The sequence below is a fragment of the Ptychodera flava genome, chromosome 22, assembly GCF_041260155.1.
Source record: "Ptychodera flava strain L36383 chromosome 22, AS_Pfla_20210202, whole genome shotgun sequence".
Classification (NCBI taxonomy): Eukaryota; Metazoa; Hemichordata; class Enteropneusta; family Ptychoderidae; genus Ptychodera; species Ptychodera flava.
This window is the reverse complement of record NC_091949.1, coordinates 9,692,012-9,954,734: the sequence shown is the minus strand read 5'-3', so window position 1 is coordinate 9,954,734 and position 262,723 is coordinate 9,692,012. Positions and strand designations below refer to the sequence as shown.

The following is a 262,723-nucleotide window of genomic DNA, read 5'->3' as shown; positions in this document are numbered from 1 at the left end:
TTGGGATGTGACTGTCATTTCAGTAAATGTTTTACACGGGTAAATCGAGAGTTTTTCTGTTCCTCATTTCGATGAAATTTCTTCGCTAAACTTAGATGGAGAGCCGACAAACCAATTCCATCATACTTGCGTGATTCAATGTACCATACATTTGTCGATGGAAAAAATTATATTCCCCGAATTCTAAGTGCTGGAATATACTCAACCAAACAATAAATTCAAAGTTATGCTTGTAATTTTTTGTGTGGACTACCTATAGGTAAGCGGACGAGTAGGAGGCGTTTTACTATATATTAACATGTACACTACAAGAAAACCAAGAGATTATGTCACTGTGCGTATTACATCAATGCGTTTAGTTCTCATTTAACGACCGCTCAGGCCGACAAATGGTAAAACATTAATGTCAGCTTTGAAGCTACAATGTGGAAAACATTGCAGGGAGAGCGATGTAAAGGAATTAATGTATGAAAACGTTTAAATATCAGCCTTCAACTTGTACAGATTTTCTTATGGAACTAAAAACCAGGAACAATGTTTTAAGTGTTTAGAGTTGTCACTTTTTGTCGTCTGCTTAATCTGCTACATTACCGCTATCATGGCTGAGTGCAATTGAGTCAACGAAGGGAGATTTTGAACGAAGCAACCAAACATTCAGAATTCATCTGAATTTTGTTGTAGCAATTCTTGAAGAATTTAAAACTTAATAAAGAAAGACTTAAAATAACTACGGTTTATGTGTGACATATTCCTACTCTTTATATTACAATGACTCGGCATCTTAATTTTCTTTTCCACGGAGTTCGCTCCATTTTTAAGTCCTTTGAAACATTTTGATTTTTATGCTATCACACGAGCAGCAGTCGGGTATACGCTCGATCCGCGAAAGACTTGCCCCGGCGGCATAGCTGTATGCCTTGAATCTAACCAAATCTCGTGCATGGTCCGCCTAAGGCATTGCTTTGTGATTCAATGTATTCAATCCATCTTTAAAACTTGGCAAATATGCCTAGCATTGTCTCGATAACATGTAGATATACCTGTGACAAATATCAAGTGCATCATAAGAAAAATTGGCTATTTTTCTTTAAAACTCACCAACTAAAGGGATATAAAAAACGGTATAATTTTAGTCTAGTGCCTTCGTTGGGATAAAAACTTACACTTGATTTACGGTCAAACCATACATTAGGTCTTAACTGCAAGGTTTACGATAATAAATCAATGCAACGCGAGGAACGATATCTCCCATGTCATTTCTTGAAGTATTACCAGCGGCAAACTCAATAATAGGGTGATAAAAGCTCATTATTCGTTCTGTTCACAAGTATCAGCCATTTGATCTCGGGCTATAGAACAAGGCTTAAATTATAGGTTTCTATTTTATCGAGCGAATACTACACGCGTTTCACAGATCGTGACTTATTGCCGGGGACAGGTTTGAGTCGTGAATTATTCCTGTCAACACAACAGTCGAAGTCATTTCAATTATTCTTGCCAATTACGTCAAAATTTAAGGTTAATATTTTATTATAGAACTTGCTTGAACATTATGATTTTCTCTCTGTGTGGCACGTGGTATCTCGACCTGCCGTCAGAAATAAATGATAATCACTTTGTGACGCGGTCGTTGCCTTTACAACATGCAATATATTTTCAAGCTATGATATTTTAAACTGCTGATGAGAAGTAAGTGTATGCATGATGAAGTGTCTATGAATAGCAATTTTTAGAAACAAAAAAAAATTGCCAGGTAACTTTGAAATTTATGATAACACCGCTTTAATGCCCCTTTTAAAATGGCAATATCTTCATTGGTCCTATCTATGATATTAAAAAAACATTATTATAAGCTGAGATAAATTACACGATCAATTTACTTTTGTTCAGTCCGTAATTTGCACTATGTAGAAGGCTGTAACGCTTTTCTATTGAATTCTGCCAGAGAAAAGCAACGGATCATTAGCTTTTGTTATTGTAGCTTTCGCCTTCAATGACAAACTTGTCTTCTATTGTTCAATATGTCGTTGACCTCACGTGTTTTCTGACATTACACGTGTCACGCTTCTGACAACAGTGAGTGACCACACACGAACAAGCCAAGGCGTGAAAAAGATTACATTTTACTATAATTGACTGAAATATATGAACAAAGCAAATGTATGCCTGTTTTACCCTCGACGGACTTCTTACAATAGTTTCAACCAGAAAAAAACACAGAGAAGTAACTTTAAGAATTCAGTCTCACGTTCAAAGTTACTCAATCGGTCCTATCTATGATACTTAATTTCTCCCACGCAGAATGCCCAGTTTGCATTTTTAGGTGCTTTAACAGGCAGACTTATGGACACTTTTTTGGTTTGTTTCGTGCTTATTATGTCTTTTAAGTCTATTTGTTTGTTTTGCTTTTTTGTATATAATAATATATAATATAATATAATATAATATAATATAATATAATATAATATAATATAATATAATATAATATAATATAATATATCATACCAATATATTGATTGCGGAAATGCAGCGATCTGATTGGTCGAGACGTGAAAAGAACCGTGTCAGCAAAAGCAAAAATCCTTTTTTTGAAGTTCCATGCCAGAATTTCAATATACTGTTATAATATAATAGCAATAAATCACACCCAGCGACGGTATACCACTGCAGTTCACTTCGTATATGCACTCGCTATCGCTCGTGCATATATGTCGTGTAATGATCAAAATCTAGTGGTATACCGTCGCTGGGTGTGCTTTATTGCTTGTATATATAATATCATATAATATGTAATATAATATATAATATCATATCATATCATATCATATCATATCATATCATATCATATCAGATCTTCATTGTCAATTTTAACTTGGAAAGTAGTTTACATGGAAGAAAGTCTGCCAATGACCTTGATTTTTGCCATAAGTAAATAAACAAATAAATAAATAAATAAATAAATAAATAAATAAATTAATTAATTGATAAAAAAACAAATAAAAAGGTAGAGATGGACTCACGTTTATATTGTAACATTACTTTGGCTAGCTTGAAATGTAAGAGACCGTAGAAATGTAAGAGACCCTGCTACCAAGTTTTCGAAAAGACAGCTTACAAACCTTTGATGAACACTTGGAACTTTACTTATTAAGTTCTTTTTACTTTTTAATTTATTGTTGTGAATTGCTACCGCGAAGTCTCCAGAAGTGTCACTCTACGCCGTTCGTGCAGCGTTAGTCCTAAATCCCTGGTTCTGGCATTATTGGTTGTTTACATTGAATCTTAATGTGATTGTAGTCCTTAATTTTCCTTTGAAAGTTGTGCATAGTCAATTTGCTCAGAGATACTGCTTATAAAAACTTGCCCCTTTAAGCACAAATTAGAATGCTACAAATTTATCAGGACAGATTCATGACTTCATGTCAAGTTTTAATGTATGCAAACTTCGACCTAGCAAGCTTAAAGACTTTTTTCGAACACATGACATAAGTTACCTGATGTCCTGAGACGTAAATCCCCTCAAACTTGAAATCAATCTGTAGTTTGACCTTAGTACCAATAATTTACTGTCATTGATTTGTGTAAATCACGCAAAGTATGTGACCTGTGTGACCTGTACCGAACTGGGTCTCCGACTTTGATGAAGCACGCATGCAACACAATCTCGGATAGCTTGTAAATTACATTCAGACCAATTTCAGATTAACGCCGTACGACACGCCGAGGCAAATGAGCAAGTATCATTATCATATACAAGAAACCTACGTTTGAAGTCCGGCACTATCTAAACTCATAACTTTGAAATTTTCAGAGTGTGAAGTTACACGTAACTGTCACCATGAGCGTGAAGTCGGATATTTGATCCTGCATACGTGGAGCTACAGGTCTTGTATAGTAATTGAGCTTTCAACTGACGCCATTAAATCATATCAAGTTGATCATAGGGATATTTCTTATAAAAGAATTTTGTGCTAGGAAGATTTTAAATTTTTGCTTTCGAATGTCTGGTTAGTAGAGGATGGTTAATGCAATACATTTTTGCGTAATTATCGGGACGAAATTCATTGTCTCATTGATATTACTGACACTGTTCTCACCTAGCCATCCAATCTATATACTGCTAATGTCATTTCATTCCATCATTTTTATTCAACCCGAACTTTTAAATTTTTGATTCGTACTGATAAACGGGTAATCTCTTTTTAAGACATGCGGACGGGCACGCCATTCGACGGAGACTGTAAGACAGGTAATTTGTAATGATTAGGACTAACAAAACTTAACAACTCAAAATCTGCAGGCGTTTGTCTGGAATTGGCTTCTCTGTCCCGCGGAAGATGTAGTCGTAATTCGTGCTTCATACAGGGGCTCGTCTTGCAAGTGATCTCCTATGATAGAGTAATATAGGGGCACACAAATACAAAATGCCATGCCTTGGAGCAGTAACTCACCACGGAAATTGATATCTCTACTTCATGGCTATCAGCAGTGTGTTACGTGGAAATTGGAAACATCAAACTACAAAAGCCCCCGCCATGCCTATGAAAGCCATGCATGGTGTATAGCACCTTGTGTACTCTCAATTTACTGCCGCTGGTTTTACATGGACCCGCACTTCCATGAAAGACGGTCCTAAACAGCCGCAGATATCGTAATTTGCCCGTGCAATAACGATATCACGCCAGAAGGGATAATTTTGTCTACTTACTTCTCGATCCAATCACGATTTCAACTTCCAAAACTTCAAGATAATGCTACCGTGACTTACGTAAATGTCAACATTGAGGAGACCTAATATCTGTATTATCAATATTAGCTGATGATTATCACTGCGCACTGATAGACTCTATCAACCCGTCTAAGCATAAGTCTAAATGTTTATTCGGAGCATATAACCTGACATATTTGAACCGGTATGTTGTAAATTTGGTACAAGGAGACGTTATTATTTGTTTGTTTATATGATTCCATATTGTTGCCAGGGTGTCATTGAGGGAATAAAGGACGACCATCACGTGGGAAAGGGCGAAAGGCGCAGCACAGCACGTTTATGAGGTTTATGGAGCCCTAATTTTTTTATAATAATCCCAACAAATTAAACAAAATTTCCAGTTTTAAGAAACTTTTGTGTTGGAGAACCGGCTTGCCCTGGACCATGAACAAGCAAAGGTATAATATACCGAACAGGTCATCGTAAATGACACAGTCCCCTCTGGATAATCTGTTTGTGGGAACTGTTAATTTTTTTCATTGATCAAAATATGGGGTCGGAGAATCATTAAAATTGCCCATTGCTGAAGGATGCAGAATAAGTATTGGGCCCTTCCAAAACACGAATTCTTTGCAAAAACTGGGCTCGTAACCCCTTAAAAGTATATATTTTTGAAAGCCCGAAAATGGTTATCAGTGTGATTTGTGTTTTGGAATCACTATTTTGCATAAGATCGTGTAACAGTCAATTTGAATATCCGCTACAGGTTTTTACCGTTCCTGTACAAACGCTGCTGTTTTTCCGGTCGAAATCGGCCCAACGATTAATAACATAATGACCGTGTCGAAGATTTCTTTTATCTGCCCTGGTTTTTTTTCGTGTAACTGTGTATTGTAGCACGTCATAAAATTGACACACATGTACGTCATAGTATAGTATAATTATGCCAACATTGGATTATAGATCTTTTGAAGCTTGTCTGCGTTATGGCTCTTGACGTTAAAAACGTAACAAAAATGTATCATAGCACGGCACACTTTGACATGCATATGAATGTAATGGTACCTTATATTATGGTCAAAACAAGGGATTTTATGCCCAAGAGCAGGTGACCATTTGCCGGGCGCAAGAAAGGCAAAATTGTCTCCTTCCTTTAGGGTACATACATGTAGTCTCTTGTTTGGGCTAAACTATGTTTTTATTACATGCCTCTCTTACATAATTTTCATTTCAAAGTTTTGAATTTGCTTGCAAATGGATTATACACTTTATTTTCCATGATAGGCTGAAATCCATTAAAGAAAAGAACGATTTTTATCAACGAACCGCGCATGGATATATTTATATCATTTTTATGTGGTTTATCGATAATTTCTGCATGGTTTTCTAAAAAGCAGATTTCCTGAAGTTGTCAACCTGTCCATTTCAATCAAACGATGACTATGCGGCCCGCTACGTCATCAATAAGTCACCAACGAATCATATTGGGTGCTCTATGTTCGATACATGAGACATGTAATATTGTCCTTATACTTTCTTTGAACAAGATATGTTCGGGACTGTGTGCAATTGATTATGGACTGAACAACGATCTGAACCAAATGATATCAAAGCGGCCAAATTAGATAGATTGTGTAGCGGCAAAAGTTTACACGCATACGTAAATCATGGTCAAATTTCCTTATATTAAGTTTGATCGAACTCAGTTCAGACATGTCCCAGTAATGGCTCTCGAAATACAGACGCGCCGCCCGGCAGCCCTATTTGATCGTATTGCGACACAAATTGACGTGCATTTATACGTCACTGTACATTGCCCTTATACTTTGAATGAGACCTTTTAAGGCATGGCCGTGCTACAATCTCTTGGATTAAGAACGATGAATGCCTGCTATTACAGTTCTGAGTGTGCGCAAGAATGCCACTTGGCGATATTCAAGTTCTACCACTTTGGTCATCTCTTCATTTGTACACTGTATTTTTGGGTCGACCACGCATCAGTACAGAGTCACTATGGGTCGTCTCCTGCTCATTAGGCGTACGCGTGGTACCAATTTAGTCAATCTGGTACTTAAAGATCCTCACAAAGTTTATGGTTAAGGTCATATTTTGTAAATATCCGTGAATATCTGTTTTATAATTACGCATGGTCTTGAAATCGTCTCATCTATGGAATATTAATGGTCAAAGTTGCCATAAATGACCAATAAAAGTGTTTTAAAATGTTGCATGGTATTGCATTTCAATTTGTTTCAATGCTTTATAAACCAAAAGCCATTCCAGAGATATGCTTCAACAATGGGCTTACAGGAGGCACAAGGACAGTATTCTGAAGATATGTGCGAACGCGTTTAGGGTGTTTTGCTAGTTGATGAGGTCCTATAGCTACCGGGCGGCCATTTTGTCAGATTTTTCTCAGTCTCATATTCATCACTCTGACGTGCGTGAACCTCTGTCTTTCCAATTTGGCACAATGACAGTATAATGCAGACGCACACAAATGTACTTCACAATTAATCAAAACAAACCCCCTGTCTATATAGTCACCTAACTGTTGATATTTTTTGACACAATAGATGGATGTTGTCATCTTTTCGTTTTCCAAATCCTTATAATGTAATGATTTTTATATATTAAAACACTTGATCACATCAGAACATACCATTTCCAGTTTCTTTTAAAGTCTACATAAAAGATGAAATATCAAGTATCGATTAAGTCTGGGACAGCGTCCAATATGGCTAATAGACTACTCTTGTGTTCAATTTTAGTGAAGTCGTTTACTTAAGATGTCTACACCAGTGTCTTCATTACTTACTACAAATAGACTTAAATAAGCACGCGTATTTAAGTAATACATTCCGCTATGCCGTCTTCGCTGTGACTCAGTACATGTCTAAAGCCGCACTTCAAACATTCCCTAACCACTCTCTTCAAAGGTGTTTTCAAATTATCGATTCATTGTCACTATCGGCAAATGCTATCTATATCTGAGTATTTTAAACCAAACTTTAATTCCGACCTACACATTCAAAGTGATGTTTTGGCACGGGTCACGGCAAAACGCGAAAACCGTACTCTGTGTACAGTGACAATATTAAGAAGGAAATATTGATTTTCACTGTCGTCAATTCTCATGACAATTATGGTATCAAGAGAGGCTTTGAGTACTAATTTTGTGCAATTCATTTTATATTACCGCTTCATTGTCCCTTGATAGTCGCGCTGTTAATGAGGTAGCGTGCACTCGACGTTATCTATCATACTTCAATATTTTTGACATCTCGTTGAAATAGCGGGAGTGATTGTGTGGTTGATGGAATGGTTTCAGTTTTATTATAGCTGTGTACCATCTTATCGTTGTATCATGATTATTCTATCGTATCGTGTCCTGACTCAGGTGATATGAGTAACAAGCGTCGTGGAATTTGAGTCTCACTAATGAGAAAGTGGGGTGAATTGAAAATTGTATTTTCACCATAGAGTTAACACAGGGATGGCGGCAATTTTGAATTCAAATATCGCAAAACGTTGGTTAATTTGTTTCGCTAGTTCTAAACGGTGACCCCTGATTTTTATTTGATTCGGTAAGACAATGGTTCAAAGTTTCATTCAGGAAAGTTTGAGCAAAAGTTTAAGTCTTTCACTTTCGAGGCGCGAACTACCGTAATCGATTTTCATGGCCTTGTTTTTTGTGAAGGGTTTAATTTTTCACTCAAAAATTACTGTAGGAAAAGCGGTCGTTTGAATAACAAATATACGTAAATTTAGATGGTTTGTGCCATTAATGCCAAACTTTGCACAGAGATCCCTGATTTTTATTCTTGGTTGTGGCATAAAATGATTCACAGTTTTTTTCGTCGAAGTTTGAGTAAAATTTAAAACATCGGTTTCGTGGCGTGTAATATTTCAATCAGATTTGCAAATTTCATTTGCAGTGATGGGTCAACCTTCCGAACGTGGTGCCCGCATTTGCTCAAATTTACCGGTCTTTTGACCATCTTCCTATCCTCTGCCTCTGTGTCATTCATACCCCTGATATTTTTCGAGTGGAAAAATGGAATCTTTCTCTGTTTGGTATCATTTAAGGTAGTATGCGCCTCGAAAGTGAAAGACTTAAACTTGTGCTCTAACTTTCCTCAGGAATCTTTCAATCATTCTCTTTCAAAATCAAAAATGAAAATAGGGGGGTCATCGTGCAAATTTTGGTACTAGAGAAACAAATTACCCAAGATTTACCGATATTAGAAATTCAAAATGGCCGCCATCCCTGTGTTAACTCTAGGAGAAAAATAAAATTTTTCGTATTTCGAAAAACTAAGCCTGTGAAATGTTTTCTTTCACAAAGAACTTTGAAATGAACCCCCACATGTGGTATATCAGAAGAGAATTGTTAAAGTTTGAGAGTCCGAATGTCTGTCCCCGAGGTGCGTTCTACCTTAAATCAACTTGTATATCTAGTGATTGTACATGATGAAAGGTTTCTTTCGCGGAGCAAGTAAGCCATTTTCAATAATTTGACATAAATCACCATCATTTGATAGGAAACCATTTTTGCCTTTACTGTACATAATGTAAGTGTTAATTTGAAGGACATATATTTGAATCTGCTAGGCCAGACCTCGGAGTAAGAAAAGGGGAACCTACATAGATTACAATAGATGTGATTTTTTTCCCGTCTTCGTTGATGACGAGGAAAGACTTGCTGGCCCATCGCGGTTCATTAGAAAGATGTATCAGATATGAAATGCTACACTAATTAGATCCGATGATGGAGATATTACCTTGAAGGGGGCTGAATCGAAGGTTGCGTGAATGTACAAAAGCTTTCGCATGTCAATATGTTATTTCTCGAAAATTGAACCGGCATGATGAAGCATTGTTGTGATAACAAGACATACGCGATTGAAAGGAAATAATTTCTCTCACGCCCTCGGGGAAGACATTATCCATGCAGGTGAAGATAATTGTGCATCTTAAGATATATGGACCGGGTATAATTGCCAAATGAAAACTAAAGTACGTTTGACTGCAAGGCCACTGCAGGTGATCCGAGGATGATCAAGACTGGTCTCACTCTAGGCTACAGGCTATACCAAGGAGTCTATCCAAACTTAATGAAACTTAAACGTTATATCACAGACAAATAGAAACAGACTCGCAACGCGTATTGTTCAAGGCGTGAAGCCGTTACGTAAGTCATCCATGTTCGCCTAGCCTCAGGTAGCTCTCGCCTTGCTTTTCCGAAGAGTGCCGACCATGCACCCTTCGGTAGTTTCCGGATTTTCGCCAATTTTTAAGCGAAAGTATGTTCGGCAAAGTTTGTGTTATTGTTGTCATGTGGTGCTGAGTGGAATCGGCGTGCTGGCGAAAAAGGGAAAGTTTTGAACTTCGGGAAAGTGAGTTTTACCATTTTAAAAATTCCTCTCACATTTTTATGAATATATAATGAGTGTGTTTCAACCAGATTTGAAAATCTTCTATCGATACTGTCTGGTTTTACTCAATTGGTTACGGTCAGTCATATCGTCTATTAAAAGTTGGAGGACGTGTTTATGAAACTGCGGGCGTGTTATGTCTTGATTTGCGTGAAGCAGAGTTTCTGCTCTGAGAGCTCACAAAGTAAGTATGGTTGCTACGCGACTGGCAGCACGATGCCATCTCGTCGTACTTTTTGCATAATCTCGTGCAATTATCAACGACGAACAAAGGTCTCGAAAAAAATCTAACACCTGTAAAGCTCATTTGAATATGAAAAGGCCATAGTCTACCGAGGCGACCATGGAACAAAAGCCATGCCGCGTTGCAAGTCTGTTTCTTCTATTTGTCTGTGGTTATATAATATTTCCATGGCCAATAAATCCGACAGCTTGTGATTATCGCTATTGTACAATTAGCGAGGCAAAATCGAATACTAGCACAAATGCTAAAGACAGGAAAACATGATGTATTTAAACATTGAGTTGCAATAAACGGCTACATTGGCCTTTTCAGAAAGCGGTGTTGTAGGAATAGTGGCGAATAAAATGCACACTTAAGCGCTGAAAGAAAAATCGTTAAACACCGCATCTGCATATTACTGGGACTACTAGTTACGTAAAAAGTAGATGTGAATGCTTTCAAAATTAAGAATAAAAATCGGGGTCACCGTGCAATTTTGATAGTTGAGAAACAAATTACGCAACATTTCTCTATTTTTGAAATTCAAAATGGCCGCCATCCCTGTATTGAAACTATGAAAAATAAATTTCGTTTAAGAAAAACTGAGACGGTAAAAATTTTTCTTGCACAAAGAACTTTAAAATGAGTCCCTACAAGTTATATATCAGAGAAGATTAAAAAAAGTTTGAGAGTCCGAATGTCTGTCTACCTAAAAAGTGTGTCTTGGGCTCAGACTTGTACTTCGATGAAACACTAAAGCTAGGGGAAAATTTGTCCTCTTCCCCGCACACCTGCATTTCTCTATCAAAGTTTCCAAGGCGTTGAACGTACGACTTCTTAACCTTGCTGTATCTGAGAGAAAAGACCTCACTTACTTGTAAGAGGGATCGCTCTGAGCGGTTTTTGTTTAAAGAAACAGCATCGCCAATGCTCTGAAGTTGCTGGCATATTATAGCTACTCGCTGTGATCCTACATTTCAATATTTAAGTTTGTACATTAAAATAGAAAAGAACTTGTGCAGCCTCAATATAATTCGTTTTCACGCCTGAGTTATCACGGTAAGATATTTTCGTTTGAAGAGGATGCGAGTATTAAAAAATGATGATGGAGAATTTCTGCCTGCACTACAAAGTGTACTTAAAAGATAAGGGGCAAGAATTCTTGATTGACTCCATCAGCGATAGTACTACGTGAGATTTGTTCTAAACGCAGTTTTCAAGTGGATGTGTGCATAAATGCATCTGCGCTGTCGGCGGAAAACATTGGTAAATACTCGCCACTGCTTTGCCTGTCTATTACAGCCGAGTTGCTCCGCTAACGCATGACCCTCTTTTACGCCGAGCCATCCATCACAGATAAGTCCACAACCTGCAATTTCAATCATTCGCAATGAGAGATATCTTAAACTGGCACACCATCTGGTATGCATTTCGAGCGCCTTACAATCCGTCCATAATCTTGCGAGCTTTGTCCTCCCCCATTATCAGCAGGAGAAATTAACCAATAATCCGCACTAAAAAAGTACCATTTAAGACCTTGCACTAATCGTTTCAGCTATTGGGCAAAATGAAATCTTGTATATAAGGTAAAATAAAATATCAACCATTTAGAATTCATCAATATTCAGTCGAATTGTCCAAATCAACTGTCCAGACTTGTAAAAATTCTACACAGGCAAAAATATTCCGAGTTGTTACATCCACACAGCCAATTCAACTTAGATGTTGTTGATAACAGCATCTTAGATATTGACTGTAATCTACGTGAAATGATCTTGTTTACAAGCTATAGGATAAAATAAATTTACGGTATAAATTATCTTGACCCATTTAGTTGGTTTAATTAATTTAAATGACTTTTGACATGTGACAAATGCCCCAAGTATGTAGTATCAAAAAATAATATTATAATAGGCATAGAAAATCATGATTGGAAGTCAGTTGTCCGACTAGCATCACGATGGGTTACACAAATAAAAGTTAATTAACAACACGGTAAACGGCTTAATATTATAACAGATACTTGTAACTGTCAGCGAAGGAAATGTGAGCTCTGAAAGTGTCAACGTGGTGAAGTTAATCTCTCAACAATCAATTAGAATAGAGCTATCCGGAATTCGTGATATGCGGTGGCTATTCACACATATGGAATAGCTTGGGCTGTGTAGACACGCATGCGCATAAAATAAAGATATCCTATATATGCCATCACTGAAACATTCACACTGAGAGGCATCGGTGTATCTCGTACCTTATATATCAACCAATGATACCTATGGAAACGGCTAATCTCTTCGAGTATAGTTATTACAGATATTCCAACCATAGCAGTCTCTATTACGTCATATCTTTACTTCTTTGTTTATGTACAGACAATCAACGTCATGCCGAAAATGATATTATGATTTCGTGGCTTTAAAAGTATAATGTTGATGGCATAGATATCGAGTTGATGGTCCTGATGTTACTTAATTTATGTATGAGTTTAAAGAAATTCTCCTCTGATGTACTCCTACGTCAAAATATTTATAGCAATCATATCAATCCGCTATCCAAAAAGTATTAGTCGAAATTTTTATAACAAGGTTATTGTATGAGACAAGCACAAGACAGCAGAGCTATACGGTGTTGCTTGGGATTTCACATTTTGTACAGAAATCACTTGATTTCTGAAAGCAGTGCGTTCTTCCCCTGTCTCGCTTTACATCACATCCAGGAGGTCTTGCAACACTTTTGAACATATTCTGTCGACCAATATTAAATAATGTCAATTACGACTTAAAAATGAAAGGTTTTCGGCGAATATAACACTGAATCCCCGCCATTTTAAACGATTTCCTCGATATGTTGATAGGCTCCGTAAAGGTATACTTGATACGTAGTAGAGAGGTCGTAGATTCCAGAGAAATTTTCGAGATCGTGAAAGGATTTCATGTTGTTCTCCGCGTATTTTCCGATTCGGGTTTAAATTACCGTTATAAATCAATATCAGTGTACCAAAATGAAAAAGTAATGTCTCTTGGCGTCTAATTAGTAGCAGAATGTGTGATAAATGCACACAAGGTAGCTACGGTTCACCGTGTTGCGTATGACTGAAGTGGTAGCCCTCAGTGGTTTGCGCTGACCATTCCCGGCTAGGATGACGGAATGATCGTACTATGTAACCATCACATCAGTTTAAGATTTCAATTACTATGTGTCGCCCAGTGCAGACTTCTATCGCAAATGAATACGTCATCGGTTCGTTTTACAGCAATAATTCACAAATCTATACAATCCATGGTTTTAAAGTCATTCCCTCGATAGTCCTCGCAATGAAATCGATTTCAATATAGAAGGAGATTGAGACGTGTGTGCCGTTTGAAGAATCATTCTGACTTTCTTTTGAGGTATTCGAATAGCGTCTAAAAGATGCTAGAATCATTTCTTCACATCTTAGATGAATGAGAAGTGATGGGGATTTTCTTATGATGGTGTTTTTTTTCTTGTTGTAATATGGCTCCTCATATAATCCTAAAATTCAGACGTTTATTCAATTTTCAGTGAAATAACCTCGATTGCAAATAATACAGTCTGGTTTATGGTTTTTCCATGTACCCGGTTTGAACAAGTTGATTTAATATTGAGCAATCTAGAAATGACTTGATTTGATATTAGACAATCTAGGAATGGCAGACCAACTCATTACATATGCACCCTCTGTACAAATCCGTACAAATTCGTCAGCGTTCCTGAACATCTGTTCAGAGCCTATCCAAAAATCATATCAGAGCGTCAAGTCTTTCCACTCTGCCTGCTATTTTGAATGACCTCGGGATTAGGGTGTTATACTAGGGTTGAAAATGTTACAACCGCCGGCTCAGTCGGCAATTGAGAAGAGGATCGAGAAGTGGTTCATTGAGACTTGCTGACACGGCGTCCTTGTTGTTATTGACCTGTCAACAAATCACTGGCCATCGCACTGGGGATTTTCTCTACTTGAAAACACAGCGGGAATAAGTCTATTCCAATCAAGGATCACTAGAGCCGCATGGCAAATCATGTTGTTTCGCAGATGGATCAATCCGAGTTTGAAAAGTGCAACCATATTAATAGCTTATATATTATATAAAGTTACTTGCGGTCGTTCCCATTAGTTGTAACGTACGGTTTCGTGTTTTTTCTTCAAATTATATTGTCAAACATTGCAGTAGCATTGGACAGTTCTATATACGAATGGCTTGTTGGGAAGAACTGTGAAGCTGACTTGGTTTCACGCTCTAAGTTTACGCTATTACACTGCTCGACTGCTCAAACATATTCCGTGCGCACAAAGATACATATACACAGTCTCCCTCTTTTCCAATATTCCTCGTCCTCTTTTCCTGTCTCTATCTGTTAATATGTCACTTTCCCTCATTCTCTTCCCACCTCTTGTCCTCATCCATGAAACCCTTCTGTCTCTGTGTGTTTCTGTGTCTGTCTGTCTGTATCTCTCTGTGTCTCTGTCTCTGTCTCTGTCTCTGTCTCTCTCCGTCTGTCTCTCCGTCTGTCTGTCTGTCTGTCTGTCTGTCTGTCTGTCTGTCTGTCTGTCTGTCTCTCTCTCTCTCTCTCTCTCTCTCTCTCTCTCTCTCTCTCTCTCTCTCTCTCTCTCTCTCTCTCTCTCTCTCTGAGACAGTACACACATGGCTCCTGGAGTGACATGTCTGAAGAACCATTCGCTTAAGCAATCAGTAACTGAATCTGTAAGTGCCCAAAACTATCCAAAGTAACCCACATTTTGCTGACCTGCAGCATAATTGAGTAACGACGTAGAGTCTGTTTCAAAGGCAATATATTGTTCTGTAATAAATAAACATTAGCTAGTATGACTAGATGTCATTTTTCTGATATGTTATACTTACTTCATTAACATAATTGAGCCGCCAGGCTTTCCCTTTTTCCTTTTCTTTCTCTTTACAAAGGTCACATATTCCATAAAAAAAGGGTCAAATAAAGGTATCATAGTGAAATAATGACGCTGGAGTAAACAAGACAAATTTCCACTTTCCGAGTAGTCAAGGTCGATAACAGGCATGTAAAGGCTTTCTATAGCTATGTAGATGCAAAACACAGATACGATTAAACGTGATAATGAAACACAGCCAACGCCGTGGTTTGATCAGGTTTTATACATCTGTGTGACCTTCATCATAAGTTGTACATGTGATACGCAGTATAGCTAGGTAAAGTTTATTTCTTTGTAATGTAAATTTATGTTTCATAACACCTTGGTACATATTTTTCGCAAAATGTATCCTTCAACTTCTACCAATCCCTTTAATGGGCTTACATCAAAAGTTCGTAAGACGTTTAAATTAGTTTATAATGATCACTGTCCATACCTATACCCATGTTATTTGCATAGATGCAACAGAAATATGATTGAAATGTTCTTTCTTTTTTAGTAAACAAAGAAAATGTCTTTTTAGTTCTTCATTCCTACTATGGCTTACTCGTTTTTTTATGAAGTTACCTTCCACTAGCCGGGTCATTGATCTAAACGTGTATTGCTTCATTTTGAAGAGTAGCAAACGATGTGGATTTCGATCAGAACACCGAAATACATGTTTGCCACTGAAGGATATCTTTGCCGCACATTATTTCCACCAGGCGATGTATCAAAACAGCTCGCCCCGATATTCTGAATATTTTATGAGTCAAAACCTCTGACTCGAAGTCACGTCTGAAGCGAGGTTGATGCTATTACATCCCGGATATTGTGATCATGCTTTCAGATGGTGAGACAACTGGACGACCCGAGTGTCCTTTCAATTGAAGCATACAATACATGGGGTTAATGCACTGATTTGAGTGAATCTCTGCCAGTTGTTAATTCTTTGCTCTATGTCAGGGGAACCTCGACGTGTGACCATCCTATGACAATACTACAGAAGCTACAATGCATATCAGCTCTCAACATATCCTAGCTAGGCGAAAACTGTGTATTTCAGAAACGTGTGACTAGCCATGCATAAATGTTGACACCGTGCGTTTCCACCGAGAGAAAGATTGCCAATGCCTACAGCGGGCTATATATGACGTCTAACGTATTGGCAGATATGATTATTCCCTGATCACGATATATAAAACCCGCAGGTTTGAACTTCGGTCCGCCAAACAAGCTTGCCAATGTAACACAAGTGGAAGTTTAGACCGCTTTGATTATTTCAGACGACGAAAGTTACGGGTGTTTTTTAACATTTCGATGACAAATCCTTCCGATATCACGAGACTCCCCAGTTATTACAAATGAATAAAGACATGATGCCTTTCAAGTAAGCCAAGATTTATTATGGATGACAGATAGTGTTATAAATGAGTTCTCAATCCACAGGAAATGAATTCTTAAATTAAACATCATTAACCCACACTCAGGCACTCAAATGGAGACACACTCGTCAGATTTTTTCCATAGATCTCTCAGTGGTTGGAATAGCAAGTGTTTGGTTTCCGTAAACAGTGAGAAAAGCTTTAAGTAGGCTGCATATAAAACCAATATCATAATTACGTAAATCCATAAATTGTCTCTAGATAGAATACTCAAACAGGCTATTTGTAACTTATCAATCGTCTCTGGGTCATATAATGGATTGATCCCATTTTAAGTTATTAGACGCGTGTAAAAGCGACCAACATACATGTTTACGATTTCCGGCTATTGCTCAGATGACAACTTCGGATGCGTTCTTAGCACATGACCTACTGAACGATTTTTAATATATTCTTCATCCATCCCAGGGATTTATTGTTAGGGATCCTAGCCTAGAGGCTTTGGGCTACTCTTATTATTTTTCTACATCAATTTCTTTTTTCTTCTGTCACTTATTTGTTAAGTTTGATCCCACTATTACTAAGTGAAACGTCTCAAATTTCCGAAATTTCCGAAAATAATAAAATAGTTTCCTTCCTTTGTGTGTATTGTGTGTTTGGTGTTAAGAAACACATGTAAATTTCTCTACAGGAGATATAAAGTTTTCTGAATCTGAATTCGTTCGATAATTAAGTGGTAAATAAACTTTTGTATTTTCCATATCTACCCCCTTACCCCTTAAATCTTGTCTATACAAATCGCAAGCAATCACATGACCTTTGTCGTCATATTTGATCATTACGTTATCCATGAAAGAACATTTAGATCATCTGAAAAAAAATGATTGTGCGATTTTGCGGCCGAAATCATCTCTAAGACTACACAATGTTCATCATTAGTGAGAGTACTTGCAATTTGCAAAACATCGTTTCAATAGGTCACTTCGTTTACTGCAGTGTTTGAAAATGTGTAAAATCTTGAACATGGAAATATCACTCCAAATTATTCTTCTCAAAAGCTAGAAAACAGTTTGAGAAGATATCTTTATATAGCATGTCATGTGGTGAGAGTACCTGCAAATTTTCAAAAGGCATTAAGATCAGCCACGTGGTTCTTCAGCTATGGGGTATTTGTGGAAACCTATGAACAACTCTTTTCGAAAAAAGTCATTCTCAAAACCTGTCTCACATTTTGACTTGCAATGTTACATGCATCGTTAGTAATCTCATAACTCGGGAATTTACAACATATTTCAATCAGTCTCGTTGTTAGGCAGCCATATTGGAATTGACAGAAACACGCGAACACAGGTAATGATTGTAATTAGTTATGAGCATTCAAATTAAGAAACAATGTTGCCAACAGAAGTCGGAAAATGATGGGAAGAAGTCACTTAAGGACTGAAAACTTGCGCAAAACATCATAATCTGGCGTGCGTATTTAATGAGGCTTGTATATAATTATGTGTATACCTAATTTTAGGGTGCCTTTTGACCTATTTTGATGTATCTCAACAGCAATTAATTACTTAGACAGCTAGCATTATGATAGAATAGACAACTGAGAGAGTGATTTATGTTTAACATTTGTGTACGGACATGCAACCGAATATCAAATTGGGCATATAACTAATTCGAGTCCATTAACCGCACTTGTACTTCTTAGTACCTGAAGGTTTGGACCCCGAACACGCTACTTTCAGAGTCAATAATTATTTTAATTATCATTTTTATTTCATTATCGCCATTGTCTTGTCACAGTGATCCTATTGACAGGAAGTTACACGATTCTGACGGGATTCATTTAATAATCTTATCACCGCTCGCCGTCTCCCTTCTGGGAATAGCTAGCGAGAGGACGTAAGGATACAGAAACAAAGTAGTGGCTCAAAGTCTTCAAAGGTAACACCGTTTATTTCTAACATACTGATGTTACATATTGCCAGGTGTTGTCCCTTCTGCCTTTAGTAGACATCCCTTGTATACTATCTATACAGTGGCTATTTACATACATTTGAAATATAAAGTTGTCATATCATCCTCTGTACATGACATATCATGCATGATAACATCCTCTCACACAGTCAATACATCATCAATTTATAGTTTAGTTGATAATCTCTCGACCTTTTGGTCACAATGCGAAAGGTAACAAGTGCAGCTGTTACACAATAATGGCAAAGTTGACGTTAAAATGAATTACTTCTGTAATAACCTCATAAGCATACTTGTAAAATCCCAAACATAAAGTTGTTTGTTCTGCGATTGATGTGGGCAAATGATTGAAGTGACATTAATAGGAGAATGGAAAGATAGAGGTAATACAAACAGTCTACAAATTCATGTTAATTTCTATACACAAGTGATACTATAAATAGTTATGTCTGCACTTCTTACACAGCGTACTCCACTTAATTTCAAATACGTTCCCATATGAAGGAGCGATCTGTATAAAAAATCTTACGGACCGACACATGACTTTGTAACGGAGTATTTGGCGCACCAATTCTTGAAAGACACAGTGTGCAATATGCACGTTGTTTTGATAGTATACCTTAGCAACTGTCAACAGCAACTTCACAGGAAAGCGGTCATCATTATCAGAAATCAAGATTCAAAAACCAATACCATATTTGAATACAGAAAATAATATGCCTTGAAAATGCAACGACAACAGTTAACTGCATTCAAAATTTAGCGATTAAAATGTCACAACCAATGTCACCCAAGTATTCATATCCAGATAGCCTTATCAGCTTTATCTTACTTCATGATTATTTCCCATTTAAAGTTGGCATCAGTTTAACACTTTGTTTTCGAGACACGTATTTCCGTACCAAAACGGAAAAATAAATTATCATATTATGAAAAAAGCTTCTTCTGATGATATCTCATTGTCTTTATTTCCCTTTCAGGTTCGAGATTTCACATTTATTCTTCAATTTACTTTACTTAAAAACATAATCAAAACAATTGTTGTAAAAGTAAGGTACCGCCGACAATGTCTAATATTCAGAACTGGAACTTGACCTTTAGCATCATGATATTCTACAAGAGTAATTATTGAGTTTACAGAGGCGAGGATATGTCTTGTATTTGGTGTCTCGAAGAAAACATGTAAGTTTGACATCAAATATATTCAAACATTGTTTCTGCACAAGGACAACCGATGGGAATTGTGAGTGTTTCTTAGTTTCTTTAAAGGACCAGTCGCTGTAACTTAGATTTCAACTACAGTTTCTTGATCTACTCCCCAAAACATGTTTGGATATATAGGCAGCTTGTTAACTTAATCTGCACATGTTGACTGCATCGTGATTGTTAACAAGTGAATTCTGTTGCGGACTAGAATTCAAATAAAAAAACAGTGCATTTTACAGATAGACAACCTAAACAAGTGGTGTTTCAACATGCTTTGGGGAGTAGAACAAGCACTTACAACTCACACGCAAAAAGAATATAGTAAAAATAACCATTTAAAGAATTGGATACCTGTCCTTTAATTTGAATGTTTACGAAAACTGTCCTACTTGTTCACTGGTCTGTTGTTTTAATGAGTGACTACAGACAAATAAAATACTCCATGACGAAGCATAAATTTATTCATCTTATGAATTTACAGCAATCGTTACTTCCTTTCATTAAGTTAAATCGTCATGATTGTACTTAGTACTAACGCTTCAATTAAGAAACAAGAATTCATTTATCAATCTATCGGATTACATCAGATTATTATATTACATTTATGATTTTTGTTCCACGTCCCGAAGGAAATATTTTGTAGTAAAGGCTGAAAGCAAGAATTAGCTGAAATAACAATAGCTTCGCTGTGAGTTCTGTTTTATTAGAGTATAATAAAACACCCATTATATCATATCATGCTACCATGCGCTATTCTGATTGGACGAGAGCTCATTCCATAGATGATAAAATACTGCTTTTGCACTGAAGTTTGAGAAGATAGTCGCTGAAAGAGTAACTGTGCAAGGCAAGCTACATGGCGACCTGTTTCATAACACTCGAATTCTGGTAACAATTGCCATAAAAGACATCGCAAACCAATTTCCGGTCGATATTTGATGCCATGGTGTTACCGTATAAGAGACAGTCTGTCCGATTCATCACATTCTGTCGTCACTTTCAGCGCTGTCAGGGAGCATGGCATGAGATATTCAAACATGTAAATATCGACTCTGTCACTTGAACTCAGGCGAAAACAATTTAAATAGCCATGATTTATCTCAACGACCTTCTGCACACCAGTTCAATTTTAAATGCATAGAATTTTGCAACACCTCACTGAACAGTGTGATTGACTTCGTTAGCAGAGGGGGTTGACTATTCCTGATTTATTAATCAATAAGATCAGGAATGAATGTTTGATCCAATAACTTTCTACCGTAGAGCCCTGAAAGTGATTTTTAGATGTTCTACTTTTTTCCTATATGGTTGGAGGCAATATGTGTGTTATTCGATATTCGACTGTTTTTCTATGGAGACAATGTATTGGTTAATATGTCTCAATATGTAAAATAAAGTCTATGAGTAATTTTTGAAACGTAAATCGCATTCAATGCAGCTGCCGTGAAATAGGCATTTTTGCATACCAGTGAAGGAACACAATTCCCTCACAATGTCTTACCCGTCTTTTTCTCGTTGCAAAACGCTCATTTCCAGAACGTTTGGAATTTGTACATCTTGTACGATTGTCGATTATGATAAAACAATGGATAAATGGGGCAGTACGTCCGAGGATCTAGGAAGATGTACGAAATGAGGAGATTTTCCGTCGTTTTAAGAATTAATTTGGATATTACATCCAGATAGAAGATCGAAAGGGTCACTACATTGTCGTCTCGGCAGCTTTGCTTGGAAAGTACTGTCTGTCAAATGTTGTCAGTTTGAAAAAAGCATTACTCCTTAATTACCATGATAACAGCTCTGTTGTGAAACATCTCGATGTCCGCAAGGGAAATTTATTCTGAAGTCTAATTCACAAAATTGGCCCTTGCCGTTGGGTAATAGTGAAGAGTGTCAGAGTGTTGTGAAAAGCCCCGCTGCACTGCATTCGAATTCTGGATTGTCATGCAATCTGCGTTGAAACAGGGATTGCACACTTCACATATAAAACCAGCATGGTTTATCCCCTCCAAATAGCTTATACCTTCCGCAAATGTTGGTTCTCTGAGTCGCTTCTTATTACAACGATTCAGTGCTGAGGGGAATACCAATGACAATCTGAGTAAGGTACACTGAAAAACGTGAGAAGAGAGATGTAAGTTACCCTCTGGGAAAACAGGAGCTATCCAACTTCTGTGAGATTTCATCAGAACACCATACTGTTCCTCAAATATCCACAACATCTTTAACTTCTGTGCAAATCTTAACATGCATTTCGAAAAACCAATACCGCAGGAAATTTAATATTCCTTGTAACATCTGCGGTAAGTAATGCTTGAAAAGCCTGTCATGACAAGTGACTATTTATTGTTGGATTCAAGGGAATCCACATGTAGGCGTTTGCTATCAAGACTACCATCCTCCCAAGGTAATACCGGTAAGCGCCTTGCAAGTTGAAAGACTTTAAGTTTTTTCTCAACTTTTCCTCAAGGAAACTTTCAACCATAGTCTCACCAAATCAGAAACGAACATCAGGGCTGGCCTTTCTACCTATTACACAAGACAGCATAGGCTAGCCATTGCTCAAGATTCAGCTAGCTTGTCCTATGTCTAGGTGAGTCTGGGTGTATAAAGATACAGTCTGTAGAACCATAGCTAGAGGCAGTACTAGAGCTATCGATAATGTCTAAGTATGTGTTTGTTAAACTATACCTTGACGGCTTGGCTTCAACAATACAATAGATATGAATATAAGATAAATGAATTCATCCAATTATGGCGATCGATACAGTTCTTGAAGTGAGTATACGCTCTTAAATTAACATATCACAATTAATGATGGCACCGTCATCAAGGCACGGATCAAAAATTACCGATAAGGCCAAAGTAATTAAATTCTTTGTTTTGCGTCCCCACCCACTTAGGTTTTTAAGGTTTTCATGAAAAACACACACAGTGTATTTGAATAGGAAATTTTAGGACATAACCGCTTAGCTTTTCTGAACTAAAATTTTGTTACAATTTTTTATTTGCTGCAATCAAAATACATTGTGTTAATTTTCTTGTGTGTGTTTTTCAGCCGCTGAGACGCTTACCTTTTCCCATTTTGAGTGGACGCATAACAAAGAATTTAATTACTTTGGCCAAATGAAATTTCTTTCGAAAATCATGCATATTTATGGATGTCGCCGCCAATTAAGTTTGTGTCTACATTTTATGCAAATCGACTTATAATTCAGATCCTGGTGTTTTACTTAATAATGCTGTATTTTGATTTCGATGTCGGTGACCGGTTTGTGTAGGAACCTTGCTATAAGATATTGAGAAAATTTTGGAGGATCGAGTTGGCTTCACCGTTATCGACTGCAGAGCTATTGGAGTAGGTGATTATCTTTCGTCAGAGCTGTCTTCATCAGTCGACTTATCTTCTTCTTAAAAGACGCAAGACCAAATACGTTCATCTGTTCAGTTTGAGGATCCTTAGGATTATCTCTTCTAGATTTGTTCAAGTCGTGATGTGACTATCAATATTGTCTCTAGTGGGCTAATTTTGCTGATTTTGATATTTTAAAGCCCTCTTCACGGGAATCACTCATCCAGTTGCTTTCGAACATAGTTTACAGTTTTCTTGGAATCAATCAATCAATATGCAGAGTATTATAAGAGTATGAAAAGTAGTCAGTCTACGTAATATGCCTTAGAAAACAAATGAGTTTTAATTTATGCTAGCATTGAGGCTGTTTACATGGGATGCTTGTAGAATATCACACAAAATGGCAAAAATATTTCCAAAGTCGTTGAGCTACAGATGAGAAAACTCGTGCCCTACATGTTGCCGTACGTACACAACTGATTTTTAGATTCAGGGCGCAACAAGGGACTTGCTTGCTGGGCTTCAGCAAACGTTGACTTGAGCTTGGCCATTGAAGGCTTGTGAGGTAGTTGTCGTCACGTCTATGTTGGACGAGTAACCAGGGGGGGAATACTGGAAGACTGAATGTAGATGACACCATGCAGGGTAACCTTCGAATATGAAATATGTACATCGTTTAAACAACTTTCCTTCGACGATCTTTTCGACTATTCACTCTCGGTTATTCCCCCAAGAAGAGACCAGATAATTTGACAGATTTTCCATTCCATATGAAAGGTCAAAGAGACACCATATCGGCCTCCACATATGTCACTCGTAAATGTGTTTGCAATATTTTAAAAATGCATGTCGGTGGTATTAAACTGACAACATGTTGAAACCTTTATATTGCCATGTCGAGCTGGTTTACATGAGGATCAATAATTAAATATCATACTTATATATACATTGAATTTGTCCCCGTTTATAACTTAAATATCAACTGCAATAGTGATGAACAATCTTGTGCATTAATGTATGACGTGGAATTGAAACACGAAGAGAATTTCTAGCCTATAAATTACATATAAATTGAAGAAATTCAGTCGCGTACACATATGTAAGCAATGCTACATGTCAAAAGGAGTCATATTTCTTGGTACTTATTAATTTTTTCTTTCACTACTCTGCGTTTTTCGCCAAAGAAATGTACATCTTCACTAAAAACATGCTGTACCTAACCACGATTATTCTTCTGACACCAAATACTAAAGTTAAATTTATATTTATAGTTACTCTCCGGATATTCATCAACGTAACATAACAATGATTACTCAGTCTGAAGAAATGCTGCTCAAAATATAAGAAAAAATAAAAAGAAGCCTTGCAGAGGAGAATTTGCCCTACAAAAATCACGAAAATTGTTCAAAATGAACCAGTGTGAATGAGAACATGCCCGGGGAACTGCGAACCTCGTACCAAAGCAATAGAAACTGTGGTTTAAGAAAGGATTATGTTACAAAATAATAAGAAAAAAGCTCATTGTGTATTTAAAATACTGATACGTTCATGACAATAATGAGAACACATTTGAATGATATAATCGCCAAATACACATTATTCTCACACCAGTCTACCTCTCTCTTTTCAAAAATCCTATTTTCGTAAAAGATATTTTTAAACAAATAAACCACAATGTTGCATTGAATATCTCACTATGCGCCGCGTCTTCAAAAGTCTGTGGAGACCTGAATATAAGATAAAGGTTGGAAAGATAGAGAACGGCTGTAATAGTATGATGGATAGGGAACGATGTTTGAGAATGATGAAATCAGCAAAGCTAAAATAAAACCGTCTTGCTCGTATGACTCTTAGAAGATCATCAATGAAAATCCTGGGGTTTTTTTGCAAGTTCCCTAAAGACTTCGGGATTTACATGTAGGCTGCTCTGTCTATGCTATTGTCTTCAAAATTAAAACGGAACAAGACGCGATCAAAATGAATGAGATTTAGATTGTTCAAAAGTCGATAGGCTTCTACCGTGGTTTGAATTGCGGTAGTTCATCATGTTTTAGATCTTTCACTATCAAAATTGAGACTAAAAAACATCATTTACAATTATGACTTTATGTAGCTGACGCAATTGAACGCTTATGGTCTGTGATTATGTCGTAAGTCAATGGACGAACCCTTCTGATGTTGCATGTAAATTTCGTAGAAGGAGTGATCTGTTCTTAGAATCATTACTTTGCTATCACTACAAAGTCTATGATTGAGGTAGCAAGTAAATTTGAAATGTAACAGGTGTAATTTCATTCCAACATAAGCAATATCCTTTTTTCAAGGTATTTAATAGTACATAAAGTTTACAGAAAGTGAGAGGATCTAGAGATATTGCACATTAAATTTCGATAGAAATTGCAATTAAAGTGTTAGCTAGGGAGTCCTCCACACCCATGCCAACTGTAGCGTTTGTCCTGTTGCCGGTTTTCTCCCTTGACTGATTACAATTATTCTCCCTAACTCATAAATTTTCCTCTGATATTTAGATGAAAATAAATTCAAAACTATGAAGTTTGTACAGATATTGTGCCATATACAGTTTAGTATCAAGCAAAAGAAAAATCAATACAAAATTTGAAAGTTATATGTAGAATTTCTTGATTTTTATCATAATTTTTACATGATATTAATATATCATGTTTATACTTTCATGGATAATAAATAACATGATTAGGACAGCAAGGCGAGCGTTCTTAGGTGTTGTGAATAATTAAATACGGAAAGAAATCAAAAATCATCATGATTCTGGCATTAAAACTGCAACGTATGATTCTGGCATTAAAACTGAATCTTGTTTAATTGATACAAAAAAAGAAATGGAATTTTCCGCTGCCTTGAAAGGTTAAAGTTACTTGAGTGTCTTTTTATAGAACTGTAAAAGACCTGAAGAATAATCTTGATAAAAGAATGAAGGACATATGTTAAAGCTTCACCCTGTTCACGATTCCATTCACACAGACATTGTATTCTTCTATTCCATGACTTCTCTTGTATTTTTCGAAACAGCTTAAAAATGTAAGCCACTTTTTGCTTGTTAGGTATGCCTTTTCCATGCTCAATGTTGAATATTAAGGCTGTCGAAATATGCTTTCACAGACCGTTAACTCTTTTAAAATCACTATTATGAAGGCTTTACGTTATCAAATCTGTTTCTGTAATCCCCTCTATAAAGAATACACCTGTTTTTTAATCCTCTTTCTACCAGGCTCCATAGACAAACCAGAGAAATAAATACCACTTGGGAGAATGAGGATTAATGATTACGTCTGCATTACCGACAATCAATGTATTAAACTCACAGAATAGAGACCATATGGGTGGATGTTTTCCCATACTTATCATTCTTTGCAGAAGCGCCTCAAAACACGATTTTATTGTGTGTGTGTGTATGTCGACTGGAAATCAAAAATTGTACAAAAATTATAGCGATATGTTGTAGGATTAGCGGAAAAGGTCTCGATTTAACCCGAGGAGTCTTAATCTGCACCGTCGTCACGAAACAAGGCACTTAATCGCAGTACAGAAGGTGCAAGGATACTGTAGGGATTTTACAAAAGAGTTTTCAGGTGAAAATTTAGCTTACTTCGTCTACGTTTACTCTTTCGAAAGTGACCACAAAGTTAAAAGATGCGGCTAAATATAACAGCAGATTATAAGTCGGCGTTGCAAAAGTAAGCGAGCTGGAATATTGTCCTCTTTTCAAACGCTTGTCGCTACTAGTCAGTTTGGCACACGTTTTCAGTTTTGGAGAACAAGATTTAAATCTTGCAGAATGAAAAAATAATTTCTTAGTTTAGAAAGATATTCAGAGAAGATAACAATCACTAATTATGCAAACTTATGTCGAAATTTGATGCTGCCCGAGCCTGAACTACGCGTACGTGGCTGCTGCATAGCCGCGTCCTTCGGTTTAATGGCTCCGTCCTTCGGTACTGGTTGTCATTGTTGCCTACGGAAGCATTTCATAACCTGTGAATCAAATGTAGAATGTGAAAAGAAAGGATCAAAGTGGCTGACAGCGTGCTCAAATCAGCTCAGGAAAAACACGTTGTTTTCAGCCTAGTTTTATACAAAACTGGAAGAAGGTGGTAAAATGTAATTTGCTAAGATAACTTTTAGAACAGAAAATCGGGCAATCATAAGACAATCATCATAATTGACAGATGGTTTTGATAATCTCATGCATGAAAAGCGGCATGATAGTGTTCATTTATGCCATGCTGATTAATTAATGGATATTGTTTTAGCACGCCACTCTAATTATGAAGTTCATTATTAATAGTATTCTCTTATTTTGTATCGTGTGCTGAATAATTTGATGGTCGTTACAATCTTTTGATATCAGGAAATGTATTAAAGAAGAACTAGACATATATCAAAATCCATTATTTTTCACCGTGTTCCAGACAAAAATGCCATTTGTCATGTCCCTTTGGTTCATTTTGATTAGTTGATTTACTCGTTGACAAACGTTGCATCTCAAAACGGCCAAAACATATAACAAACAGAATTTGATTGTCACGTGGCTGCAGTTGAAAAAAACTGAAACATATTCTCTGTAACGTTATGGAGCAATTAGATGTCTTTCGGATTCACATCAGTATGGTTGTTATTTTAATATGTGTTATCAGAGCTTTGTTTATTCAACCTACATTTTCTGATTGTGACATGCTGTATTATATACATGTCGTAGCATTGTAGCTTAATTATTTATTTTCTGAAAACTGAAATATGTATTTTTCTGCACAGAGTTAAAACAGGGGTGGCGGCCATTTTGAATTTCAAATCTCAGTAAATATTGGGTGATTTTTTTTTCGGTACCAAAATTTGCACGGTGACCCCCGATTATTATTCCTGACTTTAAAAGTGTATAGTTAAAGATTCCTTGAGGAAAAATTGATCGAAAGTTGAAGTCTTTCACTTTCGAGGCGCATACTACCTTAAATGATAACAGCAAACACAAATAACATTCATGAAATAATGATAAGTTTCAAGTATAGGATTTGATGTGTTGGCATTATAAAGATATGTAATTATTGTTGTGTATTTACTTTAACCATTTCAAGATAGCAATCTTCAACCATTTAAAAATAAAAATCGTCAACTTTCTATGAAGTTCAAAGTCTGAATTGACAGTGAAGCTCTTCCTCTTCACTATCAACGGTCTGAGCAAGAATAAGGAAGAAACGTGAATAACATATTTTTCAGTAATTTTCTATCGGATTAGTACTTGCTTGTTCTGTCACCTACTTCAGTAATGATGTAGAATACGCCACGGGGACAGATATTCGGACTCTGAATGTTTTTGATAAACTTTTTCTGTTCTACCACCTGTTGGGCCTTACTTTAAAGCTCTAGATTGAAGTAAGAACAAGTTTCACTGTCTTATTTTTTCGAAAATATAACACTTAATTTTTTCCCCACAGCGTTACCACGGGCTATTTTAAATTTAAAATATCAGTAAATGTCGGGTAATTTGTTTCTCTAGTAACAAACTTTACATGGTGCGTGACCCCTGATTTTTATTCTTGCTTTGGTAAAAGTACAATGTATGGTCGGGGGTCTCGTTCAGAAAAAATTGAACAAAAGTTTAAGTCTTTCACTTTCGAGGCGCGTTTCATCTTATAGGGAGTTACACCTTAAAGGGAGACGTCCAAAACCACAAGGTTACCTCCCAACCTCTTAAAAAAGGCGGTTCAATTACCAAGCTAGGCTGTTGCAATTATGATCGCGACTCTTTCACACAGCTGGAGATTATGCAAGCACACACATCCGTACATACACGCTGACACACAGTACAATTCACAAATCCAATCCAAGCGATGTGAATGCCATGTAAAAGTACTGCTACGTATCCTCCAGGACAAAGTTGTTTTCAGAAAAAAATGAGTCGGCCTGTCATTGAAGATGCTCATCAAAGACAAATTACGATTCCCTTTTTTCAACTATTAGCTATAGAATAGTCAACCTACCTGTGACTTTGAATGCTTTTAGGATGATGATTTTTACTCTTTTTGCCATTTGTCATCGATCTTTTTGGCCTTGAAAAGCGGTGTGAATTGTGGAATTGTGCGGCAAGCCATCGATGACACCTCGTTTCCTCGAGTGTTGATAACCATAACCGTAAACCTGTAAGTGACAAAACGTTATATGAAAGAAGTAACGGGCAAAGAACAACAACTTGAGACATGTGAAATGCATATATGTAAAATTGAAAAAAAAGAAAGAAATATACCGACGCCTTGCAGGCTTAACACCTTTGAATTTTGAAGCACCAGTCTTACTCTCTTCAAAAATCGGGCGCGTTCAGTAAACGTGACTCCATTGCGACAAAGCGTATCTTAAAGAAGAGTTTTACCATACATTGCCTTAAAGATAGTCTCATCACATGTATCTAGATGAGTTAGAGGTCAAAGAAACAACAGAATCTGTGGATTCGGCTTCATATCCTGATCCGGGTTCTCCAAATAAGACAGAATACTCTATACACAAAGCTATATGACAAGCGGTATGATTTTGTTTTTCAAATTATCAACTACCCATACTTGTCCAGCAATATTCCGTCTGCTCCAGCTTATGTGTATATGTATATTCGAGTAAGATATACATTAATGGCAATAAAGCTAGTGAGGCAAGGCTTCTTGGAAAGTAGGCTGGCAAGATCGTTTAAGAAGGTCTATGGTATATATGGAGACACAGTTTCCAAATACGACAACATATATGTTACACAAATCATACATGACAGTATTCCAGTATTCCTAACTTTGACTAATAAAGAGATTCACTGGATTACTATTGATTTTGACACATTTGGGCTATTTTTGACAGGTGTAGCATGCTAGCAGGGTATGTTTACTCATTCGGGACACCTGGTACTACCACTAATTACTGATATTCGTGGTTCAGATGGTCCTTCATGATATTGCAAATGTTTAAATATTCCTGTTTATGCGACCTGGTAATTTTATTACCTATTATAATTTGGATTAGTGGATTGTTTAATGTTATACTGTCTTGGTCACTGTAGAGCAATAGAAAATGTAACACAGAAATACCCGAGTTATTTTGGGCAGGGAACTACATATGCGATTTTCTGAACTTTCAAGAATCTCCATGGACCAAATCTTTGTACGTCATTTGACACAGAATAAAACGATTTTGAAGTGTACACGTATGCTCCCTAATTTGGTAAGTCTACGAGGATACACGCTGCAATCCTCAAATGCTTTTTCAAACGTGAACTTTTCGATAATAAGTAATTTCTTATTCTTCAGAATTTTACTTGAGTGAATTTTTTAAACAATATACGAACCTGATCCATGTTATTTTATGACATATTCCTTGCTATACATAAAACGGCGGAGACTTGCTGACTCCCCTCCGACCAATCATCTTTACGGCTTCAGGGTTATCATCATATATTTTATGCAATAAACGTAATATCAGAACGCATAATCTGGTGTGAATACACAGTAGAACATGGTACTCCCTTTTGACGTCATAAAGTTGAGCTTCTATTCCCTCAGTTTTGGCTTTTTTTTTGTTTTGTAAGACGTTTTCCTCTGTATGAAATATTAATTGTGAGAAAAGGGTGCGTCATGTGTTTATTTGATGCTTGTGCTTAATGATGGCGTTATCTTGTGATGCGTATTTTTTCTAGGTCTTAATCAAAGTGTCCGATGCGAATGTGTTGTAATGACCATCCAACGATATGTCGATAGAATGTCCTCTCGCATTTTTAGAATATGAAGTTGTAGTCGATAAATTTGAGGAGAGTGTTTATAGTTGTCACCAATGCTAAATATGTCTAAGCCCCTTTATCTGAAACGTCTCGCTTTAAAATATACAAATTTGAATACAGAATAGTTCGTCTGTCCATGGCAGGTTAAAGGGCTGAGGAATGCTTAATACATTTCACTGGCATTTGACAACCGTCTTATTTTCACTGTCGACTTGATACGTTATGTACAGTGGCCATGATGCGCCACTATGCACTATTTCATGCTCTCTGATATAGCTATTTCATCCACACAGGCCGCAGAATATCACACAGTGAGCACATGTATAGACCCCTGTCATAGAACATCATTATGTGCCTCGTATACTGAACGTCTCGCTACATAGGATTCAATGGTAACTCGTCGATGACGTCGCGGGCCGCATAGCCCACGGTCTTCATTGGACTGAAAGTGAACGGGAACAATTTTCCTCTTCAAAACTTTGGGATTCAAAAATTTTCAAAATACGTATTTTACGTAGGAAATCCGAGGTTCAGAAAATAATACATGAAAAATCGATAAAACCGCGAAACAGTGATTTTAATACATCAACGCGCCATTTTACGATGCAAATCGTTCTATTTTGTGAACGGAGTTTGTCTAACATGGAAATAAAGAATATGATTGTCCTTTACTACAAATAAACTGTACATTTAATGCAAAACCTTTGTAAGAGAGACATGTAATAAAAACATAATAACCTAAACAAGGGACTATTTACCCTTACCCTCGAGGCAGGAGACTAATTACCCTCCTTAAGTCAGGCAAATAGTCACCTACCCTCGGGCACATAGTCCCTTGTTTGGGATATAATATATAACGTCAAGTTCACAAGTTTGAAAACAGTTTTTTTCACTCATCTGGTTTGCTTTTGTGCGTCATCTTGATGGATAAAGAACGTCACGCTATGATTTCTATAACTATGCCCGGTTCGGTATAGATATGTAATTCAACATCGATATCATTTGATCAGGATTCGACAACACACAATCACGTGTGTTGACTATACAACCGTGTATCTCCTTGATTTGACTACATCTAGAAGCTTGATGTATCTGAGTCAGTAATGTCTAAATATATTACAGTTCATAACAGGATGAACATTAATTCTCACAAACCGATGTTGAAATTCTTTGTCCAATAAATAAGATAAATCTCTGTTTCGTAAATACAAGTCATTATCACGTCTTGGTCAAGGAAAGTTCATATTTGAAATCATTTTTGGGAAACGACCTGAAATGTTAACGTTGTCAACTTCAAAACAAAATACAACTGTTTTGAAAATTTGATAATCTTCCACTGTTTGTCGAAACTGATTTTGAGCACTGTAGGGACTTGAGGCAACATAAAAAGCTAGCAAAAAATTCTCAAGGCAGTCCTAATGGTTGAATCTGACTTTATTATTTGCAATTCTCGGCATGTTTTGTTTAGTTTCTTTGAGCTTAGTATACGATTGCAGCAAACGGCCGGGCTGTAGTAAATGCCTTACTTTCGTCGTTATTCACAGGTACAGCAGACAATTGGATTGGGATGAAATATCATCAAGCTTATGGAGTTCAAATTTCAATAACTTTAGGAATCCTTAAATATCCAATTGGCACAGTCAATTTAATCGGAGACTGTATATTTAGTTACTTTTACCGTAATTAGACGAGATAAAAAGCTAAACGTTTCTTCATCACTGACATCTATGGGACAATTGATGATTCTTTTATTCTTACTTGATCCAGGGTGTGATCAAGCGAGAATCAACGGTTCTCTCACTCTGAAGTCAAAATAAATTGCTGGATGATGACTGTTGATCCAAGAGAAATAAAATCACTGGGCTTCATTAGGAGGAGATTCACATGGATAAATGGTTGGTAATCTGGCCATGCGGCCAATATCGAATATTACCCTTGTTCAGTTGACCTACATGTCCATCTGTGCAATCGCAATCAAGGTTTGTCGTCAGTAGGACAAATTACGATCCTTTAGCTGAGTAAATTATTGAAAAAGCGGCATACATACTTAACTTGTGTCAATGCACTCAAGTTTTTATGAAAGGGTTAACAGTCAGGTGCCCTAGAACTTCAAAAAGACTCATGACTGTCGATTCTTCCGTTGTTTTTTACTTCAATATCAGTAACCGTTGCAATACGAGGTCATGTAATTGTTCACTTAAAGACCACATTTTCTCCTCTTCTCCGTTCTGCAATGTATACGTAATATTAGGCTTGTCAACATGACCTCCATATTTACATGCACTACCCGTGTTGACAAGTGAATATATTTCTACGAAAGCTATACAAAAAAGTTAAGATAATACCTGTAACAGATTCGCGAAAACGACAAAAAGGGATGCATTTTTGAAATGTAAATCAAACCTCATTCTCGGTTTTGTGCTATTGTCTTAGCCCAGATGGTGTCACGAAAGATGTTTTTGTACCCGAGTTGTGATATTTCGCAGTAAAATAAACTATCATTATGTTACGTCATTATTCCGCGAAAGTCAGGTGCGTCCGACCTGATTCATGACAAAAACTGATAAACACTTTTATCCACTTCCTGACTCGGTACGTAAAGATAAACAATAATCATTTTCATCTGCGACAGCTTTCGGCATTTTGTCACAGAAAATACGTTGACGTGTCTACACAACGTTACACACTGTTTTCACTTCTTCGTATGTTCGTTCAATTGAAAATGAAAGTCGTGTTTTGGTGCGCAAACCACGGTACGTACGAAGCGTCGAGATCACTTTTTTTCGATGGAAAACAATGAAGCCAATATGTCATAAATGAATTCGCTAATATCCATGTCAACTTTGCAATCTGACCAAATCAGGCTTGTTTATTGTAATACCATCGAAATATAGAGCCACTCTAATAGTTCTGGGTATGTTTACACTTACTACAAACTTACATGCGAAACTACATTATGCAGAGTATTTCCACGACGAGTTTTCATCAATGACCTTCCTGAAATAATTCCATCAACTATTGAAAAACAGCACATTGTGACGTTTGTATTTCAAGGAATGGACCACTATAAAGTGCGTCCTTGCATCATCTGATAAAATTGAATAACACTGGATATTCATGGGCGATCAAAACTGCTTGTCAAAACATAAAACATTAAATTGGGAAACGTTAGATTAAAGTAGAATCTCTTTTCGGTTATTTCACTGGCCCTACCGTATATACATATTCTGTCACGTGGTAAAACAGAATGAAGGCCTAAACCGTTTTGAAAACAGTCCACATGACATCAAAACTTGTCAAATGATCATGTCAATTCAACGTAAAACATAAAGAATGATGTTGAATAGGTTGAAATGAACCGGCGTATCTTTATTAACTTCCTGACATATGTTGTCCTTAACATCGCCTTTATATGTATGTGCATTTAGGTTTTTCCTGTGGATGTTGAACTTATACCAGGAAAGATATCAGAGATTTAGTGGCCATCACCAACTCCCCTTTAATTCAACTCGTTAACGATACGCCTATGTTCTTCACTTGCACTTAGAATAGCAATTTTTAATATCCGTGCTGAAAGGTTCATTTGTCAAGGATTGCTTCGGTGAATAGATGTATATCACTTAAGGGCAATACAGCTTAGGTTGACATATCTTCCAAGCTAACAATCCAAATTCTCGATATTTTTACGGAGAAATAATTTTTCGATTGACAGCCCTATGTTACAGTAAGGGTGACTATCTGGCAACATCTTCAGTATTTCGTATCGGACTAAACCCAAACTACGAAATTTGAACAGGAAAAATATTGCTTGTGTGTTCTGCGCTGTCACGCATTGTCCAGGTCGTAGACGGGAGATCTAATATTCTTGAGAATTGCGTACAATTGACCCGGTCTCTGTAGAATAGAGTTTTTTTGACATGTCTGACGACGAAGCAGATTTAACTATCTTGCCATTACACTGTTACAATCCTGCCTTCCCTACGGACCGCCTGAGAACTATTTTATATAATTTTGGCGCCAATTTAGACATGCTGGTTGCAAAGTCTTGCACATTCTAATTAATTCTGTGTCGTTTACTGGGATGACATTAATCGTCATACCAGACCTCATCTTATCAGCAGGATTAAGGTTTACACATTCTTCTAACCGTAATTACACCATGACGCCAGAACTTGACCGAATGTAGTACGTATTTTACATGACTTGATATTGGACATCAATATTTCTATCCTTCGTCTTTCTTTTGAACGTTGATGATTTTATATCAGTATACGTAGTACAAAAACCTTTAAAAAACTCGTACCAAAAAAGCAAGCAACAAACTCCCAGACTCCTTCACAAATTTTCACCAATGAATTAACTAATCAATATCACCTCAAAACTGCATGGTCTTCTATATCGTGACAACGCCATGTACATATTACCCATGGACTCCATAAAACTGGGATTACTGGTGAGGTAAGGTGTATCTATTTCACTTGCCCATTTTGTCTCCAGCAGATACCCAATCATATCCATTACATTTAATCAATGCAATTAAATAACAGTTGAAAGTATGATCTTAAATCATATCTACCAAGGCAATCATCCATTGAGCTAGTGGGGGAAATAAATTGTATGTGTATCTCTATTGCAAAAGACTCCAGAAAAATAATTTATGGGTACATAATCTATAAAGCATTAGCAATGTTTCGACATCCTACAATTGGAACGTAGGAATATGGTAACTTAGCAACAAAATCGATCCAATAATTGATCAAATGTTTGAGGTATCTTTCAGTTATTCTCAGCTCGGGTTAGGGTCAGACTTACACAGACAGTCAGTAGACAAGCTGAATTCTGTATCTCAACTTGCTTTAAGAAGTAGAATAAGAAACTGAACAGTTGATATTTAAAAACGGAAACAGTGGGGAATCATCAAAAGCTTCAGCTACTGGTCTTTAAACATTAGCACACACACGTCTATGCCTTCAAACACAGTGCACTACAAAATGATCACACATGTTGTAATTCAATGATGCAATTCTTTAGCGACATCCATGTTGGTTGAGTTGTAAAGGCAGTGAATCAGACATACACCTTTACCTGTTATTTTTATGTGACGGTGTAAATCATTAAATATAAAACAAAAGTTTGGAATGTTCCTGTGATACCTGAAGCAGTGTGAAAGCGGTGTTTGAAAAGCGACAGTTAACTCCCTAAGTAAGTGATTACAAACCTATTTTCCTACCTTTGTAGTATGCGATATCGACGTGACCTTCTTAAAATTTGTAACCGTTCCCCAGGCTATAATGGCTGACGCCTTCTTACTCGCAATTTCTTATGTTCTCACTTCCGAAAAGAGGCAATCCCTTCTTTCTAGATGACTTTTGCACTGAAACACTCTTCAGTTGATTAGACCTCGTGGCAATGTCGTCGGAAAGGATGTGAAATCTTTGACACGTGTAGTCCCCACTGGTGAGCTTGATCCCTGTTGGTGTTGTAATTCCAGTTATGTTAGGCTGTACTATACCTGAATTATTTATAGCTCGATGTGAATATCAAATATCAGAAACAATAACGTCTTTCTGAGACCTCGAGAAACATATTATATAGTAATAGTTACAAGTCCATGCGAGGGGCGTTAGCGTTTGTGCAATAGGCTAGTCACGTCCTGGACCACTTTAATCTCACCGTTACAGAAGGCTTACGAATTTCGAGCAAAAGCCACTATTTCATTGCAAATACACAATCATGATTGCTTCATTTATACATAATACTGATAATCCTCCAGAAAATCATCTGGAAAGATCACAAGACCAGGAGTTATATTTCCATGGTAACAAGCTAAAAAGCACGAACAAAAATTAACAGACATGAACTCGTGAATGTAAGTGCCCTTGAAGTTTACTCGAGACAGAGCGCATAAAAACGCTTGAATTCTCTATAGTTTGCTTCTAATAATTGTTGTACGACAATTTTCACTCCTTTCATAATATAGGAACCGTTCAAATGCCCGAACCATTGGCATCAGATTCATACGTACTGCAATAAACGCCGACTTTTGCAATAAAATGTTCTGAGTGCTTCTCATGTGATGTGTCGAATCCGTTGTGCACGCCAGTAAAAGTTCAAGCTCCCTTTTGCGATTTCGCCTTTAGTCAGTCATAGGGCATGTGTAGTGATACAACTGCTCAGAAATGTAAGCTGGAGAATTTATTCGAAGGGTGTTACTAATGTTTCCCGTCCGTTGGGCTTATATACGACACGCATGATAAAGGGAATTAGACTTTGTGAGCTAAGACAATCACGTTTATGCCACAGTGTTTTTGTCGACTGATCCTGGGGTCCTTCAAAATCCGCTTGGTTATTCGACCTCAAACATAGATAGTGTGGATATCAAGTACACTGTTTAGGTTTACGTTCTTTAACAGAAATGACAACTTCTATATACGTCATACATGAATGCTTTCCTAAAGTTCGTTACACTATGAGGTAACGGGGGTCGTGATATGTCGATTGATAGATGAAGTGTTGTTGATGATTTTGTGGACTGCATTAGCAGCAGCAGCTGCAGTAATAGCAGTATAGTGGAGATGATTGAAGCGATCCAGCACGTCAAGGCAGTGTAGAGTACGTATCGTTAAATTGTTTCACAACCAATCCTTATGGTGTACTTTGCAACGACCAACGTATGTAATCAATTTTAGAATGTCCTGTAAATATTGAAGTATTGAAATTTCAAAGCACTCTTAGAATATTGCATCTAAGAATCCTGCTTCGTGAGTTTAATCACGATCAAATAGTAAAATGTAGTGGTCACAATGCTATTCATGACGTACAAAGCAGTGAATCGAACGCATGTGGAACGGTGCTGTGTTATCATTATTACATTGACGGGTTTGCAATAGCGTGAAACACCCAATGAAGTTTGAGTATCTCAAAAGTAAGAAAAGTATCATCAAAACTTCATTGAAACTAAATTAAATTCATGTTGAATTGGTTATCAGCCAATTCATTACATAATTGACAGGGAGATAAGAGTCCCATAGTTACCCGTTATACCCGCTTAAGCAACCATCTGTCGAAAGCTTACAACGCGAAGTTTTACCAAAGTCACATAAAAAGGTTTACAAGACTGAACAATTGGAAAGAAAGTGATCGTCATACCAAAAAAATACTGTACACCATACTTACAACTGCCAATTATTTACTGACGTACTGAACCAACGAATTGATGAATATGGCTCAACAACAACGTCTGGTGAAAAAACAGACAACGGTGTCCAACAGATTTGGTTTTTCATATTGGTAGTTTTCTGCTTGACGTCTCGCTCTCTCGGTTTTCGACCAAATACGCTGTGATCACAGAATCAGTGATAGAAATTGAGGAAAAATTAATCAATAAATATCGTGTCATGTCAAAGAAAAATAAAAATAAAAATAGTGCGCTGATAAATGGTGGAGTAGCCCAAGTATAACCATATTCCTTTTAATTGAGACAGCATACGCTTCAAAAAGTGTTACACTTTTGTTCTTTACTCATCAAATAAATCCATTCTATTTCATAATAAAGAATTAAAATAAGGGATCACCTTTCAAGTCATTGGATTAGACAAAGGTATCGCCTGGCATTAACCGGTACGTCAAATTCCAAATGTTTCCTGTCACTGTGTGAAGAAACATATCATCAATTTTCATAAAAAGGTGGTTACAAGGTCATTTACTCCAAATCTTATAAATAAGCCCGCAAAAGCAGCAAAGTAGAAAAATATTGGAAAATTTGAACGCCCGAAAGGTATTGCCAGGCGCCCTCTATCTTAATTACAATGAGACCAATATAAACGATAAATAAACACAATTAGTTAAGATTTTTCGCCAATTATATTATATTTGATAATGTAGTTGACATGTTACAGAACGTAGTTGGTATGTTAGATGATGTCGTCAATAGTAGCAGTTCAACTTCTAAATAATGCAAAACGTCTAAAATGTCTCCTCTTTACCTTTGAGAAATCATGATAATTGACGACCTGTTCAAACAGCATTCGTCAAATGTACATAGGACGTTGAAGTGCAAAAGAAACCGTATCTTTATCATTTGTTATACGCACATAAATATGATTCTATAAGTATGACCTGTGTAAGAAAAAAAATATGAAAATTTCATACCTAATGGTATACTACAAAACATGATTTGAGAACATAGTTGCTAAAAAGCAATTGACATAGATTAAACACATAATATAGAAATGTCCATGTAACAATTAGTATTCATCGCAAACCCGAGATTGTGAATTACTGTAATTATCAATAATATCCAAAGTATGATACCAAAACTGAAAACAATATGTTCATCACTTCTAGTAGCCACATGTACCCTATTAACACACCACTACATCTTTGATCATCTGAATCAAAATCAGAAGGCACTTTTAAAGCAACTTGCTGTAGTACAACTATGTCCAAATTATAAATATCATCATTACCTTTATCTATAATCGACTTTCATCTCTTCTTAATCTCCGTAATCATCGATATCAATTTCACCCTATTCGGTTAATATTCATTATGCATATCTGCATGCGTACTTGCAAAATGTAGCAGATGAACTAGAAAATACTAGCTTAACTGTCAAAAGTTTTTATGCACATGTTGAAATCATCTGGACAAGATGACTTTCTATACTGTTCTTGCGGAAGGGCACTGTATTTTCCAATGAGAAGAATTAAAAGCTTAACAATAATGTCCCTGTATTTTAAAGATTTTGTGAAAGACGTAAATCAATATCTTTTTTTAGTGTTAATGTTTTCATATCAAAGTAATATAGTACATCATACTATGTCTTGACCTATGTCGTACCACAAATGTATTCTGCTCATTTGGATAATTGCCCTAGAAATATCGGGGACATTTATGCAAATTAGCAAGGTTATTTTAGTCTGGTTTAATCCAATCCTACATACATACATTCTCGCAAAGGCTAGCTTCTTGTAATAAACTATCAAAACACCGTACACAGTATATCATACGTATGTCTTGACCTAGGTCGTACCACCAATGTATTCTGCTCATTTATGCAAATTAGATCAGGTTATAGTGTTTATTCCCTTCCATAGAATGCCGCTCAACCACAGCGGAGGCATATTATCTCTTGCAAGCTAGCAGGCTAGCTTGCTACTACCTTCCGACCAATCTATCTATCTATCTATCTATCTATCTATCTATCTATCTATCTATCTATCTATCTATCTATCTATCTATCTATCTATCTATCTATCTATCTATCTATCTATCTATCTATCTATCTATCTATCTATCTATCTATCTGTCTGATATCTATATTTCTACCCTACTAGTCTATCTGCCTTACTATCTATCGTGCAATCTACCTTTTCGTTTGTTTGTTTGTTTGTTTGTTTACTGCTTTTTGTGGATAGAATCCTACGCATAAAGATAGAAAAAATATTCTTCGTAACATAAAATTCAATTTATAAAAACGAGCAGCCATATAAATCCGCGAAAGAAACCACAAGAACGCGTCAATTTGCATAGAAAGTAATTGTAAATGATATATATGACTTATAATTCTCCCTGCTCCGTGGTCTCAATGTTCGGCATAACTTTTATTGTGGGTGTATGTAGAGCAGATTTTGATGTTAAAGAGAAGTCCAACTGCTCGTCGTACCTACATGTATCATGAAATTGATTAATACCGATTGAGTATTACCTTATTTTACAACCATTAGGTGTTATATGTGTCATTTAATACTGAGGTGGCGTTGGGTTGTGCTGGAATATTATTTCAAAATTCAATCATTTGGAACAAGATCTCTGTATTATTGACAGAATTCGTGTCTCGAATTACGCTACAATGCTTTTCGGAACTCGAAACTGCAGACGAAAGAACTGCATTAAAATCGCACTCGATGATGACCATCATTGCCGATAGTTATAATTATGACTGTCTCTAATTTCTTTGAGATGAAATCCCATATTGTGAACAAAACAGTGGACCAGATGCCTAAATTACGTTTTATCTCTAATTCCTTCCGCTTACTGCAGATAACGACATATCTATTCAAATAACTATTACGTTTGAGAAATTATAATTCCATTTTCAGCCGAAGCTGGCGGGATTTCTGAAACTTATCAGACGGAGAGAGTAGATTCACACAGTTGCCTTCGAAAACGAACACGAGTAGCGGAAGGCGTATAGGGATTTCTAAATGGTCGAACAGCGAAGCACGATCATAAATGACGGGCAATTTAGGAATACATCATTAGATCTTGGGAGGGGGTGGTCAGTATGAGGACACGCAATTTTTTTTCTTCCAAAGTTTGGCGCATTTATTCGGCGTTGACAGGCTATTAAAGCTTTCTTCACATAATTACCTTCCGTATTCACTATCTGCACAAAATTTTTCGTAAGAACAGAAAGACTGTAAAGTAATCAAATAATTTTCACTTCAAGGATATTTTACCGCTATCCTGGCAGGATGTAATGACGCATCCCTTATCATAGGTTTAGACCATTTGCGGTACACTCGCGATATCGACACAATCTTGACTTGAGTTTAATGTTTGCGAGTGATAATGAGTAGATATGCAAAGCCGGAATTTTAGCGTACGTTTATAGCTCTCTTACCTAAACACGTTCAAAATTAAGAAAACCGAAATTAAACTAGTATAGTTCGTTTTTTATTCGAGTGTTATGGTTAAACTATCTATTATTAAGACAAGACATTATCATATCAGAAATCGTGTAATCTTCAGACAGCGAATTCAATTCGTTTGCACTGTCGCTTTGTTTTGAATTTTTAATGTTCATATGTGTATGTAGATCATCTATAAGGACAGGGCGATTGGTCGCAATCGATTATGACGTATGTGGAAAATCTTCCCAAGCGAGACTGGCAACAACTAAGGGCTTGTGGCTTTGCTGGCATTGTAAAAAGATAGACCCATGGGCTTGGCAAAGGTTAGATGATCCCACGCAGTTTCACCGTTTAACATCATTCTACAGTCATTCACACGTACAGTGCAAGTATCTGGAATGCATAATCTGCAAAATATTACAGTTCTACGAATACCCAAGAAGAATTTGAATGTCACATAATCAAAAAATGCTATAAAATTTGCAAACCTGTGTGTTCAGTCTGTAGTCTGTATGTTTGATCATGCTATATAATTTTTATTTTAGACGTTTTTCAAAATTTTAGTGTAGCGTTCTATACTCATTTACGTATGTGTTTATCGTGTCTGCATGTGAGTGATTAAAGCTTGCTTGTCATGCTGGCAGATGTTTCATTGTTTGAAAAGGCTTCTTGACAGCGAGGTCTCCATGCCTGATTTTGAAGGACATAAGATTATTGTCTCAACGATGTGGTAAACATATATTATCCAATGTAGTAATGGCAATGGTACGTTGCCAAGAACTGTGGCACACACATCGGTCATCTAGACACTGCGCACAGGTCAAATATTAACGCATTTCGAAAATTCACCTATCTTGTCTTCATGTACTGCATGCATGTGATAAGCTTATGCTTTATTATATCATACCAGTATATTGATGGCGCAAATACAGCAATCTGATTGGTCGAGACGCGAAAAGAACCGTTGTATATTGGCGATATACCACGGCTGGCACACGCGCGAGCTCTCAGCTTGAGCAAATATCTGTTTTTGACGTTCCACGCCAGAAATTCAGTATGCTGTTATGATAATAGCAATAAATCACACCGAGCGACGGTATACCCCTCGATTTTAACCAGTTCACTTCATAAACGCACGAGCGATAGCGAGCGCATATATGAAGTGAACTGCTCAAACTCTCGAGGTATACCATCGCTGGTTGTGCTTTTTTGCTTAAATATACACGCATTGTTATATATTTATGATAATCATTTACCTCCATGTTGTTTACGTAATATTCATTTTTGTTTACATTAATTAAAATTCCATTTTCCTCTTGTCTTTATTACATTTAACTTTGATTATGCATTTCATCTCGTTTGCTATCTAAAGGTTATCTAGATTTCTACATTATATCAGCTATTTATGCTACTCTCTATCTAACACATTATTACGTATGCACAACGCTGCACTGTAGATGAAGTAGTTTGTCTGCTTCATAATAAAAATAATGTCTAAAGTAGATCTACACTGGTTAGCAGCGGGGAGGGTTCATTGAAATACGAAAAAAGCCTTGTGAATTGTCTAGTCGCGGATAGGAGATTTTCAGGTAGTGTTCCATTAAATCAAGCAAGGGTCAACGCGTGTCCATCGAAGTGTCTCTCCATACTTGAAAATGCGCAGGTGTATTAATCTGTCTTCGGTTTACGCAATGACAGGATCCACAGAGCAATTTGGATTGCGCCAGTAAACGTCTTTTAAGTCTGCGGATTGCGAGTTTCTACGATCGCTAGGGGAACACTCTTGAAAGGGTGATCAGCACGTGACTAAAGCTCATTGATGAGTGGTCTTCACTGTCACCGTTGATTAAAGTCCTGTGCTATACTTACGCCATTAATGTCAATAATGGAGGACTGACAAGGTGGATAAGATTAACTATAATAGGCTGGAAAATAGGCACGGAACGGGCATATTCGTCGCTAACTATAAGCGTATGAGGTGAATGTGAAATAAGGGTCATGGAAACTGAAGGAGCTTGAAGATTTTACAGTCTGTTTACCGTCTCAGTGCTTATCCTTATCTAAAAGCACCATTGCTTTTGTGAATGATTCATCTCTTTAATAGATATGTTCATTCATAGATATAGTAGAAGCCGTCTGTAGTTATGTAAAAAGGCTCTTTCATGAGAGAGAGACAATCTTTTATTCACCCTTTTACTATAATTTGCAGTGTTGCTCAAATTCCGCACATTATATCATGTTTTACAAGTCTGGGTATTACGGTATGAATCTCCTAATATCTAGGTTACAGGAACAAGATTGAGTGCACTTTATACGGAATATTTGAGGTGTGGAAAGAGCGCATTTTCCATTCCATAGTCGACCAAGTGAGGCCTACGAAGTTGGTCAAATTGGATCTTCAATTCAAAAATGTCTGACCGAAATGATTTCAAATTCTGTATATTATGCCTTTGAATGGTCTCCATCAGGTTTTAATGAATTGCGACAAGTTATCATTACTGCATTTTCAAACTTCTTTCCCAAATTTTCGATCACGATCTCCTGTAAAAGTGCGTCTGATTCATTTGACAGTTGGCATGCAGGTCTCTAGGATGTTTTCAACCATATTCAAATTATGACAATACTAGCGACTGTATAACCTTTAGAAATATTATCACTTTGTTTTTTAATAAAGCAAAATTGCTTGTCAAATTGTTTTGTCACTTGTATTGTACAAGGCATGACGAATTATATTTCAATTGTTATATGTCATGTCATGGAAAAAAGTCGAAATTGGAATACTGTGATTTTGCCAAGAGGAATAGTCCACTTTGAAATTCAATAAACTCGATGAAAGCTGTGAATCCCCACCTCATTATCTACGAATTATCAAATACATGGACGAATCAGGGGTGAGTTTTTGTACGCTATAGTGAAAACAATCTTCTACAAGTCCCTTTTAAGATTTGTCGATCGAAAATGCAGGTTCTCTAACGCATGGTCATGACTGATTACATTGTGTATTGACGGTATATTATAAGTGTACTTTTTTCCAACAAGAAGTAATACGGAGGTACAACATGGTAATGTGTTGACCAACGCTCCATATGACGGGTAATAAATTTTACGACACTACAATAAAAATTTAAATCAAGTTACTGATCCAATATCTCTCACTTTCAATAGAAGTCGTGACTCATAGAGGAAACCAACCATCAGATTTTCACACAAGCATCAAATGCCGCAGAGTGATCAAGACTATAGTGTTTTGACATTGCAACTAAATGCTGAAAGCCGTAACTAATGCTCACCAAATGCAGAAGCAATAACGGAAGCAGTTCCTGGAAAGGAGGTCTTATATATATATATATATATATATAATATATATATATATATATATATATATATATATATATATATATATATATATATATATATATATATATATATATAGTATATATATATATATAAAATACGTTGACGAAAAGTATATATAAAGTATATATATGTATATATATGTGTTTGTGTGTGTTTCTTAAAATTTTAAGGTCTATGTTTCTGATTTTAAAATTGGCCGTTCAAAATATTATCATCAGGACAGCTATAGGGACACCCATGAGGGGACGCCTTCAATTTGATCTTCAGATTACGTAACGGACTTTGGTCCTCGTTGAGTGTCCATAATATTCATAACACTTAACGCGACCTCACGCAGTAAGTTACAGATTCAGATTCTGTACTTATTAACTTTTTCAGTTTAGCTGAGGTATCATGTCACTAGATAAATGCTGCAAGGTAGCTTATCATATTTTCCGTTGAATCTTTCATGTGGCACAGTCCACATTGATATATGATTAATTATGAACAGAGGTTAAAATCTTGGCCTCAAGTGAGTTTGTATTCGGTGCTCTTAAATAACTCCATAAGCAGTATCCCAAGAGGCAATTGGTCTTCCATCATAAATCATATTGTTTCATTACACATCAGCATTTTCTTTTCCGACAGTCTTACTGAAAGTAGACGTGTCCCCTCCTTGTTAAAGATACATATCTTTTGCAATTTGGCCATACTATATACAAATGGTTCATCCTAACGAAAAGTTCGAAATGGATATGCAATTTGTTGTCAGGACTCGCTCTGAGATTTGTCACTATACCGTATGAAATCCAATTCTCTCAATCAGTTGGCAATAATTTAGTTTTCTTGCAATCACTTGACATGAAGGTGTTGCAGAGATATCCTGCAAGAAAAGCCCATTCTCGCCAATTGACTACTATAATACCAATGTCTCGATGATAAGTGAATTCCCGCACACTTCTCGCAAAGTGCGAGAGTGTAACTTTCTTTCCATATTCTGGTTAAATATTGTTCCAGTGAAATAAAAAAGATGGTCTTCACGTGGTTTCGTCCGAACTTTTATAACATGCACTGAAGAAATGATACTGTCAGCGAAACTCTTGATGACTTAAGTTAGGCACTGTACTTTCAGAGTACAAACCAGTTATTGGATATGCTCGTTGGCTACACAGTCAGAAGATGTGCCGGTTGAAAGAAATACTGCCAAATCGGTTTGTTCGAGCAATCAGGGTTGATAATGATTACCATGATAATGAGTGTCGGTGATCCTCAGTGCACTTCAGATATCGCAAACGTCAGTGCAAATCGCCACAATCGATGATATGGGTTCAATGACAGATCGCCGTGTGCTTTGATACGCCGAACGTAAATTACCGGATCAAAGCAACAGAAGTGTTGATAGCGCCTTTCCCAAGCGAGCCATGTTTGAGATGTGTTTGTGTTAAATTCACAGATTTCAAAGAGGTTCGGTTTCTATTGTTATGTGCATTTTTCGATTCAAGTTTAGCTGCTAATGATTGTACATTTTTGGCGAGTAAAGACTTAGAGTTATTCTTTTGCCTTTGCATAGATAGGAAGTATTACCTACGACAGAACGGTTGGTTGTCAGTACGCCACTCGGCTGTAACACAAGACATGTGATTGGAAATGTATGATTCACCACTGCATGGCTACAAAGTGCATTCCATTTGTCACCAGTCACCAGTATTTTGTTAACTATGAATGGATTGACATTGAAAATCTGCGAAAGTTATTTCCTTTATTGTTAGATCTACCATTTGTTATCCTTTCTCTTCGTGAGGGTCTTGGTCGGCATGTGTCGTTTTTCAGGGGACTGAGAACAGGTATCAGGGTTGTAGGAGTAGTACTGGAATCCTCGCCTGGTAATGTGACCGGGATTCCTGTTGATGCCGGCTGTTTGGTGCAAGGGCTAGCAATAAGCTTGACCCAGACCTTTCGATGAGATTGCGTCACATACAGTTGAATTCAGCATCAAATGATATTGATTGATCGTAGTTTCTGAGGCATTGAAGTGCTTAAAAAGTGTAATGGTCCCTGCAGCATGAATTTTATATCACACACACACATGTAAATATAATAAGAACTTGTCAACAGCACAAAAGTGTACGTATACATGCATGTGTTAACACATACTTAGATAGATAGATAGATAGATAGATAGATAGATAGATAGATAGATAGATAGATAGATAGATTTAATGTATGCAAACACCTAGGCAGTCAGGTAGGCGGAAAAACAGGCACTGATGGACACGGACGCTGTGTAGCATGTCAAGACGTGAATTTGAATACGTACAGTTTGGGGCACAAAGACGTTGGCCAGATTGGAATCATGTGGGATCGTACATATATTGAGGATGTGCATCTCTTTACCTTTCTACTGTACTCTCAATCAATTTTCCTTCGCTAAGTCAGGGTAGCCAAGCTACGTAAACAAACTTAAGCATCTCCCTCTATATTCTGCTGAATTTGTTTACATAAGTTTGTAAGTGCGTCAACTGATGACGATGGGCTAGTTATCCGCTACTACATACTATCCCAATTTAGAAACTAATGTCAAACCTCAGAAATGATATACGAATACATATTGATATTAATGACTCAAGTAAAACAGAACTTGTTGTCCTTTGACGCATGGTGCTAATGACCACTTGTTGGAGTTCTCACGCCTATTGCGTCAATACCTCTTGATATCCTTATTGAAGTGGGTCAGCGTTCAGATAGAGGTAACATCGCCTCTGACTCAAACTGATCGTCTTATAACGATCATGATTATAGACGTAATACTTTCTTTGAAGACTGACTGTTGTTTTGAGCACAAACGACCACTAAATATTGTATCCCTTTGTTTTTTGTATAGAAATATAGACGCTTGCCTGATGAAACAGTTGTCAATTTCAAGAGATTAATCGCCACACGGTGGTCATAGAAGAGATAGGTGAGACATCCAATTAACATGCTTTAATTCAGTTAATTGCATGGACCGGATCAAGTTCCTTTTTGATTTGAAACCATACTAATAAGTGTAAAGTAGACAAGGGGATGATGACTTCTGTGTGAAAACTCTTCGATACATTTGCTTATCACGCCTTACTGTAACTAAGTATTACAATTATGTATTTTCGCATATCACAGACGAAGACCAAGTCTGACAGGCATACTGCAAAGACATAGTAAATATGACAGTTTGCTTTCTGGATACTGAATCCCTAGAAATAATGAAAATGATAAAATATTACTCCTCGATATACGAAAGAGATACAATTAATTACCCCCGATGATTGAATCATAAAGATGTACATGATTCATTCAAAACGTACGCATTATCTCAGCTTGTAAATCTCATCGTGGCAGAGGTTTCATTAAAATGATGATATATATTTAGCAGAATCCCATTTTCAAAATTTTCCTACTTCATATTCCATTTATGATTGGCAAGTGATTCTACAATTACGTCCAAACTTCTCAATGGTTTTATTTCCTTTGATCCTGATTATTACTCGAAGAGGGATAAATTTAAGAATGCTATATTGTATCCGTCCATTTCGAACAGTCGAATCGCACACAATTTGCTGTCACAAAGGCTAATGACAAAAGAGGAATTTGGATTTGCACTATATCACTAAGCATAATGGACAAGTTGGCCACTTGAGTGGCTGATTTACTGCCTAGAGTAATTTTCAAACATACTCGGATGTGGTGTGATCGTTTACTGCAGAGATAAAGGTGTGCGTAGTCATTGAAACGGTACTTACAAATCCTGAGTTCTAAATAACACATTTATCACGTCTCTTTGAATTCTCCAGACTAAAGGTCGCGTGGAAAGAATTGCCCATCTCGACGCGCTTTAGCGGCAGTATTTGGCTTTCATTTACATTCGTTGGCGGTTTAATGACGCCAGGTCGACTTGAAGCAAGAGAAGTGCCCAGGATGATGGCTATTTTAGGAGATTTTCGGCTTGTGATGTTTTGTTAATGATTGCTATAGGCCACAGGTTAGCGGCCATTCCGTTTATGTGCCCCGCGTGGGCATTAGCGCAACCAATGCGTGACTAAAACATCAGTATTTTGTGGCATTTGCCTGATTCTAATGACAAGACGAGAAATGAACGTCAACTTAAAGCTTAGTAACAAATACTTTTTAACATTGTTTTCGTTTTAGCTTAGCTAGTTTACTACCGGTAAATAGAAATAAATATATCATGATTGGAAGAAATGTACTCCCTGAAAGACAGCGTATATCTTTATATGACACTTTTCAGTACGCTGTAAAGTGTGTATGGTCTTTGAAACTGGATTTTTCGACTATATTAACGGTGCAGTCGCTACTTGAATGGAAACCCGATTTTTAATCCCGAAAAGTCGACATCGGGCGCAACATTGCTTATTTCCACGGTTTAAAGGTAAACCATTGTTCTAATACCCTGCAGCAGCGTAAATTACCAAAGTTCACTCTAAGTTCAATAGCATGGACGTTTATCCGTTTTACATTCCATTCAATAGAAGACGGGTTCAGGAAACTCTCATCAGAAGATTTGCTTAATATTAAACGCACATCCCGGCGTACATCAATGCCAGATTTACGGCCAATTAGCGTGATCCATTAAGGTTCATTACCTTGTCATTGTTTACAAAACGATCACATGACTTAAGGTAAAAGATCAATTACGACAAAACCTCACAGTCAATCCGATTTGATAATTTGGGATAAAATTCGTAGATTAAGATACTGATTAAGATACCTCAGGCAAATCTTAAAAGGATTAATGTGACCTTTCAATATCCGATTAAAAGCGAAACATCTTTGTAACCGCGAGCGAAAGTAAAAAGATAGATAAAGATGATTATATTTTTGTTTTAAGTGGCTATGGTAAATGGGTTTTCTCCATGGTTTCTTTGGGTTCTGCAGCGTCATATCACATGATTTCAATAGCCTTTTCCGTTGTCCGCTGTCTGATATTGACAAATTAGGTTTCCTTTTTATGTGTCGCTGAATTAATCCCAATCAAGCCAGTCCTTCGTTTGAATTGTAACGGTGAAATGATGCCTACATGTAACAACAGAAAGTTGGGTTTTTTTTCGCCATTTGCGGGTATTCACAGACCAAGAGACTTGAAGTGCCGACAATATAAGTTAGCTTGACCTGTGAGGTACGATGTTACCGTAATTAATAATCCCATAGTTAAACAGTTTATATACGAGGACAACCGATACCTTAGCAGCAAACGGTTGGACAGTTGTTTGGTAAGTTCATATGACCGATCGCACTGTAGAGGTAAACGAACTTTTAATACGTTCAAAAAACACTCAAAGACGTTTGCGCCCGTTCATTCTAAATAACAACTTGTTGAATGAAAGAATGAACGCAACATTGAGTAAACACGAAAGTAGATGAGTATAGTTATTAAATGGTACGAAAACGCAGAAGAAAGATATTTTCAAATATTATGTTTTAATATAATGATGATTTTCTTCATCTCCATATTTACTTGTAAACCCAAGATCATACGACCAGTCGGTTCCAATCTTAAATCTTATATCTTCTCGCATCACTGGCACTTGAATCACTGAAGAACTGAAATGTGAGAAATAGGAATCCAAATTTATGGAACGTATCACGCATTTTAAACTTACTGAATGGATACGATGAATCTATTCACATAGGGAAAAAACATTGTTTCCGTTCAAAATTCTTACCCCGTGATATCGCAGCTGCTAAGGTTAGGAAATCACAAATTGGACAGAGGTTGACTCTATGGTGACAGCTGATTCGCAGCAGGATTTTAGGAGTCTTAATTTAGATTTCAGCTTCATTTAGCCACCAGATACATCTTCATACCTATCAACTACAACGTACAGTCTCTTAGAAACACCTTTTTGAGTTCAGTACCATGACATATTTCTTTAACCCACGATAACATTATATTTATACGAGGCTCTGGCCTTGTGAAACACGCCGCCATCTTTCACGTTGACATTACCTCTCGAATTGTTTGCAGGGGAATAGAAAACATGGAAAGCTTATTACATCAGATATGTGAAAACCAAACTTCATAATAGAGAGTGCATGTTATATGTTTGCGTGGCGTTGAATACCTGCTGTTCAAACTTACTGCCCAATGGAATATATTTCCCCATGACACTCAAAATTCTTTGATACTATAAAAACAAAGCAACATTTTCACTTGTCTTTCGACTGGGTTATCAACTGATTCTATGCTTATTTGAGTTTCATCCTATACTGCACCCATAACAGAATATAATCACATTAGTAGCCTACATACTTGCCGTAACATTCGTTTGTGGATAGAAAGTTTACATTTTTGTTGTGCATATTTTTTATTTCTCGATTCACATATAAAACTATGGTACTAATATTGATATAGGTCTAATCTAAACTAATCACTAAACATTTGCATTTCTGCTTCTGTACTAGTTCTGATTATTTAGTACACGAGTCTATATGTCCAGACTAAAACAACCGTCTGAAAATATATCATAATGTAAGGCCATAAGGGTTCACACTTCGACAAACTTTCATATTATCTATGACGGCCAAATTGTTGTTTGGACGGATTCAACATTTTAATCACGTTCCTTGATTTAGAAAAGTAAAGCATGTCCCTGACAAGATAAAATCAAGTTGTTTACACAGGAAATCCGTTCATAGATACTTTTCATTATTAATGTCAATACACCAAAGTTCATCTTGCTAAGTATAGGATAAGGTAGTACTTATTTCTTGATACTCATTCAGTGAACAAGGCAATTCAACTGATTGGGACTCTCACTTCCGTTGATATTTTCAAAATACAAGGGGAAGGTCAACAGATTGATTGAGAAAGCTACAACGCCGTTATCATTGGAAACTAGACAAATATCATACACGTGACGGCTGGATAACTCTCGCGATACCTTCAATGGGTGTCAAACAGGAATCAAACGTGAGCTGGTGACTTGCTGAGGCCCACTATGGCACTCGAACGGGCCAGGAGACGCTACAGAGAGTTCCTAACAGTGACAAGACGACAAATGTCTCCTATACTCAATGAGTCGACAAGTTGTGAACTCGACGCGGCATGTGATACTTGAAGCTTTATTGTTGAAAGTTCAATGTCTGTATTTGCATACCATAGAGAATAATGATTGTATCACATAGTGATTAATACCATTAAATTAATACCATTGACTGGCGTTTTTCTAAAGTCTTTTAATCAGAACTTTAATCGAGGTTGTTTTGATTTGATTCTACTCTTTCGGGTGACAAATATCTGAGTTTCAGAACTTTATTCAAAAATGACGATCTTTATTTAGTTCATATCTTCACAAACAACGGATTGGCATAAAATCTTAGATCGCGGCACTTAAAATTTTCAATCGAAGGAGGGATCGAACATGTCAATATACTTCAATATCATTTGTTTGTCGTATTGCTACTTTTTCAATATTCAAACTATTGTGTCGAATACTGGAAAACATATATTTTTCACGATATTTTTGCGACAGTTTGCCAGGTTTTTAAGGCTTGTATTATACCTGAAAATGAAACAGTCTGAGAGACTGTTTAGGTTTTACTGGTCAATGCAAAATTAACGGAGTGAAAAAACGTTTTCCTCGCTCAAGTTTCCTTTGCTTTAAATTGTAATGAAAAACCTGTTTGGTCTGCTCATCATCCATGACAAATACAAACTTTTCTAGAAGTCTTACAATTTCCCAGTCAATTGCAAAGATCTCTAGCGAATCTCGTCGTCTGTGCTTCCTACTTTCAGCATATGTAGAAAGAAATGCTGTTCACTTTAAAGGCACTACAGCTTTTTAAGGTAGTATGCGCCTCGAAAATGAAAGACTGGAACTTTTGCTCAAACTTTCCTCGGGGAATCTTTCAACCATTCTCTTTCAAAATCAAGAATAAAAATCAGGGGTCACCGTGCAAATTTTGGTACTAGAGAAACAAATTACCCAAGATCTACCAATATTTGAAATTCAAAATGGCCGCCATCCCTGAGTTAACTCTATGGGGAAAAATAACTTTTTCGATTTTCTAAAATCTAAGAAAGAAAGTTTTTTCTTTCTCCTAGGGCCTCAAAATGAGCCCCCACAAGTGGTAGATCAGAAAAGAATCGTAAAAGTTTGAGAGTCCAAATATCTGCCCCCGAGGCGCATTCTACCTTAATATAGTAGACAGGAAATTGGGTTTCCTATGTAAAAGATTATGTATAGCTAAACAAGGCGACGAGCCATTTCTGCCAATTATACCGCACATCATCTTTCCTTCAGCTTTGTGATACACCCTTGACATGAGGGGATTTTCTGTCTATCAATGTTCTGTTATATCCACCCGCCAGGCCGCATTCACCCAGGTTGGGACACAGCTGTCTATGAGACTTTCGATTTGTATGTCTCTCAAGAGTGGATCGAAAATGTCAAGAAAATCATCACTAAGATCATAAACATGATAGTATCACAGAGAGGAAATTAAATGCACTATTGGTGATTGATGTTTCCTCTTTATTTTTTGATGTATTAAAAAAACATTGTATAAAATATTGAGGGCAGATTCATTATATTGATTAAAAACCGTGATACAGTTAAGGTAGAACGCACGTCAGGGACAGATATTCGGACTCTCAAATTTCTACAATTCTTTTCTGATCCACCACTTGTTGGGACTCATTGTAAAGCTCTTGGAGAAAGAGAAATAGTTACCGTCTTATTAGTTTTTCGAAATCCAAAATTTATTTCCCATAAAGTTAAACCAGGGATGACGGCCATTTTGAATTTCAAGTATCTCAAAATATCGGGTAATTTGTTTCCCTACATCCAAACTTTGCACGGTGACCCCTGATTTTTATTGTCGACCTGGTAAGGGAAATGATGAATGATTGACAGAGAAAAGTTAGAGCAAACGTTTAGTCTTTCACTTTCCAGGCGCATACTACCTTAAAAGTGTAAGACAAAAAATCCTTTCTTTGGTATACCTTAACGTTGATATTGATGAGGTGAATGCTTACGACTCTTGGAAATTACCCTTAGATTCCATTATTTTCAAAATTAACACAATGTTTTACATAGTTTATTTCATAGAAATCTATTTAGATTGTTGATATTTTTATCTTCTGTTTGTCAACGGAAGCTAAACAACAATAAATTCCAGTCTTCAAGTTAAGATCCGGTCTATTTGAACTTGGTACAAGGTGGGAAAATGTGTCTCAAGCAATATTACTCTTTGTATCCAGAAGATCCGTCCAGAAGGTCAACTGCGTTATTCCTTTGGCTCGGACATCATCAAATTTACTACCATAGGCACTACGTAACTTATTGTAAGTTTTCCGGCGCTTGCCATGTGTTATTGGTATTATTAAGTTAAAGGGATATAATCTTCGGAGCTGCTCTCAAAGGTCGTATTGGACCCATACAACCAATATAAACACTGTATCCAAGGTCAGATGGTGATTGATGAAAGTTAAAACATATCTGTCATAATCTACATCGTATAATTTATATGTTTCAGCTATGATGATGAGGTGCATCTAGATATCGTACATGAAACACATTGTTTGTAAACAAGAAACTCGCACACGCGCAGTTCCGACGACCGTTTCCCTTTCATCTTCGAACCTTAAAACATAGTCAAGGCACAGTCGGGAGTCATCACTATGAATCGATCTCCGCAATCGCCTCACCTGAATTTTCTAGTCAAAGAAGTTCTAGTTACTTTTGTGTACTTGTAGTATCTATGCACTATATTCTTGTCTAATTCATTTGGAGTTAAGGGACTATAGCTGTAAATTTTGATGAATTTTTTCCACTATTTTTGTGTTGTATGCAAACACTGAGTTCTCGTTCTACTCAACAAAGCAATTTGAAATACCTACTATTTAGCTTGGCAACATATCGTCTGTACGTGTAAAGTGCACTGTTATTGTTTACATTTGAATTCAAGTCCTGACCAGAATTTATTTGTGCACAATAATAACGCAGTCTCTATACATGTACAGTGTCTGACTGAGCTGGCAATCTGAATACTGTGTATTACAACATGTTTCATGAAGTAGTACGAGAAACTGTCACAAAAGAATATAGAGTTAAAAGAATCTTCAAAAGTTAAAGCTATGTCCCTTTCACTTGGTGTACCTTTTCGGAGCCATGGCAAAAAATTAAAGACCAACTAAAACGGTGCATGTCACTTTGAATGTGCAGAAAAGACGCACAGTAAACACAAATGCATCCTTTGGTGGGTAATATCAAGCTGGAGAGCGCTTCTTCATAAATCGTATGCTTTTTTTTTCGCATACCACAAAGCCTCAGCCTGTAACGATAACTTGATAACGTGAGGTGTAATTTACTTGAGATACCATTAAAGAATAGGGCCAAAACGTTGGACAGTCAGTAAACATCTCTATGTTTGCTCACTATAAAGAGATTAACACGATAATTGATATCATGTTTAGTTAACCGACCACTGATATTAGCAAACTTGCTTTTACAAACGGGCGTTTCTTGCAACTTAATTATACATCCAACATTTCACTGTCGTTCAAACAGCGATGAGAGAGCAATACTGTAACCAAAGTTTTTATGAAAACATGAACCAGTCACAAGGTGGTTTACATCTTTCTTCATGATATTTCAGTCTTCTTAAGTGATGTACTCTGTAGTATCAACATGTAAGGTTTTTCTCTCACTTAGTTTGACGTATTAAAACCTTCTTTATATCAATTCAAACATTGTGCGCACAAGCCAGTCATACGAATGACCTTGAACAGCTACGATAATTGAAATTGATATTTCCACTAACAATGGATATGCGTCATTCTGTGAAGGCATATCTTCCATCTGCTAAGGCTCTTCCACCTACCGGTGACGCTCTGAATAAAATATCGTGAAATGATTTTGCTCAAGGCCGCTTTTTAATCAACTGACTACTTTGAGCAATCACATGCAACTACCGAATGTCTAATTTGTCCTTGTCCACATATTTGTATTCCATTTGTTCATTAACGTCACGATATTTCCAATCTTCTGTGACATTTCTTGAAGAAGCGTGACAGTTAAATATTAATGTAACATAGACATTTTTTTTCTGTCTATCGTTAACGCACTGTCGGGGGTGATTATGACATCTGGAATTATCCTGGACCTAAATTTCTTATCAGTTCTTGTGTGTCTTACATGGAAAACGTACTGGTGATATTACTATTGTGTTTCAAGTAATTTATTGGCAAGCGCATAATTATGAACGTCAAATTCAAGCAAGTTTGCTAATTGTCGTCTTTCCTTTCAATCTGTTTCATGAGACGGTTTGCAAGTTTACTTTCTGAATAAAATGGCGCCGCCCAGTCAGGGACAATGCCGACACTCTCTTATCTTAAATTTGACGAACTGTGACATTCTGCGGCATTTGCACCGATACTGTCGCCAAGAATCAAATTTACCTGTGGAATTTTTTGGCATCAAACTCTTTTCCATTTTCTGTTGCTGGAAGGGCTGTTGTTTTGAGCTTGATAAAAGTCACGCAGGAAGGCATCACATAAGGCCTCTTGGGAGACAGATGACAAAATACAAAATAACCGTGTACATGGCAGTGCATTTATGATTTAAAAGGCCCTTGTTGTCTCTGATAGGCTCTGTTTAGTTATTTAATTTTTTGTCAATACTTTTTCGAACTCAAAGTCTTTCTCTCAAAATCTAAAATCGTCATTTTATCGCGGCTTCTGTCACTTTCTGTACTGCACGCATCCGGCTCCAGTCTGTGGAAAACCGTGGGAGTGTACCAATTATCTTCAGTTCAATAGTGCGATGCATTCTGGGAAGTAGCCTATGCAAACTGTATGAGTCTTTCAAGAGAGGTATGGTGAAGAATAAAGACACACTGCACTGCCACGTGTTTGCCAAAGGATAAACGACTGAAGAAATACCAGGTCTATTGAACCTGAAATCACTTGCATGACACCTGAATACGTGAGAGATGAATTAATTAGTGTAAAGCCTAAATACTTGGGCAATGTATCATTCATTTCCAGTAAGCTCTTACTTTTTTATATTTTTGTCATTTTGTCATTTTGTTGGTGTATTTGACCCTTTTGAAAGATATTTGAAAGATGTATTTGACCCTTGAAAATTAACCGATTTTTTTTAAGTTAATGTGTTTTATATCATGTAACTTTATCCCGTTGTTAATGTCTTCTTTCATCATATTTGGCGTATATTTGTAATAACTAGAAAATAACAGTTACAGTTCTATCGAACTTCGTTACAATAATCCTGCAGTGTTTTTTTTATCGGAGACTAAACAGACAGATGCAGCTGCGACGTAAGCTCACGTGTTTGGACACGTAAGCTAAAGATAGTGTACATTCAATTAAATATTGTCCTAAGTAAGCTTAATTATCTCCACAATTTAGTTACTCATTCTCGGGGCCTTTTCTTCATGCTTTTTTCGACTTCCCACAACTCGTCCAGGTTGAAGTTGATCTGCGGACTTTATTATTAGAGGTTAGGGTTACAGTTATGGGTGCTTGTTATGCATTTGATCAACAACAATAATTTCATTTTTCGATTTCAGTTTTTAAAGCTGAGAGTCTGCACAAGATGCTGTGCCTTACCTCCTTGCGAGAAGCCACTGTAAGGTTCTATATTTCATTTATCAGTGACTTTAAGTAGTTTCGACCTGTCTTATATACATATAACGTCTTCTTATAATTGAATGAATCGTGCAAACATTTTGCTCCTTCTAATAAGCAAATTCTATTCTTGATAATTAATTTCACAGTGAAATCTATAAAAACAACTCCTTTTCCTACCATTATAATTTTAACCTATCTGAGGTCTACATTATGGGCTTATTCCATGGAGATGGGCCTATGATGTCAGAAGCAGGCCTGTCTCGATGTTGTCTTTCTATGTTTGTTCGTATGCGTCTGTGACGCGATCTTTATATCAATGATATACCTCAAAGGCCAAAGACAGTGTAGCTTTGTTCATGACATGTTCATGCAAAGATCTACTTGCTTTGTACATGATGTGTTCATGCAAGCATCTATTTATTAGTTTGATGAGTTCTTTGCGGGTGTTGCTTGCATAATTAACCCCGATTTTCACAGTTAATAATTTTTTCAATTTCACATTTTCTGTTGCACCGAAGGTGTTTAAACTTGGTACATAATTGCAAGAGCGGGCTTGAGCACTGTAATGTTAATAATTTGTATATTAATTTGAATGTGTACTTAATTTGCATATTTAAAGACATTGTAAGACGAATGTAGTGTAATTCATTATACAGAAAGTATAAGATAAAAAATAATATAAAATATTCTATTCCTCATCTTCAGGATATACATACTTTTGCAATTAGGTTTCTACTTCCTAAAACAAAACAATCTAGTGGAAACACAATTTTTGCACCGAAAATCAGGCTTGTTTCTTTATTGATTTATCTCAATTCGCATTCATTCATTATTGTTCGACATGATAGTGAAGACCTAGTAATATGACTTCAAAACAAATCCAATCATCCAAATCATACAAAGTAATACAATTACCAAGTGTCCGCAATGGGTAAGAGTACCTTGATAGCATGCTACACCTGTCCTGAATGGCCCAAAAGTGTCAACATCAACAGTAACCCAGTGAAGCTACTGAATCACTCTATTAGTCAAAGTTAGGAATGTTGTCACGGATCATTTGTGTGACAGACATGTCATATATGGAAACTATGTCTCTGTATCTACCATAGAACTTCTTAAACGATCTTGCAAAAACAGCAAAATCTTTGAAGAAGCTTGCTTCGGACACTGATCATACAAAGGCACAGATAAAATATTTTATTTGATGTGAACAATAGAAGTAAAGGTATATCATGCATTTCTAGTTCATGTATATATCCGTCATGTGAGTTTTACTACTACTACTACTACTACTACTACTACTACTACTACTACTACTACTAATAATAATAATAATTTATTTCACCATAAGAAATGTTTTACATTTCATGAATATGACTGTATGTACAATTGGTGGGGACCATGAAATATAGTTCAGTAGAACTAATTTTCCTTCATGGCCCCAACAAAATATATGAAATAAATATTTTTTATATAATGAAGGTATTTAGAGTTGCAAAAATATTATACATGTAGAAAAAAATAGGTGCATACTCTGATACTAAATACATAAAGAAATAACTTCAAAAAATAATCGGAATTGGTGGGGAAAACAGAGCAACAAAGAATATCATAATTTAGGAAAAGGGATGAAATCAAGAAATAAAAAAGAAACAGTACAATAACACTTATAACTGAAAATACTTATTGAAAAGAAATGAAGTATGACAAATTACGAAGGAAGAAAAACTAAATCAATCAACCATAGATACTGATAACAAAATGTTATGCAGTTAGGCAGAATTATAAACATAGAGGCCTTAAAAACCAAATTGCGTGAGTTAGCTTATGGTAGCTTTTCATTGGCTTAGGACTATCTAAGTAAGTCAATTTCAATGGACGACAATATTTCACATGACAGATATATGATAATAGAAAAACTTTGACAAAATACATGCCCTTCAGAAAAAATTGCATTATATCGACACACAGAAATTTCAATCTTTAGTTACAATTTGTGCTCTAAGGCTTGAAAAATAAATTTTCGTAATTTCATTTTCATAGAAGAAAACAGCCAACGTTTATTTTTCTCTGTATAATTAGGGAACTAAGGGAATGTTGACAACATGGACACAAAGTCGTTTTGTTATTTCACATTCTCATTTAATTTCCTTTTTTGTTCGAGCCAGGAACGAAACTTGGTGAACGTTTTCGGGAAATTATCCAGGTGCAATTACAGAAAGAAAGACAGATTAACAGACAGGAAGCAAACAAGACAGAAATCCTGACTGGCGAACGGATAGACCTTCGGAATACAGCTCATTAGATGTTTTTCGGAGAATTTGTCAAAAAAACAAATTCACACATGCAGTCTATAATAACTGAAATGTGAGATTTGGGAATAATTATATGTAATGTGACGACGCGTAAAGGGAAAAACACGGGATAATCAGATATTAGACCTTGCAACATTGTGACAAGCTTCATTTTTGTGCATTTACATCTTCACAGTGGTCGGCTAATTAATGTATAATCACTATCTTTAGATTGGGATATGTCTAAAGCAGACCATTAAAGGAATATAGAGCATATTAAATTCATCATCCTCTTGTAACATCATGCTCATCGCATGCAATTTGCCTAGGATTTACCTCATTGTTTATGTTATATCTCGGATTTGCTGTGAAAGATATATTTCAACTTTCGCAAGCTTATTATTGCGTGTGTTTTAATACGTAAGATATCAGTTTAGTTTTCAGGGATTATCTTGAAACAAAGTGGGAGTAGAGAGAATGGCTAGGCAAGATTCGTACATATGCCTACTCTTGCCTTATCCACATCCATGTGCTATATCCAACACATTCTTTTTTTTCCCTCACGAATGACTTTTTACTCAACCAAGTATCACCTTGTGATATAAAACCCTGCAATGAAATGATGAAATGTCATTCCATTCACCTTATGTACTGCATGCTTGTCTCGCTGATCTCAGAACAATTTTACCCAATTTTCTTCACTACCAGAGGGACAAAACGTGATCCACCAAGAACGCATTGTGCAAGTATCGTACAAATGGGTTTTTCATCTCTTATTTACACACAAGAGACAAGCGCACAAAAAAGAAATTTCCATGAGATTCTCATTTTCTAGGAAGAGGAGAATGTTGTTGATTTCGTTAAGGTAGAACGCGCCTTGGGGACAGATATTCGGACTCTAAAACTTTTTCAATTCTTTTCTGATCTTCCACTTGTGGGGATTCATTGTAAAGTTCCTGGAGTACGAAAACTTTGCACCGTCTTAGCTTTTCAAAAGTCGAAAATTTTTTTTTTTTTTCTCCATAGAGTTAACACAGGGATGGCTGCCATTTTGAATTTTAAATATCGGTAAATCTTGGGTTATTTGTTTCTCTAGTACCAAAATTTGCACGGTGACCCCCTTTTTTATTCTTGATTTTGAAAGAGAACTTGAACAAAGGATTAAGTCTTTCACTTTCGAGGCGCATATAACCTTAAGTCTATGATGAAGAAGTTTAATGTTGCTTAATTGACGCTACGGCTGTAATAAATAAAGTCTGATATTTTCAGTCTTCTAGAAACAAACCTGAATGAATGCTTTCAAATTTAAGAAGCAAAATGATCAACTAAACTCATTGAACCAATATTTCTTGTGCTTACATCAACTGATAGTACTGCTTCAATTAGCCATTGTTTTGGAAGAAAATTGAATGGTTGCCATAAGAAAACTTGCCAAAAGATAACAGGTTACCCTATTGTGGTTGTTTAAAATTCGTTGCTTGAATATATATTCTGTCAATTGTAATGCATTGTACGTACAGGTTAACGCTCTGTATGCACTAAAATGCATGTTAACAAGTGTAGCATGTTGATATAACTTGTAAAGCTAATGTCAGCGAGGACGATGCCACTAGCTCAGAGTGTTTGAAGTATAATGGATGTCCATTTGAATTCACTGGTGATGCGCTGGTATTGTACAGAAATGTGAACTTTGAAAATGTACAAGGTAACAAATCCCTTCCCGGCCTTGCCCTACAACGCCAGATAATTAACCAGATGCTGTTTGTTTGTTCCTTAAAAGGGTAGCCGTTTCCTAGAAAGACTCACCTTGCCCTTTCCATGTTACAGTATCTGAAATCAATTTAATCTGTTGACATCCCTCAAAGATAAAATCACATCTAGCCGACCATTGAAATGATTTAGGGTGAGGGCTAGATTTCTTGTTAATTAAAACTGTTGCATATCATAGTGAAAAAGAAAGTTGTAGGGGGCTTAGGAAGTCTTTCCTGTTGGCAACTTTGATAACCAATTATCTTGAAGTCCATCGGAGTTGCGCAGTTTGTTTGTTTCGTTGAAAAAATTACAGCATTTCCTATACGCTCATACGAACGCCAGGTTTTTTCCAGCCAAATATACCAAGTTTTATAGTTTTCTTCTTGTGAAATACTAATGACAAATTTGTCTACAACATATAACTGTGAACGTTTACTGGAGTTGGTATTTAAAAGGGAAGGATATCATATTTTGTTTTTTGGTTCTGAATTTAGATTTTACAGACCAAAAGGTTTGCAAGCATCGCGTTGATTTGTATATTTGAAGTCGAAAGTCTTACTCCTTGGCGTCTAAAACATTTTCCACGCGCCCTGCGACAGTATACAACCATTACTTAGACGAACACCTATGATATTTATCTCTTTCTTGAGACAATTTAAAAAATTTAAGAAAGAGTTCGTTAATACGGCTTAAATCGAGTAACGTATAATAAGCAAGTAATCCGCAGATACAGACTTTTCCAAAACGATCTTATTTGTTCAAGGACGTAGTCTATCAATTAAAACAAAACGTCCCAACATGTAACAGATGTGCTGTCGCAATATAAAGCGGGTCAAACGATTACTCTCTGTTGTGGAGACGTACTTTTAATAACTAGGCAAATCTCGCAATTTATTATTAGCGTCGCGCTTTACTTTAAACCCATCCCTCCATCGTTTTCGTCTATTTCGCCATCTTGAAATGCTCAAGGGAGAAACTAGAATGAATTACAGATCGAGAGTTTACCGCATGCTGTTACATTTCTAGAAATTTGTTGGATAACATCATTGAAACAGGGATCATATTTATATATATATATATATTGCGTTTATTCAAATGCTTGGGCCTCAGCCCATCGCAAACAAAAAACGTACATGATACAGAGATATGAAGAAAAAGAAAGGAGAAAACGGAATTTACAATACCGACTATTTTAACTATTTAACTGCAAAAGAAACTCGTCTCGAAGTTTAAATGCTTTGTGTATAAAAATAGACAGCTTGTATAGAGTACACTGATTTTCAGATGCCAAGAGAGCACAAAACTTATCATAAGTAGGATAAAGTCGAAATCTTTCTGGAATTAAATCCATTCTACAATGCTCGTATAAAGGACAGAACAGTATAAAGTGACATTCGTCTTCTACAACTGACAAATTTTTACTTAAACAAAAGCAACATACTCTTTGTTCAACTGGAATAATGGGCTTTGAATGTCTGCCAACTTCAATAGCTAATCTATGACTTGATGAGCGGAGTTTAGCCAGGTCAAATTTAAATTTTGCAATTCTAATGGAAGATAAATACAGCTCTGGTTCCAATAAAGACTTGAAATGTCTATATGTGCGAAGTCTCTGTGAGTCATTTAAACTGGCTGACCATTCTTGTCTGTAACAGTCTTGTAGCCTCATTTGAAATAAACTTAAAAAAGCCTTCCTATTCACAACCTGCTGTTCGATCCAAACTATCCCAAACCCGTATTTAAACAATAAATCTTTTATTTTTGATACCCAGGTAATCCTTCCAAGAGAATCTAATCGTTTTAACATATCATAGTAAGCTCTCGGATAGCGAGTGGTGTTCATTTCTAAAAGTTTTAACCAATAAGAAACACAACGCTTCATATATATACATGACAAAGGAAACCTCCCACATTCACCTAAAAGGACTGCAGAATTTACACTTGAATTTATACCTAGTAGAAAACGACAAAAACTAAACTGAACTCTCTCAATATCCAAACAATAATCAAATCCCCAGACTTCAGCACCGTAACAGATTACGGGCACAACTGACGAGTCAAAAAGCTTAAACGCTTCTTTTTTGGGTAAACCTCCCAACTTCTTAATAACTATTTCAATCTGATGTAATGCCTTTTTCCCCTTTGGTGCTAATTGATGTTTTGCAGTGTCCAGGATAACCTGGATGAAAATAACATTCCAAGATAATTATAATGCTTTACAGTTTTCACCATTTCTCCGCCATAAAACCATCGCTCATAACGTTTTAAAATGCCCCTATTTCTGAAGACAACAATTTTGGTTTTCTTGAGATTAACTGACATACACCTTTGTTTACAAAAACTTCAAGCTGATTCAGTTTTCTTTGTAACACAATAGGTAAATCGGCCACATCAGCCACATCGTCAGCATACATAAATATACCCACATTCGGAAAATCATTGTTGACAAAAACACCACTGTTTTCATGCATATCCATGTATGACGAAAGTTCATTGACAAATAAACTAAACAAAAAGGGGCTCAACATGCAGCCCTGTCTAGTACCTACAGTACAGTCAAAATAATCAGTTAAACCACCATTGCACAGTACACATGACTTTAAATTTTTATACATTGAACGAAGGACATTTAAAACTCTACCATGCAGTCCATAGGTAATAAGCCTATGCCATAGATATGTGTGGTTAACTCTATCAAAGGCCTTCGAAAAATCAATGAAAACACAATACAAACGACCTTTTCGCTGAGATAAGTATTTCTGAACCAAAGACTGTAGAGAAAATATATTATCTATGGCGCTGTACTTTTTGCGAAAACCAGCTTGAGCTTCAACGATAATATCTGATGCATCTGCCCATTTTACAAGTCTGTCATTTAAAATTTTAGTAAATATTGTGCTCATAGTTGACAATTAAGAAATGCCTCTAAAATTATTAACATCGTCAAAAGAACCTGTTTTATGCAAGGATATATTATCCCTTTACACCAGATTTCGTGGAAATTTCCATTGGACAAAATGAGATTAAATAAATCACACAAACAATTGATAATAAATTCATTACTATACTTGAACATTCATTAACAAGGCCGTCTGGACCTGGTGACTTGTTATTTTTCAAGTGATGGACACAATTTCTCACTTCTTCCAGACTTATCTCTCTATTTACTGACATAGGAATATCATCTCGACACATTTCACATTCCAAGTCATGATTTTCTAAGTACTTTACAATATTACTTTCAAACACAGTGTCAACTATCTTGGATTGAACATTGAGTAGCTCTTTAAAATAATTAAACCACTCAAGTGAACAAATTTTCTTACTGTTACAGGAAAATACTTTGCCAGTCTTGATTTGCTTGATAATACTCCAAAATTTAAAACAATCATTTGCACTATCTAATAAAAGATTTCTCTGCTTCACTTTATACTCTTTACTTTTTGTTTTACACATTTTCTGAAACTGATTACGACACTCTATGTAATTTTGTAAATCATCAACACAATTTGACATACGAAATTTATTAAGTGAATCAAATTTCCTTCTCCTACTATTAGGGCATTCACTGTCCCACCAAGGTTTTGCTGTGTCCAATTCGGTTTTACCACGTAAAACGTTTACTTTCATACAAGTTCCGGCTCTCAGTAAGAGCGCATTCAAAATATTTAACGACCGTTCAATGTCTCCATGTTGGATGGCAAACTGAAAATTATTGTAACTCTGTAGAGAAACGTTGTCCCGTAAAGAATCTGTAAATACTGCTGAAAGGTCAGGTTTCCATCTGTATTTCTCCCATGAATGTAGCTCAGTTGAATTATCGTTATGCGTATTGTCATTAGCACCAACACCTTCAAAACTCATTGAACAATGGATAGCAAAATGATCTGACGCATCATTGCTGTCGACAGTAAAATCACAGATGTATTCAAATAAAGAGCTACTGACAATTATGTAATCGACAACACTTGCCCCATTATTTGTACAACAAGTGTAATTCCCATCAATATCACCCCGGAAACGACCATTTAAAAATGTACATGCAGTTTACAACAAAATTCAACTAAAGAACGGCCAAAATATTCACTGTACAGTCTCTCGAAAATCTATTTCTGGAAAAATCATCAATTTCGTAATCAAGATTGTAGGATCATATTGTAGTTCTCTGAGTCAAATATATCTTTCGTAAATACACTTACTTTACCTGTATGCAAAACATTTACATGTTTATGTGAGGCATAGATATGTAATGACAACTTTTTCAAAGAAAGAAAGTCTGTCGAACTGTTGGTAAAGAGCACCCCTTGACATTGAATTTTTTATTTTTTTCTCGTTGGTGTCAACTAAAGCATGATTGTTCAAACTTCAAAAGTTTAACTATATACGTTACTAACACCTTGATTTCACACACGACTTTAACACTTTACTGACCTTGACTTCACAAGCGACTCTAACTCTTTACTGACGCTGGCATCAAACGCAACCCTAACGCTTTAGTGACCGGTCGAATCACAGGCGACTCCAACTCTCTACTGACCCTGACTTTCACTGGCAACTCTAACACTTTACTGACCTTGACCTTGACACCTCATTGGCACCTCTAACACTTTTACATGACCTTGACTTCACACGCAACTCTAACTCTTTACTGACCTTGACTTCATAGACTTCCTAACTTTATTGACCTTGACATTTCACAGGCGACTCTAACACTTTACTTATCTTGAATTCACTTGAGACTTCAAAACTTTATTGACCTTAACACTTCACAGGCGGACTCTAACACTTTACTGACCTGGACTTAACACACAACTCAAACACTTCACTGACCATTACTTAACATGCATTCCAAAACTTTACTGATCTTGACACTTCACAGTCGGACTCTAACACTTTACTGACCTGGACTTAACACACAACTCAAACACTTCACTGACCTTTACTTAACATACATTCCAAAACTTTACTGATCTTGACACTTCACAGGACGACTGTAACACTGTACTGACCTCGATTTCACATGCGAAACTAACACTTTAGTGACCTTGAGTTCACACGTGACTCTAACACTTTACTGACCTAGACTTCAAACACAACTCCAACTTAACATGCGACTTCAAAACTTTATGAACATTGACACTTCAAAGGCAACTTGACACAGCACACTACTATAAAACTTTACTGACCTTGACATATGACGGCAAACTTTATTGACCTTGACACTGACCGTGACTTCACATGCTACTTCAAAACTTTGCTGACCTTGACACTTCACAGGCGACTCTTACACTCTACTGACCTTGACTTCACAGGCGACTCTAACTCTTTACTGACGTTGACATCACACGCGACTTTAACACTTTAGTGACCTCGACATCACAGGTGACTCTAACACTTTATTGACTTTTACTTCACAGGCGACCCTTACACATTACTGACATTGACCTTGAGTACACAAGTTATTCTAACATTTTTTGACTTCACACGCAACTCTAACACTTTACTTACCTTGACCTCTAATCTTTCTGACCCTGACTTCACACGCGACTCTAGCTCTTTACTGATCTACAATGGTCCACGATGACATCAGTATTTGATGTATCTCGTGGACATTAGTGACTGTCGCATTTCGTATTCAAAACTCCATAAGGTATTTAAGTCGATACAGTTTCCAAAGAGAATATTCGACACATGCTATAGATTGTCATCTTTTTGAAGGCTGTGTTCACGAAGTAGCTTCCACGTTACACGTTTACAATGCCTTCATCCAAAGGCCCACTTTTTCAAAGCTAAGCTTGCCCAGTTATTTTGGAAATCAGCTATGCCATATCATGATGTATGATTTGGTGGCAATTTCAGCAATTATTTCTCGGCAATACAGATCCATAATATGTCCCTTCTTTGCAAGCTATAATATACTCTACTTTGGTTGAGAAATCACTGTCACTTTAAATCCCTTCTTTTCTGCTCTGCATCATCTAGGCAACAGAGTTAATGTTGCTGCAGCTCTTTGAATGGAGTCTGGCGAAATTGGCCTTTCTCTATTTTCCTTTTCGTTGCCTTCCGAAAGCGGCGGAACAATACATGGCTAGAGCACAATTTACCTGCTCACACGACACAGTGACAGTGCAACAGTGGTTCAACCTAAGATTTTGGTGAACCTTGCCTTGAAAGTAACAAACTCTTGGTGCCATGATCGTAAATGTAGATTAGAAATTAGAGACATTTCACCTTAATGATAACGCGGTTTTGTACTAATTTGTTGAGTTAATAGAAACCTAGCAAGAGTGATTATGTTATTAATCATGATATGGTGACACCAGTGAATAATAAGTCCTGTGGTCCGATTTCATTCCATTGCAAGCTTCCATTCTTGATTTACAAGTACATGCTAGATTACTGCGTATTATTATTCGACTGATCGATGGTTGTTTAAACACATCACTCAGAACTTTTTTGTAATTGTCCCATTCTGAATATAACTATAAGCAAAAATCTATTGTATTGTAACATTGCATTTGTTCCTCCTCATAAGGTGCATATGTGCATTATTTCGTTATTTTGCGTGTCAGAGGTGCCAAGACAAAATACGGACGGTTACATATATAGTAATTTACCTGTGTGCATATCATTTTTACGACATTTGAGAAGCCATATTTGAGTCGTCACGTAATGATTCACGTAATGCAGAATCATCAATGAAACAATTGAAACAATTAAGGAATCAATCAAGAAATATCTATGAACATACATGGCCATCTTGCCATGCTTGCAAACGCAAGATGCGACAATTACCCGGCGTGCTGCAGAACTGTTAACGTCTTGTAAATGTCAATTGAGAATCGGGTTTTATAAGCAGATCCCATATAGGGCCTGTCTACTTGGTCTGCCTACATGCATGTATATAATTGCCTGCTGTAAATAGAGTTGATGTAGTTTAATATTCTCATCAAAATAGAGGGATGCCTCAAAGTTATCCAGTGAATAGAACTAGGTAATTAAGGGCAATTCCTCCTTTGGTCTGTATCGTAGTGTGTACAGTAATCCACTGAAATTGATACAACCTGAGTCACACCTGTACCTTTAATCAGGGCGTGTAATTGACACAGCATCAACAATAAAAGTATGCAGGTACCACGATTAGACACAATCAGATGGGAAACTTATTTGCATATTTTATGGCTGGCAACATTATACTGTTGTTTTTTTAGGGGACAACGGTGCTGGCCATAATATATAGTTTTTCCCGTGTCTTTATCATATTACCTGTTGGTGGTGCCAACCACTGGTATGAATTCAGCGCAGGAACAGGCTCCTAAGAACGCCTCACGTGAATCTATTTAGATTCATGTTCTAAGAGGACCATTAAAATGACTATACTGATTTGAGAAATACTGTGTATGAAAAACGAGCGGAGAATACTTTCGTGTCATTACTTTTATAAAAAACTCTCCACATAAATTGTCCTTCCAATCGAAATTCCAACGTGTAATAAACTGAATGTGTCACACACCAGGTTTTACCAACGCTGTCTTCTTGTCTGTCGTAGATGTCATCGTCATTCGATAGATGCCAGCCCGATAAAATGATGGCCGAGCAAAGACCCGGCACGCTTTTAACAGTTTGTTTATGCTGCAGGTCAGTAGTAAGTCATTAGTTTTCATGAAACCCTTGCAAGTTTCAATAGTCAGCGGTTTAGTGACCATGAACACAGCTATTAATATGATTCGCCATTATCACCACAGACAACAACTATATATGACCGGGAGCCATCATCACTACAAGAACCGCAGCCGTCATTACTGTCATCGTCACAAACAGAAATAGACAGAGCGAGCAAGATATTGACATCATGAAATTTTGAGTTTATCCCAATCTTCAGCATAAATGTTACCATTGCAAGCCAAGAATAATTGTTTATAGTGATTAAATTTTCTTCTTGCGACGAACAGAGGTATTTGTCCTTACTTTAAATATGATATTTTCACAAGACACTTCTTTTGCGAAATAACCGCGCTTCATACGAAGCCGACTCAACAAGTTCCTTCCAATGTAAATGGATCGAAATCGACATTCTTTTGTGGAGACTCGAGATGACTTGCACGTGCTGTGTCGTATGATAATCACACGTGCACATTTGCAAGCGTTTGCCGGCTTCGGTGCTATCGGTCATGAATTTGTCTACGAACGTGAACATGTTTCAATTTACCCATCCCTCCCGCTTTCCGCAGTCAAAGGCTCTGGAGCTTTATGTCCATAATTGCCATACACCCCCACCCAAACCCCAAGCAGAATCCTTTCCCACTTTACTTGGGGCACTCTTTTTCAAAGTTACGAAGTAATCTTTGAGATAGCATTGCAAGGCCGAAGTATATGATGAAAAAAATATCTTTTGTCGCAATGCCGACTTGATTTTTCTGGTTTTTATTAAAATTTGGTTGAGAGATCGTAGTCAATGCTGAATGAAAGCCATACAGCAAGTTTTGAAGATGCTTTCGATGAAAAGAATGCAGTTTCTTGTTCCAATGTCAATTTTGGTCTCGTCCTTCATGTGTATGTTAATACCTACGGCAAGGATTACATTTGTCTTCCAACGACCTCAACGATTCATAGCGAAGTTTCCTATCGTGCAGTGAGTGATTCGTCAGATTTCACGGGGTCGAATGCAATAGCTGAAGCTTTACACACGATATCTTTTACGCCCATCTTCAACCATTGAATATGCCAACATTTCGATCTTTATCACCAGTAATACCCCTTCGTTCACAGAAGCACAGTCTTTTGTCTGTGGCAAGAGATAAAAGTTCCCTTTAGTGTCCGATAATTGAACAGCTCAGGTACACAGGTGGGCACCGGAACGCTTTCCTTGGTGAAATTAAACGCAGATGAAACCTATTGAGTCATAGTAAACACATCGTACGTGTTTCAGTACTAAAACGCGCTCATGAGGCAAGCTATTTTTTAGGCTCTTCAGGATTTAAACAACCTTCAGCGTTCAGAAAAAGAAGGAATAGCAGGTGCATGGACAAGGATTATGCCGGGCAAGGAGAGCTTGAAGATTAATGGGTCGAACACAGCATTAATCGTGACTAACCTTGGGAAGTGTTAGGGTTAGTAACATTGACAGAGTACAGTACAAAAGGCCCCTAGAAAAATCCGTTTAGTTTCTAACCATAGTAACCATACCCTCTCCGCTAGTCTTGATTCGTACGTGTGTTGATGTTGATGAAGCAAAGACCTTTTTAACATATTCCAGGCATCCACATCGCGGTTATCGACAAGCGTTTTGAGAGCAGTGTAGGTGTAAATATAGGGTTTAGTGGAGCGCCAACACACCCTAGCTCTGACACCATATATAAGCGATGTACTTCATGTCAACGAATCTTTATTTAGCTGTAGTCGGGATATTCAAGTTACGACCCAAGAGCCATATCGGCAATCAAAACTTTTCGATGCTCGAGTAAAGATACACACTCAGCAAGCAGATGATCTCTTTGTACTTTCAAGCTGTACACTACCAAAATACCTGAAAGAAAACGACACCTTTAAGTCTTTCAAAATGAAATCACTATCCCTCTGATCGAAAAACACAACATTAGTTTAAAGTAAGGTTTTACATGCTTAAACCGATTCTGCATTAAGAAATGTAGCTTAACTTTTACGCGCCGGAATCTTTAACCCCTCCAACTGTTTCGGTGGAGGCTTTTGAATGTCAAGGGAATAAGCATCACCAGCTAAGACTTGGTGTAAAAGTATCTAAAACATCAATTGTTACTTCGAACGTCGACAGCGAGGCGCCACCATACAGGGTATTACAACTTTTGCAGCTGAAGCTGCATTAGTCGAACTTTTTGATATATTTTGCGTGGCACTTCTCCTGTCTGTGAAATGCAGTTTCATGTTCGATTCCCCAACAAAATTAAATTGGAATGCCTGAAGTATTCATCTTGTCAAGACGACATGCATGTGCACTGTGTAGAGTGCTATTATTACATCAAAGTAAAAAGGGGGGTTTTCAGACTTTAACTATGCGAATACTCGTTAGACTCAATGGATAGGTATTTCCAAGACACCAAAGTATTGGCATGTGTAAACTTACCAGGTAACTAGTAGAACGCGCCTCGAGGACAGACATTCAGACTCTCAAATTTTTACAATTCTCATCTGCTCTACCACTTGCGGGGGTGCCTCATTTTAGAGCTCTTGGAGTAAGGATTTTTCAGTCTTAGTTTTTTTTTGAAAATCGGAACTTTTATTCAGCCTATTAGAGTGAACACAGGTTTGGCAGCAATTTGAATTTCAGATATCGGTAAATGTCAGGTAATTTGTTTCTCTAATACCAAACTTTGCACGGTAATCCTGATTTTTTTAGACTTTTTCTTACAATGGCAAATTATAGACAACACGCCTATGACTGACTCCTGGGGGCTCCAGTGCCTCCGGGCATCGGACTAGTATGTGAGCTTATGGTTGGATTAGAGACAGCAACAGAAAGCGATATTGCATTGTTGAAAGTAAACTTTGAAGGCGTGGCCTCAATCATAGACAGGGGGAGAGATAAGAAACTTTCTTCCAATCATGAACGTCAGAACAGCTCCAAACTTTTTAAGTGATCGTGCGAGCTACTTGCATATTACAATCAAACACGGTTGGATCTAATTTGGGAGAACAGGACCTTTAAATTGTTCAAATTTATCAAAAGTGTCGGGTAGCGTATAGTGAAAGGTTGCAATATTACAAATTACCCATAAAACATTTGAATTGCAAAAAGGAAAAGCAAATGAGCTTAAAGTTGTTGATTAAATCTATATTACTACAATATCCTAGTCTCCAACATCAGTTCCAAGCGTGTGAAAGTTGTTTTTATCGATAAGTTACAGAAATATAACGCGAAAATACCATATGTACATTGTGATCATTGATCCACAAATCAAATCATGCAATAACGGGATAGACAATCCTTATCGCTCTCAATTTAGTTGTTGATGGAGGTTTATCAGCTGTTTGTCAATGTTCTCGAACTTACTTGCCGACAGAAAGGTTGACTTCTGCTTAGTAACTATATGAAAAGCTACGTCACGTGTGACTAACTTATTAGCGTAAGCTCAATAGGACTGGGGAAAAAAAAACAAACCCCCCCCCAAAAAAAACAAAACAAAACAAAAAAAACAGACTGTAATTATGACCATGGTGTAGGAGGAGAAATATGAGTATATTTAAAATTTAAAATCAAATTTTAATTTGAAAGCTTTCATCACACGAATGAATGGTGAATGGTTGGTACATGATGATGACGTCACGTAATTTTCAATCAAACTTTAAGATTTTAGTTTTTATGAAGCCTCGACAAGAAAACTTTTTGTTTAATAAAATAACGATTTCTGTCCGTATCGGCTGAAGGGGAACGAGTAGTCAAGAACCAATCTCAAAATACAACTTTTTTAATAATCATGTTGGGAAGAAACGTGATATCATGGCGTTTTGCCAGGATATTGATTCCCATATTTAATTTGGAGGATGTTACTGTCCAAAATTAACAGGATTGGCATTCTATGGCTTGAACGCATCATCGAGCGAGTAACATTCCCGGAAAGGGGGGGGGGGGTGACTCCTATTTCGAAACGCATACACATGTGTATACCTGTGTTATACCGTGATTGCACCCTTAATGTGTTTTGTCGTCATCGTACCTTTTTGCTAGATTTGCATACAGTTCAAGAATCCAAGGATTCAAGTCAATGTATTGTTTATTTGATCCACGTTTTTCATCGCTTGGAGACTTTTTGACCATGGACAAGTATCTCTCTCGTTCGGCTGTAAATCTCTGCTTGAGTCGGTTTGCAAAGGATCAGAAACATATTGACTTTTGACCCCTACTTTTGTCTCTAGCACGACTTTTTTAGGTTTATAGAGTGAGTTCATTAATGATTTAACTGTCTAGGGTACACCTGCGAAAATTCATCGCCGAGCCCCACCGGTAGCTACCCCACCTCACCGGGAACCAAGTGCACTGTTGTTGGGCCAGTCTAATGAATCTTCCATTACTGTGAGCTTATAACATTTTGCAGGCCGTAACGGTCAAAGTACTACAATAAATTGTTTATAAAAATATATAAATATGAAATTTCCCGCACTTATCTTTTGCAATTATAGGACCACAAAAGAGGTATTGGATCTTTACCTGCACATTGTATGTTATTGGTATTACAATAAGTAGGTATTATCTTAAAGTCATGGAAATCACCCAGCAATCCCATGGAAAGAATGCCTAAAACTCTACGCTTTAGATCTGCATTCAAAATCCCGTATAACACAATTCTCCTTTTGCGTTTCACTACCCTCTTTGGCCCATTTTACCAAAGGCATTTCTTGCTTTTGATTTTTAGTTTCTATGTTTGAATCTTCTCGGAATATCGGCAGCCGACAACGAAAATGTTCGCTCAAAACTGCTGCAATTGCGATTTTGGTGGGGGGAAAAGCGGGAGACTATTTCTTCCTTGGTGAGTTTGCCGAGAGGGGCACACAAAAGCAAGCTAGATGCCAGTGGGTAGTTTTTTGTAGAGGTAGGGCAGTCGGGAAAATTTTTTTGGCGGAGATGATCGAAACGTTGAGATTTGCTGGTTGGCAATAGGAAGAGGAGAAAGCAAACGAAGGGAAGGGGAGCGAATTTTAACGGGGGAACGGCTTGTTTGACTTCCAAGGAGGTAATTTGGTTTAAAATACGTTAGTGGCACATTCATCACATGCAAAAACTCTACTTCGCTCACACTTTCCCAAAGTTGGCCGGTTGGCTGCGTAGGATGGCAGGTCTAGCTCTCGCTATTACTCCTTTCCATATGGTAAACAGCCCACGGCTGATAGGCCTAAATACTCTGGGCGCCGTCCATTCTGGTTATAAAGCTTACCCTGGAGATTAAATCATTCCGTCGCTTTTAATGTTTTGTTGTTTTTTTCTTTTTCAGTCACGCAAACCCCACATGTCATTCTTTATTTTGAGTTTGGAAAAAATGTCTGGACTCTGCTTTCGGTTCAGCCGATATAAAGTAATCTTTCCAGCAATTTATGACTCACCATCACGAGAAAGCAGATATGTTGAAAGTCGACGTGTCTAAAGAGCACAGCGTTAGTGCGCATGCGTGGACAACCCGGAAGTAATGCTCGGGTCACACTGCTCACCTGTGAGAAACCGGGAAAGGTTGTTATTTTGAATTTGCTCGCTACAGGGAAGATAACAACAGGTTTGTACAAATTTTGTTTTGGCTTCTTGCATGTGCTATTATCTTTCAATCAGCCTTTAATCTCAATGTCGTAAGTTACCCGTGCACGTGCGCGTGTCCCAAATCGTGCTCGATTGCAAGTCGTTCCTCGCATGGGCCTGGCTAGACTCCCGGCCTTGACGACATGCTAGTTTTCCAAAAGCGTTCGCGACACGCTGAATTATCACAGAATATGAAATAATATGAATAATTACAAAATGTAAAACCAAACGCGATTAACACACCCATTGTAACTGAATTACATGAGTTCAGGGTGTTGACTCTTGCCAGTATAACGTACATATTAGATGCTAATTACCTAGAACACGGTCAAGATACACAACGTTTAATTCATCTAATTATGATGGCTTCATTAATACAACGGTCACCAATCATGAATGTACACGTGCGCTAACTTGACACGTCATATGTCTTTACAGTATCTGGCTTTCACTTTCAGATGTTGCTGTACTACTGACGCGTTTTAGAAATCCCTCCTTTGAAATTAATGTTATTTGCTTGCAATGGCAAGACTGGAGAATGGTGGACAAAAATAATTCTTGTTTGAATTGTTATAACCTAGGGAGTCCACTCATACCATCGCTTATTGTTTAGAGTCCCTAAGAAAATCCGTTTTAGTTTGCAACCAAAGGTGTTGCAATTTAATACATGAAATGTTTTACTGATATCTTGCAGTGGCACAATATTACAACTGTACACACAACTATGAGCTTAAGAGCACCTAAGCCTGTAACCTATGGAGTTTCAGTGTGCAGTAAGTTTTGGTATAGAGTAAGCATAGTCCAATGACATTTATATCGAACGAAATGCAATAACTTTGGGTGTTATTGGATGTTATTTGACCTTTGACCTTGTAACAGTTTCATGTAAACACAAAGAAGGCAAGAGAATATTTCACTTTTTTCAAAAAATATACATCTAAATGATCTCTATGTCAAGCAGTAAATGGTAATCTGCACTGTACTGCAGGGGTTGAATTTTCGTTCTTTGTGCTTAGCGAACATGCTGAACGTGTTCCAAATCTGCTCACAATCAAGCCATGCAGTGTACGACAGGGCATTCTCAAAACACTATATTTTCCACTGTTCCAGTAAAATTTGACTAGAAAAGGTGTGTAATAGTAAGGTTATTCACAAAATATTGGGATTCATGTCCTCGCACATCGTACGCTTTGGTATCACACACATCTTGAACAATACCTCTGTTGCACAATGTAATCAGATGTAAAGCCCCAAATTTTGTGAATACATGTAATCTTATATTTTGTCTCCATTGTAATGCAAAGTCTGATTTCTCAATAGACTTAGGTGAAAACAATTTAGAAGACAGTACTTATTAGAGAGAAATTCAAAGATGAATTAGCAATAGAGTGAAAAATATGTTTCCCCATGACTGAAAATGTTTACCCTGCGGTATATCAAGCCTGTTCCCCACTTTCAACTTCTTCATCATTCGAATGCAAATCGCCACATCATTTTTCTCAATTGTGTATCTTAACTTTCAGTGATATTGTCCTGCAGTTTGAAAGATGATGCAGAATAGTGAACAAAACATACCTTCAACCCTGCTGATATAGAATGCTTTCAACCCTTTCATCACCATGGTTTGCCTAAATTTATTGTTATCAACGGTTTAGAGTGGCCCTGTTTGGTAATTTGCCTGTACAATACACGCATACACAATCACAGCTATTTGACAAATCTAGCTCACTGACATCAAGTGTATACATTGCAGCTAGGATACCCCTAATTTTCATCACAACACACATGAAATTTTTTGAGTTAATGATCACTTTTCAGAAGGTTCTATGTTACTCTGCATAGATGCCATCTAACACGGGAAACCTGTAACCTTTGACCTGCCAAGATATGTAAGATACCAGGGAAATCCTACGCACCAATTCTATTGCTGAAGGCATATTAGAGGAAATGCACATCATGTCATTCAATAATTATTTATTTTACTGTGTTTTTCATTTCATTTCCATCATTGTAGGCTTTGGCCTAATAGGTAAAACTGCTGTTTAATCAAATCTCTCAATTAACTTTTATTTCACAATTATTTTAATATTATGGAATAACATTGCTATGCTGTTGGTGATTTCTTTGATGCAAAACAGAAAAAGTAAATACCAATATTTCCAAAATTTTACCAACTTTTCAGGTAGAATATATAGTGGTACAACATCAAAGAATCAAAACATACCATTTATCTTTTTTACAATAATAGAATATTCAGCCATATTCAGCCATGAAATAAAATTTTTAGCCAATGCTTTCTTTACAAATAAACAACAAGAGCATTGAAAATGAATAAGACTTTTTTATATTTGATCGACAAGACTTTGCCCTGTCAGTAAAGATTCCATGCAGTTGGACTGGGAAGTTTTATTGATGGTTGGCTGGGACTTCTATTTTTACACTTTTGTGTATTTTTTGTGTCTTTTTCCTCTTAAAGCCAACTAAATCAGGAAGTATACTGACCAGACACTTTAAACGTAGATGTGAAAAGATTGTTAGAGAAACAACCTTTGATGATTTTCATGAAATATTCATCAGCGGTTGGAAAATTCTCCCAGTGTATTCCTTATCGGTGGATTAAAATTAAATGAAAATTATTAACTATGCCGATGATGTATTTAAATAATGAAACATGATAGCAAGAGCAAGAATATAAAATGTGTCCTTCCCTAGGGACAGTGTTTGATGAGGTCTGAGCCAAATAGGAAGGTATTATCAATATTAATGTTATGAGCACCAGCCCAAGGGCAGGTAACAAATTGTGATCTTGCCCTTGCTATCATATAACATTAATTTAAAAAAGCGAACAAAAACTACTGTGACCTCCTTTTTGTGTAGCATGTAGTCACAGTGGAGTGTCTAATGTAGTCACAGTGGAGCCGATAATCTCTGCCGACTACTGCTACATTCCCGGTTGTCATCCCTGAGCTTTTCAGTCAAATAATACTTAAAACAGAGACCGCTTTGTTGAGAACTATGCCTATGGACTTATTACACCCAATTATAGTTTAATGTTGTTTGATTCAGGTGGAGCTATCTGTGCTTATATTTTATAAGCCATGGTTACATAGCATGTGCTCAATCAGTGCACGACTATTTGTTTCTTGCAGAAAAGACGCAGGCTATACTCAAATAAGTACCAAATTGGTGATATCACCATTAGTTGGCTAAAGCCCCTTTAAAGGTGTTATATTGCTTGTCCTATCTCCATGTCATGAGACTAAAATGAGCCAATCTCAGTAATAGGATTATGAGGTGTAATAAACTAGGAAAATGAGATGTTAATTTTGTGTAGTTATCATGTAATCACCATCCCTCATATCATTTTGTGAATTTCATGTTTTGCATGGCATCTCAAGGTCTTGATGTAATATACCAGTATATCTGCTTGAATTTCAAGATAACACTACATTACACTCATGCATGGTTGCCATGGCAGTTTGTGTTACAGGCAATGGTTGCATGTTTGTGTAGTGGAGCAGTGTGACTTTACACTCATTGGGGTTTGACCCAAATGGTTTGTTCCAGAGTAGACCATTGCCCACATGAAGCCCAAGGGTACGGCATCCGTGGTTCATTTATCTGTGAAAGTCCTGACGTCATTGACTCACTTAAATGTAGAAAATTTGATGTTAATTTGCATCCTTTGTGATGTTTTTGTGCCCGTGAGTCACAAGGATTATGAATGATAGAGTCAAGTATGGTTCCACTTCAGCTTGCAGATTGACTGCTTCCATTATAAACACTAAATGTTTGATGCAAATAAATTTATGTCAATAAGTATATACCGGTGTGACTTTACATATCAAAAAAAGCAATGATGATTCTGACAATGCATCAATTCCCAGATTCTTGTCCCCATTGGCTAGTTTGGTGTCGCCGTAATGAGGGAACCCACTGTACGAACAAACAGACTTTAATAGATGTTGTGAATGCATGGTATATAACTGTATCACTTTACTATCAGGTACAGTACAAGCATGCTATGAAATGTGCAGAGGGTTGAACTAGCTGACACAATATTATAGAGATATAATGATTAATTTCTGTAATGAATAATTGGATGAAGGCTATGCTGTTTGCTCAATAATTACAGAATTCCAGTTTTTCAAGTTGCTTTATCTCTGTGTGGTCAAGAAGTGAATTCCACGGGCTCATGGTTTAATATGTACAATGATCGTACCGGTACATAAATGTCAAATTAATTTTGGATAAATGAAGTGTGCCATAAGCAGTATAATTAGTAAAACACTCATGGGATTTCTATATAAAGAGTAATAAATGCCATGCAGGGCAAAATAGTCATTTTGTATTTAAAAATAAAATGATTGATGTAAAAAATCTCAGGAGTGTGTGACTTTTTAAAATGCCGAGGTGCTAATTTATGTATCAGAGTAGCCATGAAAGTCCAAAGACTCATGATAAATGGATTGGTTGTGACAAAGCTGTACCTGTATTTCATATGATTTACTGAAGGCCAAGATTGTCGAGTTTTAAATGGGGAAATATATTCATAGTACATGATTTTAAAAATGTGAATAATATCAGCCTTTTGAACAAGAGATTCAATAGCAATTTTGAGTATTAGGTTTTTAGCTCACATTTTGTATAAGTCGGCGTCTGTATGTAGTGTATGTATATATGTATGATGTATGTCTGTCCACTACAAGAAATCAAAAACTGCAGTACCTACTCGTCTTAGTATTTAGTGTACAGGTGCACCCAGGGTGTAGATGTGAATTTGTTCAAATGAACATGTCAGTGTCAAAAATATGCAAATGAGGTAAAAAAAGGAAAAAATCCTGCAAACTCATAAAATTGTTGTCAGATTTGGTTGAAACTTGGTATGCAGGTCCTTTAAGGTGACCGTAGTTAGATTTGTTCAAATTGTGGTGAAATTTTTATACCGGTAATTGTATTTTTTAGACAATTTTTCCCAGTTTTGGTCAAAAAATCATTTTCTCCAAAAGTTCTCGTTAGATTGCTTTGAAAGTTTGTATGCATGATCCTAGGGTTGACCTCTGTCAGATTGTGGTGAAATGTCATACACTTTATTTTTGGAGCAATTTTTCACTTCAGGTCAAAAATCATTTTCTCTCAATAAAACATTCTGATTGCTTTGAAACGTGGTAAACAGTTACCTAGGGGCATGCTTAGATGGGTATCTTCAAATTATGGTGAAATTTTCTTATTTGTACTTTTGAGGTAATTTTTTCCCATTTTAGGTCAAAAATCATTTTCTTTGAAATCATGTGTCCAATTGCTTTGAAACTTTGTATGCATTTTCTCAGGGGTTGATTTGGTAGAGTATGTTCAAGTTGTGACAAACCATGCAATACTATATTTTTGTAACAATTTTTGCTGTTTTTGGTCAAAGAATGCCAAATATCTCATTCTTGAATTCTCTGGTCACATTGCAAAAACTTGAGAATCAACGCTCATTACACCTTAGTTGTGTAGGTGCATGCTAAACTGTAAATCTGACTTTGTTTGAATGAAGTTACATGTATCATCGGCAAAAAGTGCTAAATAAAAAATAATGGGCAGCAAAAGTGTAAACTTTGTGAAAATGTCAGTAACTCTGAGTCAGAAGTTTACATGTTGGTGATGTTTTTACAGAAATGCAACCAAAGACCTCTAAGCCAATAAGTCGTTTTCTTTAATATCACTACATGTACCTGATGAATTACCAAATATGTTGACATTAATCCAATAATATACAATATCACAAGAGGATGTCTTTACCTTGGTATGGTAGATTGTATCACTAATTTTGATGTATCAGGTTGCAAGGTATTGCATTATACACTTCATCCTAGCATTTGATGCTGCATCAAAACATGTTCAAATGCACTCGATATTATGATTATTACAATCTAAGCTCCGTAGAAGCTATTAAATGTCATATGTACCTCACTCTGGTCTGCCCCATCGAACCAAATGTATGCCAAGTGTCTTTGACGCTATGTTTTTAAGATGGGACTTCAAGCCAACATTGTCTTCAAGACTCAAATTGCAGTTGCAGCGTCTAATTGACATTTGATACATTTCTGAATAGCGCTTGATGTTTGCATGTGTTGTTAAGGGACTATTTGTTGTTGTATGTAAAGTTTGTTTTTCTCGACTTGTACGGTATCCCAAGTATAAATTTGTTTGCTCAAATCTGCTTACAAAGTATCCTCTGAACATGAGAAGAATTTTCTATGACTCGATGTAAATTAGAAATTGGAATGTTGGACGAATTGAGCCTTAGAGGAAACACAGATTCATTTCTGTGAAGGGAAATAAGCAATAATTGCCAAAGAGTCTGTAATAAATGGTACCTGTACTTTCTTCTTTTGGTCTTCTCTGAAAATGAGATTAATAAATCAGATTGCTGATGATTTGTTAGTCAAAGTGCCTCCAATACCATCTTTATTTGGCTCCTGATAAAAACAACTACAGTACAGGGGAAGATTGATGGTATCAAGTGCTTTCTAGATTTGTTGAAATTGGATTGTATGACAGAGTGTAAGTGTCAGCTGATATCAAAGAACAGGTTTGTATTAACTTGGAGAAATACATGTATAGTCCTTCTATGCAGCCTGTCTTTCAAAAGAATTCTAACATCATGTACAAACACCAAATGTATACTGACACATTTTGAGATACGGTAGATGTTGGAAAGGATTTTCACGAGCTTGTCTAGGTAACAGCTTAAATTGCTGAAATTATAATATTAGATGTTAGGTTTTAGACTAATACTTACAAAAATATCTGGCTAAGATATCAGGAGTCTGGAAGCCTGCAGTAGATTTCCTATTGATGTGTGTGGGTATTTGCTGTTTTTCCTGATGAATGTAAGTCTGTTTGTATGTACATGTACCTTCTATCAGTATCTGTCATTAATCACTAAATAGAGTTAGTGAGTGCTTTTTTGATTCAAAATAGTGGAGTCCGTCTCGTTGACTTGAGTCTTTCTAATTATGTTTCTATATGATTAGTAAATTTGGCAAATGTATTTGTGAACTTCTGTTGTGTTACAAAAACTATGGTTATTTGATTCAATTTTTTAAGATTTTGTGGGTCACCCACAGCTGTACATGTTCATATACCGGTATACTGGGTATGCCAGTATGTGCTCCCGGTATATGCTTTGTTGTGGTATCACAGTTTTGTTTTCCCGAAAGAGTCCTATCATGCCTGCTCATGAAGCTTCACCATGAGTAATCAAATTGTGGTATTGAAATATTCCTGGGAATACTCGGATCATTAGATGTTATGCTCATTGTCAAAGATCACGGCAAATCAATTTTTCCCTGCAGCATGTATTTGGAAAACAGTATCACTCAGCAAATTGATGCAGCTCTTATGATAAGAGATATCCATCAAGACTGTTCTATGAAATTAATTCAAATAGTGTAATGTATGAAGCTGTGATAGTAATACTTTTTGGTATTTTATTAAAAATGAAACTTTACAGTAATATTATGTTTCATCTGATCTGGGCAGAGCAATGACCTGACTTTGATTTGTTTAAAGTAATGATGAAATTTAGTCATGCAACTATTCAGCAGTTGTTTTCTCAGTTTCAGTCATATGTTGCTCATTTTTCTTTAAAGTTGTTCTCTAAATAATTCTTACAATACCGGTAGTTACCAAATTTTGTATGTAGGTTTCCAGAACTGCCCTCATTCAGATTTCTTCAAATGATGAAATTTGAATGTGAAATAATTTTTGGTCCAATTTTTGTCATTTTGGTGAAACCTGTTCATCTCTGATACTATTTCTGTGATCCTTTTATACACTGCAGCTCGCTGAAGAAACCTCAATTCAATACATACAAATTACCAGGTGAACATTTTAAAGAGTTTTTTGGTCATTTTTGTTAAGAAATATCATCTCCTCTGAACCTCGTTTGATCGCTATGAAATATGATATGTAGCTCTCTTGGGATTGCCTCATTTAGGTCAACAAAAACTATGGTATAGGTTTTATATGTACATGTAAATCCCCAAGACAGCATTGGTTACAAGTTTTCTCTTGAGGTCAAAGGTTCCTAGGGCTGACTGTACTCTGATTTGATCAAATTATGATGAAAGTCTTTGGCCAATTTTGTCAGTCAAGTCCTTATGTCTTTATTCAGTTCATTGGCTTCTGTCAATAATATTTAGCAGGTATTCTATTTCAGAAATTGTTTTTAGTTTCAAGAAGTCAAATATATACACTGTAGCTGTCATATTTGCCTTCATATTTAATGTTTAATTTAGAAGGTATGTAGTAACTCCGCCATCTTTGTTCACCAAGCGGTGTAAATTTAGGGAGGGACCTTCCCTTGTGACATTTCTTGGTGACACTGCCTATAAGTTTTGCAATTGAAAAGTACAGTACCATCACTTGATTTTTATTTATTAATTTATTTATTTATTAAGATTTATCCAACATAAACTGAAAAAAGGGTCTACATAGCATTGGAGGACCAAAACAGGTGCAAAACACCTATACAAAATCAGTACCCCATAATTGATATTCAGTAAAACTTTCACACAACTCCTCTTTGCCGATCTGTATACTTGAAGATTTCAATGTCCACAAGGCTTACTTGTATATGAGTGACCTTGCGCTTCCCATCACTGGCTACTTTTTCCATCAAGTGTTTGATGGACAATCAACAGAAGGTAGAAAATTCAATTTGATACGGCACTGATGGCCTTGTTAGTACTGGAAATACGATGTCCCTGTACTTTGAAGCCATTTGAATTGTAAAACCCATGAATACAGTGTTAGTTGTATATCACTGCTCATGATTGGTCCGCAAGAATTTTGATGCTGTTGATATGATGTTGCACACTAAAGAAAATGATTTCGGGCACGGATTGCCAAGAGAGACGGTAATTAATTTTCCAATATAACCAATCTGTGCAGATTTGACAATGAAATTCTATTATTTTCCGCAAAAATTAACAGGGGAGCTTTATTGACTGTCCAGTTGCTGATGTTTCAAGATTCCAGACATCATTTGGTTGTCTGTGTGTTTCTATGCCAAACTGATCAATTAAAGTCCTCAAGTTTCATGTGAAAAAACTAATGTAACCATGGATGTTGTACTTTTCAGAAGTGTTATTATGTTTGACAGTTGTCATGGCTACAAGTGCTTACAGTAGTAACCATGGTAACTTAGCATTCAAATCAACCAAGAAAACGTTAAGATGATATCACAGTTTACAGGGTCATTGACCTACAATGCTATGTCATTACTCCAGTAAATTACAGAATGTTATTTCATAATTACGGTAGGTCAGTGACCCTGTACTGTTATCAGATTTACCAGGTATACCGGCAGATGGTTTTCAAGCTCAAGAGTCAGATGTGTATAGAAATGAGAAATACTTGGCAAACTGTTAATGCCTAGGGCATATCTTTTACAAAAATGTGTAGAATATTCCACATTTGGCCAGAAATGTTGATTCAGTTGCAAGAAATGAGAGTCACATCGGTGTGAAAAGTTGAAAATCGAAGTGAAGTGATACGATAAATGACAGTGACGTATCAGCAGCCGGACAATGGAATGTATGATGAATGCTGTACAGGTGATGAAGATTGTCACATTCATCAATCAATTAAGGATTCAGAATGAAAAAGGTGTTGATTTCATTCCAGCAGCAGCACTGTGAGAAGAATTAAGCATGAAACAGGCAGATTGAAATTTATTGTGACACAGACGGTATTTAACACTTCATGGCAAGTAATATTTCATCAAGCAGAAATGCGTTTCATTTCTACCGATTATTAATTTGGGTCATGCAAAGAATGTGAAAACTGATTTGAGTCAGCAAGCCTGAGTAAATTATCTTCACGGAGCATTGAAAGTTGAAAAGTTAGTCCCTCCGAGACCTGTTGAGATTATAATCCCACTCAGTCTTTGCCTCAGGGTTCCATTACTGAAGTGAAATTAGCCAATTGAATTTCAAGGGTCGGTATAGAATAGGTATATAGGTGTTTATTTACCAAATTTATGAAATTTTAGTAAGCCCAAGGTTATTGCTGATTAAATCTGAAACTCTATTTGATTCACAATCATTGACTATTCACTGTCATGCTCAAGTTCACCAGGCTGAGCAAACTTTTCACTATTTTACTGTCACGCTCTGAGCTCAAGTGTATTAATTAGGCTGTAATGATTTCCAGATTAATGAAATCACTATCGGCAACCTCAGATGTGTTTGGCATCGTAGGTTCGAAGGAAAGTGTATGATTTGAGCTGTGCGAACCTGATATGAGTAGACGTCCCAGTAGGATTGCCACCGTAATCATTCATGTGATTGCAACTCAGTTTCGCAAGTGTCCTGCACTCTGACATAGATGACTGTGGCACTAGAGGGCGCCAATGTTGATGCAATTGGGTCACGAATAACAAACATCCATTGGGTTGTGTATAACAAACATCCAAGAGTGTAAGAATAACGAGAACACAGGGTAAGACTTTCATACGCAGTGAAAGTTGAATCGGTACAAGAGGAAGTCAGGGTCATTCCTTGCAAATACCGGTATTTACATGTAAATTCAGCCATATGGCTGTGGATGATTCAAAATACTAGAAAACCTCACTGTGATGCAATCAAAGGTCTTTGTTGGCATTGATGTAAGGCCATTTAAAGACAATTTTTTGTTTGCTGTCCTTGATTTTTGAAAAACCTACCAGCCAGCCAGGGAAAAAAACAAACACAGACAAAAAACACAAGTGTATTAGCATAAGCTCAAATTTTATTTGGTTTCCTTTGGAAAAATAATATTTTTATTTGTAATTGTGTTAACATTGTGTTTGTTTTCTTAATTTTCTCTGAAGACATACCAGCACGCGGACGGCAAACAAAGAATTTAATTTTAAGCACCTGCATGTAAATACAAAAACTTATGTAATGTTCCAGTGCATGTAGTGGCAGACAGTTTTGTGGCCTGTATTTTTTAGCTACTATAGACTATAGACGATAGAAGCTATAGGGATGGGTATCCGTCCGGCGTCTGTCATCAGTCTGTATGAATGTATGTATGTATGTATGTATGTATGTATACATGTATATATGTATGTATGTATGTCCGTTTGTGAGGTGTCCGTCCACTCAAATATCTTGAGAACCGCAGAACTTACTGATTTGATATTTGTTGTGTAAATGAAAATTATGATTTTGAGAAACATTTTTTTTTTAATTTTTTGATATTGTTGAAAATATGCAAATTAGTGCCAAAAAAGGCGTTTTTGGTGAAAAATCTTCTTCTTCATAACTGCTGGTCAGACAGCCTTGTTATTTGTCATACAAGTCCTTAGGGATAACCTCACTTAGATTTGTTCAAATTGTGATGAAATATGCAAATCTGTATTTTAAAGGAATTTTTTCAACTTGCATTTACATTTACATGTACTGCACAGAACCATCTGGTACATGAATTCTTTTCACCAATGTAGATTTTATGACATTGAAGTACTTTATTATGTTACATGTACACAATGTTTTTCTTCACTGTTCTGGCACCAAAGGAGTGCATGTCAGTGTTGTCCTTAGAAGCCGGGTGCCGGGTAAATAACCCGGCTGTTTTGCATTTTTCCCCGGCTACTTTTAACGTAAGTAGATTATTTTTATAGACCTGTAATTTCGGGATTGCACTGCCAGCTGTTAGACGGCACACGTACGATTAGCAGTTTCGCGACCCCTTTCCGCATGGAAATGCACAAACATAAAACAGTTTCTAAATACTCGTTTGTGACTTTTTGAGCCCAATCTTTTATTTGTTAAATAGTGTGATCGGCTGATGGACGCGCCTATTTTGAATTTTCCATCCTCATTTTGGGAAATGAGCAATGAAATGAGCAGACTGCAGGAGATTTAAGATTAAATGTTAAATCTTCAATGCAAATAAAACCATAAGTGTGTCATAAATAACACAAACAAAACAAAATCATGTTCGTTTGTTTTGTTGTATGTGAGCCACGTCTAAGACACACAACAAAACTACTGTTTCAGTCTCAGCTAAATGTCACCTCAGATGCCACCAGAGAATACCATTTCCACTCCAAAATTTCATTTTTCGCCTTGCGAAATGGGGGAACACCCCCCTCTCGCGCTCTCCCCCTCGTTACCTATTACGCTCACTCCCCCCTAGGCCCTCGGTCGCTTCGCTCGGTCGCAGTCCACCCGTCTACATTCTTGAATTACCCGGCTACTTTTAAATATAAGGACAACACTGCATGTACAGTATGTTTGATCTGAGTTATTCTTGAATCAAACTGCATCATTTTCAAACTGTGCTTAAAGCAAGTTACATGATGGGCTTTCCAAAACAATATTGGTCAGTTGTCCGACATTACCTGTCGGTTGACATCCATCCAGCAATAACCTATACCATATATGCATGGTGTGCTTTTATTATACATACTGGGCAGGCAGCAGAGTCATTCTGTTGTGTTTTTTGAGATACATGTACGGTACCCAAGATTCAAAGTCTGTAGTGAGCCCTATACAAACTTGAGTTCCTAATTAATAGACAACCACTAATAGATGTCATGTCAACTTCCTACAATATCATTTGCATCATTGTGTCTATGATCAATATGTACTAATTGTAGATGGCCTAATTCTGTTGAACTTATTATAAAATTCACTCCACCTCTGTGAGTCGTCACTTAACAGTGTGGTGTAGCCTATTAGTGTGCAAAATGTTCAAAAATGCAAGGTTCAAACCTGGAACAAGACAGTGCTCTACAATCTGATGTATCATACATTACAGTGTATACACACATGGTGTACTGAATATACATGTACATGTAGCATGAATGTAGAATGAATGACAGTAAGCACAAGTAGGTTATGTACAAGCATAAGTAAATAAATAAAAAAAAAAATAAATAAATAAATATGAATGTAGAATGAATGACAGTAAGTACAAGTAGGTTATGTACAAGCATAAATAAATAAATAAGCATAAATAAATAAATAAATAAATAAATAAATAAATAAGTAAATAAATAAATGAGTAAAAAAATAAATAAATTAATTAATTAAAAGATAAATAAATAACACTAATGTTATACTGAATATAGCTTGTATATACAATGAATAACAATGAGTAGGTTATGTACAGGTGTAAATAACTAAATAAGTAAAAAACAAACAAATAATTTTTTTTTGTCCAGTGCAACAAAGGACTATGCATTGAAAGCTAGTAAATAATGACATGAAAGTGGACAATGCGTCCAAGCAGACGTACAGTGCAGCTACTGTGTAAAACGTGTTATTGAGTGATGGTTTCATTTCTATACTACCGGTATAGGTGAGGTTCAGAATTATAATGGTTATCTCTAAACTCGCAAAAAGGATGCCCTGAGTCCATGGCGGTAGCAACCATGCACTTCCCATTTGTGCTTCCCTTCTTATGTACACCCACAACTTTGAAACGTACAGATTCTCATTTTTTCATGAATTAGTGATACTATTTAAAATTAATCATGGCAGTTACAGATACTATATGTAAAGCTTTCACGTATACCAGTACATGTACATCAAAAACTGACTGCATGCTATGGAAGTATTGAAACCGAAATCAGTTGTCAGACAGCTTTTTTACCCACACATTAAGTGTTTCCAAACACGCTCATTTGTGAACCTCAATGAGTTTAATGAAATGAGTTCATTATCAATAGACAACTACTGATACATGTAGATGTCCACTTCCTACGATAATATTTGCATCATTGTGTCTATGATCAATACATGTACTAATTGCAAGTGGCCTGATTCTGTTGAACTTATGATAAAATTTATTAGTAGACCACCGTTTTGAGTTGTCACTGTACAGTGCGGTGCTCCTTAGAATATGCAGGACTGGCAATTGTCCAATGGGTCCCTTAAAACTGCCCAAAAGTGAACACACACACAGGCACCTGCAATATGCACTGCGTTTCGGGCATCATAAAACAGTCAATGTTATTGTACACGTGTTCCATATGGCTTTTGTAGCACCTAGAATTCCATACAATGTAGTTCTCAATGGTAGATTCATAATAGTAGTATTTCTTTTCTGTTCTCTTGATACAGGCTGTCAGCAAAGAGTTGAAAGATGGCAAATGCAGCAGCAGCATTGGCAATTGGTCTGGCAATCACAGCAGTAGCAATGAATTTCTCTGTACATAAAATAGAAGAAGGTCAGTATCATTCAATTAAAGGCAAGACTGTATCATACTATACACAAGCTGCATTACCATTCACCATTATTCTATGGGGTGTATATGGTACTGTTCAAGACAAGTCATGAGGCATATCTATATATGGCAATGATCAGGAAAGGTCATGAGACATACATGTATCCATATATGGTACTGATCAGGAAAGGTCATGAGACATATCCATATACCGGTACGGTTCTGATCAGGAAGGTCATGAGACATACATGTATCCAAATATGGTACTGATCAGGAAAGGTCATGAGACACATCCATATGCGGGTATGGTTCTGATCAGGAAGGTCATGAGACATACATCTATCCATATATGGTACTGATCAGGAAAGGTCATGAGACATATCCATATATGGTATGGATCAGGAAAGGTCATGAGAGCAGGAGATAGCCATCCTGAAGACGGATGGGATAAATAGTTCTCCATTTGCCAAGTTTGCCCACACTGGACCATGCTAATCCTCAGAATAAATGTAGTTGTGTTAAAACTTTAAGTGATACAGTCGTCAGAACTGTGCTCAAAGGTGGTATGGGACCATACGACTAGTGTAAACTCTGTACCGGTATCTAAGGTACGATGGTGATTGATGAAAGTTAAAACATGTCTGTCATAATCTACGTCGTATAATTTAAATGTTGCAGCTATGATGATGAGGTGCATCTAGATATCGTGCACAAAATACATTATTAACAAGAAACTTGTACAGGCACAGTTCCGATGACCGTTTTCCATTGAGAGTTTTTGTAAACTGTGGAGCGGAAGGTGATTGACATTGTGTTTGGTGGCTGAACACATACCGATGATTTAGTGAATATTTATGTGATGTATTGGTACACACATCAGAAAAATAACAAATTAGCCCAATAGTTCACAATTTTACCGTGTTCTAAACCCTGTATTTATTAATAATCTAACTATAATGCATTTTAAAGGCCGTACTTGTGATAGTTCACATCTGGTAATAAAGTTACACCTCTCAGAGAAAATCCGGTTATTTCCTTTTAAGACAGCTCTATCCATAAAGTGACCATGATCTATCTTAATTGAAGGTAATAGCTTACAGATAATGTTCTATTTCCCGTAGAGATCAACTTTGTCCTTCACACTGTTATTTCAAGTAACACAAAAGGATATCCATTAGTCTCTTGGTAGCACTGAGTAATGTCGCAGGCGTAAACACTTCTCGGCAGAAACCAATGGTAAAGCAGACTGAAGACGTCAGGCAAAGTTATATTCACCTTAAAATGACCGTCCATGACTGTCTGAAACAGTTCTGCAAGGATTATCTCACCATGACAGGATCATAAAGCTCGTCCTTATAGAACTGTCAGGGAGAGATCTGAGGTGCAGATTCTACCCGGTAGTATTGTAACTTACCATGGCCCTCTCTCTGTAGGGAGCCGTAATTAAACTTTTAAAGCCTGCCAATTACAAAGATAGAGGCTGTTCGTGAAGGATGATCACACGACCATCTCAGTCCCATTATTAGCCAATACTAATTGGGAACACTGTTAGCCATCACTAATTAGGAACACTATTAGCCTACAATCACATATACATGTACGGTGCTGGTGACTGGAAGCATATGTAGCGACACTCCACAGTCATGCACATGTACCTATACCTAGAGGGTATTTTGATCACAACATGCAATCAAGAAAACATTGTGGCAGTATTCTGATATGATATTGTTGAGACAAATCCAGTTACCGGGTACAAACACATACAGGGCAATAAATTTCCCAGTCCTTATGATGGAAAAATAAATGCAAGATATTGAAGGACCAAAGTTACATCGCAAGTAATTGCTACCCTTAAGGTAACTTACTGGTATACTCTTAGAAAATGCTGTTCTGCTGTGTCGAACACAGGCCACATTTCTTCAAGCCCTGTTATGATTGATCAATAACCAAGGCATTTCAGAAGTTGAATCAAGTCGTAAGTGAGTTAAACCAGAAATCATGATATTTGTGAATCTGTAACGAAGTCCTTAAGCCTTACCCGTTGCATTTTATGATGTACAAGTGACCTAACTGAACCTCATCAACAGCCAATGCATATTTCTGATGTACATAAAAGTAGGGCACATTCGGTTTCGCCATGCTATTCACCACTTGAAATATAGGCAAGTCCAAAATTAGTGCAATTTTATTGCATACAGGTTATAATACTAGGCAGTTATGTACATGTATATGTCTTTGCTGATATTTGTTGGAGTGTTGGTTCATATACCTACATGTACTGGTACTGCATCACGTTTTAAAATTGAACATTTTTTAAATATGAAACATATTCACATTCATTTCATATTTTTCATCGTTTGCCTTGCTTCAGGCTGTTAAATATGTACTGATCAGTGTTAAAGGACTAGTAGCCGAACTTTTGATGACTTTTTTTACTATTTTTATTTGTAACGTAAACTACACTTTTCTTTGACAGCGTATACTCCCCAAAGCATGTCGAAATATACAGTATTCAGCTTATCTACTCAGTTTGTGCATGTGTAGACTGCATTGTTATTGTTGACAAGTGAATTCTGGTCCATACTAGAATTCAAATGTAAACAATAACAATGCACTTGACACTGACCAATGTACCCGGGTAGATACTGTGTAAAGCTACATGTGAATAGTAGTAATAGGTGTTTCAACATGCTCTGAGAAGTTGAACAAGAACTTGCAATCGACACACAAAACAAAACTGGTGAAAATAATCATCAAAAACCTACTTCCCTTTAAACAAACATGTTATTCCAACAATTCTGCCCCAGGTGACAACATCAGTATCCAACATCCTCTTATTACTGAAAATTTCTTTTTTTGTTTGAAATTGAATAAATAAAACCATATACATGTACTGGGTACATGTACTGGACACAGAGTAAAATTTCACATGCAAGTCTGGTTGCTCCAAGCTGTTTGACCTAAAACATCAAAATCACCATGTTAATCTTTCCAGCGAATTTTGTGTTTGTATTTTCTAGCCACCTTTATCATCAGTCTTTCACTTATGAACCACCAGGAATTTTATCAAATGTACTGTTCCGATATCCTATGGCCAAAGGCTAAATATGATAAGGTTTTTATTGCTTAAGGGTATGAGTACATGTACATTGCATAATTAGTTTTGTAAGACGGTGTGTTTGGTTTCAGTCATGTGAGTAAATGATGTTAGGATAAAATTTGGAAGTTATGAGGTTTGAATATTTCACAGCTAAACACTTGCCAAAACACAGGGGTTTCAGAAGTTGTAGTGTGATGGATAGATAAACTTAAAGGTATCTGTTACTTTGTTGTTGTTTCTGTATAGTTTATGCAAGAACATTTACGTACTGTACCAGGGCTACTTGAAAATTAAGCAAAGAGAAGCGAGTACGAAATCTTCAAAGCAAATCCTGACAGAACAGGAAAATCACAGTTTTTCCACAGTCTTACAGCTTGATGAGTGATGTGTGAGCTAGAAGGCAAGTTTGATATTGTACATGTATGCTATGTATTGGCAGTGTGAATATCACCAAGCACATGGGAGGCAATTAAATCTCAATGTTTTCACAGAGGTATCAGGCATAGCCAATAGACCTTTTCCTTGTTATCCCACAATGCCTTGCTGTGGCTGTATCAAACACTGCATATGCCCACTCAGAACAACAAAAATGTACTGATTTTGTGTTGTAAAACTGATTGTTACGCAAGAATGATGCAAATTTACCATGCCAAAAAATGCCTTGTGTTGTTGTATCCATTGCTAAGAAAATATTAGTTCAGGGTGTTACCTGCCATAGTGTTCCACAGTGTGTATAACATACAAATAACCCATGGCTAAAGTTTTCTATAAGTAACATACACTTTGTTTATCCTGGCGCGCATTGCATCATGGAACCAGTAAAACAAATATTTTGAGCTTGATAATTGTAGTAATATCGTTTGACTGGAAAATTAACCGATGAATTTAATCATGTCCCCTGTAATAAACTTTCTGGTCAGCGTTGATGTAATCACTGTTGCGATCGACAAATTTTTCTTACACCATATAAAATCAACTAATTTTCTCGGCAGTAATGTAAGTATTACACAATTTCTGTGGAAATTACATGTTCCTTCATAAAAATTGATGAACTGCATACCGTATCACTTCGCTATCATGAAAAGGTTTATCCAGTGGAAGTGCATATTTATCACTTATCTTTTGGTTTCTGTATTCAAATTTTTGGAGCAACTTTTGCCATTTTATGTTATAACATCTGTTTTGAACATATTGTCACGCGGGTTTTGTGTTTGATCTGCCGACACCTTGCTGCATCTTCATTACAATTTGCCTTTAACTTCTTTCATATACGATTGTTTGTTGTTTCATTTTTGGAAATTTCCTTTTTCAAAATTTAATTACCTAACAGATGATATTGGGGCAGCTGTTCCAATTATCTTTGTGTCTAATTTCCACATGCTTTGCAGTTCTTTTATTCCAGATAAAATAAGATAATTTGCTTTATTATTTCCTTTGAAAATCATATTCGTCACATTGCATCCATTTTATTTCAACCATACCAATGACATATACTGTACCAAACACATCACCTGAGGCCATGAAAGTTTTACTCTGATTGCTTATCACGTTTTATGTTCTTTTTTTTCTTATTTATTCAAAGAGCTCACTTTCAGACAAGAATTATCAATAAGCCATATACAGTGTTCACTAAATTAAAATCCCGGGACAGGTGGACAGTCAAATTTTATAATGTACAGCATATAAAAGTTTAGGACATTTAGTATATTGGAAATGTATAATAGATTTAATCAATTGCAGTCTTTTAAACCTCCAATTTCTCAACTGGCGGTGTATCGCGTGTAACTTGTAAACTGTGACTCTGAGAATTATCCAATGACCCGTATGGCATGCACATATAGTTGATCAATCTGCTGATTAAGCTGACATTTAAATCAACTGTTACGCCAGCAACATTATTATTTCAGCTATTGAAAATAAACCTGTTGACTTTCACTAACTTGGACTGGTTGCTTAGCTCATCTCAAGTACCGGTATGGCTGCTTTTTTCTGTCCCCTTTTCACATCTCACAGTCAAATATCAGAGTCAACCCATCAATAAGTGATTGTTACCGGTGTGACCAAAAGTGTGATACCGGTACTGGTATGATTATCCCTGGTATACAGGAAGCTATCGTTCAACTGATGATTTTAGTTATTGTTCTTCTAAAAAGTAAATTACATAGTTTCATCCAGATACGGAAATGCTGCTATTTTGATCACTTGAGAACAACATTTTTCCCAAAATTTCCGGAGTTGTTAAAATTGTCAAAAGTTGAAAATTGGAAGACATCCAGTGAGCATGAAAGTAGGAGTAGCCGAGCGATTGAAGTACTGGTATTGTAGTGGATCTGTTGATAATCAAAATTAATCAATTACATGTTGTATTGAAATCTCTGAGGATATGACCTGATGGTTTCTACCCTTTGAAAATATTGATTGGGAATTAATACTGTATTGGTGTGTGTTGTGTCTTTGCAAAGCTTGTCTTCACATCAGAGAGTCTGGACTCTCAAATATTGCATAAGCTAAGAAATTAGATTATGTATTATCTTGGGCTATAGCAGGAAATTACTTCTGTGTCTTGGTGCTGTGCTTTTATCCTCAATAAAGAGTTCGAACATATGCTCATATTTTATGGAAAATGCAATCATAAATTGTGATGAACTGTTTTAGTACTGATCAATCAAACAATCAGAAAAGATATGTAGCGCCAAAATCCAAAATAGTGTTTTGCTCAATGGCTAAACCACACTGTATACAGGTATGCTCTGGAGAACAAGTGTGTGTTCAGTTTTTTTTAAAGTTTCCAAGTTTTTGGATTCTCTTATGTCAAGTGGTAGTGCATTCCATAGTGTAGGTGAAGCGTATGAAAACCCATGGCTGCCATAGGTGATGGTTTTGTGTAGGTTGTTGATGTTAAAAGTTTCTTAGTTGATGAACTTACCGAAGTGTACGACTGTGAATATAGGGCTGGAGTAGATTACTGATGTACGCAGAAGTCTGGTTGTGAACAGCCTTGAAAGTTAACAGCAACACTTCTAACACTCTAATAATTAGAGTATTAGAAAGGGTGAGTATTTAGAGAGAGTGGTAGACACATGTGAGTGCTTACTCTTTATAGCACAGGTAGGGTATGCTTTATTTCATACTGTATGTGGGATAGTATTGCCGTAGAAACTTTTTAAAGTATCATTTATCGACTATATTTGTAAACAAACAAACACCATTCTACATTGACAAATATGAACACAAATGCAACTCTTTATTGGTTCGTTATTGAATATGGAAATAATCATACGTAACAAATAAACAAACATGCATAAAAAACAAACAAACAAACAAACAAGGAGCCAGAGTCCCCAGTAGTTGATGTGGTCTGTTCAAGCCATTTAGGCCTAACCTTACCCCCCATTAAAGGCTGTGTTATACAGCACTGAGCCTAATACAAATGTTTTTTCAGAGTTTTTTCATGTCCAGAGGCATATGTAGACATGTATGAGCAGATTGTTGTGTCTGCACAAAGTTCATTCAAACTTTTGTCAACTTACCATGTATATGTGACAATATGATCTAACATGGCTGTTAGTACTGAGGGCTAAGTGGCCATTCTGTTTTAATTTTTTTCCTAAAGTACATGTAGCTGAGCAGCTCAATGTTTAAACAATGTATGGTCATAGCATTTAAGCAATTAGCAATTTTAAATAACTCTCAGATCCAATACTGCAATCACTTGCACTTTTCCAATCATAGACAAGAACTGGTGTTTTTTCCAGGATGTGCAGTTGCGTGAATCCCCTTATCTAATCAAAATCACCGAAAAATAATCGCAAATGTACAACATGTCACCCTTCTATTCTAAAATGGGATTGGAGATTATGATTTGCACAGAGTATTTATGGTAGCATTTCACTTCATGATTACTATCTACGATGTAACATCATACAGTTGATGTAATCCCCAATCTGCAGCCACAGTAAAGTGACACAAGCTTCCTATTCATACGACCATGAGATAATATTGAAAGACTTCTTCTATTTTATATTTGATCAGTGCTATAACCTTGGTTTGCTAGTACCTTGAACAAAATATTAATTTGCATAACTCAAATTGCATAATTTATTATAGTCCCCCCTCAATCAGAACCGAATCCCCCTCAAATTTTCAAGCTGAGGGAGACATCCCCCTCTTGTGAGAGAACCCTGGAGAAAACAATGAAGAACTGTGACAATCAAAAACAGGATCAACAGTGTTCATAAACAGTTGATCCAGTGGGCACTATGTCATCGATGATGAATTGTTTAAGGATGATTTAACTACTAGCAAAGTGCAGCATTGAAATCTAGTTTTATAATGACCACAATCTTTTCCATATGAAGCAGTGAAATAGGGCCCGGTAGTCTACATGGACCATCAAACTTTAATTTTAAGCCCAGTGTATACAGTTGTATGTACATGAACCTACTGTATGGTATATTGTCTGGCAATGAGAAAAGCTGACAATTGCTGATTGCTCGGCTGAGTGATTTCATCAAGATCTCGTCAAGATAGTTGTCTGGGCTATTTCCCTTGCCAATTCTGTCGGCTGCTTCCTGATGAGTAACACTGCGTAGTCGGGTTGCTGATCAAATTGACAGTAGCGTTCCACAGTGATCTCAAGATGTCACTCATCATAGCCCTCGGCCTGGTAAATTGATTCAGTTGACTTGTTCTGCACAATGTCATTGAACCACTGATAAAACACAAGTCAGATAATATTCCCCAGAGTATGGTATATGCCAAATGGATGCTTCATTATCAACATCTCACACATTTGACAAAAATATTTTTGTTTCTCCGCAGGGCATGTCGGTGTATACTACAGGGTAAGTCGTGTTGATATTCCAGCTCCTTCACGTTTTGTTATCGGAAGAAATTTTCATGTTGAAAGCACACTGTCAAAAACACATTGATATAATTTAACAATTCTCAATAGGACAAGTACCCACAATTCCTTGAAAGTATTTTTGAAACACATGTTGTGTTTTGTACTTGTGAGGATAACCTTTTCATATTTGTACAAAACTACCAGTCCACAGAGACCTTGTATCCAATGATAATATGTGTATGATAGATTCAACTCACAGGGGATTATCACTGCCACAGTAATATTATTGAATCAGTGCAATGCCGTCCATTAATAAGTTCTTGTTTATGTTTTGATTAACTAGCATTGAAACTAAAAACATGGAAAGCATGTAAAGAAATCGTCAGGGGAAAACAAAAACATAAACAAATTAAAAACTTTCTGTCACAAGGCTCTGTGTTTGGTGTTATACAGCGTCACGCAAATCATATGCAAGTTTGATTATGTGACCATGGTACATGGTACATTGTATGTCCATTTTACAATTATGGAAACTTTCTGGATGTTTGGTCAAAATGGTGTGATTGACTTCTGGCAAACTTGGTATTAAAGCCTGCATATATGTAACATGCTGTTATCTTTAGAAAGCCATACCTTGCATGTATTGTTCATTCTAATCAATCTATGTAAATGATGGAACATCTCAATTTTTCCACTACCTGTAATTTTGGAATATATTTTTCTAAATATTCTATGAAAGAGTTAAATTTGACATTTCAATAATTGTTCCACAAGACACCTTAAGACATAGGGAAGGTCGAGATTTTACTTCAAGGGAGACCTGGAGAATTTCAGGGAAGAGGCATCGATTAATCAAGGAGATTTCAGGTGGAGGGTGTCACAAAAAATACCCAACTAGTTTTTAGCTCCGCTGTCAGCGACGCGGAGCTTATCAAATAGGTTGATTTTCCGTCGTCGTCCGTCGTCGTCCGTCGTCGTCGTCGTCCGTCGTCCGTCGTCCGTCGTCGTCCGTCAACAATTGCCTTCTCCTCTGAAACCGCAAGTCCAATTGCTGTGAAATTTTATATGCAGTTCACTTGAGGTGACCTCACTTCAGTTTGTTCAAATTGTGGTGAAATTTGCATATTTGTATTTTTGGGGCATTTTTTGGTGTTTTTGGTAAAAAAATCTTCTTCTCTGAAATCGCTTGTCCGATTGCTTTGAAATTTGATATGCAGTTTGCTTAGGGTGACTTCAGTCAGATTTGTTCAAATTGTGGTGAAATTTGCATATTTGTATTTTTAAGGCAATTTTGGTCATTTTTGGTAAAAAAATCTTTAAAATCTTCTTCTTCAAAACTACCGGTCAGATAGCTTTGATATTTGGTACATAGGTCCCTAGGGATGATCTATTTCAGATTTGTTCAAATTGTGCAGAAATATGCAAATTTGCATTTTTAAGGCAATTTTTGCCATTTTTGGTCAAAAAATGTATTTCTCAAAAAGTACTGGTCTGATAGTTTGAAATGTGGTATACAGGTTTCTATCGATGAACTAAGTAATATGTATTGAATTTCTGATGAAATCTGTAATTTTGTTTGTTTGGGGCAATTTTTGCCATTTTTGGTCCAAAAATGTGTATTTCCAAAACTACTCATCTGATAGCTTTGAAATTTGGTATACAGGTTCCTACAGATTAACTAAATGATATTTATTGAAATTGTGCAGAAATATGCAAATTTGCATTTTTATGGCAATTTTTGCCATTTTTGGTCAAAAATGTATTTCTCAAAAAGTACTGGTCTGATGGTTTTAAAATTTGGTATACAGGTTTCTATCAATGAACTAAGTAATATATTGAATTTCTGATGAAATCTGTAATTTTGTATTTTTGGGGCAATTTTTGCCATTTTTGGTCAAAAAATGTGTATTTCCAAAACTACTCATCTGATAGCTTTGAAATTTGGTGTACAGGTTTCTACAGATGAACTAAATGATAGTTTTTGAAATTATGATAAAATCTGCAATTTTGCAATTTTGGGGCAATTTTTGCCATTGTTGCTCAAAACATGTGTTTCTCAAAAGTACTGATCTGATAGCTTTGAAATTTGGTATACAGGTTTCTACAGATGAGCTTGAATTATTGATGAACTAAATTATATTTATTGAAATAATGATGAAATCTGCAATTTTGAATTTTCGGGGCAATTTTTCCCATTTTCGGTCAAAAAATGCGTTTCTCAAAAAGTACTTGTCTAACAGCTTTGAAATTTGGTATACAGGTTTCTATAGATGAACTAAATTTGATCTTTTGAAATTATGATGAAATCTGCAATTTTTTTATTTTTGGGGGCAATTGTTGCCATTTTTGGTTAAAAAATTTATTCTCAAAAATTACTCATCAGATAGCTTTGGTTGACATGTTCTTAGGGATGATCCTATGTGATACATTCAAAGTATGATGAAATCTTCAATTGTGTATTTTTGCAGCTTATTTTAGCCATTTTTTTTCTGGCCACTTCATTGAGCTATCAAAGATTTCCACCTTCTTCATCAACATGTGTCAAAAATAGTTATTCTCTACATAAACACAGCGGAGCTTATATCGGCCGCTAGGTCGCTTGTCTTGAGGTTGCCATAAAAAAACAGATTACTAAAAGGACAAAGTCGTTGTTCTGTACCTTTTTGTGTGATATCAAGAATAAATGGAATACTTGCATGAACTGCACAGTTTACAAAATGATTTTTGATGCATAACTTCCAAAGTGTTAAAAATTACCATTTTGCTAAATGTAAAGAGATGATTTTGTTGCGATCTCTGGACAAAATAAATTTCTCCCATTCTGATCTGCTTTCCTATGACAAACAAATATTGCCACAATGTCAGTGAAAGCTGCCATCCTTATCTGTATAGAAGGATCCAGCAATGAAGATCTCATTTCAAAATCCTGCATGAGGTCCAAAGTTAAACGTAACAGTGTCTGGCTGTAAGCAGAGCAGAAGCTGTGTATTAGCTGTACACACTATGATAGTGGTCGACTGCTACTGGGTAAACTGCACATAGCCTAGCTCACAGCATCTTTGCCAGGATGTAGAAAATTTTGGTTACAGGTGGCAAAAGTAAAAGTACAGGCGGTTATAAGTAGTGTATATGTACATTAAGTTTGTCCAAAATGTCCTGATTTTTTACGTAAACTAAATTTTCACAGCTGGCAAACTTTAGCTGACAGCCAGTTGTTTTTGCCGGCTGCAGGCTATTTTCTATATCCCTGCTTTGGCCCGTCAATAATGTATGCAGTGATCATTTTGTTCATTTTCAACGATTTAATATCACCACATTTTGGAGGAACAAGAAACTGCAGTTATTTCCCTGAAACAAGATATAACAAAACAATTGTCAAAAGTTTTGACCATTTTGATTACATCTATCTAGCTGTCTTCTATTTGTCTTTTCAGTCTATCAATTTATTGAGAATTTCAATTTACTGTAGTGGAGGAGAGAAACTGACAAAAAACCGTGTAACCAAAGCACTGAAATGTGATGAAACTATTACATTGTGTGTGTATGAATGTATTTGAGTGTGTTAGTAGGTGGCTATGGAAAAAAAGAATTCTAACATACATGTAGAGGCCATAAAAATCACCTGGGAAAGTAGAAAATCCTTTTTGCTCCCTGGAAGTAAATTCTATACAATCCCCTAAATTGATACCAACTTTTGAAAAGTCTTTTGTGTACACACATTACATATATTGTACCTGTGTCACTGATGTCTTTGTCATTAATGAACACATTTCATTGCAATCATCTTAGTAAGGTCTACATATACCGGTAGAGTGATATCATTAAACTTAGTAAAACGTAAGGCATTCATTCCGGTACTTGACATGTGCCTCTGTGTAAGATACATCTGGCGACATCAACCATTCCATACACATGTATAGCAAAAATACACTTGTTCTTGATATAGACAATAATAGTCTTTCCGCCCACTATTGAACATCTTGCAAAATTGTCATGAAAAGTGTTTAGTCAACAGGAAATATTTTATATTTCTTTGTATCCTTTACCCTATTAAATCAGACTTATATGCACTTATCCTTGTGTGGTAGAGGATATACATGTACACTGCCACATGTGACCGACTCTTTTGGTTTTCTTTCTTACATGTTACTATGACAACCAGGGAGGTGCTCTGCTCAGCCAAACCAGTGGTCCAGGTTACCATATCATGATGCCATTTCTAACATCATTCAGAACAGTACAGGTATGAAATATAGAGTCATGAGTTACATCAAATGTACTTCTTTACGAGACACTTCAGGGCAAAATAATGACATAACTATAGATATTTAGTTAGTAAAATAATCTAGCAATTGATGAATGTATCAATAAACCAGTGTGATGTTTTCATCTCAGTCTTAATGACATTACTGTCAAGAAACAAGATCAATTCAAATTATAAATACATCTGTTTGATATTTTTAGTCCCAGCTGGACTATAGAATGAGTTCAGTGGGACTGCATGTCCTGCGTCCATGCGTTTGTCTGCTTCGACATGCCTGTGGCTATAACTTCACTCAAGAATATTATAACGTTGCATACAAATTCACATCAATGTGTTTTGCAATCTGATCCAATACGGTCAATTGATGGTCATTTTATCACAAAAAATTGTATGATTAGAACTATTACATGTACAAAGGCACAGCCAAACTAATATGACTCAAACTGTGGAAACATGTTTCAAACTATGACTCTTACATGTATACATGTATAGGTGACTTTTGTTCTGATAGGATCGACAATGGATGTGCTGTAGCTTTTTAGCTCCGCTGTCAGCGACGCGGAGCTTATCAAATAGGTTGATTTTCCGTCGTCGTCCGTCGTCGTCCGTCGTCCGTCGTCCGTCGTCGTCGTCGTCGTCGTCGTCCGTCAACAATTGCCTTCTCCTCTGAAACCGCAAGTCCAATTGCTTTGAAATTTTATATGCGGTTCACTTGGGGTGACCTCACTTAAGTTTGTTCAAATCGTGGTGAAATTTGCATATTTGTATTTTTGGGGCATTTTTTGGTGTTTTTGGTAAAAAAATCTTCTTTTCTCAAACCGCTTGTCCGATTGCTTTGAAATTTAATATGCAGTTTACTTATGGTGACTTCAGTCAGATTTCTTCAAATCGTGGTGAAATTTGCATATTTGTATTTTTAAGGCAATTTTTGTCATTTTTGGTAAAAAATCTTTAAAAATCTTCTTCTTCAAAACTACCGGTCAGATAGCTTTGAAATTTGGTACATATGTCCCTAGGGATGATCTATTTAAGATTTGTTCAAATTGTGAAGAAAATATGCAAATTTGCATTTTTAAGGCAATTTTGCCATTTTTGGTCAAAAATGTATTTCTCAAAAAGTACTGGTCTGATAGTTTTGAAATTTGGTATACAGGTTTCTATAGATGCACTTAGTAATATATATTGAATTTCTGATGAAATCTGTAATTTTGTATTTTTGGGCAATTTTTGCCATTTTTGGTCAAAAAATGTGTATTGCCAAAACTACTCATCTGATAGCTTTGAAATTTGGTATACAGGTTCCTACACATGAACTAAATGATATGTATTGAAATTATGATGAAATCTGCAATTTTGTATTTTTGGGGCAATTTTTGCCATTTTTGGTCAAAAAATGTGTATTTCCAAAAGTACTCATCTGATAGCTTTGCAATTTAGTATACAGGTTCCTACAGATCACCTTAATGATATTTGTAGAAATTATGATGAAATCTGCGATTTTGTAATTTTGGGGCAATTTTGCTATTCTTGGTCAAAAAACGTGTTTCTCAAAAAGTACTGGTCTGATAGCTTTGAAATTTGGTATACAGGTTCCTACAGATGAGCTAAGTAATATATATTTAATTTCTCCTGAAATCTGTAATTTTGTATTTTTGGGGCAATTTTTGCAATTTTAGGTCAAAAAATGTGTATTTCAACAACTGCTCATCTGATAGCTTTGAAATTTGGTATACAGGTTTCCATAGATGAACTACATGATATTTATTGAAATAATGATGAAATCTGCAATTTTGAATTTTGTGGCAATTTTTCCCATTTTTGGTCAAAATATGTGTTTCTCAAAAAGTACTGGTCTAACAGCTTTGAAATTTGGTATACAGGTTTCTATAGATGAACTCAATTTGATCTTTTGAAATTATGATGAAATCTGCAATTTTTATTTTGGGGGGGCAATTGTTGCCATTTTGGTCAGAAAATTTTATTCTCAAAACACTACTCATCAGATAGCTTTGGTTGACATGTTCCTAGGGATGATCCGATGTGATATATTCAAAGGTATGATGAAATCTTCAATTGTGTATTTTTGCAGCTTATTTTAGCCACTTTTTTCTGGCCACTGCATTGAGCTATCAAGATTTCCTCCTTCTTCATCAACATGTTGTCAAAAATAGTTATTCTCTACATAAACACAGCGGAGCTATATCGGCCGCTAGGTCGCTTGTTATGTTGTTTTTGTCATGTTGAAAGTAATTAGGGTATGCAAATTGGTGTGATACTCCTCTGTTACATTGTATAGTAGTTATAATACAGCCAAAGTGGTTTAATAACTTAAAAATACGGAGAAAAATGCACAAAACGACATTGTCCCTCCGAACAAATGTTCCAATCCACCAAGGAAATTTAATGGTTGTGCCCAGTATGCGTGCATAGAGCTGACACATCAAAATAACCCACTTACAATGGTATGTTCTGCCCTGAGAGAAAAGTGAAACCATGTCAGTTAATTAGTAATTTGCATATTTAATGAACTTTCCTTATTTGGTCGAGCCCCACTGAGTGTTTGTTCATTGTCCTCTTATCTCCACTGAATAAAAATGAGCTGTGTTTCTGGTTCCAATGTTCTGCCCAACTACTTTTATGGCTTCATCGTGTGGCTTATTTGTGTACACTGAGACAGTGTCTAATGTTGCCACAATAAATTTTCCGGCACTTGTATTGACTTCAACTTCAAGTTGTCAATGAAATCTGTCGTGTGCTTGACCTTTGGTGTGTTGTTTATCCTTTGAGGATTGGTATTATCATTGCTTTTATTCGTTATCTGTCAATTCCGATATTTACTATACATGTAGCTTTCTGTACAGTAACAACTGTATCACTGCTTGAAAAGTAGAGCAGGAAAAAAGAATGAAAATGTGAAAAAGTGAACAGGTCCTTTCTAATCATTTTAACTACGCTACTTTAGACATTTTCTGGCAGGAAGTACGCTTCGCTATGTAGTAACAACTCTCATTGCAAACATAGGTGTTTACCATAATTGATGAAAGTTATGTATATTGGTGATGCCCCAGACTTTCTGGCTCACATAAACAGCACAACCAATATTCACTTTATACCGTATAGTTGTTCTCTGTTGCCACCATCATGTAAATTCAAGGAATGTAAAAGTAGGTGGGGTGCGTCATCTATGATGTCTTGTTCTTGTCATTCCTCACAATATGATCATGGTCAAAAATTGCCATTTTAACTTGTATAAGACCAATTATACAGTCAGACACGTTTTCAAGAATACATTTTATGAATGTAACAGTTACTTGTCCTCAAGGCATGTACCTCTTTGTTCTCGAATCTCAACACATTGTAAAAATCTGTAAAAAAACGTAAAAATCTAAATCTTTCTAGTATACATGTACTTTCGTTTAACAAGCAAGAGTGAAGTCCATTCTCAAGCATAAATCAGTACAAAGTGTGTAAAGTTGTGATTTGATAAAGATGTCGTAAGTGTACCGGTATGTGATTGTCAAATGATAGAGTAATATTTCATATAATATTCAAACTGGGAACTTTTCTTTGTGAAGCAGACTATTGAAGCTGTTGAAATTTTAGCTCACACCTTGTTATTAACATACCGCTACATGTACTTGTAGACTATCCCCATCTTTCATAATAATACAGAGGTGTCTTTCCTACTTACCTTCTTTCTGTCTGTCTGTCTGTCTGTCTGTCTGTCTCTCTCCCTCCCTCCCCCAGGTCCTCTATCTCCTATGCCTTTCTCTTTGATCTGCATTTTTATCAAAAATAGCAATGACCCAAACAAAAGCAATTCAGAAAACAAATCTATATACTCACAATTTTTGCAATGAACTCTAAGTGTAATATACTTCATCAAGTGTATTTCATAGCAACAGCTCATCATCAGTCAAATCTTTATGCTTCATTGCTTCATTTCTGTCGTGATAAAAAAGGGTCAATGCTCTTCATCTGTTTCCGTCTAACATACAAATATATGTCATATTTTCAATTTTTTCTGTTGGTTCCATATTACATATAATTTCAATGCTTCAGATTTTATTGAGCTTACCAGTAGTGTTTAGAAACCACATAACATTATTTTCCTTTGATAGCCAAACAAGATTTTTTTGCCTGACATATGAGAGGGTACTTGTAGGTTTAGGGAAATTTTATTAGTAGACGGGTACAACAGTTGCTGTATAACGCTAGGCAGTTCTAAGCCAGCTTATTAATATGGTGATTGAGGGTTCTCTCAGGTTGACCCTGCAGTCAACCTCGTAGTGACTTGCAGATCATGTGTCGTCAGCACTGATTAGTTTTCAACCATTTCCGTACCCTGATGCGTAAATGTATTTCTTTTCCCGGAGTCTACACTTTATCTGACAGCAATGAGCAGTAAGACAAATATGCATGTAAGAGCCTTTAGCTGTTCAACTCCTCACTTGGACAAACATTCATGATTTAATTCCCTAAATATTCACAGTTGGTGATCAGTCATTCTCTGATAAGCCTCAATCTGCAGTCCCAGTTGTACGTCGGGGGCTGTCAGTATGCGCCAACAATCCATCCATGATCACGCTGAGGGCAGCGTTTGCTGGCCTTTCAACGGAAATGTACTCTGCTGTGAAATCTCTCTAGCCATCCAGAAAAAAACAATTAGAATGTCAATTTCATAAATGCATAAAATAAAACCTCAGAATGGAATGATGTCACGACTTGTCCCAGCTGTCTGTAACTGAAATACATTTTCCTATTTCCGCAACAGATTTAGGATTGCTTGATGTCAATATTTGATATCAAAAATGAAAGATACGCCACAAGTATATCACTGTAACTCAGAGCTACATTTTTATCTTAAAAGTGGTAATTGTATGTTGTAATGACAACCAAAGTACTTGCTATTCAATATCACTCATATAATAAATGAATGCATTGTAAGATTAATCTGTCATGTTTTACTGATTCAGAAATGCTTTCAATTTTTGATATGGATTTTATTGATTGAGCAATGTATATCTACAATGAGCTCCTGTCTCAGAATTTTTTCCTGCACACACTAGCACTGTAAAGCAGTTAATTTTAAGGTGACATGTGCCGCAGCGAGAGATATTCAGACTCAAATTTTTACAATTCTTTTCTGATCTACCACTTGTGGGGTCTCATTTATTTCAAAGCTTTTTAAGTGAGAAAACTTTTCACTGTCTTAGTATTTAGAAAATTGAAAATTTTATGTTTCCCACCAAACTTTGCACGGTGACCCCGATTTTTATCACAACTGGAAGTTGTGATATAGAGGTGGTTTCAACCGGTGTTTGATGTCGTCCATTTCCGTAAACGACAAAAAGTCAAAAACTGCTGAACAGACTGCGTTGATATTTGATACCGATACATAGACTGGTTCCAAGGTTCCAATTCCGAAAAATGGAGCCAAACGGAGCGCCGGTTAGATAGTTTTGGAAATTTCTAACCCCCTTTTTATCTAATTGATTTTAGGGGTCTTTCATATATGTAGTTTTGGAATGTACACCAATCCTGCATTGTGGACTGTTTTATGAGTTGTTGAACAGAAATGAGGTTTTGATGAATGTTAGAAATATGCAGGATGGCTGATTCGAAGTATAAGAGATTTCTATGGACTTTTGGGCATCAAAAGCATTAAAAAAAACATATTTCATAGTTTAGATTCTCACTTTTGAGATGACCCTAGGCATTTGTTAAGTAAACATCCTTGAGTCAATATACAGACTTTGACATTCCAGAGATTAAGTATCCACAACCTCACATGTTACAGTCTTTCACTACAATGGTATGGCCCAAACCCATTGTTATCAATGGAGAGTGTGGACCTGTCTACAGGAAATTGGGGTGAACAGGTTAGACAATGACGTTACAAGTTGTAGGTTAGTTATCAAGGTAGCACCAGCATACAGTCCTGAGCATCTGTCCATGTGTTCTCACAGCAAATTACAGGGAAAAAAATATTTGAGAAGTTTCTCTCCTTTAAATAGAAGTATATTACAATTTACTAGTAAACCTGTCATGGATAGATTGCTCTCAAATGATCTGAAACACAGTTATTGCCCATTAGCAACAAATCTATAGCAAGATTTATGTAAAGTTCATAGAACTTACACAAGGTATTAGACAAAAGATGACCATGACTTTGCTACTTTCAACATTTATTTCAATCAGATTTCCCCAGCTTAGTGTATAATTTTGTAATCTTAATTACTGTCAACTTAGCTTTACTAACTTATTCATACCTCATTATTCTTACACTACTGTTATACCTTAACCACAAATTTCAAGAGATGCATATATGATTGTCACTTAACAAACAATTTACAAATATGTCTTCTGCTTTTTCTCCATATACATATACATGTCTCTTTTCTCATAAAATGAGCTTAAAATCGCAATGTGAAAAATAGTCTTTCAGCTATATGTGCTCATTGACTTCGTGGTCTGTCTAATTCACAGTGAGTGTGGTTGTTGATAAATGCCGATAATACTAGGCGGTCATTATGTCCAAGCGCCATTGGCGGTATTTTTAACATAATGACCATAGGTCATTATCACATCTGGAAGTTGTGATATAGGGTTAGCTTCAACCAGTGGTGGACAGTGTCCATTTTCCGTAAACGACAAAAAGTCAAAAACCACTGAACAGACTGCATTGATATTTGGTAGAGATATTCAGACTAATTCAAGGTTCCGATTCGAAAAATGGAGCCAAACGGAGCAGCGGTTAGATAGTTTTGGGAAATTTCTAACCCCCCCTTTAACTAATTGATTTTAGGGGTCTTTCATATATGTAGTTTTGGAATGTACACCAATCCTGCATTGTGGACTATTTAATGAGTTGTGGAACAGAAATGAGGTTTGATGAATGTTACAAATATGCAGGATGGCTGATTCAAAGTATCAGAGATTTTCATGCGCTTTTGGTAATAAAATTGATAAAAAACAACATATTTAATGTTTTAGATTTCTCACATTTGTTATTACCCTTAACGTTACAGACTTGATGACATAACTAGCTGCTGGACCTGTTTACTGGCGCATTGATTTAAAGACAAAGATCGTTTTATTTGTAATAAGGACGTGTGATTTTGTAAAACATAGTCTATTAGCCTGGAAATGTGATTTTTGCGAATATTGCTTACCCCACTGACAAACAGTGTGGTTTGAAAATGGCTGGAATTCGCTACTTCGGGACTTTGTTTTCTGTGTGCATTTACTGACAAACTCCAAACCCGCAGCACCTACCCATTCAGTATTTCATGTACAGGTGTACCCAGAGATAGAGTAGTTTCACAATGTGCCAGTTGTGATCAAGTGCCATTGGCGCTATTTTTATTCTTGATTTGGTAAGAGAATGAGAAAAGTTTCAGTAAAAGATCTCGTCTTTCATTTTCGAGTCCCAATATACTACTTTAAGTCAGATGTTAAAAGCAATAACTGCACAATTCATCTCAGTTGATTACAAATATGAAGTCAAACCTCAGGACTTTTTATTTTTTTTACATCCAACATCAAGTAGTCACTTCATAAGTGGTGGTTTCTAGAAAAAAGAAAGGAAACAGAATTTCTAAGACAGAAAAGATGTGCTTGTTGCTGCATATTTATGTTCTTGGGTGCTTCTTCTCATGAAAAATTTGATAGACAACCAGTGATTGTAACACTAAGTGTTCCTCTTGACTTAAAGGGATACAGTCATCGGAAGTGCACTCAAAGTTCATATGGGACCCATACAACCAATGCAAATACTGTATCACGATAGTGACTGATGAAAGTTAAAACATGTCTGTCATAATCTACATCGTATAATTTAAATGTTTCAGCTATGATGATGAGGTGCATCTAGATATCATGCACGAAATACATTATTTATAAACAAGAAACTCGCACCGGCGCAGTTCTGATGACTGTTTCCCTTTAAACATTGCCATCCTATGATTCACTTCATCTACCAATTCTATCACATAACTGACGATACTGATCCATTACTATCCAACAGACAGCAATTACAATGTACCGGTATGTGTGTACTGGTATACCAGTGATATGTATGTACTGGTATGTCTGTTAGCTCTCTCTCATTTCCCTGTAGCAGGTCCTGTCAAAACAAAAATAAACAATTTTAAACAATTTCAACTTATTGTCTTCAAAGGTTTTGTGCCCAGTGTGATTGACATTAGACTAATTTGTTGCTACAACTTTTGCAGAAGTGTTTCCACCTTGAAAAATCTGAGTTGCCCCAAATATTTCTTTTATGGTTTCAAAAAGGAAAGGATAGAGTTCAGGCAGAACCGAGCAATGACTTTCTTTGCTCTTGAAATAAATTGTATTTTGCTCGCTCAGGTGTCCAATTTGGTCTGTGATGTGACTTCAATTCTGATGGCGGAATATTTCAATCAAAGATAAGTGCACATACCGTAACCTTCCCATTTGAATGTTGACAAAGGTTGTCATAGTAACAAATCAGGGCATTCTCAAGGACGGTCCTTCTGTCTGTTTCGAATTTGCTTATTCTGATAGTCAGTAAAATTGTATCTTGAAGGTCAGATATGTGAAGTCAAATTTTATACTTGAGATCAAATATTATTCTCAAAGCCTCAGCATTCGAAATGCTAGTCTAAGTACATTTTTCAGTTGCTAACAGCTTTGCTCTTTTACAATTACATGTACATGTATATCAAGCAGAGAAAGCCCTGTCTATTTTATCATTGAGTAGAAAATAGTGCATTTTGGGAAGGGATTGGAAATTAACACCGCAAGTTTGAACTGAACATTCTAACTTCTCTTTTTCCCAACACTTCAGAAAATTGAAATTTGGAACTTTTGACATTTTAAACTAAATAAGATGAAAGCATGAAAGGTATACTCCGTCAGAGTAAGCCATACTGGATTATATTTCATATAATTTTCAGAAAATGGAGAAGCTAAATAGGAAATAGATTCAGTTTACACCCTCATGTTGATCAGAAAAAGTGGTAAATATTGACCTTCAATCAAAAAATGTATGAGATGTACCGGTACATAAGCAATGATTCAGTGACTATTCCAGTATGGCCTTATACAGTAACATGTACAGAATATCCCTGGAATCAATTTAAAAGCTCTGAGTCAGCCTTTTCTGTGATATTGAGGATTTTGTGTCAAATCGCAGTAAGTTTTCAAAGTGACTTTCATTGTAACTTTAGTCAGTAACATAATTTTTTCTCAAGGAAAAGAGCTGCTATGGAAATTGCATGAAATTGCACAAAATACTTCCGTTGACATTGTCAAAGAGTGCTAAGCACCTTCTGCATATTGTATTCACTCACTGTTTGGCCAGTGCACAAATTAAACAAACTTACAGCAGATGTTTCTTATCCATCATCTTTTTCAACTCCTCTCTTCTGCTTCACATTTTAAGATTCATGAATTGAGTGGATTTTCTTGTTTGAACTCTACATTTACATATAGCATTCTCCACTGTTTCAGTTTTTTTTTTTTCAGTTTCAGCTTTTCCACATTTGTTGATGATATCAAGGCTCTTTCTCATCAAGTCCTTTAGTTGACCAATTGGAATTATTGTTATATGTATTTCAGGATAAAGGAGCAAAAGAATCTGATTTGTGAATGGATAATGATGGAGAACTTGAAGAAAAGCTTGATTTCGTTTTTTTTTGCATTGAATGTTTCTGTAACTTGTGTTCATTCTTTTGTTTTAGACAACTCTTCAAACAGATGAAGTGAAAAATGTTCCATGCGGAACCAGGTGAGCTGATCCTTCTGTATTTCTATTATTTTGATGCAAATAGAAGTTATTTTCTGGTGAGCAGAATTTGAGCCAATCATTTTAAAGGAAAGCCGGCTTTTGAATGTGAAATTTGAATTGCTTTTAAAATTGATATTATAGTTGCAGCTGTGATAACTGTATTGATGTATCTGTTTTTGTAAAGAAAATAGAGGTTTGTTATTCAAAGGTATTTCATTTATTTGTTGAAGTTTTAATTTGATTTACATTTTTTTTGTTATTTTGCAGTGGTGGTGTGATGATTTACTTTGATAGAATAGAGGTTGTAAATGTGCTGAGTGCAGCAACTGGTGAGTTATGTGTATCTACTGTTGTGAAGGCTGCCCTCAATTGTGGCATTTTCAAATGCTTTTGTTTTCCGTGTCTGTGGCTCAAGGGTCATCCGATTTGCATGAAGTTCAGCGCATTGTTTCCTTTGCTTTCATACAAGATTCACCTTCCTAAATAAGTGTTTTAACCTAGCAAGCTGACCAATGTACATTTACCAGTCAAATTTTCAAGCTTACTTCAGTGTATGTTTATAACAATCTCCATGAATGGTACCAACATGTACTGTAGTAAATGCACAGCATGTATACAAATCAACTTTTTGCATTACCTTGACAATATAAAACGTATAAAAGTTTTACTTGATTAAGGTAGTACGTGCCTTCAAAGTTAAAAACTTAACTTTTACTCAAACTTTCGTCAATGAATCTTTCAACCCTTCTCTAAACAATAGAAAAAAATCAGGGGTCACTGTGCAAAGTTTGGAAATTGCAACAGAATTTTTTTCTTCAGAATGCATTTGAGAAAGGTACCCAGATCAACATAGTAAAAGTTTACTCGAATCTGCCTTAGGGAGATATATCTAATTTGCATTAATCAAATATGGCGGCCAAAATTCCTACAAATGACATTTTCAGTCATACACCAACGTATTAAAAGAAGCTATTTCAGTGATTTTTTGAAATTTAAATATTTCTTGGGTATAAGGGAACATTTTGGAGGTGTAATGTTTTACAAAAGCACTATGATAATTTGCATAAATCCAACATGGCTGCCAAATTAATGCCCCATTGCTTAATAGTTTCTTATATGAATAAGATTCTGGTATGTTTTTAGCACTAGGAATCTATCAAAAAAGAGCTGCAGTCCTTAGACATATATTTTAAAAATATCCTGTAAACCAATTTATAATATGATCCATTTAACATGGAAGTCTATTTTAATAGGTTTGTGGGGCACCTGAATGTGTTAAAATATACTTAGATATACTAAGATGTAAGAAAGTCAGGTGATTTTTATTATTTTGTGATTTTCTTATATATGACAACTGTTGATGGAGAAGTACTGTTAATGTTGGTAAGTCATCTAAATCATTTATTGTTCTTCCAAAATTGGATTCATTTGCGTAAGGCATTATTTGTAATTTGTGTTGGTGTTTAATGCAATACAGTGACAAAAACATGTAATATGTAATGTTTATTAAACAGACATGTACAAAATGTGTAGTTTTTATTTTAGACGTAACTCCCTCATTATGGATGAGTGTGTCTTTAGTATATATGCATCCCCAAATGATAGGCAAGAAATCATCACACATAACAGCAAAAATAGAATGAACAAAACAAAGCTAATGTAAACACAGAAACAAAAAAAATAATAGGACAAAAACAACAAAATGCCACAATGCACACAAATTATAACTTAGCACTTTTGCAGACAATGTCAGATTCATAACAAACTTATCACCACACAAACTCACAAAGATTGAAAACTGCATACTTAAAAACGGCTTAGAATTATTCAACCACCGATTCATCCCAACAGAATCAAACGTTTAAACAATTGATACAAACAAATACATCTGGAAAAAACATGCTTCTATATATTGAAAATCAAAATGGACCTCATTTACAACAGGAAACACAAAGTTTAGAAAACTATTTGAAAGCTACTTAACATGGTCCTTGTAAATGTCCCTTAAAAATAGAAGAATCACTTGATTCTTGCAGAACGCAACGCATTGAAATACTATCTAAAAGCAGAAAATAACAATCAAACATTTGATAAAGACAAGAGAACAGCAGCTCTAGGCGCTGATGGTAACATATATCAGCCACAACTGTACAACCAGTGATAATACACAAAGTTAACAGCAAATGGAATTTAAAGAGCAAAATACAAATTTTTTCTTTGGTGCTGTATCGGATGTCCAGCTTTCCCTTGAAATACCTGATATTACATTTTATGAGACAGAAATGAGAATAATACAGCAACATGCAAAACAAATATCGCTCTGGCAGAGATTGTGAGATGATGTATGACCATAAACCAATCCAATTTCCAAATTTGTGTCTGATACTCTGATAAAATATTCAGGCCAATTATCTTTAAACAAACAAGATTTTCCCCACTAGAATAGAAGATTTAGACAACGTACAATGATCAACAGTTGTCATATATAGAAAATCGCATGACTTTGTAACATCTTAGTAGTAAAAGCATATGGAAGTCTCTAAAATCAGCCTACGCGCTCTTTACAAAATACACATTCAGGTGCCCCACAAACCTATTAGAATAAACTTTCAGTGTTAAATTGGTCGTTATTATAAATAGGTTTATAGGTCATTTTCCATTTTTTAAAAATAAATTTCCAAAGACTTCAGTTCTTTTTCGATAGATTGCTCGTGCTAAAAATACACCAGAACCTTATTCATATTAGAAACTATTAAGCATTGAGGCATTAATTTAGCAGCCATGTTGGATTTATGCAAATTATCATTATAGTGCTTTTATAAAACATTGAACCCCAAAAGTTTTCCTTTATGCCCAGGAAATATAGGTATATTTAAGTATATTTAAGTATATTATATATACCGGTATATTTAATATTTATAAAATTAAAAATCACTGAAATAGCTTGTTTTAATATGTTGGTGTATGACTGAAAATGTAATTTGTTGGAATTTTGGCTGCCATATTTGATTTATGTAAATTATTAAAATGCCTATGTAAAACATTGTACCTCTGAAATCATTTGTCCATGCCAAAGGAATGTACTTTGACTTAAAAATCACAGAAATACTGGTAGCTTGTTTAAGACGTGATGTTTAGGGGGAAATGTTACTTTACAGGAATGTTGGCAGCCATATTGTATTTATGCACATTATCGAAGTTTCTATGTTTAACATTATATCTCCAAAATGATTCCCTGTGCCAAAGAAATAACGTAAGACTTTAAAATTACTGATATAGTTTGTTTACTATGTGATATATTGCCAATAATGTTGTTTTGCCAGACAGTTGGCGGCAATATTTGATTTATGCAAATTAGACATATTTCCCCAAGGTAGTTTTGAGTAAACTTTTAGTATGTTGTTCTGGGTACCTCTCCAAAATGCATTCTGAAGAGAAAAATCTATTGCAATTTGTGGTGGGTCTAACCCTATGTATGACTGGACTAACATCCCTGGGTAAACTCTATTGGGAAAAATAAAGCTTTTGATTGTCAAAACCTAAGATGGTGAAAATTTTCCTTACTCAAAGAGTTTCAAAATGAGCCCCCACAAGGGGTAGATCAGAAATGAATTGTAAAAATTTGAGAGTCAAAATATCTTTCCCCGGGGGCTTCCACCTTAAATGAATTTAAAGAAAGTAACCTTCACATAGGGACTATCTCAGATCGTCAGTGAAATTCAATAAAATTGATTCATTCAAAGTTCAGCATTGGAAATTTTGGTTACATTGACCTTTGAATATATTTTGGTGTGCATAAGTTTTACGCTTTAATTTGAAAGGAAATAGCACAAGAAGTGCAAGTAAAAGAAGTATTAGGAACTGACATGAATTTTTCCAGTATTTATTGATAAATTTGATCAATATTTTGATTTGTTTACTTCCTCACTTCATCTTTTTTAACTTAATCAGGGAAAGAGACAGTGAATATTGATCTTATCAGCTACAGATGAGTTTTATTTATTGTTACTGAGACTTGCACCAACAAAATTGTTATGATCAATCATTGTGAGTTAATCCACTTACTAATACTTATTCTTTCATGGTACAACTGATTTGTCAAAATTGGTGATGCAATCTGAAATGATAATTGCTTTTTTTATGTTCTTTAGTTTATGACATGGTCAAGAATTACACAGCGGATTATGACAAGACATTGATTTTCAATAAAGTCCATCATGAACTGAATCAATTCTGCAGTGCACATAATCTCCAAGAAGTGTATATTGAGAAATTTGGTAAGTTTCTCCGCAGGCTTAAAATGGTTCCTCCAGTGTTTTTTTGTAAAATGGGGATGGTTGTTGGTAAAGGTGCTCCACTGAAATTTGTGGTGAAATCTGTGCTGAGTTGCAAAGCTATGCTGATCTATGATGCTGTGAAAGAAACACTGTGGTGCAAAAAGTTATAGTGCTATGCATAATGGTAATGCAATTCATAGTGTGTATGTTGTACGATTTCAAATCGTAATTATTTTTTTCTGGTCGAATTGATAGGGTTTTTACGGTACTTGCAGTTTGGAATGTCATGTTAAATTAATGAGAAATACCAATTTCCAACAGTTTGTCACTTTGATATATGACTGTTGATAAGTCACCATGTATGGTGATGTTTGAATGTTGTGATTAGGTGCCGTGGTCTGTCAACTAGGTAGTTACAAAGATCTAATTAGTCACAATGCTTTTACAAAGTTAACGTGTGACAATGCTGTGCTGATGGTTGCAATACTATACTCCCTAGTAGTCAGAAGAGCATAAATTGTATAATCTTTGTAAGACATTTGCACCTGTTTCAGATCAAATTGATGAAAATTTGAAGATTGCTCTTCAGAAGGATTTGACAGAAATGGCTCCTGGATTGTTTGTACAGGTAGGAAAATAAAGAGATAATTTGTAAACATTGAAAAAAGTTATGCTTTCTTAAAATAATTTTTTTACTAAAGCCAATCTTCAAAAGTGTCAAAAAAGAGGAATTTTTTCTCTTTTGTTGTGGATGATCAGTATACTGTACGACTCTTTTTGTTATTTGTATTCAAGAAAAGCAAGCACTATTCATTGATGTGTACCTCTGCTTGAAGTAATTGTCAAAGTTAAAAGCTGTTCAGTCAGAACATAAAAAGCTAAGATTTGCTCTTGTGTATTTTGTTGTTAGGCAGTGAGAGTAACCAAACCAAAGATTCCAGAACAAATCAGAAAGAACTATGAAGCCATGTGAGTAATCTAACATTAAACTCTCTCACAGCCCCAAGTTTGTTACATAAACCCTTTTCTTCTGTGGTACCCTATTTTTCTGTGGTACACTGCAGCAGCCCCTAAGTTGTTACACAGACCCAATTCTTCTGTTGAACACCTAGTGCACCCTAAATGGTGTAACCCAGCAAAACTCACTTTGCAAGCTACAGTAATATATATGGAGATCATTGAGAGTGTACATACCATACTGGTATAAGGATAGGACAGTATTTATTAGCCTAATTAAAGAGGGCTTTTCAGAGAGGCTTATTAAAGATCTGATAATGTAACATGTCAACTGTCACTGTCCTAAAATTGTTTTTGAAAATCAATGTTTGTTGAAATTAGCAAAAAAACTAACCTTTTACCATACATGAGGACCATTTGTTGTTTTACCAAGCTGAAATTTAGAATCTGAAAATAGGACTTTAATACTAATATGCATTATCTGGCAATTTTGTTTATGTAGTGAGTTTTATAACCACAAGCACTAAAACAGATGCAAGAGATTCAGAACCAACTAGCCAGTACTTAGATTCATTGTAATGAGTACTTTAAGGATACAATACAGTGTTTTCAGTTGGGTTTGAACTCACAACATGCAAATATTGTCAATGTTACAGGAAGCAGTTAATGCTAGATTTTCTCACACTGACTCACTATTTATGCAGTGTGGTCTTTTCTGCCTCGGTTTTAAGCTTATTGTAGGCTGGCTTAACAAACTGTCATAGCCAGCTGACTTTACAGTACAGTGGGCCTGAGCTGGCTTAGTGATACTGTTAGGGCACTAGTGATTTACTGGTAAATAAGCTGTGTAGCAAACCAGGGGTATGACAGTCTTAACTCTACACATACCCAATGGTCAATTGAGACTGCTATCAATCTCTCTCTAAGGTCAGCCAGTCATTTTATAGGAGAATTTTGTCAAGGTCATATTTAGTGTAGAACAGCTACCACCTCCACATTGTAGAGGACTCACTATTGTTTGGATGTACTTCTGACAACTCTATTTTCATGATCAAATGTGACTGTTGTTAAACAGAAATATTTTTAATTAAATGACTTCTTGTTTGTCAATTTGCTTTTATAAACCAAATAAATGTACATGTATACCGTACATGTTTCACTTGGATCACTATTTTCCATGATGTGACCCAGGGAAGCTGAGAAAACCAAGCTGCTTATTGCTCAACAAAGGCAAAAAGTCATTGAAAAAGAAGCTGAGACAGAGAGAAAGAAGGCCATTATTGAAGCTGAAAAAGTTGCCCAGGTAACAACGATCCAATATGAGATGAAAATCAAGGAGAAAGAAAGTGAACAAAGTATTGCAACTATTGAAGGTATGAGATAGCCATCATTTCCTAGAAATGTTTTTATTCAGTCCATTAAAGCCCAATTTACCGGGTGAGGTACCCACTGCCTATTCCAGGATGAGGTACCCATTGGCAATTACAAGATGTGGTACCCACTACCCAATATCCAATGAACAATTAGGAATAATACTTAAAGGCACAATGGCATACCTGAGTGGTGAACTCACCGATACTGAGTCTGTTACTTTGGACTTACAAGATCTCATCTTGACTGTCCTCTGTCTGGTAGCTTAACCACTGACCCGAATAACTCGCCATTATTATTTATGATGCTATATAATTAATTATATTATATCATGCTGCCATGCGCCATTCTGATTGGACGAGAGCTCATTCCACCGATGCTAAAATACTGTTTTAGCACTGATAGCGGTGGTAAAACGGGCCCCTAAACCAGCATTTTCGGAAATTGCCCCAGTGGGTGCATTTGAACGTACCTATCTAAACCATAGACCCTCGAGAAAAAGCGAAATTATCCACTTTGTTTCAAAGACCGAATTTTGATACACAGATAAAGTAAAGTTACAGATAAAGTGGGTCTGTAACTCACCTGTTGGTGTAAGATAAGTTGGGATCGATGATGAAATACTTCTCTTAAGCAGCACATTCGGGTTGTGATGCTCACAAATATAAGGGCGACAGCGCACCGTGCAGTTTGCTTGATATTGCGGGAGTCGAGACATGATATATCCTACCGCTCTTTAAAATGAAGATAGTATTCATTCATACTCACAGTAATGGTATGTCAGATATTCTTTACCAAAGTTTGGGCTGTAACAGACTTTGTTGTCCTAACGATGTAGACCAAGAAGTTCAAAATAATAATGGGATGACTCCTGGCGACTGCGACGAAATTTGACATCAAATGCAACGAGCAGTGTCAGCGTCCAGCTCTCGCTGCATCAGGCAACACACTCTGCACAAATGTTCATCACAGTTGCAATCATCGCACGTCTGGATTAATTCAAAACTGCTTGTTTTCTGGTACAATTAACGTCTAAATCATCCATCAAAAATAGATCCTGTAACTTCACTGTGCCACCTCTGAATGTTGCGACGGTCGACGTATATACGCATATGCGGTACAGAATGAGACAAATCTATTTTTAGTATGCCAAAAAAGACAGGACTATTGTTCTTACATGTATGTAAATTTGCGAAAAAAATTGTTACTTTTTTTCTTTTGATTTGAACTCTTGACCCATTTTCTGTGTGATTGCATCAGGTATTTTTTTACAAGTGTACCGGTAGTGTTCGTGTTGCGTGCGAATAAAATGTAATGTTGATATGAATGTAATGCGTATTTATCATAGGATACTGTGTGCCTGTACGTAATCCTAACTTATAAAAATGCTCAGGCGCAGAATTTCGGACTTTTGATCTCTCAGATGTCCGTTTCCTGCATTTGGGGCTTAAAGTGGTGAAAATACCCAAGTAGGACATCAAAGACACACAAGTTGATATAATATAATAGCAATAACCCCCTCCGCAGTCGGGTATCTGCTCGGTTTTGGTACAATACGCGACATATAGCACTTGCCTGTCGGCTCGTGCTATATGTCGCGCATTTTACCAAAATCTCATGTATACCCTTCTTTGTTGGGGGTTATTGCTTAATTATTGTATCTATTGAAGGTATGAGATAAACATCATTTTCTAGAAATGCATCAAAGACTTACCCCATGATTGTACCAGTTCATTGAATTTGCACGCAGAAGATGATGAACTGTGTAGTGTTTACAAATGTCATGGTTGTACTTATGATTGTGGCACCCAACATTGACCCCACTTTTACAAAATCATTTACAGATGAGACATATCGTGCCCGTGTAAGAGCACGAGCTGATGCAGAATTTTATGCATCTCAACAAGAGGCCAATGCCAACAAGGTAAGCTTTGGAATGATAGCATTCATCCAAAATATGGCAAAATGATTGAAAAGAAGAAAATTGTAAAATAGCAAAATATTTTGCAATTTCAGTTCTCATCATTAACCATGATTTCAAGGAACAGTGGTTTGTTGTATTTGAGAACATGAGATCCTAGGTTTATCTTTACGAATAGCAAGGCAATGAAAGCAGCGGTAGATGAAAACTTCAAGATTCAAAGCCAAAGTGTAACTCATCATATTTCCCATCATGCTTTATTCTTGGCAGTGATCACATGATCGTCTGGCCTGATACTCACAATCATCCAAACCTCTTAAGGGATGATTCACTTTTGATGAGTCCCCATTGATGCAACTGTGATACAAAAATCAGTAATCAATAATCAAAAATCAATAATCGTTTCCGGTCATTGAGAATAAAAGAACAATATGTTATGAAATGTAAGCAACTGCAAGAACAATCCAGTGTAATTTCATAGTAACATTTCTCTTATTGAACAATGTCATTGTAACATGCGTGTACTATTACATACATGTGTATATTTAAATGTTGCACATGGTATTTGAAAGTTGATTTGGTTGTACCGTTCTGTACTTTCATTCATTCAGTTGATCCTGACACCAGAATATCTTGAAAAATTGAGATATGAAGCAGTTGGTGCTGCCACCAAAGTCTATTTTGGAGAGAAGATTCCTCAAATGTTCTTTGATGCTTTTGCACCAGTCAGCAGAGTGAGTATATTTTGAGTCTGATGTTCTCAATGGTGCAAAATACAAATGCTTTGGATTGTTGGGCAGCTCTTCCAATTCATCTAACCATTCATTATTGTTTCCACACACACCTATATAACTAAATACATTTTAGTTTCCGTTCTCCATAACCAAATCTATCATACATGTAGCTCCCATTTGAATATGCCGCAGTAATTCATGTTTTATCATATACCTCAAGACACCTTCCCTGCATCGCATGCTATACGCCTTCACATTTGTGCATTTACGTGCCATATCACACTCAGGCGCACTATGTCCAAATATGGGCACTCGCATGCATTTTTTAACTACCTTCATTGTATCCACTACACGTGTTACTATCCAAAATGTTCCATTTGTAAACAAGATTCGAAAACCGTCCCTAATTGATTCTGTGTGAATTGTTATTGCACAATGATGTGCCATCATATTTCACTCTAGTGAGCAACATTTTGTCTTTTTGTTTGAATGAAAAACTGGTTTACTAATGTAGTACATGTAGGTGACTTTTACTTATACATGTATCTGTGAACTTAAAAACTATGGAACATATCGCTTTCACAGATACCAATACTTACACTGGCAAAGTAATGAGATTCAAGTTTATTGATTACGGTAAATTCATTGTTTGATGTTACAGGATGGAACACCACAAGCACAGCGTGCTGAAAGTAAGACAGGAAGTCCTTCAAAAAGCAAAACCAGTGCCTAGATATACATGCAGTAATAATAGAGGGGCATAGATGATTTTGACAAAACACTGAGTGAAAAGGTGTCCCATTAATGACATCTGTTTGTGAATAATCCATATTTTGAATCCATTTAAGGTAGAATGTGCTTCAGTGACAGATATTCGGACTCAAACTTTTAAAATATTCCTTGGCCTACCACTTTTGGGAGGTCATTTTGAAGCTTATGGGGTAAATAAAGTTTTCACTGGCTTGGTTTTGTGAAAATCAGGAATTTTATTTTCCCTTGTAGAGATAACACAGGGATGGTGGCCATTTTGAATTTTAAATATCGGCAAATCATGGGTAATTTGTTTCTCTAATACCAAAATTTTCTCACTGTGACCCCCCAATTTTCATCCTTGATTTTGAAAAAGAATGGTTGAGAGTTTAGAGAAAGTTTGAGCAAAAGTTGAAATCTTTCAATTTTGAGGCACAGACTACCTTATCTGAACTCTGCTGATAAAAACAGGTTTTGTGATTGGTCAGCGGAGTCCTAGTCTTTACCTGCTTGTTGATGTAACATGTCAATTTAACTGATAATATTACATTTTGTAAAACAACTAAAATTATCATCAAAGCATGCACATGTAACACCAATAGGCAGGATGTAAAACTAGATATTTTACAATCACCTGTTATGTTTCAAATAGAAGGATACTCGAGATGTCTTGATGTAATGACAATCAGACAAAGCATAATGCTGATAGATGGCAACTTTGTCTCTTTAGAAGTTACACAAATTATCTACCCTATACAATAACATTGAATCAAGTTATTATTGTATGTTGTGATAGAGGTGAAATGGATCTTCATGCATACACTACACTATCACTCTAAACACTCCATCATTTCAACTACTGGTATTGTTCAAACACGGATCATAAGTTGGAAAAGCACATTTGTGTTGTTTTCTTCCCATCTCCAGACTGTAATTATCTACTGTCTCAAGAAAAAGTGATGTCACTGGTCAGATACAATTCTTATTATGGCAAATATGTAGTTTGTTTTTACAAGTTACCATGACAAGCCTTATCAGATGTCACTTTGCTAATAAATCAAGGGCTGTCAATATCATAATGACAGATGACATTCTTTCGTCGAGCTGTTAAGACCTCCCATTGACGGGAAAACTGAAGCACTGTGCTTGTTTGTTCTTGTTTAGTCTGTACTTGAACAATATCATTTGTTGGTGTGGCGATTTTTTTTTTTTGCAAGAGAAAAGTTGCCAAGGGGTGAACAGTCTTGAAAGATTGATGATAGTTTCTATCATGAGAGAAAGACTGTATAAATGTTTGTGAAAATGTTTGAACATGCCTTATGTGCATGTAATCCCACCATGTCAAAAGGAGCAAGATCTTTTTGAATTTTTTGTGATTACTATTTTGAAACACAGAAGTTGCTGGCCAGAAACGCAGCCAGATTCTACTATTCCAACAAAAACATTTTACTCAAAGAAATACCAAATTAATCAATTTTTGTACTGAACTTTTGTAGTCTTGCTTTAATAAGGAAGTTTTTGGTAAATTAGAAATCAACATTTTAGTGTCATGAGAAAAGTGCATGACTGGTCCGAGTGACGAGATTTCTAATTTTGACTTTTGTACCATTAGCTATATGCCTGATTTCAATCCACAAATTAGGTACCAACTGTCAAAAATGTCGTAGCTGTATGAGAAGCATCCACTTTTGTTTGCTTACAGAAATATTTCAGTGACATACTCATGTTACAGTGATGTTTTTCAAAATTGATGTTTGGCTCCAAAGTTAAATGTAGTAATTTTAATATCCATGAAATTTGTCTTGTTTTGTGAAAGCAAAAAGTCTCTTATATTCAAAGTAAAATATTTTTTACTAGGCACTAATCTGTGAAACATTATCATATTTTTGATTTCCATAGAAACACTTCTGAAATATATATTTGCACAACAGCAGACAAGTTTGATATCCTGCTGCTGTGTTAATTTGCCCATGAAGCACGATTTGAAGGTTGTTTTTGTATTTCAGCTGATGTGAGTTTTTTGCGTAGAATGTTTTACCAAAAAAGCCCTGGAAAACTAACTTAAAAGACAGTGAGAGATATACCTTGTGTAAAAGTACATCATGTACTGGTGTTTTTATGATTACAATTAATAATTGGTGGAAAGTCTGTTCATTTTTGAAACCATTGTGGAATATTTGTATTTATAATTCAACTGAATCACTTATTTTTTGTCAGTATCAAACTCAGAATTCAATTGCTGTGAATATTTGACCGTCAGTATTGAAGAAAGGATGAAGAATGTAACAGGATCATTTCAATCATGAATTTTATAACTTTTGAAATTCAGCACTTATCAGAGGCATTGCAATCCTCTGTTCAACTGTAGTACTGTAGATGGAGCTTTCTTAGTCTCAGAACTTTCTTTCTAACAATGTGTTATCAAACAGTTTAGCTTCACAAGGTCTTGCGAATCTGGGATTTCAACAAAAAAATTCATCACTCTTTGTTGCTTTTTTAAGTTTGCTTTCTTAAGTCTTGTCCATGCTCTTTAAGACATTCCACACTCTAGAATAGAAAAATTAAGTTGGAAATCCTAGATTTCATTCAAGAGTCTTTATTTTCCTTCTTACTAATTTGTAATTTGTGATGTTCATTAGTGTTGAAACATTGTAAGTGTATCTTCGTTTCTTTTTGCAAAGAATTTTGATTAGGAAAATGAAGTACTATAAAAATTTGTTAAATAGAACTTGTGATGGTGATGGTGTTGGTGTATAAGTCTTTTTGAACTTTGAACAATTTAAGGGGAAATGCGGTATTCACTGAATTTTAGATATCCTGGTAAAATACAAACATTAAAAGGGTTTTTTCGAAATACTATTTTTGACAAACGTTATGCTTCTGTCTTACTAGATCTCTATTGAGGGCAATTAATGTCACAAATGTGATGTAAACATTTTCAACTCTAACAGCAAACATCGCCATATGAGGAAAAATAATCCATTTCAATTATGTACCGGTATGGTTATGTACAACATACTCTATTCATCGCTTGCTATATTAAAGGGTCAGTAATGCTAACTTTTGATGATTTTTCACCATTTTTGTTTTGAATGTCAACAGTTTACCATAACCGTGTTCTACTCCCCAAAACATTTTGATATACACAGTGTTCAGCTTGTCAACTCAGCCCTTATAGGCGAGCGCCAGACAAACCTATTTTTCACACTTAATGTACCGACCTTACATACGGCCACATCATACGTCATTTGAAAGCTTATTACCTCTACTTCAAGAAAATTGACGATGTGGAGCTGCCAAGTAGGGCCATAGCCCCTAATTTGCATAATTCACACGGGTATCAAATTTGCATATAGGCGATATAAAATTAGAAATTTCATTGTTAGCTACTCTAAACATACTTTTAAACTATCGAGTGATATATTAAATGAAAGGTATTGTATGTAGAATAAAATATGAACATCCAAAGAGATATTTGAATCGATTTCATTGATATATTTCCATATTTATTGTGGAAAAATTATTTTCCTCTTTTGAATAACAATATTTTAAAAATTTTAACACATGCAGCCACATCATACAGCCACGTCATACGTCATTTGAAATCTTATTATGTCTACTTTATAAAAATTGACAATGTTGAGCTGTCAAGTAGGGCAATAGCCCCTAATTTGCATAATTTACACGGGGTACCCAATTTGCATAAATGTGATGTAAAATCAGAAATTTACTTTTAACTACTCTAAACATACGTTTAAACTATCGATTGATATATCAAATGAAAGGTATTTGCATGTTGTATACAACTTTGATATCCAAAGAGATATTTAAATGGATTTCACTGAAATATTTTCATATTTATATTGAAAAAATATTTTTCTCTTTTGAATAACAATATTTTAAAAATTTTAATACATACAGTCACATCATACAGCCACATCATACGTCATTTGAAAGCTTATTATCTGTAGTTCAAGAAAATTGACAATGTTGAGCTGTCAAGTACGGCCATAGCCCCTGATTTGCATAATTCACATGGGTACGCAAATTACAGAAATGAGATATAAAATTAGGAATTTAGTAACTACTCTAAGCATACTTTAAACTATCGAGTGATATATCAAATTAAAGGTATTTGCATGTAGAATACAAAATAGATACCAAAAGAGATATTAAATGATTTTATTGAAATTTTTTCATAAATTTATCGAAAAATATATTTTTCCCTTTTGAAGAACGATATTTTAATAATTTTAACACATACAACTACATCATACGTCATACATCATACGTCACTTGAAAGCCTATTACCTCTGCTTCACAAAAATTGACGATAAGCAGCTGCCAAATAGAGCCGTAAGTCTTTAATTTGCATAATGCACACGGGTACCTAATTTGCATGAGTCCGATATAAAATTATAAAAATCCATTGTTATGTACTCTTCACTTGCTTTTAAACTATCGAGTGATATATCAAATGAAAGGTATTGGCATGTAGAATAGAACTATGAATTCCAAACACGTATCTAAAATATTCTTATTGAATATTTTTATTTAAATCGCGAATATCTTGACTTATTTTTAATATTCATAAAATTGTGCAGTAAATACGAATAATGCCCACATTATGCAAAATAAGAATAAAATATATACAAAATAAGAATAATTCAGCAACACACAGAACAAATATCGCTCTGACTGAGATTCAGAGACAATGTATGATTTTCATCGGAGCCCAACAAGAGCTTAATAAATTCATATCAAACATAAAAAATGCATCCTACTCTAGAATTTTCGAAAGCTCTTCTCAAAAAATCACATCTTTAGACCTCAGTGTCTGTGAAGGTCATCGATGCAACAAATTAACATTCTCGACTTAAGAACACACACACAAAACCAACAGATGCCAGATTCCAGTTTATGCAATCAAACGGCAACATTTAATGATTTGTTAAAGGCGAAACATTACGATAAATTAGAACAATTATGCCACAATAATACCATACAAAACACAAGATTTTTTCGAGATAAAAGTAATGAAGTAAAGATTGAAAGCAAAAGTCATTCAAGATCTTGTTTGATTATTACTAACTTTAGAACAATCGGATGACATTTAATTGTTATTCGATTTTAATTGAATTGCCTTCGAAACCTTAGAATCTCAAAAAGTAAAAGGGAACCAAAACATTTTCAGGTCCCCTATGGGCAGATCAAAACTTTCAAGTGCTCCTCTACTATCCCTCAAAATTTCGATTCCACCCCGAATTCCTCCGCCCCTCACCACCATTATTTGTGAACGTAGCCTAATCACATACATATGAAACTGAAATATAAGCGTTACACCTATGCCGAACAAAACCTACAACAGCTCGATCTCCGATTCACATGAGCATCAACAAACACAACCAGACCGAAACGGTAGACATTCTAGCTTCCTTACTTGAACAAACTTAACTTCAGTGAAATAACGTGGTCAAGTAGTGCACACGTTTCACCAACCGAAAATGAATTTTAAGCGACTGATGAAGACAACTCTATTCTCGAAAGGTAGCATCAAAGGATCGCAGTGTCACTATAGTCTTTCCACTCCAGTGCGGGTTCAGGGCAGGATAAGTGGATTAGGGGTACGTCTTGCCATGACAAATCAACACTTTACACAAAACAGCCAAACATAACATACACAAAATTCAAACAGCTATAAAATATGAACGATGTGTGGAGTTTGCTTTCTCTTATTACATGTCACTAGTTGTGTCCGCTGTCAAATTAATCTTCCATGCACAAGGCAGCTATAACTGTGGCGACCCTTTTACTCATGACGAAACTGTTTAAGAAGAGGATGATGAATTTGTAGAATGACTAGATGTACTGGAAATAAATGACACAGTATCGCCATGAATGACTTGGATCACGAATCATGCCATAACTTTGACTACAGCTTACTCTCACACATTGTTTCGGCTACATAGTTACCTTCCAACAACTACAATAGTGTCGTTCATGGGGATCTTTCTTTATGTTTGGACTTAATGACTTAATAGTAATTGGTGATATTTTCCAAACACATCTTTACGAAAAAATGTCGGCGTTCAAATCATAAACCATATATGTTAAAAATCAATATATATATATATATATATATATATATATATATATATATATATATAATATATATATATATGTGTGCTGTTGCCTTGGTTACAACATTTCAAGAAAATGATGGTGGGTTTTCATATGCTGTGAATGGGTATATTATACTCTATACAAAGGGTATTTTTGGAGAAACACACTCTGACCTATAAAAACTATATATCGGTATCGGATAATAATGCAGACAAGAAGAGCTATTCATATGTTTTGAAACATACATTAAACAAAGAAAAAAATCAATTCCAGACCTCATTTCAGCTGTTTGTTCTCCTCGTTTTATGCACTTTTTGCACATCATCATGCATGTGATTGCATTGATACTGCTGTTAAAATTTTTAAAATACCGTTATTCAAAAGGGGAAAATGACTTTTTCACTACAAATATGAAAATATTTCAGTTAAACCACTTTGTATATCTCTTTGGATGTCAATTTTGTTTTTTACATGCAAATACTTTTCATTTGATATATCACTCGATAGTTTAGAAGTATGTTTAAAATGGTTAATTAATTTTCTAATTTTATATTGCATTTATGCAAATTGCTTACCTATGTAAATTATGCAAATTAAGGGATACGGCCTTACTTGATAGTTCAACATCGTCAATTTTCTTAAAATACAGATAATAAGCTTTAAAATGACGTATGATGTGGCTGTATGATGTGGCTGTATGTGATGAAATATTTATAATATTGTTATTCAAAAGGGGAAATAATTTTTCAATATAAATAAGAAAATATTTCAGTGAAACCAATTGAAATATCTCTTTCAATATCTATTTCGTATTCTACATGCAAATACCTTTCATTTGATATATCACTCGATGGTTTAAAAGTATGTTTAGAGTAGTGAACAATGAATTTGTAATTTTATATTGCATTTATGCAAAGTGGATACCCTTGTAAATTATGCAAATTAGGGACTATGGCCCTTCTTGACAGTTCAACATTGTCAATTTTCTTGTAGTAGAGATAATAAGCTTTCAAATGATGTATGATGTAGCTGTATGTTTTACCTGTATGTGTTAAAATGTTTAAAATATTGTTATTCAAGAGAGGAAAATATGATTTTCAATATAAATATGAAAATATTTCAGTGACATCAATTTACATATGTCTTTGGATATCAAAGTTGTATTCTACATGCAAATACCTTTCATTTGATATATCACTCGATAGTTTATAAGTATATTTAGAGTAGTTGATAATGAATTTCCTAATTTTATATCGCAGTTATGCAAATTGGATACCCGTGTGAATTATGCAAATTAGGGGGTATGGCCCTAATTGTCAGCTCCACATCGTCAATATTCTTAAAGTTGAGATAATAAGCTTTCAAATGACGTATGATGTGGCCGTATGTAAGGTGGGTACATTAAACTCCTTAAGTAAGGCCCTTTTGTGGATTCGCTGCTCGCCTATTATACATGTAAAATGCATTGTTATTGTTGGAAAGTAACTTCTGGACAGGACTAGATTTCAAATATAGACAATGATAGTGCCCTTTACACATAGAGACGCTAAGTTGACAAATATTGGATGTTTCAACATTCTTTGGGGAGTAGAATGAGAAGTTGTAATCGATATTCAAAATAAAATAATGAAAAAATCATCAAGAGTTAGCATTGCTGGCCCTATATGATGCATAGTCCAGTGCCTTTTGCCTGTTTACATTGAAGAAATCTTTCTGGGAAGACTCAGCGCATGTTTCAGAACTTTGATTGAGATGTCAACAAGTTGACAAAGAATGTACTAATGTATTAAAGAGTGGTTGTACGTAATTTTTGTCTCTGAAATCACATCAATCGTACTGTGTCAGGGTCACAAGTTGACGTAGTATAAGTACACTCTCTTCAAAGTATTAAATTGAAAAATCTGAAATGCTAGAAGTGATTCTGGTATTTGTTGGGTACATCTGATTCATCATCTAACAAATACATCAGCTAATAAATGCATTTCTTCATTTCATGTATGCTTGCTTCTGGGTAATATCTTTTTGGCTCTCAGATGACAACTTTTGTGATTGGAAAGATCTTGAAGGTATGTTTTGAATAATATGTGCCGATTCTCTGAGATGTGAAATTTTTTATACCATTTCTTTAGAGTGTGAAGTTTAATTTCCATAACAATATACTCAAGTAGATGCCATTATTTATTCCCTGCACATTAATTCCTGCCAAGTCCATATTTCACCACCAGGTCAAGATGGTTAAAATTAATGAAACACAACGTATTCCATATGATGTATTGTAACATAATACTGTACATTTGAAGGCTGTTGAAAACATAATACTGTAAAATTGATTTTTTTTGGACAAAAGATGCTATAACATACCAAGCCAAGCGGGTGAAAATACGTCATGTTTTGGCTCAATACCGCTTTTTACTGACTTGGCTGATGGGGAAGTGATACAGTTATTACTGTCTGGCAGGAAAAGGGTTAAAAGCTTTCAAGTTTCGGGGTAGCTCAGGCAAGACCTGTCAGGGTTGCTCTGAGGTTGTTTTATAGAGAGCTTTTTATCAGACAAACACAGTATGAGTGATTCAGCATACAGATCCCGGTAGCCAGGCACAACTATAGGATACGCACACACTCAATGGAATCTTGGAAAAGTACAGTGTGTGGCTGAGTTTGGGTTTCCTGTGCTCACTCCTTGAGCATGACACATCAGTGGAGTAAATGCTTGTACCACAGAAGGGATGGCAATATTTGGCAAATTATAATCCACCAACCTTTCCTTGGTTAGCTGAATTACGGACATGGATTTCAGCGGCAGTCCAAATGTTATAACAGTGTAACACTGGTACAATTAAAGACTGTTGATGTTGGGGACAAAATAGTTCACTTTGGATGTTGGGGACAAAGTCGTTCACTTTGGATGTCCTTTCCATTGATTTTGTATCATCAGGAGTCGATTATCATACCATGAATTATGCTGATCTATCTTGAGTCGTGGTGATAGAGTGACCAATGAAAGGTACCAAAAACCCAACATATGAACACAGACAAATATAAGAAATAATGATGAGGTTACATATATATATATATATATATATATATATATATATATATATATATATATATATATATATATATATATATATATATATATATATATATATATTATACACCTACTGCCGTAACCTATGGGAGTTTGACCGTCCAATAACTTTCCGTATTTTGTATAGTACGCGGAGTCCCGAATACGGGAGACGTGCGACGCGCCTGTTTGAGGTTTGTAGCAATTATATTTCTACAATCGCGCGCATCCCTCAAAATTTACCATAGAATTAGTTTATACGGACGATTAATGGAGGGAGGTGTATAATAATAGGGTTATACACAAAATACGGCCCTGTGCTGTATGGACGAGGGCTCAGTGAGTGACGTATTGGACTCGCCTTCGGCTCGTCCAATATGTCACTCACTGAGCCCTCGTCCATACAGGGCCGTATTTTGTGAATAACCCTATAATATATACCAGTAGGTATATATATATATATATATATATATATATATATATATATATATATATATATATATATATATATATATATATATATATATATATATATATATATGTGATCTCAAGACAGTATCTCATGTTTTCAAGACTGAAACTAGCCATAATGACCAGTACTTTATTACTTATAAATCAGCACCGTCATAACATACTAACATGCATCAATCAATCTTTCAAAGAAGTACCGATATATATGGTGTCCAATCCATGCCAAAATTACTACTCTGATTTTACAACTTGACATGCAACTCCATTTTCTATTCCACTACTCCACATGCTATTCCACTACTCTGTATCCTATTCCACAACTCTGTATGCTATTCTGTTTTCTATTCCACAACTCAGTACGGAATAGCATACGGAGTTGTGGAATAGGATACAGAGTAGTGGAATAGCATGTAGAGTAGAGGAATAGAAAATGGAGTTGCATGTGAAGATGTAAAATCAAAGAAGTAATTTTGGCATTGACTGGACACCATACGGTATAGTCCTGGTAGTTTCTACACATGCTTTGTTTGAATAAAAGTTTTTGGAATAATTTACTAAATCCACAGTGGACAGGCCAAATAAAACTCTCTCTGTGTGTGTGTGTTTTGTCTTTCGGGTAAAACGTCAACCCTGGACACTTTTCAAAACCATTTTCGAACAAAATTTCAATTAATTCTCTTAATTTTACCATATTTTATATGTCTCAACCAATAAATATAAAAATCAAGAAAAAGCTCCTCTGACCTACCTACCCTTTAATTTTTGGATGCATGTTATGGTAAACACGCTTTTTTTTTCTCTGGCATAACGCTTAATTTTGCAAAGACAAGACTTTTCAAAAGAAAACATTTTGTATGGTAATTACAACTTTCCTTTTTCACATGACTTGTAGACAGTATTCCTGCTCAAAAAGGAGTACCGATTTCCAATGTTTGAACTTCTGAACTTCACTGACTTTGACACACATTACTCCCAATCCGTATAGCAGTGAACATGTAGGGATGCTATCATCTTTGGCGCTTCAAATACAAAATGCATCCACAGTTATTAAAGCTGCATCTTTGTGTGACATCTTGGTCAACTCCTTGTATATGGGAGGTGACTGTTTATTGCAAAGAACGGAATATTTCTACTGAAGTTTTGCATCTTTTCAAAACAGTTAAAAAGAGATGGTACTGTATTAACAAAAGCTTCAGTTTGATTTGTTGAGCACAGGGGATTGCATGGATGAGACATACAAAGTATGATGTTTTTTTTGCAGTGATAGTTTGTGTTTTCATTAAAGTTTGAAAAATTTTCAAGAAATCATCAGTCTCATGGCCTTGACATTAGTTTGCCTTCAAGTGACATTTTTAAAAATAAATGTGATGAAATTGAGAGAATCAAATGTGTGAGATGTCTGAAAACACTCATATGACTAGTTTTGAAAATGATTTGTTACCCTACCAAGTTATGACTTCAGTCATGTAAACTATCATTGGAAAAATTTTTCAGTTTTGTCACAGCCTAATTTAGCCATCAGAATGCACCATATACCAAGAATTTAATTAACAATTGTGACAGTCAAGCGAACAATGTTAATTTCCTTCAAACAAAATATTGTTAATCTCTATATTGTAATATATAAAAATTCTAACATTGTATATTCTTTTGAAATATATTTCCTTTGCTTCCACTCTGGGTTGCCAGGATTTGGGTGGATAGTTACATAGTCGTACATATAATGATATTAGTACATGTGTTTCTCAACAGAGATAAAGACGGTCTCTGTGCTATATTAAGGAAGTATGCGCCTCAAAAGTGAAGACTTAAACTTTTGCTGAAATTTCCTCAAGGAATCTGTAAAACATTCTCTTTCAAAATCAAAATAAAATTCAGGGTTCACCATGCAAATTTTTGGTACTAGAGAAACAAATAATCTAAGATTTACCGATATTTAAATTCAAAATGACCGCCATCCCTATGTCAACTCTGTGGAGAAAAATAAAATTTTCAAATTTCGAAAAACTAAGGCGGTAAAAAGTTTTATTACACCAAGATCTTTAAAATGAACCCTCACAAGTTGTAGATCAGAAAAGAATTGTAAAAGTTTGAGAGTCCGAATATCTGTCCCTGAGGCGCATTCCACCTTAAGTAGAAAGTAACTGAAACTTGGCTACTGACATTTTACATTAAAAATGAATGGAAATAACAGGTTAAAAAATAAGACTAATTAGTTACAGTACTCATCGTATCTTACATGTAGCTTAGATTCATTTTGTTCTCATATCACCATACAGTAGCTTTCAAAATTTGTTCATTTCTGGCAAAATTATCCTGGGATACCTTTTCTCTGATCCTCTGCTATTTCCATTGCAGGTTTCTGGGATATATCCTTTAGGATTTATTTTGAACTGCCATGAATGGAATGTCAGTGATTTAGCAGAACAATATGATATGCACTGACCACACAAAATCTATTTTAAAGCAACAAATGAGAGATAAGAGCATTAACTTGATAAGTTTGGAAAATCTAACCATAATTAAGACATCAAGTTTGCAGGATTGTTGAGAGAAAAGCTTGATACACTCTCACCCAATGTCAGACATTGTAGCTGGAATACCCACTGCTAAGATCATGTTTTTCCAATCCTGTCAGAGCAGGGAAGAAGACACACAGACAGGAACTCTCTTCCTTAGGAACAATTATATGGTTATCATGTTGGTCCATCTTATAGGTAGTACCACTTTACGGTCCCACTCTACTCTCAACCATCTTGGCACCATCTTCCCACTCATAATGTACCTTTCCTGTGATGTAATGAGCCGACTCTAAATGATTTTGGTAGCCTAGCTTTGCTCTACATAAGCTGTCAATAGAGGTGTTGGTGAGGCTTATGGGAAACCCATCAGATTTCAGCAGAAAACGGCGACTGTAACCTTGACCCCAGTGCAGGTTTCTTTCAGAGCCAATGATTTCAGCCAATGACCTAAAGACGATGCGGTCCACAGACGGTTGAACATCACTGCAATATACAGTGTACATCCGAATACGTGACTCTACTGATAGCTGTGCTGACATACCAGAGGAGAGAGCCAACATTGTGTGTGGTTCAAATATCAATGATTGTCCATCTGAAGCTTTTAAGGCACCTGTGCCTGAAATGCAATAATAAATATGATCTAGCTTCTTCTCTTCTGAAGAGTTCAGATCAACTGTTTTACCAGCTTCAATGAAAACTTCATATGCGGTATGGCCCATTTTGTCAGAACCTGCAGTCATCTCTCTGCCTTGTAATTGTTGGTTGGGAAGAATAGTTGTGGCCAGAACATCTTCAGAATGTCTTATAATCATGGTTACCGTTGATGTTGCAATCTGAGAATACCACAAAATAAATAAAACAAAAAAACAGGAAAGATTTACCGAGCTTGCTTCAATATTGAAGTCATTAAATTTTATACTCAAAAAATTAACATTTTTCATCTTGTTTTTGCTCTTTGTCACAGTGTCGAAAAACGTATTGACAATTATCCCTGGTTTGCTACAATTTTTTACGAGCAAATTTTTCCACTTATTGTTATTATTATTACTATAAAACATGATTTGAACTAATTTGGGATAATGTGATTTTCATATTTTTTAAATTTCTCAAAAGTGTTAGGTGCAAGGTAGTTGAATGTTGAAATAATACAAATTACTCATAATACAAGTTTGTAATGTAAAACAGAAAGCGGATGAGATTACATTTGTAGATTAAATCGGCATTACTTCACCATCCAATTATCCCAAATTAGTTCCAACCGTGTTATTATTGAATTTAAAAACTTGTCATGTACTGATTACAGGTACAAAGTTTCTGTAAAATATAACTTGTTCATTTTTGGTTAGACTCAGGATAAATTTCACTTCGAAAAATTACAGTTCACTGTTCTTAAAATTTGATATCTGTATGATTCATTATGATTTTAGAGTAATAACTACATGTAGAAACTAAATCAAATCTCACAGCTTTATATGGTAATTGGTTTCTGAGAAGGAAATTTGACTCAAGATGGGCAAAATGAAAAAAGAATTGAAGAGGTAAAACTATGTCCCTTATGAATATCTGGGATGTTCACCATTGACAAAAATAGTTGTTAATCTACTTTTACTAACTTTAAATGTACATTATGTACCAAGAATACTTGTATATGCGCATATTCAAATTGTAAGTGCTATTAAGTGAACGCTTGCCCTGTTGCATTCTCTAAGCCAGGGTACCTAACAGAGAATATTTACCATGAGGGAAACATCCCACAATGCTATCAGCTACCACCGAGACTTTTTGATTTACTCAAGCGCCATTTAAATTCAACTAATTTCTCTTTGACAGCCTTTGACAGTGTTTACAAACAGTGGACGGGAGGAGTCACAGAAATTGTGATTAACTTCTTAACTTTTAAATTGAAAAAAATTTGATTACTCCCTAATCTGCATATTCAGAAAATTTCAAGGCCTAAAACATCAAGCCTAATTGACTTAGACGTGATGTCATTCATACTGTGTAGTTGATTGTTTTGCCATGAAATTCATAACTACTTTAATGCATGATTCCATGTTTTGGATAGCTGTAGTGCCAATTGGTAAGACCAACACTTCATTTGAAATACAATTCTCTTCAAAATAGGGTACCTGTATGTTATGGTGAAGAATTCTCGGTAGTATTGGTATGCTAGCTGAAAACATATATTTCACATTGTGCTTTTGTTAAGGCCATATAACTGCTTACTTGACCACAGGGATATCCAGGTTCCTAGTTATTAATTTTCACTAAAAATATGAAAATTATTATTGATATTATTATTAATTTTAATAAAAATAAAGAAAAAATTGTCATCATCATCATCATGCAGCAAAAGTTCAAACAAGGTTCGCCAACCCTTACGTAAACTACTCTTCCCCTACATGCACACTATTCCCTGTGTAAATAATATAGGGACGAATGGTATATAGGAAGAGTAGCTTACATAAGGGTTACCAAACCTTGCTTTGAATTTTTGCTGCATGATGATGATGATGATGATGATGATGATGATGAATGTAATAGTAATAATAATATTTTGCCATTTTTATGAAAATTAAATATAATATAAATAATAATTTTCATATTTTTTATCGAAAATTAATAACAAGGAGCCTGGATTCTCTGTTATTTGGCTGTGAAAGGACTTATAGTCTAGAGAATTAGGTCACTTATGTTGCCATGAAGGTTCTCTCGCTCATTTTTTTTTGTATTTGAAAATATTTTTGGTAACAGTAAGAAGAGTAATTACAGTACTTGTCAGAAAGGTGTAACAGTACTGTTCTCAATTATCATTTATCATTGGTAGTTTTAATCCATTTACAACATGTCTATCACGTGTCTTTTGTCCAGAGCAATTTCGTACTCGATAAGTGGTAAGTGTATTGAACTTGTAGCAAATACAGAACAAATCAAGGTTTCTCATTATTCACTTTCATATTGCATATACAACATTTTGGTTTAGAGGATAAGATTGTAACTAGAGCACTTGCATCTCCAAAAGTACATCGTGAAGGCTAGACCACGAACTTTGTCCCTCTCATAATTGGATATGAATCACAATAGGAAAAATTTGCGAGACTGGAGCGAGAAAATGACGCTTTCTCGCAATTGGTGAGAATCTCTTGTCATTCTCACTGCTAATATTCACCGGTGCGCAGTGAGAAATGCACTTCTTGGTGAGATATTAGATTATCACGCAAGCAAGTGACAAGACCAAGCAGCGCAGTGATATTTCAAGTTCAGGGTCATTTTAATCACAAAAGAAATATAAACACAAACATTGCACACATAACACGACAACCATTCAGTTAGACGCAAAGACGTCAGTTCGGTAATATAGTAGGGAGTCAGAAACAGATTGTAACTTATTTTCTGCAGAGCGGGCATTCCAAAGAGTAAACTTTACATTCGGCGCGATTATGATGTTGAAGATTCTCTACGCACAGTAATGAGATTTGATGGATTATCCCTGCACGCAGGGTTGACGTTGGTAACATTCATCACACTTCTTATACATTCACGGCTGGTCTCCACAGGTGTGCTGTGACAGGAGTTTACAACTTAGTTGCATACATCATTAGAATAAAAATATTTGCGAATGACAGCTCTCTTCCCTCTATGCATGGGTTTTCTGACATGTAACCCACATGATTTGATTACCTTCCAGACAGGCATTGGCAATCTCTCGTTGTTGGCAGCGTCTTCAGCAATGTAACAAACGATTATACTGCATAGTTGAGATTATCCTATGAAAGCGAAGAACCGAACAGTAAAACGTGGCACTGGTAATGGTGGCGGAGACACTGGCAAACAAACAGCAAACAGAAAACTCCAGGCAAACAAAACAGCATAACCTTACGAAAACCACGACTCAGTCAGGACAAACTGCGATCAGTAGATGTTCATGAATGAGTAGACAATAACTTAGACAACTCCGATGAATTAAAAGCACAAAAATTTAACAAAACCCAGGAGGTCTACGTGGAGGCTGCCAACGTGGCGCGCTCCAAATATGATTAAAAAAGGCAAACGCGTGATTGTGCCTTGAAATATTACTTAGGGCTATTCAGTACAATAAATAGTTATCACACTATTCATTAAAATGTAATCATACCAAATTAAATAACAGTGGGACTCTTCACGTGATCATGTCAATTTAGGTAAATATGTACCTTACGTCATATGCTAATGAAGTGTACCATACTCCCAGTCATTAATATGTAATTAAAAAAATTATTAATGTATGCAAATATGTTAATGTACTGTAACATACGCACACCCCTCACTACTAACAAGTCTGGCTGAATCTCACCAATGCATGGTGAGTCTGGTTGAGTCTCACCCTAAAAATTACCATTCTCACAGTGCTTGGTAAGAATTTCCATTCTCACCGGTGAGAATCTATTACCTCACCAAGGAGTGCATTTCTCACTGCTCACCGCTGAGAGTTTTTGAATTCTCACTGGTAACTGTGAGAATGACAAGAGATTCCTCACCATTATGAGAAAGCGTCATTTTTTTCGCTCCAGTCTCGCATTAAGAGTTATTGCATTCATGGATGCATGGAGTCCTTTCACTTTCAAATTAGCAGTGAGAGAAACCAAATAATTAGGGGCTAAGCCCACTGTGTGTCGGACCATATTGGTTTTACTGGACTTCTTCTTCTTCTTCTTCTTCTTCTTCTTCTTCTTCTTCTTCCAACAGTTTGTTGGCGACCTGGGTCTGGAAACCGCTGTTTATGTATAAGCTAGCTCCTGACACTCAGCAAAGGGCTCAAGGCCTATGAGAACTTGTGCATCTGATCCTTCAAATTTTGACTGGTCATGGGACCTGGCAGCGATCTTGAATCTTCTGGAAATCTTAAAATGGCTTCAAGTTGAAATTTGGTATATGACATGCATGCTAAAGCAGTGCCTTTCGTTGTTTGCTCATAGCATTTACATTAACTTCAGATACCATATTGGATTGTTGGAACATTCCAATACAATACCTACAAAAACCCGTGGCGTGGGCCATTTAAGCTAAAATTACTGAAAGATTGCTAAAGTTGCTTCAATCAGTCATGTGGTTTGGTGGCAATAATTGCAATTTGTGGAAAACCGATGATTATTATAACTATGAAATATATATATTCAAAAACCATTTTTTCCACAACAAACTGATGAATTCACCTGAATTATCTGCATTATATAGTCAAAGTACTTGCAAGATATTGCTAATATTGCCACATTACCATTTACCAAAAACCTATATTAACATCCATATCTCATTAAAAGGTTTTGTCAAATTTGTGCTGAAATATTCGAGTTTGCTCATTTCACCATTAATCCTGATGCTTGTACGATTGCCAGGGACCTTTCAGTTGGTCATGCATCTGGTTTTCTTCCCCCAGACAAAATACTGTTTGACGTGTAATCGACCAGTTTGTACTAGTTATGTATGTTATCACATTTTTCTTAAATTATTTGGATGACCTTGGATGGACTTTGACCTACTTTCACAATCTAGGCAACCACATGGGTTAGAGAATTAGTTTGTCCTGAATATTGATCAAAATTGGACAATATCTTTTCCAGACTTTGTTTGGATGGCATCTGGCGACCCTTGTAATGATTCTCTTGAAAAGTCCAAGACAAGAAATGGACCTTTTTAATCTAACAGTTCTCTGGTGGTTAATAAGCTCAGAACCCCCATAATTTATTTTCTGAAAGCCTAGATATAGGGGAGCATTTTGGTAACAACAGTGCTACCATTATTAACATAATTATCACTTTACAGGTAATTTGCATAACCTTTCAAAAATCGGTTTTCCCTATATATTTCTCAATAGTCAAAAATATCTAACTCAAACTTACTGGAATGCAAGCTGTAACAACGTTCTTCGAAAGTGTGTCTCAGATTTTTCATATCGTGCTTAGCTTTTTTAGAGCACAATCGTAAAGAAACCAACAAGGTCAAATTTACCGCTCTGGAAGTTTATCCGGCGTAAAAAATTGTTTAAGAAGGATGAAAGAAATTCTGAGATATAGTTTGAAAGATCTTTAGAACAGCTTGCACTCACACAAATTTCAACCACATATCTCAAAGCATTGAAACAAAACATGGAGAAAACCGATTTTGAAAGGTTATGCAAATTACCTGTCATGTGATAGTTTTGTTAACAATGGTGACACTATGGTAACCAAAATGTACCCCTATATCTAGGCTCTCCGAAAATATATAATTTACAGAGGTTGTGAACTTATTCACTACTAGTCTATAAGAGAATAGTTAGCTTAAAAGAGTCAATTCAATTTCTTGTCTTGGAACCTTAATACTACTAAAAGACTGGCGACTGACCATAAACAAAACACTGCCAGTGCCTCTCTCTACTGTGCTTTTCCATAGACCCTCGAGAAAAACGGTTTTTCTCGAGGGTCTATGATTTTCTTAAATACAACGCCGTCACGGTCACTTGTGGATCGAATTACCATATTCTAACTATTTACTGGACGAGTGGGCAGCTTTTAGGGACCGTTCAGTTTTTACGGCCGGGGGGGGGGGGGGGGCCGGCAAAATTTTGTCGCCGGTGTTCAAAAAATGATGACCCCCCTGCATTTTTCGCGAAAAAATGATGATCCCCTCTTTGTCAGACGAAAAAATTTGATGACCCCCCCCCCCTGAAAAATAACCAAAACCCATATGTCAAATTTACCCGCACGGTTTGGATTTGAACTCCGGTACGCGGCGCACTTTATTCGTGTAGCAGAGATGCCAGTGCACAAACTTCTCAGCCACATCCATGCAAACGTCTGTTAATTAGGACGACTGTAAGGCAATTTTTAACTTCATTTCCGTAGACAACTTATGTCCATGGACATTGTATAAAGTAAACTTTATTGGAGTGGTTCGCCAAAGGCAGCCTCCGGTTAAGAGGGTCAGGGGCCATTACGTAAAGTCAACTTTATTCTAGTGGGCAACCAAAGGTGGCCCACTGGTAAAAAGAGGGTCGATCATGGCCATTGCATGAAGTAAACTTCACTGAACAGGGCCGCTGAAGGCGTCCGGCCGTTAAGATGGTCATGGGGTATTACAATAAAGTCAATTTATTGTAGTGGGCCGCCACAGGCGGCCCGCCGGTAAAGAGGGTCGATCATGGCCATTGCATGAAGTAAACCTAATTGGAGTGGGCCGCCAAAGGCGTCTGCCCGCTAGAGGGTCATGGGTAATACATAAAGTATATTTATTGTATTGGGCCGCCGAAGGCGGCCCGCCGGTAAAGAGGGTCAATCATGGCCATGGCATAAAGTGGACTTTATTGTAGGTATTATGTTTTTGAAAATGTGGTGACCCCCCCTTTCCTACCAGTGAAAAAGTGATGACCCCCCTTCTTGGATTCCAAAATTATGATGACCCCCCCCCTGGATTTTGCCGGCCCCCCCCCCGGCCGTAAAAACTGAACGGTCCCTTAGGTCTGTATAACTCCACGTGTCTTGGCTATCTACACATTGGATATGTATCTGCTCAGCTGAAAAATTCAAATACATGCATACTTACATTCAAAACACGTATTCGTGCGCATCAACAATCGTCACGTCAGTCAAGTGTAAATTACAGGAGGCAACTTGACCTGTACCGCCAGCAGGGTGGCTCGATCATATATCACGATGACTGCGACCTTGTTCTGCTACTATCTAAAGTATTTTCATTCAGCATGGACAGTAGATATTTTGCATATTAATGAGCATGAGCGTGGTGCACTCGGGTAGGGTACATGTATTAACGACCTCAGTTGAGCATGTGCATAGCCCAGGTGTAAATATTCAGGGTACTGGCATGTTCACTATCATCGTCTGCTCGCACGGGTCCGTTACTTCCCTCCCCGGCTTCCAACTAAGCTCGCACGGGTCCGTTTGTTGCTTCCCACTAAGCATCCAGCTGCCCAGACAAGAGGCCTTGGCAAGCAAAGATGGTTTACTATGTAGAGACCCTCATAACAGCGCCCTTGAAATCCTAAGACTTTACTGGACGTCGTTCTTGGTTAAAAGTTTTCCCCGCCTTTCACTAGTGATGGGTGTCACCAATACCTGCACAGATGCTCGTAGCGTTTCTTGGATAGGAGATGATTTTTATTATTGAATGTAAAGTCGTCACTTTCTGTCATATCGAATGCTCATCATTAGACGCCGGATCAGATCGAACAGTAGCCTATCTGTTAACAATAGCCTATCTCTTATAACTAGTAATATATACATGTATACTAATTTCGCCATGTTACTACAAAAGTACAAAGTTTATGTCCTTGATATTTAAATTGAAGGTATTGTCTGTTTGCATCACACCAAGATACTACACCACTTAAATTAGTTTCTATTGGGAAATCTATGCGATAAGTATTTGATTTAATGTGTAAGAGAATCGAGTTGTCTGCAAAGTGAAAATTGAAAGTGATAAGTTGAGTTCGGTATATCATTGATGTAATGTAAATGTAAGAAGTGAGACTGGTGTGATGGTGGTTAAAGGAAATTCACTTACGACGCTTGATAAATTTTAATTTTGCTGGTTTAAAGCTTGGGCTACAACTTACACTTTGCTTACTTAGCATATTTATATAATATCTCGAGCGTTGTTGTAAGTGCACAGAGTTCCATACAACAATAATATGGTACGGTAAGTATGTATCTGGCTTCTCTTACGGTTTACGCAAGTCGATGATTGAATATTTCAAAATAAACGTTTTTGAATTAATATGATTTTCCGCAAAGAGATCCGTGTAATGGTTTCCTTTGCCAATAAATCTGTTGGGCCCTATTAGGCCTAATACATGTCACAAGTGCTTGTAACATGACATATTGTTTGTTTCATAACCCGAACCTCAGCATACGGAATGTTTTCTTGTTGATTGATCGCATCATTGATTTAGTTATCCAAGGTTAAGCTTTGAAAACGGATTTTAGAAGGGATCTGAGTTATCATGGAACTGCTGTAATGGAGCGTGCCTATTGCAACACTCAATAAAGAAAATAAATCTGTTGTAAACTTCAGTGACATCCTCCGAGAACTAAACATCAACCCTTTGTCGTTTTAAGAGATATCGATCAGGCGAAAAATTTATGTAGCTTCTGTTAATTATTGTTCCTTTCAAGAAATCAAAGTAGTAGAAAGGCTGATAAATGGTCAGAAATAACTGCAGGGATACTTGGGCTGAATACGCTGAACAATGGGTGATGTTGGTATAAATGACAGGTCACGGTGATTCGTATAGAAGCCACGAAAAGCTGCTTCATATTTTCACACTGGTAAGCAACTATTAACTCTTACCATGCAATGACCGATAATAATTTTAAGGGCATTGAATTCATATATGCGATTTAATAAATAATCTTCTACAAATATCCGCGAGACTGAGAAAACTTGACGAAACTTTTAAACCATCAGACCCTGTCTTAGGAAATTACACTGAAGACTTAAACCATTACTGCAACATAGTAAATGTAGTTACTGTATCTAACCCCGAGAAAGAATTGGGGCACATCCCAATTGGATTGGCTTCATCCTGGCACAGAGGTTTAACATTTTCGAATACATAAGGTATCATGAATGTGCAAAGTATCCTTAAACAAGCATGGATATTGATCGCTGAAAGCTAATGACCACCCTAGAGAGGTTATGGGTATTCGATTACTTTTAAAATGTTGGAGCAAGATGCCTGCCCTATTGTCAAGACCGACTTTACCGAATCCTTCTAAAAACTCTTGTTAGATGACCTTACTATGATATCCCGTGACGGAAATAATCGATTCCCTCGTTGCTTATCTTATCCTAACTTGATATCATTCTTTTATGAAGACAAACGGAAATGTGACAGTTACAGTAACGTTTCTTAAGGGGCACTATTTCTATCTTTTCACCCTTTTTCACCAAACGAGCAGTTGCTGATGTTGTTCGACTTCCATCCTGTATGCCCACACTTGCTAAAAAAACCTTGGGTGGGGGGTTTAAGCAGGGCTGGTTTAACCGATTGTTTAAGACTTGTTGGTATGATTAAGTTTTACATTGAATTATTGTGATGGGTTGGACAGTGTAACACTGGTACAGAGACAGCTTCATATTGGGAACAAAGTTGTTCTATGTCGACGTTCTTTCAATTGATTTTGTATCATTAGGAGTCAATTATCATACCATGAATTATGCCAATCCTTCTTGAATAGTGGTGATAGAGTGATCAATGAAAAGTACCTGAAATTTTACATACAAACACAGACAAACAGAGGAAACAATGATAAGATTACATACATGTATGATGACAAATCATATATCACCTGTATAGGTTCAGCATTGATCTCAAGACAGTATCTCATGTTTTCAAGACCAAAACTAACCATAATGACCAGTGCTTTATTACTTATAAATCAACACAGTCATAAAATACTTGCATACATCAATCAATCTTTCAAAGAAGTACCGGTATAGTCCCAGTAGTTTCTACACATGCTTTTTTGGATAAAATTTTTAGAATTCGTTTTTACACATATTTTTCTCTGGCCAATCGCTTAATTTTGAAAAAGACATTTCAAAAAAAACATTTTGTATGATAATTAAAACTTTCCTTTTTCCCATAACTTGTATGCAGTATTCCTGTATAAAAAGGAGTATGATCCAAAGTATCACATTTCCCATGTTTGAACTTCAAACTTCTGAACTTCACTGACTTTGACTTTGAAATGCATCACTTTCAAGTGGTATAGCAGTGAACATGTAGGGATGCTATCATCTTTTGCACTTCAAATACAAAATGCATCCACTGTTATCATAGCTGCATCTTTGTGTGATATTTTGGTCAAATTCTTGTATATGGGGGTGATTGTTTGTTGCAAAGATTGAAACATTTCTGCTGAAATTTTGCATGTTTTCAAAACAGTTGAAAAGAGATAGTAGCAAAAGCTGCAGTTTTAATTTGTAGAGCCCAGGGGATGGTATAGATGAGACTAATGCAAAGTATGATGATGTTTTGTACTTTATTAGCTGTGTTTTCATTACAGTTTCAGAAATTTTCAAGAAATCATGTCTCATAGCCTCGACATCACTTTGCCTTTAAGTGGCATTTTTAAAAGCTTTAAAATGAACCCCCAAAAGCTGTAGATTTGAAAAGAATTGTAAAAGTTTGAGAGTCCGAATATCTGTTCCCGAGGCGCATTCTACCTTAAGTATAAATTAACTGAAAATTGGCTACTGACGTTTTACATGTAAAATTTGATGGAAATAACAGGTTAGAAAATTAAGACTAATTAGTTACAGTACTCATCGTATCTTACATGTATTATATACTTGTTTTTCTGAGCAATTTGTAATATTGCAACATTCAGCTATAACACTTTTGAGAAATTTAGAATCTGATGCATTTTGTTTTCATGTCAGCCATACAGTTACTTTCAGAATTCTGTTCATTTCTGGCAAAATTATCCTGGTATACCTTTTCTTTGATGCTCTGCTATGAAATTTCAGGTGCAGGTTTCTAGGGTGTGTTCCTAAAGAGTTATTTGGAACTGCTGTGAATGGAATATCAGTGATTTAGCAGTACAATATGATAAGCACTGACCAGACAAAATCTTTTTTAAAGCAACGAACGAGAGACAAGAGCATTAACTTAATAAGTTTGGAAAAATTCAACCATAAGACATCAAGTTTTCAGGATTGTTGAGAGAATAGATAGACTGTCAGCCAATGTCAGATATTGTAACTGGAATATCCACTACTAAGATCATGTTTTTCCAATCCTGTCAGAGCAGGAAAGAAGATACACAGACAGGAGCTCTCTTCCTTGGCAAGAACTATATGCTTATCATGTTGGTCCATGTTATAGGTAGTACCACTGTTTGGTCCCACTCTACTCTCAACCATCTTGGCACCATCTTCCCACTCATAATGTACCTTTCCTGTGATGTAATGAGCCGACTCCAAATGATTTTGGTAGCCTAGCTTTGCTCTACATCCACTGTCAACAGAGGTATTGGTGAGGCTTATGGGAAACCCGTCAGACTTCAGCAGAAAACGGCGACTGTAACCTTGACCCCAGTGCATGTTTCTTTCAGAGCCAATGATTTCAGCCAATGACCTAAAGACGACGCGGTCCACAGACGGCTGAACATCACTGCAATATATGACGTACATCCGAATACGTGACTCTGCCGATAGCTGAGCTGACATACCAGAGGAGAGAGCCATCATTGTGTGTGGTTCAAATTTCAATGATTGTCCATCGGGATCTTTTAAGGCACCTGTGCCCGAGATGCAATAATAAATATGATTTAGCTTCTTCTCTTCTGAAGAGTTCAGATCAGCTGTTTCACCAGCTTCAATGAAAACTTCATATGCGGTATGGCCCATATTGTCAGAATCTGCAATCATCTCTCTGCCTTGTAATTGTGGGTTGGGAAGAATAGTTGTGTCCGGAACATCTTCAGAATGTCTTATAATCATGGTTAACGTTGATGTTGCAATCTGAGAATACACAAAATGGAGAGATTTACTGTGCTTTCATAATTGAAATCATTCAATTTCAGACCCAATATAATTAACATTGTGTATCTTGTTTTGGCCCTTTGTCACATTGTCAAAAAACGTACTGATAATTGTCCCTTGCTAGGGAAGGGAGTGTATATATGGAAGAGTGTGTATATAGGGGAAGAGAAGTTTATATTAATGTTCGCAAACCTTTGTTTGAATTTTTGCTTCATGATGATGATGATGGTGATTATGATGATGATGATGATGATGATAATAATAATATTTTGGCATATTTTATTAAAATTAGAATATTAATGATAATTTTTTTTATATTTTTTATTGAAAATTAATAACTATGAGTCTTGACTCCCTGTGATTGGCTGTTAAAAGGACATAGTCTAGAGAATTACATCACTTGTGTTCCCATGAAGTTGATCACTAATTTTTTTTTGTATTTGAAAAATATTTTGGTAACAGTTAAGAAGAGTGATTACAGTACCTGTCAGAAAGGTGTAACAGTACTGTTCTCAATTGTCATTTATCATTGTTAGTTTTATTCCATTATCAACTTGTCTATCACGTGTCTTTTGTCTAGAGAAATTTCGTACTCGATAAGTGATATAGTTGTGTTTAACTTGTAGCAAATACAGAGCAAATCATGGTTTCCTATTATTCACTTTCATATTGCGTATATACAGCATTTAGGTTTTAAGTATAAGATGATTATAAATATTGTAACTGGAACACTTGAATCTCCAAAAGTACATTATGAAGGCTAGACAACGAACTTTGTCCCCCTCATGATTGGATGTGAATGCCATTAGAGTTATTGCATTCATGTAAGGAGTCCTTTCACCATCAAATTCTCAGTGAGAGAAACCAAATAATTAGAGGTCACAGCCAACTGGGTGTGGGACTTTTTTATATTGGTTTTACTGGACTTCTTCTTCATCTTGCAACGTTTTGTTGGCGACCCGAGTTTGAAAAGTTCTGTATGTATAAGCTAGCTCCTGACTCTTGGCAAAGGGCTCACGGGCTATGAGAACTTGTGCACCTGATGCTTCAAATTTCGACTGGTCATGTGACCTGGCTGCCATCTTGAATTTTCTGGAAATCTTAAAATGGCTTCAAGTTGAAATTTGCTATAGACATGCAAGCTCCAGGTGTGCTTTTCATTGTTTGCTGATAAAATCACCAGCATTAACATTAACTTCAGCTACCATATTGGATTGTCGGAACATATCAATATAGGTTACCCGTTTTAATATGTTGAAATTACTGTAAGATATTACTAAAGTTGCTTCAATCAGTCATGCGATTTGGTGGTCATAATTAATTGCGATTTGTGAAAAACCGATGATTATTATAACTATGAAGTATATAATGTTGAAAAACCATCTTATCCACAACAAACCAATGTATTCACCTGAAATTTGCTAATATCTGCATAATAGTCAAGGCACTTGCAAGATATTGCTAATATTGCCACATTGGCACTTGCCAAAAATCTACAATAACATTCAAATCTTATCTTCTTGTCAACAACTGTCAATCTGTGCTGAAATATTTTGCTCGTAATGCCATTATTCTTGATACTTTTAAGATTGCTAAAGGCATTTCAGGTGGTCATACACCCGGCCTTCTTCCCAAAGACAATTGATTGACGTGTAATCGACGAATTTAATGAATGTTATCACATTTTTCTTAAATTTTTCTGATGACCTAGGATGACCTTTAGACCTACTTGCACGGCAACCATATGGGCTAGAGATTTAGTTTGTACTGAATAAGGCTTATTGAGATATGGGACAATATATTTCCAGAATTTGTTTGGGTGGTTTCTGGTGACCCTTGTAATGATTATCTGGACAAGTAAATTAACAACAATAACAGACTGGCGACTGACCACAAACAAAACACTGTGCACTGCAACAGACCAGGGTAGCCCTGACCTAGGTTTTTCTTACCACGCCGTCAAGGTCACTTGTTGATCGAGTTACCATATTCTAACTATTTACTGGACGAGTGGGCAGCTTTGAGGTCAGGAAGGGAGTAAACTCCATAGTCTGGGCTATCTACACATTGTGTGTGTATCTGCTCAGCTGACAAAATCCAAATACATGCATACTTACATTCAAAACACGTGTTCGTGCGCATCTATATGTTCGGCACGTAAGCCTAGTGTTAACACGAGACAACCTGACCCGTGCGTGCCGCCAGAATTGTGACTCGATCGTATATCACGATGACCTTGCGACCTTGTTCTGCTTCTGATGGAGCCTAATATCAGTTACTATCTAAACTGTTTTCATTCAGCATGGACAGTAGAAATTTAGCATATTGATAAGCAGAAGCGGAGTGCACTCCGGTAGGATATATATTATCGACCTCAGCTGAGCATGCTCATAGTCCAGGTAGATATTCAGAGTTTGTAACAACAACACTGGCACGTTAAATATGCTTATGTAGAGACCCTGAGAACAGCGACCTTGGAAATTAAGACTTTACTGTCATTCTTCGTTAAACGTTGTTCCCCGCCTTTCACTAGTGATGGGTGTCACCAATGCCTGCACAGATGCTTGTAGCATTTCTGGGATGGGTGACAATTTTATTGAATGAGATGTCGCCACTTTCTGTCATAACGAATGCTCATCAATAGACGCCGGATCAGATCGAACAGTAGCCTATAGGCCTTAACCAATTTCGTAATGTTATTGTAAAAATATAAAGTTTGTTTTCTTGATATTTAATTGTAGGTATTGTCCGTTTGCATCACACGAAAATACTACAACGCTCAATTAGTTCCTCTTGAGAAGTCTATGCGATAAGTATTTAATTTAATGTGTAAAAGATTCGAATCGTCTGCAAAGTGAAAATTGAAACTGATCAGTTGAGTTCAGTATGTCATTGACTTAAAATGTAAATATAAGAAGTGAGACTGGTGTGATGGTGGTTAAAGGAAATTCAAGCACTACGACGCTTGATAAATTTCAATTTTGCTGGTTTAAAGTTTGGGTCAAAACTTACACAATGCTTTAATTAAACATATTTACAACACCTTGAGCGTTGTTGTAAGTGAACGGAGTTCCATAGAACGATAAGATGGTCTGGTAAATATGTATCTAGTCTTCTCTTACGATTTCGCCTAAGGTAATGGATTACATGTTTCAAAATGTTTTTGAATTATTGTGGTTTTCTGTTTGGCAATAAATAAATCTGTTAGGCCCAATTAGGCATAATACATGTCTCAAGCGCTTGTAATGTGACACACTGTTTGTTTCAAAACCCGAACCTCAGCACACGGAGTGTTTTTTCGTTGTTGATTGTTTGCCTCATTGATTTAGTTATCCAAGGTTTACGTTTGACATTGGATTTGGGAAGGGATCTGAGTTATGATGGAACTGCTGTACTGGAGCGTGCGTATTGCAGCTCTCAATGGAGAAAATAAACCTGTTATAAGTTTCAGTGACATCTTCTGACAAGTAAACATAAACCCTTCGTTGTTTTGATAGATATCGATCAGGCGAAAAATATTATGTAGCTTCTCTTTAATATTGTTCCCTTCAAGAAACCAAAGTCGTACAAAGACTGGCAAATAGCCAGTGATAACTACAGGGATGGTACCTGAGCTGAAAATGCTGAACAATGGTTGATGTTGGAATGAATGATCAGTCACGGTGATTCGTATTAGGAGCTACTAAAAACTGCTTCATATTTTTCTCACTGTTAAGCGCTAGCATTTGTTAACTCTCAACATGCATTGACCAATAATTTCAAGGACATTTAGTTTGTATATGTCCAATTTAACAAACAATCTTCAACGAATATCCGAGACCGAGCAAATGTGACGCAGGTTGTATACCATCAAACTAATTTAAAAAGTTATTGTCTCATGAAATTACACTCTAAGACAGACACCATTACTGCAACATAGTAAGTCGGGCAAGTGTAATTATCTAACTCAGAGAAAGAAATGGAGCACAAATAGGCTTCATTCTAGCACAGAGGTTTAACATATTTGAATAGACAAGGTATCATGAATGTACCAAGTATCCTTTCACAGTGGTTGTAGATACTGACGATAGAAAGACACTGGGCACCCTACATAGGTTACGGGTACTCGATTATATTCAAACTGTTAGAGCAAGATGCCTGCCCTAGTGTCAAGTTTGAATTACTCAAAGCTCTCAAACACTCTTGAGGGGTGACCTAACCATGATAACATGCGAAGGAAGTAATCAATTCCCCGGTTTTTATCATACGATAACTTGATATCAATCTTTTATGAAGACAAATGATACAGTGACTTTTCTTAATATTCTAAACAAACTCAGACATGTATCTTCAGTTCCATGTGAGGCAATATAATGATAATGGTTCAAGCTCTATGTTCTATAACGTCTTTTAACGGACGGTACCAGCAACCTTTGATATCATTTTCACTAATTTTGTTCTTAATTCCCGATATTACAGAAATTGGCATTGAACGACAGCATTGAACTTTGACAAGCTACAGGACAGTGTCAACAACTTAAACACCGCGCATATTGACATGATTTTAAGAGGAAAACAATAAACTGCAGTTTAGAAATCGGACAAAATTAATGAAAATGCGTCGAAAGTCGATCGCACAAACGCACAACCGTACGATCATTAGGCTAATGTTACTTTGGGCCGGGATTACCCTATGCCATTGGCTACGATATAACAGCTGCCTTGTGTATTTGAATCCACTAACAACGATCTTTCTTGACCTTCTGTCAGTCAGAAACTTACATGCATCAGTGTTCAATCTTGATGGCTAACTGACCCATGTGGTCAGGTAATCTGGTTTATCATGACAACCAGGCAATGTTGGTACCGTCATTTGCAACAAAGAATTCCCGAAAACTACATGTAAAGACAATTACAGTACACGTGTTTGTTTGTACCATAAAGCCACCAGGCTTTGGTTCGAGGTTGTCATTTAGTGTCCATTCGTTCTCTCTTAATATCAGGTGATATCATAATATTAGTAATAATAGTAATAATGTATACGTTGATAAACTGATAAGCTGAAAACACTGATGAAACATGTCATAGAAACCTTTCTCGTAAACACGGGGTTTACATTCTGTTGTGGGTAGATGGCGTACCCTAAGTTTGCAATATATACAAGTCGATTGCTTGAAGGCTGTATTGTGTTCTTTAGCCTATGTTTAACCTTGTCTTGCGTGACTTTCTCAGAAAGTAGATTAGTGAAATCATTTAAGAAGTTCTACGGTAGATACGGAGATGTTGTATCAAAATATGACCTGTCTGTTACTCAAATGATGAGTGACAGCATACCAAATTTTGACTCACAAAAGTAATTTGGTGAATTCACCAAATAACAATAAATTTGTCGCTTTGGGTCAATCTTGACGGGTGCGGCTAGCTGGCAGGGTACGCTTACCCATTCCGGACACCTGGTACCACCACTACTTTGTGGTTCAAGATGACCCCATTGCCTTTGTCATTTTCAATATGTTCCTTGGACCTGGTAACTTTCTTAGTTACCTTGAATGATAACGATTATTGGACCTGATTTGATGTCTATTACAACCAGATAACACGTTACGATGGTGTTCCAAATAACCTAAAAAACAACTCCCTTTCATAATTGATGGTGTTCCAAATAAGCTAAAGAACAAGTACCTTTCATAATTTCAGGTTAGAGTGTTTTGATATCATAGTTAAGAATCTAATAAAGTCAGATTTAAGGAATTCTATCGGTAAATGCCTTACTTCATGCGGACAATGGTAAAACCATTTAACCCTTTCCCGTATTTGTTTCGTTTTCTAGTAACATTGCCTGCAATTTCCCATATGTTGTTTTACGTCTTACGTGTAGCTTGAAAATGTGTAAATAACATGGGATTGTATCTAAAACAACAAATAGAATAGCTTGCAGTTCCCCTCGCGTTACTTCTCGCTACTTCCATGTCAACAGGGTACCTAATCTCGTTACACATTGTACAGAATAACTCTCACATGCTGTTTGGTTCACAGAGTCTCGGGTTTCATAAGAATCTAACAAAAGGAAATAAATATGAGTCACAGAAAAATGTTACCATGATTCGATTATTAGTATATACCTAATCATCAGCCATATGGAAATGTAACATTTTCAAAGATGATCGGTTAGCCTAGCACAAAGTATTATTAACGACCTCATTATCACCACTATGAACGAGATCAATTATCCTTGAAGAGAGTTGGTCTTTGCACTCTGACCTCTGCGACACTTGTCAAGAAGTCAACCAGGTACAACCTGTACTGCACCACACAGTATAACATCACAGACTTCGGCAGAAAACTGTAAGATTGTCGTTTTACCAAAACTATCTACCTATACCAAAATGGCACAGCAAGTTGTTGTTATCACTGGTTGTTCCAGTGGTATTGGGCTGACCTTGGCAGTGATGCTAGCCAAGGACAAACAGAAACGGTACATGGTGTACGCAACGATGAGGAATCTATCCAAGCGAAAAGCACTCGATGAGGCAGCCCCCAGTGAATTGGATAGCACACTTTTCATACGCGAACTCGACGTAACCAAAGATGATTCTGTGGACATATTTTTCACTAACCTGATGAAGGAAACCGGAAGGATCGATGTTTTAGGTGAGCATGTTGACACCTATTCGTTACCTTAAAGACTAATAAAGAAAGGAAAGAAGAATATAAAGCATGTCAACACCTTGTGATAACCACAAAAGGCATTCGAGTTTTGTCTAACCCTGTACAATTTAGGTCTATTTTAGGAGTTTCATTTGTTACTTTAAGCAATTAACTTTTCAAGTACAATTGTATTCGTCATATGTGAAAAGTATAGTTTGCGCCACTGTCAGTCTTCCTCGAATTATCATTGTCGTAAACCACACGCCTCTTTACGGCAACAGCTTAGCGCTACCCGTTAAGAGGCGTAGGTCAGCGGAGCGGAAATTATGCTCTGGCCCACGAGTATGTGAATTATGCCTGATGTCTCTCTTATCTTAGCACTATTATGAAAAACAGTAGTTGTTATATTATTGTACCTCACGGTAGAAGTTTGGAATATGTATATACGTTATAGTCTTTAGCCATATTTAGAAAGCGTCAAATCAAATCACATGGAATCTGGCAATTCTAAGAAAGGCACGTTTTGTGTTTGTACCTCGTAACAACTCTCTTGTCATTTATGCAAGATGTGAAAATTGATTTTCATTTATACTACAATGTAGACGTGTGTTCCTTATGTGGGCATAATGAATCTACGTATTATAAAACTTACGATGAATCAATACTGAAACATTATTTTGTGAAATTCAACTAAAAGAAGTGTTCATTACTCATACTTGAAAAATCTCAGGGTGTTCAAATAGCTCATTTTGCTCTTTACCAGCAACCTCGTATGCTACTGTGAATATTTCAGTAGTGTAGGAAGGTAAACTACATTAGGTCATTAATTAGTATAGAGAAAAGTATTACATTTCATGAAGTGAAAGTAGCATCTACGTTATTCATATTTCATGCCAGAAAAATTAATCTTCGCTTTCACATAGAATCGATTTAGTTCAGTTTGCATGACATTTAACTATGATGGCACATAACTTTAGTCTGGGTACTTGTAGTTCTAGTTCTCAAAGCACCAGTAAATTTCACCTTCTTGCAGTGAACAACGCAGGAATAGGCTTATGTGCAGCTTTTGAGTACATTCCTATCAAGACTATCAGACATGTAATGGAAACTAATTTTTATGGCCCCGTGCGAACGATACAAGCTGTACTTCCAAAGCTGAAGGAGCAAAGATGTGGGAAAATCATCAATATTTCCTCCGTACGTGGCGTACTCGGTAAGTATGTCTTGCTGCAGAGATAGAGAAGTAGCGGTTTCGGGTCTAAACTGACTTCAACCACAGACAAATAACAGACTAGCAACGCGGCACGCCGTTTGTTCAAAGGTCGTGTGGTAATTTATAGCCTTTCATATTAAAGTGAGCTTCACAGGTGGTAAACTTTCAGAGACTTTGTTCATGGTTGATAATTGTACGAGATTATGCGAAAAGTACGACGATCGTGCTGCCAGTCGCGTAGCAACCATACTTACTTTGTGAGCACTCAGGGCAGAAACATTGTTTCACGCCAATCAAAACATAACACGCCCAGTTTCATAAACACCTCTTTCCATGACGAATTTGTAAAAGTAGTTATGACTGACCGTAAACCATTGAGTAAAATCAGACAGTATCGATAAAAGACTTTCAATTTGGTTCAACGCATTAGAATTCATAAACTGTGAAAGGAATTTTTAAAATGCTAAAACTCACTTCCCGAAGCCCAAAACTAGCCAGTTTTCGATAAACTGTGAAAGGAATTTTTAAAATGGTAAAACTCGCTTCCCGAAGCCCAAAACTATCCCGTTTTCGCCAGCACGCCAATTCCGCTCAGCACCACACGCCAACAACAACACAAATGATACTTTGCTTAAAATTGGCGAAAATCCGAAAACTACCGAAGGGTGCATTGTTGGCACTCTTCGGAAAAGACAGACGAGAGCTAACTGAGGCGAGGCGTATATCGAGGGCCTACGTAACTGCTTCACCCCTTGAACAATACCCATTGCTAGCCTGTTTCTCTATTTGTCTGTGCTTCAACATTAATTTTCCCGATGTGTGACATGATATGTACATAATATCTAACGTTTTCTAGCGCTCTATAATCCAACAGGAGGCCATTTCGGGAAACATACGCTGCATCAAAATTTGCTCTGGAGGGCATGTCTGAATGCTTGGTTTCTACATTGCGTAATTTTAACATATAGTAAGTGCACCTTTATTATAGTCATTGCTAATTAAAAAAAAAACCACGTGAGTAATGTAATCTATTTCTTTGTCTATTTGTTGTGTAGCTGCAGTGGATGGTTTGTTTGCTGAAACTTTAAAACTCTCGTCTATAATGATCAGCAAAGTCTCTGTCATGAAATTCAGTTATCACTTCTAAAAAATAATGACAGGAAGAATATTACTAAACATTTCAGTGATTGTTGATGCGATGAAAAATTATTCTTTGGATTGGAAAAAAATGGATTCAGTTTCAATTTCGATTTCATTCATTCGTAAAAACCTCATTTGTCAACAGTGTCAGTACAGTTCAGTTTGGACCTGTACAGACAGATGCAATAAAGAACATGGAGCTTCTCCGTAAGGATATTGACTCGTCAAAAGCGGATGAAACTACAGTAGAACTTATCAAAGCAGTTGATAAGGCCAGTCAGAAGATGATGACCGGTAGCATGTGCCAGACTGCAGATGAAGCAGCGAAGTTTATCATTGGTATTATTCAAGAAGATACTCCAAAGTTCCGATACCAACCATCAAAGGGATCACATGATATGGTAGCTACAAAGTTGAAAGATGCTAGTGGGGAAGAACAAGTACAGTCAACTGTCCAGAGATACCTCACAGAGTAGCACGAGTGGCAAGCTTTGTGTTGGCTAAAATATAGGAATTTGTGGGAAATAGATCCCCTTGAACAGCCACACGAGATGCATTCACTTTGATCCACAGGGGGTTGTCTACATGTCCGTCCCCAGGGGTGGGTAGGTGTTTCGTTGTATCGCTAATAAAGATATATTCTACCAACCTTTGGTGTTTCGGTCTTAACTTAGCATACGTTTTATCAACATGCTGCGTCTATTATCTGATGAGTTTGAGTGCCTAATTTGCCAAAGTAATCAAGGGTAAATTACTAATCTGTGGACGCTCTCACCGGATTATCACCGGATTAAATTTGACAAAGTCAACAACGAACGCACCAGCAAGGTATAACTGAAGAAAGGGCTGAAACTCTCAAAAGCCGTGTCCAGAGGTGGTCCGTAAAACTAGTGGACACTTTATATTCATGTATTCAGAAACAAACAGAAGGCAAAACAAACTTGAATATTCATTTGTAAACGAACAGGTCGGAAAAGAGGACCTCCCAGGAATGCGTGGTATGTGTTGAACACACCTTGATAACGTATCGGAGATGTGTTTATACTCTTCCTGCTGGCCCGGCAAAAACCACGTTGGTCGCGACGTGCCTAACACCGCATCGAACTGAATCAGACTTCACGGGTATATTGAAAAATTCCGTGTTAGTCGAGAACAAGAACAGAAAAGACTTTATTAACTCGACGTTCGAGCTCGCCTTCAACTTGTCCAGTTTATCAACTGCCTTCTTGCTAGACATGGAGGGGGAAGCCCCCCTCCACTGTCTATGCGTTCTTGCAATACGTACACTTTTGTATTAGTCTTTTTTTCAAATAACTAAAGACATGTTTTACTTACGACCGATCGTGTGCTCTGCAGTACAAGCAGTGTTGTGGGTTGGTGACTACGTGTCTGCAGATTTTATACACCGCGGTATTTTGCTTTGAATTTTTCATTGACCCCATATGCTAAGTTAAAACACAAACAAGAAGGTCGAGTGTTCTCTCTGCAAATCAAGAAGCATTTCGAACACGAACGATTCGGATATCTTGACCTCAACATTACTAGCTACGCAGCTCGAAAGTTATGCTCGGAAACAGGACGGGAACATTAGTCAAAGCCGGATTTTGCATGGAAAGCATGCAATGTACTGCATACTGCTTATGCTCCCTTTGGTCTGAGACTCCCGCCCTCTCGGCCATAAACGTCATTGAGCTGCCAAGAATATGATAGTGCAGTCGCGTGAATCTGTGTATATTTTGATACATTATTTTATCAATCCTTATACTCAACTACCTAACGCATCAAACAAGGGTCATGTCAGGTTCTTAGGACGTTCTCCAAAAGACATATAATCGATTAGTGTCGCGGAATGATTTTCACCAGGTTTGAGAACTAATAAATAACTGCTCGTCGTACGTGTGTCTTCGCATATCAAATCACAAGTGTATTAGTAACTTCGAGGGATCACATCCTTCACTGTAAAGTTGTTTTTATACAAAACACATTTTCGAGAAAGCTGACGTGCAAGGGAAAGACACAGCAACTGAGTCCGACGGAGGCGCAAAAAACAGTGCATTCGCATTTGTGTCCGATGTACATCTCTGTTATTCCATTCTATCAGTCGACGAAGCCTACATCAAATTGTAGTGACCTCCGAGCAAATTCCCACATAACATGTAAAGGCGAGCCAGTGGCCATATGACGATGGATTGCATAAACTTCAAAATCTAACATCCTTAAGTGTAAAGCTGCGGTTTTTATACAAAAAACACATTTTTGGTAAAGCGAATGTGCGAGGGAAAGACGGGGAAAGACACCGTGATCGCGCGACTGAGTCCGACAGCGGCGCAAGACGTGTTTCCCCGACAGTCAGACATGTACACAGTACAGTACAGTATGCTATATCATGCATTTCTAAAGCGTGTCCAAACGTTGACATAAAAAGATATGTCCAAAAGGTTTTTATATAGTTATTACATTGTTACGCAGGGTTTCACGCGGGTTAAAACTGACATAAAAAGATATGGTGTCCAAAAAATTCGTTTTATTCAGCTGACTGATTTATCGTCTTTGCTATGGCCTAAACATCCCCGTTTTCGTTCGACAAGACCGTGACATCAATATCTCCCCAACATATAGATCAACCTGGTTGAGTATTACTATGCTTCCAATGTGTCTTCGCAGCTTTCATCTCGTCTTGAAACGAATAGGAAATACTTTTGCCGACTGGTCAGTTTTTATGTAACAAGCGGCGAGTTTCTCCCCCAAAAAACGATGACCGGCTGTAGTCACAAACACTAGATTGTATTGTTCCGTGTTGTAAGGGACTGGTCAGTTTCTTCTTTTCGGCTTGGGGGGGGGGCGGTGGATTATTTTTTGCCAACGTCAAAAAGTGGCTGACCCCCCCTATTCCAAATTTTGAAAACAGGGTGACCCCCCCTATTCCAAATTCGAAAACAGGGTGACCCCCCCCCCCTGGCGCGGGACATAGGTAAAACAAAAGGTGGACATATATATATATATATATATATATATATATATATATATATATATATATATATATATAATATATATATATATATATATATATATATATATATATATAATATATATTTATTTTTACATTTTACATATATTTTAAATAGTCATGCTATATTTTAATGAAATTGTTGACATGTCAGTTGTAAGATAGGAATTTCAAAGTGTCAATCTTAAAGTTTGAATACAGTACATTTTGAATGAGCTGTATTTTGAATGAGCTGTGAATGTATTTCACACTTTCTATGCTTAACCAGATGTCCTGAACTGTTGTACAGAAATGGATGTCAATCATAATATCAAAGAGGAAAAAGCAGTGAATCAAAAACTTTGATGGGTGTTAAGACTTGCCAACCATCCAATTAAATCTCCTGAGGAGCCAAAGAGAGCTTTTTTAGCCAAATCTGATGTGTACAGTGTCTGAGAGGACCTTTTCTTGTAACATTGAAACCATAGAAGCACAGCTAATAATGACAAAAACTGCCTTTTTTAACTGTTATTTTGTTCATAAAAAAGCATCTTTCTACAGAAAACCTGTGACAAAAAGGAAAATAGTTGCATTAATGAGAAGGAAAGATATCTTGTCATTTTCTATCTCTAAAATAAGTCACTGTATCAAATATATATTGTGAAATATTTGTGCATGTTGCTTTCTCATACTGAATTCTCATAGAGAGAACAGAAAAGTATCAGGAATTTGTCATCCTTTTCATATGAAATGCAGATTCATAACGGTACACTTTCACTTAGCAAACATCAAGATATCTCTGATTTATTGAAGTATGGCGCCCGAAGGGCGCGCCGAAAAATATGAAACATCCTGATATCTCTGATATATATGCCTTGTATATTAAAGTCATGCACCTGAAGGGCATGCTGAAAAATGTCTGATATATAAAGTAATGAGCTTGTAGAGCACACTGAAAATATGGAACGTACAGATATCTCTGATGTATGTATGCTTGATATGTTAAAGTGGGGCGAGCTGAAAATATGACCGATTATTAAAGTCACGCGCCCGAAGGGCGCGCCGAAAAATACAACGAATGATGAAATTTGTGGTACACTAGCATTTTAGGCAATGATGAGCCTGTGTCAAAATTCAAAAACACACTGACCCCCCCTATTGGGCATTTCAAAAACATGGTGACCCCCCCTATCACCAAAGTCAAAAACAGGGTGACCCCCCCCCCCCATGAATCCACCGGCCCCCCCCAGGCTGAAGAAACTGACCAGTCCCTAAACACCGATGACTTGACCCTCGATCCCAAAGCATGTTGGCTAATTGTTTACCTCTATCGATCATGTGGGCTTAAAACTAAACATTTTTAAGGTCAAAGGTTTCTAGTTCCGGCTTCCGGTCTGACGGACCACATCGGGACACTGACTCCACCACTTTGATTAGTGTTCTATTGCTCAAAGAAGCAACCGACGAAGGCATAAATTGGCCTGTCCCCGTTTAAACATGTCAGAAAACTGTTGACGTTCGGAAATTAGGAATGTTTATTGTAAAGTAGATTTCTGTGGACACGGCTTTTGAGAGTTTCAGCCCTTTCTTCAGTTATACCTTGCTGGTGCGTACGTTGTTGACTCTGTCAAAGTTAATCCGGTGATAATCTGGTGACTGCGTCCACAGATTAGTAATTTACCTCGTTTACCTCATAGACCTTAAAAACGGAGGTCTATGGTTTACTTTGGCAAATTAGGCACTCAAACTCATCAGATAATAGACTAAATTACTACCCTTGCTTGCCTTGGCGAATTACGCAATCAAACTGGTAAGATAATAGACGCAACACAGTGACAAAACTTCGCTAAAGATTGTCAAAGGACGAACGAAAAAAGAAATCGTTACAAAACCAGCGCCAAAAATAAGGCAAAGACACCAAAGCTGCAAAGAAAGGTTGGTAATATAACTCTTTATTGGCACTATATATCATAGTAAAACATGTTAAAATAAAATAAACCATAGCAAGAAGAACCCTGTCCTTAGACAAGACACCCCTACCCCTGGGGACTGACTTTGTTGCAATTCCCTGTGGTCGATCCTGAGCTAAGATCCAGTAGCAGCATTTCTTTCACATTTATGGAAATGTTTTCTTTGACTCCAAAAATACTCCAAAAATAATAGACTGTCTGATTTATTGTATCTTCATATCTCTTAGAGATCATATCAGGTCGAAATTGACACTATCCAAAACAAATAATACGTGTTGAGTTCAGCATGGCATCTATGCCGTTGTGCTCCCATTTGATCTGATCAGATATTATGTAAAATGACATAACAATTTTAAAACTATCAAATAAATAGGTTCAGATAAATGATGATACGAAGTTTGCATATGCCAGTTCCACTATTGTTTGAACAAATCAAGAATAAGTCAGCCATATGAACCTAAATCATATATTTGAAAGGTAACGTGGAGGGAGTTTTGCTATAAACATTTTGGGAAGGTCATCATCATTTAACAAATCTGAATAAGATCATATCTATGAACGTTAAAACCAATAATGAAAGCGATCAGAAAAGTTTGGATTTTAAGAAAAATTGTTCAGATTCAAAATGATGGGTAAGCTGAAACATGTGCATGTGCCAGAAATTTCATCATCATAGGATAAAAGAGTATAAGGTTATACCTAGGAACATAAATCACACCTTTGAAAGTTATGTGACAAGTAGTTTTGGAAAAAACTGTTGATAGAATATAGAATATAGGCCAACATTATGTGAAGATTGATATTTTATAACAATTTTAGTAACTTGAATGCTACTTTAAAAAGCTTTTCCATTTTGCTGTAGGCAGAAAATGTTTTAACATAAATAGGAATGTATTACCAATTTTTCCATATACATATGGTATGTATTTTTATATGAAAATATGTGAGTGAAGCAATCTGTAGAAAATTAATGTAAAGACCAAATTTCAGAGCCATCTGACGAACAGAATTCAGGAAGTGTATTAAAGATTCCTTCGAAAATTAGGAACAAGTAGAAAATTTAAATATGCAAATTTTGGTATCTTAAGGTATACATACATATAGACATCAAATCGGTCCAATAATCGTTATCATTCAAGGTAACTAAGAAAGTTACCAGGTCCAAGGAACATATTGAAAATGACAAAGGCAATGGGGTCATCTTGAACCACAAAGTAGTGGTGGTACCAGGTGTCCGGAATGGGTAACGTACAATTGCAATTGCAAAGAAATTGAATCAGCACTTCTTGAGTAAAAATATGTGACTATTTTAACATTTTCTGAGCTGAGTTTCATAGTTTTGAGACCAACAAAAAGAGAACCTAATTTCAACCCACGACACATCTTCACATCAAATATGGATATGACAAATTCAGATTTTTTTAAATTTCATGCAGTGGATGGGCCCCAACATAAACATACCTACATACACACATGCAGTATATATAGACACTGTCCATCGGAGCCTATTCCTGCCTATGCTGTGCATGCATTTTGAAAATGGAAGCTAAAAGCAATAATGACCAGAGAAGACACATTGCTCAATTATACTGTAGAATTAGTTACAATTAGAGGGCATATGGCACATGCTTTCTGAAACCTCAACAAAAATTTAAACTTTCTGTAGCATCTTATCTTCTCCTACCAATTACAATTATCAACTTCTGTAAGCTTTATCATTTAACAAGATATTAGAGCATTGGATATTCTCAATAAAATTAAAACGTATGTGTTACTTGTCTATATAATCAACAAAAACTAAATCCTCTCAACTTCAGTAAAGTTTCATGCATTTAGTATAGGAATACTGGATATTTTCAGTAGAAGAACACAATTTGTTACAGTCAATAGAATCATTAAGTTCCTTTAGATGGTTCTCCATTCCCTTCCATGATTGTAGATTCTACCATTAGGCTATGTACGGTCAGCTTGAAACATTATTGACATAAAACTGAAATATTTAGGTCTTCAGAACAAACTTTCTCCTATGTCTTGGTTGTTATCCACAATGTATCAGTTCACCTCTGTCGTACTGTCTTCTGACAATAATTTATTTCCCCTCTGACTAGCTTGTAAAGTTGAAGCTGTGTCCCCCGCCTACTAAAGGACCACGCGTAACTGGTCACTGGGTACAGATAGCCATATAGACTGGTGTAATCGTCCGGGATGACTTATAGGTTTGGTCATGTCCGTGCGTGCGTGCGTGCGTTCACGCAGATATCTAAGATATGCTGGAGCGATTTCATTCAAACTTGGTACATATTTACTCCCTATGTCATACATATGGGCATCGATTTGTTCTTTGATCAGATCCAAGTGGTCTTGTAACGGCCATTTTCTTTTCTGTATTTTATGTCTATCCACAGGGGCTCCAGGATCCATCCACAGGGATTCCAGTATACATACAGATTTGGCAGACATGCCTGAGCCAATTCTTTTTAAACTTTGCACAAGGATAATACACAATAGCATTCATATGCATGCCCATTTAATTTGGTTTGACACGCATAATTAGTGCTTATTTGTATAATTAGTTATTAGAGCTCTGTTTCTGTTGCAACTGGGCAAAATTTGACGATACTTCGTGCAGACGTTGGTCAGGCAGAGTTGTGATAGCACACAATGACATATGTCAGCATTGTGTTAATTGTTTATTTGCATATTTTGATGAATTTTTGTAATCATGGTAATACGTCTTGAAATACTGCAACAAATTTGATGAAACATGGTACACATCTTCAGAACACAGTCCCTACTACAGTTTTAAAAGGCACTTAGTAGTATGATGTAAATAAATTGCTGATTTGCATATTTAATGAATTGTCCTAATTAGCGGGCCATGTCCAGAAATACTGCTATAATTTTTATGAAACGTGGTACAGATGTTTATCTGTCAGGACTCTAATACTGTGTGAAGATATTATGAAGTATCATGTCAATAAATTGCCAATTTGCATATTTAAAGAACTGTCATAATAACTGTGATATGTCTTAAAATTCTGCATCAAATTTGATGAAACATTGTGAAGATTTTGATCGTCCAGTAATGTAAAGGCAGGCAAAGATCAGTATCAGTAGCAGTAGCAGTATTATGTCAATTAGCTGCTTATTTGCATACTTAACAAATTGTCATAATTAGGCTACTTAAGAAATGGTTCATCGAATTTTACGAAATTTGGTACAAATATGGTGTTTTCAATCAGTTTCGAAAACACAACATACGGTATCTAGGCAACCATAAGAAAAGAAACATATAGACCTGCTCAGCAAAATCCCCACTCTGGAAAACAGTGGTTTAATAACGAGCTTATAGTTGTTACAATTTTTCTGTCTTAACCCCCCCCCCCCAACACACACATATTGTAGACTTCAGAAGCACTCACGCTCGCACACTCATATCACACATCGCACACAAACTTTATCGTTTATGAATTTATCTCTTATATTGGGCGAAATTGTAATGTGACATTAATGTTTGTTTTAAAACCCGAATCTCAGCATACAGAGTGTTTTTGCTGACTGATTGCTTCAATGATTTCGTTATCCAAGGTGTACGTTTGAAATCGGATTTTAGAAGGGATTTGAGTTATCATGGGACTGCTGTACCGGAGCGAGCCTATTCCAGCACTCAATGGAGAAAATAAATCTGTTGTAAGCTTCAGTGACATCCTCCGAGAACTAAACATCAACCCTTTGTTGTTTTGATAGATATTGATCAGGCGAAAAATTTATGCAGCTTCTGTTCAATATTGTTCCTTTCAAGAAATCAAAGTGCTACAAAGACTGGTAAGTAGTCAGAAATAACAGCAGGGATAGTACCTTATACCTGAGGCTAAGCTGAATACGCTGAACAATGGTTGATGTTGGTATAAATGATCAGTCACGGTGATTCGTATAGGAGCCACGAAAAGCTGCTTCATATTTTTCTCACTGTTAAGAATTTGTTAACTCTCAGCATGCAATGACCAATGATTTCAAGGACAGTTAATTTGTAAATATGCAATGTAACAAGCAATCCTTTATATGAATATCCGACACCGAGAAAATTTGACGCCAGTAGTATACTATGAGACTCATTGTAAATTTATTGTCTCATGAAGTTACCCTTGAAAACAGGCACCATTACTTCAACAAAGTAAATGTAGTAAACTTATTCGGAGAAAGAAATACAGCAAAAATAGGCTTCATCTTGGCACAGGGGTTTAATATTTTGAAAAGATTGATATCAATCTTTTAAGACGACAAAGGGAAATGATACGGTAACTTTTCTTAGTATTCTGAACAAACTCGCAAAATATTTCTCTGTTCAGACAAGTATCTTTAGTCCCATGTAAAGCAAATATAAAGCAAATGGTTTATGCCCTAGGTTCTATAACGCCTTCTTTGTTGCTGCAACATTTGATATTATTTCCACTAATTTTTTTCCTTTAGGCTGCGGTCACAAATAATGAGGGGGGGGGGGCTGAAAGAATCGCGATTTAAACGTTGTAGGGTTTTTTTTGAGATCCCCCCTTCAATGCCCTAAAAAATTCGAATCCCCTCTCTATATGATCAAAATTTTTCAGGTCTCCCCAAACTATCACAAGCCCGCAAATTTGTAACGGATGTGCGCGCAGAAAAATAAACACGTATCGCGCAGTCCTGCTCGCAGATGTTCAACACTACCTGTTATTCGCAGTTTTTAAAGTCTTATTCCAAAGGCAAGTTCTGCAAGTGATTCAATTTTAGAAGCATCAGTGAACCTTTTGGATGGATCAATCTAAGCTGACTTGAGTTAATCCAACTCTGGCCAGGTCAATGGCTCCCGCTGAAGAGCACACAAAATGACGATCTACAGGCAACTTGTGAATTCCTGGCTAATTGCCATATTGTGAAAAACTGAGCAAAGTGACCAATCAAAACTTTGTTTCAAAAGTACAAGACATTTATGAATAGATGCTACTCAAAATTGACAATACTGGAAGGTTAAAATATTCCATCAAAAAACTTTTTAATCTCTGAAATGTTGGGTGTCATAATGGCAAATTTGGTTAAAAAATAAATAACTCCATTAAGTCACATATTTTTTCATCTAAACTAATCTTTACTGTCGTAGTAGTAAATGTGACATGGTTGACCTCTGAATTCTACTTGCTAAATGGTCAATCAATAAATACTTGGTAATTGGAGGCACAGTAATGCCTGTAAGGATTATTTTGAAAAATGAATTTATTCAACGGTACAAAATAGCTAAATTGAAGAATCCACATGCTCGTCAGCTAGAGGAATACGTTAGCATAATCAATTTACTGTAATGTTTTTTTCTTCGTTTAAGGATCCCTTTTCTCTGTAAAATATGAATATAATGGCAATAAAATGAGAAAAGATAAAAAAAGGAGAACAGTGGAGAACAATAAAGTGCATTTTACAAAAATGGGGAAAATACGTCGAAAGACGATCGCACTCACAACGGTACGATCTTTAACATTACTTTGAACTGGAATTACTCCAGGACCATACCATTGACTACGATGTAACAGCTACCTTGTATATTAATATCCACTTACCACTATCTTTCTTCACCCTCTGTCACCCTGACACGTAGGGAGCCGTTATTATTTATGGACTGGGGGAATATGAGGGGGCACTCAAAATATCGTAAACTTCAAAAGGGGTTGCTTAAAATGTGGAGAGGAAGAAGGGAGGTTACTCAATTTTTGTGGAAAATAATTGAAATACCTCTGATTGCACCATTGCACACATCAATATATCAAAACTTTCGATGCTAGACGGGGACACCTCCGTCTCGTGCTCCCCCTTCATGTGTTCTAACAGTTTTTCTTAGTAAAATAAAAACAAACTGAAAACACCTCTCAGATTTCTCCAGACTCACCATTGGACACATCAATTTCTCTAAACTTTTCATGCAAGATGGGGGACAGCCTCCTCTGACGTTTTCACCCCTTAGCCTCTGGCGTGTTTTCCCCTGTACTTTCAAATTCTGTCCAGTCAGATATCCTAGAGAAAACTCTGTCATGATACACATCCTAACTAAATAATACTATATGGTTTGATATGGTTATAGTGAGAGATTTTATATCTGTATTTTGTAGTCACTTTGAATTTTATTTTGTTGGTTTCACCTTTTTCAACCGTCCTGAGATAAGCGATGATAATCTAGCAGGGTACATCAGGATTTGAAAGGTCTTTACTATTCCTATATTTGTGTAAATTTTATACATGTATTGGTATTTAACTTTTCTAAGGGGAGTAGGCAAAATCTCTGAGTTAGAGAAGGGTCATTTTATAGTGTCGATTCATTCTCTATTAATCTCCGGTGATACAATAATATGAGTAATTGTCATTTATGTATACGCATCATTTAAAAGAAGAGTGATTAACTGAAAACATGCCACATGCCCTTTCTGGTAAACGAATGGTTTACATGTACATGGTGGCTAGATGGCATCCCCTAAGTTTGCAATATATGTTCTCGCCGGTCGATTGCGTGAAGATATAGTGTTGTGTTCTTTTACTCGTTTACTCTGTCTCGCGTGAATTTAACAACCAGATAACACGTCGTTACGATGGTGTTCCATATATGTTAACGCCCAGTGTGTAGCTATAGGCTTCGAAAGTAAAGATATCAGATCGATTCCCATTCTTAATTCAACTGAAAGTGTTTTGATTTCATAGTTAAGAACTGATTCAATCAGATTTAAGATATTCTATCGGTAAATGCTTCACTTCATGCAGAGAATGATAAAACCATTTAACCCTTTTCCCGTATTTGTTTAATATCTTTTAAGTAACATTGCCTTCAAACTCTCATATGTCGTTTCACGTCTCATGTGTAGCTTAATTACAAATCTGTAAATAACATGTAATACACGATTCACCACTTTCGAGTAACGGACATGTTTACATTGCATTATGGGAAATATAATCGTGGTCATGGGGTCATTCGTGCTAAAACACATGCATGGTCACATGCGTATGTACATAACAACAACGCATGTACTGGGCAGACTTGCACTGCCAATCGCTTGCTTTTTACTATAGCTTATATTTCCGCAAAAAGTGATCTCATAGCAGTTTTTGGTGTATTATTTTATTTATTTATGAATTATTTTATTTATTTATTTATTTTATTTATTATTTCTTTATGCATAACTATTCCTTTCACGACAGTGCATTGATTGTTGACATGATGCACGGCCGATGCGGCCGGTGACATTCGTACCTGTGTAAGCGATTATTATGACATTGTTTGCCAATGGGTCGAGCAGCACACCAAATTATAGCTTGTAAACTGGCGTTCAAATGTCAAACGGTGAAACCATTGAGCAAAATATTGTAAGTTATGAGTCAGTATTACATAGGCCAAAATATAATATGTTTTTCTGACGCGTGATCATTCCTAGTGACTGGCATAATCTACTCTGTTATAAGCCGCACAATATCCAGTTTTTTGCAGCATGTTAATTTGAAAGGGGCACTAGTACTTTGTGACTCATTCGGCAGACTTGTCTTACATTACATCTTGTATTAGGGGTCGGGCAGTCACCGCTGATGTAGATTTTGCCTTCCTAGGAAACGCTTCCCAAATATCATTACGATCATCACCCAGTTCAGTTCGTGACAGCTGCGTCGTCTTTGTCGCATGCAGCACCCAGTATCATGTTAGTCAGCTTGTGATGTGCTCGGCTGCTCTTCATCTCCTGTGGATTTGTCACCCACGGGTTTTCCAGACTCAGAATTTGACATGTTTGTTCTTCTGGACACGATACGAATTTAGGGGCTTCAATCCCTGAAAACATGCGCCGATGCATGGGCGCTGATTGCACGATTGCGTTTCCATCGAGATCGTTCATCACGTGCCTCAATGCCAGAGCCGGAATTTTCCGTAATTCCCTCGTTGATACAGTGTTTCAAATTCTGCTTTCAAACTTTACCGCTATCAAAATATGAACATAGAATTGCAATGGTATCAATGGAGACTGAACCGCAACTATGTCGTTAGTTCTTCTTTACGATGCGTACACTCCACGTCATGAGTCATGTTCGTTACCAAAGCTGAATGACAGGGGATATTTTGTCTTTTCCAATGACGGAGTATTTTAACTAGAAACAATAGCAAATTCACCTAGACAGGCCGCTATAAATTTGCTTCGGTCACCCCAGGCGCCGCCGCAGTCATATACGGTGGATTGTATCATGTGTGTGGAGGTCTTTGGTCGCTGTGTTGTGAGCGCGATTTCCGTGCTGTCAGTAACTTTTTCAGGGCAGACTAGCTCAAAATGTGCAATTTACGCAATTGCGCATACAAGAGAAGACCCTACAAATTCTTTCCCCCAATTTAAGAAGCGTGATTTCGCCATCCGATCATGGTACCCTGGACCTTTGACAGCGACCGATCCGAACACGATGATGCAAACGTTGTACTAGTAGGCACCCGCTATTCGACTCCCGGCTAGCACCTCGTGGTCCCCGAGCTCTACTTACATGTCTACACCCTTGAAAATCGTCACAAACTTAGAAAAAAGTCACCAATTAAACTATTCCCATATTCCGTATTTTTTCTCTGTTGTTATGGTTCACGCTTGTGTTACGTGTAAGTCTGGTATGTTTGTTTCGAATTTCCAGATTTGTGCCGTGAACAAACTTGGTTTTCCCAGGACGTTGATCTTCGTAAAAAATCGGGAAAATATCGTCCTACACATGGCATTTTTAGGTGATACCAGTGGACAGACGGTTATCTTCTATGCCCATGAAAATATGATACTGCAACGCTTTTTTGTTTGAACTGTAAAACCACGATAGGGTAGCTCTCTTGTATTTTGTGGCTATGCAGTCATCGGGCACGATGCATGTGTTTGGCACGAATGACCTCATGACCTCAATTATATTTCCGATAATGCAATGTAAACATGTCCGTTACTCGAAACTGGTGTTTGATGTAATATATCTATTAAAAACAACAAACATAATTAGCTCTATAGAAATGTAACATTTTGCAAAGATAATCGTTAGTCTAGATATTCCTTCAGACCTCTTTGCACATTTTCAATATCACCACCATGAACCAGATGAATTATCCTTGAAGAGAGTTGGCCTTTGCACTGTGGCTTTTGCGAACTGCATGAGTGTCGCTCTACCTATACCAAAATGACACAGCATGCGCAAGTTATTGTTATCACTGGTTGTTCCACTGGTATTGGGCTGGCCTTGGCAGTGATGCTAGCCAAGGACCAACAGAAACGATACAAGGTATACGCAACAATGAGGAATCTATCCAAGCGAAAAGCACTCGATGAGGCAACTCCCGGTGAATTGGATAGCACACTTTTCGTACGTGAACTAGATGTAACCAAAGATGATTCTGTGAACACATTTTTCACTAACCTGCTGAAGGAAACCGGTAGGATCGATGTCTTAGGTGAGTATGTTCACGCCCATTCCTTAGCTTAATAGAGAAGGGACAGAAGAATCAAAGTATGTCAACACCTCGTGATCTGTACAAAAGGCACTCGAATTTTGTCCAACCCTCCACAATTTAGGTCTATTTTCGGGGTTTCATTTGTTACTTTAGGCAATTAAAGGGAGAAAGTCGCTATCTTTTGAACTTTGTGCAATGTTGAGAATACATTAAATACCTATGTATAAGCCATGTCTTTGCTAAATAATGTTGCTCGATTACTGGAAATACATTCAACGATATCTCTACGTACTTTATGCAGTGTTTTGTTTTTGACCTCTAGACGACCTCTTTACGACATGAACTAAGTTCCATTCCAGTGGGTTTACTGAGAGACAAATATTGCCACATTATGAAAGCCGGTGTCATTGTCTATGTGAAAAGTGTCACACAATACAAATTTTGTTACAAATGCCAGCATGACATATGATATACTGTGTAGCAGTTCATATTAAGGTGTGTAATGATTTGACCTGTATCTCAGGCTGGGGTTACTTATTAATACCAGCCTTGCGTCAACCCCTGACCTAAGTTTTTTCTACACTGTGTACGCAAACGGGATTGAAATTGTCCACGGTCGACCGTTTTAAAGACATATTTCGATAAGTGTAAAAACATCAGTAACTTGTCATTTGCAACAGTATTAGTGAAAAAAGGTCAATAGATGGTGACTTTGTCCATTTAACTCTGAAGTACAATTGTATTCATCACATGAGAAAGTATTGTGCGCCATAGTCAGTCGTCCTCTGTCTGATGTCTCTCTTATCCAAGTACTTTTATTAAAAACAGCAGTCTCTATATTTTTTTACCTCACATTAGTAGCTAGGACTTTCTACGTACGGTATATTCTGTCGCCATATTTAGAAAGCGTCAAATAAAAACATAAAATCTGGCAATTCTAAAAACAGGCACAGTTCGTCTTTGTACATCATCACAACTCTTTTGTCATTATTGATGATATAAAAAGTGATTTTCTTTGTCAATGAGACACGTGTCATATTACTGCTATCATACAATTTTGTAAATCTGAAAGAGCATTTTATCAGTGCCAATAAATAGCCGACGGATCAGGTATTGAATGACATTACTGTATTCTATTAAGCCTTCAATTTCTGTCCAACTTTATTTACAATGATAATCCTAATTTATGTTGTTAATGTTACTAATTATCAAAATAATTATGGTGTAAAGGGCTGAGACACTAGAAAGATAATTGATTTCATTTTATGCTGCCAATGTAGTGCTGTACATGTATATGTGTGTTCCTCAGTTGGCATAATGAATCTACGTATTATTAAACTTACCATGAATCAATCACAGTACTGAAACATTATTTTGTGAAATTCAACTAAAAGAAGTGTACAATAATCACACTTGCAACACCCCCAGGAGATTCAAATTGCTCAATTGGCTGTTTACCAGCAACTTCGTGTGATGCTGTGAAAACTACATAAGGTCACTAGTTAGCATAGAGAACGGTATTACATTTCAATAATTGAAAGTAGCATCTGTGGTAACAATGTGTCATGCCAGTAAACTTAAGCCTCGCTTCCACATACATGTAGAACACGACGAAGTTTAGTTTGCTTTACATGTAACTATGATTGCACATAACTTTATTCCGGCTGCTTGTCGTTCAATCTCTTCAAGCACCAGTACTCTTTACCTTCTTGCAGTGAACAACGCAGGAATAGCCTTGTGTGCAGCTTTTGAGTACATTCCTATCGAGACTATCCGACACGTATTGGAAACTAATTTTTATGGACCCGTGCGAACGATACGTGGTGTACTTCCAAAGATGAAGGAGCAAAGATCTGGGAAAATCATCAACATTTCCTCCTTACTCGGCGTATTCGGTAAGTATGTCTTGCTGCAGAGATAGAGAAGTAGCGGTTTCAGTTTAAAACTGACTTCAACATTCATTTTCCTGATGTCTGACGTGATATATAACGTTTTACAGTGTTCCTAATCCAACAGGCGCTCCATTTACGGAAACATACGCTGCATCAAAATTTGCTCTGGAGGGCATGTCTGAATGCTTGGTGTCGACCTTGCGTAAATTTAACATATAGTAAGTGCACCTTTACTAGTTTTTGCTAATTAAAAAAACCGCGAGGAATGTAATCTAGTTCTTTGTCTATCTGTTATGTAGCTGCAGTGGATGGTTTGTTTGCGACCATTGAAAACTCTCGTCAATATTGATAAGCAAAGTCTCTGTAATTAAATTTAATTATCACTTCTAAAAAGACTGGAAGAATGTTACTAAGTATTTCAATCATTGTTAACGCGATGGGAAATTATTCTTCGGATTAGAAAAAATGGATTCTGATTCAATTTCGAATTCATTCATTTGTGAAAACGTATTTCTCAACAGTGTTAGTACAGTTCAGTTTGGGCATGTACAGACAGATGCAATAAAGAACATGGAACTTCTCCATAAGGATATTGACGTGTCCAAAGCGGATGAAACTACATTGAAACTTATCAAAGCAAACGACAGGGCCAGGCAGAAGACGATGACCGGTAACATGTGCCAGACTGCTGATGAAGCAGCGAAGTTTATCATTGGTATTATTCAAGAAGATACTCCAAAGTTCCGATACCAACCATCAAAGGGATCACATGATATGGTAGCTACAAAGTTAAAAGATGCTAGTGGTGAAGAACAAGTACATTCAGCTATCCAGACATACTTCAGAGCAGCAAGAGTATCAAGTTTTGCGTTGTCTAAATTATAGGAATTTTGATCCTAACCTATGGTCAAATTACATGATTTATCTCTTATGGAAAAGTTTACTTTGCCTCTAAACAATAATCAAAAAATAAAAGACTGTTTTATTTATTGATATCTTCCTATCTCTTTGAGTTCATCCCAGGTAGAAATTGATACAGTCCTATATAAATAATTCGTGACAAGTTCAGCATGGCATCAATATCATGTTGCTCCCATTTGTTCTGATCAGATTTTATGTAAAATGATATAACAATTTTTAAAGCCATCAAATACATAGGTTCATGCGAACATATTTGACCAAGAACGTGGCAATTGATGACACAAATTTTGCATATGCCAGTTCCATTATATTGTTTGGACAAGTAAGGACTAAGTCAGCCAAATGAACCTAAATCATAAATTTGAAAGGTCACGTGATGATGTTTTCTATAAACATTTTTTGCAAAATGGGAAGGTCAAACATAAATTAACGCATGCAGGAATCATCATCATTTAAAAAATCTGAATGAGTTCATATCTAAGAACGTTAAAACCAATAATGAAAGCGATCAGAAAAGTTTCGATTTTAAGAAAATTGTTCAGACTCAAAATGATGGGTAAGCTGAAACATGTGCATGTGGAAATTCACCATCATAGAATAAAAGAGCATAAGGTTATACCAAGGAACTTAAATAAAACTTTGAAAGTTATGTGAAGAGTAGTTTTGGTAAAAGAATTTCTAATAGAAAGTAGAATATAGGCCAAAATTATTTTGATATTGATATTTTATCATAATTTCAGCAACATAAGTGCAAGCGTAAAAGCTTTACCATTGTGCTTTAGGGGTAAATGTTTTGACCAAAATAGGAATTTATAACCAATATTTCCATACATAATATGGTATGCATTTTTATATTAAAATATGTGAGTGAAGTCATCTGTAGAAAATTAATGTAAAGACCAAATTTCAGAGCCATCTGATGAACAGTACAATGGAAGTTTATTAAGTTTCCTAAGAAAATTTAGAAAAAATGTAAAATTTACAAATGCACATTTTGGTATCTTAGGGTATAAATACATCAAAAGCTATCTCAAAGAAATTGAAGAAGCACTTCTTGAGTAAAAATATTTGACTGTTTTTACATTTTCTGAGCTGATTTTCATAGTTTTGAGACCAACAAAAAGAAGACCTAATTTCAACCCATGACACAGCTTCACATCAAATATGGAGATGACACATTCAGATTTTTTTTAATTTTATGCAGTGGATGGGTCCCAACATAAACATACCTACACTCACACATGCAGAATAAATATATACTATCCATCGGAGCCTCTTGCTCCCTATGCTGTACATATTCCCATGCATTTAGAAAATGGAAGCTAAAAGCAGTGATGACTAGAGAAGATCGCATTCACTAATAATACTGTAGAATGAGTTACAAATAAGAGGGCACATGCAAATGTTTTCTGAAATCTCGACAAAAATTTAAACTTTCTTTAGCATCTTATCCTCTCCTACAAAGTGTCCTTATCAAATACTGTGGAGCCAAGATTGGTTTTACGTTTTCACCACCATGGAACCCATTCTGTATCGCAGTATTTTTAATCACAGCCCCAATTAATGAACAGGACTCTAAGCTCAAGCTCGGAGGACTTTTAATCAATTAACCAGTAGGGAATGTGTCATCAACAATGATTTGTTTGTCTAAGAATTGCATATTTAAGTCTAGTATCATGTAATATGCCAACTTCGATCCCAGGGCCTAGGAGTGGTACATGTAAAACAGTGTGTATCTTTGCGTCAGAGGCGGAATAAACGATGAGTGTATCTATTTATCCAGGAAATCTTAATCCCGACTGCTATGTTTGTACGCACATAGAGCCAGTCGACGTTAGGGACTCAAAAAACAACACGAGGAACAAACAGGGGTTTTGAACAAAATGTAGCCGGTACTTCACCGATGTCTGTAACTCCATACATGAAATATTCGTAGCTTGACGCACTTTGAACATAGCTCGTAACAAGGGACAATGGAAAGCCCATGGTACTACGTGTGCAACTATAAGAGCCACTCATGTAGTTTGTGAACAGTGAAGATTTTTCCGATCAACAACTTTGACAGATGGTGGACTGACCTTCCTACCGCAATTGTTATCTCCCTCGATTCAGCACAAAATTTTCGTATGGACTGTTGATGCGGTGTTTACAGTTGTTACGTGGTGGTAAATCCTAGTCGTATTTACGACTGCTGCGTGAACAGTCACTGAATAAATTTTGTTCGCATTTACGAGCACTGGATATTTTTACAGTTTTTAATCGAAAACCGTCCGTATACGCGTATGACAGTGACAAAAACAACACAAGGAATCTGGCGTATATTGTTACTGAATTACTTTGACCAAAAAAAATAACCCATATGTCGAACGGTGATCATACAAAACTCTGCAGGTTTCTGGACTAAACGACCCCAAACCGACCGGATCTCAGTCAACTGTGCCTCGGCCGTCCTACTCGATCAGCGTCAACTCAAACTTTCACTCCAGACAACTTTACCCATCAAACTGGGAATATACTAAATTTAACTTGAAAAAAATTCAAACTGTGTATCGTATTGAAAAAATCTTACCGGGGCCACGGAACAAATTAAAAAACCAACAAATTCCAACAGAAACAGTGGAATGATCATTAGTGTGCAAGGTCGCTGTATTATATGTCAGGGTAAAAAAATCCAGTTTTGAAATTTCTGGACGGTACAAAAGGCGGGGCAGAATTAGACAAGATTACGACCAATGTGTTACCGCCGATGGTACATAACTTTCTGTTGATAGCAGGTAGTTCGGTGTCCAGTGAGAACACTATTCCCAATATACCATGGCTGTTGATTTGAGCTGCCTCCGATCGAAAATTTTCTATACAAAGCCATGATATCAATAATTTTGCGAGATTATAAGTACCCGCTGTCTTCTCGCCAAATAGCTGCGATCAAGATCATTATGATAGAAGCAATTGACCGCCGAACACCTGCTTGCTGTTCTTATACACAACGTGTAAAAAATGATTATTCCTGCTGAGAAATACGACAGCAAATATTGCAACGTGAATTTCTTACTATTTTCCTCGCAATGGTTTTACACCTGTGTCTATTTTAACACGGTCACTGGACCATTTCTGACGATTTTTACATACAAAGAATCAGCTCACACTCATCGTGGGAACACATTGCAAAGACGTTCAAAAAATGTTCATCACATGAAAGATTACCGTAATCCCCGTTTCAAAGATGTAGGAAATGTATAATGTGTTGTTCATCTTGAAAAATCCCGAACTGCAGCCTCTAAATACAACTTCCCGACAACTTGCCGACAACTTTACAAGCACACTCCGGTTATCACATGACAATTGTAACCTTACATGTGCTGCCGAATCAAAAGACTTCAAATCAAAAGTAAAAAAGTATAGAAAAATATCAATATCCAAGCACTGTGAAACAGAGTAATTTTGATAAGGTCAATTTATTGTATATTATAAAAAATCTCCAGGCCACTCGGAACAGGCGTAAGATTATGATCTCACCCGTTCGAATACTACACTCTCACAGTAGGGTAAAAATGTGAACTCAGAACGTCATATACTGCTTCCGCCAAGCGAGTCCGCTTAGCTAAAGACGGTAAAATGACCATAATTATTATTGCTAATCTCTAAAAATTTTGCCGAACATTCGTTAGTAGTTGTCGAATTTCTTGAGTTTGTCCGAAAACTATTTCAGTGAATGACGTAAGTTTCAAGACACCTGAGTGTGAACGCAATATCGGTATCGGGATAGCAAAACCAGTCACAGACAATCGAGGAAGAACATAGGAGTCTATTAATCTGCGAATTAAATGAATCCTAAGTTACTGGGAAAGAGAAAAGGTAATGTTGTGTCCTGGTTGGGAAAGAAAAGTTGATTAAGATTAATTTCAAAAAAACGACAGATAATATTAGAGCAATTTAGTAAAAAACAAGCTCAGAAAAACGTATAGAGAATAACGACATCATGGCGATCTTCAAACCTTTCATCATGTTTAAGTCTGAACGGTCAACATTTGATGCTCTAATCTATGTCAAGTGTCTTTTTTTGGGCAAATCTGACAGAGATGAAGCAATCATAATTTCACCATCCTATAGGACCCTGTGGATCATTAATCTTAATAGGATTAACATGCTGACTTTATGAATAATGATAAAATTAGATATTTTTTGTCAGACCTCACTGTTGTTGTTTTCATGTAATACGTATGACAGCTTAATTATGAAATATTACACACTGATTGACTGGCATAAAGAGACCTAGAAACCAAACTTCACTACAGCATCTAGTGTGTGATTTTCTCTTTATTGAAGCTTTGAAAAATTAATCACATAAGTTACCCTGAAATCAGGGTAAGCCTAATAAAAGGTTTACGATTCATGTTCTGAAGTTTAAGCTAGAAAAACAAGCATTTTCACGCAGATTTACTTTATCGATCCATGTACACTGATAAATCACCATTAGAACTTCAACGGCGCCTTCTATATGCGTGAAGCGGTGGGCTACGATACTTGTGTGTTTACGAATTCTACACGAAGGAGCCCGAGGTTATTACAGTAAGGGATTGGATAGAAATTACAAGGAGGGAGGGCCGGTGTTTTTTCAAAATGATAAGATGCATGAAATAGTGACCCTTCAAGAATGTTTTCAAACGAAAAAAGTGCCCCCCCCCCCAATTTTCATGTGCAATTGAGACTGGTTACTGATTTATAGGCCCAGTAGTAAAATCGAGGTCAAAGGTCCCCCTCGTCACGTGACACTTGTCAAAAACACTTTCTCTTATGCTTATCACTCCAAAGCAAAAATCAGACTTCTTGCTGTACTTCTAACCTAGAATTAAATATGTGCATAATTAATGATATACAGGATGATCTAAAGGTCAAAGGTTAGGGACAACCCTCAAATTTCGATGTGCAATTTGGTTCCAAACTGGTCATTCTTCAATAGACATTAGCCCCTAGGACTCTTAGAGTAAGATAAAGCAATAGCCTAGCTGCAGAGGTGTAGGTTAGATCATAGGTATAGAAAATTCGGAAAAAATAATACTTTAAAAATCTTCTGTTGACAGGGCCTTTGACCTTGAAATTTGGCACGTAGGAACCTTGCTCTATGATCTACAAAGTATTTGTAGAGAAATTTGATAGTTAACTTTGATGCCAATGAGGTCAGTTTTAAAGTTAAAATCCACGATGGCCGCAAGAGAAATAGTCTAAATATTTTTGATGTGGATTGTGACACATAGGGAGAGGGTCACTGTTTGTTGCTCTTGTAAATTTTGGGAGTGTCACTTTTTCATGCAAACGCCTTTGAAGAGACACTTTTGTAAAACATCGCAAGAGAAATAGTCTAAATATTTTTGATGTGGATTGTGACACATAGGGAGAGGGTCACTGTTTGTTGCTCTTGTAAATTTTGGGAGTGTCACTTTTTCATGCAAACGCCTTTGAAGAGACACTTTTGTAAAAAACATCGGCCCTCCCTCCCTATAATTTCTTTCTAGTCACGCTATATGTAGAGTGCGTCAACACTTATATCGCAGGGTACTACTTCATGCTCATAGAAGGCACCGTTGAAGCCCTAATGATGATTTATCAGTGTATAAGAATCGAAAAAGTCAATGGAGTGAAAATGCATCAGTCTAGCTTAAACTGCAGAACATGAATCGTGAATCTTGAATAGTGAATCTTAATTCTTGAATCTTATATTAGGCTTACCCCGGAAATCATTAATTTGTGTCCATGCAGAAGATGTCTAAGGTACAGCTGTAAATGTCATAGTCTCTACTAAAATTGGATGAAAGTCTGAGCACAAATAAAATGAGATGTCAGTGTGTTAATGTGGGCATGATTCTCTGGACATATAGGCTAACCGGAAAACCCAGCCCGGGACGAGACGACCAGGGACGACCAAGGTCCCTTGTGCCGATGATCGGAAAATCGCTATTTGCGCTCTCATGGTTCCACATTTAGAAAAGAAGAAAAAGCGTGTAGTCTTTCACACTATTATCATACATGCTATGCCCGTATTGCCATTATCCTACAGTTTTAAGGGTACTGATATGAACCCGTATTTTAACACGTTAATACGAATTATATTTTCATTGTAACCGGAACTATTTACAGCTGGTACGCGTGACCTTCGAATTTGGTGGAACAGCTGAGCGAATAGGACTTATGACACTCCGAAACGTCACTGATAATTATGGTCAAAATTTTGTCGTTTGTTTTCAATTCATGGGCATTACACTTAACTACAAGTACATTTTCACCAAATAATGTGTACGTTTAGCAACCAATACCTTTCATTGGGCGGCCAATCCCATCCCCATACGGTGTTTTCATGTCATCTACGCTTCTGAAGATTAAGGTCCCAGTCGACAGTGCATCATGACAGAACTGCTATACGAAAGGTTTCCTGTTTACGAGTTTAAATGTCTAGCTGCAGAATGATACCGTGTATAGCCAAAAGTGAGCCACAAAACTCCGACCAAACTTAAAATACTCGTACCAGAAAAGGTGCACATATTATATTTCCGATTTTTACAGTGAGATTCACAGGTCATAATCGTGGTCCATGTGGATTTTGGATACGATTTAAGATACTCTTAAGAAAGTACAACTTTCGTTTAGGTTGTTATAACAAGTATAGTTCTGTACAGTTCTATATAGGCAAACCAGTAACGAAAATAATCGAGCAGACGATGTGAATACCTTTGAAATGTTTCATTCGTATACCGTATACGTACTACAACAAAATTTACATGAAAGAGTTAGGACGCTAAACAGTGTACTCACTTCTCATTTTACCTAACCACTCACAAATTTGTAGATTGCAAATTCGTCATATTTGACGTGTATAATTCTTGCACATAAACTGATTGGTATGGCTTCTATATCAAGTTTGCATTCATAGATGTCGTAGAGCTGCTTGGCTTATGCTTTGAGCTGTTCAAACTCGCTCGAGCTTGAAATCGAACACTGCATGCGTAAGTGTTTTGATCCGATTTTTGGCAGGCCTCATGATTTTCACTGTAGAGCTCATGGGCTGTATTACACGCTATTCCCCTTTCCCCTTTTACACAGGAGTCAAATAAATTTTTCTGTATATTGTTGATCTTGTAAGTTAATATTTCATTTATGCATAATAAGAATAAATTGGGGAATTACTATATTTTTATGTGTATCTGGATTACTGTTGCGTGAACAATAGCTGGTAACATCGATCACATTATTTAAGAGTTCTGATTTCCCTCTTTCCCACGGCAAGTCGAGACCAAGGCCTTCCAGATTAATAACTCGTCCCGCAAACATAACCAATCAACATACACAAACTCTTTACAAATTGGTAGCAGCGGTTGGATACGAACCCACGCAATGACTGGAGGCTTATCAAAATTACCTTCAAATAATGGCACCTTGGCCACATTTCCAGGTAATTTTGATACGTTTCACAGTACCATAAAGCCTCCATGCCATCGTTCGAAGTTTCATTTAGTGTCCATTCGTTCTCTATTAATCTCAGGTGATATCATAATGTCATTTATATGTACGCATCATTTAAAAAACTGATAACCTGAAAACATGACAAATGTCGTGCTAACCTTTCTAGTAAATGAGGGGTTTACATGCTCCTGTGAGCAGATGGATTACCCTAAGCTTGCGACATACGTTGCATGAAGGCCGTATTGTGTCCGTTGGGCTGTTAACCCTATCTAACGTGATTTTTACGACCAGATAACACGTTACGACGGTGTTCCAAATATGTTAAAGGTCAGTATGTGGTTATGGGGTGAGAAATTAAAGATATCAGAGCAATCCCCATTCTCAATTCAGCTTAGAGTGTTTTGATATCGTAGTTCAGTATTAAATCAAGGTCAGATTTAAGGAATTCTATTGGTATATGCTTTACATCATGTGGACAATTCTAATACCTTTTAAAGCGTTTTTCGTATCTGTTTAATATATTTTTCTAGTAACATCGCCAACAATTTCCCATATATCGTTTTACGTCTTATGTGTAGCTTGCAAATGTGTAAATAACATGTGATTATCTTAAACAACAATTAAAATAGCTTGTGCAGTTCCTCTCGTTACATCAGCTCGTTCATGACAACTGTGTTCCTAATCTCGTTACCCATTGTACAAAATAACCCTCACGTGCTGTCAATACTTTTGGTTCACCGAGACTCGAGCTTTCATAAGAATCTTAACCAAAGGAAGTAAATGTGAGTCACAGAAAATTTTACCTTGATTCGATTGCCAGGTTATACTCCTCATCATCAGCCGTTTAGAAATGTCAATTTTTTCGAAGTTGATCGGTTAGACAAGACACCTCATTTCTCAAGGTGTTATTAACAACCTCATTGTCACCACTATGAACGAGATGAATTATTCTTGAAGAGAGTTGGCCTTTGTACTGTGACCTCTGACACCTGTTATATGCACACAAGAGGTCAACCACAGCACAACCTAACATCATATAGTATAACACCACAGACTTGGGTAGTGAACTGTAAGATTGTCGTTTTACCAAAGACTATCTACCAATACCAAAATGGCATAGCCAGTAGTTGTTGTCACTGGTTGTTCCAGTGATTTGGGCTCGCTTTGGCAGGGATGCTAGCCATAGAGAAAGATAGATAGAGTCGCAACGGGTATTGTTTAAGGCGTGAAGCGGTTACGTAACCCATCCATGTTCGCCTCGCCTCAGTTTGCTCTCGCCTCTCTTTTCCGAAGAGTGCCGACCATGAATCCTTCGGTAATTTTCGGATTTTCGCCAATTGTTAAGCGAAAGTATGTTCGGCAAAGTTTGTGTTGTTGTTTTCGTGTGGTGCTGAGCAGAATTGACGTGCTGGCGAAAACGGGAGTGTTTTGAGCTTCAGGAAAGTGAGTTTTACCGTTTTAAAAATTCTTCTCATATTTTTATGAATATATAATGAGTGTGTTTGAACCAAATTTGAAAGTCTTTTATCGATACTGTCTGGTTTTACTAATGGTTACGGTCAGTCATACCGTCTTTCACACGTGCGTCAAGGAAGGACATGTTCATGAAACTGCTGGCATGGCGTGTTATGTTTTGATTGGCGTGAAGCAGTGTCTCTGGCCTGAGAGTCTACAAAGTAACTATGGTTGCTACGCGACTGGCAGTACGATGCCATCTCGTCGTATATTTCGCATAATCTCGTGTAATTATCAACCACAAACAAAGCCTCCAAAAAGTTTAACACCTTTGAAGCTCATTTTAATATGAAAAGCCAATAGTCTACCGAGACGACCATGGAACAAAAGGCATGCAGGCGTTACTCTGTGTGCTAGCCAAGGACCAATTCAAACGATACATGGTGTACGCTACGATGAGGAATCTATCCAAGCGGAAAGCACTTGATGAGGCAGCCCCCAGTCAATTGGATAGCACAACTTTTGTACGTCAGAACTGGACGTCACCAAAGATAACTCTGTGGACACATTTTTCACTAACCTATTGAAGGAAACAGGAAAGATCGATGTTTTAGGGTAGTATGTTTACTCCCATTTGTTACATAAAGAGTAAAGAAGGAAGAGAAGAATATAAAGTATGTCAACACCTTGAGATGTGTACAAAAGGCACTCGAATTTTGTCTAACCCTCTACAATTTAGATCTATTGAATGGTCTTCATTTGTTACTTTAAGCAATTAACCTCTCAAGTACAACTGTATTCGTTATATGTGAAAAGTATAGTTTGGGCAATAGTAAGTCTTCCTCTCTGATTTATACCTGATATATCTCAAACCCTAGAAGTTGTTATTTTATTGTACCTCACGGTAGTAGTTCGGACTTCGTACGTACATATTGACAAGGCGTATATATAATATCACACAAAATCTGGCAATTCTAAAAACAGCGCGGGTTGTCTTTGTACCTCGTAACAACTTTTTGTCATTTAAGCAAGATTTGAAAATTGATTTTCATTGTCAATGTGATGCGTGCCATGTTACTGCTATGATACGCACAATTTTACAAATATGAAACGACATTTCATCAGTACCAATTAATAGCTCACGGATCAGCTATTGAATGACTTTACTTTATTCTATTTAGCAGTCAAAATAAATTACTGAAACTTTAATTACCATGATGATAATTATCGTAATTCATGCTGTTGGTGTTACTAACTTTAAAATAATTATGATGTGAAAGGCTTAGACACTAGAAAAGGAGTTGATTTCAATTTATGCTGACAATGTAGTGTTGTACATGTGTGTCTTCCTTATGTGGGCATAATAAATCTACGTATTATAAAACTTACCATGAATCAGTCATAATACCGTAACAATTTGTGATTTTAACTCAAAGTATTGTACAATAATTATACTCGCAACATATACACGTCAAGGGGTTTCATATTGCTCAATTGGCTCTGTACTAGAAACCTCCTATGCTGTTTTGAAATTTTGAGTGATGTAAGGTAAACAAAACTTGGTCACTAATTAGTATACATGAGCGTCTTTCTTATATGAAAGGAGCGTCTGTGTTATACATGTTTCATGGCAGTAAACTTCACCTTCGCTTTCACATAAAATCGATGTAGTTCAGTTTACATTAACTATGATTGCACATATTAACTTTATTCCGACTGCTAATAGTTCTAGCTTTTTAAGCACCAGTACACTTTACATCTTGCAGTAAACAATGCAGGAATAGCCTTGTGTTCAGCTTTTGAGTACATTCCTATCAAGATTATCCGACATGTAATGGAAACTAATTTTTTTGGACCTGTGAGAACGATACAAGCTGTACTTCCAAAGATGAAGGAGCAAAGATCTGGGAAAATCATCAACATTTCCTCCGTACGTGGCGTACTCGGTAAGTATGTCTTGCTGTAGAGATAGAGAGGTGGCGGCTTTCAGGTCTAAGTTTACTTCAACATTAACTTTCCTTCTTATACAGACATGATATCTAACGCTTTACAGTGTTCCCAATCCAACAGGAGCTCCATTTGTGGAAACATACGCTGCATCAAAATTTGCCCTGGAATGCATGTCTGAATGTTTGGTGTCTACCTTGCGTAAATTTAACATATAGTAAGTGCACATTTACTATTCTCTGCTAATTATAAATGCGAGGAATATAATGTATTTCTTTGCCCATTTGTTGTGTAGTTGCAGTGGTTTATTTGGTGACTATTTAAAACTCTCGTCCATAATTATTAGCAAAGTCTCTGTCATGAAATTAATTCTCACTTCTAAAATAATAAAGACAGGAAGTATATTACTGAACAATTTAATAATCGTTAACACGATGAAAATTATTCTTGTGATCGGAAAATAATTGGAGTCAGATTCGATATCGAGCTTTTATTCATCTTATAATCTCATTTGTCAACAGTGTTAGTACGGTTCAGTTTGGATCTGTACAGACAGACGTAGGCAAGAACATGGAGCTTCTCCTTAAGGATATTGACTTGTCAAAAGCTGATGCAACTACATAAGAACTTGTCAAAACAAATGACAGGGCAAGACAGAAGTTAGTGACTGGTAACATCAGCCAGACTGCAGATGAAACTGCGAAGTTTATCATTGGTATTATTCAAGAAGATACTCCAAAGTTCCGATACCAATCATCAAAGGAATCACATGATTTGGTGGCTACAAAGTTGATAGATACTAGTGGTGAAGAACGAGTACAGTCAACTGTCCAGAGATACCTCACAGAGTAGCAAGAGTGGCAAGTTTTGTGTTGGCTAAATTATAGGAATTCGTGGGAAAAAGATCCTCTTGAACAGCCTCAGCAGATTCACTCAAATTGTCATCAGCTATGATTGTTTGAGTTGTTGGCAATGAGTTGGAACATTTCTCTTATATTCACAGAAATGTTTGCTTTGCCTCTAATGATAGCTCAAAATGTTAGACTGATTTATTTTTATCTTCATATTTCTATGACGTTATCGATGATATAAATTGACGCACTTAAATAATACTTGGTGTTGAGTTCAGATAACCTCTGAGCCTATATCGTTGATCTGATCAGAACTTTTGTAAATTTGACACAACAATTTTGAAATCAATTGAATAGGTTCAGAGGAACATATTTTGACGAAAGTGAGGCAGTTGATGACACAAACTTTGCATATGCCGGTTCCAGCATTGTTGGAACAATTACAGATTCAATCAGCGATATGAACCTAAATTATGAACTTGAAAGGGATGTGAAGGTGTTTTTAGAAACGATTTGTTTTTCGTTCAAAATGGGAAGGTCAAACGTAAAAAATAACGCATGCAAAAGTCATAATCATTTGAACAAATCTGAATGAGTGCATATCTAAGAACGTTAAAACCAATGACGAAAGTCATCAGTAAAGTAGGGATTTGGAAGAAAAGTGTACAGATTAAAGACTATGGCTGAGCCCAAATGACGGGTAAGCCAAAATGTGTGAATACGGAAATTTTAGCATATTTAGGATAACAAGCATAAGATTATCCCTGGTCACTCAAGTCACAACTTTTGAAATCATGTAACTAGAGTACTTTTGGAGATAAATTGTATGGGTGAATATTGAAACATTTTTGACATAGTTTGAAATGCATATATACAAGGAATATTTAGGTCACAAAGAAAATTCGTATGGCGTGGATGTAACCATTTTTCATTTTTGTAATCAATGATGTATCAGTTGACCTCTACCGTAGTGCTGACAATAGGTATCTAACCTGTAACTATAGGTTGTAAAGTAACCTGTGTCCAGCAACCTGCCAAGTGACTGGGCATAACTGGTCACTGGTGACAGATAGCCATCATAGACTGATGTGGAAATTTTTTCAATGGATTGCACATCAAAGTCTAGTACCATTTGAAAATATGCCGATTTGTCACCTTTTAAAATAACCATAATTTCACAATCCTACAGCAACGAGTGGATCATTAATTTGAATAGGTTTAACATAATGATCAAAAATGATAATGACGTTGGAAATTAGTTGTCAGACCCCAGTGTTTTGTTTTCATGCAATACATATGAAAGCTCAATTGTGATATTCTATACAATGATTGTCTGGCACACTCAGACCCAAAAATTAAACGTCACTGTAGTATCCAGTGTGTGGTTTTGGATTATCAATCACATAAGCTACGCTGAAATCATTAATTTGTGTCGATGCAGAAGATGTCTCAAGATTAGCATGTTACAGCTGTCAATGTCATAGTCCCTACTGATATTGGATGAAAGTCTAAGCACACATAAAATGATATGTCAGTACTTTTCTGTGTGCTAATATGGGCATGATGCATTGTCAAGATCAAAACTTTGAAAGAAAATGGAATACATAATGAGTTCTTGAAATGAATTGAAAAAACAAACTTGTCGACCGCAAGCCATACTGGATTACATCACAAACAAATTAATACGATTCTAGTAGTCAAAACCTGCTGCTACGTATATCCCCTAAATTGCGGAAAACGATGGTTGTATTTTATTGCACTGCAAAACATATGGGCATGTATGGCATGTTATATGTACATTGTACAGTGCATTTTGTTTGCCAAATAGATGGGAAAAAACAGAGTAAAATCTATTAAACAAAACCCCTATCTTCCAAATTATTTCATATAAAGGTCTACAGGCTCTACTGAATTCGACTGCACTATAATTAGTTTTAAGGTGTCGCGCTTGCAGGTAGGAGAATACGAGTTGAGGTGCCAGTCTGGATCGTAATGCTCTCAGTAACTGAAATCAACGCACCAAGATGTAGGTTGTAGCATGCCTTTTAACTTTATTCGTAGATGGCAACGTGAGACTCCACGTCTCAAATCTAAGTCTGTATGTATCATCAGTGTACATTGTCGTTTTTGTAATCAACAATGTATTAGGTGGCCTCTTTCGTAGTGTAATCATTTATTTTGAAAGATTCAACTGCAATAGATATCACTTCAAGGTGCTATTTGTGAGAGTTTTATCATTTGTAAGAGTTCATGGAAATTGTTTTGTCTACCAACAAATAACCTTTGTCGTAACATGCAGTTTACCTGTTTTGTAATGGCGAAAGAATAGCATTTTGATCTCAAACACCAAATTTGTAGATACTGATGAATGGCGAATACAAATATACAACTATATGATAAATATACAGCAACTATAATGCCATTCATGAGATGTAGCATGGATAACACCCATTAAAATACATAAAATATGTATAATAGATTATGAGCATAAATTAAAGTTCTTTAGAGTTTATTTGTAAATAATGAAAAGGAGTTTTGGTAAAACATGAACATGTTGGTCAAAACATTCTGGGATATGCATTCTGACTTACAAATAATCAGGCATGCCATGCCTGTAACATTCACATCGCTAATGCTTAATGAACAACATGCCACATTTAAGACATTTCTGTTTGACACAAAGCCGCCTTGAGTAATTATTCTACCAAAATCTATTAAAACTGTGATCGTCAAATACTCTAATTGCAACTCAGTTGACATATGTGAAAGTGGAAGAAAATGTTTCAAAACAATGATATTCCTTGTATATCCTTACTATTTGTTAAAACAGTCAAAAAATAATGCATTATGTATATAACATACTTTAACATTCTAACATAACAGTGATTCAGCATATGTTACCGAGTAATAATTTATTATGGAGATTAACAAAACCTCTCATATCACACAAAGGTTTCAATGTATTACGCAAAGAAAAAGAAAACCAAGTGGTGCAACTTTATCCCATTACGAAACTGTAGAGTGTAACAAAGTTCATCGGCTGTCATTAAAAATTACTTATCCAAATTTCTGGGGTAACGTACCTTCAGAAACATGAGCTTATGCTCAGTGATCTAAGGAAAAGTAGAACTTATGGCTAAATAATTTTTTAATACAGCGTGTAGTTTCATTGTACACAGAGTAATTTCAACAAACTATACATAACTATCTTTTGTATGGAAGTGGACAAATACAAAAGGAAAAGTTTGTATTTACTATTATATAGATGATACAATATGCATCATTATTTAAATACTTATTGAATCATGCGAAGACACAATTTAAATGTCCAAATATTTCTTAGAATTTCATAAAACACTTAGTGAGACTGCCTTGTTTTGGAATATTTTGCATAGAATTTCGATATAGCAAAACATATCATATAAGAAGCTCTGTCCATTTGATTTAACATTGAGGTATGAAAATTGACAGAACTTCACATTGTCTGGAAACAAAATGAGGGATGCCTTCACTAAATTGAAGTCTCACAGAAATTGTATTTTTTTTATTTTCGAGCGATACAACAACCTATATCAATCAAATGTGATTTTCATAAAATATAGCCCCATCATGTTAATTTACTAAAGGGTGCGATTTTTTGAATTTCACAAGGTTCTTCATGACAATGTGTTAAGAAAAATTATATATTGTTTGATCAAGGGGCTTTGTTTCGAAAGAAAAGTACTGTTCCTGCTATAAAGCATGCTGGCGCATAGTCAGCATTTTGTAAATTTCACTGTCCACAGTACAGACAACCATAGAACAGGCTTTTGTTTTGTACCATTAACCCATCAGGTCACGTTGCGAAGTTGTCATTTATTGTCGGTGTTATCCCTATTATCATCGGTCTTTGGGAAGGTCCACCCACGGCTGAGAGACACGTCGAGATCTTGGACAGAGTAGAGACTCACAAAGTAGTTGAAGATCAATCGATGGTGATTTATTTCTGAAGTGTAAAGTAACACATAAGAGATGCCTGGCTGAGGATTGTCTGTGTTTTTCTCTTTTTACAAGGAATCCCCACATTGTATGTAGAGTGATTTGGATAACCCACCAATCACTAAATAAAATACCATGTAATAATCCTTGATTGGTAAAAGTAATTCAAGTATTCTCTCATTGGACTTTTCTCCCATAGGGCATCAAATATATAAAATTTACAGAATTTGCATATATTCTACAATTATTCAATAACTATGCCGTATCTCTTTTGTGTACTTATCCCAGCGTCTTCAAGTTGGAATTAGGTGTCAATTACTAAAATCACAGTTTACAGCCTTGGAAATTAGGTGGCTATAACGCAAACGCAATCAATGTCCCTGACAACAAAGTTTTTCTCGAGATGAAAGAAAATTTTATCATTCACTGACCTTTAAACGTAGGCCTACTTCAGGATCACAAACTTATATTCGAGACACAAGAAAATTTTAGTCTGTAACATACGTGCATTCTCTATTAATCTCAGGTGATATTATATAATTCAATTGGTCATGTATTTTACGTGTATGCATCTTTCATAAAATGCTAAAAAAACATGTCACATGTTATATCAACTTTCTGGTGAACGAGAGGTTTTAACAAATGTTTTAGAGGGCAGAAGGTCAGTATATGTAGTTAGGGTTAGACAGTCAAGATATAAGAACAATCCCCGTTTTTAGTTCAGCTTACAGTGTTTTGATTTCCTGGTACAGAATTCAATCACACTAGGATTTAAGAAACTCTAAGTAAGATGCAGCGTAAAATCACTGAAGATGAATGCTTCGCTTTAAGCTATCACCACAGCGGTAGAACCACTTAACCCTTTCCCGGTATTTGTTTAATTTCTCTTTGTGGTAACTCTTTGTGGTAACATTGCCTGCAAATTCCCGTATGTCATTTGACGTCGTAATGTGCAGCTTGCAAATCTGTCGATAACAAATCAATTAGCTTGTCCAGTGTTCCTCTCGTTACTTCAGCTAGTCCCTGACAACTGAATACCTTATCTCATTGACCATTGTACACAATAACCCTCACGTGATGTTAATGCATTCGGTTCACCAGGACTAAGACTTTCATGAAGAATCACAATCGAAGGAAGTAAATGTGAATCACAGAAAAATTACTTTGATTCGATTTTCAGGATACGTGTGTGTGTGTGTGTGTGTGTGTGTGTGTGTGTGTGTGGCCTAGACACAATTCTTTACAACGTATTGAACAACCTCCTTGTCACTGCCATTAACCCGAAGAGAATTGGCCTTTGCTAGTGTACTGTGACCTCAATAACAGTTTAAATGCACACAAGAGGTCAACTAAAGTACAACCTGTACTGTACATAACACCATACAGTATATAACAACACAGACTTGGGTAGTGAACTGTAAGATTGTCGTTTTACCAAAGACTACCTATACCAAAATGACACAGCAAGTAGTTGTTATCACTGGTTGTTCCACTGGTATTGGGCTGGCCTTGGCAGTGATCCTAGCCAAGGACCAACAGAAACGATACAAGGTGTACGCAACGATGAGGAATCTATCCAAGCAGAAAGCACTCGATGAGGCAGCCCCCAGTGAATTGGATAGCACACTTTTCGTACGTGAACTGGACGTAACCAAAGATGATTCTGTGAACACATTTTTCTCTAACCTGCTGAAGGAAACCGGAAAGATCGATGTTTTAGGTGAGTGTGTTTACGCACATTCGTTAGCTTTAGGAATACTGAAGTAATAGGAAAATATATTATACACCAATGCCTTGTGATGTGTACAAGGAAGTTCAATTTTGTCTAACCTTCTACAATTGAGGGCTATTTTAGGTGCTTCGTTTGTTACTTTTGGCCAGCTCTCAACTTAAATAGAATTTTATTCGTCATCTGTAAACTGTACAGTTTGCACCATATTCAGTCTCTCTCTTTGATATTGTGCCTGATGTTTCTCTTTTGCCTGCAACTTCGTACGCTGTTTTGATAAAAAATTAAGTGGTGTAAGGTAAATAACATTTGGTCACTAGTTAGTATAGAGGAGCGTGTTTGTATAAATTAAAAGTGGCATATTTGTTATCCATCTTTATCTATTGCAGTGAACAACGCAGGAATAAGCTTGTGTGCAGTTTTTGAGCACATTCCTATCAAGACTATCCGGCATATAATGGAAACTAATTTTTATGGACCTGTGCGAACGATACAAGCTGTACTTCCAAAGATGAAGGAGCAAAGATCTGGGAAAATCATCAACATTTCCTCTGTATATGGTGTAGTCGGTAAGTATGTCTTCTTGCAGGGATAATAGAGAGGTGGTGGCGGCTTTCAGGTCTAAGTTGACGTCAACATTAACTTTCCTTATGACTTGCATGACACCTAACGTTTTCTAGTGTTCTTAATCCAACAGGAGGTCCATTTCAGGAAACATACGCTGCATCAAAATTTGCCCTGGAAGGCATGTCTGAATGCTTGGTGTCTACTTTGCGTAAATTTAACATATGGTAGGTACAAATTTTAATATTCTCTGCTAATAAGAAAAAAGGCAAGCAGTAGCTGCAATGGCTTGTTTGCTGCAACGTTTTAAACTTTTGTCCTTAATATTTAGCCAAGTCTCCTGTCTTTGACTTTATTTCTCACTTAAAAAACAAACACAAGGACACTGATACTGAACATTCAATGATCGTTAAAATGATTTGTTCCTGGAAAAAGATTCAGTTTCAATTTCGAATTCTTTCATTAGTGAAACCTCATTTGTCAACAGTGTTAGCACAGTTCAGTTTGGACCTGTACAGACAGATGTAAGAAAGAATATGGAGCTTCTCCTTAAGGATGTTGACCTGTCCAAAGCAGATGAAACTACGTTGGAACTTATCAAAGCAAACGACAGGGCCAGGCAGAAGTTGGTGACTGGTAACATCAGCCAGACTGCAGATGAAGCAGCGAAGTTTATCCTTGGTATTATTCAAGAAGATACTCCAAACTTCCGATGCCAACCATCAAAGATATCACATAATTTGGTAGCTGCGAAGTTGAAAGATGCTAGTGGTGAGGAACAAGTACAGTCAACTGTCCAGAGATACCTCACAGAGTAGCAAGAGTGGCAAGCTTTGTGTTGGCTAAAATATAGGAATTTGTGGGAAATAGATCCCCTTGAACAGCCACATGAGATGTCATCAGCTCTGATTGTTTCAGTTGTTGGCAATGAGTTAGAACATTTTTCTCGTATTCATTTGCTTTGAATTCTAGAAAATGGTAGACTGCTTGACTTCATATTTCTATGACGTCACCTTAGATATAAATAGATGCACTTAAAAATAATACTTCGTGCTGAGTTAAGCGTTGCAACTATATCGTTGTGTTTTCATTTGATCTGATCAGAGCTTATGTAAATTTGACATAACAATTTTTAAAGCTATCAAATAAATAAATTCAGAGGAACATATTTTGACCAAAAATGAGGAAATTGATGACATTCAGTTTGCATATGCCAGTTCAATCATTGTTTGGACAAATAAGGATTAAGTCAGCCATATGAACTTAAATCATAAATTGGAAAGGCATGCGTAGGGTGTTTTTCTATAATCGTTTTCAGAATGGGAAGGTCAAACACGAAATTAACATATGCAAAAATCGTCATCATCTGAAAAATCTGAATGCGTTCATATCTAAGAACGTTAAAACCAACGATGAAAGGCTTCAGTGAAGTGGGTATGCAGAAGAAAAATTGTTCAGACTGAAAATAACTGGTTAGCCAAAGCGTGTGGATATGGAAATTCCATCATCATAAAGCTATATGAACTTAAGTAACAACTTTGAAACTTATGTGGCAAGTATTGTTGGAGAAAAAATTGTTCGTAGAAAATAGAATATTGGCCTAAATGTATTTAATATTGATATTTTATCACAATTTCAACAACCAAAAAGCCAGCTTAAGTTAGAGTGCGCCTTGAAAGTGAAAGACTTAAAGTCTTGCTCGAACTTTCATAAATAAAACTTTCAGCCTATACTCCTACCAATAAAAATACAGATCAGGGTCAGTTTGCAAATTTTGCTACCAGGGAAACAGATTACCTGATATTTACACCAATGTGTGGAATTCAAAATGGCTGCAAGTCATGTGTTGATTCTATGGGGAAATAATTTTTGATTTCTTAAAAACTAAGACGATAGAAATATGTCTTACTCTAAGAGCTTTAAAATGAGGCCTCACAAGTGGTAGATCAGAAAAGAATTGTAAAAATGTGGGAGTCTAAATATCTGCCCATGCATAGCCCTAAAAGTCTATTGGATGGAACAGTGCTTTAGGGGAACAATGTATATTTTCCAATATTTGTCACACACCAATTGTACGCATCTTCATTTGGAAATATTTCAGTGAAGTTATCTTTGTTACTTGTCACTTTAGCAACAGAAATTAAATCCTCTCAATTTCTGTAAACTTTTGTGCCTTTAGTATAGGAATACGGGATATTTTCAGTAGAAGATCACAATTTGTTACATGTCAATTTATCAATAGAATGATAAAATTCGTATAGAGGATGGTTCTTCATGTCTCCACCATGATTGTTGATGCTGCCACATATAAATATGGGTGAATATTGAAATATTGATATATTTTGAAATGCATTTATAAGATGAATAAAACTGAAATACTAATGTCATGAGATGAAATTCCTATATATTCCTATATGCTTGGCTGTAATCATTTATGATTTTTCACTTTTGTATTGACTTCTGTTATAGTGCCATCTGACTGTAATTTATCTACCCTCTGACTATAGTTTGTAGAGTTGAACCTGTGTCCTGCAGCCTGCCAAGTGACTAAGCATAGCTGGTCACTGGAGACAGCCATCATAGACTGATACGGTAATTTATACATGGATTGCTCATCGAAGTCTAATACAAATTAAAAATATGACATTTTGTCACCTTTAAATAACCATTATTTCACCATCCTACAACACCCAGTGGATCATTAATTTGAATTGGTTTATCATAATGAATGATGATTAAATTAGATATTAGTTGTCAGACACCAGTGTTGTTGCTTTCATGCAATACTTATGAAAACTCAATTGTGAAATCCTACACACTTACTGACTGGCACACACAGACCCAGAAATCAAACTTCACTACAGCATCCAGTGTGTGATTTTCTCTTTATTGAAGCTTTGAATTATCAATCACATAAATTACCCCGAAATCATTAATATGTGCCCATGCAGAAGATGTCTCAAGAGTAGCAAGTTACAGCTGTCAATGTCGTAGTCCCTACTGATATTGGATGAAAGTCTGAGCACACATAGAACGAGATGTCAGGACTTTTCAGTGTATTTATACTGGCACTGTACACTTTCAAGCTTACAACTTTAAAAGAAAATGGAATACATCTGAGTTCTGGAAATGAATTAAAAAACAGACTTGTCGATAAAAAGCCATACTTGGCTGCATCACAAACAAATTTATATGATTCTATGGGTCAAAACTAGCTGTTACATATATCCCAAAATTTGTGGAAAATGATGGCTGTATTAGATTGCACTACAAAACATATGGGCATGTATGACAAGTTGTATGTATCTTGTACAATGCATTATGTTTGCCAAATCTGTTAACATCATCTCCCCAGTTATTTCATATCAAGGTGTACAGGCTCTACATCAGTTTGACTGCACTTTAGTTAGTTTTAAGGTAGTGTGCACCTTGAAGGTGAAAGACTTACACTTTTGCTCTAACTTTCCTCAATTAAACTTTCATGACCACTCTTACCAAAATCGAGAATAAAATCAGGGGTCACAGTTTGGTATTAGAGATACAAATTACTTGACATTTACAGATATTTAAAATTCAAAATGGCCGCCATCCCTGTTTTTATATATAACTAAATGGGGAAAATTGAAATTTTCAATTTTTGAAAAAACTAAGACAGTGAACATTTTTCTTATTCCAAGAAATTTAAAATAAGCCTCAACAAGAATTGTAAAAATTTGAGTCTGAATGTCTGTCCCCAAGGCACATTCTACCTTGACTTCAATGACCCAATGCAATTACAATTATACCTTCTGATAATGAAACCGATGATACAATACAGCTATGTTTGCAACATTCACATGTTACGCTTTGATTCAAATGACTTCTAAATTCCAATCAAAGATTAATTCAATGATAGCTTTTGCTGCCTATTATTTCTCTTAATCAGTTACAGATATGAAAATTAAAACTTATTTTAAAAGACTCAAGTGCAATCAATATCACTTCAAGGTGCTAATTTTGAGACTTTAATCATTTGTATGAGTTCATGAGAATCGTTTGACTTACCAACTGATCTTTGTTGTAACGTGCATTTGGAGAGCAGTGTAACTGTTTTGTAAGGGGGAGCTTCTAGCATTCTGATCTCAAATATCACATATGTACATATTGTTGAATGCAGAATACAAAATATACAGCCAAGTATATGATAAATATACAGCAATTAAAATGCTATTCATGAGATGTAGCATGAAAAACACACATTGTAAAATACGTAAAATATATAAAAATAGATTATTAGCATAAATTGCAGTTCATTACAGTTTATTTGTAAATAATGAGAGAGAGTTTTGGTAAAACATGCAAATTTTGGGGTGTTCAGTTCAAAGTAAATAGTATTGCTATGGTAGCAATAAAAATATAAAATAGTATTGCGAAACAAACTTGAATAAAACAAATATTTGGTCTAAAGTATTCTGGGATATGCATTCTTATTGACAAATAAGCAAGCATGCCATGCCTGAAACATTCACACTGCTAAAGTTTGATAATGTACACGTTACATCTAAGATATTTCTGTTTGACACAGAATACAATTAACTGCCTGATGAGTAATTATTTTTTTTCACCAAAACCCAATGAAAAAATGATCGTGAAGTAATTGCAACTGAGTTGACATATCTGAAAATGAGAGAGAACATCTCAAGACATTACTGCTCCTTAAAATATCTTTACTATAGTGTATTTCACATAATACATATTTTAATACTGCACCATAACCCAATCATGTATGATAATACACTATGACGTGATACACTTATATGTTACAAAGTTATATAGACTAACAATCCCTTTCATATCACACAGAAGTTAGAATTTCAATGTATTACATAGAGGATAAGGAAATCAAATTGTAAGATTTTATCACTGTGACATTGCAAAACACTCAAAGTGTAACAAAATTCCTCAGTTGTCATCAAAAAATTCCATCCAAATTTCTGGGATTAAAACTACATTCAGAATCATGACTTTAAACTCACTGATTTTAGGAAAAGTAACACTACTGACTGAAAATTATATTTTGGACTACAGCATGTAGTTTTCTTGTACTCACAATAATTTCAGCAAATGAAAAAATGACTTTTAATGGACTAAAATAGAAGACATACCTTGCAAAATTTTGTCACCACTATTAAAAACATGAAAATTTTTATAATATAATGTGATATACACAACATTATTTTAGCAAATAATTATTGAATCATGCAAAAACACAAAAATTCATTATGTCCAAAAATTTCTCAGAATTTCATAAAACACTGGGTGAGATTGCCTGGCTTTGGAATATTTTGCATAGAATTTGAATATGGCAAAACCCTATCAAAACTGAAAACTTTCTCACAAATAAGCATCTCTGTACATTTGATTTGATATTAAGGGATGACGTTTGCAGAACTTCACATAGTCTGGAAACAAAAGGAGGGATGCCTTCAAAAAATTTAAGTTTCACAGAAATAAAATGTCCCTATGTTGAACTGTATAACATCTTATATCAGTGGAATGTGACCTACATGAAATAGAGACCTCATTATTTTAATTTACCAAGGGAGGGAGTATTGAATTCACAAGGCAGACTGCATGAAGATGTGTTAAGATATACATGTATTCTGCTTAGCAGTCTCACTACAGGAGAATGATACACTGATTGTTCATTTTGCTTTGTTTTGAATGCAACTAACTAATTGTATGATTGGACATGAAATTTACCTTTGTACTCTTAAACAGTATTTACTCGTCCATCTAGTCAAGTAATCACAAGCAGAAAGACTGTATACAGACTCATTTTATAAACTCAATCTTATACTAAACATGGTTCTCAATGATTAGTTGTTTAAAATCTGTGAGAGAAAACAATGTAATTAATCAACATGAGGTAAGAGATTACTAATTAGTGGTTAGTAATTCGCTTTCATATCTGCCTACTTCATATACAAACCGGGTCCACACACCAAAAGTCACTTTTCATTCAAGGACTTTCAAGGGATTTATTTGGAAAATTTAAGGACTTTCTTACATAATATAATTTTAACAATATCCTGTCACTTTGTGATTTTTGTAAATCACAAGTGGCTTATCAATTTTCCAAAACTTTCTAGCACTAAACTTCAAAGGACTTTTTTTGGAGTGTACGGACCGTGAAGGATACATTTTCTTGTAATCATTTAAGCTGACTGTAATAAAAAAGCAAAAGCAGCACTTTATAACTTAAATTGTGAATTCAACTTCTGAAAAGTGTATCTACTGTAGCAATACCAAACCGATACTGTCATAAGACACATAGAAACAATTCACACATTTTGAAATCTATCCCTACACTGTCAGGACCTATTCTGACCTACTAAAAATGTTACCTCTGTGCTACAATGTACAGGTATCAGCTGGAAAATTTACATTGTACACGCAGTTTTCAGCCATTTGGTGATTTCAAGTTATGCTACCATGGCAACCTGGCCCTAGGAGGTAATACTGTTTGAAGAAACATACTCAAAAAACATTGTACTGAGTTTATCTGTTATTTATGTCTTATTCTTAAAATGAGTTGATGGCCATATTACTTTTAAGTGGTATAACAACTGGTATGTACAGTGTACACAAGCTCTAATAAGGCTTGGGACTAACAAGATAAACTTGATGTGCCTATCAGTGCTAACAAATACAATTCTGAATGGACATGAAAGACAAAAACTTGGCATTACCATCTAGCTAATATTTATAAAAGTATCAGCCAGGTGAAAAAATTCTAAAATCATCAGTGATGATCTTCAATCCCTTGAGTCGCTTTTTAAGACCCGCGCCATTAGGAAATCAAATTCCGTCATTAGAGATGTTACTCATCCAGCGCATACATTATTTGATTTGTTACCATCAGGCACCCGTCAGGCACCAACCGTTTCAAAACTGGTTTTTATCCAACAGCAGTTCGAATTTTAAGTGAGTTGTAGTGTTACTTTTGGTGTCTTTTTTAACTCGTCCGTGTGTTATGTTATCTGTGTTTTGGCCTGAGCTCTGCAGATCCATCCTGAGTTCCATTGTATATTTTTTTTATACACATGGTAATAAAGTGTTATTATTATTATTATCATTATTATTATTATTATTATTTTTATAAATGACAGGTGGAATCTAACCAATGGCATTAACACTCAGGAATTTCCTCTGTGAATACCAGTAATGGTCACACATGCAATTAACAAATTGTTATTAACATGTGTTTGGCTATTGGCTTGAATGTTGCCGGTACAAAATTTATCTGATTCAAATTCTAACCCAATACATTAATTGATTAGCATAGGTATTGATTAATTAAGTGATCGGCGGTTATCCAAAGAATGGTGGGTACCTTTTAAGCAGAGCAATAGAGGTCAATGCACACCTATGCACTAGCTAACTGCAGGAGTGGGTAGCACTTCTGATATTCTAGAGTAGAAAAGGGTCAGGCTTTTGGCCATATTTTAACAAGCCTGTCTGAAACGTTGACTTGGAATGGATACAGTTTCTGCGACAAGGACAGAATGTCCCTTTATAAAAATCGCTGAAGTAGCCCCCACCAATTCATCATACTCAAAAATAGTAACCATGGTCACATTACCAGGGTTATAACCTTTGTTCTCTTTTGATAATCTAAAAGATACGAAATTCAGTAAATTTTTGGTCAGATTCAAACTCACAACGTACGGCACCTAGTCACCTAGCCAAGACATCACTGTCAAAACTGCTCAGCTGAATCCACAGATAGGAACACCATTCTTTCATAATGTCTGTATTCTAGACATCTCATCCTAACTAAAATTAAAGTGCAAAATTTTGTTACAAAGTAGTCGTGTACGATGCACTTTTATTCTACCACTTTTACACTTTGATTGAAGCTCAGTACACCTGCAGAGTTTTTGGACATCCTAAACTATTTAACCGTGAAAGGATGTCTGTACGTGATTATCATTAATGACATATTTCTGGTCCATCAATTGATTTCATGCCGTCGCTCAATTTACCAGAATGAAAATTTGTGCAGGTTATAAAGTACATGTACATCAACTTGATAGTGTAAGCAGAGAATGAATTTACTGAACAACTTAAATGTATGTACACTGTCCACTTCATGTTGTGTCAGGACACATTCATTGTCATGGTGATATGATTGTTTGCGACTGAGTTGTCTTGAATCACATGTACGTATCATCGGTATCTGAGTTGAGGAAAACTCCTAAAGAAGAGAGCAGAAAATGAAATCATTGAATTGTTAAGTCTTCGAAAGATACATGTAGCACTTCGATATTCTCATATCGTTTCATCCACATCAAGTCATTGTAAATGACATAGTCCCCACTTTGTTGAGGAATTTAGAAACCATTGACGGAAATGATGGTCATATTTGATTGTGTTATAAAACAAATCATTCTGCATATGTACGGTACATTTATGACATATAGGTAGTAATCCTTGTACCACGTTTGAAAGAAATCACTCCAGGCATCTTTGAGAAATTTGTGTGAACGGACGCATGGACATGACCAAATCTATCAGCGTCTCCAGACTTTGTCCATGAGGACAGCTTGTCTAGCTCAATGTTTAACTATTTCATTGACAAGCATGAAAATCTACATGATTGTTATACATCCAATACTGTCACCCAGCTGTGAGACAAAATGACCTTCTATCAAAACATCTTGCAAGGAAGGTATATTTCACATCAATAATCACAAACAAATTTTTAGCAGTAAACTTCAGACACCTTAAACTTTATACAGAGCATGTTTTTCACGCACCAGAGTGATTTAGACAGTGGATACCATACTGCAACTGGGCCTTACTTGCTGATCTCAAACTCTATAGTACAATGTACACATGAAAGAATCATTAATCATAAAAGAGTTTGAGCAATTTGACAAGCACCTCATTGTTTGTTTGTTTGTTCAGTACTGCCAAACTAGCCGTAATAAATATCCATCGAACACGCCCCGTACACATTGATCCAAAATAGGTCACTGTGTAGCAATTGGGTCAATTTGCAAACAGTGAATTTACTTGATATTTTAATGTACTGTCATTGTGCCAAGAAGTTCAGAAGAACAAAACTTGAACACCATGGCATAGATAACCAGTTAATGAGATGTGCGTTAGAAAATTTGTGGCTGTAAAGGACCCATTTTATTGTCAGATTTATCTAAAAGGAAATGTACTTCAGTTGACTAAAATTTCAGTGGAGAACAAAAGATTGACGAGCACTTCACACATCCAGTAATGCAAGATCCAGTGACTAAAAAGGACCTCTTTTATTTCACCATAGAAAGTACAACTGTCAATGATGTAACATCTGTTATGCTCTAATTTGTGCAATATGCCACTGTGCAATAATCTGACCATGATATCATTCCCATTTCAACACGATTGGAACTAAGTTGGGATAATTGGATGGTGAAGTAATGTCTGTTTAATCTTAAAATGTAAGCTCATCTGCTTTTCTTTTTAAGTTACACATTTGTTTTTATGAGTGATTTGTAATATTGCAACATTCAGCTATAGGGCACCTGACATTTTTGAGAAATATGAAAAACATGAAGATCCAAATATCCCAAATTAGTTCCAGTCGTGTTTTTCATTATCATGCTGTGATGGAATAGCTTTGTATCACTTTGTTTTCAATTGTAGAGAGTGTATTTAAAATTCATGAACAAACAAATATGCAAGGACTTCAAAATATCTATTATGTTTTTAAAGATGACACGAGGCTACTCTGTTTAGACTTAGTTTGATGAATTTGACCATCAACGTCTTATCAAATATGTCTTAGCTAAAACCAGAGTGCTCTCATTCACTCATACCAAAGCCCAATGGTGTAAATGTCAGTTAAACTGGTGGATAGACTTACCAGCTCTAAAGGATTCTGCTCTGCGTTGTTTAGAAGTTGCTCTGGGTAGGCTGTCTAGTGCCATTAACTGATCGTCTATTTCTGTATCTACAACATCATCAGCTGGCTGCCTGGCACAAGTTTTCTATCAAGGTCAAAAGCAATGAAAAAATGGTATTTTTGTAGATTGTTAAACATTCCTAGATTAATATTACTCAGTATTCAAGAACAAAACATCGTGAATGTCACAATATCCTTACATCATAAACATTTCGTGTGTTTCATAAAAACACTGTCGCTGGTGTCTTGCCAAAAATATCCAAGAAACAATATTGGTTGTATATGTCTCTCTGGCCAAGATCAATTTAGGATTTATATTTCAGCAAGTATGTAGCTGCTGTTGATTTCCTTCAAAATCGAAAGATGCTATGCATTCAACAAACATGGAACTTGATTGATCTGGCATTTTATAATACTCACAAAAGTTATCTCATACATAATCTTGATAAAGACATGAACCAGCATAACACACAAGAGCACCTGCAAGAGAAAAAGAATGAGAATATTGATGGTAAATTAAACACAGTACAAGTCATCGTTGATGACACAGTCCCAACATACATGTAGTTTCATCATTGAATTCTGAGAATTGTGTAAGTGCTAACATTTAGGATTTTACTGAAGATACTTGAATTTGAATTAGGGTGACAACCGTTGAGTATTAAAAAGCAGAGTCTGTAATAACAGTCCTATGAGTTAATGTAAATGTATCTGATATTTCAGCATACTTACTGCTGCAATCAGTTCTGCTGTGATATGTAACTTGGAAAATGCCAACCCAAACAGAGTAGCACTGAAATGATAAAATCAAAGACTGAAAGTTGTGAGTCAAACACTGAATGACAATCAGGGATCCATTTTCAAGCAAGACCTCTCTTTATCATTTTTATGGCTGGACCCGGGATCACATAAATTATCGTTCACTTTTTGTAATATACATATATACACATTTTGAAATTTGGAAATCCAAAAACCCTTTTATAATTATATCAAACATAAAAATTACCTTAAAAACACAATCATGTATTTTGAGCAACTGTTGCTTTATAAACAAGAAGAAGGATAGAGCCAAGAACTTTTGGACACTGACATCAAACATTACATGGACGTATATTCTGCCAGGTTACATGTGTTGAATCACGTTATAGAAGAAAAAAAGTTTCCATAAGGTGCTGATTGAAATACTGAGTTATGTTCAGCAAAGTTCATGTTGTTTCATTTTGTTGTACTTTTGAATTCTTTAACCATAATTATTAAAATGTGGCTAAATGCTGAACTGTTTATGTACATGTATACACTGCCGTAAAGTATACATTACTGATATATTAAGAATGAGTTCACAGAAACAGCAAAGTAGTGTGAAAATATGAGTGTCAGCCTGTATGTGCGTGAGCAAAAATGTAGTTCTGTGAGGGTTAATGCTCGAAAACAGCGAAGTAATGTGAAAATTTGAGTGTCCGAGTATCTGTCCCATATGTGCAAACAGCAGAGATAACACTGGAAGTAGGTCACAAAATAAATCACTAGAAAGGACGTCTATCTCACCTGACAATTGGATACACCAGTAATTTGCATACAGTGATGCCATAGTTCAAACCTTTGTGATGCGAATGAAAGTGTTTCCTCCTGAATGAGAAATACAAAACTGTTAGTGACACACTTGGTAGCTTAGAGAAAGCAGATAATGGTTAACTTCCTTGTAAGAGAATATTATAAATTTGAATTTAAATGCTATATATTTGTAAATTTTTCCAAATTCTTGGCAAATGATGGCATCAGTGCCTGCATGGTTAACATAATGTTTATATTCAGCCACTTTTGGAACAGTGCAGGTTGGCCTGCACTGTAACTTCCAATAATGCTGTAAGTCAATTCTCATGGACTTGATGAAAAACCTATTATTTCTGTGTCACTGGAAGGTTCAACAAAGGAATTTTATCTTCTTCTCACATTGAGAATACACTGTACATCCCTTTGCTGTGTTAAATGTATAAATATATGCATGATCTTCTTGTTCTAATAATGGTCAACTTACTTGTAAGAGAATATTATAAATTTGCTGATTGACCTTGTCACTATTTTGCAACTTTACAGAAAGCAAGCATTGCTGATTGAATGCTGGGCATACTGTACCTCTTCCAATGTCCTGATAGCCACATAAAGAGTTGACACAAGCTAGCAAAGAAAAGTATCACACAATTCAGCTGTAAGATATACGACTCCTTTCTGTCCGTCCTCTGCAACAGAAATGTAAATGAGATGTGAATCATCATTTTCACATTCAGGATTAAACCTGCCACCCCACATGTTAGTTTAGACCCATTGCTTAGTATATATGCCCAGTGGCACTTGAAGATGACAGCCAGTGGTTGTTATTACAATACAACTTTACAATCAATACCGAAGTCCCCATGCTAGATTTAGAAATTTGGGCATACAGAATCAACTGTAAAGAAAATGTGGAGAGAATGAATTATTACATGTACATTGTAGTTCCAGTATATTAGTTGGAGTTAATGGAATTAAAAGTGGATATCTCAGGTGAGGCAAAATCATGATGACTCCTGCTGAAAGAGGCAAACTGATAACTTATCTCTTGAAGCATGGTCAAGTGTGCAGCATATCTGCTGCGCCAAAATTCAACTGGCATATTTTGAACAACAGTACGTGTCTCTGTATGTATGTATATTTGCTTGATGAATAGACAGCTCAAGTTCATGGTGTGAAGCACATGGTTGAGCAACAGAAAATAAACAGACTGATACTGTGTATGTTGTACAAGAGAAGCTGATAGGTATACAGTGAATTTGGAGGACGGGCTGGGTGTTCCATTAAAATAAATGGACTGTTTTACTTTTCAATATAATACAAAGATAATACATGTACAGTGTAGGTACAGTCTAAGGTGTTGTTTATCACAATTCATATTTAATGCACCACTTTTAGTGCTCATTAAACCTTATGCTACAGCATTCCATAAAAACTCTGACAAGACTAAGATACATTGGTCATGAAAACAAAAAGCAAACTTTGAAATATTATGGCTTATAATCAAATGATGTACCGTACTTATAGGGTGATGACAGACAATCCATCCTTCAAAGTGATATTCTCAATATCTAAGATCTGCAACTTGGGGTGACAAATCTTAAACTAGACATGACCTCTTGCAATAAACATTTAGGTGCCACAAACCAACAATATCACAATTAACTTGTTTACACAGATACAAGAAGAACGTGGTATCTGATTCTGTCTAATTGAACCCATGCTGCACTCACAACCATATCAAAAACGTTTATATCTGGCTGTCTTGCAATTTGCTGTCAATGTCAGTTTCTTTTGAAGAATATCAGAATGAACACATACGGCCATAAATTCTGACACTGTGCACACTAAAATGTACGCAAACATACATGTTGTATTCTCAAATATAATGGGCACTAAAATATTGACCCCATAAACAAAAGTATATTAGCACATGTCTTGTGGTGGCGCACCACTACATTTCAAAAGACTATCACTTCATGTGCAACAACATATCTTGTGAAGTACTACAACTACATATGCCTAAGTGATATGAAAAAAACTGATATAATTTATGTATTGTCATGGTGACTGCCAAGTGTATATTGGTATTCACATTTCTAAATTTAACCGCTCAAGTACTGCATCAGAAGATTTTGGTGTATTGTTTCCCTGTGCTTGTGTATTGTTGACTTTATAGCACAGCATTTTTGCTATTTAGAATGTGCCAAAATTACAACTAATGGTGTTCATTGGCCATTGGAGATATTGTGAAAGCACAATACGCAACACACATTTGCAATATACTGTGTTGAATGGGTGTCACTGATTGGACATCTGATAAACTGAAATAAATGGGTGTCACCATTGCCTGTCTGGTATACTGAAAATAAACTGGGCTTTGCTGATTGGCCATCTGATAAAATAGGTGTCCCTGATTGGCCAGTGGATACACTGAAAACGGAATGGATAGCAGTGATTGGTCAGCTGGTATCCTGCAAAAGGAATATATTGGTGATATTGACTACTAGTCTCATTTCCTTGAAAGTAGAAACTGCACCACTGACTGTCATGTAATTCGGCAAAGACGTATCGGTGGAAGTTGATTGTCTGAGGCTGTTTGTATCAGAGTGATCTCCATTTCTTATTTGATTTTTGTAAAAAATACAATGATGAATGAAAAACTGCTAGGAAAAAATGTGCATTAATGAAAAGACTGACAAGTTCTTATGAGGTGGCCGCTGATGTTTAAAAATTGAACTTGTGAGCTAGGCCATCATGCAACACTGTCTAGCCATCATGAGATCACATGACCAAGTAAGTGACACATCCATTGACACAAAAAGATTTTCCCGAAATTGTTGTTACAGGGCAAAGAGAAAGATGACAGATTAGAGACAGAGAGAGGTGATTCAGTTTAAGGATAAAGTGTGCAACTATGTGGCAATCTGAAGTTGACAAATTCTGATATCACAGTTCAAATTGCAATTTTTGTTACATATTTGGTTTTCACAAGTTTACAATATTTTTTTAATCATGAAATTTATGCCTTTATTCATGAAATTTATGCCGCTTTCTTTGTCCATTATTGCGTCTGGCTTTTGTACAATTTGCTGTCAACTGATACATTGCGACCAACTTCCTCACTTCATTACAGGTGTACTTTAGATCTATAGTTATCATCATTTCTTACTGACTGTAGAATAGATAGAACTATTATTAGAGAGCCTAGTCACTCTTTTGTATTGGGAAAAAGTAAAAACCTTCATGAATGATCTTGACAAACTGAAAAGTGAGGCATTTTAAAGACTGGAAATTATACCTTGTTTAAATGCATAACAAACCTGTTTTTAAGAGAAGTTACTTATAAATGCAATGGCCTTATTATCTGCAAAAACATTTACTTGATGTCAAATTAATCATTGAGGAATAATTTATATATTATGGCACAAATGTGAAATTGACATTTTACAAGCATTCAATGTAATGTACTTTGTTCTGATTTGTGTCAACCATTTGTGTCAATGCTGATATAGAGGTAGACAAACTGTTTTTCATTCTAGAAATAACGGGCAACGCGCTGACCATCAATGTTTATTTATGGCCAAGGGTGAGAGGAAAGCCAAAAATTAACGGGTGAGGCTTGCCTAATTTTGGCTTTCCTCGAGCCTGCACCCATAAACAAACGTTAATGGTCAGCACGGAGTCTGTTATTTCCATTATATTTTCAATGAACCCCAAAAACCATCAAAATTTATGAAAATTTCCCGTGCGAATGACAACGGGGCCCCAGAACTTGTCAGTGAGCAGTGCCCGTGCTGTAAAAATTTTGCAAATCCAGAGATTTTTTCAAAAAAATGTCTAAACTTGGCCCGCGAGTGTTCCATTTTATTTTGTGTTTGATCATGATCTTTGTACAAATTACAATATACGTTTTAGCTGAAAAATTAGGATGTTTACGATATTATTCATATTCATGGGCACATAAACGAACCATTATTGCATATTTGTGGTCGGTCACATGGTTCAGGTCGACCAATTAAAATGCAACAGACAGGGCATGGTAATATAACATGTGATATCAGAATTCCAACTTTTCATGGCACAGTTGACATGCAGAAGATATTATTTCACATTCCAATAGTGCTTTTGGGTATTTTTTGGGTACTACCTGGTTTGGGTAGAGACTCTCTAAAGACAAAGACACCAGTGTGGAATTAGACACAAGCTGAAAATGAATAAACATGTAATTCATCAAAACATTAGTTATACTGCAGGATACTTTGATAGCAATGTAACAACCATATGGAGACTCAAAAATGGCCACTTAAGTTTTTAACCCTACTTGCAAAATGCTTTTTTTCTCACAAAACATTTCTTGAGTTCACTACTTGTTTTCTCTTGTACCTCACACACTTCCATTACTTTCTCTCATTTACCTCCCACTACTTGAGTTGTGCAATGTTTCCAAATATAATTTGAGAGAAAAATGACTGCATCACTGGAATACCACGGGTGACTTCAGTGGCCACTTGTGAGTCCTCATATATTGAAGACACCCTATGCCAACTACGGTACATAATGCACTTGGATATAAATGTGTGTATAATGTAAATACCACACACATACGATGATTATGATGATGTTGATGATGATGATGATGATGATGATGATGCAAAACAAAAATAAAGACTCTTCTGTCTTTACTCAGATTACCTTAACCACAGTCACTATAACACCTCACAACTATGTACGGTAGTTCTTGACTATGTCACAAGCATTACATTTTTGTACATATTGTTTAATTTTTCATTTATAATTATAGTAAATCAAGAATCAGTAACAGTCATGATATATGCAAATATTTATCAAAAAAGTGATAGTCTGAAAATAAATAATGTAAATAACAATGAAAAAGATAAAGAATTAAGACCTTGAAGTGACCAAGAAATCAATGACATGACAATGAGGTCAGTAGTCTGTGTTTATGAACTGATTAGAAGTGTACATCGAGCAGGCATTAAAATCTTGTAACTTGCAAAGACTTAGAAACCAACTCTTAAAAATGCTATAATAAGAAATATTAACTCCTCAAACCATGCATATGGTACAAAGATGAACATTAAATAAATCATGAAAATAGTCAAAAAAGAACATTCATTCAAAATCATATACCAGTATTTCCATGTATGGTATCAGAACTGTGATCCAAATTTATTGACGAGCAACCATAGTAGTGCTAAGCAAAATGTTTCCTCTGTGTGATATTTAGCATCACAAACATCACCGGTTGGTGTTACATTAATGCCAGCTTTAGCACTGATTGGGTATTTGTTTTGGCAACTCAATTAAATTTTGAGCCAAATGAAGAAAATAGCGCCCTCAGTGACGTTTGGTGGGAAACTACATACAGGCATATGCTCATCACTACAACTCGTCAAGGCTTTATAATACTCCACTGATCAAAACAGACCCGTTTCAGTCTGCATTGAGGGTTCATGCAGACAATGAGTTTTCAAATGCTGTTTCATATCAGTCAAGTGCAAGCAATTCAAGAATCATATTGTATGTCTAAAATCTCAAAGGTCAAAAAGTGACATTTATCTCCGTGGGTCACAGGTCAAGAAATGGATTACAGGTCTGACACACTAACACGGCAATTATCAAAATAAAATACAGCTTTGTATCACTTCCCATTCCACAAAAACAATAACATACATGTACTGTACATTTTGTTTTGGATTGTCAGAGTCATATTCTGGTGAATTTAGGTTTATGTATTCTTTTGATCTCACTCTAAGCTTAATTGACAAATCTACTGTAAAGCTACCAATGTGTTCAGCTGACATATCTCAGAAGTATAGTGATGTTACTATCAGCTTTTTGTTGATGAATGATGAAATTGGTTTCTTTCATGATGTTGCATAATCATGTCAATATCTGAGATTCAATTATGTGACAACAATAACTCTGTTTTAGCTTTTTCGGGACAAGCAAGAAGACAGATCTAAGGCCAATGTCAGTATGAAAAGTTATCTAAAGAATAACAATCTTTAATCCATAATCTTTGCTTATCCCTTCAAATTAAATCTGAACCAATTAGACTCACACTGTCGAAAATCTTCTACAAGCGTATTATAAAATTTTGGGAAAAATTATTAGTGATACAAAAATCAGGGGGAGTTGCTGCTGAGAAAACATTGGTAATGTATGGAAGTGAACTTACGTCGTTAGTGTAAATGTTTAGAAGACGAAATCCAAATGGCATCAAACCAACAAACAACAGACTCTGAGAACAAAACAAAACATGGAAATTAATGTGATTCCAAAATAGAATAGAAGCCATGTTCTATGATTTTGTCAGAAAATTTGGGTCGAATAATTGCTTTAAGTGACTTGAGTTGGTACTTTAGTATATCTTATACAACTTAATAATAAATAAAGTCTGAATCACAGTATACACAAGACAATTCATTCTGATATACAAGTACATGTTTTATCAGTCAACACAGAGTTGAAATAATTTATGGCATTTCAAATAGAACATTTCAATTTTGATATATCACGATGAATTGTATCTGTACATGTGCATGAGTTCTTGCAAATTACTGTATTACCAGTTCATGCTACTTGAGTTTTTAAATTGAACCTTCAATATCTCATAGAGTTATTGTTTGTATCACCTGTCTGCTAACCAATACACCTAAATCTTCACATGATACACAATGCATAACAGTTTGAAAATATCTGATAATTCTGAGAGAGGCTTACCCATTTGTTGAAGTGACTCATCAGTCGGTGAACTCTGAACACAAACTGTGAGAATAAAAGTCAAGAATACAGTAAGCAAAAAAGGCCTATCATACTAGGAGAATTATACTTGGTTCAAGTCGGTGAATTTAAAAAAACATAAAATCATTTGCAACAGCTCCTCTTCTCTGTTCTATTTCATACAACTATTTGAAAGTTAGTAGCCCTGGTCAGGTTTTGCTAGCAATAGATCGCATTGAGTCTGATATGCACATTACCTTTGAGTCTGTGCATTACAGAGTTAGTTTCTGTTTGTATTATGTTCACCCCCTCATCGCATTCACCCCAACCAACATGCTTTACATGAAAACAGAACACAAATCGTCACATTCACCCCACTGAGATTTTCAGAAATCACAGACTGAAACCAAGTCTAGAGGAGGCTTAAAAACTGCTGATCTTTCATTGCCAATGGCCATCAACTTTCAGGGCACACGGTATTCCTGTAAATGTCATTTGGTGATTTATATCATGGTGAAGTTGGTTGCATTTTTTGTGCATATTAATGACTAGCTTGAATTGTTTAGCAATAATAACATAACTAACAAAAACAATGTCATCAAACATATCATCATATCCTGCCTTAATACATATTTTTTCCTTAAATTTCTCACAGAAGCCTGTCACAATTTATTAACTTAAAGCTTATTATAGCTTTGTCCATACCAGTGAATTTTGTGACGTCATCCCCAGATTATTACTGATAATGTATCTGACTATCCAGCATTGTGACCTCAGATGTTTTCCTCATCTAATACAAATGCATTGGCATTGCCAAAACTATAAAATAATAGCAAAAATGTTCATCCTGCCTGCCCATAGTGGACTAAGCAAAATTTGCACTCCATAATGTACATTATGTCCAGCAAAGTTTTCTGGTATGATATGGGTTTTGTGGACCTTGGTTGTATGGCTTACTGGCCCTTGCATGTTAGGGCCCTACTGCCATACAGGATGTATCTGAAGAACATTACATTATTTCAGTCCTCAAAGACAACCATTTTATCTCTCAAGCTGATGATTTCAAAACAAGAATGCTAAACTTACAATGTGTGTGTTGAGAATATTTACAAATTTTTCATAAGGAAGAAGAAGGCATATTTGGGTACAGTTTAAGTGCATAGACCAAATTCTTTGAGGTAATGATACAATTTGTTTGATAGTCTCTCATAATTCACCGACACAAGTGGGTGGATGAAAATGTTTCTGTGCAATTAACATCACTAACTATTTTCATGAATTAACTGAAGTTCTGTTTTGTCAAACCATCATTATGTTTGGCAAGTTGAACTGTATGTTATCACAATCTGTAGCCGACTGAAAGTACCAAAGTTTTACTTCCACAATTTAATTAACTTCCTGTCACTGACCCAGCTGTTGATGTCATTATACAACTGTCAAAGTGTTTACCTTTTAATAAAGTGCTTTAAATCAAACATCATTACTACTTCCTACACTTTCATTATTAGTCCGTGGGCTGGAGGGGCCCACCGTGCACCCCCCCATAAACCTACTACATGGGTATTTTTTTGTTCTTTGGGATCTGCTGAACTAGAAAAAAGATGTTAACATTGGATATTTTGGGATGCACTACCTGTCTGCACTGGTTTTGATTTGTATGTACCGCAAAAAATGGCGAAAAATGGGTAGGGGTAAGGGGTACTATATCCTCCCCTAAATTGAGTAAACTAGCATGAAATAGCACAAACCTTACATTTTTGGAAAGCTCAGATACTGCTCTTTCTGAGGAATACCAACTTTAGCAAAATTAATTTGTGTACATAGAATAGGACTACTTTAAAATGAATTTTTTTGACAATTTTGAAATTTTTTACCCAAAATACCATGTAACAATTGTGATCTACTTTTTATTAAGCAAAATTTTCACAACTTTTTGTGTTTAAATTATTCATTCTGACATATTAAACAAGAAAAAAAGTGTTAACATCAGATATTTAACTATACACTACTTCTCTGGCGTCAATTTTGAATTGCGTGTATCTGTATGGGGTGTGCAAAAGCTAGGGGTAGGGGTACAACATTCTTTCCTTGATGAAGTAAACTGGCTTGAAATGCCATATACCTTATAGTTTTAGAAAGCTTAGATACTGGTCTTTCTAAAATGCATAAGTTTTTAGTAAAAAAATATGACGTCATAGAATTGGATAACTTTAAATCGATTTTTTCTGGTAATTCAGCAATTTTAACCGGAAGAAAATACGATAACTATTGTTTCCTCCCAATGAAGCAAATCAAACAGATTTATGGATGTTATTTACTAATTGCAATGTGCTGAAGAAGAAAATAAATGTCAAAATTGGGTATTTACAATCCATTATTGTCCTGCTCACTCAAATTGCAAGTTTTGCTACATTGGTATATCGTGAATGGGCATTTTATTGTTATGCAATGAACTAATGCACAGCCTTAAAAAGAAGACTTTAAAACGCACACACATAGTCATATTGCCATTTTCTCCTTAAAGTAAATAGATTGTTGATGACTGTCTATTTTTATAATTTACTTTTTAATATTTTCTATGAAAATAATTTTGATAAGACGTATTTGGAAAATTGTGTATGCCTCCTTGTCTTACTTATACAGCAAGCATTACTAACAATCTATTAGGCCGTGGGCTAGAGGGGGCGTCTACGTGCACCCCCCCCCAACCGCACAGGATAACAAACCTGTATTTTTCAGAAGCCTTGGGATCCCTAGAATAAGAAATAGGATTTAACAGACAAAATATAGGGACTTAATAGCTGTTACGGTCATGTTTTGAAGGGTGCCGCAAAATCACGATTTGTGACCCACATGGATTTTTGTCAAACCTGTCTTCATGTACGTCATCTGCTGAGCTTACTGTTTAACATGACCTGGCTTATGGGGTATCATTAGATATGTATTAGAAAGGTGATGTATTCTTCTTGATAATGTTATATAGCAATATGCAAATCTTCTATAGTTTTATGAAATAGGGCCATAATTTACCCCATACCCCAAAGTTTATGTTGCAAATTACTGTCAAAACTAATCTAAATTCTACCAATTATTTACCTAGACATAATACAAAGGGTAATGCTGTGTATTAACTTTGTGTTATTTGCTAGAGGTACATGTTAGAAACCTGAAATAAACTTTTGACAGAAAAAATATTGGGATCCTGTAGCTGTAACAGTCATATTTTGAAGGGTTCCGCAAAATCACAGTATTACTGAATCACATTCGTTTTTGTTAAACCTGTCTTCTTGTAAGTCTTCTGCTGAGCTTATTTTGAACATAAAGAGGCATATGCGATATCATTTGAAAGTTAATTTGCTTTTCTTCAAAATGATATATTGCAATATGCAATATCTTCTATAGTTTTCATGAAATGAGACCAAAACTTACCCCATACCCCAAAGTTTTATGTCACAAGTTACAGTCAAAACTAATGTCAAATTCTACCAATTATTTTCCTAGACACTTTACAAAAGGCAATGCTTTGTGTAAAATATATTTTATTTTGTACAAGGACATGTCAAAAATATGAGTTAGACTTTTAACAGACAAAATATTGGGGTTGAATGACTGTTACTTGCATGTTTTGAAGGGTACCGTGAAGGCAGAGTATTACCGATTCGCATATGTTTTTGTTAAATGTGTCGTCTTGTAAGTCATCTGCTGAGCTTACTTCTTACCATAACCTAACTTATGGGCTGCAATTAGAAAGACAACTTATTTGGCTTTAAAATGACATATTGCAATATACAATATCTTCTATAGTTTTCATGAAATGAGACCAAAACTTACCCCATACCTCAAAGTTTTATGTCGTAAATTACTGTCGAAACTAATCTTAAATTCTACCAATTATTTACCTAGACATTATACAAAAGGCAATGCTTTGTATCAAATTGTTTTATTTGATACAGGTACATGTTAGAAACTTGAAATAAACTTTTAACACAAAAAATATCGGGATGCTGTAGCTGTAACAGTCATATTTTGAATGGTACTGCATAATCACAGTATTGTCAACTCGCATACATTTTCGTTAAACCTGTCTTCTTTAAGTCGTCTACTGAGCTTATTTTTATTATAACGTGGCAAGTTGGGCATCATTAGAAAGTTAATTTACTCTTCTTTAAAATGATATATTGCAATATGCAATATCTTTTACAGTTTTCATGAAATAGCACCACAACTTACCCCACACCCCAAAGTTTTATGTTCCAAATTACAGTCAAAACTCATCTCAAATTCTGCCAACTATTTCCGGGACATATTACAAAGGGCAATAATTTGTATTAGATTTAGTTTATTTGTACAGGTTCATGTTAGAAACTTGAAACGAACTTTTAACAGAAAAAATATTGTGATGCTGTAGCTGTAACAGTAATATTTTGAAGGGTACCACAAAATCATGGTATTGCCAACTCGCATACATTTTTGTTTAGCCTGTCTTATTGTAAGTCATCTTCTGAGCTTATTTTTTAACATAAGTTGGCTATTGGGTATCATTAAAAAGTTTTTTTTTCCTTTGATATAATTTTTTGCCAGAAAGCGACTGACTATTGTAATATGCATTGTAATATTGTAATATCATCTTAAGTTGTAATGAAATAGCAAACATCTCATCACCCCAGCCCTTAGTTTGATTTGCAAACTACATCTGTTCTAAAACTTTGCAGTTTGCGAATTTGGGATATGGGGGAAGTGTTGGTCCTATTTCATGAAAACTATTGAAGATATTGCATATTACAATATGTCGGTCGCTTTCTGGCAAAAATTGTCTTTCCAATGATAGCCCATAAGATAGGTTAGAGTAAAAAGTAAGCTCATCAGATGACTTACAAGATAACACATTTAACAAAAACACATACGAGTGGGCAAGACTGTGACTTTACGGTACCCTTCAAAACATGACAGCAGCAACCATTCAATCCCAGTATTTTGTCTGTTAAAAGTCTATCTCATATTTGTGACATGTCTATGTAGCAAATAAAACAGATTTCATACAAATCACTGTCTTTTGTAATATGTCTAGGTAAAAGCTTGGTAGAATTTGAAATCAGTAGTGACAGTAATTTGCAATATAAACTTAGGGGTATGGGGTAAGTTTTGGTCTTATTTCCTGAACACTAAAGAAGATATTGTATATAACAATATGTTATATCAAAGGAAAAAAAACCTTTTTAATGATACCCCAATAGCCAACTTATGTTTAAAAAAAAGCTCAGCAGATGACTTACAATAAGACAGGTTAAACAAAAATGTATGCGAGTTGGCAATACCATGATTTTGTGGTACCCTTCAAAATATTACTGTTACAGCTACAGCATCACAATATTTTTTCTGTTAAAAGTTCGTTTCAAGTTTCTAACATGAACCTGTAGCAAATAAACTAAATTTAATACAATTATTGTCCTTTGTATTATGTCACGGTAAATAGTTGGCAGAATTTGAGATGAGTTTTGACTGTAATTTGGAACATAAAACTTTGGGGTGTGGGGTAAGTTGTGGTGCTATTTCATGAAAACTGTAAAAGATATTGCATATTGCAATATATCATTTTAAAGAAGAGTAAATTAACTTTCTAATGATGCCCAACTTGCCACGTTATAATAAAAAATAAGCTCAGTAGACGACTTAAAGAAGACAGGTTTAACGAAAATGTATGCGAGTTGGCAATACTGTGATTTTGCAGTACCATTCAAAATATAACTGTTACAGCTACAGCATCCCGATATTTTTGTGTTAAAAGTTTATTTCAAGTTTCTAACATGTACCTGTATCAAATAAAACAATTTGATACAAAGCATTGCCTTTTGTATAATGTCTAGGTAAATAATTGGTAGAATTTAAGATTAGTTTTGACAGTAATTTACGACATAAAACTTGAGGTATGGGGTAAGTTTTGGTCTCATTTCATGAAAACTATAGAAGATATTGTATATTGCAATATGTCATTTAAAGCCAAATAAGTTGTCTTTCTAATTGCAGCCCATAAGTTAGGTTATGGTAAGAAGTAAGCTCAGCAGATGACTTACAAGACGACACATTTAACAAAAACATATGCGAATCGGTAATACTCTGCCTTCACGGTACCCTTCAAAACATGCAAGTAACAGTCATTCAACCCCAATATTTTGTCTGTTAAAAGTCTAACTCATATTTTTGACATGTCCTTGTACAAAATAAATATATTTACACAAAGCATTGCCTTTTGTAAAGTGTCTAGGAAATAATTGGTAGAATTTGACATTAGTTTTGACTGTAACTTGTGACATAAAACTTTGGGGTATGGGGTAAGTTTTGGTCTCATTTCATGAAAACTATAGAAGATATTGCATATTGCAATATATCATTTTGAAGAAAAGCAAATTAACTTTCAAATGATATCGCATATGCCTCTTTATGTTCAAAATAAGCTCAGCAGAAGACTTACAAGAAGACAGGTTTAACAAAAACGAATGTGATTCAGTAATACTGTGATTTTGCGGAAACCCTTCAAAATATGACTGTTACAGCTACAGGATCCCAATATTTTTTCTGTCAAAAGTTTATTTCAGGTTTCTAACATGTACCTGTAGCAAATAACACAAAGTTAATACACAGCATTACCCTTTGTATTATGTCTAGGTAAATAATTGGTAGAATTTAGATTAGTTTTGACAGTAATTTGCAACATAAACTTTGGGGTATGGGGTAAATTATGGCCCTATTTCATAAAAACTATAGAAGATATTGCATATTGCTATATAACATTATCAAGAAGAATACATCACCTTTCTAATGATACCCCATAAGCCAGGTCATGTTAAACAGTAAGCTCAGCAGATGACGTACATGAAGACAGGTTTGACAAAAATCCATGTGGGTCACAAATCGTGATTTTGCGGCACCCTTCAAAACATGACCGTAACAGCTATTAAGTCCCTATATTTTGTCTGTTAAAATCCTATTTCTTATTCTAGGGATCCCAAGGCTTCTGAAAAATACAGGTTTGTTTATCCTGTGCGGTTGGGGGGGGGGAGGTGCACGTAGACGCCCCCTCTAGCCCACGGCCTAATAGATTGTTAGTAATGCTTGCTGTATAAGTAAGACAAGGAGGCATACACAATTTTCCAAATACGTCTTATCAAAATTATTTCATAGAAAATATTTAAAAAGTAAATTATAAAAATAGACAGTCATCAACAATCTATTTACTTTAAGGAGAAAATGGCAATATGACTATGTGTGTGCGTTTTAAAATCTTCTTTTTAAGGCTGTGCATTAGTTCATTGCATAACAATAAAATGCCCATTCACGATATACCAATGTAGCAAAACTTGCAATTTGAGTGAGCAGGGACAATAATGGATTGTAAATACCCAATTTTGACATTTATTTTCTTCTTCAGCACATTGCAATATTAGTAAATAACATCCATAAATCTGTTTGATTTGCTTCATTGGGAGGAAACAATAGTTATCGTATTTTCTTCTGGTTAAAATTGCTGAATTACCAGAAAAAATCGATTTAAAGTTATCCAATTCTATGACGTCATATTTTTTTACTAAAAACTTATGCATTTTAGAAAGGCCAGTATCTAAGCTTTCTAAAACTATAAGGTATATGGCATTTCATGCCAGTTTACTTCATCAAGGAAAGAATGTTGTACCCCTACCCCTAGCTTTTGCACACCCCATACAGATACACGCAATTCAAAATTGACGCCAGAGAAGTAGTGTATAGTTAAATATCTGATGTTAACACTTTTTTTCTTGTTTAATATGTCAGAATGAATAATTTAAACGCAAAAAGTTGTGAAAATCTTGCTTAATAAAAAGTAGATCACAATTGTTTGCATGGTATTTTGGGTAAAAAATTTCAAAATTGTCAAAAAAATTCATTTTAAAGTAGTCCTATTCTATGTACACAAATTAATTTTGCTAAAGTTGGTATTCCTCAGAAAGAGCAGTATCTGAGCTTTCCAAAAATGTAAGGTTTGTGCTATTTCATGCTAGTTTACTCAATTTAGGGGAGGATATAGTACCCCTTACCCATACCCATTTTTCGCCATTTTTTGCGGTACATACAAATCAAAAACCAGTGCAGACAGGTAGTGCATCCCAAAATATCCAATGTTAACATCTTTTTCTAGTTCAGCAGATCCCAAAGAACAAAAAAATACCCATGTAGTAGGTTTATGGGGGGGGGTGCACGGTGGGCCCCTCCAGCCCACGACTATATATCTATTTAAAAAATGTACAACCTAGACCACCAACTCATGTGAGTTTGATGTGACGGAAGTGCCATTTCTTTTTTTTTTCTTGAAGAATTTCAGCTGCTCTATAACATTTATTGTTATAATCATACATGTATATTGGCCAGGATAACAGTAATGTTACTGAGTGCCTGAGTACTAGACCAGCTGGTGTAAACATAACGGTATGCAAGCCTTAGCAAAAACACTGTTAGCATATGCAAAGTTATTCAGTACATACATGGAGCGTGGAGCTGGCAGTATACAGTTTACATGTACATACAACTGCACACCACAGTAACAAAACATGATTCCATGACAAGACAGTAATGGTTGATTAGCTAGAGGTGACCGAGTGATATTGATGGTGTACTTCTATATGGAGATGGATGATGAACTAACCTGAAATATGGAATGATGGATAAACCAGAGAAGACCTGGAAAGAGAAGGGTCGACATAGATGAGGATGTTTGGTTTCTATCTGGGATGGTGTTTTGAATTAAAGAGACATGTATCTTAGTTGAGTATATGTGACTGTGTTGACCTCACTGACAAACAACTAAATTATCAATAAATATGTTGTTAAAGATTTATGGTCTGTGTGGAAGACTGGCGAGAATGATTTTGAATTATAAACGTTGATGTTCTGGAGAAATAAAGTAAATACCGTAGGTGATTGACCCGGTACATTACATAAAGTGACTTGGGATAGGAGCTGGAATATTATGAATCTGAACCTACATTGTCATTGCTGCTTGGCTTGATATGAATACTTTTCAAGTATTTGAATCTCAGGCTTACTTGAATGACATGCATGGTTTAACCCTTTGCACCCTGGCTCCCTGGTGACCTATATGACATCATGCAGACATTTTTGTCTGGGTCAGATTCAAAGGGTTAAAAATTTGATTTAAAAAACTACATTACATGTGTAATTCTCCTCCGATTTTGACTTTATTGACAATAAGTTACACACAATACTGGAAATTCAACAGTTTCCTCGTAAATGTAGATCAAACCCTTTCCTTTCTGCCTTTCATTGTGTGGATCATAATCCATTTATAAAATTGAACCTGAATGCAATCAGAATGTTACTTAAAAACAAAAAGTTGAAGAGACTTACCAACTGTCAAAAACGTTGAGGCATAGATAAGCAGCAAAGAACTCTCTTGCCAAATAGCTTCAGCCAAAGTGTCATGGCTTTCTCTCTTTTCTTTGCTTGGGAAAGCTTTTGTGCTGTCATGGAAACAAACAAAACAACCAAATCTGTATGTTATTCATGTCATCAACGTGTAGATTGATGTAACTTGCAACTGAATCATGGATTTCTATGATGAATACAAGAGTAGAGATTGTGATTTAATCCCAAGCCATGCAGTTTTAGGTGATGATGCAATTTCCAGATTACCAATAGACCAAAAATTACATCACTGCGGTATCTACATATACATGTACCATACATATCAACAATGTCAGACACAAGAATAGGACAGCAGGTCACTGCAAGAATCAACTGGCAAACCAAACTGTCACTGCAACCGTCGACATCCATATGAAAACGATGACAATAATTGGTGTCCTTCACACAAGTAAAACAAAGGAAAATAAGGTCCAAATATATATTTAGTGATACATAAAATTTTTCAAAAATTTCTGAGTGATTGCATTTTGGATTATAGTGTCTAAGTTACTAGGGACGGTAACAATTGAAGATTTCTCAACTTTTAAACATGAATAAAAAATGTTCACTGATGCTTCCGACAGGATATACACATAAGGTAATGACATATTGTTACACAACTTTGTGCAGATGAAAAATCCAAACAATTGCAGGAAATGTAGATAATTGCTTTTCATAATATCGTAATTATATCAATTACCATAATACAAATAATTGCATTTTACAATACAACAATTACTCACCAGATGTCGAGTATGATTAGTGTGGCAACAATTGAAAATACACCATCACTGAAAGCTGATCAGAAATAGAGGTGTGATAATATTACCAATCATGCAACACAGACATCAAGTGACATTTTGGGAACACATCATCAAGCCGACAAGGAAACACTACAAACAGGGGTAACCATTGAAGATAACTTGCCCAATTTTTCAATGAACACAAGAGGTTGTCTGTTTTTAAAACTGCAAATTAGAAGACATCTTGTTACAACATTGCAAATAGAAAATCCCTCATTGATGGAGGAAGGCTGTTGAGTAAATATATTGCTGTTTACACAATGATTAAGCTTTGTGTTCGGCTGCTTGTGTATTAGCCTTCTTAGCTGACTGATTATCGAGGGACAATGTTGCTGTTTTTTGACAACATTTCAGTCATGTGTGTTACACATTAAATATTTTGCACATCTTATTTGCCAAAATAAATCATGTAGATACATTGACTAACATTAAAGCTTTCCCACACCTTCCATTCTTTTTCTGAATATGACAGATTAGGGAATTCTCAACCTTTGTATGCATTTTTGGTACATACTACTGGTACAACTTTTTCTTTAAGGTAGTATGCGCCAAGACTTGAACTTTTGCTCAATCTTTTCTGAATGAAACTTTAAACTATTCTCTTACCAAATCAACAATAAAAATCAGAGGTCACTGTGTAAAGTTTGGAACTACAAAAACAAATTACCCAACATTTTGCGATAGTTGAAATTCAAAATGGCCGCCATCCCTGTGTTAACTCCATCAGAAGAAATATAATTTAGATTTTCGAAAAACTAAGCCTGTAAAAGTTTTCCTTTCTACAAGAGCTTTAAAATGAGCCCCAACAAGTGGTAGATCAGAAAAGAAATTGTAGAAATTAGTGGGTCAGATTGTCTGTCCCCGAGGCGCATTCTACCTTAACCCTTTACCTGACCCCCTGGTACTCTATGACGTCATCGGACATTTCTGTCCGAGCCGGGTTCAAAGGGTTAAATCAACTGAAACACGGAGGAAGAGCAGGGTTCTATCAACAGGAAATCATTCACTGGTTTCAGCACATTACCTTCAACTCTTCCTTTGTGAAGTTTCTCACCAAACAATCTATGGCACAGATATTTCCCACAATTTCCATGGGGATCATCAACATTGCCTGAGAGACACGAGAAAAATAGTAGAATTACAATACTGTTCTACAATGGGCTCTTGACATATTATATGTGGTGATTCTACTATAATTAGTAACTGTACATCCAAACACGTAGTTTAACAAGAATCTATCTTTAGGTCAATAACAAATTTAAATTTTTTAAAAGTTTTGTATTCTTGTATTGTTCAATTTTGACGAGAAAACAATGCACAGTTGGATTCCTTGATATACTTTTTTTGTAGTTTTTATCAGATCAGTGGTAGCAAAAATACAATTCCTGAACGATTAATTTCCGACAGCCTCATCAATACTTTAGGGCAAATTTTTATTTTGCATATTAATTGTTGAATTCTAGTATTACAGGAATAAGCCCTATTTCTGTGCATATGCTAAATTAAAACACAATTTGAAGAGCAAAATTCACCTTGCAATATGATGTTTCTGTACCATGCTGACAGTGATAGCAATACTGTCACAGTGGCAAGATGTAAATCAGTTGGTAGAAACATCAAGGCAAGATCGGCCTCCTTTTGTACATTTCTTTATAGTGACACAATAGTTGTAAATTTTAACGTAATACATGTATTTCTTGCCTCAACTCTAATTGTATTGTACTTTACACAGTTTTTACCATAAAAGTTGAGACTGAAATTGTTTTTGTATTTCAATATTTATGTTTAATTTTATGTGTGTGGTTGAACGACAATATATAGCTGTAAATTCTGTTTTTAGTTAAAATTTCATGTCTCATTCTCAATTTCAAACTGCTATTGTGAAGGCTTGCTTTCAATGTATCTCCTGTCTACTTATTCTATGGTATGGATCAACAACTGTCATTTGGAACAGTCTGCATGTATTCAAAACTGTTAGAGTTTCAGATGTATGACAAAATGGTTCATTTTTGAGAACATTACAATGAGCGCATTGACAAGTTAGTGCTGTGATTTGCTGCTACAGTCTCTGCTCTCACACAAAAGGATACTAACAGTGTTGCATTGTCTTGTTTGTCACTTCTGGAGCAAAATTATGCTTTCAATTTCTGATATTCCACGGTGAGATTTCTTTCATTCTTATCAGATTCTGACAGATTTTTTACACAACTACATTTCACCTGATGGGAAGTAAAGTGTAAAACCCCTAGCCTTTTTAGTTTTTGTTTGTTTGTTTGTTTGTTTGTGTGTTTGTTTGTTTGTTTGTTTTCTCCAATTTTCAATTGAAATTGCCTCAATACAACTTAACTACATGGCTATATTAGCTGGTTTTTCTATAGCTCAACTACCATTGTTTATAAAAATAAAATGTCATCGACAGTTCAATAAATATTTTCGGTATTTTCATTCAATGATGTCACAATAATCCTTCCAACAGAGTGTCAGCTGTGCTTTTTGCACAAAAAAAATATTTCACATTTCACAATTACACGTATTATGTTGGCTAACTGCCTGAAACAGTATCTGTGATACTGACTGTCTGACTTTCATTAAATAACATATCATACGACGGATATTAAAATATTGCACAATTAGGAAGGACTGTTACATACAATGTATAGCAGGAGTGTTGAGACAAAATTCAGTTAGTAAACATGTTTGGGTTTTGTTGAAAATACTTCAGTTGCTTCAGATTTTGCCATTTACTAATATTAAAATGTAGTAGAATGAATTTGTTGTGAGATGAATCTGAGCTGTAACTTTTGATTATTTTATCTTTCACTATTTTTGTTTTTGTTTTTAAGCTCCATAAGCTGTATCTTTTGGCTATTTTTTCAGAAATTTTGTTTTGTGGTTTCCCTACACTTTCTGCATTGAATCCCTCAGCTGTAATTTTATGCCAAGTATTTAGCATATCAACACAACCTATATGAGTATAATATCCATTGTTATTGTTGAAAATTTATTCAAGTCCGCACTAGAATTCATTTGTAAACAATAAATAATGATCACTACACACATACAATCTGTGTTGACAAAACGAATACTCAAAATTTCAGCATGACAACGGATTAGGGTCAGACACGGTAGTTGATATACAGAAGCAGAATACTGAAAAACTTGCCACAAGTTACAGCTTATGTCCCTTTAATGTCAACTGCAGTTTCTTGCTCTTCTCCCAAAAGGATGTCAACTCTGTCCATACATGTGTAAACTGCACAGTTATTGTTGATCATTAAATTCTAGTCCAAACCAGAATTAAAATGTGCACAATAACATTGCATTCTGCTTGTATGTAGACGCTGTCTTGACAAGCTAACTAGTGAGTGTTTCAACATGTTTTGAAGAGTAGAACAAGAATTTGCTGTCGAAACAAATACCCTGGTACATAATTCGTGAAAAAATCATCACAAGATACAGCTACTGGCCCTTAAAAACAGCAACTACCGATAATACAGCCATGTGCAAAGCATGAGGACTGCATCTGCCGAACTGAACAGAGATTCACTACTTTGAAAACCAAATTTGAAAGAAAGCTTAAGTAACTCCATAGCCAAACATGCATGTACCATTCTTGGACACAACCGTTACTATAATGTACAGAATCAAAAATCAATTACAATTCCTTTGCTACAAAGTACTTTCATTTCCGCTACTTGTTTATTGACTTGATCAAATTATCTCTGATGAATAGAAACGTGACAACCGGCATTTCCTACTTTGTACATAAAATTAGCATACATAATCCAAGGCTACATATTGTTCCCATAATAGAGCTGTACACTGATGAAACCTGTTTTGAATTGCAATTTGAAAACATCTGCAATGTATAGTAGTATTTTATTGTATGATGAACCTATAAAAAGGTATACCATAGATTAAAAAAGTAAACAGAAGTCTAGGGTCTCATACACTTGTAATTTAGAAGTATAAACAAAAGAAATTTTTCATAATACATGTACATAATGTAAATCCAGAAATTTTCTACAGTTAATTCTTGGCAATGTTACAAAAAATCTATAGTGCTACTAAATGTTTTCTGTGACAGGCACAAGGTAATAGCCCCATAACATGATTCCAGTAACCTAGTACTGTGTTACTTAAATAACTACATGTACCGGTATGAACATGACCTACTGGATGTTGATTTCAAATTCAATTTGATGACAGTCAGCAACTACCGGTAGACAGCCACATAACTTTGATGAGTTCAACCACGCACACTGGTTGTAACTTGTCAATTATTTGTAATGAATATTGACTCATATGGGACTTGCATCACCACTGCCTCAAACTTTTATATTCTTACAATTTGAAACACAAAATCTCTTTATTTCTTTCAAAATTCATAAAATGGAAATGATAGCTAGAACGAGCAACAAAGGGAAGGTCAATGACCAATATTGCTTCATCTGTGAATGAACAAAGTGACTGTTCTGTCAACATTTTGAAACCTACACTACCATTATATTAAAGTACACATTCATTATAAAGAAACGTAACCAGGATAAGGATTGTTCATATTTGTGAGATACAAGTATTTAAAGATTTTACCTTTGACTTGCTTGTATATTGCACATATGCTGGCTGACACAGCGTTGCTGAATAGAATGGCAATGGTTGCAGCCCAAGACTGAAGAGAGATAAAATATACAATATTTTCATGGATCAATGGTATGTCATGCATGTGAACTTTGGTAACATAAAAATACACAATTTTTAACGAGTACTTTTTCCTGCAGTTTCCAAGGTATCATTTTTAACAGGTACATTAGAGATCAATTGTTTGAGAATTTTTATAAGCAGACCTCGAATACTATGTTCACAAAAAGTTGTTGCCGACAGATGAGAATTACATCTCTACTCTTGTAAGTGATTCTTGTGATCAGAGACACAACTGGCAGTGTGTCACTCATGCCAGGTAAACGAAAGATTGGATTTCATTTCTTGAAAACTTTTCAAAAGATGAATCTGCTATGACAGCATACGATTAGAATGTTCTACTCCAGAATGAAAAGGGGGCATGGTCTTCTGCAGCCTCAGTACGCCCAAGAGATCGCATGATGCCGGTACAAACAAAACCTACATGTATAAATGCATATGGAAATATGCATATTTCTGTGCAAGTTTCTGAACGTGGGTTATTTATACCGTGGTCTATTTGAATTCCAGGTTTAACCTACTAGTATTTACAATGATAGGTTACCATGTCCTTAACCCTATGAGTACCAAAGTCAATTTTTGTTGTCTTTATAGAATATATATCCAAGTTAATTTTTTTCAGCTTCTTTTGCCAAAATTTTGATAAAAAATTGTAGCCAATGAAATGTGATGTCCATTTCGTCAAAAATTATCAAAAAAATCACAGAAAAATTCACAAACACTGGTAAAATGTTGCACTAAAATTTTGGCGGGAAAAAATTCAATAATAACATGTCGTACATCATATTTGTGTATCAGTTATTGTTCAATGGACGTATGCCAAGTACTGTTCATCTGTCAATGAGCTTATAGATAAAACCTATGGACATCAGTCATGTGATCCAAAGAACACATGTCAAGTACAGTTCATCTCTAATGAGCTTATGGATAACCTGCCTGCATTATGTCATAAAGAATTTGCAATTTCCATTGTGAAACCAAAATAGCAACACAATCCCAATGGTACAGGAGAGTTTGTCTTGGCTGAGGTCATGTGAGCAACAGCTGGATTGTACCTACTGTACGGTGTTCCTAATTATCAATTGAAATGTGTGAGAAAATCAATTTTTATTTCCCAACAGTGTTTTGATATATTTTTGCTGTTTTGCTTGGTCCTTGCACAACATGTCTGTTGGAAATTTTGAGGTACTGGCACAGATGATGTGTAAAAGCTGCGACAAAGAGCGATATTTATCCTGGTTGCAGACGTGTACATTTTGGAGCTTTCATGTCAGACACACCATGAATAATGTGAGTCTGCAGCTTACAACCAAATGACATCATGCACAATGACAGGACAAAAATAACAGCTAGATGCACTGAGCATTTTCCATCACAACACGTCTATAAAAAAGGCCCTCTTAAAACACCTGTATGATGGGTTCACTTTCTAACTGCACACAACACTGACTGAAATGTGAAAACATGAAATTCACAATGCAAACTGGGAGCTGTGTAAATCCGTATGCTGTATACACCCCTTTTTCAGAACTGACGCTACCCTTCATTACTACGTGAAATGATACGGTGGAGCCATGCTTCGGGCAAAGACAACATCAATATTCAGTGACCTTGTATTTGTACAGGTGGGTATTATTAGCAGGGCACTTGGGAAGTCAGTAATGGTAACAGTTATGAATCAATTGGCTAGTCAGTAACGGTAATAGTTAGGAATCAGTTGGGAAGTCAGAAATGAAAATAGGTATGAATCAGTTGGCAGGTCAGAAATGAAAATAGTTACAAATCAATTGGCTAGTCAGCAATAGTAATAGTTATGAATCAGTTGGGAAGTCAGAGTGTACCGTACATTAGCTGTTAAATGAACTAGTACCGGTACTGTAGTCAAATTCATGGATCAATATACATGTACATGTAGCTTTTTCCAGCTGTTTACATTAAACTTTTACAATACTATAAATTGGTGAATGAAATTCATTCTAATTTCAAAATATTGCTCTTTGTGTATACTACATATTCAAACCAATAATGATTGATGTAGTTTTCTAGTGACTCGAAGTAAAATGAAACTATACAAACGAAACAGATAGCATGGTGTAAACATTCAGACAGCTGAACATGATTGATCAGTAAAAATGACCATTTAAAGGATGAAACTAGGAAAAATATCTTTCAAATTCAACTTTTCCATCTGTATTAAGGTCATTTCAGGAACATTTTAGAATAAATATTATTGTTACGGACCCATTGCTGATAGATATCAAGGAACTGTGGTCACCGGTGGGTAAGACATTTACAAGTACTTGGTAATAATTGAATTATACTTACAGCGTAGAGATTGACCATGCTCAGTCCACCAGCCAGAATTATTAGTAGCATCTTGACAATCAAAGCTATCAGGATACTTCCTCTGAGAAATGCCTGTAATATGAATCATACTCAAACTAAGCTTTTGAAGTTTCTTTAGCAGAATTTCATAATCACACTATCTTTTGTTGTGTACATTAATAAATGATATGTAACGACAATACCAATCAGTTTAAGGAGACTGTGCATCTGAAAAGTAATGAAAGTTTAATTATAAAGCTGTCTTTTAAGGAAAATAGTGGTAACTTTTGATAACATTTTAATTATTCTATTCTTTAAAACAAGTACGTTTTTTTCTCCTCCCTAAATACATGTATGTTGAATTAGACTGTATGAGAATTACATTGTGTACAAAACAAAATATTATTGTTGACGAATGATTTCTATTCCACACCAATTTTCAACAATAACATTGAACATTTACATACATACATGTGTGTAATTGACCAGTTGAATACCAAGCACTTACATGTATACATCATACTGGGGTAGGCCCTCTCAGTCCGAAGCACCTACAGAATACATGTATGTAGGGGTTGCTCTGGTAAGTTAGCAGAAAGTCAGGATTGAAAGGGTTAACAAACAGAACAAAAATACTAGAAATAACACAGAAAGTTACAGCTGATTGGAACTTGTCTCAGAATGTAAATCTTGAAGGTGTCGCTACTTACAAACTGACCACTTTCACGGAGTTCTTCTCTGACCATCTTTGGTTTGCACAGCGACAGGAACACAATGAACAACTGGCAAGAGAATTTAATACTGCACTTTGAAATACTGCAATGTTGAAGGTGTGATAATCACTGCCATGTTGACGGTGTATGATGGTTCAAAACTACCAATAGCTGACAAACTTAAGATGAAGTTGAGAACGCAATGATCATCCCTCAAAACATCTTCACCTGTTCACCCCTAATTCACTGTAAACTGATCCACAACCACCATCAAAAACAATAGGTTTGGACCAAATTATCGGAGTGAAAGGGGTTAAACTTCAGACATCACTTTAATGTAAAATGATCTGGATACCTGAACAGACACTGTGTTAGAAGACACACATGCGTGACAGTGTTTTATCAATAGTTTGTGCCAACTGTCAACTCACCTCCAGTAATGTAATGATCAGAAGTGTACCACAGAACAACAAAATACTAAAACTTTCTTCGATATGTTCAGCCAGGAGTGTTATCTGCAAAAGAAAAACATCATCAAATTTACAATAATTAACACTTGCACTTCACAACATGTCAAAGTGACCATTATAGGTAACATCTGACAGTAATATTAAATAGTGTTTCCACACTTTATTCAAAGACTTATTCAACAAAAAATCCTACCAATTAAATTTTTGCAACAGACAAATTATTGTCTACTGCAAAAGTGAACCAGATTTAATTTCCTTATGTGTGAAAAAAATATGAATACACAAATTTAACTTTCTATTTCACAGAAAAATTGCCAAAATCTCTTGCAATAAGTATGATTACTAGGGTAGCAACACAAATGGTGAAGCAATTTTGGACAGCAGATGAACAAGACTCAACAGAGTGCCTGAGTTAGGGCAATACTTGCATTCCAGCTAAGGCCTGCATTTCATGCAGATGATTCGTTGAGAGTTTGTACAGGTTGCTGCAGAGTTATAAACATATATGCAACAGACCCACATTAAAACTGATATTGAGCCAGAATCATCTGAACTGGGGCATATACACTGTACCATATCAAATGAGACTACATGATTCACATTATATCTATGATACGTTCTTGGTTGCAAACCAGCAAAGAAATGTACCCGGTGCATTCACACCGATATCATATCGTCTTAGCTGTATAAGATTTCAGTAAACCTTATATTTTTATCAATGATACTAAATAATTTGACAGAAATATTGGCTTACTGAAGCATCCTTGCATGCACTGGGAGAAGTGGTTTTGCTTCTCGGCTCATTTCGGAAAACTGTCATTATCTCTCATTAATATACACCGTACAAGGATGTACATGTACTGTAGCATTGTTGTGTGATCAGCTACTGGCCAATTTTATCTCAAAATTTCTATGATTCCCACATTGGTTTTGATATGAAATACTTACTGCATATGGTATAAATGTCATGATCAAAAGCATTATCTGCAAGAACAAAAATAAATAAGAATAAGCAAAAGACACATGTCAAACAATAATTCAAGTGTAATAGAGAACATTAAGTTCTAATTTTTAAACAAGTCCAATATGATAGTTAAAATGTTTGTTAATGGCATGCCATAATTATAAAGTACAAGAATCAAAACCATGTGAGATGCATTTTAGGATGCCAGTATACACGCAAATTTCAAATTGCGTTCATTTCACGTTGAGTTTAGGGTACCTGTACATAATTATGCTTCACTGATATTAATACCAGCAATATCTACAGCTGTTGTCATCACAACAAAGCCTTCATGTGGCATACGTCACATCCCATTCATAAAATTTGATGTGCCATTTTGAAAAGATAGAAGGCAACAATTTTTTATTGTTATTGTCGGTATTTATGATATGATTTTTCACTGCACACTGTTCAAAATATTCATATTGTAATTCTTGCATGATTGAATCTTTCAACCAGAACCTGTTTCATGAAAGGAATGATCGTAAAGTGAAATTGGAGGTGGTTGAATCTTAAAATAGGATGAGACACAGGTTTGTTTTTCACATGCAGGTACACGTCTATGTAACAAGTTGTGCTGTCACTGCAATTTGATGGCAAAACTGGTGAATAAAAAGATCAAAGAGATGTATTATAGATTCTGCATTCTGTGGAACTTTAGAATTTATCCATTTTGGACATACATGTATATTCCAAATTGTTTACTTTTCAGCTTGGCAGATGTGATATTCTGGACATACTGGTATGATGATCGCACTTACCAGGTTGGTTAGCACAACTGTATCACCAACATAGTCAATACACTGGAATATCCTGAAAAAACAAAATGGACAGTCAGAATGGAAAACATTGTTATTTCACTTTTCAGCCGGTATTTTAAAACTCTACAGTACATGCATGTATTCAGAAACCAAATATCATTCAATATTATTATAATTGTTTTATCATTATTCAAACATACAGCATTTAGCATAATATTAGCACCTGAATAATATGAGATAAAAGTAAACAAATTTACTGAAACTTGTCAGTGAAAATCGTGACAAAATATTTTCTCAATTTAATTGTTGGCAAATACTATGCCCTCCTAATTTAAAATGACCAGATTCCATGTCACAAGATATGTGAGCTTTTGTAACATCCGGCTGGACTCACATAGCTGTAACTCATACATGCATTGTGTCACATTCTATTTTTGGCAACTGTGCATCCATAGCTGTTGCTCATCTATACAGACCGCTTTAACATCAAAGTACAAAATGTAGATAGAAAATGGAACACAGTATTCTACGATGAAAATGCACTCATGACATACGAAACCACAACATTTATCACAGCACTTGATAATAAGTTCGCAATCACTTCCTGAAACATTGCATTTTGCTCCGTATAACAATGAGGAAATTCAGACGACTAAAATGGATTTTATTTGCTACATTTGTTTTATTTTAAGTCCATTCAACATTCAATTTAAAACTGTGTGTCTCCAGTTCTGTTCTGAACATTTCAAATTTGAAAATGTTTTTGTAAATGTGAGTTGGAATAATTAGCATCCTTATTTTTTATTCTACTGGTACAGCATGTACATGTACATACTATTAAATCTCAAGGACAAACCAAAAGTACGTCGATTCAATGTAGCTTTTAGCACCTTGCTAATTGTTTTCTGACTGCTGTGTTGTCAGCTGAATTTATTGATCCTCCTTTTTATGGTTCTATTATGACATAAAATACCACAGATGAAATGGAATAACGGCTCTCATATCCTTTGGCCAATGTCCACTTGAAATGTTTCAATATACTTCAAATTATTCCATATCATTTTTGAGCATGCATTACTATAATTGAGGAAAAAATTGAAAACTTCACATGACTTAGGGGCAACGTCAAAAGTTCAATGAAGGATAAAAAACTTAATTCTTTTAGTTTGGGGGTGGGGGGGTTTTGACCTAAAAAAGTTTCTATCCTACAAATCGATTTAAGGTAAAAATTTTCAGGGGAATGAATATTTTGAAAAAATAGAGCAGAAATGCACACTTTCGTGTTGAATCCAGCGGAGGGAGTTGTTTTAACACAGTGCAGAGCTGCACCTGGCCTAGTTAGTGTAAACAATGCAGGCTGTTGGCTTCTGTTGCACCATAGACGGTGGTTTCTCTACTGTTTCTGGTTGCACTCGGAATTTATTTTTAATTATATCTTGCTACATTTCTCGTGCATGTGTAGTCCGCCTGAATGGAGCAGTGTGAACTGAGTTGTTACAACCACCAGGACAGATGAGATAGTGTTTATGCCTCTGGAAGGAGAAACCTGGACTTTATTGTTGTTGTTCTTGTTCATTCATTGATAAACTTCAAGTTTGTTGTTAGTATGTTGTATTTACATTGGATGAAACACAAAGTGTGTTCCCAATCTTAAGCCCCACTAGCTGTATCTTTTAGCATTATTTTTATGATTTTACTTTCAAACTAAAATAAGTTTGTGACAATGTAGTCATTTAGGTCTGTGTACACACTGCTGGGGCTATATATGCAATTTTGAACAAGATAAAGATTACACTGCGATTAAATGTTCGCCCAAACATTAAATCACAGCCCCATGCAGAAAAGCTAAAACCCTTGATACTATGCATATCTGCATTTAAATCTTCATATAAACTGCACAGAGTAGTCAAATGTAATGCATAGGGGTAAATGTTTTCAACTATGACATTGTATATTCTGATTCCTTTTTAATATTACCAATTTTTGAAAATGCCAGGAAATCAAAATGACTGTTAATAAAATTTTAATTTACATGTCAAATGTTTCTGAAAGGAATGGTTTCCTAATGCAGTAAAAGCTCATATCTCTTCAGAGGGTAGATTTCAGAGAGGAAAGAATAGGTAGATAATTTGACGTCAACAAATTTCAAGAGTTACAGCTAGTGGGGCCTTGACGATGCATTACTTATTTCACCCTAAATTGACTGATCCTTAGCTTCTCTTTACATAGAAAGAGCCTGGCAACAGGTTCAATATAAGTCAATTAAGTTTCTTAGGGGGGTGGGGGGGTTTGGGGGGAAACTAAGGGAATTAAGTTTTTTATCCTACATGAACTTTGACGTCGCCCCTTAAGGTGAAATATTGTCTAGAATTAGCCAAATTTACAACAAATACATGTTTTTGAAATGCTATTCTTCTACCAGCCTACCTTGGTTGACCCTTCATGTACATGTAGCTCTTTATTCATATATACCCAGCACTCAGATATGTATAGTTTAAAAATATGACTATAGACAGTAGACTACAAAAATATCTTTACATTAATTAACACCTACATGTACAGTGTAACCCCTCTTCTAAATATATTCTTTTTCTCTATGAAAAGAAATATGAGCCATCCTGTGACAGAGTCTAGCTGGCATTTCATAATAACCTGTCTTACAACATTTTCTCAATTTCAATGTCATACATGTACTGCCGCTAGCAGCTACTTTATTTGGCTACAACAGTCTTTCGACAGTATTCTTGCTATCAATGCTCATAAAATGTACTACAGCTGTTCAGTTTGTGCAAACAGACCTTTCTGTATTCCGAGTGAATACTTCACATTACCTGTTGATGGTCGGTATTTTACAGTTACTGACTACAACGCACATCCTGAGCGGAGGACATGCAATTTGTGTTTAATAAAACTGTTGACGACAATATTTTGGGTGCACATCTGCTGTTATCTTTACATAAACAATCTGGATATAAATGATAAAACACTGGATGTGATCCTGATGTATCTACAATCTGAATCTTAAAATTGGGAACTTTCTAAATTCAGCGGAGATCAATTGATGTTATGAATATCAAGAAAACACCTGTTGTCACAAAATTTTGAACAAACGGTTGAATAAATGATATTTGCCTGAGAATGGGAAACAAGTGTCTACATGACTTGAAGAAAGAGGTAATAGTAGGGTGTAATATACTGATGAAACCTGCATGCACTACTTTAATTAATGAAACAACATTAAATACTAGTAGTTGTATGAACGACTTGTTGTAATTTGCATATATACTCAGTTAGTTTACAAATGCTATTGAAAGCCTAGGCTTGCCAATTTTATCAGGTTAATGCTGAATAGAATGTATGGTTGTCATAGTCACTATGCAGTGACTTTTGATCTGGTTGACCCGATCTGAAGATTAAAATAGCAAAACATTCACAAAATATGAATTTTATTTACAGCAAATGGCGGTAGGTGTTTGTCATCTGTCATCTTCAAATTACTACCGGTACTTACAACTCTGAGCATTCTCGCTTATTGATTTATTACTATTGAATGTCCATTATATATCTTAACAATTTAATTTAGATGACATTCTTTAGATTAATTTTTTTAATATTAGTTAAATTCATCATACCAACTTTTCTTTGTTTTTTTTCTGAATGACATTTAAAAGTTTGTGGATGATGTTTTCAATAAATACAGGTAAAATAGTAACCACACTACTGTATATCCCATTTAAGTCATCAATTCCAGTTCTAACTCTCACCTGGAATTTTCATGCTTGAATATTTGTAATTAATATTTTCAAATTTCACAAAAAAAAAATCCCGATTTTTATAGAATACACACTCTGTGTCTCTATAATAGAATATTTCTTAATAAACTTTTTTCACAAATTAATCAAAGTGGCAATGGCTAAAATGAAATTGACAGCCCAAATCTGCTCAGGGAATACAGAGCAGTCTATTTTTTTTTACAACCGTTTCATTCAATTTTTATTATATATGAATTTGATTTAAGAATGATGCCACTGCTACTTATAGCCTGTTTAACCCTCTGAGCACTTTTTCCCACCAAAATTATAGTGTGCAACATTTTACCAATTTTGTGAATTTTTCTGTGATTTTTTGACAATTTTGGACCAAATGAACATCACATTTTATTGGCTTCAGATTTTTATCAAAATTTTAGCCAAACTCAGGAAAAAATTGAGTGGTGTATATTTTGGTATAGTCAACAAAAAATAACTTCGGCGCTCAAAGGGTTAATACTCAATAGAGTAGAGTAAAAGCTCTTGCTCAACTCTATCCACTTATTACACTGGTAATGCAATGCTTATGTTAACTCTTACTATATTAAACTTTACAGATAGAATCCCCTTGAACTCAACTGTAATGCAGTACCTATGTACAGTGATACAGATACAGCAGTCACTGATTGGACAGATAGAGAGAATAGCCTTAGGTTTGTTGGATAACTATCATTACGATGAAAAATTATGAGCACTTGCAGAATTCACTGTACAAAATATGCCTAACTTGTTGTTGAAATACTGGATGGTGAATAGAATTTACTGTAAAATTGCTTCTGTTTTCAAGTGAAGTTGAATTTCATTGAATGTTCCTGTTGAACTTTTGACAGCTTACAAACATCAAAAATTATTAAGGTACATGTACCGGTAGTTCGCGCTTTGGAAATAAAAGACTTAAACTTTTGTCCAAACTTTCCTCAAGCAGACTTTCAACAACGCTTTCTCAAAGTCAAGAATAAATATTGGGGTCACTGACCAAATCTCCACTGGAGGAACAAATTATCCAATATTAATGAATATTTGAAATTCAAAATGGCTGCTATCCTGTCTTACTGTATCTCTATGGGGAAAAATGAAATTTTCAATTTTCCAAAAACTAAGTTCGTGAAAATTTTACGTGCTCAAAGAGCTTCAAACTAAGCCTCTACAAATGGTAGACAAAACAGAATATCGAAAGTTTAAGAGTCAAAATATCTGTCTGTGAGGGATTGGTGGCCATAAACAGATCTCATATCACATCAAATACTACATCAAAGATAGTAAGAAGTGCAAGTTTATCAAAAATTGAGCATTAAATCTTTCAAATTAATTTGATGGTTGCATAGTGTGTTCATTAAGAGAAAATGGATTAATTTATTCACAATATTTTGCATTTATATGTCTCAGGTAGATTAGCAAATGAACATTTAAATTTAAATATAACTTTACAAATTTTCAGTATCTGCTGCATGTCTATTCAGTTGCTGTACTATAATGATAAACACATTGAGCAAGCCTGAACCATACAGCTGTACATGTAGTTCAACCTAGCTTTTAGTGTCAATCAAGGCACAGTCACTCCAAAAATGTGTGAAGTGACAGTGATCATGGTAAACCCTGCACAGGGAACAGGCTCAGAGGTCAAAGGTCGTCAATGCAAGCTATCCAAAATATTCATATCACTAGGTGGGCAAAGCAAGCATCTGAAATTCGAACAAGGACTGAATGCATTGTAGCAATCATTGATAAACTTACCAGACATGACCTTCCCAAAATGAGTAGATGATCAAAAATGCCACAACGTAAACAATGATCTTGACATATATAACTTTAAGGCTTTCAAGTAAATCCTTCAAGGGAAAAGAAACAAATATGAGAAATTGTCAATACCAGCTAATTCGATGAACTTGAACTTAGTGTGAAACAAAAGAAGATGCAGAAAGGAAAGGTTGAAAAAATGAGAATTAGAAATGAATGGATTTCCCTTTTGGCCATAGCTAATTTTCAAAACTGATGCAATCTTATCTGCCTATAAATTTCTATTTAAAAACATTAACTAAGGCAATAAATTTTCAATGAGCAAGGGTCAAAATTGAGAACAATATTAATGTTTATTTCCCATTGTTTGTGAAACTCAAAACAGAAACTCTCCTTTGTTGCAGCAAATTGACAACCAAGAATTGAATTTCACAATTACAAACCAAAAACCATGTTTTTTAGGGTACAATTCTTTACTATTGACATTGTTTATAATTCAAATATTAATGGAAAAAATCTTCATGAACAGATTTAACAGATAGCAATTGTATTGCATAACCATGACATAAATCATCATGGCAGGACTTAACCCTTTGAGTGCTGTAATTTTTTCCCGCCAAAATTTTAGTGTACATTTTACCAATTTTTATGAATTTTTCTGTATTTTTTTGATAACTTTTGATCAAATGGATATTTTATTTCATTTGTTACAGTTCTTTCTCAAAATGTTGGCAAAAATCTGGGAAAAATTGGCGGGAATTTTATTTTATAAAGGGGACAAAAATAGACTTTGGGGCTCAAAGGGTTAAAGGATGATAGCCATAACGTTTTGATGATTTATAGTTCTCAAATATTTTCTAGAATTGAATATTATCTTCTTTCCTCAAAATTATGTTGAATAACATGATAATAGCTTTGCCTAAAGCATGCATTTTAGACAACATGTGATGTTATTGTTGACCAGTCTGATGAATTCAAGTCTGGACTGAAAAATTCTGTTGTAAACAATAACAGCTGATATTCTGTCATATACTGTCAGGCTGTGGTGAAAAGTTCAACACAGGGCATTTTGACATGAATGTGGGACTCAAACAAAGTGTATTCCTAAGTAAAAATGGCAAACAAACGTTGCAGCTCATTGGAGGTTTTAATACTACCGGTAGTTTTGTCAACTTCAGTGTTTTATGATACTTCCTGGTGCTCATAGGATACATGTACCTGATTTGTCTCAGGTTTCTCCCGAATTTGGGCATTTTCTAGGGTCTATGATTTGGTACCAAAAACTGAAAGAGATCCACACTACTATAGCTGAGGTGAACCCTTTCGACTCCTATTATACGGTACTGTGGTGGTCGTGCCACAAAGCCGTTTGGCAAGATCATCTGGCTGTTTGTTCATTCTAACTTGTTGAAATGTAAGAATTCATGTTAAAAGACTCCTTTAAGCTCTATAGACAAACAAACAATGAGTTGTGATGGTATTATTAAAAGCCCTGATCTTTTGATTTGAAGCCTGCAGCCTGGGGTGTGACATCACCGTACTCTTTGTTGCAGGTTCACTGTACCGGTACATACAATGTAGTACCGGTACACCGTATGGATTTGCAGAATTGTTCAACTTTTCACTTCTATGTTCACAACAAAATGTTTCATGATAATTATCCATAATCTACGTTCCTCTGCATGAAAGTAAAATATTAAAAATCATGTGTCATATACATTATCTGTTCAAGTAATCTGAGTGTGTGTGTGTGTGTGTGTGTGTTTTGCTGGCTTGTTGCGATTGTTTACATTTTAACAAGAAAGCTTTGAACAATTAAATCAGAAAGAATTCAGGGAAATGCTGATAGACTTGCAAGAGTTGAAATGTCAGTATATGAAAGGAAGGAACTTGTCAGGCAGCTGACCTGTCCGGAAGGCAATCTTATCGCATTGTCTGAACTTAAATGATTATATAATGTGAACTGTGGGACATGTGGTTGGCATGTGTGATGTTGATCTGCTGTGTTTCCGATGAGAAAATTGTAATGAGTCGAAACTGGTGAGATGTCATACCACAGGGAAGACAGGAAAAAACAAACAAGCATGCATACAAACAAACAAATAAATAAACAAAAAATAAACACATACAAACAAGCATACAAATACATAAATAATGAACAAGCATACAGACAAACATAAGCAAATAGATAAATAAACAAATAAGAAACATACAATATCATAGAATATTGAATAAATAACAAACACGAACAAATAAACAAACAAATGACCCTGTGGTCATATGGCATTGAAAGTGACACCTACCTCATCTGTATTCAGCTGGTCTACAGATTCCACCAAGGGAACAACCTAGAGTAAGAGAAATTCAAACATTGATCTGTAAGTGCACATATACATGTATTTGAACCAAAATGGCAAATTAACAAGTCCCTCGTGTTCATTATCATGGCCAGTCATAACAACACCGTATTATTACTGTAACAATATTTCACTTTTTCAATAATTTATTTTCAATCTGAAACAATATGTGCTTATTTTTTATGGAGAAAACTAATAAAGTCAGTGACAGCTAAGTTCACTGACCTGTATCCTTGCAGTTTGATGAAATTAGAATAATTAATGATAACCTTGTTGAGGGTTTTAACTCTGTGCACATGGTGATAGTCATACAGAAGACAGCAGATAAACTATCAAAAGTGCAAAGCGTACATGTTGTGACCATACAAAAAATTACTTTTCATTGAATGATAAATAGATCAAAGCAAAAAATTTTTACACCTCTAAACTGTATTCAAAATTTATAATGTAGTGTGACAGAAATGGTACAAAGTGGCTGCTTAAAATTTTAATTAAATATTTAAATAATTAATGCCTTATTATTTTTTTAACAGAGTTAGTTCCTTAATAATTTTTCGATCATAATAGAAACCATGCACTTTTTCAATACTTTACAAATACAATAAGAGAAGCAATTTTTAATATGTCATAAAACCAAACAAGCCAATTGAAGTACATTTTATGCACAACTTCATGCTTTCATGAACAACCAGACTGTACAGCGTTCAAGGCAAGGTGAACCATTTGCACTTTTAAAAATAAAATTGGACCAGAAGACCAGCAAATTGACCCCATCAACACAGAAAGCAAATTAATAGCTCTAAGTCATGCATGACTTGGTATTCTGCATGAACTGATCAACCCAGTAAATATTGGATATTTTTACTCGGCAAATTAACTTACTAAACTGGAAAGCAGCCAATGCAACTAAATTCATTTCAACGGCTTATATTATAATTGCCTGGGTTCGCCAAGGGCTCAAAACATAATAATTTGAGACTAGAGTGTTATTGATCACACAATTTTAAGAGCTAAAACTTCTGTAACTTTCGCTGGCTTTTCTGAATCTTCAATACTGTGGTTTCACTCCGTCAATAGAAATTGACCCATCACAATGATACCATTTTATCATGTGATATGCGTATCATGTGTTGAAATCATTCCCGAGGTTTCACAGAATGAGTACAACGACTGTCATTTAAAATGATGACAATCCTCAAATTCCTATTTTACAAAATAATCAAAAAAGAGACAGATTTACAAAATTGAAGAATGCATATTTCTAAGGGCTTCAATTATTTAACTTAAAGACGAATGATGTACAAGATCTGGAGATTGTTCAGAAGGTAAATGCTGACACTATTTGTTACACGTAATTTTCTCAGGAATTTTCCAGATACACGGATACATTATGAAGTATGAAACTACAGCACTGGTTTCATTGGATTAAGATATGAAATAGGAGTAGCGGATCACTTTACAATCAGTAATTGAATGCCACGTGAAGAAACCACATAATCAGTATCAATGGAGAATGCAGACATTGATATCTTTATAGACCAAGTCAGTGTTGAAAAACAAACCCCGATATAATTACTGTTTGCATTACTCAGCCTTATAAAACATATGCTAATAAAGACTATGATAACACTATACAGCCAGACAACACATTCATATATTAGACATTTTGTAAAGTTCCTATAGCAGTATTGAGGCTGCAAATAAAATTCCTTTGCCAACGAGGAAAGAATTCAGTTCAGTTTTCACTGACATGTATTTGAATCAAGCTTCAACGTGTCTGCATCGATCTCATTTGACATTTCTGAAACAGCACACAGAGCACATTACCACCTGGTAACACTTCACAAGTTTTTGACCACTATTTCCAAGATTTTCTTTTGAGGGAGGGAATTAAGTAAAATGTGCTGAGAATTTAGTTTTTCCTGCATTTGTTTGACCTTTGTCCCTCCGTGGTTTGACCCACTACGGTAGGGTCGATGTACTATTAACCATGTGGTTTGACACACTATATACTATTAACCAAATATACCTTGATACATTGAAGTGGTTGGATATTATGAAATGACAGCATTTGCTGTCATTCGTAAAGATTATTAAAATAATCATACTGATTGTAAAGGATCATAAATTAATACAAACACTACCAAGCACCATGAAATAGCCTGCGGGGAGAGCATATAATCTGGAGACTTCAGTATCACATTTATTTGATTTGTTATTGTCTGCATGTAGTTGACAGTTGTGGCGGTACTTGTGACAATATATGGCACTACGTTCAGACTGACGACTTTGCGTCGCCCAGGTCCCGACCAGGGCCGGGGCCGACGTAAAAAACCAATGTGGACACGCTGAGTCGCCCTGGGCCGACTCAGTTGGTCCCGGTTAGAAGGGGGGGTTCAGGGCCGACTCAGGGCCGACGCAAAATTTGGTCCGACGCAAATCGCCAGTGTGGACACGTTACGTCGGCCCTGGTCCCAGTTGACCAGGCCTCCGCTATGGATCGAAGTTGAACTAGTCACACTATTCGCACAAAACAAACGACGTTTGAAACTAAAGTTTACACCTATCGAAAGTTTCAATCCAGTCTTTACATTTTAATATCATCCCATGTACGCTGAACTTCCCACCAACCTTTGTTCCGCAAACGAGACCATGTCATTCGATTCCACAGTGCACGTAATAGACTAGAGAGGCATGTCAAAAATGCCGCGCACTGGTTATCCTCCACCGCGGTCTTATATATACCATATGCTCATCCAATAAATGGTGAAGATCTCTCCGATGATTAAAAGGGTGAGTGGTAGTCATATTTGCCCTTCTTGTGCGTAAAAACACAGGAAAATCATGAACAGTAGAAACAGCGTGCCATATTCAAATGCGCCATTTTGAACTTTGACAGGTCAGAGGTCACAAAGGAAGGTAAAGATACGTCGGCCCTAATTCTGGTACCGGTAAGTGTGGACACGGACCAAATTTAATCCCAAAAGGACAATTATTTTGCGTCGGCCCAAATTTCAGTTGGGTTGCCAATGTGAACAAGATACTTGTGACAATATATTGCACTACATCATGAGACAAGTACCCACGGCTCATAGATTTTCATCACCCTATTACTGGTATAAACACCATAAAAAGGCCACAGAACCAGTTAATAAGGCTTTTTTTTAACTCAGCTGGAATGTAAACATAAAACTAACTGAGTAAAGTGACTTGTGTTTCATTTGAGTTAACTAAAACTAAAATAAAATCCTCATAAAAATGCAATATATTACTTCACATTAAAATAGTCTACATTCATTTCTTTTTCAACTAGATACGCAAAAATCAGCAGACAACAATGTTATTGTTCTTTGAATTTAAAGTTTGGATAAAGAATATATCTTGCCTTTAATTAATTCCAACAGTGGACTTCCACCTTACCTCATATATATTTCTAAAGAGGCTCATAAAAACTTCTTACATGGCACCCCGTGACATTCATGAGTCTACATAGACAGCTATCAATTACTTATTAAACACATTTACCAAAAGTAATTTTATACCAGTAAATTACAAAATTAAAATGTGGAATAAAGTTTTCATAAACATTTGTAACTAATAGTCATTCTACTCACTGAGTTTTTAAGTGTACAATGACTTGACTTTCAGACTTTCACCCTTGAATAGTGAGGTTATTAAGTTTACGGGAATCTCAGAAACTTCTTGTCAAACTTAAAATTGGCCACACCCACCTTCTATTGTACCGTACTATACCTGTTGTACATTACGGTGCTAAGAACCGACCAACATCGCGGGAAACAAAAATTTTGCCACTGCGGCCTTGCAAACAGCTATAAATGTTTTATCTAATATCAGTCATGATGTGTGCAAGGAAGGGTTATCTTGTTTTCTGAGATGTCGAACCGCGTGCTTCGTTAATTTGAATAATCCCTCGGTCCTATCCCTTCCAGGTATAATGAATCCTGCGATGTCAGCACAGGGAAAATGTGAACAATTCCACCGCAAACTGCAAGCATCACGAATCGCGATGAGACGCAGTATTGGTGAATGTTCAAAACATAAGGCGGTACACAGCATTGCGGATTGACCGGCTACGCATAATACAAGGTTTGTTTACATCCGTAGTCCGTATGTACAACACGTACTTTACAATGCTTGTAAACGACTCAATGCCGCGGCTCGGACCCGTAGCTCCCGTGTGACTGATTTCAGACGCTGACGCTGTCATTCTCATTTGTCAGCGCCATCACTTCACTTCAAAAGTGAGAAATAAATCTTAACTGACAACTTACCATGATCGTGATGATTATGGCATAAATGGCGTCGCTGTATGTCTGTAAACGTTCAGACCCCATCAGCCGCTGGGGCAGTCGAGTCGCCATGACTAGTTGTTAGTATGTTACGCTACGCTTCGGGCTGTTGTTCGAATCGGGTTCAAATTTAGAGGCAGATTCGCGATGACAGAGTTTTGCCACGTTGAATCCGTACTGTTGTCATTAGCAAGGCTGCGGTACCATCTCACAGTATGCAATGTATCCTAGCAAACTGTCTGAATGAAATTATGTCTCGAGATCGATGATAACATTCACGGCTGTCAGGCTCAGAAAAGAGTATTCAAAATGTTAAATTTGTCGAAGAATCAACAGGTTTGGCCGCAGGGTGTGTGTAAACGAGCTTCAAGTTCTGCCGCACTGAAGTGGACGATTATTGCGACCCCGCGGACTAAGAACATGTAGTAAGGGACCGAGCACAATTAACGGCAGGGGGGGGGAAGAGAAAATGGGGGGGGGGCACGATAAAAATGAGTGTTCTTAGGGTGAGCCATGAAAATTCCAGGGAAGGTAAGGGGTGGGCCACCAAAATTTTTACACCATGACAGACAGAGAATATTTTTCAGCATTTTTGTTTCTTGTTGAAGCTGGAGTTCCTTGTTAAACTTCTTGTAGCATGATTAAATACCAAGTCTTAAACCTCACAATGCAGTTGTTATGTGTAAAATGAGCAATATTATTATTGAAAATTGACTTGAGGTTGTAAGACTAACTTGGAGATGTGCAGTGAACACTGTCATCATTAAAAATACTTCATGTCTAAATCAATGCTTCAACTATAACAACTATAACAGCACTGAATGAACCTGTGGATTGTTTATAAGGTATTTGGTAATTCATCATTCTTTGAGATTAAAATAGCACAACACAATACTGAAAAGTAGCTGTAGGTGTTACAAGTAGTAAAGCTTGAACATATGTTATTTTGTTTGTTTATTATTTATATATTTATTTGTTTATTATTTATTTCAAGAATGCAAGAATGTTGTTTTCACTAAAGTATATATGAAAGTTATAAGGATTATATATATGTGTACAACTTTCTACCTATGTAATCTTTCTTTTTGGGGGAGGGGGGCCACAAAAATTTTGTTGCCGGTGATGGGGGGGGGCATTAAATTTTTTGCTGGTGTTGGGGGGGGGGCTGTAAAAAATATATGCACTACATATTTTCTCTTCCAGCCCCCCCCCCTTGCCGTTAATTGTGCTCGTTCCCTAAGATCGCGACTTAAGTAATTTCCTTGCAACACTTGTGGATATATTAGAAGCTTTGAAGAATGTTTAAGTATTGCACATCAGAAGTGACCTTTTTGTTGCGTCTGACAACACAGAAAAATGGAGCTCGAACGCGAAAAACCAATCCATGACGCCGACGCGGACCGGGGACGTGATAGGCAGTAGGGCCTTGTCCCCCGGATCTCCCCTGAGCTTAATAATGTATGTCCAGAAATACGCATTCTTTTGCATTCCTGTAAACAATTCAAATACTGACAAAACGAGGGAAATACGCTTTCAAGTGCAAAAGTAAAACAACGGAGTTCAGATATACATGTAGATACTCTGTAGATGACTGACAATAGGGCCTAAATCAATTTTCATTTCCAGGGTCTCAGTGATTCATAACACGCGCAGCAGAAAGCATAAGGTATGGTAATTGAGTCGCGTACAAGATGTTAAAAAAATGTTCAGTTTAGGGCTTACTGTTTAAATTTATGAGTGAGAATATACCATTTTACTATATTTGGAAAAATCGATTACTCAAAGCGACATGCATCACAAAACCATGCTTGCGGGGCCGGGCCCCTGGCCGCCTCCCAACTTCATCTTCGAATCATACAGCCTAAGCTTACATCTCCCGGGGTATACACGATCTGTCTGGGTCTGGGATGTCATCGGTCACAACGTGGCATCATTTGTCAATTTGTGCCCTCATCGGGCAGGAATCAAATTACCCGAAGTTCCGACTCTGGCACTCTGTGTCGTCATAGTTCGCATAGCTAGCATTTTTATCGTTCTTCTAACAAGAGTTGCAACAAACTGTTGTTGCCATTTTAATATTCACAAAATTATGATATACATTTCAAACTTATTTGAGTCTACAGCATTTTCATGCCTTCGGAGATTCCCAAAATCATGCAAGAATTGTTCATAGATGCGTCTTCTAAATTTAAAAGTTCAGGGTTGAGCCTAAATGGGAACTTTGAAAAAGAATACCACATGCAAGCTAATATTGACTCAACATTTTAAGAACTCAAACAACTAAAATAGATGTATGTACTCGTGTTTCCGTTTTTTTTATTTAAATAGGTTAACATGTGATATAGTACGTATACCGGTATACTCTACACAAAGTAATAAGCTTTTGTAAATGGGGCAAAGAAAAGGTGCAAAACGAAAATCCAAAATCCCAGTCTTCACAGGACTCCAGAGCATGCATCAAGATGTAGGATAAATGTATCGCCAGGATAGGACGGGTTATCGGAAATAAATGTTTTCTGTGGCGCAATCATCGGCGAGCTAGCAAGTGCAAGTTCCTCTATGAGTATATGACGGAACCATTATTCCAAGCTTCAACTTGCAACGTCATGGTCAGGCGACAGCATGATCAACGGAAATAGGCCTATTGTTACTCAATCGCTTTCCCATGTACGACTGTATAAAAACGCAAATCGACATCAATCTAAGTATCCATTAAGAAACATCACATGACGACTTTCTTCCATGTGCACAAAGAACTGAATTTCTTGATTATCATCGCCATCATTGGAAGTTTCCTACGAACGCCTAACTTCCTACCATCGAATTAACATTACCCCAAACCACTCACACATAGCTTAGGAGCTGTACAAGAAATTTGAATATTCACTTTTCGACAGTATTCAGGTATTCAGGACAAAGAGCCTAAATTTCCCACCGCGTCACGTAACCTATCAGCACAAACATAGCGATTAGAGCTACCATTGGCAGTACCATTGTTTGCTGCAGAATCCGTAAATTCGACTGGACGGAACCATTGACAGCCTGAGACAAATTTGGCCAAACCAACTTTTTTATGTTTATATAGGCAAAGTGTAATAAATAGTATAGCGCTTCAGTAAGACTATAACTTATGGTTGTTAATGCTATAGTACACCATTAGGCCTATCAGCTTTGAAAAGACATGCAGGAATAAATTGTCCGATGTGCCGTCAAAATCGACTTCGGTATACGAGCTTTGACCTTCGGGGAAAAAACTTTTTCTCATGGGGCCATGCTTTAAGCGTATACTCAGATTAAAAAGACAAACCGTCAATACCAGCGGAAAAGTAAGTAGGCCATTTGTATTGATACAAAGGAAACGTTTTAAACGCCCACTCAAAGACTATAAAATATGTACTTCGAAAAGTTGCTATGCTAAATAATCTACCCCGGGGGTAAACCAGCAAATTAATTTTCGCTTTTCAAGCCTGACAGTCTCGGCCGTTTTACGATGTTCACAGTCAGAGAGTATATGCACCGTGACGAAAGTATTTGGGAACTTGGAAACTAAGTTTTTTATGTTATAGTAGTTTAGCGACAGGAAATACAAGTATGATATTACACTGCAAGCTATATTGCTATGTTATCGTGTATAATCGATACCATTGCAGGGGATTAAAAATAACGGAACTGTACACGAACTGGGGACAGATAATCTTGAGAAATTGTGACAGGGGTGTTTTAAACGCACTGATGCTATTCGAGTCCAATTTACTTTGAACGAAATATAAGCTTAACATTTTAAAGGGTAAAATAATAGTTGTTCGGCAATGCCGGTCCTGCCACTTCGACGGTTGTGAAAAATTTACTGTCTCTTCCATTAGTTTGTCCACAACTCACCACTTACAACCGAGAAAATATTCTTGTTTCCTCTCTCCCCACCACAATAGTCCCTTACTGGTACCTCTTTACCCCTCTGGCCTTTCATCCAAAGGCTAAAAGGAGAGGATGAGGTCCAGGCTAGCAAGTTGCCCGATCGATGAGCATGAAAATGAAATTTCCCCACCTATTATTAAGGAAGAGATTTACGCTCAACCTCTGATACACCTAAGTTTGCCCACTCCCCTGCGAAGAAATCGTTTACGAACAAGAATAGCTTTTTTGCACGAACAGCTCTGTTGGCTGCCCCAACCAGACTGTTTGAAAGGTAGCACATAAATTTAAAGAGCCGCAAAAACAAAGCTTCGCACAGATACAAGTCTACTTTATTGAATAACCAACGATTGATTGTCTCGTGGATAAATTCCGTGGCATACTTTCCTTTTTATCGGGTTTCGTTGGTAAAAAATAATACGTCGTATACCCTGATACCCTGGCTGTGTTAAACCTGCATGTCGTACCACAGGCGACCCAATAAGTTCTGAGTTTTTCACACTGTTTTCTCTATCATTTTCTCTTCTTTCTTCATGCTCTGAATGATCGGAATAAATAAAATAAATGGTTTATATAACCTAACCTAGCCTCTGTGACTCTTTATTTATTTTACACTCCATTACAAGGATATATATCTCTCATACACACATGCTGTAATTAATTAGTCAACACAACTAATTATGCTAATCCGTGGACTTATCAGGGATTTTACGGTTGGTCAACATCGCGAAAGATAGGAATGGTTACTAAAACTCCTTTTTCATTAACATCACTATCTTTCCGATGTTGACCAACCTCTGATAAGTCCACGGATTAGCATAATTAGTTGTGTTGACTAATTAATTACAGCATGTGTGTATGAGAGATATACGTCCTTGTAATGGAGTGTAAAATAAATAAAGAGTCACAGAGGCTAGGTTAGGTTATATAAACCATTTATTTTATTTATTCCGATCATTCAGAGCATGAAAGAAGAGAAAAATGATAGAGAAAACAGTGTGAAAACTCAGAACTTATTGGGTCGCCTGTGGTCGTACCGAACGCTTCGGTCGTTTGCGCGCGCTGTCATCAGACGCCGAAATAGATTCAGATTGTTGACGGCAACAGAGTAGATAGTTTCTTTTAAATATCCAAACGAAAGCCAACGTTGAGGAAAATTAGAGTTTAGAAGCTTCATTAAAATGTTTTATTATGATATTAAACACCATACAGAGTTTTAAAAACTGCATACAACTTACATATATTTAACAAGTACCGATCACAGCAGTCAGTTTGTGGTTAGATTGTCTCGCCCTTTCAATGCTGTGAATGCTGAACAGACTTGGCAAGGCTGTCCTAATTAAGTATGCATGCATGTTCAGCTTTCAACTGTACCCAGTGTGAAACGTCCGCAAATAATACTGGAATTAACTTACTGATTTCAGCAGTAATTCAGAATTCATAAACGTGTTACTTTGTCTTTGGTTGCTCAATACGGCTAAAACAGCTTTTCTCTTCAGTGTCTAATCATTTAATCCAAAATATTACTCCACATGCATCGGTGAAATCACAAGCATTTTTCATCTTTTAGATGCCGATAACAGAAGCGAGCCAGTTTCTTGCTCATTCTGTTCATAGCAGACAATGATTGGGGAGAATGTGTATATTAATTTGTCTTTACACATCAGTGAACACACAGCAGGGGTCAGAAATGAATGATATGAAATGTGAGGCGTCTCCCTGGAACCTGAATGACATTGGAAATGTAATTGCTATGACATCCCACTGGGAATAGCCTATATCCTTCAGAAACTGTTTGTTCCATTTTTGTGACAAGATTACTACCTTGCTTGACCCAAAGAAAACACTCAGACAATCTTTTTTTTAAGGCTTACATACAGATATCTTTATTTCTTTGAAATCTTTTACCTTTTCAATGTATGCGTGTTGGTTTTCACTCCAGACTGCATAAATATTCATTAGGTCAACGACCCTCAGTAACAGTAGCAAAATGTTATATTTCAATGCAATGATGATGATAACATCAAAGTATGCATGTCTGCACCTGTTGTGTTTCCCAATTACAGATCACCATTCAACTCAATCAAAGAATTTAAATTTGAGATTGGTTTGTCATTGGTTTGCTGGAAATAAAAATCACCTGCTATAAATTTTGAGTTTCATATTTGGACTGATGTTATGTTATTTGAATATTCTAAATGACTGATTTTATTCAAAGGCTATACCATCAGCACTTGTTATTGTACCATTGGTGTCATGAGATCAGACAATTCAGTGATGAATGTAATTCTGTAAAGGGATAGGATTATAAATATTACAATCTGAGAATACCTAAAACTGTTGTGATATTCTTCAAAACAAACTACTCAATTTGTCTAATATAGGATTTTATCATAAGGTATTGTGACATTTAGCATTTGTCCATTGTAACTCCATTGCCATACTTCAAGTTCACACAAATCCAAAGATTTTTCTTGGACAACAGGATGTATCATATCAGCTTGAGATTCAGAAACACACAAAACAAAGCTGATCCTCAATTCAATACACATTGTATTTTGTCTTTTTTTCCAAAAATGGACAACACACATCTCATAAAAGCTATGAAAATTAATACATGTACTGAATATGCGGCATAACCTTTCTGAGATGAAACCTGATTGATGAATTGTCATGTACATGATATTTCAGATCCGTGGACAAGAACATAAAAATAGCCATTGATATCTGGATATTGTGGTTTCTTGACACATAACCATTCAGGTTTGGATGACCAATTTCATCCGTACATCATTATTTGAAGTTTGTTCTTCTGAAGACATTAAACATGGGCTGAATATTTTTTATTCAGTAAAAATGATATGGATACACAAATAAAAAACATTTCATTCGAGTAAACGGAAAGCTATCTCCATATTTACATTAACATTAATGGGAGTTGCTTAGCATAACACAACAAGAATGATATATAGCATTTGCCAAGTAGTAAGGTTCAATTTTGATGAGAAAGGAATTGATTTCTTTCACAAAAATGCACGGAATATGTATAAATTAGAGGAAAGAAAGCTTAATTAAAATGACCTGGCAAATTTGCCGTGAGAGTAGGTTGGAAGGCCAGTCGATAACAGTCAGCTAAAATTTGCCAACTGTGAAAATTATTAATTTACTGAGAAATCAGGAACATTTTGTAAAAATTTAATGTGCCCACATACTACCTTATAACTGCCTACATTTTTATTTTTGCCACCTGTAGCCAAAATTCTCTATACACCTGAACACTAGACAAGAGGTATCTGTAATGGCCAATATACAGTGATAGGTTAAATTCAAAACAGCTCTGTTCTTGATTTCCAATTTCAATGGAAAACAAAAAGGCAATGACACCACCTGGATGATCTCATGACCTGGAATAACTTTCATTCCAGGTTTTAACACATTGGTGTTTTAGTTTCATGAACTCTGAGTGGCCAACTGTTGCATAGTACATTTTTTGTAACAATAAATGTTGCCTTTAGACCATTCCTTTGTTGCAGTCAATGGTTTCTGTAACCAAGTGATTGGCACTTATCACTACACACCCTGTCACATGACAAATCTTGGATCTGCGAAGGTTCGAATGCTTAATCTCTTTACATAACAGAACCAATCATTGTCAGATCCCTGTGAACAAAACAACTTGAACTATACATTTCATGACAAAGGTTCAATTGTAAATATTTGAGTCCCTTTGTTCGTTTTATGTCGTTCATTTACATAAATAGATGCATGGTGTTTGCTTGAGTTTTGTCCCACGTCATCAAGATGATAGACATGAAAACTGTGAGAGGAGCTTGTAGTGAAGTTTACAATGTAACAAGCACAGCATTACAATATCCTTGCATCCACACTGTCTACAAAGTTGTATGAGAACCCCCCTAATTCTTATTGCAGATCAAGTCGAGCATATCTTACAGCATTCATAATTAACTTATATCACTTCACTCCTCTATCTTCAGTTTACTGGCCACAAAGTTCCAGTTTTCACACCATACTGTATATAAAACAAAATGTTTTCTATTCTCTTCTGGAATCAATGCTCTTCACTTTGTTCTGAAAAATAAAACCAGAAAAAAATAAAAACATGACTATTTCATTTCTACGATTTGGGGAGACATTAATTAAAGAGCAGTGCTTTGGACATTCTAAACTAATTTGCAACCATCCAACCTTTCACATCTATCTGCTAGAGCCATACACTATTGACCTTGTCATTTTTTGCATGGTTTCAACTTTGATCAATTCATTTTCAGGATCTAAAAGATATATTTGAAACGATTGTATAGTTACAATGTCACAATAAAAGTTAAAGCACTATCTGATCACCACGCCACTGACATGAGTGACAATGCACTTCTCTCCTTTCTACCGTATACATCAAACACAAGTGCATTCTATGGAGTAATACAGCCAAACATCACAACAAGCCACAACTGGAAACTATCTCTGTTGTTCACAGACACTCATCAATGTTGTTTTACGGTACTTTGTGTAAAGAGGAGACACTTGAATAAGGGAATTTTTCCTCATCTGGCAGTTGCAGTACAATGGCAAGAAATGTTTTAACATTTACTTGACTAACTTTCAAGGGAGGAATTTGATGGCCACTGCTGCTCTATTACTTGTACTGTTATACTGTTAGAATCTAAATCGATATGATTTCTGTGTTATCACAGGGTTACTGGTAGCCACGATTAATATTCAACTTAACGGAGATATACCAGTACATACATGTACTGATACAAAAGCTCGCTCAGATGACATTGATAACTTCTTATAGAGTGCTTGGTTTGTATGCATGGATGTTATGTCTCATACAGGACGCTCTTATCTCTGATTGTCCAATGGCACAGACATTGTTAAAACACTTGTTATCAACCTGATTCTATGTCAAGCTATTGCCACTTTTCAGCTTTCATATCTGTTATCCTGTGTCACTTCACATTTTCCATCACTGCATTGCCAATTATTAAAGTGTGCTGTTCCTTTGTGTTTCGGCTATCCTGACCACTCATAAATAATCATAAATGTATGTACATGTAAATGCAGTGCCGATATCGCCCTCAAGTGGTTGTCTCTGAAAAAACTCTTTCCACTCACACCAACCACAACCAACTTTCCTTCAAATAAAGAAAGTTGGACAAATCACGTCAAAGTGCCTTTCAGTTTGTGAGACTAGTTTTTGAGCTGAGAATCACATAAAGTTTGTTGAATTGCCCTCTGAAAAAGCCCCTCATTGTCTTCATTGTTCCTACATGTTACTTTTCATTGACACTGTGTAAACTAAACACCGGCAACAACAAAAGTATTACTTAACAAAGTGATCTGGTGTGAAAGGAAAAAGATCAAAGGAAGCAAGAAACTTATAGAAATCCATTGTAATCATTGTGAACATTCAAATGAGCCAATGTATACCTCAGCACTTCATGAATTTGTGGCTGGTTTACAATGGCGACAACAACAGCTTAAACTTTGAAATAACGAACACTGAGCATGAACAATGTACAAACAGTAATATCCACGTATGTGTAATAAAGTCTATTCCCCCTGAATGCATCAATAATGCTTCCATGTTATGCAGCTTTCTGGTGTGGTTAAGTGGTCATCTAGGAAAACAACACCATTGGGAAGATATCACATCCTCTCACACTTCACAGGATGATATTCAGCCAAAATGCACAGCATTTCAAACCTACATCTATAACGATCCGAGGCCTCTACAAGTACATGTATGTGTTATTCGTGTTGCCAGTGTAGGCTGAGTGGAACGTTCCATTTCATCAGCTGGATATGAGCTGTGCACCATCTTTGTCTTTCACGATGGACAGTAATTTTACCTCAACATATCAAACTTTCAGTTGGGAATCACAAAAATTCACAAAATTGGTTCTTTCACTATCTTTCAAACCCTGAACCCAATAAAGTATGCTTTACTAGTCACAACTGGCCAGGAGTAATAACTTTGGAGAACTGTTCAACTGAATGCCATCAAAAATGGGACAGGAAAGATGTTTGTAAGAATATTATTTAGACCACGGTTCATTGGGGAACACACCTTCTTTCAAAATCTTTTGGTAAACTGGAAGTCCAGCTGTTAAATATTTCCTCCTTCTAAGCCTTCTTTGCTCTTTACCTTTTGCAATTTTTTCTTTGAGTTTCTTTCTGCTAGATTCCCTGATGACGTCATATTCACCAATCTCCACCATTCTCTCCTCCCATACGGCCATTTCTTCCTCGTATCGTTTTCTGTCATTCTCTGACATCTCTATATATGGCTGTTTACAAAGGCAAGTTACATTAATATTTTATCACTGAATAATGTAAGATTTCCCATGATGCATCAGTAGGACAATGTATACTCTGGTATGAATGTCAAAAGAATGTCCAGTTATCAAGCTATATCATCCATGTATTTGTAACTGCTAGTTTCAGGCTTTATACTTCATATACTTCTGGTCAAAAAAGAGAATTTTTGTATTTTGTGTAATAGCTAAAAGAAATGAATATAGAATGCGACTTAAAAACTATCATGTAGCAGTTATTTATCAAAATGCTGAGTTGGGTGTTTTATCCTAAGTTTATGGCATTTGACAGCTAATTTCTATCTGTTCTGCTGTTCTTGAGTCTACATTTTAGTGAAAGGCAAAAACAGGGAGTATTAGAGTAAATATATGAGATTTTGAAGCACTGATATTCCATACCTGTTTTTCATAATCTGGGACATTTTTCCACTCCAACGAAACACGTGCGAACATGTCCTGTGACAAAAATTACACAAACTTCAATTATTTATAGCATGAGTCATCATTAAACCAAGGAAAGACAAAAATGAAAATGCCGCTGGAAAGAACAGTGTTTATCAAAAGAGAATATTCGGAAAGAAATCATAATGTACAGGTGAATGTGATATGTCAGATATGGTTCCTGTGTTAGATTGAATCAACTTGTTCAGAAATATCTTGAAAACAGCTATGAAGGGAACCATGAAAACAATGTTATAGATTTTATGACTTAGATCATTTTACACAAACAGTACCTTTCTCTCTTGGTTACTTATACCCTCCTTGGATGCTTCATTTAATTTGTCTCTTATGTAAAATCCCACTGCTGGGATAAACCGTTTTGGTCGCCCAAGTTTCACTTTCCTCTGGAAAGAAATATAAGAATTTAAAAATTTGTCGTTGTACTGTGAAGTAGTTTAACTGGTTAGGACACTCAGAATGGCAATAATGGTACAGAATATAGAATCACCAGTGTTTCATCCATGATGCCATCAACTGGGAGATTTTCCCTCTTTACCAGAAAATGTTGGGGAATTTCACCAGTTTATGTGTTCTACTTGTATCTCTAAGGTGTGACTGGCACCTTTTCATTGGAGCTGGTCCCCCTTTGACAAATTACTGGGGTGCCAACATGTCAACAGAGGGGGAATCCCCCATCCCCCTCTCTAGATGAAACACTGGATAATCACATTCCTATACATCAATCCCTACGGATCCCGCAGTGCCAATGCAAAGCCCTTCTTACAAAATTTGTACAACCCTTCCTCAGAGCCTGATCCTGAAGCCTGTTATCTTCAGTTCAGTAATCCCAAGATAATCCATTAAAATCATGAAGACAATGTTTTACGCAGCAGGTATGTCTTCAAAATTGCTAGTAAATCTCTTTCACCTTTAATATCTTTGTCAATTTTTTATCTCCAAAACGAAGTCTTTCACTTTTATAAACTTTCTCCCTAAGGTATGGTGTGTCATTGTGCAAACAAGAGGCTTGCTTTGTTCACAGGTTGTAATAAGGACCCGATAAACAACGTACACAAGTACACAGTGAAATCAAGAATGTACAGAATTCTGATATGGAAATTTCATAACTCCAAGCTCTGATGTATCGTAAGGTAGCAAAACATGCAAAATCAAGAAAAACAAAGTGCCACATTCTTAACTTAAAAAAGTCTCACGTTTGCACAGATTTTTTTTCTATCTTTATAATATCAGGCATTGTTATACTGCCTCTTGATGGTGTTTTATGTGAAGAGTTTTGCATAAGCATATGAAATGCCTAGCTTTGCTTTTGATTGTTGAGAAAATTATTATGTGTATGTAATTTGAATAAATAAACTGATTAGAATTTATGTAAAGCTACTCATGCCTTTGTGGCCTTGATAGAAACTTCCCCTGAGTTTATTAATAAAAACACCATGTCCCTCCTTTCCAGCAATTTTTGTACTATATATGCAACTTTTAACAAAGTATCCCACCAAATGCACATATACGTTGCATTGAGAGATAAATAATGTCTGCATTGAAGTCTTCATGGACATGTTAACTTGCATATGAGTGATGCTTGTTCATAACATCAAATGTTTACAATTGTGATGTTTGATGGGAAAGTTTGCGAGTATGAATGACAGTTCCAATACTGGATGTTTGAAACATTATACCTTACCTTTGCTAACCTTTTTTTCACTAGTGATTTTTTCTTTTCGCCAAGGTGTTCCTTCATTGCATCAAGTTGTTCTTCTGTCAATCCTGCCAGAAATTCTTTCTCCTCTTCCTTATACTGTGCAAATGCTGCTTTGAATTCATCTTCATAGGGCTGGAAAAATGACAATATACCTGACACATTTTACACAAACAACTAGTAAATTTGGATCTGAAAAAATGGTTATGGTACAATGATACACAACAAAATTTAGATGAAATATGCTAAGGCAGACATTTGGACTCAAATCTTCACAATAATTTTCTAATCTATCACTTGTGGGGATTCATTTTAAAGCTCTTCTAGGGCTATTTTATTTTTTTCGCAATACAGTTGACACAGGGATGGTGGCCATTTTGAATTTCAAATATTGGTATGGAAAATGTTACATTATTTGTTTCTCTAGTACCAAACTTTGCACGGTGACCCCCAATTTTTATCCTTGATTTTATAAGAGTATAGTTTAAAGTTTCATTGAGGAAAGTTCGAGCAAAAGTCTCACTTATGAGATGCATACTACCTTAACTGTAGTGTAGTTGTGTTTTGAAGCAGGAACTAATACATACTACAAGGTGCGATTTGATGTGAGACTTGTGTACTGGTACACACGTCTTTCACAGTGAAAACTGAATGCCAAATCAAGTTTTATTATCTACTATCTGTACTACCAAATTGGATAAGACATCAAAAAAACAGCTCCCTGATGTGTACAACCCTTGTGTGAAATGAAAATTTTGACAGCTGTCACAGAATTCTTTCTCTATGTATCTTTCATACAACATTCTGAAAGTGCAGTTCTTTACACTTCTAGAACAGCTCCTACCATAGAGGGCGCCGTTCCAAATGCAAATACTGGCTCCAAAGGCACTTGTGGTTGTTTATGACTTTGATTTAGTAAAGGGGAAGATGCTATTGTCTATGATTTTAAAGTCATAAATCTATCCACTCAAACCATGTTTTTTGTTTAGATTGAAAGACGTTCCGCATACTCACCTGAGCTATAGTATAGTACACATTTTTAACCCTCTTTCTCAAAAAGACTTTATTTCAAAACAGCCTGGCTGAATTTAGTTGAAACATGCTTAATTTTCAATAACCATCCATGAAAAACTTATCTGGTTTTAATATTATTAGACTCACTAATGTGATGCTTTGAACTTTTGTGATATTTTTGAAGATGTAGAAACAAAACATCAACCAAAGTTAAACTTGACAAAACGAGGAAAACCACACCTTTTTCTCATCTTCTGGCATGCTTCTCCATTCTTCCCCTGCAATTTCCACAATTTTCCGATATCCAGTACCTAGAATGTAGTAGAAACACAGTTAACAGATCATCAAACCGTCATGCAGAATATGTATCAGTGATACACACCACTGATTGAAAAGCATGAAATACACGCATATGATCATGATATATACTGTAGAACATGGTTGACATATTAGTATGCAACTTTGTTACAATTAGGCCATATGCAGAATAACCGTGACAATAATGAAGTGACAACTGAAGTTGCCTTGAAATCTTTTTCAGTTTCCTTCACTTTCAATAAGTGTTCAATCATTGTGTTTGCAGTCATCGTCAGCACTTAATATAGAAGTATCACTACTGGTTAGCTGTATTTCTGTATACTATTTGTATTTACATTTCTAAAGTTTGTGATTTGACTTGACAGAAATGGACTCAGACTTACACATGTGAGCAAATTTACTAACCTGGATTGGAAGATTCAAAATATTCTCTGTTTTCACGTAGATACTTCAAGAATGGACTCAACGGTCTCTTCGGTTTATCTGGATATTCTGCACTTGATGATACATTCCTGAGTGCCTGCAACTGCAGCAGTGCAACTGTCCTGGAGATGTCAAAAAAATATGTTGTTTAAAGTCGTGTTGTTTTGAAACTTGACAACAATGGTCCTGGATATTCAAAATATGCTATTGGTAGAGTATTAGTATTTGAAACTGTGTGCGTCAGATAAATGTACCATGCTAATACCGGTATGCTGGTGTTTTGAACTTGAAATTTGAGGAAAAATTTGTGCTGAAAATGGCATTGGAATTTCGGGATAGTGTTCAAAGATGAGAAGATGTATACAAAAGTTGGGCACACCTGAAGAACAAATTGGCCCAATCTCCATTATGAAAACAATAGTTTGCTCAGGGGGGCCATTAGTATCTTTTTTGAAACTGGACCCCTTAACATTATGTTGATTAGTAAAACTTAAGCATTGGCAAAAGTCTTCTTCAGTCTTTGCTAAAGTTGCACACATTTGACATAAATAAGAATCTCATGATGAATGCATCAATAAACTAACTGGTTCCAATACAGAGCCAAGAAAGCCACACATGTTGTTAGATCAAACCTCAATTTGAGTTGTAACCATGACAGCATGGCTCATACATGTAAATCTTGATAATGTCAACATAAAACATAGATGTCAATTTGCATGTATTTTCCATATCTTATTGAATATAATACTTTCTTGTTCCACTCCAAAAGTCATGTTGCAATGCCTGGTATTCAACTTGTCAATCATAGCTTGTATGTGTCACTGTCTAGTGTTTTGGGGGATGGCAATTGAAAAAGTTCTGTCTACTGTAGGATTTACTTGTCAGCAGTAACATTGCATGTTGTACACAATGTATCATGTTGATAAGGGTAAGACTTTGTGTTTCAACATCTTTTGGAGGAAGACGATGTCCTAGTCTTAGGGATCAAAATTAATGGAAATATTATCAAAAGTTATAGTAACTGTCCCATTACAGTGGTTTGCTTTGACCCCTTGACATTACAGGAACTTCACATATTATCTAAATTGAAGTTTTGCCAACACTGTCAGGTATAATTATCAGCTTTAGCGGTGATACAAGTCGATCACTGAGCATTCAACTCTGCCAAAGTTAAAATGTTGTCTTACAGGATGTCAGACTTAGTCAAAAGAACTACACCTGTGCACCTGAAACCAAGTGATACATCTTGGACAGTTAGCGGTCTGTGCGTAGACATGTATGGTGGTGGTATTTGACTACGTCTGACCTTCTGTGAAACAATGTTTCAACTTTTGCAGGATTGATTTCTTTGTAAGAGACTGATATTACTGCTGGGCTGATTGTTACGTTTGGCAGTGTTGGCAACACCTCAATTTAGATAGTATGTCTGGTTCATCCATTGCCAATGGGTCAATGCAAACCACCATAATTTAGTCCCACAAATCTTACATTTACCAAGGTTCTTTAACCATGAACACACAACCATGTCCATGACTTGACTACACCTGAGTCACATCCGGTCTGAGAAATATACAATTATGCTATTTATGCATTATATCACACCAGCATATTGATAGCGCAAATACAGCGATCTGATTGGTCGAGACATGAAAATAACTGTGCAATATTCGTGATATAGCACAGTTGGCATGCGCCCAAGCTCTTGGCAAGGGCAAATATCCTTTTTTGACATTCTACACCAGAATATCAATATACTGTATGATGCAACAGCAATAAATCTCACTCAGTGACGGTATACTATTCGGTTTTGACCAGCTCACTTCAAATATGCACTCGCTATTGCTCATGAACTGGTAAAAACTTGTGGTATACCATTGTTGAGTGTGGTTTATTCTTAAACCACACCTAGCGACATTGTACCACAAGATTTTGACCAGTTCCAAACATGTGCACGAGCTATAGCAAATGTATATATGGAGTGAACTGGTCAAGATCGAGTGGTATACTCGTTGCTGAGGTGGTTTACTGCTAATATATTATAAAATTGAATTGAAATTCTGGCATAAAACATCAAACTGGGAATTCTTTCTCTACCTGAGAGCTCATGCCTGTTTCAACTGTACTATATTGCGAATATAGCACTGTCATTTTCACATCTTGACCAATCAGAACGCAGTATTTGCGCCATCAATATACTGGTATGATATAATAGTAGTTATTGGCAAATATATGCATGTGTCTAGCCCTGCATACAAATCTGTGTTCTAGGTATTACATGGCCTACACAACAGCTCTGCAAGACTCTTTATCTAGTCGATAGAGCAAACTAGCAACCTTCATGGAGGAGCCTCCATACCTCCATACTCTCCCAAACTGTCTGACCTTAATGTCAGTAAAAGAAATATCAACTTCCATTCATTTTATATCCAAACTATATTAGTTTTCAGAGAGGTATAATGGTAGAAAACCATACATAGGCAACATGTAGCTGCAATAGTTTAGCCATGGGGAGGGGGCATGCAACGTTTGTTGTAGCTGCAGCGCTGTACACTGTAGCTAGAAGTTTTCCCTTAATATGTGGGTCGGACTGCAAAACCAGACCAAGACATAATCTAGAGATACAGCACTGCAGCTAATGGTTGTTGCTATTATTGAACTGACCCAGGCTACACTATCATGAGTTTACATGTGTGCGGTTTGATTGAAGGCAGTTTGAGAAATTATAAAACCACTTCAAGTTCAAGGACAGGCGCCTGGTTCATCAGTGTATAAGAAGCCTCCAGGATTTTGAAAACAACAGGGCTTCATTTACAGTGGTTTGATACTATGGCAACATTTTTCAATAAGGGAAAAATCACAACTTTTTTCTAGTGTTTCATCTAGGATGGCATCAAAAGGGGGGGGGGATTTCCCCTTTACCAAAAATGTAGGGGGATTTCACCAGTTCATGTGTTCTACTTGTATAGAGGTGTGACTGGCACAATTTCATGAGGGCTAGTCCCCCCTTGACAAATTGCTAGAGGGTGCCAACTTGTCAACAGAGGGGGAATCCCCCCATCCCCCTGTCTTGATGAAACGCTGCGATGGGGGTCATTTCTTTCCTTTCGATGGATTTTTACTGGGGAAAACAGAACCATATGTATGCAGAGCCAGCAAGCATACGTTCACAGCTGCTGCACGGGCACCGCCTTAGTTGCATTAAGTTTTTCGTATTTCTACTGCATTAAAACTTAGCACAACTTCGGCGGTGTCTGTATGCTGTAGTACTGTAGCTCGAGGTTTTGTCTTGGTATTTGCAGCTAACGTTCACATCATGTACGGGTCCTACTAATTACTGCCCGTAGCTGCCCGAGGATTGCCCGAGGACTGCCCGATGAGTAAGTAGGCCAAATTTCGCCCAATTTTAACACTAAGCCAATAGGTTGAATTTACATCATGCCCAGCCAACCAAAAATATCATTGATTTGGTGTTTTCTGTAGCGGTTTTAGAACCCGAAAGACACTGGGCTTTCGACCAGAAAGACGTCCCCATCTTGATTGAGAGATCATACCATTCAGTGCAAGGGGTGGTATGCTGTCAGGCTGTACGCGCTGGACGAGGTTATTGTGCCACCTCTTGGACTGAATGGTATGATCTCAGTATCAAGCTAGCTCTGCATGGCAGGGCTGTGTGTTACCGGCGTTACACAGCCTCCCACCACAGCCCTGCAGACTGATATAGAAAGAACCTCTTTTGTTAGCAAGGCTGGTTTTCGCCCGAGTGCTCATGGGTTGAATGACATTAACAATGGCGGCGGTTACGAACGCTTCCCTTGCATAGAGAAAGAAAAGTAGGCTTTGCGTAAGTTTACAAGCGCGGCTGGGCACATCGTGTACCCAGGGGAGGTGGGTGTGCTCGAAAACGAAGATCAATGCAAGTTTTGGATTCAAAATCGGCTTATTTCGGCGGATAAACTGCCCACCGTGTTTCTGCAGGTGGACCAGCGGTTCTTTCTATATCAGTCTGCAGGGCTGTGGTGGGAGGCCGTGTAACGCCGGTAACACACAGCCCTGCCATGCAGAGCTAAGTATCAAGCTGGCGACGTCCTTCAAGCCAGGCGTCTTCCGTGTTCCAAAACTGCCGTAGAAAACATCAGGTTAATGCCAAATCAATGATATTTTTGGTTGGTTGGGCATGATATAAACTGAACCTATTGGCCTAGTGTTAAAATGAGCGAAATTTGGCCCACCTTTCCTTGGGCAATGCTCAGGCAGCTACGGGCAGTCACGGGCAGTGATTAGTAGGACCGTCATGTACCACCACCAGATGACCGTTGATGGATGCCATATTCTGAAGGCGTTTTGTCGCCGATCTGGTCACAACGGAATGCGGAAAACCCAAACATCGACGACAATAGACAACAAATAATGGAAAACATATCTGCATTTTACATACAATACTATATTGTAAACAACAGTAAACAATCACAGCGCCCTGTTGACCATCGGTACACAGTGCAGTGCGCGGTACATTTCGGTAGGACTTCACAACCCCGGACCTTGCCTTTGTCTCTCTGTTTTGATCGGTAAACATGGTGACCGTTTACTGCAGCCACAGCTTGCACACCTAGCCAATGACAAAAGAACGGTGTAGGTCGTTTACCTGTTACTGCTTACTATACACTGTTTAGAGAAGCAAGCAGCGAGAACCCCTACTCTCAAAGCCATGGTTCTTCTTTCCCGCTTAGTGTAGGATCATGGGTAAAGTACCCTTGACCTATGAACTCCTTTGATGTATCCAAACTGGATTCAGATTCCAGTTCGCCTCGCAACGTCTTGTCGTGGGGTATCACGACAGAAACAGGAACACGTCGTATTTTTATAAGTTCTCTTTTTTCCTACCGAGGATTATGTTTGAATTATTGTGATAGTGTTCCCCGGAAGAAGACCGAAGCACAGTCGTTTGTGAAGCGATACACGACGGCCGTCAGCCGCTAGCTGTGGTATGCATTAGAAAGACTACCACACAGTCGCCGTTGCAGCATATCGGTTCACAAGCGACTGTGGCCCTGCCACACGCCACAATAAATCTCATCGCAATAAAGATTTTTAATACTACGCTGTGCTCCCGTGTTCTAAAAAGTTTGTACATTCAAAGGCCAGATATTTTTAACACACTTGCAATGCACAGGATTGCTTATGTTCCTAGATTCCCCTGCTTTGGAATCGTGCAGTGAAGTCGGTCCAGGTACAGCATGCTTCCGAAGTATGAAACCAGATCGCTCCTGGCACCCGCGCCCGGTCGCTTCCACACTTTCTCTAGCAAGTATACTAGTATTTTCCATGCATGTTCATGTTTGAATTCTTTCTTTGCGAAAATGATCACCGAACTTTCCTAATTTCCTCTAAAATTTTCTTGATGGAATTTTGTGCAGATTTTTGACAATTTTCCTTGCAATGTGTTCAGCCTGAGTAACTGAATGGGCAACTGGGCGCAACTACATCGTACCTGTAACACATACACTTTTGCCAGAAAAAATGCTATAAATTTATATCACAATATTAATTTTCTGTGTTTGTTTTCAATTTATTTTGAAAAACTTTGAGATCGCAGTGTTACGAAGGGATCGTGTCATCCAAATTCTTCTACAGAAAACTGAGCTGTGTGTCAATGACCACAGTCAAGGTTTTAGAAGATGAAATTATAGATGATTTACTAATTTGATCACATTCATGTATTTAGGAATGAACTCGTCATCATGATGGCATTTGTTTAACTCATAAACTTCAGTATTGATCTGAACATAAACCCTGATCGTATGTAACCATAAGCTCCTTGAAAATACTGTACATCTGTGTATAAGTCCCAGCCTAGATTTATATGAAATCTACGATAGTATGGCTGGATCCACCGGATATGAAAAAGTTGCATCTGACTAACTAAGTATGGATTTGGAAGATGTATCCACTGGCCGTATCTCCAGGCAATGTTATCACAAAGCGATGCAGTAATGGCAGCAGTAGGCCTATACGAGTGTGATCGAAAGGATAATGATTTGAAAGTGGGGAATATTTCCAATGAGGGGTCCTCTTGGGTTATAATTACAGGAAAGTAATATATAGTCGATGTGGTTTGTAAAATCACTTATCAGATCAAAGAACTGGTAAAATTGCAAAAATATTGCACCAAACTTACCAGTAAGTACTCTGTGGGGATATCGATACCGTACTTGAACGTTAAAAATTCACTGTTACTGATTTGCCTTATTTAAAGGTTTGATTCATTTTTACTAAAACAGAAAAATAAAAACATCATTAAAGTTTATACTGTAGAACTTCAAAAATCTTCCTTTAGTCTGGTGAAATGTATAAATCAGTTTTGTGTATTGTTCACCAAAATGGCAGCAAACTGTTGTACAAGTACATCAGATCGTCCAAGAACATGGTCTTTCTAATGGTCGTAGTTTCTCTCTCAACATCTTTCTTTTGCCATTTTTAAACTGCCCGCATTTGCTCTTAACGATAGGATGATTATATTTTACCCGAGGTTTTCCAATGTCTCTCCAACATGCAAGATTGATTCGTATTACAATCATTAGTCTGCTACGCTTCCAGCCACTGCCCAGTTATATCGCCAGCAGCAGATTCAACACACAGTGAGTTGATCAAAGAGGAAAACATTCAGAATGACGTCCCTCCAACATGTGTTTGAAAGTCCGCTTGACAGCAACCAGAAAGTGGCCAAAAATCTTCGTCTTCATGGCCTTTTTTGCTGAATGAAATTAATGACAAATTATGGACATCGTTGGCTTGCAATAATGAACATATCTCACTGAAGTTCTCGTGGATTTGTATTTTTCGCTAAATTCCACGGTTGTTAATGTTTCTTTTTACTTCTGCCTTTATGCAAGGATTTAAAGTTTAGAGTTAACGGGTAAACATAGGATAGGTCGCGCAACCGGAACCACACGAATTTTTCACTCAAAACCTTGGCCTAGTTTGTTTTATGTTTTTCAAAATAATGTAGACTGTCAGTGGGAGGGAAAACACCGTTCTCTCAACCAAATACCATTGTATGTAAATGTTACGGCACACCATTTGATACTGAGGGGAGGAAAACAATCCAAACAACAACTTTATGGCAATTTGTTTCTCAAAGTGTTAGAGTAATTTGTCGTCTGGTCGATCAATTTCCTATTCAGAGCAACATAATCACTCTACAGTGGCGCTTCCGAATAGTTAACGCTACTTTGAAATTCTCACACACATTGTAGGCAAGTGGATATACTTTGGAAAGGTGCAACCTCATAGCCAATATTACTTTTTATTGTGAACAGTGACGACGTAAACAATTGTACTTAGCGATGATGTGTTGTAAGCTACTTTTAGTCCCTACTTTTTCAGATATCTACAGCTTACACTGCAACATAGGGTGCTGAGAGTACAGTTTTCTACGTTAGGCTTGTTGAAGCGTGACAAAATTACAGTAATTTTTTGCAAATGCGTAAAAAATATTACATCTGCATCATTTGCCCGCGCGCAAAGTTTATCGTACTCGACCAAGACTTTCACTCGCAATTCTAGATCTGTCGTTCCTGTTCGTCACAAGAAACACTTTTGGACAATACTTTGATATTACTTTTGATTCAGCAAGTAGGCCATATTAGTGAAGAATGAAAAAACAATATCTTTAATTGTGCATGTTCATATCAAACAACAAAATCACTTGGCCAAATTTTAACATATGTATGATGTTACTCCACGGAGAGTAGATTAATCACTGGAATAGGTTTAGGGGCTGAGCAACAGCGAACGAGTAATGAAAACTCCCGAGACTGGTCTTGGAGTAGAGGGACCGTATATGTGTTTCCCGTTGGGGGCGATTTTAATACCTTCATGA

At 36.1% G+C, this 262,723-nt stretch overlaps 6 protein-coding genes across 12 annotated transcripts; 3 read left to right on the top strand and 3 right to left on the bottom strand.

The window, feature by feature from the left end:
• Window positions 1-74,774: 74,774 nt before the first annotated feature.
• LOC139122638 (erlin-2-B-like) lies at window positions 74,775-123,957 on the top strand. Its single transcript, XM_070688214.1, has 13 exons — window positions 74,775-74,881; window positions 89,010-89,116; window positions 97,035-97,057; window positions 101,222-101,302; window positions 111,052-111,098; window positions 111,366-111,427; window positions 115,250-115,375; window positions 115,930-116,003; window positions 116,286-116,344; window positions 117,524-117,705; window positions 119,548-119,627; window positions 120,236-120,358; window positions 121,020-123,957. Exons 2-13 carry the CDS (start codon window positions 89,032-89,034, stop codon window positions 121,089-121,091), a joined length of 1,014 nt encoding a protein of 337 aa, XP_070544315.1. The 5' UTR covers window positions 74,775-74,881; window positions 89,010-89,031; the 3' UTR covers window positions 121,092-123,957.
• Window positions 123,958-133,105: 9,148 nt separating this feature from the next.
• LOC139122636 (uncharacterized) lies at window positions 133,106-148,206 on the bottom strand. 4 transcript variants are annotated; one of them, XR_011549510.1, is made up of 2 exons: window positions 147,931-148,206; window positions 133,106-134,124 (listed from the first exon to the last, which is right to left on the bottom strand). XR_011549510.1 is itself a non-coding variant. In XM_070688213.1 (2 exons), exons 1-2 carry the CDS (start codon window positions 147,799-147,801, stop codon window positions 145,019-145,021), a joined length of 810 nt encoding a protein of 269 aa, XP_070544314.1. In that variant the 5' UTR covers window positions 147,802-147,845; the 3' UTR covers window positions 144,293-145,018. The 4 variants fall into 4 exon arrangements, 1 of the variants encoding a protein (XP_070544314.1); XR_011549509.1 differs by lacking the exon at window positions 147,931-148,206 and adding an exon at window positions 140,849-141,223; XR_011549508.1 differs by lacking the exon at window positions 133,106-134,124 and adding an exon at window positions 144,293-145,792.
• Window positions 148,207-168,857: 20,651 nt separating this feature from the next.
• Window positions 168,858-172,091, top strand: LOC139122635 (retinol dehydrogenase 8-like). The gene is made up of 4 exons (XM_070688212.1): window positions 168,858-169,206; window positions 170,922-171,101; window positions 171,223-171,316; window positions 171,620-172,091. Exons 1-4 carry the CDS (start codon window positions 168,936-168,938, stop codon window positions 171,981-171,983), a joined length of 909 nt encoding a protein of 302 aa, XP_070544313.1. The 5' UTR covers window positions 168,858-168,935; the 3' UTR covers window positions 171,984-172,091.
• Window positions 172,092-188,867: 16,776 nt separating this feature from the next.
• On the top strand, window positions 188,868-194,232 carry LOC139122634 (retinol dehydrogenase 8-like). Its single transcript, XM_070688211.1, has 4 exons — window positions 188,868-189,425; window positions 189,824-190,003; window positions 190,132-190,225; window positions 190,486-194,232. Exons 1-4 carry the CDS (start codon window positions 189,161-189,163, stop codon window positions 190,814-190,816), a joined length of 870 nt encoding a protein of 289 aa, XP_070544312.1. The 5' UTR covers window positions 188,868-189,160; the 3' UTR covers window positions 190,817-194,232.
• On the bottom strand, window positions 192,865-240,894 carry LOC139122633 (endosomal/lysosomal proton channel TMEM175-like). 3 transcript variants are annotated; one of them, XM_070688209.1, is made up of 23 exons: window positions 240,664-240,878; window positions 236,318-236,362; window positions 234,012-234,106; window positions 228,469-228,520; window positions 227,653-227,688; window positions 226,666-226,749; window positions 226,232-226,303; window positions 225,522-225,614; window positions 223,089-223,167; window positions 219,520-219,606; window positions 218,436-218,490; window positions 217,636-217,748; window positions 216,914-216,948; window positions 208,240-208,284; window positions 207,695-207,757; window positions 205,640-205,696; window positions 202,075-202,178; window positions 201,487-201,567; window positions 200,674-200,734; window positions 200,362-200,421; window positions 199,903-200,026; window positions 198,800-198,860; window positions 198,070-198,237 (listed from the first exon to the last, which is right to left on the bottom strand). In XM_070688209.1, exons 1-22 carry the CDS (start codon window positions 240,751-240,753, stop codon window positions 198,841-198,843), a joined length of 1,551 nt encoding a protein of 516 aa, XP_070544310.1. In that variant the 5' UTR covers window positions 240,754-240,878; the 3' UTR covers window positions 198,070-198,237; window positions 198,800-198,840. The 3 variants fall into 3 exon arrangements, with proteins under 3 accessions (XP_070544309.1, XP_070544311.1, XP_070544310.1); XM_070688208.1 differs by lacking the exon at window positions 198,800-198,860 and having other exon boundaries at window positions 192,865-198,237; window positions 240,664-240,894; XM_070688210.1 differs by lacking the exons at window positions 198,800-198,860; window positions 205,640-205,696 and having other exon boundaries at window positions 192,865-198,237.
• Window positions 240,895-246,450: 5,556 nt separating this feature from the next.
• On the bottom strand, window positions 246,451-259,613 carry LOC139122629 (transcription factor A, mitochondrial-like). Of its 2 annotated transcripts, none has more exons than XM_070688205.1 (8): window positions 259,487-259,613; window positions 254,827-254,966; window positions 254,344-254,414; window positions 253,075-253,224; window positions 251,666-251,776; window positions 251,331-251,387; window positions 250,685-250,904; window positions 246,451-248,682 (listed from the first exon to the last, which is right to left on the bottom strand). In XM_070688205.1, the coding sequence occupies exons 1-8, from the start codon at window positions 259,549-259,551 to the stop codon at window positions 248,663-248,665; spliced, it is 834 nt and encodes a 277-aa protein (XP_070544306.1). In that variant the 5' UTR covers window positions 259,552-259,613; the 3' UTR covers window positions 246,451-248,662. The 2 variants fall into 2 exon arrangements, with proteins under 2 accessions (XP_070544306.1, XP_070544307.1); XM_070688206.1 differs by having other exon boundaries at window positions 250,763-250,904.
• Between the last annotated feature and the right edge of the window lie 3,110 nt (window positions 259,614-262,723).

What these genes read in the sequence shown, in the direction of transcription:
- LOC139122638 (XM_070688214.1), top strand. Translation starts at nt 89,032, where the DNA reads ATGGCAAATGCAGCAGCAGCATTGGCAATTGGTCTGGCAATCACAGCA. An exon ending in TGTACATAAAATAGAAGAAG is followed by an intron (nt 89,117 to 97,034) that starts GTCAGTATCATT and finishes GTTTCTCCGCAG; the next exon opens with GGCATGTCGGTGTATACTAC. An exon ending in AAGTATTGCAACTATTGAAG is followed by an intron (nt 117,706 to 119,547) that starts GTATGAGATAGC and finishes AATCATTTACAG; the next exon opens with ATGAGACATATCGTGCCCGT.
- LOC139122636 (XM_070688213.1), bottom strand. Translation starts at nt 147,801, where the DNA reads ATGGTAACTCGATCAACAAGTGACCTTGACGGCGTG. An exon ending in CAAGTGACCTTGACGGCGTG is followed by an intron (nt 145,793 to 147,765) that starts GTAAGAAAAACC and finishes GTGTATTCTCAG; the next exon opens with ATTGCAACATCAACGTTAAC.
- LOC139122635 (XM_070688212.1), top strand. Translation starts at nt 168,936, where the DNA reads ATGACACAGCATGCGCAAGTTATTGTTATCACTGGTTGTTCCACTGGT. An exon ending in CTCCTTACTCGGCGTATTCG is followed by an intron (nt 171,102 to 171,222) that starts GTAAGTATGTCT and finishes CTAATCCAACAG; the next exon opens with GCGCTCCATTTACGGAAACA. An exon ending in TTGCGTAAATTTAACATATA is followed by an intron (nt 171,317 to 171,619) that starts GTAAGTGCACCT and finishes ATTTCTCAACAG; the next exon opens with TGTTAGTACAGTTCAGTTTG.
- LOC139122634 (XM_070688211.1), top strand. Translation starts at nt 189,161, where the DNA reads ATGACACAGCAAGTAGTTGTTATCACTGGTTGTTCCACTGGTATTGGG. An exon ending in CGGAAAGATCGATGTTTTAG is followed by an intron (nt 189,426 to 189,823) that starts GTGAGTGTGTTT and finishes TATCTATTGCAG; the next exon opens with TGAACAACGCAGGAATAAGC. An exon ending in TTGCGTAAATTTAACATATG is followed by an intron (nt 190,226 to 190,485) that starts GTAGGTACAAAT and finishes ATTTGTCAACAG; the next exon opens with TGTTAGCACAGTTCAGTTTG.
- LOC139122633 (XM_070688208.1), bottom strand. Translation starts at nt 240,753, where the DNA reads ATGGCGACTCGACTGCCCCAGCGGCTGATGGGGTCTGAACGTTTACAG. An exon ending in CTAATCATACTCGACATCTG is followed by an intron (nt 217,749 to 218,435) that starts GTGAGTAATTGT and finishes TTTCCATGACAG; the next exon opens with CACAAAAGCTTTCCCAAGCA. An exon ending in AGAGTCTCTACCCAAACCAG is followed by an intron (nt 202,179 to 205,639) that starts GTAGTACCCAAA and finishes TTTCTGTTGCAG; the next exon opens with AGGACGGACAGAAAGGAGTC.
- LOC139122629 (XM_070688205.1), bottom strand. Translation starts at nt 259,551, where the DNA reads ATGGCTTTGAGAGTAGGGGTTCTCGCTGCTTGCTTCTCTAAACAGTGT. An exon ending in TGTATAGTAAGCAGTAACAG is followed by an intron (nt 254,967 to 259,486) that starts GTAAACGACCTA and finishes TGACATCTCCAG; the next exon opens with GACAGTTGCACTGCTGCAGT. An exon ending in TGAAAAAAAGGTTAGCAAAG is followed by an intron (nt 251,777 to 253,074) that starts GTAAGGTATAAT and finishes ATTTCTTTCCAG; the next exon opens with AGGAAAGTGAAACTTGGGCG.